Source organism: Crocodylus siamensis, chromosome 2, assembly GCF_052110815.1.
Source record: "Crocodylus siamensis isolate JL-2025a chromosome 2, ASM5211081v1, whole genome shotgun sequence".
NCBI lineage: Eukaryota > Metazoa > Chordata > Crocodylia > Crocodylidae > Crocodylus > Crocodylus siamensis.
In genome coordinates, this window is record NC_143396.1 from 220,367,760 (window position 1) to 220,578,571 (window position 210,812).

Sequence of the window (210,812 nt, forward strand, 5' to 3'; positions counted from 1 at the left end):
TAAAGCCTGTATGTCTGGCAACCTGAGCTAAACTCGCTCAGCTTTCATTGGGTGCGTCTACACATGCATTAACACACTTCAGTTAAAGCACCTTAAATCTAATATACCTCCATGGTGAGGTACTAGGAAAAGACGCATTGGCCTATTTTGATGCACATCAACTAAAGAGCACAGTTTTTAGTGATGCTTTCATGTGCATTAAAATAGGCTAATGCATCTCTCCAGGTTTGCAGATCATACCAAGTTATGGGGCAAAGTTAATACACTGAAGGGCGGGGAGCAGATACAGGCCGACCTGGACAGGTTAGATCAATGGACGGAATTAAATAGGATGCAATTCAACAAAGACAAATGTAAGGTACTCGACCTAGGGAGGAGAAGAAATCCCCAGCACACCTACAGGTTGGGGGATGACCTCCCCAGCAGCTCAGAGGCTGAGAGGGATCTTGGGAGTCATAGTTGACTCCAAGACAAACATGAGGCGGCAATGTAACAAAGCCATCAACAAGTCCAATTGCACCTTGTGCATTAGCAGGTGCATGACCAACAGATCAAGGGAGGTGATGTTCCCCCTCTGTGCAGCATTGGTCAGACCACAATTGGAGTACTGTGTCCAGTTCTGGGTCCTGCACTTCAAGAGGGACATGGAGAATCTGGAGAGGGTTCAGAGGAGGGCTACTCACATGATTAGTGGCCTCCATGAAAGAGCCTACAAGGGGAGGTTGTGGGATCTGGATTTCTTCAGCCTTCACAAGAGATGTCTGAGTGGAGACCTTATAGCAGCCTATAAGTTTATTGAGGAAGGACAACAGAGAATTGAAGATGCGCTATTTACCAGAGCACCCTAGGAGCAACTAGAACTAATGAGTGCAAACTAGTGGAGAGTAGATTCAGGTTGGACATTAGGAAGGAATTTTTTACAGTAAGAGTGGCCAGAATCTGGAATGGGCTTCCAAGAGAGGTGGTATTATCACCTAACTGGGAGGTCTTCAAGAGGAGGCTTGATAGACATCTGGCTGGGGTCATCTGACCTCGGTCCTGTTTCCTGCCAGAGGCAGGGGTTTTGACACAATGATCCTTTGTGGTTCCTTCCGACTCTGCAATCTATGAATTAAAGCACAAGTACAGGCCTGCCCACTGTGTCTTCCCAACCAGTTTCCATTTCTAAACCAGAGTTTGGCCATGATTCAACATGAAGTTAAGGGAGTGGAAGGCCCATGCTGGGCCATTTTCCTGTCACTTTTTTCTACATGATTAGAGGATCAAGCACCAGGATGAGTTATGGACTGACAATTACATTTATTCAATCAAAGCAGAAAGGGAAGATTGAAACCCCCACAGAAGGTAGGCAGGAAGGAAAGATCACCCGTAGCACTGACAAATCCACTCCATGACTGTTGGGCCTGGTTACTCAGAGTATATTCTGGGACTGTTTGTTTTTTAATTGCTTCCAGTTCCCGGGGAGCAAAAGTGATGATGCACCCAACACCCTTCTGAGATCTGAAACCTTACTCCAGAAAACATAAGCAGATGAGTGAGAGGAAAGACTAACCAGTGTGTTCATATTGTAATGAAGGCGAGAGGAAAGAAACTAGTAGACCTCTGTAACAATGTGATGCTCCACCATAGTTAATTTTACTTTCAATACATTAGTTAAATTAACAATTCAAAGTGTGAAAAAGGAAAAAAATCTCAGCAGTCAGAGCCAGATACTGTGTATCCAGCAACTGCCCAAGACAAAGTTTCACACTGTGTGTGAGGTTTAGTCTCTTGTTTCTGTCTCTTGAGTCACTGACGTGATGCTATGTTCTCTCTAAGGTGTCTTTCCTTTCCTCTGGGAGGAAGGTGTGGCTCATAAAGGACAGAGTGTCCAGGTAAAGAAGGAGATAAGTAGATACTGTTACCTTTTTTCTCTCAGGGCAGGGGCAGCTTGATGGGAAAGATCTTGGGATAGGAGGAGGTCCAGTTTTGCTAGGGTTATGCAGGGTTTTTTTTACTAATGTTTTTGGTTTGTTGGAATTCTTAATTGCTTCCATGTCCTGATGAGAATCAAGTTGCTCAGATGTTACTCTCTTTAAAATTACAAGAATAAGTATAAACTAATATAATCCAAGAAAGCAAAACCTTCCATTAGCAAAGATCCAGGCACTGTGCAGCAAAAGGCCCATTACCTCTACGTATACCACCAAACCAGGACCCTCCCTTACAATATTGCTACCCTCAAAGTGCAGAAAGAGCTTCAGTCATGTTCCAGATACTTTAACCCTGTCCAGGCTGAATGAAGTGTTAGACATGTCTAAAATTGTGATTGCTACTGGGCCTGTGACTTGTTTTAATTTATACCATCACTGGGACCCAGTAATACAAGTAATAGCAACATTATTATATTCAAATTATTCTTTCCTGTGATCTTCTGACTGCATAAAGCTTTCTCAAAAGCTTTTATCTTTCAGGTCTGTTTTTTTCTGTGACTCGCGCAATATCCAGCACAGTCATTAACAAATGATGTAAGAATGGTAAGTGCCAAGGTGAGTTTCCAAAGGGAAAATCAGGACAGTGTTAGGTTTGATTACAAAAAAAAGCCCCTCATGTTTGTTTAAAGATTAATTAAGCCCTTCCGCACTAGTTAGGTGGAAAGTCCATAGGTTACTGTGCCTAATCTCTTCTGGGCCACTTTCCGGTTAACACCTCAGGAAGGTGAGCAGGATGGGAAAAGGGAGTTTCACATCTTAGCTGGAGACAACTTTCTGCAAAGTTAGCACCACAAGGTCACATAACAGGATTACAGTTTGTTCTTTACTTTGGGACCGTTTCATAGTCCATTGAAGTCAATGGGAATTTTTCCATCTCATCCCTATCTTTTCAATGGAAAGGTAAGAATCACAATTTTTCAATTCTGAGGAAACCAGTAGAGGTTAAGATGAAAGTAATATAATCAGCACTTTTTGCTATCTATTCTTTAACTTTATGGGTTCCTCTTTCCTTTGTAGTCTCTAGGAAGCTGTGAATACTGCTGAACACACTTCCCTTTCCTGTACAGAGTAGGAAGTCTTTTTCCCCGTTAGGTTCCTGAGGGATCTAGTTTAACAGGTCCTCAGGATTTCATGAATCTTATGTCCTGATGACAGATGCTAGTTTGAACGATTATGAATTGATTCAGCACTGAAAAGGATGCTGTGTTTTGGGTTTTTTTTTTGCAGAAGATGATTGAAAATGATGTGCAGAGGCTGACATATACAATAATGTAGTGGGAGCTAAGTGTTTTCTATGGGTGGGGATAGTTTTTTCCCATCTAATCATTTGGTATATCCAATATGTTATGTTTGTTATATAGGCTATAAGTGACTGATGCAACATTATTATATTCTAGTAGGAAGAAAAATATTTTTATCTATACATAGGTGTCCCTTGTAGCAATAGTATCTTTTGAGAAGTGCGCGCACAGATATTGTATGATTTGTATGTATAAGTTGGTGGTAGGGATGACAATTCTGAATGGCTATAGGAGTAGCATGTTAAGGACCCACCAAGGTGCAGTCCAAAGTAGTGATAGCTTAGGTCTGTTTTCTCCTCCATTTCTGCATGTTGTAAAGTACCAGTTACCAGTTCAGAGACCAGAGAATCCTAATGGTCTCTGAAGTGATTTTGCAGCTTGAATTTGAGCTAGACTTCATCTTGTATTTCTTGAATTTGCTTTAGCTACAGTCTAAATGCACGTTTTTCCTTGAGCTCTAATATGCAGTTGCAACTTCTTGTGGATGTTTCTAACATTTTTCAATGCATGTAGTACAGAACTTGGTTACTGTAAAGCCCTTTTTGGACCTCACCAGACATCTATTATTAGTGTTGTTGTTGTTGTTGTTGTTATTTAGGTGTAGGTGACACAAACTTCACAAATCACCAGGCTTGATTAACAGGTCTGGATAAACATGGTTTCCTTGTAGTAGTGTGGCAATTGACTTCATGAATCAATATACCTTACTTCTTCCCTCCCTACTTCTGCTTGGCTTAGACCATAGTTTCTCAACCTGTGGTACGCGTACCCTTGGTGGTACGCAAGACACAGGCAAGGGGTACATGGGTACCCCAACACTATCTCTTTCTCACTCTCTTTTCCTCTCTTTGTCTCTCCATCTTCCTCTCTCTCTTGCCCCTTCCTGCTCTCAAAACTATGGAAAAAAAAAATTGGAATAAACTCCCCAATAATAATTTGGCATGCCACGCTTTATGCGGCACTAGGTTCAGCCTTCCTAGCTTTGGCCAACATCACTTCTAGCCCAGGTATATACTTGAGTTGTGCACCCCGGTATAAAAGATGGCAACCCTACTCAAACCAGATCAGACATCTGTTATATCATGGCCTTATATACACAGCCCTTCTTCCAACACATTAGTCTGTAAATATAAAATCCCTGGGAAAATTGAGTGTTGGGGTACTCATTAAAATTTTCAGCAGTTAGGGGGTACTTGCTACTTAAAAGTTGGAGAGACACTGGCTTAAACTATAAACAGAGATTGTTTTTGAGAACAACCCTAGAAAGTTGTCTTGTGAGGGTCAGATAGCTCTGTGTGGGAACACTAACTGAAGTCCAAACTGACACCACAAAATTATATCCTATGTACCTGTTTATCACTCAGACAAAGAATAAAACCAATAAAAAGATTGTCTAGGAAACCTACATTTAAGAACCTGATAAATTGTTATCCAGTGATATGTCAGAAGCTTTCTGTAAGCTTCTGTGTGTGACCAACCTGTTCTTCACATATAGGCCTAGGACAGTGATTCTCAATCAGGGTGCCAGGTATCCTGGGGTGCCTTAGGATCCTTTCAAGGGTGTCATGGGGCACCACACAAGGTCAGCACTGTTAGATATGCAAACACAATCCACAAAATAAACCCAGAGATTTCAACTAGGAATCCAAAGTCTTAAAATCATTCTGCCCTGTTGTGGTCTTTCTCAGTTCTTTGCAGTGGAAGAACAGCTCTCTCTCTCTCCTATTTTTCTGTAGTTATAAAAAACCAGGGAAAACTGGCAGCTGGTATTTTTCAAGAGATGCCTTGAGGCTATCAAGGTTGAGAACCACCAGCTTAGAAAACATGTTTGATAACAGGCTGCTTTCCTGGCCTCCTTTTCCTGTCGAGATTTGGGGCTGTCTGGGTGAGTGTTATAGCAGCACGGACAAAACCTTGCTACTTTCTCTTCAACTTCTCTCCCTAACAGAGCCGCCACAGCGGTGCTTGTCAGCGCAGCCGCCTCCGTGACCCCACAGAGTTAAAGACTCCGCTTTTTAAGGGACGACTTCTTGTCTTCAGCAAGAGCCAGAGCCTTCTGGTGCCCGGTCATGGTCCGTCTTCACAGTCCTGCTAAGAGTCGCACAGATGGTGGGCACCGCACTCCCTGCTGAAGCAAGAGGGCTGGTGTAACCCCCCTGGGCTTCCAGCTTGGCTGCTTAAATGAATCTTTGCTCACATGAGCCCAAAGCACTGGGTGCAAAGCTGACTCGCGCATGGCAGTCTTAGGTAGAGGTTTGGACGTACAGTTGGGATAGGGCTGATCTTGCCTCAGGCGCGGGAGGCTGACGAGATGACCTGGAGGCCCCTTGCAGCCCGGCTTCTCTGGGAGTGTGAAGGAGCGGGTCTCGGCCGTGCAGTGAGGCCCTTGGCGGAGGGCGGCGCTGCAGCAGGCGGAGGCGCGTCGGGGCCTGTTTCCTGCGCAGCCTCACGCGGCAGCCCGGGCCCCCGGCGGACGGGGTGGGCGCGCTGCAGCCGGCTGGGCGCTGCGAGGAGCGGAGGCCGCGGGAGCCTAGGTGAGGGCCGGGGGGAGGGTGGTGCCGGGGCTGTGGCTGCTCGCGGTCCCCCGCCCGGGGCCGGTGGATGCGGCGTGGCTGGGGCGCCGTCACTGCCTCCCGTGCGCTCCTCGGGCAGCGCCCCGGGGTGCCACGGGTCCCTTTCCAGCTGCGCCGGCGCCGGGCACCCAATAAGCCCAGAGATGCCCCTGGGGCCCGCAGCTCTGTCATGCTTCCGGCCTCCAAAAGAGCGAGTGAAAGCCAAGAGCTGGCACTTTTCAAGGGGGCTGCAAAGGTTGCGAGGCGCTGGGCCTGGGAAGCGTGTGGACAGGTGGGGCCAGGCCGGCTGGCCCTAGGATTTCTTCCGTGGAGTTGAGTTGGTGCCAGCCAGCCTGGCCCTCAGATGCTGGCACTGGAAGCCTCCAGGGCTGCGGGTAGGGGTGTCCATCATAGAGGACCGTCCAGTTATTCTTTGTCCTCGTTGGTACAAAACCAGATGCCTTTATGTCCTCTGTTTTTTCTCTTGAAGAGAAAAGGAGAGGACGTGAAGGCATCTGGTTCCGTGTCAATAGCAGACAGAGTAGCAGAAAGCTGGAACGTCCTCTATGACGGCCACCCTGGCTGCAGGCGAGGATGGGCAGATGGCAGCAAGGCTGTGCAGGCGTGCTGGATCGGCCAGGCACTGCCAGAGCTATGTCAAGCCCTGTCTGGGAAAGGTAGAGGGTGTGCCAAGCCAGCTCGGGGATGCTATATGGGGAAGCTTGCTTGTTGCCCACCTAATGCCATTTGGTGCTAAAGAGCTGTTGGTGACATTCATTCACAAATTAAAAATAAAACAGCCTGTTGTCAAAGGATCAGCTGGTCTTAGAGTTTCCATGGAGGGTACTTGGGATTTGCTGCTGATGTTTTCTGCTTTGTATGTTTCTAGACTAGATCAAGGAGGAAGGCCAAGTAGGAGGCTCTCCACTTTGGACTGAGAGGATCACTTTGAAAATTTAGTTCAGAGCGTTACAATGTGGGGTCAAATTAATTCTGTCCCAACATCTCTTTGTAAATGATCTGGAAAAGCATGAAGTCTCCCAGTACTTGCTGTATGCCTGTCACTACAACATCTAGAAGCATGATTCAAGAGTCCAGGAGAGTTGATTGCATGTGTTCGGAAGCTATTTTTCAGTGTTTGATGAAGCCCTGTTCTAATTAAGCCACAAAAGCACTTGGCCTTTTCCCTAGCTGAGCCCAACCAGGGATATCATGAAATAGCAAGGGCTGCTGCAAAGACTGGTGTTGCATTTTAAAGTTGCGCAAATGTGCCTTGTTTGGATTAGTACATTTTAAACTCAGTTATTTTGTAAAAACAGATCTGCTAGAACAGATACCCCAGTGCTTTAAGAGCCACACATTTTCACAGAGGCACAAAGTGCAGTTTATTGAACCACGTTTCCTCCTCACATCATTGTATGCAAAAAGCCAGCGCTGCAGTGATGAAGGGTAGCACAAGCATAGCCTCATAATCAGGGCACATTATACTGCAGTTCTCTTCTTTAGCCATAAGCAGTTACACGTATAGCTTCTTTACTTTGTTTGCTTTTCCTGCTCAGACAGAATGGCTCCTGCCAACCAGCCGAAGGATAAGAAACACGTGAAGGCTCGTGAGCATCAGCCAGAGGAAGAGACAAAGTCAGCTGAGAAAAGGAAACGAGGATCTGGTGAACTAGAGAATGAGCCACAAGCAAAGAGACTGTTTGTGAGAAAAGCTTTGAAACCCCCAGAGAAAACAGGTAAATCTCCCTTGGGCTCTCATTTTCTTTTTTGCCCACAAGGCCTAATTTGACCAAACTATCAGCCAAATCTTCAGATAGCTGGCATAGGAAGATATCAAGGAGCCAACAACTTGTTCAGACAGGAGCATTGGGATAGGCTTATGTTTCTACACGAGGAGTGGATAATATACGGAAACATTTTTTCCCCCAGTAATCTGTTTAGAGACTGCAGTGAGCATGCACATATAGTATTTTCTTGAAAGTTACAGCTCATGATTTTAAAATGGGGCTCAAGGAAGTTTACATTGCCACTCATTGGAGAGAGATTTAGCTTTGTGAAATTTTTGAATGGCTGAATTTCTGCTTCCTTGTAGGCAGGCAATCCTGGTAATATTTTTTTTTTTCATGTTAATTCCTCACACTGTTTCATAACTGACAGGTTAGTAATACACACCATACTATTTACACCAGCCTTTCCACCTGGATATCATGCTGCAGCCAACAGTAAGCTGTTTCGTAGAGCTGGGTGCCAGTTCTAGCTAGGTGCTACATTTTTCTGCTGTTATTCTTTAAAGTCCTGTCCAGAGAGACAAGGGCTAATTCTTTTGTGTTGATATTTTCAGTGATCAGTCCCAGGAACCTTTGTAGACTTGCATTAAGGACTCTGTGTCTCTACACATTCAGGGCTGTCACTCTTAAGCTATATTTTGCTTATGGGATCTCCAGAGATATTTCTTTTTCTAGAATGTTTACAAGATATCCATTCTAGGGACTCAGAAAGTATTGAAGAAGAATAGTTCCTTTAATATCTATTCAGTGGTACCCTGAGAGCTACAATAGTACTAGCAAGTGCTTTTCTGATTTACCTGTGCTTCATTTGCCCCAGTTTCTCTAGCGTATGAACAAAGCCTCTAGAGTATGCAGTAATACAAGCTGTGGAAATGTTCTGCTTAGTATGTTTGTGGGGTTTTGTTATAGTTTAATTTGTTTTTTTTTATAACTTCAGGTCCAGTTTTCACTTTCGTTTCCAAAGGACTTAGGAGTCGTCAGCACCTTGGAAAATCTGACCAATCATGTTGTTATTTATAGCTTTCTTAACAGATTTTTTGTCTGAATCTTCCCCTTTTGTATCCCAGTGTGAAAGGCCAGGCTTAATTTTTGTACAGTTTGAATAGAATCCATTCAGTAGTTTCTGATTTACGCAATAGTTGGCTTAGGAAAATATTTTTTTCCATTTTGAAGAAGATCATGCACTTTTTTGTATAGATGCTTAAAATACCTCGAGTTTAAACATGTGATATTTTATATGTAACTTGTCTCCATGGATAATCATGCCAAATAAATCATGTAACTTTTTCAGCATTATAAGCAATTAAATTAATGTTTTGTTCATGTGGTGGTGCCGATAGCTGAGTCAAGCCATTGCTATGCGTTTTTTGCTGGTTTAGCATCAGAGCTACCAGGTTGCAGTTATGCAACCACATAATGCCAAAGGAGTCTTTGCAGCTCTCTGAGTCTCTTCCTGAGATCCCTGGTTAGGCTTAGCTGGAAGAACATGAACAGTGTTTTGAAGGGCATGGAGCCTAATGAGATTCAGCCATTAAACATATTGAGATTCTTCAATCCATAAGAACTTTTGTAAAAAGTTTCCCTGTAGCTAAGCAGAGACTTCTGTCCTGGCTCTGCTTCAAGTTGTTTTAACTGCATTTCTGCTTAAAATGGGTAGTTGAGAATTGTTCTTGCTATGGAGGGCAGTGTTTGAGGAGTTGGCCTTCCTCTAAACTCAGACATGTCTAAAGAGCATATTAAAAACCCTTAATGACAGAACTGAAGTCTGGGATAAAAAGCTCCCTCAGTCCAAGAGGTGAAATCCTCAAGATGTTATAAATCTTTGCAAATGGGGAGTTTGAGTGGAGATGGCTTTTCCTCCATAACAACAGCAGATGTGATGAACACAGTGTGGGTAATTCAGTTTTCTTAATTTCTAGGCTTCAGTGTTGCATTAAGAAGGTTTTTTCATTGTATATATAATGCTCCCTTTGTTTCTGTCCTTCTTGTTTTTATTAAGAGGTATCCTTGTATAAAAGCAGAATTTTTGGGTCTTAATAAATGCATTTGCTCTGCTACATCCTGATCTGGCATCTGGATTCCCTGGGATGTTATATTCCCAAGCTATGGGGGTGGTTTGGTCAGATGCATGAGGTTGAACAGATCCTGTTTTCCTGTAAATGCCCCTGATGATAAAACCTAGAACATGAACAAAACACAAAGAGCATGTGGTGTAGCTCAGCAGAATTTTCCCCATACAGAAAGGTTTTTGGGCTTCTGTGTGTGGGGAGCCAGCAGGTGTGTTATCAAAACCAAAGGTTGCAGGGCAGTGGAAGTAGACAGAATGTTCCGATTTATGAGCTGGAATCGCAAGGGCATGCCTGGGAAATTCCATGGGAATCTTTAGGTGCAACTAAAAAGTGAGTTGGTCTAATAAAAGATATCGGATTTATCCAAAGAACCTTGTCTGCCTAGGTGCAACTAATACGTTTCTGTCCCTAGTCTGGTCCCAGGCCTGAATTCTCCTCTGCTATGGGTTTAGATGCTTATCCCAAAGATTCCTTTTTCCTTTCTGTGTCATTACTCCACTCCAGGTCTTACTTTCCCAGTCCAGGTGTTCTTGCTATATCAGAGCAATGAACATGGCATCTAAGAGCTGAGGAAAAGCATTGCCTATAAACTTACCATAGCCTCTTTCCTTTTGCCTCTGTTGAGAGATGCTGAGGAGGAATGAGGCTGTCAAGCTGTGGATGCATGATGCTCTGAAGCTGCAGGATGCTGCTCACACTCACAGGAATCATTTGATGTCCTTTCTCTTATGGCCAGAATTCACTTCTAGGTTCAGCAGCCCATGCACCCATTTCTCCAGTATGGACACGCACTTACTATCAGTAAGTTTTGCTGTTTTGTGCTCTGGCAGGCTGGGCTAAAGGTGGCTCCACGATCAGAAACATCGGGGTGCTTTTCCATCAGCTGAAGCAGCAGTACAGCGTCATCCATTACATCTACCAGAACATGCTGGGTGGCTCTATCCGGGCACAGCTCAGACAGGTGAGGGTTTCTTCTTCCTATCCCCCTGAATCACTGAGCTTCCTACAGAGTTTATGTTAAAAAAAAATATATAAAAGCCTAACCTTGAAAACATATAGGTATGTCAGACCCCCTTCCCCTTCTGTCTAGGCCCATGGTTTCCATGCCTGTCATATGACTAAACTTTTACACTGGTGTGCAGATAAAGTCTGATGTATTCCTGCTTTTCCCTGGAGACCATGCCAAATAAAGCTGCTAAGATAATTTTCCTTGTTTGTTAATTGTGCCATTTCATTCCCACTTTTGCATCTCCCTAATTCTCTGCTTCCTTGCATTAAAATTAAACTGCTTGTTGTAGCATTTAAGACCCTGCACAACACTCTTTCCTTGTACTGATCTGACCTAGTCCCTTATCTCCTACCTGTGGTATTCTGCTAACAGTGCCAGCCTTGATATCCACTTCTCTCACAAGCATTTCTACATGTTGTTCCCCCTTGTGTCTCTGAGGCAAGTAGTGCCCTTTCTGAAAGCAGTTTTGGAGGCCTAATTCTGCCCTCATTCAATATTTATTTAAGGATTTACTTTATCATGACCACAAGGAGTGAGTCAGCTAAGACAGTTTCATTTTCTATGTTTAGGTAGTTTAAGTATTTTTAATTAAAAAATAATTTAATCTGTATCTACCTGATTTGTCACTTTCTGCCTTTTCTCACCTACTCTTTTGTTATCCTTTTGTTCTGCTGTGTCATTTAGAAGAATAAACTTTGGAAAAAGGACCATGTATTTAGGTCTTTAGATAATGCTTAACACTTCAGGTGCTTGGTGAATAAATACTGGAAAAAAGTGTGGTTGCTGGGATTTTCTTCCTATAGGGAAAGCTTATTAATGTCTTATTAATGTGATGATAGATTCGTAGGGTAGGAACAGACCTGAAGGGTCATTTTGTCCAATTTCCATGATTCTAGTAAACATTGCTTCTTCCCTAGTCCAAAGACCCTGGCTCCTTTTACAGTGTTTAGAGAGTGATTTCTCACCACTTTTGTCATCAGCTGTGAGTAGCTGCAGCTGGAGTACTTTTGTTCTGTGAAGGGTCTGTCTCTCCACAGGTTTTGTGCTCCCACCTACTGATCATCTAACTCTGAAGATGGAAATAGTGTCTTTATAGGAGGTCACTACCCTGGGGGTAACTACTCACACTGTACAGATCAAGAATGGAATCTGGACCTGCCTTTTGCTACCAGATTGACTTATATTTATTCTGCAAGATGGGGCACACAGTGAGTCTGCTGGTTTGCTCACTCAGCAGTGACTTTGGTGTGTTTAAAAGCAAGCAGAGTGCTCATTTTCTCCTTGGTGTTACTGGAGATCAGTTTTACTGTGCCAGTTCCCTAAGAAGAATGTCATTGGCAGTGTGTACATGGTTTGTTGGTGCTTTTTAAATAGGTTCTGATATTACAAGCTCTTTAAAGACCCCAGTCTCTTACTGTCTTTGAAACAGTGTCTCCAGCTGCCCTTCCTGCGTTCTCTCACCTCATACCGCCTCTTCCGAACAGCAAGCCCTTTTGACAGGAGAGTGACATGTCTGGAATGGCATCCAACACACCCCAGTACTGTGGCTGTGGGCTCCAAAGGTGGAGATATCATTCTTTGGGACTATGAAGTACTTAACAAAACTTGCTTCATAAAGGGGGTAAGTCGCTTGGTGTGTAGGATGGGCATGGGGGTGGCCTGGAATAGTCCTGAGTGCTGCAGGTCAGATTGAGGTGCACTGTTTGAATTACCCAGACCAAGACTGGATGGGTGTGTGTACTGCAGGACTGGACTGAGATGCAACCTTAGAACTGTGTGAGGCCCAGGACTAGGTTAGCATGGGGTGGCTGCAGGTCAGATGGGGGTGTGTAGAATTGGTGGAGAAGTTTCCCCACACTCTGGGGCTGCGGGGTGGGAGGATGAATCTCACAGTGGTAAGACATGAGTGAAATAAAGAAGAATGTCTTTCTAAGAAATAAATTCTTAAGAAGGATGCAGAGGGGGTTTATTGATTTTTAGACTTGAACCTTCTCCTCTTCACCTCTTAGTTTGTGTCAGGTGAGGAAATACCTTGTTGAGTAGGTAAAAGGACAGTCCATTCATCTGAAGTGAGAGAGTGAAGAGCAGCGAATGAGGCCTTGTGGCTCTGAGGGTTTTGCATGCCCACCATCCCATTCCCTGGACCTGCCAATTGCTGGTCCTATGAGGGTTCAAATTTGTATTGTTGGCTCATTTCCTCTTCAGGTTAACAAATGGGTAGAGGGTTGGGGGAAGAGGATTTTCCTGTAAAGATTCCCAAGTCTCCTTCCTGGTTGCCTTGTGCTCCTTTGGGGAAAGTATGGTGACCGCCATTCAGGGATCATGTTGCCCTAGAACTGAAGGAGTTGCAGTCCTCTCCCTAGTAAGTTCATCATCTCAGCCAGCCATTTGGCTTGTAAGGATGACACTTGCCTTCCCTTCTCTAGGGGTCATAGCTTGTGTCATAGTCAGTGGTGAGGACGAAGTGGTGAATGTGAAGTGGAAGAAGGGACTTTCCTCCTTCCCCATCACTCACTTGTGTTCATCCCCTTCATTGTAGATGGGAGCTGGAGGGGCCATCACAGGAATGAAGTTTAACCCTTTTAACCCTAGTCAGCTGTACACATCGTCAATTGCCGGCACTACCACCCTGCAGGATTTTAATGGCAGTACGCTCCGGGTCTTCACCAGCACCGAGGACTGGGAGTAAGAAACATGGCAATTTTCTGGGCCTCTGCATCCTGCTGGCAGGGCAGCACAGAGAGGGAGCTTTATTTGTCTCTGGAACATGAGAGCTAGGCTCTGCTCTTCCCTACATCCGCCTCTTTTGTTGAATTCTGGAGTCTGTCTGTTTTGGGAGCTTCTTTCCTCTTGTTTTCCCTGTGCGGGTTAGGGGAAAGGGATCGAATACTGACTTCTCTTTTTCTGCATCCAGGTGAAAGAGTGATCTTCCACACTTGCTTTTTCCTGTTCTTCTGGGGGTACCAGTGGAACTCTTCAGGCTTATGTCTTTACACCTCCCATATTCTGTGCAGCACGCACATAGAATTGGAAGGTGTCACTGGGTCACCAAGTCCAGATCCGTGTGTTTCCAAAAGGATGCACAGGAATATCAACTCTGACATCACCCTAGCCCTGGTGACCTGACCTCTCTGAAGAGCCGTCTGGGGAGTTCCTTTAATATTACTGCAAACCCTGTTGGCTTGGGAAGTTAGACATTAATTTTAGAAATGGGCCCACAGTGTCAGCACACCCATCCCCTTTTACCCTCTCTGTTTTCTTTCCCTGCTTACTTCCTTCCAGTAGCATGTGACCCAGCCAGTTCTCAAAGTGGCTATTCCAGCTGCAGCCCTCCTTAGGGAGGGGTGTGGGGCTGCGCTGCAGGGGTCCACTGACACTTCTCCATGCTGGAGCCCAGATTCAGTGCTCAGCTGCCTCTCCCTGGATCAGCAGAAGCTGTGGGATTTGATGGACATGACATGGGCCTTTTATCCCAGTATCAAATCTGTTGTGGATCAAGATGAGGATGACTGGGTCTGAAGGGGATGCTTCTTCCAGATGTCATTACTCTGAGGCAAACTGGGGCCTATTGAGGGCTTCTTCACTGGTTTCTTGAAAGTTAGTATTGAAGCACATTACTTGGTACAAAGTGGCTTTGTGAGCAGCTGATGAACCACAGTGGAGTCCCAAGGGGTTTGTATCACCCAGTTAGCACCTTTCACTTTTCTCTCTTCCTCTGTTTTGTGTGTAGGGATTAAACCTGTTGGCTCAATAGAGAAGGGCTGGGGGGTGAGTCCTGGAGGACAACTTCAGTTCCATGCGCAGTTAGTAGTAGGGGTTTCTCCCTCCAAAGCTGTCATTGTCCCTGCTGCTGACACCTTGGGAAAGACCAGCCATGATGCACTAGACGCAGCTGCAAGAGGTGTTGAGGCAAAGACAGTGAAGGAAGAGCCTGGTGCACAGCTGCTGTGGGGTGTCTTCCGGTTCTGCGTGGAATATTTCTTGCGATCCTGTCCTCCTAGGTATAGGTTAGTCCTAAGTGTAGTTATCAAAGCTATGCCTTGTGATTGGAGATGGGAGAAGCAGTGCTACTGAAAGGAATATGCCTTGTTTGGGAAGATGGCTATGTCGATTTTGCAGGTCCAGAGTGTGTGCGCTCTCAGATCAGGACCAGGCTATATAGAACTTCAGTGCTGCAACTGTTGGGAAACAAACTCCATGAAATCGGTATGTCTCACTTAAGGAGCAGAGAGCTCTGTTCCAGATGATCAATTGTTTACTGTGATCCTCCCTTCTCCAGGGACCTTTGTGCCCATTGTTTTATCTTTGTGTTCCAGAAGGAGCCAGGAAATTCTATTGGAAGCATTAAGTTTGGGCCCTTTGAGGTAGTAAAGCTTTGTGGCATCAGAGGATGACACCTTAAGTCTGCAAGACAAGGAAGGCAGAATGGCACAGGGGATCTCCTGTTCCCTGGGTTGTGGCCATGAGTACCATGACATTTAGTGAGAAGGGCAGGATTGTTCCTCAGTTCCTTTGTATTGACAGTGCAGTCCCTCTCTTGCTCTTTGAGAGCCTGGATATACATATACTGGGGGATGGGGAGTGATTGATTAGGCTGCAGTACTGCAGAGAAGGACTTGGGGGTTGCAATAGACCAGAAGGTGAATATGAATCAACAGTGTGCTCTTGTTTTAAAAAAAGCCAGCATCATGGGTTATATTAGCAGAAGTATCACTTGCAAATCAAGGAAGGTGATTCTCCCACTCTATTCAGCACTGATGAGGCCTCACCTGGAGTATGGTGTCTAGTTTTGAGCCCCACACTTCAAGAAGGATGTGGACAGATTGGAAGGAGTTCAGTGCAGAGCAACAAAAATGGTTAGGGGCCTGGGAAGCAAGATGTATATGGAAAGGCTGAAAGAATTCAGGTTGTTTAGTTTGGAGAAGAAAAGACTGAGAGGGGATTTTATAAGTCTTCAACTACTTGACAGGTGATAGTAGAGAGGATGGAGATGGGCTTTTCTCTGTAGCCATAGGATTAGGATTTTGAAGATTAGGAGGAACTTTCTGACTATGAGGGCAGTCAAACTTCGGAACTGGCTACCTAGAAGAGCTGTGGAATCTTCACCCCTGGACATTTTCAAGAGCAGGTTGGACAGATACTTGACTGGGATGGTTTAGTCAGGGATGATCATACCTTGAGCATGGGCTCAACTACACGACCTTGTGAGATCCCTTCCAGCCCTGCTTTCCTATGCTTCTATGATGTAAAAAAAAAAAGGAGTCAAGTTACCAGTTGTTCTCAACCTTTTTGGACTCAAAAAGGTCTGAAAAGGTGTAACAGGCACCCCTTGTTACACTCAGGACATTCCTTAGAAAATGTCAGCTTAGATTTCACTTTTTGGCTGCAGAAAAAGAGCAATCTTTCTCTTGCAAAGAACTCAGAAAGATCACAGCAGGGCAAGATGTCTAGTATAAGCATCTTCTGCAGGTGAAGTTTTTTGAAAACTAGTTGTCAGATGCTAAAGAATTCACTCGTATTCCTAACCAGTATAGCTTGGGTTGAGAGACCAGGCCCCCAGGCATCTGTCTAATAAGACTATGTTCAGTTCCTGGAGTGCTAAAATGGAAGCAAATTAAGATGGAAAGTTTTCAGCCCAGAAACCCTGCAGCTCCTTTACCTCTCTGTGGGGGAGTCTCATTTTAAACCATTTCTGCACATGGTAAATGCCCTGCATATAGTCCTGATCTTTCCCAAGCTGTGTCTATGTGCAGGTGCCAAGTGACCATACAGTTTCAGCTGCATCCCACTACCACAGCACATAACCCATCCTCTTAAGGTTACTTGGCAGAAATGATACACTTAGTCACCAAACTGATGATGCCTTGGTGAACTTTCCCTGGCCCAGTTGTTCAGTCTTTTGCAACCTCACTCTACAGAGAGTCAGGGAGGGTGTAAACTGGGGCATCCCTCACCTTCCCTGACTGCAGGAGGCAGCACTGACCTCTCTGCTTTTCCTTCTAGTTTCTGGTATTGCAGTGTTGATGTGTCTGCAAGCTGCCGGTCTGTGGTGACAGGTGATAACGTCGGTAACGTGGTCCTGCTCAGCACTGGTGGTGATGAGGTTTGTATGGCTCTCTGCATTTTCCTTTTTCTGGAGACACTGATGGTTTATATATTCACAGTGCAAAAAATAAACGGTCCTTGCTGCAAGATGGGGGGAAGGGGAAGGAGCAAGAATGACCCTGCACTTCAGGGAATTTGTTTCTATCTGCTGTGCTGCCTCTCCCTGCTCCCAAGATGAGTTCACTGGAAATCTCCCAAACAGTGATTCTAAATTAGGCACTACGTGGTGAGGTTCCCCCTGCCCTGAGTGGCCGTTGGTAAGAACAGTATTAGGGGCATCCTGTAGACAAAAGGCCTCTGGCAATGGGGTACACACTGCAGAAAGTTCCCTGGAGAATTGTAGTGGAATGGAGCCAGTTAGAGCAGCATCCAGCCTTGGGATTCCCAGTTCCAAGTTCAACTGGCAAAGGTCAGGAGGACAGAAACTGCACCATCTTCTTTCTGCCCGAGCAAGCACACTGCCACTGCCAGGACCTGAAACTGGAAAGCTGCTTAGAGCCCAGGCTGGGAACTTCTCTAAGAGTGTGCCTTGCCTGCAAGACTGCCCTTTTGCTGTTACTGCAAAGTGACTCATTACTCATCACTGCTCCAGCTTGCAGGGGTGACAGATCTGGGCCTGGGCCACCCCAAGAGCTATAGGCACTGTGGTAGTCAGTTGGGGGACAGTGTCACCAGCTAAGGCACTGGCTTTGCATACTGTCAGGGTAACTTGGATTAATCCAATGGGTAGGATACTCACTTGGGTAGAGGGAAGACCCAGGTTCAAGTCCAGGCATGGACTGATACTGTAGTCAAGTCTTAGTGGGAGTCTTCATGAAGAGTCTGGAGAAGCACCTGGCTGGGGTCACATGACCCCAACACTTTTTCCTGCCACTGGCAGGGGGATCGGACTTGATGATCCATTGAGGTCTCTTCTGACTCTAGCATCTATGAATCTGTAAGGTCAGACCCACTGTGGTAGCTTGCATTATTTTTTCCCCTTTTCTGAATATAGATGGTCAGCTCATTCCTGTGGGATTTCCAGTGCTAGCCAGCACTGCCCATCTCCCCCAGCCTCTAGAACCTTTTGAATTAACAACATCGCCCTGCATCCAGGGAGATGAGTGCTCCATTCTCCATTGTCTAGATCCCTTAGACTATCTGTACCAAAGCAGTGCTGAATGGCTGTTGTTGTGGCAGGCATTGTGTCTACCTGCTCTGTATTTCCTACGTGTATCTCGTATTCTGTTTCCTCCACTGCAGATTTGGAAGCTGAAATTACACAAAAAGAAAGTAACTCATGTGGAGTTTAACTCTTGCTGCGATTGGCTCTTAGCCACAGCCTCTGTGGACCAGACAGTCAAAATCTGGGACCTCAGGAACATCAAAGACAAGACAAGTTTCCTTCACGTGCTTCCTCATGACAAACCTGTCAATGCTGGTAGGTCAGTGAGGTAGGGCTCTCTGCTCTGCGTGCTTTTCTGATCTGCCTGTCCAGTCTGTGTATCTGTCTGTCTTAGTCTCTTTTTTGCGCTGGTTCCATATCTCTTGCCTTTGGGGCCACACTTTCCCTACCACAGGTATGTATGTATCAATCTGCTATTTCAGCCATCTTCTATGTGTGAACTGAAAAATTAAGTTTGCACCAAAATTGTTTAATCTTACCACGTTCAGATAAGAAAGAACCCCCATTTACTGGGTCAGACCATAGGTCCATGTTGTCCAGTAACCTGTGTCACAGAGTGATGGAAAGTAGATGCTGAAAGGGAGAGTAAACAGGGTATGACCAGGGTTTTTTCCACTGTTCCTCTCCCGCTTGCTGCCTCCAGCATTTAAGGTCTAGATTTCATCATATCTAGATATTATGTAATTTTAAAAATTGTAGGCGTTGATAAAAGTCTTGTAGGAAAGTGCTGGTGCCACTTCAGTCTCATTGATTTCTGGCTAAATCATCACGAACAATTGACACCAGTAGATATGCTGTTCTTCTGTTTAAGAAGATAATTGTCCTCTGATATTCTTGCAGTGCTGCTTCTGAGTGCTCACTGTGAAAATACTGAAGGTTTCTGAAGTTGGGGAATGGGGGGAATGGAATTCATTTGAGGCAGTCGAGATGTTCCTCATCTTCTGGTGCTGAAGTTTCAATGCTGGAAGCAGGGGCTGGGAATTGAAATTCCTCTAGTCTGTCCCTAGCATTGGAAGGGAATGTGGTGTAGCTGGGCAGTGGAAGTGAGAACAGTCTGGTTCTGTTTCTAGCTCTTCCAGTGACTTGCCCTGTGACCTTGGGCCAGCTTGTTTCCTGCTCAGTGTCTGTTTCTTCCTCTATAAAATGATAATGATACTTCCATAGGCAGTGGAAAGAAGGGGGTAATGGGGCTTAGCTCCCACAAATGTTTCATAGTTTCGTAGTTTCTAGGGTCGGAAGGGACCTGAGCAGATCATCTAGTCCGACCCCCTGCCATGGCAGGAAAGAATACTGGGGTCATATGACCCCAGCAAGATGTTCATCTAACCTCCTCTTAAACACCCCCAGGGTAGGAGCTACACCACTTCTCTTGGAAGCTGGTTCCAGACCCTAGCCGCCCTGACTGTGAAGTAACGCCTCCTGATATCTAACCTAAACCTACCCTCTGCCAGCTTGTGACCGTTATTCCTGGTCACTCCTGGCGGTGCTCGGGGGAAACAGTGACTCCCCCAATGCCTGCTGATCCCCCCTGACTAGTTTATAACAGGCCACAAGATCCCCACTCAGCCTTCTCTTGTGGAGGCTGAACAGGTTCAGGTCCCGTAGCCTGTCCTCATAGGGCCTGCCCTGTTGTCCCCTGATCATACAAGTGGCCCTCCTCTGGACCCTCTCCATGCTGTCCACATCCCTCTTGAAGTGTGGTGCCCAGAAATGGATGCAGTACTCCAGCTGCGGCCTGAACAGTGCCACATAGAGGGGGAGGATCACCTCTTTGGACCTGCTCGAGATGCATCTGTGGATGCATGACAAGGTGCGGTTGGCCTTCCTGACTACCTCTCCACACTGCCGGCCCATGTTCATCTTCGAGTCTATGTTGACCCCCAGATCCTTTTCCGCCTCCGTGCTGACAAGAGGGGAGTTCCCTAACCTGTAGGTATGGTGCTGGTTGTTCCTCCCCAGGTGCATCACCTTGCACTTGTCTGTGTTGAAACCCATCCTATTCTCGTCCACCCACCCTTGTAACCTGTCTAGGTCTGATTGTAGCCTGTTGCATCCTTCCAATGTGCCCACGTCCCCCCACATCTTAGTGTCATCAGCAAATTTGAACAGGGTGCTTTTTACCCCCTTGTCCAAGTCGCTGATAAAGATGTTGAACAGTGCGGGCCCGAGGACCGAGCCCTGCGGAACCCCACTGCCCGCGTCCTTCCAGATTGAGAAGGACCCATCCACTACCACCCTCTTGGTGCGGCCCTCCAGCCAGTTGGCGACCCATTTGACTGTGTGGGTGTCTACACCACAGCTCCCCAGTTTCTTAATGAGAACGGGGTGAGAGACAGTGTCAAAAGCCTTCCGGAAGTCCAGGAAGACTATATCCACTGCTACCCCTGCATCTAATGATCTGGTGATCTGATCGTAAAAGGCCACCATGTTGGTCTGACAGGACCTGCCACTGATGAACCCATGTTGGTTGCCCCTAAGCATGCAGTCCCCTGCTGGCCCCTCCTGGATGTGTGCCAGCATAATTTTCTCAAACAGCTTGCCTAGGATCGAGGTAAGACTAACTGGCCTATAGTTTCCCAGGTCCTCCTTCCTGCCTTTTTTGAAGATGGGGACCACGTTGGCCCTCTTCCAGTCCTCCGGTACCTCACCAGAGCACCACGAGTGCTCGTAAAGTTGTGCCAGGGGACTTGCAATGACCTCAGCCAGTTCCTTTAGAACTCTAGGGTGGAGATCATCCGGGCTGGCTGACTTGAATACGTCCAACCCCTCCAGAAGCTCCCTAACTAAATCCTTGCTAACCCGTGGCCCTGGTGTGCCTTCCCCGGGGCCCGAGGGGGGCCCAGCAGGGAGGTGGCTGTTCTGGTCCCTACTTAGGAAGACGGAGGCAAAGAAATCGTTAAACATGTTAGCTTTGCCGTGTGGTGTGATGACCAAGTTTCCCATGGCGTCCTGCAAGGGCCCCACATTACCCGGGACCTTCTTTTTACCCCCTACGTATTTAAAAAAGGACTTCTTATTGTCCTTAATCTGGGAAGCTAGTCCCAGTTCCATCTCTGCCTTGGCCTTCCTAACTACCCCCTACATCTCCGAGCAACTACAGAATAATCCTCCCTGGTAATGACCCCTTCTTTCCATTGGGTGTAAGCCTCCTTTTTAGCAAGGAGACATTCCTGGATGCTTTTGGTGAGCCACGGAGGCTTGTGTGCTCTCCTGCTTCCTTTGATCCTCGTTGGGATTACTTTCCTTTGGGCTTGGAGGATTGTCTCCTTAAGGAGCGACCACTCTCCTTGGACACCCAACTCCCCTCTCCTCCGGGACCTCAGCGCTTCTCCAACTATCCTCCTTAGCTCGTTGAAGTCTGCCCTCCTAAAATCTAGGGCCGCTGCCTTACTGCATGCCTTTGCCACCTTGCGCTGGATGGTGAATTCCAGCAGGCGATGATTGCTGTCTCCCAGGTGGTCAAGCACCCGCAGCCCCCTCACCAGGTCATCACCCGTGGCCAGCACTAGGTCCAACAAGGCGTCCCCCCTGGTGTGGGGGACAGTGGGGGGACCCCTGGTGGGGAATGTGGGGCAGCGGCAGGGCTACCAGGCAGCTGCAGGGTTCCGGTGGCTGCAGCAGGGGTGGGGAGGGAGTGAGGCTGGGGCGGGCACTGTGGAGCCAGTGGGGCTTGGGACTGAGCTGCAAGTGGCTCGTTCAGGGGGCACAGCTCCTGCTGCTACACACCTCCCAGGTGGCACGGGGTCATGTGCCCTCAGATCTGTGTGGGGCGGTGTGGGCTCCTGCTTGCTGTGAGCTGGGGCCAGGGTTGTGCCAGGCTCTACCAGGTGAGGGGAGGTGCAGGGGTTGGGCCGGCTGCACTTGGGGTGGGTGGTGGCAGCCCTTGGAGAGGGGCTGGTGGGGGAGGACAGGCCACCCCAAAATTCGCTTTAGCCCCTGCTCCCAGCTCTGCTGCCCACTCCAAGTGCAGCCTGGCTCAAGCCCCCGACTTGGAAGAGCCTGGCACAGCCCTGGCCCAAGCCCCTGCAGTGGCTGCCTGCCCTTGCCCTGCATGCAAATCCAGGGCACAATCCTCCCATGCCTCCTGGAGTGCATGCAGTGCACGAGCTGCCACCCCCTCCAGGTGCCCCCTTCCCCAGACAAACCATTCACCACAGCTCTGTCCCTTGCCCTGCCCTGGCTGTGCAGGTCGGGGCCTTGATCTGCTCCCCCCACAGTCCTTTCACCTCCCCACACCCCTTCCTCCACAAAACTTACCTGCTGGGGGGACATGCACAGATGTGTGCACACTCAGCCCCCCCAAAATAATTTTTCTCCCTCCGCCTGTGGATACTTCCCTGACATGCTCGCACTGTTAACTTTTCAGGTTTTGAACTTCTTCAGTGAAAAAGTACTTGACAAGGGCAGAGCCTTTTCTGTTGGGGCACATGTCCTTTTTAATAACTATTTAAGACATTTTTACAAGTTTCCCAATTAGGTCTCTTGACTTTTAAATCTCTTTTCTCTGTACCTGTGGGATTGTGACCTCTCATCTGTCTTGTTGCCCTTTCCCAGCTTACTTCAGCCCAACAGATGGTGCCAAACTCTTGAGCACAGACCAACACAGTGAAATCAGAGTCTACTCCTCTTCAGATTGGACCAAACCACAGCACCTGATCCCACATCCACATCGGCAGTTCCAGCACCTCACACCAATCAAGGTAAGGTAAGCAAGTGGAACCTGAGAAGGCATTTTCCTAGCGTGCTTCTAGTATCAGGTGCAAAAAAAATGCAATGGTATAATTTCTGTCCAAGAGGGCACTGCATTGTAGTTGCTTACAGTGTTCTTCTGGAATTGTTTACCCACCGTCTCTTTGCTTTGTGTTTAGGCAACATGGCATCCTCGTTATGACCTCATTGTGGCAGGTCGTTACCCAGACCCCAAGTTCCCCAGCTACACTGTGGATGAACTGCGAACTGTTGATATATTTGATGGAAACACTGGGGAGATGGTGTGCCAGCTCCATGACCCCAATGCATCTGGCATTATTTCAGTGAGTAGGACACTGAAGCTGAAAGGGCCACTATGCTAGCAAGATAAAAGGAGCAGGAGATTAAGCTGGGAATCATCTCCTCCATTACTGCAGGTGCTCCTCCCGGCAGAGGCTTGATGGCAACGTGTAGTGGGAGAAACAGTCTGAACTAGCCACATGGGAGAACAGTTCAGGAAGTGTTTGTCATGACTTACAGTGGCACAGAACATCTACCATAGGAGCAGTCTCCTAAGAGAGAGTCCTGGTCAAGGGTTCATGCAAGAGATGCCTTAGATCAGTGGTTTTCAAACTGTGTTTTGTGGAACAGTGGGGTTCTGTGGTTGGTCTTCAGGAGTTCCGCAGAGAGATTGGGAGTAATGGCAGAGCGGGTCAGGAGGCAATGTGCTGCCATTGCCTGTCCAGGCTGCCCGACTGCATCAGTCTTTAGAACAGGGGTTCCCTGGCAGAAGAAGTGCTATGAAAGCGTTCTGAGACTTTAGCAAATTTTAAAACCACTGCCTTAGCTGCTACCTCTGTGCCTGAGATCTGGCCCTTTCCTGGCCACGTGCATTGGAGCCACTGTGAATTACCCTGTCAGGGGTGGGGAGAAGCAGAGTGGGAGTATGGTTACAAGTCATCTACACAACTTACAGCTCTTGCATCAGGTTTTGATGACCTGATCCTCCAGCTTCTCCCACTGAGTGGAAGGACATGCCAATCTTGTCAGCACACTCAGCTCCCAAGCATAGGGTCTTACCTCTTCTGTCTCTGTAGAGAAGCTGAGCAGAGAGGAGAGAGTATGGGCCAGATTTGCCTCACCTTTACTGCAGTTTTACACGATTACTGCATAGGCATCAATATTGTTACTCCTGATTTATGCCAGCATGATGGGTGGATCTGGCCTACTGACTGAGGCCTGTTGGCCAAACCACTGCCCCAGGCAGATGAGGTGTAAACACGTGAACCTAAATGGCTAAGCTGTGCAGAGTGGATTCACGCTTAGCCAGGGTCCTTTCTGCAGGTTTTGTAGGGAATGGGATTGTTTGATGTTGTTAGAGAAACAGTGACACTCTTACAGTTTGTCATTTTGTTTCTATCTGCAGCTTAATAAGTTTAACCCTATGGGAGACACACTGGCCTCTGGCATGGGTAAGTGATGTGGCAGGGGAGGGTCTCTGGCTTCTCTTTCTCCTTACAGGGACACTTGGGATAGTGGGTTCTGGTCCCAAAGAGGGCAAACTGGATTCTCCAAATAGGGATATGCTAGGAGGGAAGGGCCCCAGGAAGCTAAAAAGAGCTCTGCCATTAACATTTGCAGTGGCTTAATTCATTCGTTTATGAAACTGGTAAAGACCCACCTCAGTATTCCTTACTCCTGCCTTCCTGAGGATTAATCAGTTGCTACCAAATTGCTTTGCAAACATCTGCTGAAGTGGGAATTGTGGGCAGGGGATGCATCGCCAGGGCACTGCAGAGCTTGCAGCAGTAAGCAGCTTTCCTGCACATCCCCAGTCTGCTGTGCAGTGCCAGGTCCCACCCGCCAGGCTACAGAGGCCCCGGGGGAAGGCAGCAGGGCAGGAGCCTGAGCCCACAGCAGGCAGCCCTTGTCCCGTGCACAGATCTGGGGGGCATGGGTCTCCATTGCCCCCGAGTGCATGCAGCAGCAGGGAGCCAGCCCCCCTCCACACATTAGATTGAAAGGTCCCCCAGCTTGGCCTGCTTGGGCATCTCTAGGGCCTGGGAAAGCTGGTCCTACTATGGTGTGTTTCTCACTCATGGCAGAATCTTTGGTAAAACAGCTCTTTCTGTGGAGAGGCTTGGAACTAGGCAATTGTTTACATCTCCTAACTTTTAGGTACTGCCCCAAGATTTCCCATGGCTAGGTATGTGAGACTTACAATGGGGCTCTGTGAAGGGAAGATCAGGAATGAAGAGATACCATCTTTGGTGACTGGGAAGCATCCAGAAAAGATGCTTCTTGTTTATGTTGTGTAGTGTCTTGCCAAATGTTTAACTGGCATAGATGGTGACTTCCCCCAAGAGGACCTAAAGCCCCATCAGTATTTCTGAGGGTACACGTTGACTTTTTTTTTTCTCAATAGGTTTTAATATTTTGATCTGGAGTCGGGAGGAAATGGTGGCCAAGAAGCAGGAACACCTCTTAAAAGCCATGACAGAGCAGGGGATTGGAGGCAGGAGCTCCTCCAAACGTGGGGGGCAGAGACAACCAAATCAAGGAAAAAGCAAACTCAAAGCCAAGCTGCTTGCTCAGGAACTGGAAGAGACTAAAACAAAGGGCAAAAAAACCAAATCACAGGGCAGAAAGCAGAAGAAGGATCTAGAGGATTAATCAGATAAAGCTGTTACTGACACAGTGAGCAAGAGTGCCCTGCAGGTACTAGCCTTCTGCTATGTCCTTTCTCCCTGAGTGTTATGTTGCTTCCCTTATTCTCTTATTCCCCCTTGAAGGGATGGTGTCACTGCCCAGCTTCTCCTGTAGAGGGCATGACACACACACTTTTATCACTTCTATCAAGCATTGTAGGAGCCAGAACATCATGCTGTATGCTAGCATTCATTGCAGGAACCAGAAAAGAGCATTCTTGTACTTATGCTTGAGGCCTGCTCTTTACCAGGCTTGCAGGATGTGAGGCCAATATGGAACGGCCAAGGCTGAGATGTGGCCCTGCTAATGCTGTAGTTCATGTTTTCAGAGTTTTAGTTGCTTTGTTCATTCCAGTTCTTCCACATGTGGGGCTAAATGTTCCCAAAGCAGAACCTGAGGATTCTCTTCCCACATCCTTTCTCCTAGTCCCACATCTCAGGGCTGCTGTCAACCTGAAAGATTTTAAGGTTTAAAGTTTGTGTTTACAAAGCTGCCAAGGGGCAGTGTGCGCCCCCAAAGACTGCTGGCCCTGGCTTGGGCCCTACTGGAATTTGTTGTTCATAATATTGAAGAATTAATAAAAGTTTTGTACCATACAGAGCTTCTTCTAAGGGAGGAGAAGGGGCGGTTGTTTTTTCTTGAGCCTATACCAGCAGAGGTGTGGTAGGTATTTACATAGATGGTCCTTCTACGAAGGTTTCTTGTAAAAGAACATAGAAGACTTTCAGTCTTGAATATGTTAGGTACTGGGAGCCAAAACCAGTGTTAATTTTGTGCAGATCTTATTTAGGATCACTTTATGGGTGTGCTGGTTAATAAGGGTCCTGACCCATCCTTCCCTCTCTGCCCCACACCCAGTCCCCCATCACCTCCCTGCTGCCTCTCCCACCCAATCTTCATGCTTTGAAAAGGAGTCCATTGCAATAGACTCCACAAATGTCTGACTATGAAGAGATAACAGGCCTGTGAATGAACACAAAGGAAAAGAAGCATCAGAAGCTGAGTCCTAAATTGATTTTAATGCACAAGAGGAGGGGTAGAAATAACAATAGAATTACAGAAACTCATTCACAAATCTTAATCACTAGAAACCTCTCTTTCATTTGTGCAAAATCTTTTGGATTAAAAAAAAATAGGCTTGGCTGCCTCTAATGCACTTCCTTTTACCTCTCTTCCTCATGCCTGTTCCTGTGAGCAGCTGCTTGTTCTTTGTCACTGTCTTGACTGGCAGGTGACCTATGTTTACATCCCTAGTAAACATAATAAGGGGAGAAATAGGTGAGGGAGTTGCTGAGAGCAGCAGACAGCTTCTGCTGAGAGAGTTCCCATGCTGGCAACAGCCTATTATGCTGAGGGAAAAAGCCCCATGATCCACAGTAGGGGAAGAAAAGGAAGCGCCTGTAATCAGAGTACTGGCCTCTGTCGCCAAGAAGGGAAGAGAACTGGACCAGAAAGGGAACTAAAACTGGGAAGTGAATGTGCAGCATCACCATGTGAAGAGCTAGTGCCTCTGGTGCCTGCTGCAGCCTCTCATCTTTTGCCAGAAACCACAAAATAGGAAGTGGCAGGCAAGGTGACGAGGGCTTAGTATAATATTCCCAGCGCCCATTGCAGCATTCAGAGATGCTTGCTGCTTTCACCAAAGTGGCAGAGGTATGCTCACTCTTTAGCAACCCTTCTGAAAGAAGATCCAAACCCTGGCACATGAACAACAGCCTCAGCAATGGGGAAAAAACTGGTGGAGGTGGTGTCCATTCTGATTTTGGAAACAGACTTTTCTGCTACATGGCCTTAGAGTGCTGCGTAATACTTTCTCCCTGCAATGCACATTCTTTGGTCCTATAGCCAACCTCTGCCCACAGTGTGGTACAGGGAGTATTGCCAGTTCCTCCTAAAGAGGCTGTAGCTATACATACCAGAGGAATCTAGAGCAGTCAGCTCAAAGGCTGTAGCTTTAAAAAGGGCTTGATAATTTCATAACCACAAGCAATTGTAGCTCTGCAGGACAGCATTATGAAGGTAATCAAAGCTCCTGGCCCAGGGAACAGGCAGGGCACTTTCTCCTTTGTGTAACATTGCACAACAGGGCTGGGTGTGTGACAGCTTGGAAAGATCACAAATTGGGCATCACAGGTTAATTCACCTGGCAAAGCCTTTGTCAAGTTTGGACATGTCCAGCCTACCCTGGCAATGAACTTTGGACCCAATGTCAGGTTTACAGGCCTGCCCTGACTTAAGGCTGGTTTTTCACTCTTGATATAGAATAAGGGAGGGGGAAAGTGACCAGATGCTAGCACCAATCAAGTAGCAAAGACAGGAATGATTTAATCAAGTATTCCTAATTTGCCTGTGATCTCCAGCAGCTCAGAGTGCCTAGAGAGCAGGTGAGGATTCAGTCCCTAACCAGCTGGGGCTCTGGCCCAGGCCCAGCCTTTCCATTGTCTTGAGCCACTAGGCTGATTACAATATACACAAAAATTGACAAAAGAACAAGGCAGTTCCTGGCTGAGCAGGAGATCACAGCTTTTTGGAGAGATCCAGCTCCTTTGCTGCAGTCTGGGTGAGTGGTAAAGTTTACAATCATTAGAAGGAAAAAGTCTTCCTGAGACGCAATGCCCTGGCTGGCCAAACTGGATAGAAGGGGAGTCCTTGAGTGGTGGTACTGAATTGGAATTCGGGATTCCATATAGCACACCACGTTCAGGAGAGGATATTTTATTTCTTTGAAGTCAGCCCACTTGTGGCACTTCACCTTCTGCAAACATGTTTAGTTTTAGGAGCAGCCAGGTTCTGTCAAAGTCTTGTCAAAGCCCAGCTTCAGTCTGGGGAGCAATGGTCAGAGCTGAAGAATACTCAATCACTGAAGGACATCCACTCATCCTTGGGAACAGCACTGCTCCCTCCTGCTGCATGAGGAGAGGTTGGAGTGACTGTCATGCCTGCTCTTCTCCCTCATTGGAAACATGCCGGTAGCCAGGAGGCTGCGACTGCATGCGGAAGAGGACAGTCAACAAGAGGATGATCAGGAGGAAGAGGATGGATCCACAGACAGCTAGAGCCACAATCAGTTCTGCAAGGAGAACGCAAGAAGTCAGCATAGCAGCACACAAGCTCTCATTTTTCTACTATTCCACCGACCATACAGCACTCACTTGTGTCCTGAACATTGCTTGCTATCTGGCATTCCTGCTCCCAGTCTTGGGGAATGACTGGGTCTGTGAGTCGCAGAAAATCCCCCAGGGGGCAGCGCTGTGGACAGCCAGGCAGCATCAGAGGGAAAGGCTCCTTCCCACTTTCATTCCGGAAAAACATCTCTACAGAAAAGTTGCTGTGAACAGAACAGATATACAAGTGGTACCTTCCCTTGGCTGGAACTATCCCTGCCATGACCATCAAGTGCCCACCTCTTTCCATCATCTGTTTTGCACTCTATAAAGGTAACTACTTTTTACTCACTGTTCTGGTAAAGTTGTACCCAGATACTTGGCAGGGCTGGGTTCCTAACCCCCCTACAAAGGTGAAGGTTTGTGAAGTAACTGAGGGTATACACAGCTGTAGCAAATAGCTACACAGGACTGCTAAGCCACTCCAGCTGTTTGCTGTGGCTTTTATTTTAAAAGGCACCATTTCTCTGATCAGCCATGTGGGACAACTGATCAGCTCCAGTTTATCAGAGAAGTGCCACCATCCGAAATAAAAGTGGCAGCAAAGAGCTGGGTGGGTGTACTGTGTACTGGTATTTCCCATCTCTTTTTCTCTTCCCTATTTGGGGGCAAGGCAGCGGGTGCCACCATGAAGTTGGAGTCTAGCCTACATGTTTAACCTTTGGGATGAAGCTGATGCCCTTTTGGTAGCCCTCACCCATCCTCCTCCTCGTACAGCTCAAATATATGACATGAGGCATATGGTGCTTGAACCCTGTTGTAGACATCCAGAGCCATCTGCAGTGCCACGAGTGTGGTGTCATGCTGAGGAAGAAACAGAACACATGAATCATCCCTCACAAATAGGAAAGGACACCTGGGATGACATCCATAAAGGGGGAGCCTCAAAAGGGACCACAGGCTGTGCTGAGCATGGGGGACCTAACTCAGAACCATATCAGAGAAGGGAAAGCCTGTGCATTCCCATGCTCTGATGACTCAGAGAAAGGGGAGAGGAGCAATGATGCTAATCAGGTGACTCTGGTACAGAAGACTGTACCAGGAAATAGGAAGAATGAGATGCAGCTGTACATACCAGCCTACCCTACTCCCCCGGGGTCAGCCTTTAGGGACCACTTTGATTGCAACTCTGGAAGAGACACTGGACATTCCAGCTCATCAGGTGGCAGGAGGGAGATAAGTGTCTGAATCCATCACCTGCTGAGATGCCACACTGGAAAAGCCCCCACCCAACTACCAAGGCTGGGGAGTAGTAACCCCCAAGCCCATCTTTCTGTCTGTGGCTCAGCTGTGTTGAGGGAGGTATATAGAAGGGCCACTTTCTAGTAGTCTACAGCAGACCCAGCAACAGGCAGAGCTATGTCTCTTGGATATGGTAGACAGAGACTACATGGAAAGACAGGAAGGTTCAACACCACAATCAAGGCTCAAACCTACAGCAGATGGGAAGAATGGACAAGGGCAGCTCCCACATTCTGACTTACCGCTGAGTAGGCAAGCAGTTTCAGGTGCCGAGGTGCAGAGGTATTTGTTGCTAAAGTCAAGTTTTTCCTAATCTGAGCCAGCAGCACCCCTGAGGAACAAGAATGGCTGATCAGACCCTAAAGCTAGATTGGGCAGCAGGAGAGTCCTACCCTGCCCCACCTCCTTCCCATCTTGTCCACTCACCGCCTTGCAGACGAGCTTTCTCCACTCGATCCTGGATCCCAAACAGGTATTCAAAGCCAAAGTCTTTTAGTTGTTTCAGCTGAACCATAACCTCTGATGTCACCCATGGTGGTAGCGTCATCTTATGTGCTTGCTAGAAAGTAATGGGATAGTAATGGGAATGGTCACTGTTTTTGGAGAAGCATAGGGACTAATAGTGATACTAAAAACCAGGGACTGTGTTTCTGTATAAACACAGTTGGTGTATAGAGTGAGCCCAAGAGACATCTATTTTATGTGGGGCTGATTCTGACTTCTCAAGACTACACAGAGCCAGAAATAAAAATACAAAGTACAAGAACATGAAAGAATCAGACAAAGCTACTACAGGCAGGGAAGATCAGGGCCACTAGCAGAGTGCTAGTGCTTAGTAGCAGTCACTGCATCCAGGAGAGGGGCCTAATAACTTCCATGGTAAGAACATGGGGAGCAGGGAGACACAGAAAGAGTCTGCTTTGTACACAGCCAGCATACTTGGATAGATGGATGAACTGCAGCAGAAGGTAAATAGGTCAACAACTCTCCTGTGTCACATTTCTAGAGCATGTGCCAATATAATGCAAGAGAAACTATGCGGAGTACTTTTGGATCTATTCACCACTGCTTAGATCAGGTACCTGTCAGCAGCCTGGGAAGTAAATTTGCTTCTGCATTCATTTACTAAGCAGTCAGGAAATTCTGGTTTTGGAGCTTTTTGTTGGTTTGAGCTAGTGGTGGGGGGAGGGGCAGGGGAATCTCCTGCCTCAGCTTTGAAAAAAGACAGTATTACTCAGCAAAGTCTTTCCCTTATAGTGTTGCTTGTGAGAGTTAGAAAGAAGTGGAGCTCTAAGTAACTAAGGAAAATACCTAGTCTCCAGTACAGTCCTGTTGTACCAATGTAGGGAGGAGCTTTCCTTCAGGGTGCCCCCATTTCTTTATTTGCCAAGGAGATGCTCTTTGAATTCTAGATCCTTTACATCCAAAGAAAGTTTAAGCAGGTTGTTAACAAGGAGGACTTTTGCAAAAGAACAGAGCTCCAAGCCACTAGTGTTTCTGCCACTGGAATTTATTTGTTAGTAACTGTAGTTTCATCAACATTCCTTCATGACAGCAGGACTCGTGCCAATAAGGAGGTCTGAAACAATCAAGGAATGGCAAAAGCTACTACTACACTACTATGTGCTTTGCCCAAAAGGACAAACAAGATGACAGAAACCAGAGGCTTAAGAATGCAACAAACAATCCAGACGGAATCTTTGAGTCTAGAAGGGGCAAACCTTCGCTGTTAATAAATAATGGTGAAACTCAGACTATTCAGTTAAATTAATTGATGAGCTGACTAAGGGAGGTTTAGCGCAGACTCCTTAGAAACATGTTATTTTGTAGTATTTAGATACTCGGGTAATTTGATGGTCTGGGTCTTGCCAAAACCTAGAGCTGTTCTGCTTTGTGTTTGTTTATGCGTAGGCAAACCCTGAAGGTTTTGACCAAACTGTAGTGATCAAACAAGGATCCTATCTATGTTGTGGAGGTGCTAGTCATGATTCCTGAGTTAGGGAAGCTGAATTTTGCACTCAAAACAAACAAAACAATTCTGCTGTGTGAAGCAGGAGGATCTCCTTCCCAGGATCAGAGCTCTCCATCGTTATCAGTACTCAAACTTGCAGTTTAAATAAGAAAGTGCGTCTTTAAATGGATTTATTTCAAACACTGCAAAGCAATGGTTCCTAGTGTTTTTACACCTGATACATGCCTCAAAAAATGCTCGCTCTAAGCTGTCACTGTTTTTTTTTTACTGTAAAAAAAGAGCAATTCTGTTACAGAAAGCTCAGAAAGACCACAAGTCAGAATGTTTTGGACACTATGGATTCACATTGGAAATCGGAGTTTATCTTGTGAATCATTTGTGTGTGTTTGCACACTTAACATTCTTAAAAAGATCTCACAGCACCTCAGGGTGCTGCAACGTCCTGGTTGAGACTCTCAGGTATATACAGACTTAAATTTAGGCAAAATGTGATCTCAGTTTAATCTAATCTAGTTTGTTTGCTTGTTGTTTACAAGATTAAACTAAACACAGTTTCTGTACAGATGCTTGCACCAGTTTTTAATAGGGCTGTCAATTGTGGTTAATGCACATGATTAATGTGTTAATCGTTCATGTTTTAGTTGCGCACGTGGTTTTGGAGCCTACATCCAGGCTCCCCTCTGCTGCCACCACTGCCTCTTTCAAAATGGCTGCCATCAGTATTGAGACCACAGGTTGCCTTTGATAAAGATGGCCAAGATACCCTAAATTCTACTCTGTAATCATACCATAAAGGTAGAAAGTACAAAACATCTAATACATATTTTAAAAATCAGTTTAAATCTCATCTCAGAGAAAATACACACAGAATGCAGAAATTTTATTTGTACTTTATTGCCTGGAGACACACTACAAGCTAGAGTGTTAAAGTTATTTGCTATTTTAAATGTACATTGCCTCAGCTTTACAAATTTGTCTTTCTTTTCATTTTAATACTAACTCTAAATCTTGTGGGTTTAAAATGTTTATTTTGGGATACAGTACATGGCTAACATGTTTGTTTGGTTTTGTATTTAACCCTTTATTATTGGTATGTGCTTTCAACCTTAACTCCCATCTTAACATGATTTTTGTATTCAAAAGATAACAGTGCACTCTTTTTTAAGGCCTTCCTGAGTGAGAGGGTCTCAAAACATTTTACAAACAACGATGACTTAAACCTGATAGCTCTTGCAATCTGGGGGAAGAGTTAATCCTTAACAGGTGGGAAAGTTCAGGCATAGGACAGGAAGTGAATGGCCCAAAGTAGCAGAGAGAGGGGCAGACACAAGAATATTACATGGGAGCTTTTAATGATTTGAGCAGGGAACCAAAAGAAAAAGCCAGGATGGATTTTAGACTTTAACTCAAGTTTGCCCACAGTGAAGTAACCATTTGGGACTGCAGTAACTTCTGTTAGACATGTTTATTTCTTATGGCCCCAGTGCAGCCTCTGAACCATGCAGCAAGAGGCTGTGTTTCTGATGTGCACCTGGAGATGGAGGGGTTATTGAGAAAGCAACAGATTATATCTAATTATGAGGGGAGAAAGAGAAGATTTCTGTACAATACAAATTTGTTTCCCACCAAATCCAGTTTTTCCAGTCTAGTGAATCCCTAATCACATTCAATTTAGCCAAAGATATTGGGTCCCTCCCTCTGCGGGGTGGTGCTCAGATGAACTCACCTCACAAAAAAGTGTGTCATATACACTCCAGACAGACTCGAGGGTTACATCCTGGATTCCTGTCTCATTTGCCACCATCTTCAGGAACCGCTGCAAGGAGAGAGAAGAGACTGGGACCTTCCTCTCGCCCACCACACAGTGCACACTCTAATCTGCAAAGCAGAACTTTCCTACCCCTCCCTCTTGTCTCTGGTTATGTAAAGCTGGCTTCTTCCCTGCCACAGGTTTCTGGAAACCTTTGTCTTACACAGGACTCTCACTTACCAAATTCTGCCTGGTTTTATTCATGTACTCTGCTGACTGCCGGGTTTCATTCTGCAGCTGCTCATACCGTGGGCAGGGGGACAATGGGAACTTCAGCAGCTGGACAGAGCCAAAAGAAAAAAATAGAAAAGAAAAAGAAAGAAGAGCTTGGTGGTTGGAACATTTGAGTACAGAATCCTCCTAACAGACATTAACAACTGTACCACACCCCAACCCTCTATGTCTGCCAGGAGAAGGCATCTCCTTTCCACTGAGATGCTGTATTTAATGTGCTGAATGAGCAGAGACCCTGAATTCTTCCTTGGCCCAGGAGCAGGAAAGGCAGGTCAGGGAGTGATGGGAGGGAAGCTCTGGACTGAGTGAACATGAACACTGAAGAGAAAGGCTCTTGGATGGAGGAGAACCTAGTGTCTGTGCTGACAGTATTTTCCCTTGACATGACTCACCCTTTCCCCAGAGTCAGGCACTGTGTGTACAGGGATTGGCTGCCAGGAAATGTTCGGGTTGAACACTTGCAGTCCTTCTGGGGGGTAGAGGCCCGCCAGGTTGGCTTCTGCGCTCATCAGGGTCCGGTCATAATCTGTGCTACGAATGAAGATCTACCAGGGTAGAGACGATACATTTTGCTCATATCAATACTATACCATGGAAAAGGGAATGCAGAGCAAAAAAAGAAAAAGAAAAAAAAATGCATGCAAGCGTGCCAAGGCCATTACAGATGGAACACTTCCCAGGGTAGGGGAGAAGGAATTTGGTGTGTAATACAGGACAGTGTGGGACACAGCATGGAGATGAGAGACAGATGGGAGGGAAGGAGGAACTCAGGTGAGAAGTAGGAGTTAGAAGCAAGCAGGCAGAAGAAGCAGAAATGTATTTGGTGACAAGTACACAAAGTAAATGTAGCATTTACAGCACAGGACTGGAGGGTGGATTCCTTGGCTCAGTTTAGCTCTGAAACTGATTCACTGAGAAATTTGTGCAAGAATTTGTGTCTCAGCACAATCATGGCAGTAATGATACACTTAACAGTACAGACAGAAAAAGGTGCTGAAATTTCATTCATTCAAGCAGGGGTGTCAAACATCCAACCTCGCAGGTGCATCATCTGGTTTACAGAGCTTCTGATGGACTGGATGATCCACCTCTACACAACTCCAGAACCCAGAGGTTAATGCTGCTGCCATTCCCTTCCCCCACCTTACCCATCACTCTATTTGGGGCTCAGACACCTTTGGTGACAAAGATTGATGGAAGGGAATAGAGGGGAGGGGAGGTAAGCAGCAGGGATGTTACCCCTTGGGTGCCAGAGCCACACTGATACAGCAGCTCTAACAAGTGTGGGGACTAAATCCATCACCACTGCTTATGGGTCATCCAGCTCACAAGAAGCCCTATGGTCTAGATCTGGCCAAACGAGCTTCACATTCCTGTATCAAAACTTTTTCAGCTCCTAGGATGGAAAGAGCATAGAACATTCATTACTTCAGAGCTTGGAAGGGGAAGCTTGGCCCTCATAGGAGAGAAGGGCAAATGCAGTTTCAAGAAGAATTAAGGTTTTGAGAGTTTAGTACCTTACCACTGCCTACCAGAGACACTGGGGTAGGAGTGGGGGAAGAAGTGCATGGAGCAGGTCTGAGGGACAGATAGGCCTGGCCCAGAGAGAGGGCTGAGATCAGGTATGACATCAGGTAGTCAGGGCATTAGAGAAGAAATAGATAAAGCAAGAGGAGTCAGGGGTGAAGCCAAAGGTCAGGAGCTTTGGTGATGGTGACTGAAAATGGGCAGTTGCAGAGCAACTGTGCTGTGAAAGGGGAAACATTGTTGCTTTACTTCACAGAGCATCAAACTGTATCTGGCAAACTGTTACTTTTTAGCAAGATTTATTCAGTTTTTAGACTATTTCTATCCACTTTAGGTGAACTGTGCCATGACTCAGCAAAGCTACAGCAAAACCCTTCTCCATTAGGAAAGATGAAGGAATGCCTAGGTAAACCCTGAAGGAGCATCAGGAATTAGCAGACTAGAGCAATGTAACAAACCACTAAATCCTTAAACAAACATGTCTGTTTCAGTACCCTTTTACAGGGATCTGGCCTGTAGCTATGTCAGATGACCAGTGCTCACATGACAGCAATCCAGAGATGGTGCTTCCTAAAAGAGAAGGCAAGGCAGAGAAGAGAACTAAAGTCTGGAGAAGGTTGTTCTTTGCATTAACCAGGAAGCAAACAGAAAAGTTTTAGAGGAGAGAGATTTAGGAAGGGACCATACAGTCTGGAAAAGAGGGTTGGAATATGTATTTTTATGCTGCCATGGTACATAGTTTTTACAAGGCCCCATATTAGAATAATGACACTTCACAACAGCTGTTTCCAAATTGGGTGAAAACTCCTCTGTTGGTAATATTAAACTTACAGAGAAGGAAAAGGAAAAAGCAAGTAACTGGTTTGGAGCATGGATGCAAATAAAGAGAGAGGTTTGGTTAGTAATGACAGCAATTGCATGCTACTTTTCCAAGAAGCACTATCTTAAGTTGGTTTCCTGGGCAGGCTGCTCCATGGAATGATCAACCATGATTTTAAATTGTCTTTTTTAATATCAGGGTTCAGGACTTTGGGAAACAGTACCAAATATTATCTTCCAACTTTGACTCCTGGGCCCATTTCACAGCATTTTTAACCCTCGTACAGTGGTATTGCTTCTAATTAACCCTTGGCTGAACTTATCCTAGTATCTGTAAGACAAAGAGTTTTAAGCTCATTATATTTTTTCCTCCTCAGTCCTGTTGGCCCTTTAAGCTGGGATGTTTGCAATGAGGCATGAAAGGCTAAGGGCGAGTAGATCTCCCTAGCTCAATTCAGAAATTGACAGTGGAAACAAATCAGAGAACAGGCATATTCTACTTTCTTGATGTAACCCAGCTTGACAAGATCCATTATATCCCAAGGACTTTACTTCAATGGGCAACTTAGGTTTCTGACATTTGCTAACAACATTTGCGTAGGTCAGATGTTCTACAGATGACAGATCCAGCTACTGGAAGGTCTTGCATGAATAGGCACTCTACTGCACAGGCATGGCAGGTGGGCTGGGGACAGAGAACAAAGAACAGTTTCTCCAGCTACAAGCTATATTACAGTTTTTCTTTTTCTCCCTTCCGAGTTCACTTCCTTTGGAGCTTGACACCCAGGACTTCCCAATTAAGTCCTTCTCTGACATCCCAATTCTCCTTAAGGAAAAGGATTGGAAGGACCAATGCATAGGCTAACTTGGTTAAACTGTCTCTGGTAGCTCTGTAGGAAAGGGGAATAAAATCTATTCCAGCAGATGCTTTGTTTGACACTGACCTCCTGCCGTTGGTATGAAGCATTCAGGAACCCATGGTAGCGGCTCCGCAGGGCCTGGCCCAGCTCCCACTGCTGCTGCATCCCCATCTGCCAGCAGGCCCAGAGTGAGTCATCAGGGAGCCCGGGCTGCCCCGGCCCAAGCCCCCTGCCCCCAATCTCCCAACCTCCCTGCCCCCCAATCCCCCCCGCCTCCCTGCCGCAGTCCTCCCGGCCCCGTGCCCGCCCCCAGCAGGCACCTGGGTGAGCTGCCCGAAGCCCTGCGGCCAGGCGGCCTCGCGGTGCGGGTCGCGGGGATAGGCCTTCACCGGGGAGCGGTCGCCGTGCCGGTACACCTGCAACACAGCAGCGCCCGGGCCCGCGGGCGTCAGCGCCGCCGCCACCCGCCCGGCCTCGCGCCACCCGCCCCGGCCCGGCCCTCACCAGGGTCACGAAGCGGAGGCTCCGGGCCTGGGCAAGCGGCGGCGGCTCCGGGACCAGCGCCAGCCCCAGCAGCACCAGCAGCGGCGCGGAGGCCGCCCAGCCCCGCCGCCTCCCGGCCGCCATGGCGCTGCCCAGCTGGCCCGCAGCTCTCGCGGAACTCGGGCGGTGCCGGCCGCGGGGCCTGGCCGGACGGACATTTCGCAACACGCGGAAAGGGGGGCGCGAGCTCCTGCTAGGAACGGAAGCTGCAGGAAGGGAGGGAATGAGGGCTGTGGGGACTGTGAACTGCTGCGCACCGGAAATGGAGGTGAGAAGGGCGACGTCTGGAGAAGGGTGTCCCGGCTCGCGAGCTGTCAATCAGAACCGTGGCCCCCGCCCCCCGCAGGGCCGGCTCTCAAAGCGAGGGCTCCTTGCCAATAGCAGCGCGAGAAATGGGGTCGAGGTCCCGCCCTCTCACCCTGCTTCAAGAGCTGTAGCGGACCCGGTTACCCAGTGCAGCCTGTCCTCGCCCCGCCCCGCCCCGCCACGCCCTGCCCTGCCCGGCCGCTGGAGGGCGGGTCCACTGTCATTGCCACACCTATCTCCGCCTTTTTCCTTCGGTTCTTGTAGAGCACCTCCTCGAAAGGGCGGGCACCCGACAGCGATACAAGCCATTTATTGTTGGCCCTCAGTGTTGTCTCTGCAGTAGGCCGCTCTCTTCAGCAGGGCCTCTATTAACCCTCCTTTCCTTGGGTGCAGCTCGTTGGGGAAACTGAGGTACACAGCATTATTACAACAAACGCTGTTAAGAACGGAAATTTTACAATAAAAACCATCTGTCACAAATGGCTGTGGTCTTTTTTTGGGGGAAAGAGGAGCAGGTTTGTTTAAGACTAAACATTTCCTAGTGTACTAAGAAAAGTCACTACTGACATTTTTAAGCAGTTCTGATACATCAGCATTTGACTTGGTATAGCTCCTGTTTCACAGCAGACTGGTTCTGGGGAGAAAAACTGCCGTACAGAGCATATGTGCAGATATTTTCTGGTTGAGCACAGAAGTGTGGATGTTGTTTGTAATGATAATTGTAATACTTTAGTTGCTGTCTTACCTATAGGCTTCAACTAAATCTGGCCTATTGTGTCAGGGGCTTTATATGTTATTAAAGGTGATTTATAAAGGGAAAGCATTATGATTATCACCTTTTTGTGTCTCATAAAGAAGTCCATGTATCTATGGCCTTATATACCATATATAAGAAGGCCAAATATATGTGGCCTTATATACATACACACACCACCGATTTTGATTTTGAGATACATAATTCTATCTGCTTTCTCATCTTGTGAAATTATGAGGCAGTTGGCTAGTTATCTCAGGTGCCTGCACATGGATGCACAGAGCCCAGGAAACAAGCAGGAAGAATGGGAAGTCCTTGCACAGTCACAGAACTATGATGTGATTGGAATAACAGTGACGTCATGGGATAGTTTACATGACTGGAGCACTGTCGTGGATGGGTATAAACTGTTCAGGAGGGCAGGCAGGGGACAAAAGGAGGAAGAGGAGTTGTACTTTATGTAAAAGAGCTGGATGAGTGTTTAGAGCTCCAGTATAAAACTGGAGATAGGTCTGTTGAAAGTCTCTGGGATAGGTCAGAGGGGAGAGTGACAAGGGTGATGTCATAGTTGATATCTGCTATAGACCACCAGGCCAGAAGGATGAGGTGGGTGAGGCATTCTTCAAACAGTTAGTGGAAGTTTCCTGATCACAGGCCCTGGTTCTCATGGGTGGCTTCAGTCACCCTGACATCCGCTGGGAGAGCAATACAGCAGTGCACAGGCGATCCAGGAAGCTATTGAAGAGTGTTGGGGACAACTTCCTGGTGCAAGTGTTGGAGAAGCAAACTAGAGGCCAAGCTATTCTTCACCTGCTGCTCACAAATGGGGAAGAATTGGTGGGGAATGTAGTAGTGGATAGCGACTTGGGCAGCCGCAACCAGGAGATGATTGAATTCAGGATCCATTAGGAAAGGAAGGAAGGAGGGCCAGCAGAGTGCACATCCTGGACTTCAGAAAAGCAGACTGACTCACTTAGGGACCTGATGGACAGGATCTCCTGCGAGGCCAGGCTGAGGGGGAAAGGAGGCCAGAAGAGCTGGGAGTACTTTAAAGAAACCTTACTGAGGGTCCAGGAATTAACCATCCCAATGTGCAGGAAGGCTAGCAAGTATGGCAGAAGACCAGTTTGGCTTAGCAGAGAACATCTCAGTGAGCTAAAACACAGAAAGGAAACTTACAAGAAGTAGAAATTTGGACAAACAACTAGCATTGGTGATGCATAGGAGGTGCACAAGGGTGCACCTCCTGACAGAAGCACTGCCGACTCTGCTGGCAGTGGCTGTGGGCAGTCGCTGCTTGCCACTGATACCACCAGCAACATCTGCGGGCAGTCCCTGATTGGTGCTGGCCACCACTGACACTGCCTGCAGCATCTGCAGGTGGTCGCCGACCGCCGGTTGGTGCTTGCCACCCTCCGTGCTACTGACACCACTGTGGCTCCATTCAGGAGCTTCCTGCTCACTGCTTCCACACTGCTGCCCCTGCCTCCACCACCTGCGGGCAGTCACTGTACTCCCCCAGCCTCCAGGGGCATGCATTGTTTATGGGGAGGAGTATAAGAATATTGATTGGGCAAGCAGGGATAAAATCATTAAGGCCAAAGCAGCTAGCAAGTTGCCAGTTGGAGTTGCAGCTAGCAAGGGATATGAAGGGTAACAAGAAGGGTTTCGACATGTCAGCAACAAGAGGAAGACCAGGGAAAGTGTGGGTCCTTTACTAAATGGGGCAGGCAACTGCTGCAGGGCACTAAGGTATGCCTGCTCCTTTAAGGGCAGAAACTGCCCAGAGAGAGGGCCCTAGCAGTCCCAAGAGGCATCCATTTGGAGTGGGACCCAAAATGAGTCCGAGAACCCACAGGGTTCAGTAGGGTTCATCAGGACGGCGCAAAATACAAACTTGAGGGCAGCCTCCCTATTTATTATAGTACAACAAGATGTGACAGGAGAGAGAGAGGGTGCCCATTGGGCAGGATTTGGCATGATCAAAGAGCCCTAGGGGTATCATGGCCATCCCTGGCAACCCCATCCCATGACAGCAACCTAATGACAGATGATGAGGAAAAAGCTAGAATATGAGCCAACAGTATACCCTCCTTGCAAAGGAGGCTAATGGCATTCTGGGCTGCATTAGTAGAAGTGTTGCCAACAGATGGAAGGAAGCAATTCCTCCCTTCTATTCAGCACTGGGGAGGCCACATCTGGCGTACTGGTTGTGCAAACATTTATGCATTGAGCAGCACTACTTAAGTCCTTAATGTTGACAGCAGTAAGAATTCCATGCTTTGTTAAGAATGTGGTGCTTAAATATTTGTAGGCTTAAAGTTAGTGTTTAATAACCTCAAATAAAACACTATGCAATTTTTTACATTTAGATACACAGTTGTAATCCCATGCCAGTTTTTGAAAAAATCCTAAGAGCTTTTAATTAGGAAAATTACACGATTACAGTCAGTTCTCAACTTGCAATATGTCAAGTTGCACCTTTTTGCATTTACAACTTTTATAAATTGACATCCTGTTTCAACTTTCTGATGTCAATTTAAACTTTACAATGCTTTACCTGATGTGACGCCATGCCAGCGAACAAGTTTGCTGAGTCGCCCATCTCCCTGGAGAACAGCTGTCCAAACTTCCTTGGATGCTTTCTTTAGGAAAGCATACAAGACTCCAGAAAAACCTGCAGCCAGGAACCCTTCAGAAAGTCCAAACAAGAGCCCTTCAAAAAGTCCAGCAGTCAGTTCAAAGAAATCCTTTCAAATCAATATGAGTGCTATTTACAATATAAATACATTAACATTGCTATATTACTCATCTATAATTGATCAAGTACAACCTTCTGGGGTATTTTGGGGAAAAATAGGGTATTGGTCCTTGGTTCAGGAACCAATCCCCCATTTATAACCTTGTTTCTTATGAGAAAATTTGTTTCAAGTTACAATGTTTTGACTTACTATTGGTTTCTAAAAACCTCATCTTGTAAGTCTGAGGACTGCCTGTATACAGGAATTACAGCTCATACTGTAGTTTCAGTGTAAGTGTGGAATAATGGTGAATAAATTAATTGCCATATATAAGCCAGTACCATTAGCTTTGAATTGTAGTTAATGTTATCCCTTGAACATCACCTAAGGATAGCTGTGTGAAGCTAGAATAGTATGTAGCTGTTGAGGAAGACCTGGGTTTTTGCCAGTTTTGCTCACACTTAGTACTACCTTTTTCACAGTGAGACTGCTTGAAACATGAGGAATAAGAATTTGTCCCTAAATTATTATAATACCATCTATACATGATGATAGAAAGAACTGTTAATGAATACCAGCAGGACCATATTGGCACCGAGAATTCTGTAGGTGTAAAAGAATGAAAAAATTGTCAAGCCTCATGATATTTGGTATTTTCTTCAATGCCTCAGCTCATGGAGCCATGTGTTTATGTGAGAATCTTAGTGGTTATTAAAAAAAATAGTAAGCTTGAATTCAAGGATGGAGAGAAATTCTGAAATCATTAAACACAAAGGTTAAGAAAACAGTCGGCAAAATTTTAAAAAATCCAATATTTGTTTTTAATCTCACATTTTCTGAAGGATTGGACTCACTTTTTGTATGTTTATGATTGGCAATACTCACATAGATGAAGACGTGGATAAAGTAATTCAGTATGCTGTATTATTTGTAAAAGTGATTTATCTTATTAGAGACTTGATCATTAAGTATATACACAAAGTCTAGATGAAAGGCATCTCTTAAATCTTGCATTTTCTCAACTGAGTGCATGATCAAGTAGCTTTAGATGTTTTTAATTTACTGAATTCCAGATACTGTGGTGTTTTTTTACCATACATTCAAACTTATTTCAGATAAGGCCTATTTCCTTCTGCTGTATACACATATTTAGAAGTATAGAAAAGTCAGGCTGCAAGGAGCCTCAAGAGGTCATCTGGTCCAACCCTTTGTTAAAGGTGGTATCATCCCTGTCTAAATTCCCTCTCCTTTGAGGGTCACCCAAGTCTGGACATCTTCCAAAAGCACTGTAGAGCCCTCCTACTAGGGCAAGAATTTAGTCAGCAAAGATAAGCTGGGTTATTTTTTAGGGGGGTTTCTTTCATATTTTATTTTACTATTCCACTTGCTTTTATATGTTGTTCTGTTGCTGACAGTAAGTTGCACTGGATCTTTGTTGGGAAGGTTGGTATATAAGTCTAATAAGTCAATAAAATAAATAATTTGAAACGTGTGTTGTCCAACCTGCTCTTAAAACCTCCAAAGATGGAGATTCTAAAACCTATCTAAGTAGCCCATTCCAATGCTTAACTACCTTCACAGTAAGGAAGTTGTTCAAAATAGCCCACCTTCACTTCTTGCCTCTAGACTAAATCTAATTTTTGCTAGCCTTTCCTTACAAGTGACGTTTTCTAGACCTCTAATCACATTGGTTGCTTGACACTGGACTCTTTCTAATTTTTAAGTACAGTGTCCAAAACTTTAAATGGTACTTCCAGTGAGGCCTCACTGGTGCTGAATAGAGCAAGAGAGTAACTTCCTTTGACTTGTAAGTGATGCTCCTGTTAGAACAACCCAGAAGTCTTTTTTTTTTTTTGGCAAGAAAAAAGCATGCTGTTGGCTCATATTCAGTTCCTCCCAGGTCTTCTGCAGTATTGCAGCCTAAACTAGTTGCTCCCTATGTACATTTATTCATGTGACTGTTCCATCCTAAGTGCAGGACCTTGCACTTGTCCTTGCTGAATTTAATTTAATTAATCTTAGACTATTTCTCCAGTTTATTAAGGTCATTCTCATTCCTAATCCTATTCTCCATGGCATATGCGTTTTATGTTTCTTTGACAGAGGGAGTTTGAGTTGCATTTATACTTTGAGATTACTGGTGAAAAAAGAATAGCAGTATTTTGTCATGTAATATGATTCTGTTATATAACAGTGAGAAACAAAGAACACCAGACAAAAGTCTGCATTTCAAACCTGCATATTTTTTTATTTTTACTGCCTCTATACTCGAAAGACGTTCATTGGAGTTTTCTTTGGCTTGGGAGTGAAACTAGCTGTATCTAAGGCCAAACCATTTTTCCAAGCTAAAATTATAGGGTGCTTAAAACAGAGTTGGTTACAGCCTTACTTATGAATAGTCTGCTGCTTTTTCATACTACAATCTAGTCCTGTCCTTTGAAGGAGGGTGGAGGGGAGGGGTTCAGCTGAGTGTCATATTAGGACTGTCCTGTCTCTAGTTATTGGGATTCTAAGATCTTGACCACATGAGTCTAAGGTAGTGATTCTTAACCAGTGTACTGTGGCACTTCGAGGTGCCTCAGGATTCTTTCAGGGGTGCCACACAATGTTAACACTATTAGGTGTGTAAACATGATTCACAAGAGAATCCAGGATTTCAAATAGGAACCCATAGTGTTAAAAGCATTCTGACCTGCTGTGGTCTTTCTGAGTGCTTTGCAACCAAAAAAATGCTTAATTATTTTTCAGTAATCAGAAAATGAGTGAAAACTAGGAGATGGCACAGGAGCAACACATAGGGGGTGCATCTGGGTACACACGCACCCCCTGAGCGCAGCGGTGCATCCCCTACAAAAAGGCGCTGCCGACACTGTTGGTAGTGCCTGTGGGTGGTCACTGCTCCCCCGCCTGCCGCCACCGCTGGCAGCATCTGTGGGTGGTCAGTGATCCCCGCTGGCCGCCACTGCCACCGGTGGCATCTGTGGGCGGTTACCGACCCCTGGTCAGCACTTGCCACCTGGCCACTGACACTGCCGGCGGTGTCTGCAGGAGCTCCTGCTTACCGCTGCTGTGCTCCCACTGCCACGCTCCCACCACCGCTGTGCCTGCCCAGATGCTGGAGGCATGTGTTGTTCATGAGCTGGCATTTTCTGAGGAGGTAGCTCAAGACTAATGTAGGGTACTTCCAGTCTAAAATGGTTAAGAACCACTCCTCTAAGGTGTTATTTTTCGATCAGTTTAATCCAGCTAGTACAAAAGGCTGTGTGGACCCTCAGAGAGACCCTTTGTTTTTCTGGTCAGTAGAAGAAGTAAGCCTTCTTAAGTAATTCAGAAGGGGCACCTAATTAGCATGTGTCAGAGCAGCCTTGATTAGTTGAATGAGCACCCCTGTGCATGTACATGGGATTTGTGTTCAGAGAAGAGTGAAGGGAGGAGGTCACTTCTGCTTCCCCTGACACCTGCTCCAGAGTTGACTCAGCATCTTCTCCTTCTCTTTTTCCTGGCAGGGCTGTGGGGGGAACTTGAGGGAGGCAGGAAGGAGGAGAAGAGCCACAGAGGAAGGGGACAGAAAACAAAAGATGACAGGAGGCTGTCAGCCAAGCCTGGGACAGGAAACAGGCTGGAGACAGTGCGAAGGTCCCATGGGGTGAGGAGCTGAGCACAGGCTCTGTCCCTTCCTCTCTTTGTGGCACAAGTGAGGCCGGTCTAACAGGGAGGGGGGCATGGTGGGGTGGAGGCCTACTGGTGCTCTCTACACACAGGGCTGAAGGTCACCTGCACCCATGGAGGGAGGGGAGGTCGAAGAAAGTGCTGGTCATTTAAAGTGGGTGCCTCAGGACAGGGTGTGTGTATGGGGGAAGTGGGGGTGTATCTGTAGGACAGTGGGGGTACAGTGTAGGGGGAGTGGAAGCAGCTGTGGTGTGGGGGGGATGGAGGAGGGAGTTGTGGAGGATGCTTGTGGGTGGGTGGGTCTGTATTTGTAGGACTTTAGGGCTGTGAGAGGGGTGCGTGGAGCTGTGGAAGAGGGTGGGGCGTGGAGGGGTGTGTGTGGACGGTTGTGGAGGATGCACGTGGGTGTGTATTTGTAGGGCTGTGCGGGGGGAGGTGTGGAGGATGCTCGTGGGCAGGGCGCGGGGGGCTCTGGAGGACCGGTGCGGGGGTGCCTGGGCGCGGGGCCCCCTCTCTGAGCCGGCAGGTGCAGGCGGGCCGGCAGCCGGGCCCGGGACGGGCGGGGCGGGGCGGGGCGAGGCGGGGGCGGTGCTGGGAAGCTCAAGCATGTGACTCGCAGCCGCCGCGGCTCACGGGACAGCGCGGCTGCGGCCCGGACGGCGGCTCCTGGTCCGGAGCCCGGCGCCCACGGGTAACTTCCCCCTCGCTCGGCTCAAGGAGGCATTTGCGGGCAGGAGCCTCCTCCCGGCCGCTGCCGGGCCGGTCCTGGCTGGGCCCCGTGCCGCCCGGCCTGGCAGAGCCGCCCTCCCGCGTCCCGGGCGCCCGCTCCTCCGTGCCGCCCTCAGCCCCAGCTCTGCCGCTTGGAGGGCGCCGCGCTCCGCCAGATGCGTGGCCCGGGCTGTGGGTGGAGGGAGGGCCGCAGCCCCAGCTGGGCTCTGACATTTGCCTGGGTCCGTCTGCTGTGTGCAAGGTGCGGGGTGCCTTCTGCTTGAGTCCAGCTCCCTTGCACCCAGGTTTGTCCTTCCTCGAGCTGGGCCCACTGCCACTGCAGGGGAGGCTCTGCTTTTGGCTCAACAGGTAGCAGGCGGGAAGGCTCCCACCTCCCAGCACACTCCTGCCCACCTTGCCCCGGGGGTGGAGGGATGGCATCTAGGCCTCTTCCCATGACTTGGCCACTCCCGGCATCTCTGCGGAGTTGGCCGAGTCATGGCTGTAGGGGTAGTTCTGGTGGGGTGGATGCCGATCCCCCCTGGGCTTCAGCTGAGATAGCAGACAGGGGGTGACATCTAGCAGGAAATGACTTCTGGTTGTTTTTAACCCCCGGCCAGATGGGATTTGAAGATTTTCACTTCTAGGTCACTACATACCATTTCAGCCCCTTTTGCTGTTGATTTCTCTGCAATCCCCCTGTGGAGCATTTTATCCTACATGGGAGCCTTTGTTTCTGTGTGCCATGAAATAAAAGAGATTGCATATCTGTATTTGAACGTTGAGCACGTGCTGCTATTTGAATTATAGGTAGCTGGGAATTTGAGTATAGCAGTTACATGGTGAAACAAGATGGTCCCTGGCCTACAGAGCTCATGGTCTATATTGTGACCTTAAACAGTAGGTGTATGAGATGGGCACATAGGTGTAGGATTTTTAAAGGTGAGCTGCCTGTTAAGCTAGCAAATTATCACACATTAAGCATAGCAGAGTTCTTGCTAACTACCTTCCTAGCTGTTGTCAGATGTGGAGTGGAGATATCTGTTTAAATGTGTAATGACTTTGTTGTTTCCTTGTCCTCCCCTTCCCCTAGTGTCCCTTCTGTTGGTCTCATCCAGTCGCTGCATCTTGTCATAGCCTTGATTGTGAGCTTTCTAGAGCAGTGTATCTGCCAAAGTGGAAGTTTTAGGTTGCCTCACATTTTTAGAATGTAAGAAAAATTCTACTGGGTTAGACCAAAAGTCTGTCTGGCTCAGTATCTTGTCTCTAACAATGGCAGGTAGAGGAAGATTTAGAGGAAGAGTATTGAAAACAGGTATATGTAGCTTGATTAATCCTTCATCATCCCCTAGCAGTTGCTGGTAAGTTACACCCCTAAAGGTTGTGTTTAATAGCCCGTGTTGGCCCCTCCATAAATTTGTTTAATTCCTTTTGAACCCCATTTGTGGTATTAGGCTTTGCAACATCCTGTGGTAATGACTTCCACATGTTAATTACTTTGTTTTAAACGGTATGTATTATAACTGTCTCATTTGACTTACAGTTCATTATGCGTAGGTCTGTAGATCCATCCCAATGGGTGCTTCAGCTTGGAGGCAAGACCAGACCTGTCACCACTCACTGACAGCAGGGGAGTGTCCCAGCCCCATAAGATTGTTTTTCATCTCTCCAGTGGCTGACAGTTCTACCACAGGACTCTTCTGAGGAAAATTTCAAACTTGATGTCAGCTTTCTGACTAACAGCTTGGCTTACTTGCACTCTTTTCCTTTCTGAGGCATTTGTAATGACTGGTGCCTCCACAGGCTTCAGAAAATAGCTTGGGTAATGAAAACGAGAGGCCAAAGGAAAGGTCTGTGTCTCCTGCTACATACTCTTGCTAAGTATCTTGTTGGGGAGCTTGTCTGGCTCTGTAGGAAGCATGAGTCTCCCTGCTCAACAGCTCAGTCTGGGTGGTGGTGTCTGAGTTACACTGCCCCAGGAAGGAAAGGATGTGGTAGCCCTGGGAGTACTCCATTCTCTAATCTCCACCCCCCGTGAGAATAAAGTAGGATGAAAAACTGTACCTGAACCCATATAGCCAGCACTAAAAGCCCTGATCATGACTGCAGAGCTTAGCCAGCATTTCTCCTTAGGACCTTAGGTTGTGGATGAAGATGGTGATGCTAGTGCCAGGAAGCATGGTAGGGCCAAGCTCCCCCCTCTCTAACAGGTCTGCCAAGTGATTTGCAACTGATTTCCCTGGCTGGGGCTTCTGAAGGGAATACAGAGTCAGCTTGTCCATGTGGATCTGTAGCAGTAGAGAGTAGCTCCTCCTGAGGTGACAGTCATTCTGTAGGTTAGTACCTTCCTGAGAGACCCTGCACCCCATCTGCTGATTTTATTTATTTATTTAGGTCCTCCTATCCCCTTCCCCAAACTTGAAGGTTAGTTCTGAATAAAACGGGATAAGATAATTAATTTTATATATATATATATATATATATATAAAACCAAACAAAAAGAGAACAGACTCGGGTAGAGTATGCAGTACTTTGAAATTATGCTTTGGCTGATTGCACTTCCCCTAGACAAGCTGCGGCCCTCTATCCCTCCTTGTGTTTCTTGGGAATGTATCGTAATGGAAGACTGAGATTTTTTTTTTCTCTGCCTCATTTAAAAGTTTAGGAAAATGCTTGACTGTTGCTGCCAGTTACCAGCACTGGATCACAATGCTCTTGTGCCTGCTGCCATGGACTGCAACACTTAAATATTCAGGTTATTCTACAGAAAGAAGGCTTTTTTTGTGCTATGTTTTATTGGACCAGCTGTATATTTGGGAGACCTGTTGGACAAGCTTTCAGGCATAAGGTGCTTCCTCAGGTGTGAAGGGAAGCAGACTTGGGCTGAGCAAAATACAAAGAAAAGATTTCATGGAAATGCAATCAGTCTGAATGGAGGGGGACTGTGAACTAGGGACGAAGTAGTGTAAACAGGAGCTATTCTAAGACAGAACAGTAGAATTTTCAATCTAGTTAGTGGCAGAGCAACACCGTTAAAAAGGGGGAGTAGTTACTACCGGTGAAGTTCAGAAAGACTGGCAGTATTTGTAAGGTTGTAATGAGCCATAAAGCTGCTGTCTATATTTAACAAGACTTTTTAACTGTCCAATAGAGTGATGAATTTCTGTTTCCAGGCCTATCTTCTGGAGTTGTTTTCTAAATTCCCTTTGAGCATGAGGATTGTTGGGTAGTTCTTGGTTTTGCTGCTGCAGTTTAAGGCCTTCTACTTTCTTCCCTTAGCAGCTGACCATGGAATGAGGAGGAAAGGGACAAGAGCCTACATATGAAAGAACAAGCAGGCAGCAAAGAGTCCCTCAGCTCTCCATTTATTTATTTATTTTTTCCTGCTCTTCCATCATCTCTAGTTTACAAGGAAGGAAGATTCCTCAGTGTGCATCAGCCCAAATTCAGACAGGTATCACTACTGAAGTAAAACCTGTTTTCTATTGTGGTTAGGTATTCAGTATTCCTAAGATGTGGAGAGGGGCAGAATTTGGATCTGCAAGAGTAGCCTCTTCACTTTACAGGTATATGGGACCTATGTCACTTGGATCTGATGCTTGAACAGCTTGGTTTCCAACTTCTAGTGCAACTATGGAAAACAAAACTATTCAGTTATTGCCTGGGAATGCAAGGGACTGGATTTGATGGCCTGGATGCCTCTTCCAGTCTTAGTTCCTTTGTCATATGAAAAGTAGATTTATAATCCTGTCTGCTGCCAAATACTATAGAAAGGAACACAAGTTAGATGACAAGGAAAAACAGTCCTTGACTTATGAAAATGTTTCTAACTGTAATAAATCCTGCATGTTGGTGAACTTGGTATCTGCTTTGAGTTTGTCAGTTTGCAAGTTCCTCAACCAGCCCTATACAGGTTTCCCTTGCTTTATGCGGGTCCTGTATGTGTGGATTCGTTCTTAAGTGATGACCCTTTTTATACCAAGAAATTGTTATATGCAGGGTAAATTCACTGGTATGCAATCAGTGTGGTGAAAGCCTGCAGTCAGCTGCTTTGTGTGGTGCACTGTGGGAGTGATGGACACGAAAATATAGTCTCCTGTGTGGATCTGTGCTTTTTCCTCATTGTCTGTGACTCGTTTCTGTAGTTGCCATCCTCATTACGATAGTGCCCTGTGCCTTGTGTATATTGCCTGCTGTTGGTGAGTACCAAAATAGTCTTGTAAAAGTGGTAGAAATTGGTCTGGGGGGTCATACAGTTGAGGTCTTGGAACATATTCCTATTTGTTACATTGTAAAGTGTACTTTATGCAAAGTCAAGTTATGCACTGTTTTCCAGGAATGGATGTTAAGCATAAAGCAAGGGAAATCTGTATAGAATTAGACTCTGGCTGGTTATAGACTCATTCAGTTCGGAAGCAAATGGCCATTTTTTTTATGCTGGACATTGCAAATCATACCCGAGTGGAGTGCATGTGGCAAGTCATGCTTCCTGTCAATTAAAATTGACTTCTTCCTGATAGCTACTGGTTCTAAGCAAAACATGCATTTTGAAATAGGGAGCTTTCTTTGAGGTCTAGTACTTCTATCTGTAATTAAAACAAGGAGTCCTCAAAGTGAATGCTATCAACCATTATATTATATTCAAGAAACATTCCTCCTCCTGTTTAGTCTTATATCCAGTCCTGGGTACACACACTGTAGTCAGAGAAGTTTCTTTCTATAATGAGATCTGCTATGAGGCCCCATAACCATTAAAGCAGACATTTACTAATGTTCTGTTTATTGGATATTCAGTTGTTAATAGTTGCTGTTTTTCAGAAAAGTCTTTCCTTGATTTTGTGCTTAGAGGAAAGTGGAGGATGTATTGTAATGTATATCATTTTGGATGTCCATATTTGAAACATGATCCTACTTCCAGTTTAGGAGGCATATTACAGTGACAGTTCCATTGGAGACTAGGGAAGCTTTTCCGTGCTAACCTAAAAGTGTCCTTTCCACTTGTTAATAAGGTTCATTGATCTGGCCAGCCCTGGAGAAAAATGGATCGGCTAAAATAGAACTGTTTGGACACTTCAGAATATCAAATGATGTTGATTTGTCATTAGGGGAATTTTTTTTTCCAGTGTTGTGAAGCTGGAGAAAAGTTTGTGTATGTGCCTCAAAGTATTATGCTACAACTGGCAATTTAGGAACAATGAATTGAATCATCTTTGTTGTGGGAGTTATCCACAGCAGGAGAGATCTTTAGGACGTAGGAACTTTCCATGCTACCAGTGATGATTGAGTCAGATTTTGCAGCCAAGCTGCATACAAGCTGAAATATCCATTCTATTGGACATGTAAACTTCAGCTTCGACCTGTAGATTCTAGTGGACATGATTACTTGAAGATCAAGAAGTTTTTAGGTAAGCACACGTACATTTTGCTATTACCTCAACAAAGTACAGTTACCTCAGTTAGCTGCAACTAGGACCAATTTCCAGGATTAAATTTGGCAGGATGGGTGCTGTCGCAGGACACTGAAGTGCCCTGCTCCTAGAAAGAGGGACAGGTGCTGGTTGCTGGGGCAACCGCAGTTGGGTCAGCTGACCAGAAGGGGGCAGGGCCTGGTCTATATAAACAGCCTAGGCTGAGGCCAAGGAGGCAGTTCCCCTCTGGCAGCTGAGGAGGAGAGAGCTCTGCGGGAGTAGAAGCTAGATGGCCTGAACAGCTTCGGTTGAAGACTAGGGGAGCAAGCCCTGGTAGGGTTTTGAACGATGGCTAGCCAGAGGGCTTAAAAATTGTGTTTTAGCCAGATGGCTTGGAGTTTATGTTGTAGCCCAGGGGCTTGAGTTTTCTGTTGGTAGTTGTTACACCGAAGGACCGGGTGAGGCTGTAGGGGTTGGAGGAGGCCTCATAGGAGCTCCCCAGTAGTGTGGGGGTTCCTGGTGCTGGAGAGGGTGCTGTGTATTGGGGTGTCCTGACCCCGGCCCCAGTGTGGGCAGTATCGGGAGGGGCCCAGTGTGGGCCCAGGCGAGAAGCCCCAGTGGGGCGCAAGACCCAGAAAGGGGGTCTGGAGGCCAGGCACGGCTGCAGCCATCTGAGCCTCGATTGTGAGGAGCCCAGTGGGCGTGAGACCTGGGAAAGGGGTCTGGGGGCCAGGCATGGCTATGGCCACCTGAGCCTCGATTGTAGGGGATCGCGAGGCCAGGCTCCAGTGGGGCGACTAAGACGAGCCCAGAGGACGCCTGTGGGGGCGTGGGCTATAGCAAGGGGGTGCTATGAGGGCGTGGCAAAGGAGTTTGACGAGACAACGTCCGGTACATCTGAGAGGTTTGGGGGTGTGGTATAAGGGGTGGTAGGATCCACGCACAGCCCATAAGGCTGGCGGGGGGGCACCGAATCAATCTACACGGAACGGGGCCAGGATAAATAAGAGCACCATGTCCAAGGGACAAAAGGCAGCCTCCCTTATAATACTTTTGTCATCAAAGATGTGGCGTGCGAGAACGAGGGTGCTTGATAGTCAACTTGGCACGGTAGGGGGCGCCAGGAGAGATCATGGCCGCTCCTGGGTCCCCACCCTGTGACAGATGCACATAATGTTGTTAGCTCCAGAGAAGTTGGCATATTTCGGCAGACGTATAGTTTACTTTCATTAAAATGAATGTGGTAGTTTTCTCTAATATCCCTCCCATGGCTTTTCTTTTCTGACTTACTGCTTCTGTTACGGAAGACCTTTTCTCCATACGTGGAGGCCAGACAAATTCTTCCTGCCTAGATCCACTAACAGTGAGGAACATTAGCAGTCAGTATAGCTTGAATTTTTAAGTCTTAAAATGCCAAGATTTTCTGTAAGGAAGAAATACTTGCTGCTTGTAGAGCCAGGTGAGAACATGTGTAGAAATCAAGCTCTTTGTGTTACCATTTTATAAAACAGAGCCTGGAATGTTCAGCTTTGTTCATGTTATTTGGAGGAAAGACCAGCTAAGTTGGAGAGCATCCAGAAAAGGGCAGGAAAGATCTTCTGTTATGTCTCAGGGAGGGGAGAATTCTAGGTTCATTTATTGAGAGGATGTTTAAGATGTGTTGTGGATAAGGCATTAAACTAGCAATTGATCATTAAAATCTAATTCTGAGTTTGTTGAACAGACCAAAAATATGGGGTTACAAGTTTGAGGAATTACCTCTTGGATAGAAGTGGTGACAGGATTGAATAGAGTCTGAGTAGAGTTATGTTTAAGTTGAAGCCTGGAGCAGCTCTTCTCTGTGGCATATAATTCAAAGGGGTGTTAGTAAGTTTATTTGCTCATGTGTAGCTCACCCCCATAATAGTGAGCACATTTGATATTTTTGGATGGGGAGCCTGAAAGAGAGAACCTTCTGTTGAGGTGAGTGAGTGGAGGCAGCTAGGGAGCTGAGCTTATTGTCAGCCCTGTGAACAATATAAGGCTCATGGACCAACCTTGTGCACTGAATCCAATCCCACATGATGGATCTGACCTATCGCATCAACTCTGGGACTGCACGCTAAGTTCAGGATCATCTGCTGGCTCCAGGAGCCATAGGTACTGACTTATTTTTGCCAGGGTGTGCCTAAGATAATGGACATGTGGAAAACTGTATACATCTCAGGTGATGGGCCTCTTCCCAAGGAGGGGTCAGGGCCCTTGGCGGGGGGCCCCCATGTACCCGGTGCCTCTGCCAGGAGCCATGTGCTGAGTCTGACCTGGCACACAGCCCTGGAGCCAGAGTGTGGTCCCAGTCTCAGAGTGCCAGTTCTGACCAAGTATGAGGCTCTAAAGCCAGTGCATGGGGTTGGACCAGGCATACCAGGGCTAAGGCTATGTGCTGAGGTGCAGCTGTGGATTAGCTCCATGAACTGGTGTGATCTGGTGCATGGCTGTGGAGAGGAGCTCCCTACAGTTCTGGAAATTAGGTGGGACAGGGGAGTGGTGGCAGCATTAATTGCTATGGCACCCAGAGCCACAGCAATTAATACTGTTACCACAAATGTGCTGTATCCCCATCCGTGCCCTCCCCAGACTCATGGGGAGTCTCTTTCCTTGTGTATAATACATACCCTGATTTTTCCCAACTGGCTTTGAGGGGGAAATGTGGGTTTATATATGAGAAAATATGGTATTTATAGAGGTAGTCCAAGACTGCTGGAGTCAGGAGACTAGCTAAGTGGCTGCAGGATTCTTTTTGTGCACAAAATATGTTTGTTATCTTTTTGAGTTTAAAAAGCTAAGAGAAAGTGTAAAATTTTTAAAAAGCTTAAAACTAGCCATGCTAAGAACTTATATATCCAAGCTTTCCCCTCCCTTCTGATATGATGATCCTGCAGCTAATTTAGGTCCCTGCATGACTATCACTTAGATGAGATGGATTGATTTAAATCATGATTAAAATTCGTGATTTTAAATAACTTACTGTAGTCTTGTTTTGCATTTTTACTTTTTAATTACTTTCCTACAGGAAGGTTGAGTCCCAAATTATTTTAGCCAGTGAGACTTTTTGCTTGCCACCAAGTTTTACTCTATCTATGCACATTTATTTAAGCAGTCATTTTCAAGCTAATTTATTTAGATTCTTAATTTTTATTATGTTACAGAATGGTGAATATCTTATTTCTTATTTACTACATCATGGTCATTGTTGCTTGCAATTTGTGTCAAGCTTCATTTGAATGAATATTGGAATTCAACTTAAATTCACAAGAATAACTTTTTTTAAAGCAGTTTAAATGAGGCTACTTTAAATGTAAGAGATACATAATAAAAAGTAAGCTTTTTATCACAATATTTTCTGATTATTAAGCAAAAAAGTATTATCTATTGAACTGACCATTTTTCTGTTTGCTTTGATAAGCATGGCCCTCCCAGTTTTTAAATTAGTAGAGATCATCCTCGCACCACACTTTTAGTCATAGTTTGGAAGACGAAAACAGACTTTTCTGCTTTCTGCTCCTTTTTTCAACTTTGAATGTAGTTACTTAATTGCATGAATTGACATGCACAAAATATGGAAATGGATATGCTGGAGGTCAAGTAAAGGAGGTCTCCATACATTGGCATCCCAGCAACATAATTGGAACCTCAGAGGGTTCTTCCAACTATGCTTCTCCCTGCAGCAACTAGGGATGGAGACTCAGGAGAAACTGAAGAGAGAATGGAGCCCCATGCCCCCTTTTCCTTTAGGCTCCAGCAAGCCTCCCCTGACTTCTGGACCTATGGTGGAACTTTCCCAGTGCTCTTGAGCCATCAGACTGCTCCTGGTGTAGGGATGAAGTCAGTAGAGATCCAGTCACCCCTCAACACACATTTTCTCCTGAGTCTCAATCCCTAGTTGCTGTAAATAACGTTTAAAAAAAACGTAAAATTGCCAGGTACTCTGAGAGGACAAAGTCTGAGTATGTCATGTACATGCATCCCTGCAGATTACTCGGAGAACCTGCAAAGCTGGAGCTACAGCTGAGTTTTGCAGAGCATATGGCAGGTGTGCATGCACACGTACATTTTTATATAGAACTGATTTTTTTGTGGGACTTTGGTTTCACTGGAGGAAGTGTGTGTGATTTGGGAACTCTGTTATATGTACCTCAATTCCTTTCTTCTTGAGCGCTGTTGAGGTGAGTCCCAGGGATACATATCCATGACAAACTCAGACCTTGTCCTCTCTTGAGTACCTGACAATTTTAGGGTTTTTATATTAAAAAAAACAAACAACAAAAAACACCCCCCCCCCATAAAAAAACAAAAACGAAACAAACCAAAAAACAAACCTTTTGTATTTGGGCAACTATAGAAACAAAACTCTAGCACAAGAGAAATACATGGGAATTGTGTAAGGTTGGAACCTCAGTGTTAATTGGTGTTTCACTGGTTTGTTAGTTCTTTTGAGAGGCCTGAAGCCTGTGCATACCTCTTGTCCTTTCTGGATTTTACTGGTGCTCATCTGCTTGCATCTTAGGATTTGTATGCTTTGTTGGGGCCCTTGTTGAATTGAGTTGTGCTAGGGTTGGGGCCTCTGGAGGCACCTGGGTCTCCTGAGTATTTGGAGCTATCCTGTAGGAAATGGGAGGCTCTTGTTTCCCATCTGGTGGGTGTGCCCTGACTGCAGCCATTTCACTGGCTGGCCTAGAACCAGCTGACTCTGTCTGACTCCAGCCTGTTTTCCAGCTGAGCATTTGTGGTGATGTCAGATGCTGGGAGAAGGGAACATGACTTGGCAGGACAAAGTCTGCAAAAGTTCAGCTCCACATTTGGACCAAAGCCTTGGAGGGAATTAGACCTGCGCACACACTCTGTTGCACAAACTGTTGCATGCCCTCTCACACGCTCTTTCCCTGACATGCAGATCCTTTCTCTCTCTTATGCACAGATATTTCACTTTGTTTTCAGTTTGAACATTCACTGTAAATCTGCAATTTCCTCCGCCCTTTCTATGTGTGTCTGCAGTATTTAATGGAATTTGAACCACCTGGCAGAAGAGGGCTAGTCAAGCTGACTAGAGGCAGGAAGAGCATAATCAAATACAGAGCGAACTTCCCTTAAGCACAGCTCCTAATGCCCTTGCTCCTGTCCTGTAGCTTTCAGCCCCTTTCCCCATGTTCCCTTACAGTTCTGGCATACCTATTCATTATAATGCTTTTTTCCCCCATAGTAGCTGTTCTTTTGCATTCCATTCTTTGCTGTACTATTCCATTATCATAAATGGGAAGGCGGCAAATACTGCTCAACTGTTTTTCTGTAGTGAACATCCAGGGATTATACCAAGATGTACAATAGCTGAGCCTGCTTCCTTCGAAGTGACTTAAGAACCAGTCTCAGTCTCATCTGCTTTAAACAGGCCATGTTTCTGTGGTACTGTCTTGCCTTCCTGCCATTCTTTTGCAAGTAGGTGTGATACTTCTGTTAATATAATTAAAACATTTTCCCACTGGAATTCAGGAATTGGGGTCTTCCTGCCTATTTCTCAATGCAGTACCAAATCTTATTTCTCCTTTGGTCCCTTTGTATTACAGTAGCATGTATAGGCATCTATTTATTGGGATCACTTTGGAATAGGAATCATACAAATGTACTGTGAAAAGACCCTGCCCCAAAGAGAATATAATCTGTTATAACAATATGCAACAGGCTAATAGACCAAGTTGTGCAAGGAAGAGAGGGAGGATGAATTAACAGAGGACTGAGCAAATTCCTGCAGTGTAAGCATTGCTGATGCCTCCTTTATTCCACTTCTCTGTTCTCAACTCTTCCTCTTGCCCTTGGGGCACCAGAATTCTGTTTCACAGAAATCAGAGATGGGGAAGAAGAGTATGAGAGAAAGGAAGGTCTGAGCATGGAAGGAAGAGCCAGGCACTTCTGAGTTGTCTGTGACTGGTGTGACTCATCTGATAGCCTTGGGCAAATTGTCTATCCTCCCTGCTTGTAAAATAAGGATAATGTTATTACTGCTTTTATTATTCTTTACTTTAGTAAGTATTGACATTTGTCCTTGTCATGGTAACAGTAAAAGGGTGACACCAAGGAAATAGTCTAGGACAGCCCAGCAGATGCCGTTATCTTTTGATTGTTCTTTTCTTTTTTTCTCCCTTTCCTTCCTTTCCATGTATAATGATTGGCTGCAGAAGGCATTTTTGATTGGCATAGATCATGAGTTGTACTTTCCTTTATGGGCGTAAAGGGGATTAAATTACTTGTTTTTAAAGAACTTTGCAGATGAAAAAGTATTAATGAGTTTGTTGTTATCATCTTAATTTTTCACAGGAAGCAGGGCAGGATTGAGCCCTGAAATGTCAATTTCTGGGGTTTATCAAATTAGTGGAGGCATGGTTTTGTCCCTCTTCCCTTGTACCTCACTATCATAAAAAGATTCTTGGCATTCAGCCTTGCCTTTACATTTCTCTCGTCTCTTTTCAGCTTATAGACAGTTTTCTAGTATTGAGGTAGTGTCTTCCCAAGTCCACCTGGAGAGGGTTTGTGACCACCTATAGTGGGGGTTCAAGGCCTCTGGGATCATTGAGGATTGGGAAAGGAAAGTGTAGGATCCTGTGTTAGGTCAGCTCCCTGTTCTAAGATGGTAGTGCCTTTACATCACTTGACAATGAATGGAGAATTTTGCTTCACTTTTCATTTTTGCAAGTCCCACTTTAAGATCTATGTGTTTGTCTCCAAATACCTGCCCCTGTGTTTCTCCCCGTTCTGCCATTCTGAAATCTGGGCATCCCATAACTGTCTCTTTTTGAGTTGCGTTTTCTGGGAAGAGATGGTGTAAAGACTAGCTGGTTATCATGGTTTTACAACATTGAATAACTAGCTCTGTTTTATGCCTTAAAGTTCAGAGGTGGGTACCATTGCTTGAGTAGAGCTAGAGAAGAGATCCAGCAAAGCTGCATACTTTTCAAATTCATTGTCTCCACTGACATCCAGTGGCATTGGAAGAAAACCAGACCAGGGCTGGATCTCTCTCTCTCTCTCTTGTTTTCAAAGCTTTTATGTTGGCCATCATGTACCATTGGTGCACTTTGGTTTTCATTGCAAACCAGAAACGTAGTCACTCAGCTTTTATTCTTCAGACCAGGGTTTTGGTTGCAAGGTGGTTTTGCCATAGGATATCTTCCTAGTCTACCTGAAAGTATCTCATGCCTGGTTCATACTTAAGTTTGTTTTTTTTTCTCTCTCTCTCTCTCATATTGCTGTACTGATTTAAACAGTGAAGGGAAAAAAATTGCACTCCTAACCAAAAGACTGGTGCTGACAAACCTCTAGAATAGATTCAGTTACACTGGCAGAGGAGCCTAATTGTCAGCATTGAATTATTGTATTTGAAGAATGGTTGTAAGTGGTATTTCTAGCAAAGGCCCCAGACTTTGTATCCCTTGCCACACACTCCTCCCAAGAGTGGATCAGACTTGCCCTTTGCTTCCTTGTTGGACAGCAGGGCCTATTGCTGTGCTCACTCTGTTCCTCCTCCTGGGAGGAGCACGGATGGGACTTTTTCCTGTTCGAAGCCCCTGTCAGAGTCAAAGCCCCGATTGCGTTTCCTGCTGTCCGAAGGTCAGTGCTGATAGGGAGTCAGTCTCATGCAGAACTGGAGTCTGAGCCAAGCTTTTGGGGTTACTTTAGTTCAGCCATAGAATAGCAAGATTTGCTGCTGTTCTCCCTTGCAGGTGCTGTAGGGGCTGGTGTAGACCCTAGTTGTGCAGCTGGACCCTTTAGGTGCCTGTCGTAGTTATACATTTAGGAGGGCTGACTGCCATTGCATCAGGTGTGTGAGAAGATCCACTACTATAGCCTCTCCCTCTCTAGACCCCATAGTGCCTTAGTTCCTGTTCTTCCTGAGGTTGTGTCAGTTGTAGATTTCTCTGACACTTGGAACCCCAGGTGATAGGTACAGTATAACATTTGCATTAGAAAAGAGTAGGATGTAGCAAAGTTAGGTGGCTTTTGCCAGTGTTTAGTGGAGCTTATGCAGCCAACGCCACCAGAAATCCCAAGCCAGTGAAAGTGGTTGATTGCCATCCTGACCCCATCTTTCTCATCATCACTTGCTTGATGTCATACAGGAAAAGAGGCCAAAGGGAGCACTGTGTGCAGTGTGAATGAACTGAAGTAACCTTTCTTCCTTTCTCCTTCCCTCAATTACAGGACGAAGAGCATCTGGCAGGGAGGGAAGGAGTGGGAGAGCACAGCCCACTCTGGGACCTTGCTGACCTGAAGGCATTCACTTTTTTTGCTAGCTCCTTATGTTGCTGTGAGATCTTCAAAGCATTCTGGCTAGCACAGACTAAACTTATTTTCATAGACAAGTAAGGCTAGAAGGGATTGAACCTGCAACGTTTATGTGAATAACACCACGTTCTAACCAACTGAGCTAAACTTCAGCTGTTTGAACTGAAGAAAGACAGGAAGAAAGGGGACAGGCAGGAAGGGGAAAGTAAAGCTTTGTTGCAGGACCAGGTAGGTGAGCTGCAAATTTTTATTTCTGTAAGTGGAGCAATTGCTGGTGTGGCTTAGTTCTTGCTGTCTCTCTCTTGCTCTTCTCCCCCTTTCTCCCTGTGGTGGTATCAGGGTTGCCACATCTTATTCCTGTCTGCCTTAGGGCATTTTCAGAAAATGCTGCCTCAGGCTGCTTGGAGAAGAACAGTGGCTTGCTTGCTCACAGAAGAACTTGGAAACGTGTGGTGCTATGTTTTGTGGACAACGGCAAGGATTGAAGTGCAAGAGATGTCAGGAGAGAGCATGTGAACAGAAAGGAGGAGTAGAGAGAAGCCACTGGGGCTGATCCTGGCTGGGCTTGAATTACTATATTTGTCATTTGTATTGTGGTAGTGTAGCCCATGAGCTCCCCAAGTCCAATTATCGTAAGCATGGTGGAGTCATGTAGCAGAGAGACAACCCATCTTTGCTATTTTTGGCTTGGATTTCTTTGTGCATGGCATAAGCCTAAACTGGTCCCAAGTCTGCTGCTGCTGTTCTTTTTTACAATATGAGAAGGAATTACTGAGGATTTCTTACTGAGACCAGCTAAGTTCTGTTAAATACCTAGGGACCTCTTTGCTGCTGAGGCACAGTGGAGGGGCAAGACTGGTTTGCAGCGATTTTGGGGGGGTGGGGTGGGAACCCTGTGATATGAGAACGTTAGCTGCCTCTTTCAGACCCTCTGCTCTTGACAATTACTTTATTCCTCTCCCTAGTTTTGGTACCTAGCACAGACCTTGGCATGGGAGGAGTAATGAGGGCGTGATCAAAGTTATACCAGTCTGCTGGGAGGCTCTGGAAAATTCTTATTTCCTTCCTAAACATTAAAGATGGGAAGGTCTTGTTTGATCACAGCTTCTGTCTGTGGGATTGGTCACTTGAGGGAATGTTCCAGGGCTTTAGTAAGTCTGTTTTTTCAGTATCCCAAGCAGTGACACTTCCCCACCTGCATTAAGAGATTATTCCATGGTGTAACAGATCTTGCTATTAGGTTGATGTTTCCTTGTAAATTTCCCTTTCTTGGCTTCATCCTGTTCTTCTTTGGTTCACCCTCATCTCCGTCACTCCTCCCATCACTTTTTATCATTTGCAGTTGAAATGCTTTATGGTTAACCACTTTTGTATGCCTTGCATTTTGCTGCCCCTGTCCCCATCCCCTGTTAGTCACGTGACATGTATTTTAGTTGTTTTAATTTCCTCTGTCTCTGCTCATTTTTATTCTCTAAATTGCCTGCAGTTTGTGGACATCATTCTGGTACTGACATATCAGACTTGACTACATTGTTTCAAATGGGTTCATCTTAGAGCTGTATAGGGATGGGGAGTCTCTGTCAGAACTTAAGCCCTGGATCTTGAGTTCATCTTTCTTTCCCCAAAGTTATATAAAGACAGATTATTTCCCTTCTCCATCTATAGTTTGTACAATTACTGGCTCTGTTACCTGTGCTGCATTGTGAACCCTTATCTAATTAACTATCCTGTCACCCAGGCATCAGTTTCCCAGGCATGTCCAGATCCTTGATGGGATTGATATTGGGTTACTTTTTCCTATTAAGTATTAGCTTGATAGGCAGAGTCACACTTCTTATTTTTCTGTGTGCCTTATATTTCTGCCTATGAGCCTTAATTTCTTTAAGTATTCTGGGTTATTTATCTGCCCTAATGGATGTGAGACACTACTTCCCATTTAGTATCTGTTAAGCCTGTCAGTAACATACTGTTCACCCTCTTGCAGATGATGATCATATTAAATCAGATCCATACTACTAGTAGTTCTCCACAGCAGAGGCTGGGAAGAGGGGGTGCCCTTAGAGAGCAAAAGGAACAAGTGAGCCCATGAAGCATTTAAGAACTTTTTTTTCTTCCTAGGGACAGGGTCAGAAGAAGCACTTTTAGGAAGTTCGTGAAAACCTCCTGGTTAATAGAACAGAAATTTGGGTCATCCTGGCATCAGCTGTTCTTGGACTAAGAGGGAACAAGTGTAACTGAATGTCCTTTCTGGTTGCTCTGTCAGCCTAGTGCTGTAACATTAAGCCCTAATGCAATACCTCAAATGTGATTTCAAGGAAGATTCTTCTGAAGTATTGTGGGTCTTGCTTTCATATTTAGGATCATGTCAACCGTTAGGGTTAGGGTACATGTGAAGTACATGTCAGCAACTGTGGAAGGAGCCTAAATACAAGATTTGGATTCATGTCTTAAGTATCTGCATTGAAGGCTAGGTCTCCCTATCGCATGCACTTGTGCGCTACTCATTTACACAGTAGTACAATGCAAAGGCATAATCCTATGGACCATAGGCAAAAATCTGTAATGGAAGCACAGCTGCAAAGTAGTCTTGCAGATGCACAGTAGAATGCACTTCCAAGTAACCTGCTAACCTGGGCAAAGGCAGATAGGCATACTTGTGGTTAAAATCTTTCTGAAAAGCTCCAGCATTTCTTCTGAGTATTTGTCATTGGGAAATAAGAGGTTCTTCTAGCTTTTGCCGACTCGTGCTCCCGTTCTTGTTTTGATAGCACCATTTCCCAAGTTTAAAAGAGCTCTTGCCTGGAAGTGTCACATTAAAGAAAATCCTGATTTATGCTTGCTGAGGAAGGCTTGTAGCTTTGGGGACTAAGATTTTTTTCAGTATGCAGTGGTCCTTCCAGGAAGGACAGGGGAATTTGTGTAACTGAGGATCGGGGGAGGGCAGACATGCTTAGTACAGAGAAGTCATTGTGATTGCATCTGGTCTGCCTGGCTTATTGTGTATACGCTGTGCTACCAAAGGTCGTGTCGCTTTATTTATCTCCCTTGAGGTCAGGGGATAAAATTTAGACCTGCCTCTAGGGCTTGTGATAGATTGATTTGGTTTATATACCACCCTTCCCAACAAAGGCTCAGAGTGGTTTATAATAAGAAAACAAAGTAACTTATAAAAACAGGAGATTTTTTACAATTTGAAAAGTAAGTACTGTCAACATAAAACAGAATACCCCTGAACAGTATCCCAACCTACCATTGTTGGCCAAAAGCCTAAGCAACACTTCTGAAAGATGTCTAGGCTCAGGCTTCCTGACTATAGGTAAAATGAGAGGCTTCTAGAATGAATGGAGGAGAGATTCCCTGATTTTTGAGGAGGGTTTTGGCTGGAGGATGAGATGGATGTTTCTAGAGGGCAGGAAGGTTGGGAGCACTTGCTGCAGGAGCCAGGACTGGATGCTTTGGCTTGTATCCTGATATTTTTGTGACACTTGCGCTTCAAACTGTAGCCGGAGCGCTGAGTTTGGAACCTTTGGTCTCTGACTTGTTCGGTCATCTCTAGGAGAGGTGGGGGCAGGAGCTGCTGCAAATTCATTTTGTAAGTGTTTGGTGCCTGTTTTCAGATGCGAACAATTAGGGCTAAGAGAAAACAGATGCACTAAGGCAAACCTAATGGTACTCCTTCACTGGAGTCTGTCCTCACTGCATTATTGTTCTGGAAGCTGTTTGGAAGCAAGGCGCTGCCCCATCTTTTGACATTTTTCCAGCTCTGCTTTCCAGAACTGGTACTGGGGATTGGGATAGCACAGCTGCTTGTACAGTTCCCTTTTGCAGGTACAGTTTGCATTGTATTTTTACACCTGTAGTTGAGTTTGCATTGCAACTCTAGGTACTTGCACTTCTAACAAACTGATGGCTCATACAAAAGAAAGAGTGAGCTTTAGCTCTGAAAATGTGTGCTTAAATCTTCATGGTGTTTTCCTGCAGCAGTTCCTCATGACTTGTAGAGGGTAGTAGAAATCCTGCTCCTGATAGGATTGGCCTCAGGCTGTGGTGAGGTGAAGGGTGTGTTGCCTGTCCTGTTGTTAGCAAGTGGAATGGAAAAATTTGGGTTGGTTTTGAGGTATGAGGCTCCTTATTTGGCTGTGCTCTGTTAACATCCCTGCAAGCTGAGCCTGAGTACGGCCTCAGGGAAGAGGCATTGGGACAGAGAATTTAAAAACATTTCAAATGGAAATCAGCTCTGCCACTCCAGTCACACTGCCTTCCCATCTGTCTGGCACCTGCTGCTGTCGCACTGCCAGGGCTGTCTGGCCATAGCTGCTGTAGCTGTCCCAGAAGGCCTTCTGTGATGAAACTGCTGATTCAGCCTCCCCACCCAGTAAACAGGTGCTACTGTTTGTATTTAAGTTGGGCATCCTCACCCTGAGGCTGCTACTGGATCTACGAAGGGAAAAGAAACATGCTGTGCCCTGGGGGAAGCTTGTCTGTAATATCTCTGCTCTCAGATGAGTTCACCGTCCCTATATCAGATCCACTGCTTTCCCCCTACCCCTATTCTGTGGATGACCGGAAACTAATTGAGTATTGTAGGGAAACTTCATGTCTTAAGAAAAAAAACAAACCCAGCCTTCTTTGCACTGAAAATGTTTAGCTGACAGCAAGTTTAATTCTACCTCTCTGATTTGGTTTGTTTCATTCATTAATGCGATCTCTTTGGAAATGTCACCAGGCAAATATTCCATGTCTTCCTCTTTGGCTCTGGGTGTCCGGCCCTCTTCCCTACATTCTGGCATATATAGCAGTTCATGGCTGTGCTGAGACTGCCTAGTCATTGAATTGAAGGCAGCAGGACCTGAGTGTTGTCATTCAGTTCCTCAAGTGCAAAATTGTCCCTTCCTCTAGTAATACATGCGGTGTCACTCTGAGCTGTGTGGTAACTCTTTCAAATAACTAATATTTGAATGAATTCTGTTGTGTAGAGATGTACTCAGCAGACTGTCTCCTCAGGGTAAAATGTACTCACTCTTCTGCATCTCAAACCCAGACATGCCTGGAGACGCTGCTTGCAGCTGTACCACTGAGTCTACATGGGGCCAAGAGCACACTGTAAGTGTGGGATTCTTTCATCTTGAGCTCCCATCCCCAGATATACCCACCAAAGCCTTCTGCTAGCATTTATATCTGAGTAGCTTGCAAACAAGTTTGTACTGTCTGCTTTTGTGCCTTTGGGCACTGGAAGCCTTCTTCCTTTAATCCCAGGACCAAGTACTTTAGCTTGTGATCCTGCATATAGGGTTACTTTATTCTTTCTGACAGTTCAGGAGTTTCCCTACTGCTGCCATTGCATTTCTTTTGAACTGTCTTTTTCTTAGATAACTCAAAATGTAGTGAATGTGTGCCTCAAAGACAGAAGGGCTCTGTATTCCTTGCAGGCTCCATATTCAGTCTAAAGTCTTATTTCCACAGGTCATGCAAATTGATATGGCCTTTGGGTGGAGCACACCTTGCATTCATCATTTGGCAGAACATAAGGGAACCAGACAGGAGTTCAGGAGATACACTGAGATGAAATGTTGAATGTTTGACGGCTCTAGTTCTCATAGCATGAGGTTATGGTTTCTAGGAAAATTGCTTTATCTTTAGCTATCCTACAAAAGTTGTGCTAGCTTCACTAGATTTTTTTTTTTTCCTTTTAATCTATCTGAAATAGCACAGATCCTTAATGTAGGTACATTTTAAATCACTTGAACCCTTTAGCTTCTATTAGTAAGCCATTGAATTCATAGGAGGATTAGACCAGGTGACCTTTGGGGGGTCATGATTCTGTGAGATGAAGTTGAATTAGTTTAGCAATATCCGTGTTGGGGGGGTTGCACTGGTTTAACTTGACTCATTAGAAATTCATGTACTTAAACTTGTGCAGCTTTTTATATAGATCAGGGGTTTGCCAGTCCTCAGCCTTTTTATGCCGAGGACAGGCAAACTGCAGACCAGCAGGGACTGGCATGCTGTGGGCAGCCAGTAAATTATTATCCGTAAAAGGGTTGGCTTCTGGTCTGCAGTATGCCAGTTGCTTCCAGTCTGCGGTTTGCCGGTCTGCGGTCACTTCCGGTCCGTGGCTGTCAACCCTTCATGGCCTGGTACCAGGCTGCGGCTCAGGGGCTGGGAACCCCGGTATAGATGAGTCATTTGAGAAATGTGATTAGCTCCTTTACACAGTATGGCTGTATCCTGATGGTCAGCTCATTAAACGGAGATTAGAAAAGATACATTGCAGTTATGGATTTTGGTGCATTCTTGAAGTGTCTGGAAGGGTGGTATTTGGAAGGCACCTTTTGGTGATCAGTGCATTTTTCTGAAGATGGCATAGTCACTTTCCATAGATACAGTGTAAGAGTTTAATTTCCTACTATAGCTTGGAGGGGAGAGGGGGCACTTAGGTTGAGAGCAGTATAGGGGTACTGACAGTACTAGGAGAAAGTAATATAATTGTAACATGAGGTAAACTGTCACATAACTGAGGAACATGCATTCTTTGTCGTGTTCTGGGAACTCTTCTAGGCATGTTAAAATCCAATACAGCTGATTAGTGCTTCCCCCCCAATGGTTTCAGCAGAGGCCAGAGAGAAGGGGGGGGCTGGAATTTTCCTCTCGCACACGGAGAGGCTAGGACTGAGATCTCATGGTAGCGTGTGTGGTAAGTGAAAGTCTGTCCTACTGCAGTACATGATCTGGAGCTAAGCAGAGGGGTTAGTCTCAAGGGTTTCCTGGTTTTACTTTTCCTTATATTCAGTTAAGGTTAAGCTTTTCTCTGCCTGAATGATTAAGCAGAGCCTTGAAGTGCAGTGGGCTTGTAACACATCTATATCCAAAAGGGCTTTGAGATTCGGTACCTTCACTGGTTGAATTTTCTCCTTTTTTTGCTTCTTTCATTCTCCACAGGCACTTCCTGTCAGTTAAGCAACAAAACAAGCCTCACAACCTTGAACCCAGCTACAGCCCCTTGCTCGGCAGTAACAATGCTGCAGGAGATACGATAACAGCAAGCCCTTCTGTACAACCTACATGGGTCCCACACAGCTCGCCACACAGGATCATGGGAAGAGGGTGGCAAGTGTATTTGAGATGGAGGAAGGGTTTTCACTTTTCTCTAGTTCAGAGAACCCATCAGAGCATACAGGTAAGATTTGACAGTCTGTTACATACACACAGCGCGAAGGTGCTCAAGGAATTGTAAACTGATTTATAATGCTCAGGGCTGCTGGTGACAGGGAGTAAGAAAGGACTTAGAAGTTGGTGGGAGTTCTCCAGGAGGTCTTTAAATCTAATGTATTGTGTATACCTGGGCTTGATATTGTCCCCTTATGGTTGAGGCCATAGAGTATAAAAGGGACCCACTCCTGTCTTTTTTTCTATTAAAGAAAATAGAATAAAAAGGTGCCTATGTTATATCACATTGCTAAACTACAACAGGTGACAGCTACACAACAATTTAGTATTACATTAGCAAGCCAGTACCAGGTATCTGTATCTGCAAATGAGAGATTAGGAGGCAAATAGAAATGGGGTGAAAGAAACTTCCACTAAAACCTACAAAGAAACACTGCAATTCAGACAGATCAAACTTAAAAAAGAATGAGTGTCTGAAGATACATAGCAGAAAATAGCACAAGGTCATGAAATCAAATTGAAATTTTATCAGATAAGAAGAATACAAAAACAATGACTTCAGGAGGGGTATACCAGAAAGAATAAAGGCTAGAAAGATGTCAGGCAGGGCAAGCTAGATTGTATAGACAAAATGGTAGCTGTTGTACAGAATGCCACCTTGGAGAGACATATGAAGACATGGCATAGTATACCAGACAGTTACCAAAAAGAAGCAGTCCAGGACTGTCAAGCCAGTTTAATAATTAAGACATCAGAACAACTACATTTATGGAAGTAAAACTGTAATCAATTAGTAAATGGCCAACTCAGCTCAGTAGTCAGAGAGGATTTATATATAAGCTGAACTAGGATCAGTCAGTGAAGTGGAAGTATAGAAAGCAGTTATGCTGGAGTACTGCGTCCAGTTTTGGGCTCCACAATTCAAAACGGATGTGGAGAAGCTTGAGAGAGTCCAGAGGAGAGCCACGCGTATGATCAGAGGTCAGGAAAACAGATCTTACGATGACAGGCTGAGAGCCATGGGACTCTTTAGCCTGGAAAAGCGCAGGCTCAGGGGTGATCTGATGGCCACCTATAAGTTTATCAAGGGTGACCACCAGGATCTGGGGGAACGTTTGTTCACCAGAGCGCCCCAAGGGATGACGAGGTCGAACAGTTATAAACTCCTGCAAGACCGTTTCAGGCTGGACATAAGGAAGAATTTCTTTACTGTCCGAGCCCCCAAGGTCTGGAACAGTCTGCCAGCTTAGGTGGTTCAAGCACCTATACTGAATACCTTCAAGAGTAAATTGGATGCTTATCTTGCTGGGATCCTATGATCCCAGCTGACTTCCTGCCCTTTGGGCAGGGGGCTGGACTCGATGATCTCCCGAGGTCCCTTCCAGCCCTGATGTCTATGAAATCTATGAAAATCGAGTGAAAAAACTATTTATGTAGTGAAGCTGCCAAAGAAAGAAGACCTCAGTCAATGCAAAAACTTTGAGGACAGTGAATGGCTCTCCATCCCAAGTCAAGTGTTTACATATTATCCTAGATCAGTGCTATTCAACTATTGGGCCTCATGGGTCAGATGAGTGGTGCAGAGCACATCTATGGGCTGGATCAGGCCCCTGAGGCTTGGCACGGCCCCTTCCCTACCCCATGATTGGGTTGTGGGCACCAGTAATGCCGCCTCCTATCTTCCCCCTCCACATCTTGGGATTGGGTCCCAGGACCTCAGTACTGCCTCCTTATAGTCCCACCAAAATATGATTGGGCCCTGGGGCACATCACTGTCCACACCCAGCCCTGTATGCTGGGATCAGGCACCAGATACAGTGTGCAGGACCTAGAGCCCCTGTGGCTCCTGGGGGAATGGTGTCATTGTGCTCCCATCATTAAATTTCTGGACTCATGGGGAGTCCCATGGGCCAGAGGTTGAGCATCCCTGCCCTGGACAGAGTAAAGAAAGCAGAAGTATTGAGGCAATGACATGAACAGGCAACATTCTGATGAGAAATCATGTGTGAATGAAATAACCCCATGTCACAGGCCAGCTGAATAGCAGTCACCACTCTACGTGAATTTCATTGCCTTCCAAAAAGTACTGATAAAATAGATGGAATAGTCGGATAAAAGGTTGTCACAGTGGGATCCCTTCAGAAATTTGTGAGCATCATCCAGAGTTACTATGAAAATGTATGTAAAGTATTACATGATAGCAAACTGACTGAACTATTTGAGGTAACTACACACATCAGACAGGGATATGTTTGTCACCCGTAATCTTCCTACTGGTAACAGAGTGGGTAATGAAAAAAAGTGGAATATTTTAATAGAATGCAGTGGACTCCTAAACAGATTGGAGGACCCTGATGTTACATTTTGTCTCTTGTACCTGATCCTCAAATTTGTGAGCCCAAGGGAGTGACCCTAGATCTGTGCATGTTTATTGGGATCAAAAATCAGTGTAGAAAAAACTAAAACCAGGAGAATCAACATGTTCCAAGAAACAAGAATAACAGTTACTGAGCTGGGCATCAAAGTTTGGCCACTCGGATGTCTTAGCAGCTTCACAAGCAAAATGGGTGGACACAACAAAGATACTAAAACCAGGATAATAGGCCTTCATAACTCTGCAAATAACCCAGTGGAGCTGTGCCTGCAAATTAAACTCCATATGTACTTAACACCAGTGTAAAGGGTTCCTTTGTGCATGGTGCTGAGTTTGGGAGGCTAATTGAGACCCTGCTACGTGAACTTCAAGGCTTCATAAAATGCTACCTTTTACAAATCTATAGCCTCTGGTGAGTAGAAGAAATCACTAAATGCTACAATAGAGGACAAAACAGAAGCTGATATGACTAGAAATAAAGGACCAAAAATGGGAATAGCTGGGACACGTGGAAGAAGGACCCAAATATCACCACAAGGCACTGGAATCATCAACCTAAGAGGCATCCGGGTAATAGGTCTGTGTGAAGTGGAAAGTATTCATTTTGGATTTACATTTGGCAATTCTGAGGGATGATGATTTGATTTGGAAATTCAAATCACTGTCTCTGTTCTATTTGGCTGAATCTGAAGATATTCAGCACCAAATCTTATTTGGCCATAGACTAAACAGGCAGGCAGTGCTGGTGGAAGCAGCTGGAGGATCAGCCAGACAAGCCCCAGCTTGAGTTGGTAGCCCTGGGAGAAGCTGCAGCTCATCCAGCTGCTCCCCCACAGTTGCTCCCTCTGCTGGGGTGAGGCAGACACTGCTGGCAGCCCTGAGACAAGCCATGGAGGATGGCGGATCGGATGCTAACAGGGCTTAGCTTCCCAAAATGCAGGATAGCGGTAGGACTGCAAGGCAGTCTGGCAGCAAGCTTCTCGCAGTTGCAGCAGGGGTGGGGAGGGAGTGGGCCTGGGCCTGGGCCTGGGGGGCAGGCACTGCGCAGCTGGTGGGGTGTGGGACTGAGCTGCGACTCCTACTGCTACGCATACCCCAGGAAGCATGGTGGGGGGTGGGGAGTGTGTGTCCCCAGGTCTGTGCGAAGCAGGGCAGGCTGCAGCTGTGGACTGGGGCCGGGGCAGTGTCAGGCTCTTCCCAGCAGGGTGGAGATCAGCTGGACTGTGCTGAGGGCATATGGCAGTGGTGCTGGGAGCAGGGGCTATGGCAAATTTTGGGGTGGCAGCAGCTGTGTCCATCTCCTCCTCCTCCTCCTCCTCCTCCCCCTCCCGGGTAACTCTGCTTCTGGTACTGCTGCCACCCACCCTGAACACAGCCTGGCCCAGCACCCCCTCCCCAGAAGAGCCTGGCACTTGTCCCAGCCCACAGCAAGCTGCAGCCTGCCTTGCCCTGCACAGATCTGGGGCACATGCCCCCCCATGCTTCCTGGGGTGCATGTAGCAGTAGGAGCTGCGGCTCAGTCCCGCACCCCACTGGCTGTGCAACGCTTGCCCCAGGCCTAGACCCACTCCCTCCCCACCCCTGCTGCAGCTGCCCAAAGCCTGCCACCGGGCTGCCTTGCGGCCCTACTGCTGGCCTGCATTTGTGGGGCCTAAGCCCTGTTAGGCCTCATCCCCTTCTGCCACCTGTGCTCCTGAGTCATTTTCCTATTATCTGTTTAGGATTTTTGTCCCACTGAGGTTGTGTGGCTCTGAGGAATGTGTGCAGATATTTCTTTATCGTGTCATCTGTCGCTGTCCCCTGGGTAGAATGAAGATTGAGAGCACCAGAGTCAGATTTTTGGGGAAACAGACTGGCTGTGAGATTCAGGATTTGGTTTTTAGACTTGGGCTTAACTTCTTAGTGTGCCTTTCCTGTGCTCTTAAAGGTCACTCCCTCTGTATCTGACATATGGAGAGGAGAAAGTGCAAAAGTTTCTGCTCTGAACACAGTTTAACTCTTCTGTGTTGGAAAACTCTCAGGACTGAGAGAGGTTGCAGTTTTGTCCTCATCATCCACAGAAAGTTTTAGAAATGCAGGGTGAAAAAGGTAGAGTTTGGGGTACTTTGGTTAGGGTGAGGGATGACATCCATCATGGGTCTGGGTAAAGGAAGAGGCCGTGCTCCAGAAGGAGGGTGAGTGGTCTTGGGGTTTTGTAGGTGTCGATGCACAGGACATATCTGTGTTGCTGTGGGTGCAGAGAGAATGGCTGCTGGAGAGAGTCAGAGGTCCTGGCCTCTTTCAAACCAGCTTTACAGCTCATTGTTTCTCTGACGCTTTCTATTCTTATCTTTCCCCTCTATAGAAAATCCACCCCTGAAGCGAAAGAAAGGTCCAGCCCCCAAGATGCTGGGAAATGAAGTGTGCAGTGTGTGTGGGGACAAGGCCTCTGGCTTTCACTACAATGTGCTGAGCTGCGAGGGCTGTAAGGGCTTTTTCCGCCGCAGTGTCATCAAGGGTGCCCAGTACATCTGCAAGAATGGTGGCAAGTGCGAGATGGACATGTACATGCGCCGCAAGTGCCAGGAGTGCCGTCTACGGAAGTGCCAGGAAGCAGGAATGCGGGAGCAGTGTGAGTGCAGGCTATAGGGGCAGTGAGGTTGCGAGGAGTGGGGCATGTGGGAAGTATGCAATAAGTGTACAAAACTACAGTACATCAGTGGTTCAGAGACATCCTGCAATCAACTGTAAAACCTCTATTGTTTCCAGGCCATGGACAGTTGACATAAGAGAGGACTTCTCACTTTTTTGCATCCTATAAATGGATAGTTCTGTACCATTTACAATTACATTTCATCCCATTTCTGTTAATTACCCCATTCCTCAGCATTATCCAGTTCTTTCTGTAGGATATTCTAATTCTTCTTTGGGTTGACAATGCCTCCCAACTTCAGGTATCACTCTCTTTTGTTACCAGTTCATTAATGAAAATATCAAATAAGATTGGTCCCAAGACTGATCCTTGAAAAACTCGGTAAACTTCCTTCAACCAGAGTTCTCCTTTCTGTACAACCTGTGTTTGCCTCCTCTCTAGCTAGTTCCTTATCCACCCCACAATTCTTATACTAACCAGCATCTTCTCCATTTTGACTAATAATTTTCCATATGGAACTATATCGGATGTTTTCCTGAAGTCCAGACAGACTAAATCTACTGCATTTCCCTTGTCTAGAAAATTCATTTTCAGTTATTTTATCCATGGGTTAGTCTGGCTTTTCTCCCCCCCCCCGCAAAAAAAAGAACATTATATTTTGTCCCATTTTCCATATGCATACATATTTTTTATTTTTCTCTTCAAAATTTATTCTAAAGACTTTTTCATACTGTTTAGAGCAAATTAAGATGAACAGGCCTGTAGTTGCTTCTTTGGCTTTTTTCCCTCTTCACTATTCAGGCATGTGGCACTACCTCCAATTTGACAATTTTTGTTAAAAATCTTTTGCTATTGAATCTGTGATTTTTGTGGCATGTGCCACGTCTTTCAGAGTTCTGGGGTGAAGGTTATCTTACACCCTCAGTTTGAGCACACTGAGCTCTTCGAGTTTTGCTTCTGTCTTGCAGTGTGTCGAGTGCATTTCCAGAGCCTCATACCCATTTTAGCCATCCTACCTTGCTTCCAGGTTCAACATTTGTCCTAACTGGAATAAGATATTAATATAATGTTGGGGACATATTAAGATAATTGTTTTTTTTTTAATCCTGACCCTATCCTTGTTGCATACTGGCCCTTGATTCCTTGTTCTCTGTGTATTAATATGGCTAAAGAGTTATAACTATTGGCCCTTGATTCCTTGTTCTCTGTGTATTAATATGGCTAAAGAGTTATAACTATGGTCACTTCATTTGCAGTATCTAAATTTGACAATTCATATTTATCCTTACACTTTCTGATCTAGAAGACGCACAGTTCTGTAGTGGTCAGTTCCTTTTTTCCCTTTCTTTGTAGGCTTTTTTGTGTATCCGTAATACCATTCTTGAGGTTATCTATTTCTTCCAGTTGTTGTATTTTGAACTGTTCCCAAGTTTATTGTCCCTTGCTTCAAATAAAAGCTCCAGGTAATTTGGGTACCTTTTGATTAGAAGTTCTAAATCTCTTCTGCAAATCCTTTGGGCTCATCAGCCCAGTTGACTTTTACTAACTAGTTTCTCAATTAGCTGCCTTTTTTGGAATAAAAAACATGAGTTACCTACAAAATAGATTTGCATATCCTTCCATTTAGTGTAGTCTGGACCAATTTGTGATCACTAGATCCAAAGTTATTTTATATCTGCTTCCTCTATAAGCATCTCTCTTCAGACTTAGCTCTAGTAAGAAATAGCATAATAGAATCACAGGGCTGGTTGAGACCTCAAGGGTCATCTGGTCTAACCCTCTGCACACGTGCAGAATTTACTCTTGTTAAACTATCACAGATGGGTATCTATCTTCTGGCAAACCTCCAGTGAAGAAGGTTTCACAAGATGCCTGAGCAGTATGTTCGTTGGCCTACTGCTAGTGGGCAGCATCAAGGATTGTCCTCCTACGCTTGGCCCACTTCATTCCTGCCTATGGAAGCTAGAGAAAAACACAGACAGATACAAGCAACTAATAAAGCAAAATCAAGGAAATAACTGTGACCAACAATAACACTTAATCTACTCCCACCCACAAACACAATCCTGTGCAAATAGGACAGTGTTCATGACAATTAGTTTAAGAATCTGTTGGGAAGGGCTCAGGGGAAAGCTGGTGGGATGGTTGTAGCACTAGTGTGGATAGCACAAAGGTAGTATCTGCCCTTTGTGTTGAATGTGTGGATTATTTTGCAGGACGGCTGTTCAAAACAATCAATGGGACAAACTAGAACCAGAAAGGCAGGTTTAATATGATGTTATCTGCTATTGCTTATTACCTATATTACATGCATTGCAATATACTACATAACTGTAGAATGCATGCATATGCAAAAATACCTGTTACTGTCACCCACAGTGGTGTCCTTTCTGTTTCTCAGGATTTGGCAAAAGGAACACAGTGGACTCTATTGCTTCTGGTGTCAGAGTTTGCTTTTACTGCTGCCTCTTTTTTTCTCTCTCCCCTAGGTGTTCTGTCTGAAGAGCAGATCCGGCTGAAGAAGCTTAAGAAACAGGAAGATGATCAGGCACGCACTGTTGTTACACGCACAAACCCCCTGCAGACCCCAAGTACCTCATACAAACTGACCCCCGAACAGTTAAACATGATAGACAAGCTTGTGGCAGCTCAGCAGCAGTGTAACCAGCGCTCCTTCACAGACCGGCTCAAAGTGACGGTACGGGCTGAGAGAGTAGACTCCAAATTAGAGACTGAAAGTGGAGGCTGGAACTATGGGTTGTACATGTGGGAAGATGGGCAAGAGTTGTGGACTATGTTTTATGGTAAAATGCCAGATAGGGGCTTCTCAGTAACTTCTGTGCCGCCTTCTTTATTTCTCTTCCTTTTTGTCTTTTGTATCATCTTTCTTTCTCTTGCACACAAGCATTCCGTCTCCTACTTGTTTCTCTCTTCTCTGCTCCTACAGCCGTGGCCACAAGTTCCAGACCCTAATAACCGTGAGGCAAGGCAGCAACGTTTTGCTCATTTCACAGAGCTTGCAATCATCTCTGTGCAAGAGATTGTGGACTTTGCCAAGCAGCTGCCTGGCTTCCTGGAACTCACCAGGGAAGATCAGATTGCTCTGCTGAAGACATCCACCATAGAGGTGAGAATCCAGCCCCAGCCATTTGAAAAGAAAAGGATCCAATCTCCCAACCAGAGAACCCCTTCTTCTTTTGGTTTCAGTAGCTTCTCTGGGGAAGGAAGAAGTGAGAAACCAGTATTCCAATGCTAGCATCTTTTAGCATAGGGCACTGTAGAGAATAAGGGAGGACTATTTTTTGAAGAGCTACTAGCTACTACAGTTACAGACTCTTGACAGGGACCATTGCAGCAGATGGGGCAGTATTTGCTTTCTAAGTAAAAGGTGTGCACCTTAAGGGTAGTTAGGTGCTTTAGGACCTGATAATCTATAGATCCGAGTGCCTTCCCTATTTCTGTCTTGCTGAATGTGTCTCGATGGGTCCATGTGTTTCAGGTGATGCTGCTGGAGACATCTCGGCGCTACAATCCAGAGATCGAAAGCATCACCTTTCTTAAAGACCTGAGTTATAATCGGGATGATTTCGCCAAAGCAGGTGGTGCATTAGACAGGTGTTTTTTTTTTCTTTCCCTCTGTCTTTCTTTCCCTCTGGATCATTGGGTTTAGAGGGTAGTAGTCAATGGCTCAATGTCTATTTGGCAGCCAGTATTAAGTGGAGTGCCCCAGGGGTCAGTCTAGGGGCTGGTTTTGTTCAATATTTTGATCAGTGACCTGGAAGATGGGGTGGAGTGCACCCTTGACATGTTTGCAGATGTGGGGGGAGGTGTAATAGATATTTAGAGGGTAGAGCAAGGATTCGGAGACCTCAACAAATTGGAGGATTGGACCAAAAGAAATCTCATAAGGTTAAATAAGGACAAGTGCAAAGTGCACTTAAGATGGAACAATCCCATGCACTGCTACAATCTGCAGACCAACTGGCTAAGCAGCAGCTGTGCAGAAAAAGACCTGGGGGTTACAGTGGACATTAAGCTGAATATGAGCCAACAGCGTGCCCTAGTGAAGAAAGCGAATGGCATACTGTTCTGCATTAGTAGGAGTGTTGCCAGCAGATTTGATGGAAGTGATTCTTCCCCTCTTTCTGGCACTGGTAATGCCACATCTGGAATAGTGTGTCCAGTTTTGGGCCCTCCAGTACAGAAAGGATGTGAACAAATTGAAGAGAGTCCAGCGGAGGGAAACAGAAATGATTAGGGGGCTGGAGGACATGACTTCTGAGGAGAGGCTGAAGGAACTGAGTTTATTTAGTCTGGAGAAGAGAAGACTGAGAGGGGATTTAATAGCAGCCTTCAACTACCTGAAGGGTGTTTTTAAAGAGGATGGAACTAGATTGTTGTCAGTGATGGCAGAGAATAGAGTAAGGAGCAATGATATCAAGCTGCAGCAAGGGAAGTTTAGGTTAGATATTAGGAAGAATTTTCTCACTAGGAGGGTAGTAAAGCACTGGAACAGGTTACCCAGAGAGGTGGTGGACTCTCCATCCTTGGAAGTTTTTAAGACCTGGCTAGACAAAGCCTTGGGTGGGATGATTTAGTTGAGGGTGGTCCTGCTTCGAGCAGGGGTTGGACCAGACCTCCTAAGGTTCCTTTCAGCCTTAATTTTCTATGATTCTATGGTATATTTTTCTATCTTTTCCTTTATTGTGCTAGCTTTTGGACTCTTGGTGGGTCTAGGACAGGGTATCAAACATGCAGCCCATGGGCCAGATTCAGCCTGTGGAGATAGCTTAGCTTATCTGGTTTGCAGAGCTTCACTGTAGCTGCCAGCAGCAAAGGAGTTAATGCTATTGCTGCTCAATTCTTCCTCATTGTAGGGCCAACTCCCAGAGGGCAAATGCTGCTGCAGAATTTAATGTTCTTATTTGCTGCTGAAGACTAAAATCAGTGGTAGTTGGTGACAGGGGTTGATCAGTGGCATTGTTAACTCTCTGGCTGCTGGCTGCATTGACACTGTGGCTCATGCACCTGTGGTAGGGGAGACTGGGGGTGAGCATCAGTGGCACAAACTCCTTGGCTGTATAGTTGCAGCAAGAAGCCTTGTGGGCTGGATTCTGTGGTAGATCACCCCTTTTTTGTGAGAAGCCCCATTGTCAGGGCCAGGCCTGCCAACACATTCGAGTTTGACACTTCTGGTTTAGGGATTAAGGCAGGGGTTGGCAGCATTTTGGGAATGGTGGGCTGAAATAATTCAGCTCATTCCCAGGCAGACCGGCCCTTCCAACCCAACTGCTGCTGTTACATCTCCCTGCTGTCTGGCTGCCAAAATACTGCAGAAGCCCTAACTTTGTGGGTCAGAAAGAACTGATCTGCAGGCTGGATTTGGCCTCAAAGACATGGGGTGCTAACCCTGGTATAAAGGGTTTATAACAGGGACCCACCAGTATTAGCCTTTAGTACCTGAACTAAGCTGCCAATATATTATTTTAAAAGATCAGAAAAGAAATCAGGAAGCAAAACTGCAATGGTTTCCTAACGCTCTCCATTTCCACATTGTGGAATTATGTCTGATGGGCCAACTTGCCTCTGGTCTCCCTAAAGAAAGAGGAAAGGGCTTTCTGTTCAGCTCTTCCCAATGTTTTGTGGTTATTTTCAGCTACCTTAGTATGGGAATTCAATGGACTGTGTCACTAATTCAGTTAAAATCCCTTTATTAAATCCTAAGGCCAGTAGCAGTGATATAATTATGTCAAATGAGCATTCTGAAGTACTGTAATGAATACTAATCAGTACTGTTACAGCACTTCCTAATGATTGCACCCACACAATAAAATTATTTACGCTGGTCAGATACATACAATAAGATCAAGCCCAAGGGCTTGGTGATAGCTCGTGTTAGAGTGGCTGCAGTAGTTTCACTGGCATTAACCAAGAACTCCTCTGTCTTAGTATCTTTTATCCCCTTAGATTTTCCAATTACATGGCCTCCTTTTTGAGTGTCTGCCTTCCAAAAACTAATCAAATCTTGTCTGCAACAGAAGACGTGTCTGGTTTCTTTTTTCAAACTCCTTCCCACCTTCCTTGTTTTTAGCTCTTTGTTTATTCTTGTTGGGCTTATGTGTTTCCTGGAACCAAAGAATGCACCAATTTAATGTTTTTGCTATTGTTTACCACCTGTCCTTCTACGTTAGCATATCTGCTGCTTTCTTTTGTGTGATTCTTAGCTTGTTCCTCCACAGCAAAACTATCACTATGATCTTTCTTTGTCTTGTTTAAACCATGATTTTCTGCAAGCTTAGCAGCGTGTTGCTTATAAGAACATATAATCAAATATAACACATCTATTCTATACATATGTTAATTTTTTTTAATGCACTTGAAGCTACACTACATCAACTTTGCATGCAGTCAAACTGTTAAATAAATATTAATCTCTGTGCTTGTCTTGGTTGAGAAGGTTGTGCCTGCAATCCTACCTTTTGATCTACAAGAAATCTTTGGGGCTTAAGGCAGGCAGGATCATTAATGGTCACTGGGTAGAGGGCAGTGAGGATCAAGCAAGCAGCATCAGAGATTCAGCAATTTGAGTTGTAACTACCTTTGGAATCCCCTTTGCTTATCTGTTAATAAGTTGTTCCCACCATCCTGCCTGGGATACTAGGGGACACAGGTTAATAGGCTACCTAATTATCTGAAAATGAAACCGAACTAGGGAGGTGTATTGCTGCTGAGCAGCACAGCCCTGGCTTGTCTTTTGCAGTTTTTTACTGGGGGATGTAGTTAGGTAGAACTGGTCCTGTTGGTGCATTGTGTGGTTCATCAGCTCAGACCCTGGACTCTAGGAGTAATGGCATTAGGTTGACTACATTTTGGTGGATGACGTACATTCCAGAAAGTATGTTGTGTATCAGTTCGAGACATTTAGAAACCTGTGCAGATTATAACAGAAATGTTGTTTTGTAGTTTCTAAGGTCTGATTTCTCAAAAGTGCTCAAGCAGCCTCAATTCTAGTTGAAACCCATAAGAATGAGTGTGCTTAGTACTTCTGAAAGTAAGACTGCAGCTCTCCCATGATTTTGGATCCTCTGAGTGTCAATTGCAAAAAAGCCCTTTTGAAAACTCCCACTTCTATAATATACCCAAGAATTTTTAAGACCGTAAGCTTGGGAGATTTTGAACTGGCCCATCAATGAGGACTCTGATTGGTTTGACAGAAGCAAACGGTGATACCCATAAAGTTCACTGTAAGTAGATCTGTACTGCTTCCACGGTACTTTTGAGAGCTGCCACTGAAAAGCATGCTTCACACACATACCCACTGCCACCCTGTGCACAGTAAACAATGAAAGTACTCCAGAGGCAGGACCCTGGGTTACAGCTACATTTCCATTTCCAAGAGACCGTGGATAGAATAACTTCTTACACTCGTCACTTGAGTAGCCTTTGCACTGAGTCTGCTTTAGGGCTTTGGTCTTGGGGTTGCAACGTGGGAGGTTAATTTGTTTGTTTTTTGGGTTTTTTAGTCAATGCTTCCTTTGGAAATGTTATGTTGAACTTCATATGTAGTGACCACAATATAAATGTAATGGGTGGCACTGTCTGACCATCTCTATTCATTTCTCTTGGGGGCAGTAAAGAGTTACTTCTCAGTACTTGGCCACCTTCCTTATGGAGTCTGTTTCATTAACTTATTTCACTTCAAGATGGAGAGTAGTTTGAGGGATTCTCATTCGGTATTCCAGGGCTACATCACTCTGTGTGTGTGTGTGTGTGTGTGTGTGTGTGTGATTTGTTAAGTGACATTTTAACATTAAGAACATGTTGAAGAGCAAACTGTTGCTTGTCATACCCAATATGTGATGGGGACTAGAGGAATGTCAGGGTGAGATTGGGGTAATAGAGGAAATAGTAATGGGATTGGGAGCAGGAGGTGGGTTGTCCCTCTGGGATTGAAGGGGTTTATGGTGTGGTCCCAGAGGGGGCAGGGACTTTTCTGTCCGGGCCCTTGGCATTTTTGTAAACTTGTTGCTGTAGTGATTTAACTCTTTCATTTTACTATTGTCTGTTAAGGTTCCCAGAAGCAAGGTCAGTTTTATACTGGCTTTTATTGGACCAACAAAATACTTGGGAGAGATGTTAAACAAACTTCTTGGCACAAAATGGCATTCCTCAGGTCTGGGGAAAGATGTAGATGCAGCTTAAATTAAATACCAAATAAAACAATTACCTTTGTTTAATTCAATTATGTAAGTGGAAGAGTCATTTAAGGAAAGGAAGAGGGTAGTAAAGTTGTGGAGCAGGAAGAAGCTATCAGAGGTAGCTACAAACCAAATAAAAGGCAGCTGAAAAAGATTAACTTAATTATGTAACAGAATAAGACCATTCAAAAGGGAAGAGGTTTGTTATTACTTCTCTGTACTCCACAAGTTAGTGGTGAGAGCATGTAAATTGTAATGTGACATAAGACAGTGGTCTGTATTTGGTCCATGATTTTTCCTGTCTAGTAAAGTTATGGAGTTTTGTTCCCACACATCTGCTGAAGGTATCATGTAACTTTCTCTTGAGTACAAAGACTGTCACATCAGAGATGGAGTGGTTATTCTGTGAAAAAAGTTCTCATACTGGTGACTTGATGTTTCTTTATTGTTTTTCTGTGCAAACTCTGTCTGGAGCATAGTAGTTTAGTTTTGCCCACATAGCTTCTATAGGGGCATTTAGTGTGTTGGATGAGATGCTGCATCTCTTTTTAGACAGGTGTAGGATCCACAGATTCTGATAGTTTCATTGTGGGGTGTGTTGATCATGGTGATGGTAGAGACATTTTGAATAGCTTTGCATTTGGTGTTTAGGTTAGATCTTATTTTACTTGATGTTTGTTGATCTGTGGAAAACGTTCTTCTTCTGATGAGTTGGGCAAGGTGTTTGAAAGCTGGTGGGAGGGAGGGGCTGGTCCTCAAGTTGTGGTCCTCTGCAAGTATAAGTTGTAATTGGAAACTATAAAGGGGAGGGGGGAATCAAATTAGTGTGGGATGGTATGTGACAAGAAGGGGTGAGCAGTTTGAGGGTTTTCTTTCTGTTTATTGTAATAGGTTTGTGAGGGGTATTTGGGTGGCTCATTCTGTAGGCTGCTATGGGCAGAGCACAGCGGGGTATGTTTTGGTCAAGCTAGTTGATCTGACCTGTTTTACTTTTGCTGCTGGCTTTGGCCAAGGACCTACTGTTCAGGGCCCTTGCCTCTGGTGCAGCCAGGCTAGTAGATAATACCTGAAGGCCACCCAGGCTTGTTAACAATGCAAAACAAACAAAAGAAGTTAAACAAATAAGTTAGCACTTAACTGTCTTCCAGTGGTTCTTCCAGGCTTCACCTTCTGGTTGCCTCTTATCTTTCAGAGGCTTTGCAGAGCCTGCAGGCTTGTGCAACAAAGCAACTGATCGAGCAAACAAACAGAAAAGAGCCCTGCTCTGGGCTCTCCTGGTGGCTGCTTAACCCCTGGTAGCTCCAGGCAGCCTGCTCCCTGGCTAAGTACAGCCCCTTGAGGCTGTTTTTCAGTGTCTTTTATCCTTTCCACTCTGGGCGCACTTGGCTAACCCTCTCTCACTCCCCACACCTGTCAGCACCCTTGCTGAGGGACTCGCTTCATCCCATAACCTAGTTTCCAGTCTCCAGTGAGTTCTGTCAGGTCTTGGGTGGGTGTGCAGAGGTGCTTCTGTAGTGTGGGGGCTGCTCAGATGTAGTCTTTTTCTCTGCTGGAATGTCCTTGTGGATAAAAAGGTAGTTTTTAGGTTGGAGAGGTGACTATCACAAAGTCTTTGTAAAGCAGATGTAGTGGTATCTGTGGGTCTGGCTATAGATTACAGCTTCCTTAGTGGCTATACAGAACACCAGTGAGGTGGTTCCTCAGTTTCTTGGAGAGTAATGCACAGCTTGTCAGTGCTTGTAATAGTGGCTTGGTCACCTAGAGTCTCTTAAGTATGATGTTCTTCTGCTAGAAATATGATATCTGAACATATATGAGTGAGCTTCTTGTGTAGGTTAATTTGCAGCCCATTTAATTTGGATGAATATGGTGGCTGCCATGAGCACAGAGGTGGTTAGCTGCATTTAGTCTGAAGGCAGGTAGAAGTCAGGGCAAGGTGGTATCTTAAGTTAAGTGGTTCAGAGAGGCATGAGCTCTTATGGGTAACAACCTATTTGCCTTATGAAGTACGTTGTTTGACTGTATGGCAGCTCGTGCCCCTTTGAACCAATTTGTTTCCAAGGTACCGCCCTACACTGCTAGCTTCCTTGGTGAGTTTGGGATGATCACTAGTTTTGCATGGGTAAGTGGTCCCTGGGGGCTTTTTGGCATATAGCTGTGAAGTGCCATTCTGGATGTGGATTACAGTATCTAGAAAGTTAATGTTGGTGTAAGAGTGTTCTAGAAAAAAAATGATAGGAAGGTGGTATTTGTTGAAACAGCGGCAGAAATCTGCAGGAGAATTCAGATAGTCCAGAGGATGAAAATGTCATCCATGTATCTCAGGTACTGTGATAGTTTAATGATGCAGTTTTCTAAAAACTCGTGTTTGGTTGGTTCTGATGTATCGTTTATGCTGTATCCTCTCTTTTTCCCAGACCTGAGGGAGGGTTTTTTTATACCTGAGAACTTGTCTGACATCTCTCTCAACTAAAATAGTTGGTCCAGTACAAGATATTACTATGCACACCTTGCTTCTTGCACATTCCCTGGATCATCCCAGTTAGAACACTCCCACAGTACTGTAAGTTGTCCAGGGGCATTTAAACCTTTGGAAGGTAGCTTCAGCCAATTAATAACAACAACAACAACACAGCCTGATTCCTTTTCCTTTTCCCTTTCCCTTTCCTCTCCTCCCCCCCTGCCCCTCCAACCCTCAGGCATGTGTGCATACACAGCTCCCTAATAATCTGTGTTGTGAAGGGAGCCCCAGTTGCTCCATTTATGGGCTATAAGGTAATTTCTCCTTTGGACTCCCCAGGAGTGTAAAGATGCTCCTCCAAGCCTTGCTTCCATCTCGGTTTTTTCTTTCTTCTTTTTTTTTTTTCTTTTTCTTACAGTAAGTTGCTCAAGTCTTGTGGTGGGGGAGGGGGGATGAGAGAGGCAGGGGGCAATGGCCAGCACTAATCCTTGTTCCTTTCTCCTTCCCTGCCCCACTCCCCTTCACAGGTTTGCAGTTCGAGTTCATTAACCCCATTTTTGAGTTTTCAAAGGGAATGAATGATCTACAGCTCAACGATGCTGAATATGCACTTTTAATTGCCATCAACATTTTCTCTGCAGGTAAAAACTCAAGGAAGAGGTGGAGAGCAGCCACCCTTAATTAACAGTCCACCAGGATAGGGCAGCCCTGGGTCACAGTTTGAGGGAAGGGGTGACAAGGCTTTGAGAAAGGCAGGATCCTTTTATTGAGTTGGTGTGGTACGACTTACACGTTCATATTCATTATGTACTGAGTGTTCTTGAGATCCCCTGCCACATGAGGGCAATTGTGCATTGTTCTGAGATCATGTTTTAGATCAGCTGAATTGTAATCAGTCCCCTTCAGAAGCCCTTATTACCCTGTATGAAGGCTTCTATTGCTCCTTTGGCAAAGGACAGTAGTGACCCCTAGTGGCCAGTTAGGGATAGTTTGAAGTGTGGGCCCATTACAGCACTAGGCCAAGTGCTGTGCAAGGATGCGGTTTACTGATAGAAAGATCAATATTTCTTTATTTCTCCTGGTGGATTAGCTGCTGAAGAAAGTCTCCCATCCTTGCCTGAATGGAATAATGCCTCACATCTCCATTAGGTCTGGAATGTGAAACCCGGCAAGTTAGACCAGGCTGCCCTGGCTGGTAATCTTTTGCCACAAGGCAAACTCCACTTATTCAACAAGCCATCCTAAACAAGGATGAGATGGAAATAGGCACAGGAAACTGAGTCTTCCAATGACTTCAGTCTTGGGAAGATAGGTTATTAGGAGACCTGGGAGTTGGGTATCAAGGGATTGGGTTTAGCCTGGGATCTCAAGACTGGCAAGGCTACCTACTCATTTATAATCTGTTTTTTTTGGCAGACCGACCGAATGTCCAGGACCAGGCTTTGGTGGAGAGGCTGCAGCATACCTATGTAGAGGCCCTTCATTCTTACATTTGCATCAACAGACCAAATGTAAGTGCCTGGCTGAGTCATGAGAATCAGCTGCCGTGTGTGTGGACTGACTTTAATCATCCTCTCGTACACTGAAAAGGACCCTTGGGAGCTAGTGCTCTTGCTCAGTTCTCTTCAGTAGTTCCCCTGCCACTGGTATGCTCTGACTACTGCCCTACAGTGGCTACTGTGGGAGAAGCAGGACCTGAAGAAGTTGTGAACTGCTGCTATAACCTTCTATCCTGCACTATTCTCAGCATCCCAACCTGCTGGGAAAGGCAGGGCTTGGAGTAGCTAAGAAGCCTCACATTACTGCTTCTGTCCCACTTTCTTCAGTGCCTCCTCTTGGAGGATGTAGGCTTATACTTGCAGGGCACTCAGTGTGTGGTTAATCTTCTTCTGTGTAAAACTTTGGTCTAGTTTAGTGGTTCTCAAACTGCTTTGGGTCACATTTCCCCCTTTTAAATTGGTTACATGCTTTGCACTCCTTTGATTTTGTCTTATGGGTAATAAAAGTAAGACTTAGTCATACAACCTCTATGTAGCAACTTCTCCAGCAGCTGGAAAGAGATTGTAGAGTTCTTCATTTTTTTTTCTTTCTTTTCCTCTGTTTCCCCTTTCCCTTCTTGTCCCTCTGGTTGCATGCGATCTCCTGACCATCTATTTATGTGACCCTGCAGGACCACCTGATGTTCCCGCGGATGTTAATGAAGTTGGTCAGTCTTCGGACTTTAAGCAGTGTCCATTCTGAGCAGGTGTTTGCCCTTCGATTGCAGGACAAAAAGCTCCCTCCCTTGCTGTCTGAAATCTGGGATGTGCATGAATGACCATGTGCTCTCAGGGCACTGACTTGGTGAAGTAACAGCCATCTCCCAGCCTTTGCTAACAAGAAGCAAAGCCAGCTTCTCTCCAGAGCACTGAACTGTGGGCTAGACAGCGCAGGGAGCAACAAGCCTGTGGTTTCTATGATGTGCTGAGACTGTGCAAAAGGCATCTGGGATAGATCTGATGGTTTGGGTTGCTGGGGATTTGGGTATTTGTTTTTTGGGGCTTTTATTTTTAATCTTTGATTTTAGTGCCCTCCCCACAGCAGTGGATAATATAAAACACCTCAGAACGGTAAAACTGAAGACCCTATCCCAAACATCTCTTGAAGGTCTGTTTTTCTTTTCTGAGTACATGTCCTGGGGTTTTGCCACACCTATCCTTTCCCCTTTTAGTGATTTTTTTTTTTTTTGAGTTTGAAAGTGAATTTGATTTGCAGGAATTTTGCCAAACCCTCTTAATCTTCGGGAGCAACCCAGACCAAAAGGCTTCTTCAGGGTCCCCAGCACATGTGAATCTGAGGATCTCAGGGAAGGGGGTTGGACTAGATGACCCTTGAGGTCCATTCCAGCCCTATGATTCCATGATTCTGTGTGGGTTTTCCTGGGGGATCACTGGGTTTCTTGTACCTAAAGTCTCTGTTATGTGCTGCCCTTCACAAAGATTCCCAGAGAAGTGGCTATTGCTGACTATTTAATACTTGTGAGACTTTGTTTCAAGACCTGCCTGTTTATTATGTCCTTTCTCTGGAAAATAGATTCCTGGAACATGTAGTGCCCTCTGTTTAACAAGAACTTGTATGGTTAGGGGCTTACAGGACAAGCCCTGTGGAGAGACACTGAGGGACCTGGACCTCTTCAGCCTCCGTGAGAGAAGGCTGAGAGGTGATCTTGTGGCTGCCTACAAATTCATTAGGGGAATGCAGCAAGGGATTACCAGGGCACCTCTTGGGGTAACAAGGAACAATGGTCACAAAGTGACAGCAGATTTAGGCTAGATATCAGGAAAAACTTTTTTTCACAGTAAGGGCAGCCAAAATTTGGAATGGGCTTCCAATGGAGGTGGTTCTCTCCCCTAGCTGGACAGGCATCTGGCTGGGGTCATTTAACCCTGCACTCTTTCCTGCCCAGGGTAGGGGGTTGGACTCAATGCTCTATTGAGGTCCCTTCTGACCCTAGCATCTATAAGAACTGTGTGTATGGGGGAGGTTATGTGGGCAAGGATCATCTTCTGTGCCCAACAGGGAAAACATGCTTGAAGTTGTGGGGATTTTTTTATAAGGTGACCCATGACCACAGTGCTGTCCTGTGGATCCCTATACAAGTCTGTTCACTTCTTTCATTTTGGAGCTGGGAAAAAAATAGTTTTAAAAATCATGGAACAGATTTTGTGTTGAGGTGGATCAGAAGAAAGTAAGGAAAATAGAAACGGTGTCTGGTAAGAAAGGTGGTGGAACCCCCAGAAATGTAGAATGTATTTCATGTGTTCCAATGAGAGTGTCAAGATTATCAGCTGGGCAGAAAATACATTTTATTTATAGCATAATAATAGGTATTGCCCAACCTACGGGCTGCACTGCTCTGAGAACTCTGCAGGAGTTCTGAGCGTAACTAGCTCTGCTTGAGTCTTCCCCCTTATGCCAAAGGTCTTTCCAAGTTGTATGGACAAGTTTTAGTCATTTTTTCTCTTGGTGTATGCAGATATCCCCCATGTGATGAGTACTCTCCTGTGCTGGGATATCTGGGTTTCAAATCCTCTCCTCTTCATCTTGAGCAGTGGTGAGAATCACCCACCAGGGATTTATGCCCGTGGTCCTTAAGTATTTTATTATGTAGAACAATATTTTGTCTGACAAAAAAGAATTGCATTGCAAAATGTGCTAGTCATTATATAAGAAGTAACTTACTGAGTTAGATCCCTAAGATGTAACCCTAAATACCCTTGTGGCCTGATCTCATAAAACTTTTAACAGGGATCTGTTTGCCCAGTGAACATCCTGAGAACTTACGTTTACATGGGCTTGTATAGGTTTTTTTGGCTGTGTACCTGAACGCTATGCCCACGGTGAGGGTATTGTGTCTGTTTTGCACTTGAGGTTGGTCCCCTGCCACTGGCCTTCACTCTGCACCTTTGTAAAGCACTTGTAACAATCTGTAAAATAATCTGTTTTTATAACTCAATACAATTGCAAAAATTCTTGTTTTAAATCTGTATTTTTAACTAATCTGTTTGAGAAATGTTAATGTTTATATAAAAGAATAAAGCCTAATACAGGATATTTACATACTGTGGTATGCCATCTTTGGGGTTTGCTTAAGCTTTTGAACATTTGGTGAATTAGTCTGAAATCATGCAGAAGGTGAGGCATCTGACTAAGTACTGTATTTACCTGAATAGAAGATGACCGTGAATTTAAGATGACCCCCCCTTCCCAGTGTAATTAGATTCTATACATGGAAAATGGAAAATTATAATAAATGTATACATGTATGGAATTAATTATTGGAGGATCATCTTAAATTCTTCCCCCACATACACTACTTAAGGGGGTGGGGGAAAGGTGATGAAGGGGGCAGTAATGGGGAAGCTGGTAGGGGAACAGACAGACAGTGGGGAAAACAGTGAGGGGATATGTTAGGGCAGGCAGTGGAAGTGGTGGGGGACAGGTGGTAGGGCAGTAAGGGGGCAAGCCATAGAGCAAGCAGTTTGGGGGAGGTGCTAGGGTGTAGGCAGTGAGAGAAGCAGGCAGCTTGCCCCTTCTGCCTGTGCCTGTCCCCCACAGCCTCAGGACCTTATCCCCCTTTCCCTGTTGCCCCTCTCCCTCTGCTCCCCACCCCCCCAGTGCTTTTGCACCCTGCAACCTTGGGTCCCTGTCCTCCTTCCTTCTATCTCTACCACTATCTGCCTCTTCCCTGCTTACCTTTGCTCCCAGCTGGAGCTCTGTCCCTGCTGCTGTGGCTTGTGGCACTGAGCATGGTTCTAGATTGGTTGGAAGCAGGGCAGGAGCCGGCACTGCTGCTACTGGGCCAGGCTGAGGCATGTGCTCCATTCTCTAGGCTGCAGCAAGGACAGAGCCTGCTGGGACAGAGCAAAGGCAAGAAGGAGTGTGGCAGAGGGGGAGAAATGGTGCAGTGGGGGCTTGAAGCTGCCAGGGAGGATTGGCAGGGGGTGCAGAGGCAGCAGGGCCCTGGCCTCAGCCCCAGCTCTGGCCCCAGGTTGGGGCTGGAGCTGCAGAAGCTGTCTTTACCCTGCCACCTTGTACTCAGTTATAAGGTGAGGGGCTTTTTTCCCTATGTTAAATGGGGAAGAAAACCCTATCTTCTCATCAAGTAAATACCTTGATGAGGTATTTACCAAATAGGTTATTGCCTATAAAGGCTCATGCCTCTCTAAACCAGCTAATCTCTAAGGCTATAAACAGACATTGCCAAATGGAGTGAATAGTCTGTGCTGGGATGCTTTCTGTCACAGCTCATCTGTTTTATTGGATAAAACATGTTGACTATTGTCCCACAGGGCCTTTTCTGTTCCCAGGCCTTCCCAGGCCCAATCCTGTAGGACAACACTTGGTACATGCCTCTGCAAGTGGGGAAACTGAAGGTGCCTCGCTTGCAGAGGCATGTCTGGGGATTCTAATGCCTCTCTGCAAGTAGGGAAACCTGGGCAGGCACTCCTGGGGCTTCAGGGGCCTCAACCTGCCTGCTCCAGGAATTCCCCAGGTTGCCTGCATTCTTCTGCCTTAAAACAAATGGACGTACATCACAAATATTGCCTTTTAGCACAGACACAAATTTGGGCGTTGGCATCTGTTTGCTTTCACTTTGTGCTGCCATAAACATTTTTATTGGCAGCAAAAAGGCAATGTCTGTTTGCAACCTAAGGTGCTACCCTCCTTTGCACATACTTGATGAATGTCTTGTATGAGAACTGAGATTACTAAACACTTTCCTGTTTACCAGAGTTGGCAGACTCGGGGTGTAGGTCAAATGCAGCTTGTAGACACCCACAACTTATACTGCAGTGTGCGTTCTCCCTTGACTTGTGCTGCCATGGTCAGGATGCAGCATTGCATGCTGGGATCCATAGTGTAATATGTTTACTGTTATGCAGTTTGGGTCTTTAGCAAATTTCACTGATGTAAGTTACCTGATTTTTATTTATTTATTTATTTATTTATTTATTTATTTAATTGAAGTTATTCAGTTTCTACTGATTTGCATCCATTTTTCACATGCCTCCTGGGACCCATGCTGTGGCTCTGTCTCATGCCCTGCCCCACCCTGGCTGGGTAGTGCCTAGTAGGGTGGGTGCAGGAGTCCCAGGGGCTTTGGCCCAGCATTGCAGCTGGGGCTGACCTGCTCCAGTCAGTGCAGGGCAGGCTAGAGCTGGTGCAGGGAGGTAGCTGGTGCTAGGGTGATGGGTTCCCTCCCAATCCCTCCCCTTCACAGGCTTTTCTGTGCATGCACACTGAGTGGTCCCCATCTCCCCTCCCCCCCAAATTTATTATTTTCTCTGATTTAAACCCGTTTTTGTTTTTTTGTTTTTTCCTTCTCTTCATTTTATCCCAATTTCAACCTGGTTTTTATGTTTGGAAGATAAACCCTGAAAAATTCCCTGATTATTTTTATTTTTGAAATATAAACTGAAAATGCAGAACTTTAAGTATGCTGTATTTCTATCCCAGAGAGAGGAAGGCTGCAAATTGCTCTACATCATGTTCACTAGTACTCTTGCCTTCCCCATAAAATGTAGCCATTAACGCATCAAAATCCTAGTGTAATCAAGGCAAGATATAATCTTAGTATGTTTTGATGGAATAAACCATTAGGTTTTACATGACTCGGCCCTTTCTCCTTGAGCCTAGTCCAGCCTAGGATTTAAGGAGGGAACTGGCATATACTAATAGTCTCATATAGACTAGCTGACTGCCTTTCATGTCAGTCAGCTAGTCAAACATGGTCAAATTAAATCCTAGAGGGGAGTCCAAGTTCATCTTGACCAGTAAGTAGAAAAAACATTAACTTTTCTCTCATCTAGTTGTTGCAAGAATTACAATCACAAAAGCCTGGAAGAAAAGTGACATCCCTAAGATCACTAACTGGTTTACAAAAACATCCCAAACTGTTTAAAGGGAAAAGTCCCCAGGGTTCTACAAGAGGGGAAAGAAAAAAGAGGTTTACTTAAATTTGGTGGAATTTGCTTTAAAAAAACAACAAAAAAACCCAGAATCTTCTCTTAATTCTAAACTAGAAGTCTGAGAGAAATTTTTGAGTACTTGAAGAAAAGTGCAAGTTCTATCAGCTAATATGAACAAATATTAAATTAAATCCAGAATTCAAAAGTAGAGGGGATTAGATGATAATGAGGGGGGAAAAAAAGGGAGAATTATTCTATAGCTATGAAGAAATACAAAAGCTTAACATAAACTGAAACAAAAAGGAACTGTCAAAGACTGGAAGGAACTGAAGAAAACGCAAGACTCTTGTGGACATTCTTGGGTTAAAGAAGCACTTTAAATTGGGATTGGATGCATCTTTAAAATGCTAAATTTGTAATTTGATCAATTTGTTAATACATAAAATGAGGAAAGGGACAAACCAAGAAGGTTAGCAGTAAGAAAAAAAAATCTCATTAGCTTTATCTACACATATTTTAGCCTAAGTTAGTGAGCATATGTTAGCTGAAATATGCTATCACACCTTTTTCTCAGTGTTTTGTACATTGTGGGTTTATCCTATTTACATTTTAAAGCTTCTAACCCACCAGCATCCACATATACAACCCTTAAGTATGTGTTTGTACATGCTTTGGTTAATGCTCTAGTTCTATGGCTAAGGTGAGTTAAAGCCCATGCTTTGTCTGCTCTGACCCATTGAATCTCCATTGTGCCTGTAGCCCAAGTATATGCTGTTGTGCCCATGTTTAGATAGCTTTTCAGTGACATGCCATCATTTCCAGAGCCTGGCTGTTTCAAGCTATCTGTGTTCTCACCTGCTGTGTGCTTCCTGTACACTGTAAGACTCCTGTGCTCTATTTACATAAACCTTCAATCCACACAGCTTCATCCATTTTCTGAACAGCTAAGCAAAACTAACCAACCCAGCATGCTTCTGGATCACATCAGCACTGTGGTTAACCTTTGGTGTGAACAGGAGTATAAGCCTGAGAAACCAATCTGAAACACATTTGTATGAACCACCCCAAAGGGCCTGGTAGATGTGAAGACCAAGCAGCCTTCTGTCCAGCCCTAAAAGTGCATTAAGTTAAAGATAAAGACCTCTAACCATGGAGATAGGGTGGTAACCACAAGTTAAGCAGCTCTCCAATTTCCTACCCTTACTATCAAAAGCTTGAGTGGCTATTTTGACTGCAGATCCTCAACAGTGCCCTGAAACTACGTTTTGTAGGGGTGATAAGTTATTTGGATCAGTGAGAGAGTGAGCAGGGAGGTGCCAGTGAGGATCCCAGCAATAGAGGGAGTAGGACGTCAAAAGAATGGATTCATGATTAAACCTTGCTACTTAGATGGAACCTGGATCTGGACATGCAGCTGGAGGGATAAGGGTTTGCATTTCTGGGTTATGTTTGGAATTTGGCCCAGGCTGGTGAGAAAGCAGTGCTGAAACCACAGCTGGGTAAGTGGCATTCATTATCTCTATTGTTAGGGGGAAACTGCAGCATGAATTGAAGTGCTCTTTTTAACTGTCACACACGTAGGCTGATACACAGTTGTACTGTTGCTACCATTACAACAATGTCCCAAGCAAACAAGAAATCCAGGTTGCTGCGTTATGTGCAAGATGCCCTGAGGGCCTTAGTACCTGGTGTCCTTGTTCTGTGTATTCACAGCACACCACCAGGGCTGTGGCATCACTTGCTGTTAATAAACCTCTGCATCCTGGCTCAGCATCCTGTTAATGTTTATCCAGCATCCCCCCTGTTCCATGCAAATGATGGTTTTGATTTTTTTTGTTCATGCAAAAGAAAGTTAAGACTGTTAACAAGATTCCCAGGCAGGGCACATTTCAAATAGCAGCCTTGGTACTCCATAGCTCTTTCTGTTTCTTCATGTGCTGTTCAGTCGGCAGGTGCTGAAACCCCCCTCTGTATAAATAGATAGCTTCCTATCAGTAGTCTTGAACATTGGTTTGTCTTCTACTCTGGGATTCCCAGTGGATTAAAATCCTCAGAGCTCTCCCTGACCTGAAATAATATTAAATTCTATGTTGTTACTAGGTCCCTGGTCTTAGTACCCAACCCCCTTTCACTCACTCAACCACAACCCACAAAAGTTTGCTTTTAAATAATTAAAATCAAAATTTCCCACAAATTGTATCTTTGGTCTAAGTGCCTCGCTAGAAGGAACAAAATAACAGGCCAACATTAGAGCATAAAGAGTGACCAAGTACCCCAACTCAATAATGCACTGAACAGATACAGAATGATAATCCTTCTGCCTCCAATAGGCAACAAATAATCGGCTTTTTCCTTTTCCTGGATGGGACTTCTACTTGAGCAAAACCATACCAACAGCACCAGGTTCTTGCAGACAGAACCCTCACACCTCATAGGAATAGAACAGAGGATCAGTGATGACTTTTTGCATGATGTGCACAGTTAGACAAATATACCTGAAGCATCAGAGAGGGGAAGATGGAACTGTTTTATATTTTCCTCTAGTTGAACCAGGTGATAAGGGCCCATGACCAAATGCAGCAGAAGCTGTATGAGCAGTTGTTCATCCTGATGACCACCTGACTACTGTTTCCAGCACCAGCACCCACAGCCTTATCAATTTCTGCAGCCAATTATATAGCTGCTGGAAAATGTTGGGGCTGGCTGGGTTGTGAGCCACTTCATGAACAGAAATGGGCAGACAGATGTTCTGTTTGCTCCACCCCTGTTCAAGTGTGTACAAATCAGTCAATCTATTCAAACAAAGAAGAAAAATACATATGCTCAGAGCTGGCTTTAGGGCTGGGTGATGTGGACAACTGCCCAGGGTGCTGCAATCAGTGGGGTACCACACATATACACACACGTGAGTAGCCTGCAGTCACAGCAGTGTTCTCCTCCCACCCCACCCCACCCCACCCGGCCCTGGCTGATCCATACCTGAGGCAGGAGAAGCAGTGCCCAGTCCAGCCCACCTCCTGCCTCCAGTGGCTTAAAAGGATTTGGGCTGGGCAACGCAGGCAGCAGCAGTGCAGGAAATTTGCAGGAAATGCTGAGCTGGGTAGAGTTGCAGACACTTTTTGGAGGCAGGATTAGGATTCAGAATGACCATGATGAATTAGAAAAATGGTCTAAAATTAATCTAATTCAATAAAAAACACATGAAAACCCCTGTATTTAGGACAGAACAATCACATGCCCAAATAAATACTGGGCAATGACTGATTAGGCTGCAGTACTGCAGAAAAGGATCTGGAGAGTTATAGTAGACTGCAAAGGGAACATGAGACAACAGTGTGCTCTTGCTGCAAAGAAAGCCAACAGCATACCAGGTTGTTTTGGCAGGAGTGTTGCCTGCAAGTCGAGGGAAGTGATTCTTTAGCTCTGTTCTGCACCAGTGAGGCCTCGCTTGGAGTACTGTGTCCAGTTTTTGGCACTGCACATAGACAAACTGGAATGGGTCCAGTACTAAGAAAAAAAACTAGATGTCTAAGAAACCTGCTTTACAAAGAAAGGCTGGGAAAAACCAGGATTATTTTAGTATGAAGAAGGGAAGACTGAGTGGGATTGGATAACAAATTTCAAATACCTGAAGAGTGGTTATAAAGAGGATGGCAACAAACTGTTCTCTGTGGCTACAGGGGACAGGACAAGAAGCAACAGTCCTAAATTTCAACACAGGAAATTTATCTTGGAGATTAGGAAGGACTTTCTAACTATGAGGGTGGCTAAACATGGGGATAGATTATCTGGAGAGGTGGTGTAATCTCCATCCTTGAAAATTTTTAAGAGCAGATTGGACCAATGCTTGGCTAAGGTTGTTCAGACAGGGATGATGCTGCCTTGAGCAGGAGGGTTGGACTAGATCAGTGGTTCTCAACCTTTTTTGTGCCAGGATCCATTTGTAAACAGCAATGGTCAATCCCAGCCCAGTGTCACTAACAACCCACTGTCCACTCCACCCCCCTAACCCCCAAGGTGTGGGGCAGAAGTGGGGTGCGTGGGTCACTGTGGGGCCCTCGCAGGCTGGCACGCTACTGCTTCCCCCATTTTTCTCCTTTAAAGTTTGGTCGCAATCCTTTCATATATTCTTGCCACCTACTTTTGGGTTGTGACCCACAAGGCTGAGAAACGCTGGACTAGATGACCTCTTCAGGTCCCTTCCAGTCCTATCTTTCTATGGGTCCTGCTACATTTTCAAATAAAGCTGGCTAGAAACCAGCTCCAGAGTTGTTACACATTTTCAAGCACTAACTTTATAGTTGGCTGGCTCCTTTTACAGCTGGATACTCATTTTTATCTATATGGCACCTGTCACACGTTTCAACTACAGCCTGCTTAACCAGTTAATCATGTCTGAAGTTGTAACCCTTGGCATCATCAAGCGAGGACTAGGCCACAAAGTTATTCCACAAAAACACGGGTAAATAACTTTGTGGCTGGTTCCTCTGATGCCAGGCCCAGGGCGCCCCCTGCCCGTGGGCAGAGCCGGGACCCCGCCATCCGCATGACCTGGCAGGAGGCAGGGCTGTGCGGCATCGGGCCTCGACGTACCCATCTGGAGGGGCCCAAATCGCTCGGAGCAACTCGGCGGCTGGCGCGCGCCTGCCACAGAGCAGGGCAGGGCAGGGCAGGGCTTTGTGTTCCCCGTGCTAGGTGCCGCAGCCACGCCCTCCGCCACAGCAGCCCCGCGGGGCGGAGGGACAGAGAGGCGCGAGCCGACGCCAGGGGCGCCCCCCGCCCGCGCCTGCCCACGCAAAGCGCTCTCCCACCCCCACTCTGCGCGCGGCTGTGCGTTCGCCGCGCTCCCTGCGGCCGGTGCAGAGTGGTTCGCTCCACTCCCCGCGCTCCCGCGTCCCCCGCGCCGGTGCAGTGGTTCGCTCCACTCCGCGCGCTCCCACGTCCCCCGCGCCGGTGCAGAGTGGTTCGCTCCGCTCCCCACGCGCCCCCGCCCCCTTCCGCCGCGCCGGTGGTTCGCTCCTCTCCACTTCGGGCTGTGGATGCGGAACTGGGCGCGCGGGTCGGGGCGGCGCGAGCGCTGGGGACGCGGCCTGCGCCTGCCGGTGAGCGCCCTGCCGCGCGGGGGTGGGGCAGGTCGGGGCGGGGTCTCGGGCGCGGGGAGGGGCGTGTGCCCCCCCGTGTGGACACAGGGCCGGGCGCGTGGTCACGCGTGTGTCTGGGGCGCAGGTAAGCGTGGGGGTGCCCCTGCGGGGCGGTGCGATGCCCCGGGAGCCCTTGGCAAGGTCACTGCGGGGAGGCCGGGGGCTGGGACGGGGCTGGCCGCGGCGGCCTGCGGCCCAGGTCCGTGGCCAGTCGCGGCGGAGCTGTCACGTGCTGGAGGCGCTGCCCGCAGCCCGGCCGCGGCAGCGGAGGCGTTAATGGAGGCTGATGAAATGGGTATGGGCCGGGGGAGTCCCTTCCTCCCCCGCGAGGTCGGAGCCACCTTTCCCTTTCACCTGAGGATCCTGCCCGCCAGGATCCTGCTTCATTCTCTATATTGCCTCTGTCATCTCCAACAGCTGCATCCTTCTTCCTGGGTGTTTGGATCAGGGTGTTGTCCAGGGCTGGGGGCTTGACTCCACCTGTGTTGGTCCAGGAGGAAAGGATGCAGGGTAAAGGCATGAGCAGAGAGAAGCCGTTTTTTGTTGCTTCATTTTGTTTCCCACGTCTTGGCATGGCAGAGCCTCATTTAAAATGCATTATAAGTGCGGAGTCATACATTGAAAATGCATTATAAATGCGGCCTCATGCAGTCTTAACTCTGCCTCCTTGGACGTGGCAAGAGGGATAGCAAATATAACCATACCTTACCCCTCCCTAAGCAAACCTGCACTGTCTCTGAGTCCAGTGCAGCCCCGAAGCATCTGTGTAATGTGTAGCACCCCACCAAGGTCCTTGCTGCTCTCCAAGCAGCAGCTTGGATCCAGGGAGAGCTTAATCTTGGTGGACAGGGGCTGATTTCTTTTCATTCACTGTGCTGCATTACTGGGAAAACTATGACGTTCTGATTTAACTTAATGAACCCTGATATTGTGTTCCCTTTTAATATCTCATTGTACATCTAATAAAAAAAATGCAAGCTTATTGGTTGCATCCCAGAATGTCTCCCTTGGAGAGCAAAAGGATGCCTTGTCTGCACTAATCATAGCAAACCTTGTACATATCGATGTGGCAGTATTACTATGTACTGGACTGGACTAATGTAGATAGGTCTTGCATGTTTTTATCACAGTGATGGAGGAAAACCCCCCCAAACTCAGGTTTTCCAGGTGTGATGGTTAATGTGTCCTGTCAGCTCTAGCACGCACCTACTCTGTTATTAGCACCAGAGCAGATGGTGTTTTGCTTAACGCACAAAAAAAGGATTGGGGGGGGGGGCGTTTGGAGGAACAGAACCCAACCAGGCACCGTCATTTTGTAGTATAGTTGGAAGTGAAGTTAAGGCCTTTTGGTGTGATTGTGAATGATGGAGATAATGCATACGACTGCTGGCACTAAGTAAGATTTCTAAACTATTTGCTTCCAGATTTTTTTAGACCATGAGCAAAGCATAAATATATAGTATATGTATATATATGTTTTTGGAGAAGGAAATCTTTCAACTTGACGCTCTTGAAATTATATGCAGATAGTTCTGTTTAAACCAAGTCTAGCTTAATGGGATGCTGGGGCCTGTACGGATGAAGTTTCCTTTTTGAAGTTCATAAAGGACAAATCGGGCCTACCTAACTAGATCAATGCTTGTATGGCATATCAGGATTGGTGTCTGAAGGGAAATTGGTAGAAGTGGGATTTGAAATTTAGTAAAATGATTGACTGAAGTGTCTCAAATTATTTTGCTTCACGTGAATTACAATGTACTTTGATTTGACATGGTCTGTGGGATCAAAACTTCATAATATTAATAAAGCATATTAAGTAGCAGAGAAAGCTCATAGGGAAAGCCCAGTAGTGAGTTTAACATCCATTTTTCTGTTTACTCCTCCTGAACGTTAGTGAAAAACACACGTATTAGCAAGTTACAAAAGCTGATGACCTAGAGAGATTTAAAATTGAGGACAAATTTAACTTAGAACAGTGCATCTAGTATACGTGGAGAAAAGTGCTGGAAATACCTGTTCAGTAGGAGCATGATATTTTGAAAAGACTATATGGAAGAACTAAGATTGAGAGTGGTTAGAAAATTAGACATGAATTTGATACTTTTACTGCTATACATTGCAATTTTTGATCTTCTCTTGGTAGAAGCATTGTGTAATCGAGTCTGGAGTGTGCTAATCTTTCCCTTTGGGGCTTTTGGCTACGATTAAGTGTAACAAGATGAATACTTGGTACGTTCTCTGTTTAGGGTACAGTTGCGGATGGTCACCGTCTATGGTCAACTGGCTGTCTCAATTTCTGCGATCATCCTTTGGCTCTGTTGTGACTGTACTGGGGATATTCCAGGTGCAAATCCAGTTCAGAAAGATACTGACATATTAGAAGGAAAATGGAAAAATCTGACTTGGTCAGGAGCTTGGAATAACTGATTTGGAAGCAAGAAATAAGAAGCAAAATGTATAGTTTGGCTCAGTGTTTAAGGTGGAGGTGTGAAATGCTGTCGTTTAAGTATGCCAGAGGTATAAATAATCAGGAGGAGAAAGAAACCTGTTAGTGATTCAAGAATGTGTAATTATGAGAAATGGTGTGAAAATGAGCAGAAGAGACTGAATCATGAGATGTATTTTTTTTAAACTGGACACCCTTCAGGGTGGAACATTCAGTGTACTTTAGCCCCTAGAAAGTTAGGCAGGTTGTCTTAATACATTTTAAACCTAGAAAGCACATTATTATCACACCATCAGAGCTCCTGCACAACAGATCCATCAGTAATTCCTGCATGTATCACTTAACTTCCAGCTAAGCCAAAGAATGTCTTTAGAAAGACATTCAGGCTTTTCTTTGAAGACTTCCAATAATAGAGACTCCATCACATCCCTATCAGACTATTTCAGTGGCTAGGGATCCTTACTTAAAAGTGCATTCTATTTCTAGGCTGAATTTGTCTGTTAGAGATGGAGTGGCCAGTTTAAAGAGACTCTAAAGCATCAGCTCAGAGCACCTGTCAGTACAAATGACTTGCTGCTCTAAACCTAAGACACTGTCACCCAGGCTGGAAGTTGCTTTGAAACCCAACAGCCACTAAACACTGAGCTGTCTTGCTAACTGCTACTGACTGCTTTTTTTCCTTTACTGACTAACTGGCAAGGCTTATTCTGCTCCAGTCAGAGGTACTCTGTGCATGAGTCTAAGCTATTCATTCTGAGACAACTTTTACTACATATTAAGAAACTGTAGCCCAGTGAGAATGCTGTATATCCAGGTTATTAGTGTGAAATAATAATTAATCAATACAGTAATGGAGTAATGCAGCCTGTGCATTTTCTGTTTCTTTCATAGCCTGTTTAATACTTCACAGATGTTTGCAGTCTCAGAAGAGGGGCTGGATATCAGTTCAGTCATGAAGAAATGATCCCAGGGGGAAGGAGGTATCCCTCTCCCCATTTTATACATAGGGAAATGAGCCACTGAGTGTGTAACTTGGCCAGTGTCATAGCATTTGATGAAGTAGGCTGTAGCCTAGCAGAGCTCATGCCTCTGAATGAGTTAGTCTGTAAAGTGCCACACTGCCCTGTCCTCTGCCTAACTTCAGACTAACACGGCTAACTACCTACCTCTTTCTTGACCAACATCAAACAGGGTGTTGTGCCAGACCTAGGATTTGAACTCGTATTCATGAATCCCTTTTCATTGCCTGAATTTAAAAAAGGAATCTTTTCTCTTGATTTTGCTGTGTCTCTTTCCTTTATTATGGTTGTAAGCTGTGGTGTTCACAGTTGGTTTCTCTTAGCTGGAAGAAAATGATTCCACTCCCAGGCTGTGCGCCCCTTTGGGGGCACTTCTGTTTCTTCTCATGTTTTGGGCCCTTCAAGATGTGTTCTGCTGGAATTTGATACTTTTTGGTCCAGGCCAGGGAGAACTCCAGATTGCAGTGGTTGGAGATTCCTGTCGTTTCTGGGTGAAGTGAATTTCTTGCTGGTTAAATGTGCTGAGTTGACAGTTCCTGGTATGAATCTTCTGCTTGTCCATAGAGTAGGTATTCCTCTACCTCATTTCTTACCAGTACAGTTAATTTGTGTTCCTTGTGGGGAGAACTGTTCTTTTTGTCTGGTCCTTTGCGGGTACATTTTTAAATACTGTGAACTCAAGGGCCTAATTAACACCTCTTCTGAAGGCAGTTCTGGTGAGGAGGATGTATCCTCTCTAGAACAAAGCAGATACCCTGCAAATTCATTTCTCACAAGGGTTGCTGAACAACGATGGTAACTATGTTTCCAGCAATTAACTAACTGGTATGAAAGGGGTGATGTTGTGTTAGCCTTTGCCACAGAGTTCTGCCAGAGCTGATATAGCTCTGCCAGCAACACTCCTGGTAGGGATGCATTCCCTGGAGTTTGTGTCATGAGGAAGATGGTGTAGATCTGTCAGTAGACCTCCTGCTGGCAGAGCTGTGGCCACACCGGGAGGGCTGGCCATTGCTGTTGTAGTTAAAACATCATTGGCTCCTGTAGGGTAGAGTTCAAAAGCTGTGCTTCCCTTTTTCCCTTGACTGTCTCATCACACTCTTCTTACCACTTTTTGTGCATGGACTCTTAATGAGAACTGGATTTTCCATTCTCTCCATCATGGTGTTGGTGCTTAGTATGGAAGGACCTTGTGCAGTCCACCATCCTGTCTCCTGCTTAGCTCTAAAATAGTTGTTGGCAAGTAACTTTTTCTTCAACCTTCCCTGACAACACTTCATACAATGCTTTTGTGGCACTTGAGAACAAGTCTGTCAAACTGGAATCTCCCACATGCCAGAATACTAACCCCAAAGGCACCGAATCCATCCTCTGCATCACTTCCTGCCCTGGCCTGACTAGAACAAGAACCAGAAATTCTAAGAACTTAGTAGAAGGCTGGTGTGGGTTGGGAGGATCTGGGCCACTGTTTGCAGACAGTTTGAAGAAGGCATGAAGTACTAGACATGAAGCCCATAAAGTGGGATGAGGTATGTTTGTCGGGGAAGTCACAGTGACTGGTCTGGAAGTGAAATGGCAGGGGGGGTAGATTGCTGAGTGCTAGGTCAGGGACTAGGTACATTCCAAAATCTATTCAACTTTGGGTTTATACATTTCTCAATTTCATGCCCTTTGGAGATGCACAGAAACCACTGATGCCATTTATCAGTGTTCCCTTCCTGATCCCTTCTCTTTTCTAGTGAATAGTTTTTTTCATCAATCAGTTGGCTAGGACAGAGGACTTCACTTCATTTGCAGCTTTGATATGCATGAGTATATTGTGAGGATCCTGGGGAGCAGTTTCTTGACCTGTTGCATTTCTTCCCCAAGAAGGAAATTCCAGCTTAAGGATTCCGTGAAAGATATTACTTGTGAAATAAATAGCATGAACAATTCCTGGGCTTCAGATCTGCCTAAGAGGAGGCTATCAATCATATATCATAGGAACGTAGCCCTGGAAGAGACCTCATGAGCTCCTGCCCTCTTTTCTCTGTTGTCTGGCTAGGTTGCTTCTGATTTGTCTACTGCTCTCTTGCGATGTCTCCTCTTGTGGGCATAGAGCAGCTCCAAACAAGGGACTACCTGGAGGGTGGCATAGTGACATCAGAGAGGGCTCTGATGAGAAGTGAGTAATTTAAGGGTTTACTTCTTGTTAGTTGGGATTCAGCAACTCCCTTGTTTTAAGTTCTTTGTACGTGTTGCCTTACCATTGTATCAAAGCTGCTTTTTAATTTTTCATGGCTGTTGATCTCCAGTTTATCGCTTGTGAAAAAAGGCCTCTCAGCATCTATAGTGTCAGAACTCTGGCCTGCTTCATGCATAGAGAAGTGAATATAGGACTGGAAAGGATCTCTTGAATCATTAAATCTAGTCCCCTGCTGCTGCAGGCAATGCTGATAATTGGAGCAAAATTTAACATAAGAGTATCTTCTAGTAACATACTGAAGCGGGGGAGGTAAGCAGGGTTCTAGCTCTGAGCACTGACCCTGGGGGGCTCAAAAATAACAGCAGCTGTGTTGCTGGCCTGGCTACAGCTGGGCTGCTGCCCCCTGTGTGGCTACTGTCCAGGGTGCTCAAGTGTCCAGCTTTACCTCTCGTATCTTCCCTTTAGAAACGAGCAAGTATGATGTTGTATCTAAAAATGTAATGCCATGGCACTTGAGGAAGATCCCGACTAATCCAGTTCAGGGCAACACAGCTTGTGATATTGAGTATTGTACAGCCTGTATAAACAGACTTTGAGCTGTAATTTAAAGACAGATGGCAAGCTGATGAAGCAGAGGGAAACTGCTGCAGATGGAAAGATATGCATCAGAGAAGGCTCTTGCAGCTCTCACAGCAAGCTTGCATGAGGTGCAGACAAGAGGATGGGCTGAAAAAGCATGGATAGAAGTGAGAAAGACAGTACTCTAAGATGCATTTTACCAAAACAAATCCCTGGAAGTTAATTTTAAAAGTAAGATCAATCTTTAGCTGGATCCTTCAGATAAAGGGGAACAAAAAGTTGTCTTGGAGTGTGAGTGTTGGGATTTCTCTTATGTGAGATGGACAGCGCTATTCTGCACACACTGGTGTCATAGAGAGTTCTGGGGAAGATTATATATGTGATCTGCAGTAGATGGGGATTAATTCTGTAGATCCTAATGTGATTACCCTGCACATCACCATGATGACTAGTTATGTTTCACTGGTCCCTCAAATTATGCATCATCACTGTCGCTTTCCCATGAAACAGGTTTTATACTATTGAAGAAAAAAGATATAAATATGTTGGTTCGTAGACTTCACTCATATGCTGCAGTCCCTCTCATGACTTCCTGCTCATTTCTGTGGCCAGTTCAAGGCCCTGGTCTTGCTTTTCAAAGCCAGCAGTGGGTGGAGCCCCAGCTAAGTTAGTGGCCATGTGGCTGTTAATGGAGACGGCTGTCTGTGCTTCTTTAGAGCAGTGTTTCTCAACTCGTAGGTTATAACTCAAAAGTGGGTTGCAAGAATATATGAAAGGGTTGAGAACAAACTTTAAAAATGGATTCTCCTTTAAAGGAGACAAATTTGGGAAACCACGGCTCTTCCCGTGCTGGCTGGCAGAGTTCCAGCCTGCAAGGGGCTGCTTAGGGCCCTCCTGTGCCTCACGTTCTCACCCCCCTGCCCAGTGCACTGGAGCTGGGGCCTGGGGCAGTGGGTTGGGAGTGAGGAGCACTGGATTGAGGCTGGCCATCAATGTTTACAAATAGGTCCTGGTACAGAAAAGGTGGTGAACCACTGCTCTAGAGAGAGGTAGTTAGCCATGTTAGTTATAAATCAGGCTTCTGCAGGTCAGGGTGGCACCTTAGAGACTAATGGTTCAGAGGGTCATAAACTTTCATAGGTGACAGCCTACTTCATCAGATGCTGTTGTGGTCACCTACAACAGCTTATGCCTCTGAACCGGTAAGTCTCTGAGGTGCCACTCTACCCTGCCTTATGCTTCTCTAGGGCAAATTATCTTTTATTGGCACTTCTGCCCTCTGACTTTAGTCTCATGCTTGCATTAGTAGGTGGAGAGCCTTCCTAGAGATGCTAGCTGAAGGGTGAAACTCAAAAGGGCTAAAAATGGGGAGTTGTGCAGAGCTACTTTGGAGAAGCAGGATCCTGTGTGTGGTTGTGATGGAGTTTTATCAGCTGATGAGTGCTGTTTTTCAGCTATGTGCAGTTGAGCACTACTGCTACTTTGTATTCAGGCCTGGGGAAGTCCTTATGATTGGGAGGCTAGAGCATGTGGTGTAGATATTACACTGTCATCTGGTGTGGGAAATTTCAGGTGCGCAAGAGGAGGCTGTTTAATTGATGGCTTCAAGTGGCCCTTGTGCCTGGGTGAAGCTTGTTTGTGGTGTGGGCAGTGCTGGCAGCCTTGGTTGCTGAGTGGAGAGGGGGAGGGCTGCAGCTACTCTATAAATAGCTCTGACAGCCTGAGATCTGGGGACAGAGATTGGGTTGCTATGGCGACTGATCTGAATCAGATTACCTGCAGCTCCTATTTCCCAGTTTATGCATGCCTGGTGGCTGTATGGTCTTACATTTGTTGGAGGATGCTGTGATCAAATACTTAGCCAAATAGACAGGATAGAGGAAGGAAGCAAGTTCTTAGCTAGTGTACAACAAGGATGGTAAAACCAGTTACTACAGTAACCTAGAGCTGGAATCATTCAGGCTGTTATCTTGTGATGCTGTGGTAATATCCTTGTCTGAGGGGCATGTAGTATTTGTCTCTGTATTATTCTGGTTGTGGTAACCTGCGCAGGGATGTTGACAAATAAAGCTAGCTGCCTCTTACCTTGCTTAGTGTGACATGGAGGCAGCTGTCCCAACCAGCCTCCAGAGCAAGAATGATATGGATTGGAGAACTGACTTTGAGTCTAGAGTGCATTTCTAAATCAGCACGAGGGTGCCAGTGGTTTGGGGAGGCCAGGAGAGAGAGAATATTTTTTCTGTGTGAAAGCTGCTTTCTAGGTATGGTAGGGTTGCTGTGGACTGCTCTCCAGAAAGGCTGTTTTTTGTTTCTGATTTTGAGCCTTGTCTTGGGGCTCGTGCACTAATCAACTTGGGCATTTGTACACGCCATGGGGGTTTACTTCGGTTTAATTCTCCCTCAATTGAAGTGATGGGTCTTTAAAACCACCACTTCAGTTTAGGGTGAAGTAATCCCTATAGCATGTACACAAGGGTTGGGCCTGACCCTTACCTGCCACTCCAACAGTGGGGAGGGGAGGGTGAGCTGCCTAGGGGCTGAGTGGTCTCTGAGCTGGGGGTGGGGATGGTGCTTCCCTCCATGGCAGAGAGGGCACCCCCAGGCGGCAACCACCTGCAAGCACCCAGCCTGAGCAGTCCCAGAGTGTGCCGCAGCGGTGGAGGGAAGCACTGGACCACCATGCAGCACAGGCAGGCTCCGGGGAGGGAAAAATAAAGGATCAGGCTCATCACTTCTTTCTTTTTTTCCCCTTCAGTGGAGCCTGCTTGTACAGGCTGCCGCTGGGCTGCCTGCAGAGCTCCTGTGATGATTGGGGCCGGGTGCTTCCCTCCCACCTCAGAGATGTTTTATTTTACTGCGTCCCAAAGTCATGTAATGCGCATTACGCCGCTGGCATGTTTGCAGTGTTTTTAAAATGAGTCCTGTCTATCCTCAGAGCCATACCTGTGTATTAGTATATTTGGAGCATGCAGTCTCTGAATGCTTTGTTGGCTTGCCCAGGCGGAGTGCACTGTGCAGATGCAGGTGAAGTGGCTGCACTGGTACAGCAAGTCCTTCCAGCTCTGCCTATAGAAACTGCTCTGATTTCTGGCAGACTCCTTCAGTGGACCCTGGAGCAGCCAAGGCCTATTTTGAGTAGTTCTCAGCTCAGCTGCAAAAGTTGAAAAACCTGAAAAACAAGGATTATAATTTCCATGCAGTTATTTTCATCTAAATGTCCCAAGCAGGTTGAGTGCCCTATTATATTGGGCACTCTAAATGCAAACTTTTTTAGACCTATTTTAAATGTTTAGTGTTAAAAGCAGCCAAAATAGAAAACTTCATGCACATGTGATATTGGGGTTTATGGTCTGTACCTGTGAGAGGTTAATATGAATACCATATGTGTTAAACTTATGAGTAGCTGTTCATAAACAATAAAACTTTAAAAAAACAACTTGAATGTGAAATTGCAGGAGAAGAAATCATCCACAGACTGGATTGTATTAAGTATGATCTCAACAGAGATTATGGATTTTTATTCCATTACCTGTACTAGCTTTTATAACCCCTCTGTTCCTTAGGGGGTTAATTTCTTTGTTTATCTCATTTTAGTCCTTCAATTTACCTTCTTTTCTTTAGCTGTATACCCCTTCTTACTCCTTTCTTTCCCTATCCTTTGTATATAAATTATCCTATTCCTTTCTCTTTAGTAGCCCTGGTCTCTGCAAGTCCATTCCTACCATTCTCTCTACAAATCCATTCATGAGATTTATTGCTATGGACCACAGCCTGGTAAAAGCCAGTTTGAATTCATAGAAATGGAGACATATAATGTCAGAGATGCCAGCTACAAACCTATATTGAGGATGAATGCTGCCAAATATCAGGTCTCATCTCAGGAGAATGTTAACGGAAGATGAGCACAGCCACAAGAAACACTAATAACATGCTTCAGTGAACAAGAGTTCCTGTGGGACCTATCCAGTAATTCTGGTTAGCACTTCCATATCTTGCTCTGTTGTATACATTGGCAGAGATCAAGGTCCTGTACGTATGCCACTCCTTGAACTGGTGACTGTAGAGATTTGAATCAGATTTTTACAGAATCCATCTATTAGGGAACCAGCAGAGCATCTGTTGTGCCAGATACTAGCTGGGGATAATGAATGGGGCCCGTTCAGGTTGCAGCTCAATGCAGACACCTGGAAAGGGAGAGCTCAGAATCCACTGGCTGGAAAATAATGATTCCTTAGTTTTAGGTGCTTTTATTTTCTTGGGTGACATATTTACTTTACATAAGAACATGAGAATTACCATTTCCTGGGTCAGACCTCAGGTGCATCTTGCTCAGTATCCCATGTCGCATGGTGGCATGCTGAAAGGGGGAGTGAACAGGGTATGGCCAGAGTTTTCTCCACTGTTCCTCTCTTCGTTGCAGCCTCCAGCATTTGAGGTTTAAGAAGTTCTAATTTGGGGGCTGTATCTCTAACTCCTGTGCTCAATAGGTACTGATGCCCCTTTCCTCCAACAATCTGTCCAATCCTATTTTGAATCTAGCTAAACTGTCAACTTCCACAACATCTGGTGGCAATGAGTTCCACACTTTAATTACATGCTGTGTAAAAAAGAACTTCCTTTTGTTAGTTTTAAGTTTACTACCTACAAGTTTCATTTTATGACCCCTAATTCTTGTATTGTGAGAGAGAAATAATAAATTCTTATTAGCTTTCTCCATTTAATATTTTGTGAACCCGTATCATGTTCCCCCTCAAGCATCTCTTTTTTTTAAACTGAATAGGCCTAGCCTCTTTAGTTTGTCCTCATATGGAAACCCTTCCATGCCACTAATCATTCTTGTTGCCCTTCTCTGGACCTTCTCTAGTTCTGTATTCTTTTTGAAGTATGGGGACCAGAACTGGACACAGTATTCAAGCTGTGGATGTAACCTGTGTCAGGGTAACCGAACACCGAGTGAATCGGGCCCAAGGTCACAGTGGGCCGGGGTGGCAATTGGAATACGAACAGGTGGGATTAGCGGCGGTGGAGTGTGAGCTGTAAGGGAAGTTTAAACAAAGATGATTTATTTACTCATGCTTGGGAAGCGGAGGCTCAGATACTTCTTCAGTTACAGTATAGTGAACAACAAAGGGGTCTGGCCCACGGGGTTCACTAGCGAGCCCTTGCTTTCTACCCCCTGAGGGATAGGTGCGGCTGCCCACTAGCTAGTCCCAACAGCTCATGAATGGGATAACAAACAACAAAAACTGTAATGTAGTGAATCGAGGAACGGGGTTGTGACGTCAGTCCAAAAGACAGTCTGTAAACTGAGGTCGGAGATGAGAAGCCAGAACGAAGTAAGCTGAAGTCAAAATCGAAGCCAAACAGTCCCGTAACCGAGATCAAAAAGACGAGTCGCTCCACCCGCCGTCCGCAGCCTCTGCTTGCGCCTCGCAGTCCCTGCCGTCCGCAGCCTCTGCTCACAGGGTCCCTGCCGTCCGCAGCCTCTGCTCACAGGGTCCCTGCCGTCCGCAGCCTCTGCTCACAGGGTCCCTGCTGTCCGCAGCCTCTGCTCACAGGATCGTTCTCTCCCTGTGAGACAGTCCCTGCACAGGGTGGAGCACAGTCTCTCCTCCAAAACTCACACTCTTTTTTTTTTTTTTTTCTGTTTTTTTGCACCAGTCCTGGAAGCACTGCAATACCAGGTCAATGCATGGAGTGGATGGAGCACGCTCCAGTTCTACCACCCAATACTAAAAAGGATCTGCTCAATATAGACCTCCTATGGAGAACATATCAGAGACAATTACCCTGGGGAGCTCGCCTACGTGGTCACGCTGCTTCCCCAGACTATGCACAACATTAGTCCAAAGCAAAAGGCTTATACTCACTCACTCACACTCTCACTCTCTCACCCAGCTGGCTACACCTGGGTGGCGGCTCACAAACCTTTTATAAGAATTTAGTGGCCAATCAGAACGCTCTTCGCAGAGAAATTTCTAGTCAAATTACATCATGCAGTCAGTGAACAGAGCATGTGCCTTAGATCAGATTACCTCATGCTCTGTGATTGACAAGCCTCCAGGTCACCCAGAGAGCACATTCTAGGGGCCTGTCTATAGTTTTAACTCCCTGTGATGGCAGCACCAAACTTAAGTTTTTTCTTATAAAGGATTGCTTACAATTCTCTTCTTAAAAATCCCAAACCTTTTGTTCATCTTTTTGATGGCTGCTGAGCATATTGATGGCTCCTGGGCATATTTGGCTTTCTAAACAAATTAGGAAGAATGTGACTGGCTCTATCCCAGACAGAAAATTATCTCAGGTGGAACAGATTTATTTTTTTTGGTCTTTTCTCATCAAAGGGTGAATGAACACTATGGCTTGCGTGGCAGAAGTTGGACTTAGCAAAATTAAGTTGGTATCCAGAAATCTTATTGCTCATTGTAAATCAGTTTGGTGATATGGAGGTTGACTGTTTTGCATTTGTCGCCCATTAAAGTGTTCTGTCACCTCAGGACCCAACATGATGAATGACCACTTGAGCAGTTTCTGTTGTTCCTGTCCTATCTTTTCTAGAACTATATAAAAGACAGGAAGGAGAGAATGGCAGTGATACTGTGTTGTCTGTCTGTGCTTCTCTGCCTGAAGAGGCTATATCTCTTGAGCCTGATTAGCTACATATGGGACTTTCTCATTTCCCTGCTATGCAGAAGATGTCTTTTATTGTAAAAACAAAAAACAAAAACAAAACCCCCAAAAGAAAACAAAACCCTCCCAAAAGTCCTCATACTAGACAGGTAAAAAAAAAGAACACTAGAAAGAAATCAGATACGACTTATTCTACTGGCTGATGCAATATCCATAGTTTAACTCTGGGGTGTCCAACTTCAGAGTGGCTGGCGGTCACACCCATGTGATATGGGTGACCCTTCCACTATATAGGGGCCTCAGGTCTAGCCCCTGCCTTCCCTTCCAGCCAGAGTTTCCCTGGGCCTGGCAGGCCATGCCATGGCATCCTGGTCTCATGCTGGGAGCCAGAGCGGTTGCGGGGCTTTGAGGGGTGGGGAGCAGTAACTGACTGAGAATTGGACATCCCTGGCTTTTAATGAATATATTAAGGAAAGGATGGCCAACCCGTGGTACATGTGCCACAAGTGGCACAGTTATTTTTTTGTGTGGCACACAGAAAAATCAGTGAGGTGACAGGCAGCACAGCACCAGATAGGAGAGGGAGCAGAGCTGGTAGGGGAAAGGGATCAGACCTGCACTTAAGGACGATGTGGGGCTAATTTATGGCACATCTGTGAAAAAAAGTTGGCCTCAACTGCATTAAGCAACTGAAGCAGTTATAAGGTTCTCTAGGGAGATCTTACTGTAGTTGTGGAGGACTGTCCAACCCAAAACTTAATGGCTCTGCAGTTTAATGTTGTTAGTATGGTCAAGAATAGTACATACTTCAAGGTTAAATGCTTCTTTATGGGAGTGATACCTATTGAAGTCCCAAAAAGCTTTACAGCACTACATGTATTGAATGCCTACAAGACATTTTGCTATACTTGCTTAAATTGTACCTCTTGATAGTTGCTAACTTCCATCAAGTAAATTTTGGATGTAGTGGGAACTTTTTTTGAGACTTAATAACTGTACTTTTAATTTAGACAAATAGTCCCACAACTGTTGTGGTAGTTGGGAGCAAATTCAAAAGATTTTTCCTTACTATTGGCTATGAACCTGTGATTAGGGCAAGACCTCACCTTTTTGTTCTATTATAGGTTTTCTGGAATAAAGCCTAAGGGACACACCTGTCCTTTCAGCCAAGAAAATCTTTTCTCTATTGGAAAACAAGCCCAAGAGCTAGGTTGCATTCAGACAAGGTAGCAGGAGTACAGAGACATGGATGATAAGAACAGTGAACATGCTCATACCACCCTGGTCCAGGTAGTGGACCTGCATCGCAACACAATCAACTCCTTCCAGTGGTGCACTTTATTAACACCGTTTGTTGCTAATTTGATATTTAAGCAATGATTGGTTAATCTCCTTTCTAAGGGGTCTTTTGTCTTATAAGGAAAATCCTGTGAATGTGAAACGGGGTCTGTAAAGATTGCCAATAGTATCTTTCTAAAATTTGTGATTTGATGATGTCACGTGTGGGTAATGTTTGGGGTGTTATGTCTGGTCTTGCAGACAGAAAAAAACAACTTCTCTTAAATAGCTACAGCTTGTGATAGTTTCATCATTAATAATTTTTATAATTTTGGAAATAGTGTACTGATTTATGCAATAAAACCTGTCCTCTATACTTTAACAAATTAAAACATTTACATGAAAGCTGTGCTTTTAGCAAATTAAATTATCATAGGATAAATTAACTTGTGGCAAGGTCTAAATCAGAACTAATAGGCTTGAGAGGGAAACTCAGCTGGGGAGAGGAGGGAAAGCAAGAGAAACTGCTGTTTGTGTGGGGCAAGCAATTTTGTTTTACCTAGGAATTGTCTGGGAATTGCAACTGGCCAGAACCCGTAGTAGGAAGAAGTGAACATGACCCAGGTGGCTGGTTTGACTGAAGCACATCAGCATCTGATTGAGTATTAGGAGAGTCTATTGCAAATGGGGGATCTGGAAGTTGAGTCAGGCTGGACAAAAAATTGTTTTTATTTCTAGTGTCTTTTGACTAAAGGATGCTAACTCCAGATGGGGGCTGCATGGAGAGGAGGTGAAGTCTTTGTAGTGTGTTGATGGTGGTGGTGGTGGCGGGGGGAGGGATGGCATGGACAGGGGAGCCAGGAGCGGGGAGCCATGGCTACAGTGATCAAGATCATGGGCTGAAGACAGTTGGAGAGCAGCTGCATTGCCATGTCATTCCATGAGGAGGCCTACACAGCACATCTGCTGCTGTTGTCTTAGAACTGGTGAGAAACCTGCTGTTCTCTGGCAACTTACATGCTTGAGGTGGGGAGTAGTGGAGTTTGGTGCAGCAGGAAACTGTGCTACAAACCTAAATCATATTGTTTCAGGAAAATGGTTGTGCAGTCAGTAGAAATGTTTGAACGCTTGGCAGGCTAGAAAATTGCTGATCTGCCATTAGGAAGTGTTAGCTGCGCTGTTTGTCCTTGCATGGTTGTAGCCATGTCACAACTGCCACTGCTCATGAGCTTTGTTAGGTACTGATGCTCCTCTACAGTTGGAGAGGAGGGCTTTTCCTTGTGGGCGATATGTCTTCCTCCCTTTTGCTCTATCTGTGGAAGTACCACAGTTGTTCTTGGTGGCCTGTAGTGAGAAATCATTTTTGTTTGGCCTGCCTTCCCGCGATGGACTTCAGTCACTTTTACTGTCTCCAGTCCTTGATATCCCAAGCCAGGTTGCTCTTCTGCTGCACAGCTTGTTCAGTCAGTCAGTCAGCTGTCTGATGGTGGATTCAGGCTGTTTAGGAATGTCTCCTTTGCACCTAAAAGTTTCCTCAGAAAAAGTATGTCAGCATTAAGTATTGGGGATAGGACACTCTTCAGGGAGAGCAGAGCCTCCGTGTAACAGTTGCTTTCTTCTTGGGGCCAAGAACTATTTTTTCAGTTGAGATCTGAGGGGCAGCGTAAGAAAGGAGAAATGGGGGAAGATTTGGGCCAGGATCTCTTCATTTCCCTAACTTTCACTGACCCTTCAGATCAGAGAAAGTAAGTCAAATCTAAGGCTTGGAGGGAGACCAGCAAAATCCCTTTAAAAGGGATCTAGTAGTCACAAGCACTCTCCTTCATCCCTGTCTGCAGAGGAAAGCTTAAGCCGCTGCCTGAACAGGAAGACAGAGGCCCAGGAAAGGCATTTCTTTCCACACTGCTTTAATTTCCTGCTCTTAATACCTAGGGTCATAATCCGATTTAATAGATGGGTTTTGAAACAGTGATTAATTGGAAGGAATAAGAGACAGCAAAAAAATGCCCTTCCAAAAGAGCACTTTATTCCATTGGCAACGCATAGGGTGTGCATGTGGGTGCATGTGCACCCCCTGAGTGTGGCAGTACACCCCCTGCAAAAAGGTGCCATTGATATTGCTGGTGGTGCCTGTGAGGGGTGGCGACCCATGACCGCCCACTACTGACACTGCCAGCAGTGTCCGCAGGTGGTTCACAATCGCCACTGGCCACTGCTGCCACTGCCAGTGGTGTCTGCAGGTGGTCGCCGACTACCGGTCGGCGCTCGCTACTCCCCTTCTTGCCACTGACAGCACCACGGCTGCCTGTGGGAGCTCCCCTCTTGCCGCAGTCATGCTTCCGCAGCCGACAGTGCTACTGCCACTGCCACCCGCAGGAGCTTGCTGTGCCCCCCCAGCCACTGGGGGCATGTGGCGTTCATGCTTTCTTCTCTTTCATCTGGTTATAACTTACAGTAAATGTTGGGAGTATGAACAGCCAGATAACAACACGCTCAGTCTTGTAAATATATATGATGCTTAAATCCAAATCTGCCTACATGACATTTCACAAAGTTGACACATGTATGGATGGCTAACTTAGATTGTGAATCTGTGAGTCCTTTAGAAAGTGGCTGTTTGCTTTAAGTTTCCATAGACAATATAAAGTCTTCTCTATGCTATAATGGCGTCACTTTCTGCCTTTACAATGGCATCGGCGCTCTCTACATATGGAGCTCAACTTTTACTTACCAGCAGCCTTTCTACCACTTATGTTTCAGGATTCTTAGGTTTGCATTGCAGTCTATAGTGTGCGTTGCAGTGGCTGGATAAGATTGGTGGACTGAAGAGTAAAAGGTAGATACCACCAAGGGCAGATCTAGGATTTTGAAAGGGGAGGATGCAGATAGTGTAGTGTATCATCTCATATAAAGCAACACATCCTTTTTTATGACGTTAAAAAAAAAACAACCTAGAAGCTTTAGTAATAAGCTAGTACCCTAGGGTTATATTACACAGTTTAAGACTGGAGCAAAACGAAATATAAATGTATTAATTTGCAATGTATTATGTGTAAAAACAAAACAAACGGCAAAAATAATCAACTAATGTAAAGTTGTTTCATTAGTTATGCGATCATTAAATTAAATAGAAATAGTTTCATAGTTTCTAGGGTCGGAAGGGACCTGATTAGATCATCTAGTCTGACCCCCTGCCATGGCAGGAAAGATTACTGGGGTCAAACGACCCCAGCAAGGTGTTCATCTAACCTCCTCTTAAAGACCCCCAGGGTTGGGGCCAGCACCACTTTGCTTGGAAGTTGGTTCCAGACCCTAGCCGCCCTGACCGTGAAGTAGCGCCTCCTGATATCCAGCCTAAATCTACCCTCTACCAGCTTGTGACTATTATTCCTGGTCATTCCTGGCAGTGCTCGGGGGAAACAGGGACTCCCCCAGTGCCTGCTGATCCCCCCTGACTAGTTTGTAACAGGCCACTAGATCCCCCCTCAGCCTTCTCTTGTGGAGGCTGAACAGGTTCAGGTCCCGTAGCCTCTCCTCATAGGGCCTGCCTTGCTGTCCCCTGATCATATGAGTGGCCTGCCTCTGGACCCTCTCCATGTTGTCCACATCCCTCTTGAAGTGTGGCGCCCAGAACTGGACGGAGTACTCCAGCTGTGGCCTGACCAGTGCCGCATAGAGGGGGAGGATCACCTCCTTGGATCTGCTTGAGATGCATCTGTGGATGCATGACAAGGTACAGTTGGCCTTCCTGACTGCTTCCTCACACTGCCGACTCGTGTTCATCTTGGAGTCAGTGATGACTCCAAGATCCTTTTCTGCCTCTGTACTGACAAGAAGGGAGTTCCCTAACCTGTAGGTATGGTGCCGGTTGTTCCTCCCCAGGTGCATCACTTTGCACTTGTCAGTGTTGAATCCCATCCTGTTCTCACCTGGCCACCCTTGTAACCTGTCTAGGTCCGATTGTAGCCTATTGCTCCCTTCTAGAGTGCCCACATCCCCCCACATCTCAGTGTCATCAGCAAATTTGAACAGGGTGTTTTTTACCCCCTTGTCCAAGTCACTGATGAAGATGTTGAACAGTGCGGGCCCAAGGACCAAGCCCTGCGTGACCCCACTGCCCACATCCCTCCATGCTGAAAATGACCCGTCCACCACCACTCTCTGGGTGCAGCCCTCCAGCCAGTTGGTGACCCAATTGATGGTGTGGGTGTTGACACCACAGCCCCCCAGTTTCTTAACGAGAACAGGATGAGAGACAGTGTCGAAGGCCTTCCAGAAGTCCCGGAAGACTATGTCCACTGCTACCCCTGCATCTAATGATTTGGTGATCTGATCATAGAAGGCCACCATGTTGGTCTGACAGGACCTGCCACTGATGAACCCGTGTTGGTTGCCCCTAAGCATGAAATCCCCTGCTGACCCCTCATGGATATCTCCCTTTCAGATTCATAAAACAAAATCTGGCTGCCTAGAGCATTTTGACAGTGCATCCAGTGCTTCACTAAAAGTTATTTCTACACCTAAATACAGCTTGAGCTAAAAAACAGTCTGTGGAGCTGTGAAATAGGAACTACATTACCAGGAGCAGATACCAGACTGCAGACATACAGAAGAAAGGCTAGTTTGATTAGCTGACTGTCAAGACCTTTAAAAAGCAGAGGGTCGTTAGTGCCTGTGGAATGAAGAATTTAGGAATCGGGTAGATTATAATGAGCCACAAAGTCAATTGACTCCTTTGCTGCTCCCTGAACAGAAATGCTGCTGCCACTGCCAGGCAGCTGGTTTTAACTTTGGGTGGACCACAAATAAAAGTAGGATGCAACGGCAGCATTACATGCTCCTGGATGCGAGAGTCAAATAGTAACTTCCTTGAAGTACTCTGTATAAAGTATTTGAAGAAGCAATAGACAAGTTGTCTTTTGAGCTGCAAAAAGATACTCTGCTGGCAAGATAAGATGGGTGGTAGCCACGTGACTGTTGTAAGCTGTGTCCTTCCTAATTCTTTCTCCCCTGTGCTATTTGTTGTCCTCTATCATTGCAGCATGCCTCTTATCAGATTGTAAGCAATTCATTGTAGGGCTCAGCTCTCCATCTGTGCTGTGCCACGCTTACCATGCTTCTAGACTCTTAACTTATAATTAACTGCTGAGGTTCTTGTGTCTGAGTCTATTGTTTGGTGAGGAGGTCAGCCAGGTGAAGTATCAATGTAGTATTTGTTGGCTGCCTTTTAAACTACTTACAAATATTCAAAAAGCCTGAGCCTGAGTTAATTCAGTCTTTGCAGGTTAGTCTGACCTGCATAGATTGAACCAATTTGCAAGTGAATAGACATTTACTTTTGATTCTGGAAATGCAGTCACATGCCTGCAATGGCTCAGGCTAGGTGCTGGGGGTGGGGGAGGGCGCTAGAGTAAGCTCATCCTTCCCTTTGGCAGCAGCGGTGAGGCTGAGGGAAGCTGATCTGGGTGGGGACGCATGGCCAGGCCCTGGCAGGCTGCTAAGTATGATTGGGAAGGGGGAAGCAGCCCTTGCCAGGATTGTCTCTGAGGGAGGTGAAGTGGGGCAGGGAGGGAGATTAAATTCCCCTGTCTCGCTGCTGTCCCACACTGGCCCAAGGACCCCAGCCAGGGTCTGCCCAGCTTTCCCTCATGCTGGCTGCTTGTGCGGCAGGAGGCATGGCCAGAACCGGTTAGCATGGCCCCGCCATCCACCCACCTTGCCTGGGGCTGTGGGACTGAGCTGGGCAGGCCCACAGTTGCTGCTGAGGGTGGGCACAGAGGATGTGGCCCTTCCCAGGGCAGGGCCTTTCTCAGCTGGTTGCTGCTTGGGCTGGGGCCATGGGAGCTGTGTGCCCAGATTGCTCTTTGCACCCAGGCTGGGCAAGGCTGTCATGGAGCTGCAGCTGGCTGGGAAGGGCCCTGCCCCCATGGCCTGGCCCAGCTCCTTTGTGCCCACCCTCAGCAGCACCTGGAGCTGGCCCAGCTTAGCTCTGGGTGAGGTGGGTGGATAGTAGGGCCGGCGCAGGCCAGGCTGTGGGGGCAGCAGGGCCCTTCTCAGCTGGCTGCAGCTCTTTGACAGCCTAGCCCAGTGCACACAGGCAGTGGCTGGCAACGAGGCCTTGCGGAGGTGATGCTTCTTCAGCTGTGGGAAGGTGCCTTGGCAGCTGGACTGACCAAGTAGGACATGCCCATGGCTGCCCGGACTGGTTTGGGGGTGCTGGTGGGCCTAGAGCCCGGCAACCGCCCACTGCCAGGGCTCGTATGCCTGTGATGAGGTGAGCAGGGTCGGCTGTAGGCACTGCTGAGGGTGGGTGTGGGGAGGCCAGGCTGGGCTGCGGGGCAGGGCCCTTCCCAGCTGGCTGCGGCTCCATGGGCAGGCATTTTTCAAGGGATGCCTTAGATCTAAAAAGGTTGAGAACCACTGCATTAAGATGAAAAATGACAAGGAATTTACAAAGTCCTGTGTCCCTGAACACAAGAGCCAAACATCATGAATCTTACCAGCCAGCACTGTAACCCAAAGCTATCTCACTTGTTAGCTTTTTCTCCAGTGTTGCACACTATAAGTGTTTCACTACATAATACTAGTTCTTAATATTTATTTCCTGCCTTTCATTTGTAATAAGCTCATTGTGTAGTTTTGCATTCTGTTCCTATGATGACTGCATGGAGACTGGATGTTCATGGCACAGTTTAACTATGAAACCCTGAGATTCATTTAAGTTGAAGGCATGTGCCCCTGTTGGGGGATGGAAGGATTGGCTGGATTACACACAGCAGTCTGGGCAATTCAGGAAGGGCAAAAAAGAAGCAAATGTGAATTACTTGGCTTCAGGTGTATGGGTAGCCATCACTGAGCACAATGATGGGGTGGCGTCATGGAGTGGAAGGCATGTATGAACACAGTTCCTGTTGGCCTCTAACCTTGTCTTTCTTGATTCTAGGTTGAACTTCTCAGACATTTCCATGCATATGCTCTTTCCTGAGGCACTCGACGGGGGCTGATTGGATGCCTGCTGTCCCAATGAACAAGGGATTCACTGAGATGACATAGGGAGGGGGCAGAACAATGGTGCAGAAGAAGAAGATCTGCCCTCGGCTACTTGACTATCTTGTGATCATTGGGGCCAGGTAATTACAGGGGGGTTTTTTGTTTGTTTTTTTTTGGGGGGGTGTTATTCATGCTTTTGCAAGGGGTGGGGAGAGGGAAAAGAGAAACTAGAGCCCCTGGGCCTGCTCAGAACGTGCACTTAGAATTGCCAAGTAGGCACTGCTATAGATGTGCAGAGAACAAGTAAGTATTTGTGATGTGGTTTGAACCCAACTAGGATTTTGAAACCTCCCATATAATCAAAATATTAATATAAGCTAATTCTTTGGTTTTCCCTTGAGAGAGAAATTTATTGTCCTGTAAACCTAGTAACTAATAATTGTCAATAGAATCAGAGCAGCTGAATTTGCAATTTTAGAGTTAGTCCTTTAGTAATATTTATTTATCTAAAATCTTGGGTTGTGGTTTATACCCACATATGAAAAAAGAATAAAGGGTTTTTGGTTGTAGCTGTGTTGGTGTAAGGACATAGGAAGGCAAACTTCTTTGGGTAGATATGATATCTTTTATTAGACCAACTGAATAGTTGGAAAAAATGTTATTTGCAAGCTTTCGGGTTGAAGAAGGGGGTTTGTGCCTGAAAGCTTGCAAATAACGTTTTTTCTAACTACTCAGTTGTTTTAATATAAGATATCACATCTGCCCGAAGAAGCTTGCCTAACTTTTTAAAGAAGTTTTTAATTAGCTACTAACAAAATGCAAGTGTTGATGATGTACTTGAATTTTAATAGTTTAAAATACTCATTCAACTAATACTGAGTACTTATCAAATACACAGTTCATACTTGTAGTGTTCTTTAGAGGTGCACTGATGCATCAGTCTGGTATCGGATTGGCACCGATATAAAGAAAATTGAGTATATTGGAAATCAGCCTGATGTGGCAGATAATTTGCCCAACAAATGCCTGTTCATACGCATAGCCGCAGTGCAGTATTCAGGCAGCGAGGAGTTCAACCTGGCAATGTGGAGAGCTGCATGCAGCTGGTAAGTCTGTTGTGGTAGGAGGGGAGGGGGACAGAAGGAGTGTGTGGGGGGGGTGATCAACGTCACCTGCAGGGAGGGAGGGAGTGGAGCTGGGGTAGGCGCTGCCTAGCTGCAGCATGGCAGGCACAGCATAGAGCTGCGTTTCATCCGGGGGGGAGGGGGTCAGTGGCTCCTGGTGCTCCATGCCACTTGTCCAGCAGCTCCTGCCAATACTCCCACCAGTCATCTGGCAGGGCACAGGGGATGAGGGGGCCTGCAGCTGCAGGCTGGGGCTGAGGCCGGAAGCTGTGTTTCACTGTGTGGGGCTATGTGGGGGCTATGGCAAAATTTGGGGTGGCTGCAGCCCCCCCACCGTGCCACTGCCGCCTGCCCTGAGTGCAGTGCTGCAGCCTGCCTGGAGTGCCTAGCACAGATCCCCTTCCCCATGCCCTCCTGGACAAACGGTGGGAGCCATGGCTCCATCCCACACCCGCCCTGCCCCAGCTGGACCGTGCCTACCCCAATCCCTCCCTCACTGCAGGGGGCATTGTTTTCCTTGCCATACCCCTTCCCATCTGGGCAACCCCAGACTCAGTCCCATTTCCTCCCTCACTGTAGGGACCTTGATCTTCCTTCCCACCCCATGCCCCTTTCACCACAACAGACTTACCAGCTGCACGTAGCTGTATTGGAAATCGGATTGGAATCGGCTGATATGACTCCTTAAAAATCAGCTGTCAGTATTGGCCCCCAAATCTCTATTGGTGCACCCCTAGTATTTTTCAAATATACATGTGGCATTTATTGTGTATTAGTACATATTAGTGGCTTTACTGAACTTTTACTGCTTCACTTACCGAGTGCATCCTGAAATGCATTGAGCTTCCATCTCCAAATATAAAGGACTTATATTTATCATAAAATGGCAACCTATCCCTTCCACCTCCCCTTCCTTTTTTTACGAAAACAAAGCAAAAAAGTACGTGCTGGTTAAATGGGGAATGGCTACTTGTAATGAAGTCAGCAAGTTCTATTACTATATTAGGCTAAGTGGACTTAATGTAGGGTATAGATAAATGTATTTTAGCTGATTTAAAAGGGGAGAGGAGATGCTGTTTGGAAGTGTGTATCAGTTGTTATGATTAGAAATCACTCAAACCATGTTTTCACCGATTTCTTGTAAATCTCTGCAAAATCTGTTGCGGGGGTGGGGGAAACTTGCTAAAATTAAATGCTGGCTCCCCAGTAGTCTTCCCAGCCATGCATCTTGGCATGAAAGATAGCTCCCACCTCTCGCTGCTGATTGGCTGAGAGGGCTGCCTGTTGTGTGGCCCTGCCAATCTCCGCCAATCAGCGAGGCCTCATGATGGACAGCCCTTCCCACCAGTCAGTGGTGGGGGTGGGGCCACTAAGGCCTCTTGGCCAATCAGGTGAGTGGAGAGGCTTCACACTGATAAGCCAATGAGAATGGTGGCTGGGCCCACGATCTGCCAGCAAAATTGGCCACCTCCTCTAGTGGGTAGACCCCTAGTTATGATCTTACTGTTATACCCGCATGATTTTGTAGCAGTACAAATTAGCTAAATCACCCTAACTTTGACCCTGAATGAAGCAAGATTGAAGTGAAGTAACTGCATATTAATATCAGCTGGTACTGATATTCTTTGATATTAATATAACTATTACCCTGTCTATACCTTATAGCCACAGTAACTGTTTCAGTTGTAATTCATTTTATTTTTTTGCTGTCTGTGTCCGAAATACCTGGGGTTTCCATGTGTAGTTATCTGGTAGAAAGAGAGAAAATTATTTGGCTTAACTCCCTTTTTGGTGTTTGTACAAACTCAGTTCTCACTCAAACTGGCCAGTTCAGTGTCATAACTACTGAAGCCTGATATAAACCTTGGACAGGTATAATGTTTGAAATGCTCTGGATGCCTTCAAAATGCTCTGAACAGTCAGCATGGAGATGAGCATGACTGAAGAAGTGCTTAAAAATAAGTCATCTAGGCGGAGGTGGGGAGGAGGAAAAACACAGATTTTTCATTTTAACAGAGGAACGCATAGATTTTGCTCTTTTGCAAAGTGCTCTTTGCAGGCTGGCAGGGTTCCAGCCTGCAAGGGGCTGGGGGGAGCGAGAGAAGGGCAGCTAGGCAGGGGATGCCATGTGCATGTACATGCTCAGGCTGCCAGGCAGCCTGGAGAGCACCTCCTGCAAGCAAGTCTGAGAGGAGGGAAGGGGGATTGAAGCCCCCATAGGGAGAGGGAAGGAGTTGGGCAGAGCTTGGGCTGGGGCTTCTGCCCAGCCAGCCTGTGCAGGGGGCTTGGGACCCAGGGCTGCAATGCATGGCCACATAAACAAAATTGCAATATAAATAGGCAATATATAGGCAATATAAACAAAATTGCCTATGTTGGAAATTGGCCTGATGCGGCCGATATTTTGGCTGATATGGCCCATGCATACATGCAGCTGCATCACAGCATGTAGGCAGGGAGGAGCGCAGCCAGCAGCATGGAGAGCTGTGGTGGAAAGGGAGGGGCGTGGTGGGGGCAGATCAAGGCTTGCCCGGTAAGGAAGGAGTGGGACAAAGGCTGGGGCAGGTGCTGCCCAGCTGGGGCTGGGAGGGCACAGGATGGAGCCGTGGCTTGTCCAGGGGGTGTGGGGAGGGTGGGAAGGGGCAGCTCCTGTTGCTGCATGTCACTTGTTCAGCGCCTTGTCCATTAGTCCAGCGGCTCCTGCCGCTCATCTGGGAGGGCATGGGGGGGGTACCCCTGGATCTGCACAGGGTGGGTGGTCGCGGCACTGGCAGGGGGGCTGTGAGGCAGCTACAGCAATTTTTGGGGTGGCTGCAGGCCCCTCCTTTGTAGTTCCCTTCCAGTGCTGCCGTCGCCTGCCTGGTGCCGCCCTGGCCCCAGCCCTAGCCTGTAGCTACAGCCCGCCTTGCCCTCGCACCATGCAGATCCAGAGGCCACCCCCCCCCCCATGCCTTTCCAGGGTGCATGCAGCAGTTGGATCTACCCCCCTTCCCTTTTCCCCCCTGGATGAGCTGTAGCTGTGTCCTATGCTCCGTCCCGCCCCAGCTGGGCAGCCCCAGCCCTATTCACTCCCTTACTACAGGGGCTATCAGTATTAGCCCCAAAAATCTCCGTTGGTGCACCCCTAGTGCTTGCAGCAGTGACAGTGAGCTTCCCTGCATGGCCACACTTTGTCCAGCCCTGCTGGGTTTCGCCTGCTGGCCACGGATGCCTCAGGGCAGAGCAGCAGGGCAGGGAGCCGAGGCCCACAGCAGAAGCCTGCATATGCCCCCACCCTGCATACAGATCTGCGGGGCATGGGTCCTCCTCTCCCCCAGGACTGTGCTCTGTCTGTCTAGTGGCGTTTCATTTTAATCACAGATTTTGGGGGTTTTATTAGAGGATTTACAATTTTTTTTATTAGGGAAAACCAGGATCCCTGCTGATCATTAATGTCTCTTGTGATCCTGGTATGTTTATTTTTCCCCCCGGGTTTAATTTTCCTCGGGTTTTGCCAAGACTTTCTCTGCCTTCCTGTAATCAATGTTACCTCAAGGCATGAACTCATTACAGTCTCACTGGTACTTCATGTTTATGTAATTATGTTAATTTTTTGTCATCAATTACAATCTCCTGTTTTTGTGCCTAAATAACAGGGTGCTTTAAAAGTCCTTCATCAGCAGCAGATGGCATGTTACTTTGTGATCAACACAGGAAAACATTTTTTTAGGACTTCCTTTCTTATAATGTTTAATTTATAAATATTCATGCTGTATGAGGCCCTTTATGTACTTACAGCAGTTTAGTTTCCAAATTGTGCTTGCCTTCTCTTAATTCTGGAGCAGGAGTGTCAAACTCTTATTGGCTGGAGGACCATGCTTCCTCCTTCTGGCTGCCCACAGGCCACACCCTGGCTCTCACACTGGCAGCCCCAGTGGCACCATAGGCAGAAGTTCCATTACTGGTGCTGGGGCTTCCCATGGAGGCAGCCAGCACCTGGATTCCGCAGTGTGTGTCTGTATGACCCTGCACCAGCATGGCCAGAGCCAGGTTGGGAGCTGCAGTGCTGGCAACCAAATCAGCATGGTGGAAAGTCCCGCACCATCACCAGAGCCAGATCTCTGGCTGATGTGGTGGGGCTTCTCAGGTACAGGCCACCCCAGTAGCACCATGGTCAGAGGCTCCACCCCCACAGCTGGAGCTGCCACTCTGGTTATGGTGGTGGGGCTTCCCCTGGCAGCAGGCAGAACCCTAGCTTTTGCCATGGTGCCAGCAGCACCATGGGCAGAAGGCCCTTCACCATGGGCAGAGCATGCTGGCAGGGCTTCTCATGTTGGCAGTCAGTGTCCCAGTGAGAGCTGAGCGCTGGCATCCTGAGCAGCACTGCAGATTTCCATGGCAGTAGCTTGCATCCTGTTGAGACCTGGGGCACTGGCAGCCCTAGTGGTGCCATGGACAAACCCTGCCATTGTGGCCAGAGTCCTGGTTCCTGCAACAGCAGCCAGTGCCCTGGTTTTTGCTGGGTTACAGGCTTCTCCAGTGGCACCAGGATCAGAGGCTCCATCACTACAGCCAGAGGATGTTGAGTTGGGGTCTTTCACCCTGCCTTTTGCCAGGATTTCTGTGGGTGGTTCTGCTCTCCCGGGGTACTGACTGACTGCTGCTGCAGGAAGCCCCACCACTGTGGCCATGGCCAGGACAAAATTCCTACAGGCTTGATGACCTGGTCTAGATTCGGCCCATGGGCCATATGTTTAACATGCCTATTCTAGAGACCTCTACTCATTTTTTGGGGAGCAGGTTTAAATCTGTTGGCTGCTTCCACAAATGATTGTTTGGTTCTATTTAAAAACATGCCACATCACCATTATTGCTAGTCATGTGACTATTGTATAGTGGTCCTCATCTGTAGATCGAAAAGCACTTTAGAAAAGAAGGTAAAAATCTTTATCCCAAATTAACATATGGTGAAGACTGAAGTATAGGGGAGGGTATCTTGCCTCAAGTTACATAGATAATGACAAAACCAGGTTTCCCCAAGTCCATTCTGATGTCCTTGTATTTGCTAGAATGGGGGCGGGCAATTATTTCAGCTGGTGGGCCACTTAAGTTTTGGTGAGCTGTCGAGGGCCACAAGGGTACACCCCTTGTCAAACTGCTGAGCCCCATCCTTTGACAGGTGCCCCATCCCTTGTTTGCCCCTAACCCCTGACCTTTGCCAACAGAAGTCCCTCCTTGTCCCAGACGTACTTCTTTGGGGGGAGTGCCATCTTGTAACTGGAAGTCCTGCCCTGTCACATGGTCTACGACATAAAGCCCACCCACTTGATGCCAAACCTTGCCCTGCTTGCTGCCATGTTGGTCCCTGACATCAGAAGGTCCACCTCTTGACTGGGAAACACTGCCCTTCCACAGGGCCTGCCCTCATTGTGCACGGCCTACTGCTAGGGCTCCAGAAGTTCTGCCCTCTAGGTCACAAGGCACAGGCACGACCAATCAGTTAGTGAGGTGTTGTGGTCCCTCTAACAACTTGCCCCATTGCCCTCAGCCAATTGTTGGGGGTTTTAGGCTCATCAGACCTCCCTAAGAATGATGCCAAACCAATCACAAGGCTGCAAGCACAAAATCTTTCAGAACGCATTTTAACAAAGTACAGATAAAAAGTGAATCGTATGGTAAAAATCAAACATCTACTATAATGTATCTTAATTTTATTTCAAAAAGTATATTTGTCCTGATTTTTTGAGTGGTATATATAGAGGCAATTGCATAATAGCTCGAGGTTACTCTTGTATATTTTGTGAGGTTATGTGTATGGTGGGGAGGGGTGTGGCTATGGTGGGGTAGGGTGGATTGGATGTGTGCATGTGGGGGGCTGCCCATGTGCTAGGTCCTGGGAGCTGGCTTGGGGTAAGTGGGAGGAAGAAAGGCTGGGGGCAGCAGGGCTCACCCAGGCATTGCCAGTGCAGTTCGCTTGGCTTTGTGCCAAGGGCAGCAGGGACAGCCACAGGCTGGATGCAGTTAATTGGTGGGCACTTGCCTGCAGGCTGGTTCCAATCAGCTGGTGAGCTTGATTTGGCCCACAGGCCATATGTTGCCCACTCTGTACTAGAAGGTTTCACTTTTTACAGTTATTTTTTAATTACACTTAATGCATTTAATTTAGGAGTCCCCAGTTGTTTTTTTATGGTGGCTCAGATATTAATGGTTGCCCCATGAATATCCCTATCTTATGTAATCATGTGGATCATAGTTTCATAGTTTGTAGGGTCGGAAGGGACCTGAGCAGATCATCTAGTCCAACCCCCTGCCATGGCAGGAAAGAATACTGGGGTCAAATGACCCCAGCAAGATGTTCATCTAACCTCCTCTTAAGCACCACTTCTCTTGGAAGCTGGTTCCAGACCCTAGCTGCCCTGATGGTGAAGTAGCGCCTCCTGATATCTAACCTAAACCTACCCTCTGCCAACTTGTGACCGTTATTCCTGGTCACTCCTGGCGGTGCTCGGGGAAACAGTGACTTCCCCAATGCCTGCTGATCCCCCCTGACTAGTTTATAACAGGCCACTAGATCCCCCCTCAGCCTTCTCTTGTGGAGGCTGAACAGGTTCAGGTCCCGCAGCCTCTCCTCATAGGGCCTGCCCTGTTGTCCCCTGATCATACGAGTGGGCCTCCTCTGGACCCTCTCCATGCTGTCGACATCCCTCTTGAAGTGCGGCACCCAGAATTGGATGCAATACTCCAGCTGCGGCCTGACCAGTGCCGCATAGAAGGGAAGGATCACCTCCTTGTACCTGCTCGAGATGCATACAACTTCCCTTTGACAATTATAGCAGGAAAGTAGTTAATATTTTTCAGTTTCTTTTACTACAGTTCATTAGTTGGAAACAAGAAAGAAGTAGCACTTGCTATCTGATCAGATAGCTCTCCAGGGACCACCAATGGCCCCATTAGCCACCATTATGAAAACCGCTGAATTAGATATTCCTACATGTTAATTTAACAAGTTTTGCAGTTTGGGGAATATAAAGTATAAGTGCCACTTTCAAAATCAAAACAGAACAAATACTTTTGTCCTGTTACTAAAATGTCTCGTGAAATTTATGGGCTGAAATCTTGGCTTCGCTGATCTCTGTAGGAATTTTGCCACTGATTTTGATTCCGTGGAGTCGTGATTTGTCCTTTGGGATTATCAAAAGCAAAAATATTGTACTGTGGTTTATCTAATAAAGAACCAAAAGATCTTATTTTGACTGTGTAGGAACATTTGCTTAGCCAACCTTGTACATGAACAAAGACTGCTTATAATATGGTTTTATCTTAATAGAAACTAAACTGTTTACTTTCTTCTGTTTTTCTTTCTTGCTAGAAAAGTTTCAGAATTGTTCTCCCTTTGATTTCTATGCATATTTTGGTTTTTGGATCTGGTACATTTCCACTGCGGTTACTATAGCTTATGCATTGTACATCAATTCAGGTACCCACTTATCCTTGATTTTTAGTATACTTCTATCTCAGTAGCTCCCTAGCTGTGATCTCAAAGTGGTTTTTCCCCCCCCGTGGAGATTGCTGACCTAATTTGAACTTCACAGCTCTCTCCTTGTACCACAGCCTACTTTCCAGGATGTGGCAGGACATTGTGAGGACTTGTCCTTGTCTGTTGACAAAGAAGCTCCTGAACTTCCTTTCTCACTGTCTTGCTCATAGGTGACAATGACATTTAGGTGATCTCTGCCAGGTAGACTGAGTGGGCCATGTTAGTGGTGGGGAGTGAGAGCTGTGTTAGTTTGAAGTCAGGCAGAAGGCAAGGAAAAGATGCATCTTGTAGGCTAATTACGTTAGAGATGCATGAGCTTTTGTGGGCAACAGCTCACTTCATCAGATACTGAGAAGGACATGCACAGAGCAGTCCTATTTCTGTGCATGTCCTTCTCAGTATTTGATGAAGTGAGTTGTTGCCCACAAAAGCTCATGCATCTGTGATTTAGTCTATAAAGTGCATCTCTACCCACTGGTGGAGAGTGTCAGTTAGGTTAGGGCATTTGAACTAATGCACAATGGCTGTGGTAAGAGGGGATTTTCCATGGCATCATCATTGCATCTGCATATTTCTGTCTTTCTGAGCTTCTCCTGGGGCCTGACTGATGGTTCCCTGTTGTCTCAGGTTGGGAATTAATGCAGTTTTTTTTCTCACTCAATATCTGTTTCAAGGGTAAAATCAACTGGATTTGGGTCATGCTGCCTGCATTATCACTCAAGGAGCCAAGTCTGGAACAGAAAAAAGCAGCATTTTCTCTGACTAAGTGTTACCCAGAGACTTCTGCAGTTAAACATACTTTAAAAACTAAACTCAGGGAAACTCCTCTTACCAGGGTGACACATTCTTGTAACAGTACACCCATGGATTATCATTTCCCAGGAGCTGCCCTTTCCATCTTAGTTATGATCAGGGATCCTGGTTTACTCTGTTAAAAAATCCTAAATTCTGATTAAAAATCCCCAAATCTGCATTTTTCTGTAATAAAAATCAAATGCCACAATGGATAGATGGATATCAGTTGAACACAATGGTTTTTTTTTAAATATATTCCCAATTTTAAAGCATTTTGGAAGCCTAGCAGTGCCTCAATCATTATAATAAATTCTAAATATCTGTATATTTTGGCATTTGATTTGGGTTTTTTTTTATCAGTATACCTCATGCAGAAGCACAGGCGGCAGCTGGGGCACTATGCACTGCCCTGCACTGGTGGCTGGGGCTGACACATGGCAGGGAGAACTGGCACTGTGTTCCATAGCAGTGCTGTCAAACTAAGCGCAGCTCTGGCCAAGACCATGTTGCAGGCAGCAGAAGGAGGGCAAGGGGCTCCAGGTGCTCTTTGTCCTGCCTGGGCCAGAGTGTGGCGGCTGTAGCACATGTGGGCAGCAGCAGAGCAAGTCTGGCACTGGCATGGGTTGGAGGGAGGAGAAGGGGATTCCTGTGGCTGGGGCTCCCATGCCGGCCTGGCCACGCCCCCCTCGCCTTGGGCAATGTTTCCTGGCCACCCTGCCCTTGCCCCTGGGAGCACAGACACTGGCCTGTGGCACCACTGGCCTGACCATGCAGCTCCCCGCCACCCTTGAAGGGCCTCCCTCTGCTCCCTGTCCTTGCTGGAGGGGCAGGCACCTCTGGGTGGGCCCCACTGATAACAGTGCAGAGCTGGGCTTGCCAGTGGCACCGAGCACTGCCTCAGCCCCCCTACCCTGCTGTAACCTCAATGCCTGGACTCCTTTCCCCAGCACTGGCAGGCACCTGCCTCCCTTCCTACCCCACACCCTTGCCTCATGTACACATATGACCTCCTCCTCTCCACCCCCCCCCCCCCCCCCCCCCCCACACACACACACACACACACAGAGCCCTCTGGATAGTTCCCTAGTTCTGGCCGTCCAGCCCCACACCCTCCTCCCCCTGCCCAAATAGACTTACCTGTGTGCAGCTGCTGGAGCTGCTCCCACCACCCTGCCTGGCTGTGTGCGTGTGTATGTGTGTACACATGCATGCACATGGCATCCCTGGTCTTCCCTAGCCCCAAGCAGCAACTTTTCAGGCTGGAAGGCTGCCAGCCTGCAAGGGGAAACCCATGGTTTCTTGCATTTTTCTCTTTTAAAGGGGAAAATTTTCCTTGGTTTTCTGTGGCGAGTGGAAAACTCGGATTCCTGGTTATGATGTTGCAAACTGTTCCTTTGCCTTTTTCCTTTTGTGTTCCTGGGCTTTTTTTGCATGACTGACAGTTGAAAAGCTGTGCTCAGTGCATGTGTTAGAGAGAGAACAAGGGGTTGAACTGGACTTGGGAATATGCACAGGTTGCATGTGAGATGGTCAAAGTTTATACTGTGATTAATCGTCGTATGGTTTTGCTCTTTGTAGGCAGCCGAGCAGTGACAGTGTTGCCCAGACCCCTGAATTGCTCCGACGTTACCCGCTAGAAGACCATGTGGATTTTCCCTTGCCCCCTGATGTGGTGTTCTTCTGCCAACCAGAGGGATGTCTAAGTGTACGGCAGAAACGCATGAGTCTGCGTGATGACACCTCCTTTGTCTTCACACTCACAGACAAGGATACAGGTGTCATTCGCTATGGGATATGTGTCAACTTTTACCGCTCCTTCCAGAAGCGATTGCCCAAGGAGAAGGGAGAAGGCACTGGTGGGCATCGAGTTCGGGATGGACAGAAAGCCCCCAAGGCTGGGGACACTTCTGTCACCCAAGAAGAAGTGGGCAATGAGAGTTCAGAGGGTGGCTCTTCACTGCAGGCACCAAGCACAGAGTCTACTCCAGATGTGAACCGGTCTCCACGCAGTAAGCGTTTGACCAAAGGTGCTCACCGCTCCCGGAACAGCACCCTGACTTCCCTGTGCGTCCTGAGCCACTACCCCTTTTTCTCCACGTTCCGTGAGTGTCTGTACACCCTGAAAAGGCTGGTGGACTGTTGCAGTGAGCGGCTGCTGGGCAAGAAGCTAGGCATCCCTCGAGGAGTGCAGAGGTATGTGGGGAGAGTTAGGAATTTTCCTGTGTCCAAGGGCTGTGTCCCTGCCTTAGTTTCTGCTGCAGAAGATCTTGATGTGTGTTTATGTGACAGGGAGGTGAGGGATGGATGCAGGTAGCTGTCAGACATAACTGTTCTAATTCAGAATTGCTGGACAAAGGGAATGCTTTACATTTCTTTTTGCTAACCTTTCTTGCTCTCTGTTTCAGTAACCTGATCTGATTTTAACCTCCGCCTATGTGAAGTACCTATGTTATGCCACATCCTGTTAGTACCGTAAAACATGATATGTCCTTTTTAAATCTCATCACTGACACTGTTCCTTTATTATCTGAGTGCCAGTGATGCATGCCAGGATTGATATCCTCACCGGTTAGAAACATAGCTAAGAAATAACAAATTTCAACTTAGGTAGGGGAAGAGAAGTGTACCTGATGCTTGTGAAATAAAATAGTGGGCATTAAATGGTCATTTAGAGGGGAAACAACTTTGGGAGTGGGAATGGTTAAGAGAGACCAAAGATTTTTTTAGCAGCAATCTAAACCCCTCCTCTTCTGCCATCTCACACTGGTTTTGGATGTGTAGACCAAGCTATCACATTAGAGAGCAGGAGGGGCAAAAGTGTTTTGTATGACTGTTTCTGTGTTGTGTTTAGTTCACAGTACTTAATGACCAGAAAGAGATTGCTCTTTTCCAGTATGTCAGCAAAAAGAGGAAATATAGACTACATCTTATGGAAGGGAATATTTTGATGCCAAGTGTGCAGCTGTGAAAGAGGTGCTTAGATTAGGTCTCAGACTGTGAGCCCTGTTGCTCAGGAGATTTAATAAGCAAGAGTGACTTTCAGATCTCCAAGCTGGAAATGTTGTTTGAATACTTTTGTAAATGGGAGCATCACAAAAGGGCCAGAGGATAGGAATATTTCTGTTACTGGATACCCATTTCTCTCACGTGTCAAGGAACACCTGCAACAATTGGTTTTCACATCTGAAATGTGGCCACCTCTGCTGTGGGACTCTTCAGTTGCTTAGCAGCCCCCAGTTATTCAACAGTTTAGGACAGGCAATTAAAAAAGAATATTAGAACAAATAGAAATTGCTGAGGGTATTTTGCAAGCTATGCTGTTATTAACTAAACTGGAATTTGCCAGGTTAGCAGAATTCCCATGTTCCTAAGAAGAAAAAATATTTGTAAGCATTAGGACTTTGGTTGTGTGACCTCCAGTGACTCCGGGCTTCCTAATGCTGTGTTGGGGTGGAGTCCCTTGCAACAATGGGCTATTGTTCTGGGGTTTCTTTGGTGGGTTTGGGCCCTGTTTAGCTGATAAGTTACCAGACCAAGCTGTTATAGCTGTGGCTCTTACTGTAATCAAAGGGTTTATGTTCCCATTATCTCTGCTTTAACAACTCTTCCCTTTCCCTGGCTGACCAGTAAGAGCTAGATACATTTTTGTCTGCCATGGAGGAGATTTTCAAGAGTTTGTGGAGCAGCACCAGACTGCATTAATGAGATTCACTTAATTTTTGTCTTGCTGCACAGGGATACCATGTGGCGAATTTTCACGGGCTCTCTCCTGGTGGAGGAGAAGTCCAGTGCACTGCTACATGATCTCCGTGAGATAGAAGCCTGGATTTACAGGCTGCTCCGCTCACCTGTACCCATTGCTGGTCAAAAGCGGGTGGATGTGGAAGTCTTGCCACATGAGTTGCAACCAGCCTTGACCTTTGCCCTCCCTGATCCATCCCGTTTCACCTTGGTGGACTTCCCCTTGCATCTGCCTTTGGAACTACTGGGTGTGGAGGCCTGTTTGCAGGTGCTGTCCTGTATCCTTCTGGAGCATAAGGTGAGAGGAATGAAAAACTGGGTTTTGTTTTCAGGCATGTCTCTTGCAGGAGATTATACTAACCCAACTCCAAATCAAAGCTGATCAGGAACCTAACTATGAAGAGGTAAATAGTATGGTTGTAGGGAACAGTTTTTGAATGTTGGGCTGTACTTGAGATTCCAGTGTGGGAGGGTTTTGTTCTCTGTGCAGTCTTTAAGATGGTGATTTTTAGCCTGGCATGCCTTGACATCCTTTCAGGGGTGCTGAGGGGGTGCCATACATTGTTAGCACTGTTAGGTATGCAAACATAATTCACAAGATAAGCACAGAGGTTTCAAATAGGAATCCACAGTGTTGAAAACATGCTGCAGGTCTTTCTGAGTTCTTTGCAACAGAAAAATTGTCTGATTTTTTCTGTAGTCAAAAATTGAATGAAAATTAAGAGCTGGCATTTTCCAGGGTGTGCCTCAAGTCTAAAAAGGTTGAAAACCACTGGTTTAAGAAGCTTATTTTGCTGGTACTGGGTCGTGACATTTCATCATTGCCAAACAACAGGGAGGCAGAGCAGCAAGTCTGATATCCCAGTGGAAATACTGGACCAGTGCGTAGTTTACTGTGGACCCTGAGATCCTTTACAGCCTAGAAAAGTGATGACTGTGGTACTAACATGTGTTTTCTTGGCCACAGGTTGTGCTGCAATCCCGAGATTATAATGCTCTCTCCATGTCTGTGATGGCATTTGTGGCTATGATCTATCCACTAGAGTACATGTTCCCAGTAATTCCACTGCTGCCCACTTGCATGGCTTCTGCAGAGCAGGTACATTGTATTTTCTCACTTGCCCTTGCTGCAAAAGTTGTGTTCCTCAAAGAGGGCTGTAATTTTCTTCTTAAACCCTCCTCTGCGCAGGGGCAATGTTTATGTGTTGTCAATCCCACATGACTGTGAATTGTAGTTTTGCATTACATAGTGTTTTTAATCCCAAATCATTTCTTGAACTGCTAACAGAGTTCCATTTAAAACAGTCCCATTTACAACAGAAGCCACTGACCAGCTGCACCGTTAAGGGAGGAGAGGAAGGACGCCTTGCAAAGGACAAGAGCAGATCAGTACTCCTATCCAGTGACTATTCAGAAATAGGCACAGGGTCCCTTTTTTAAGATCTTGTCAAAGATTCCCATTCAGTAAACAGTATGATCTGCAATTCCTTCCTCAGAGTTGGTTCTGTTGGCAGCAGGCTTCCTGCAGGAGCCCACCATTATAGCCTTGGAGAGGCAGCAGTCAGGTTACTTTGTTGATTCCATTGCTGTTCTGCAGCTGCTCTCACAGTTCTTCTGCCCCAAGAACTCTTTCCAGCTAGGGTTGACTGGAGATTTAAGGAACAAAAGACCCTTTTACCTCCAAGTTGCTAGTCTTACTCTGCCGCATATCTTAAGCAACTCAATGTAATTTTTCTTTCCCCATCGTATCTCTTTGTTGATGTGAGTGTTCTCCTCTCTACCTTCTGCTGTTGAAAGCAACTTGAATCTCTCTGTAGTTTTTCAGTGCAAATTTGAAAATTCTTCTCCATTGCTTGTGCTGCCTTAGGAAAGCCATCAACCTAGAAACCCAGATAGTTTTTGTGGGGGTTTCTTTTTTAAATGGCTTTCTTTCTGGAGGGGTACAAAATTGATTCACTCTGCATTTGTGCTTTTGTTTATATATGTCTGACCTGTTCTTACTCTAGCTTGAGCTTTGCTGTGAACGTCTTTTCCTTTGGATCTATGACGAGTACAGCAAGCTGTTGGGATTCTGTTAAATCCTTCTCCCAAGAGTTTGGTTACATAGCCAAGGGAAAGCTCATTCGTTTTGGTTTGTCCTTGGGAAAGATGTTTTCCTCCTGCTTCAGGAGTTTTGGACTTTGTCTTTTTATTACCTGTCCCTTGGATGATGTGTAGGATGGTTACAGGCTGTAGTAACTGATCAGATTGTAGTTAATGTATTTAGGATGTAGGGTGGTGGCAGTGGGAGGAGTTACCAATACAGATCTTGCTCTTGTTAATGCATGTGTCTCCTCTCCAGTTACTCCTGGCTCCCACACCATACATCATTGGAGTTCCAGCCAGCTTCTTTCTTTACAAACTAGACTTTAAAATGCCTGATGATGTGTGGCTGGTTGACTTGGACACCAATAAGGTAAGTGATCCCTGCTTGGAGACCTGTAGTTTTGATGATAGATCACAGTTCCATGGTGGATTTGAGAAATAAGGTGCAGAGGCACAAATGAACATGTGGTTGAAATCAGGTTGCCTTCTGCCTCTCTGCTCTTATGATGCCTGTCCTCAGTCCTGCCCCCACACTTTTCTCCCCATTTGAGTTGAAAATTACTTGAAAAAACAGTATTCATCTTATTTCATTATGAGATTCTGTAGTTTACAGGATAGCTTAAACTCGAGCAGTCACATGCTTTGTGGGGAAGTGCAGAGGTAGAATGAATCAGGAAAGAAGGTATGAAAGCCCATTGATTGGCGGATTTGATCCTATTTTTTTATATCTTCTCTCAATTCATAAGCAGGATGAATAGAACTAGGTCTAGTAACAATGCTTCAGTAGCATGTGGTGTGGCAATTTAAAGGGGACAGCATATGCCGGTGGTAGTAGTAATGCTGTTTCAAGGGAAATGCAGGTAACAGCCTCTAATAAACAGGATTTTGAAGGGAGGGAAACTCCTGGTTAAACTTTTTGTTTTGTGTTATAAAGGGTAAAGTTACTCCTCCATTAAACAATAACCCCAGGGAGTGAAAATCAAAGTGCTGATGCCATCTCAGTGTCTATCCTTTATGCCTTGGCCTCTAGTATGTCTGGTAAGGCCGAGGGAATCTACTCTGGTTGTGGATACTATTGGGATTTGTTTTGCTGTTTAATTCCAGGTCATTGTTCCAACAAATGCAGAAATGTTGCCAATTCTACCAGAGCCAGAGGCATCAGAGCTGAAAAAGCACCTGAAACAGGTAAGCAGGGCACTTGGAGGCTGGTGGGGAGAGGAGTAAGTTCCAGTGAAACTCGGCAGGTGTTGTCAGATCATTGAAATATTGGCTTCCCAACCTGAGTAAGAGGGTGGCTGTGGATAGCACTTGTCCTAGAACAAAAAATGCTCAGAGTGGTCTTTTTGGCAGCTGTGTATAATTGTGATGGGTAATTTTTAGACTGACCATGAATACAGAAAGCAGGACTGCTGGAAGATCCCTCCTGCTCTGGCATATTTTGTCAGTATGGAAAGATGAGTAACAAAGCTGCAGGGATATACTCTCTAGAGGCCCAAAGGCCGTATGGCTCCTTTGGTAACTTTGCTGTCTCTGAGGCGCCCCAAGCCTGACATAGTCCTTTCATTTGCAGAAACCTTTCTGAGTCTACTCAGAATAATTCACTTTCATTTACTTAATTAGTTTTCTCTTTTGTGGTTTCTTTTCCCCTCCTGCTTTGTTGAGAAGTCCTCAACTTGCCTGTTAAAGATGCTAGGAGTATCCCTTTAGCAGGTGACCATTAGACTCCTCCCTCCCACCCCACTGTTCCCCCCCCCCCAAATTTCAAGCTGGACAGCAGCATTTCAGGCTTGTAGAATACTGTGGGTGACATGGATACTGATCTCTAAGACGTTGCTTGTTACCTCTGCCCTTCAAAGAAGTAAGCTAGTAAGGAAGTAGAGAAATCTCCTGAGGACTTTATAGGTCCAGTTAGGGGGTACCTTTTGAGACCTGGCCTGAGATACCACACATAACCTATTAGAATTGCTATGGGTTGGGACCAGTTTTCCTGCATCTTTTTTTTTTTTTTACTAATGTAGAAGGTTGCAGTCCCTCCATTATAGACTCTGTGTAGGCTTTAGACTCCAAATTAACCCTGTTTTTCTCTTTTTGGTTCCCCTTGTTTCCTCTTTTTCCATTATCTATGTCTGAGGTCTCAGTCCCACCTCTGACATCCATTAGCTTGGGTCATGACTGGATGATCCAGTGAAGCAGGTTTTATCTCTTTTCTTTTCTCTTCTTCTTTTTTCCCCCTCTGCATGTGCATGCAATCCCTACAGGTAAAGTGTGTTGTAAACCTGATGAGAGCTGCTGTTTTTTCTCTCTCTCTTTGCCCTATATATGTAGAACAGTAGAAAACTTGGTATCCTTTGGACATCACCAGAAAATGATCCAACAGTAGAAATTACACTGTGACCCCACAATCTGTTTATTTTTTCTTGTAGTTCAGGGGGCTATTCATCAAAACTCCCACATACCAGGATGAAGTTGAACTTTAGTATAACACAATATGATATTTCTTTGTTAACTTCCATCAAGGGGTAGTAAACACTCCACCAAATTCAGAATACATCTCCCCACTGCAAGGTAACTGCTGGGGAGGAAGAGGGAGAAGGTTGACTACCAGCTGAGACATAGCAGAGAAACTTTCCTCTAGGACACTTAGGCTAACATCTGACATAGAACACTAGGGTTTTAAGTGTCCATGCATAGCACCTGGGACCCTGGATTTTAAGCTTTCATTAAAAGATCTCTGGCAGCCAGTGGACTGAAGTGCCCTCATTTTCAGAGGAGAAAGGTCTGGGGTGAAACAGTTTGGCCTCTCGCAGGAATTGTGCCCATTTGTGGTCCCTTTTATTTCCTTTCTCATCTGTGATATTTGGTAGTAATAGAATTTTTTTTTCTCCATCTGTCTCTCTGTGGTCATGTGTTCGTGTTGGCTCTGATTGGCTGCTGGTGTTGTCATGTGATCTTCCATCTTGCCTCCAGTGTCTGGTTAGCATGACTGCAATCACTCAGCAACAGCTGCTCACGCCTGACAACAAGGTTCTTTTATTTTACTCTTTTTTCCCCCTCAACTTTCCATTTTATTCCTTTTCTCTGTGTTTTTTTTCCTATTGACTTTTGGAAATAATCAAAGGGAGGCTAGAGGAAGGAGGCTCATGGGGCAGAGAGGGAAATGGGGGGCTCCCTTGGTTGCAAAGGTTTAACTTCTTGAAAGTGCATTTCAATTATTAAGACTTGGATGACGCTCTCAGGGGTTGGGATGGCTTTAGCTTTGTAGGGGTATGACTGTGTAGATACCCATGCATTGTCCTAGGATACTGGACTCCAATAGCTAACTGCTGAGGTGCTGGACACAATAATACTATGGCACTGTTCAGGCCCAAGGAGGATATTTCTGAACACTGGAGATGGCTCTCAGGTGCAGATAGGAATAACTATTTGTCAAGCTGCTGGGATCCAGAGTGCTACACACTCATGAACCTGGCAGGTTTTGGACTCTTGGAGACATCTGTGTTTATTGTTATTAGCCGGTCAGCAGTCTGAGCCCATCTCCAGGACTGTGCCATTAGTGAAGGAACTGTTGAGTCAGTTTAGCAAAGGCAGGGCTCAGAGACCAGCACAGGGTTCTCTTTCTTGGCTGAGCATAGGGGCAGAGGATGGTGTGAGACATGTTCCTGGAAGCATGCTAAAGCCTGGTACACCTTGTTGTGATTGCCTAGGAGGCAGTGCAGCTGTATGCACAATATTAGTGCATGAAAAGTGGTTTCATGCTGACTGTGGGTGTGACTTATTTCTCAGGCTTTGGCCAGCATGAGTCTGAATACCCAGCCCATTCTTAACCTAGAGAAGTTCCACGAGGGACAAGAAATGACACTTCTCCTGGGAAGACCACAGAATGACCTGCAGTCTACTCCTTCCACGGAGTTCAACCCTCTGATCTATGGTAACGATGTGGACTCTGTGGACGTGGCTACCAGGTGAGGCTGAGCTGGAACACAAGTGTCATATCTCCAGAGGTTTTGCACTTGGGATGGAGTGCAGGGATTTCTGAGGTGCAAGCCTGTCTCTCTTTCAACTAAATGCTGACAGCTAAAAGTAACTCAAGAAACAAAAACATTGAGGCAGTGGCTACCTTGAAGTTTGTGTCAAGTTGCCCAAGTGGATGGATAGAATGACCATGTCCTGTGGTTGCTACCTTTCTGGACTTCTTGCCTTTTTTTTTTTTTAACCTGTTTTTCCCCCCCAGTTCAGTTTCTCTCCTTTGGATTTTCACAGCTTAACAATGTGAATTCAGGTTACATTACACACATTTGCATTTGCTGCTTTCCACACAGTTGTATTTACTCTAAGGCCCTGTCTACACGTGTAGGTAAAGGCGTGATTGGATCTAATGTGTGAGCTACACAATCACACCTCCTGCCATGCCATATGTGCGTGGCAGGAGGCACAATTGTGGGACTGCACATTAGATCCCAAGGTGACTTATTGCAGATGCAGATTGAGCCCGATCCTAGGCTCTCCTGTGCCAGCAAGAATCAAGTTCTTGTGGCTGCAGCCCCCTAAGTTGAGGTGCTCCCTGTCATGGAGGGCACCCATGTACTGGCAGTTGTGGGGTGTTGCTGGGATCCAGAGTCTGCAGCTGCTAGGCTGAGAGTCCCAACCAGCATTCCCTCTAAGCTGTGTGGTGTGTGTGGCCATGCAGGCACACCTGACAGCGTGGCATGAGTGCACCTGCGTGGCCGTGCATGCCATACAGCTTAGAGGGAACTCTGGTGCATCCCTGTGGCTGGGAGCCCACAGCTTACAGGGCTCCCAGCTGCAGGGGAGACCCTGCTACATGTGCAAATTAAAGTTGAATAGCAACCAGCTGTGAAGTTCATACACATTTTCAAGGTCTAACTTTATTACTGGTTGGAGCTTTTTATTGTGTGATTAAATACTTTTCATGTATAGCTGGTTCTGAAGTAATGACACAGTTAACTTTCAGTACCTGTAATATGTAGAGGGGGTCTAAGAAATATAATGCAAGAGGTCTGGCCAGTTGATAGCAATTTCTGTCAGCTGTTGCAAAGGAGGATGTTGCTCCATGGCAGCCATGTGTATTGAGGGATCCAAAAAACGTTCGAGTGAAAAAAGAGCATTTAAAACCAAGTACTTTCTTGAGACAGTGCTGTTCCCCAGGGGCAGTCATTTTTGCATTGGATTACCTTTTCCTTCCCAGAAGATACTTTTACTGGGAAATATTGTCATTTGGGTGAGACTTTGAGGCCCTCTTTTGTCCTCTCTCCTTTAGTTTTATTCCCCATCTGTTTTCTTCATAGGGTTGCTATGGTGAGGTTCTTCAATTCTGCAAACGTGTTGCAGGGTTTCCAGATGCATACTCGCACTCTTCGTCTCTTCCCCCGGCCAGTGGTGGCCTTTCAGGCCAATTCCTTTCTTGCTTCCAGACCAAAGCAAACTCCTTTTGCAGACAAACTGTCCCGGACACAGGCAGTGGAATATTTTGGAGAATGGTCACTCAATCCTACTAACTACGCCTTTCAAAGGATCCACAATAGTAAGTCTTGCTCCTGTCTGCCGAATGCCAAAACTTCTGATGGGGAAGAAATTGGGTAGCCACCGTGCTGTTCCAGCTGTGGATTCTAATGCTTCCTTTTGAAGGAATCTTCCTTTCAAATACAACTCCTTGAACTAGGATGTGCTTTTCCCAGTGGCTTGTGTTGTTGTCACAGTTGTCATTCTTCCCTTTCCAGTCATTTCCTTGTTTTTCACCTGTTTTTCTTCTCTGTCTGCAGACTGTAAACTCCTCAGGGCAGGGACTCTCTTTTCATCTTTTTTTTTAAATTTATTTGTGCTGTGCATAGCTCAGTGTGATCTCGCTGTGACTGGGGTCAGCAGGCTGCCATGATACTGTTGAATAAATCCAATTAACTCTCCCTCCTTGTGTTTTTGTGCAGACATGTTTGATCCAGCCCTGATTGGTGACAAACCAAAATGGTATGCACATCAGCTGCAGCCAATCCATTATCGTGTCTATGACAGCAATTCCCAGCTGGCTGAAGCATTGTGTGTGCCCACAGAGAAGGAAACAGACTCTGACCCAACTGATGACAGGTTAGTGGAGAACATGACATGATTCAGCTGCTTATTAATGGTCACTTTTGGATATTCAAGTCATCTCCCTGTTTTCTGTCTCATACTACTCTTCTGATTTCCCAGACTTCCTCATAAGCACATAAGAATTGCCGTTTACTGGGTCAGACTATAGATTCATCTAGTCCAGCATCCCGTGTCGCACGGTGGCAGAAAGTGGATGGTAAAAGGGAGTGTGAACTGGGTATGACCAGAGTTTTTTTCCACTGCTCCTCTCACTTTCAGCCTCCAGTATTTAAGGTTTAGGAAGTTCTAATTCAGGGGCTGTGTCCCTAACTCCTGTGCTCAACAGCTACTGATTCCCCTTTCCTCCAAGAATTTATCCAATTCTTTATTGTCTCTTTAGCCTGTGGAAAACATTGCTAGTAATTTTCCTCCTTTAATGCTCTGTATCACAGCAGCCTTGGATTCCTTCGCTAGCTCTGTTGTATAAGCTGTTTATCTTCACTTTTTAGTTTTTATTTAACTTCACTCCTGCCTCTGTCTCTTCTTGCTTCCTCTTGCTATCTGCTACACCTGCACTTCAGTACAGGCAGTCCTCAGACTAAGGACACAATTGGTTCTTGAAAACTATGTCTTAAATTGAAGTGTTGTAACTCGGAACCAATTTACTCATAAGAAACAAGGTTATAAATGGGGGATTGGTTCCTGAACCAAGGCCTGATACCCTATTTTCACCAAAAATACCCCAGAATTTTGTACTTCATCAAGTATAGATGAGTAATATAGCTACATTAATGTATTTATATTGTAAATAGCAATCATATTGATTTGGAAGGACTTCTTTGAGGTGACTTTGCTGAACTTTTTGAAGGGTTCTTAGCTGAAGTCTTCTCAGGAGTCTTGGTTGCAGTTTTTTCTGGAGTCTTGTCTGCTTTCTTGAAGAAAGCGTCCAAGGAAGTTTGGCCAGATACTCTCCAGGGAGATGTGACGCAGTGAACTTGTTCACTGGTGTGGTGTCACATCGGATCAAGTGTTGTAAGTCAAAACTGACGTCATAAAGTTGAAACGGTGTAAATTTATAAACGTTGTGAGTGCAAAATGTTATAACTTGAAACGTTGTAAGTCGAGGACTACCTGTACTTCTTTCTTCCATGCTCTTCTCTCTGCCTTCTTCCCTTCTGCTTCTTTCACCTGGGCTGTTTGCCTTTACACATTTTTTGGGGGGGAAAGGCATCAGAAAAGGAAAACTGCATATTGAAAGTTGACTCTGAGTTAAAGTCTCAAATGTCATCACTGCAGATTTCATTAGTGTGTAGTGGCTAGATGCTGGTTATCACATTGGTGCTAGAAAGCTCAGCCCAGAGTGAGGCATTACATTTACAGTTCTGTGAGGTTTGTTAGTGTTAATCTACCACTATTTTCATTCATATATTTAATAAAATATAAATAACTGCAGTTCATATTTTTTTGGTGGTTCTGCCTCCACCTTAGATGGTTTTGTCTGCTCTGTTGTTTGCCTCTGAGCATGCAGAGCCTTGGGACAGGAACTTTTTTTGCATATAAGCACAGGGGACAGACCAAATGCACAGACAGTGCTGGCTCTCTGTTAGTCTAAAAAGAAAGCTCTTTTGCTTGTGCTTGCTGATTCCTTCATACTTACTGCTTTTCCCCTCCTCTTTGAGAGCCCTGATGACTTGTGCTCAACCTAGTCCAGCACTTCCCAAATTGTTTTTTGCCTACTCCTTAATTATCAAATATGCCCTGAATTAGAAGTCAGACCTCAGTCCCAGATTGATGCCAGCTAGACAACTGTGGCTCATGCGTGGGGATCAGTGTGACATGGGACTTGGACAGACACTCAGAAGCAGTGCTAAGGCTCTCTCTCTCTCTATCCCTCTCTCTCTCTCGTGCTAGTGGCAGTGACAGCGTGGATTATGATGACTCAAGCTCCTCCTACTCCTCCCTCGGTGACTTTGTCAGTGAGATGATGAAATGTGACATTAATGGTGATACCCCAAGTGAGTAATTTTCTGAGCTGTAGTGTCATTAGGTCAATGTGCACCCTCCCTCCCTAGTTCACCTTTGTTTTGGGAGAGATGCTTCTTCTGAGTCACTTAATGAGAATGAGAAGCAGGAAAGTTATGGTCTGCCCTTCAGGCACCTTCAGGAGAAAAACCTTTTTCCCCTTTCTGCAAACAATGCTCTGAAAGGACAGTAGGAAAAGGATGGCAGGGATTTGTTATTGGTGAATGCAGCTGGTTTGAGAGTTCTGGAAGCTAAAGTCTGTCATCCACAAAAGAGGTACAGCATGGGTAATAGTAGTATAAGCATCTCAACTCCCAGTCATCAATAAGTCATGGTTTGAAGGAACCACTTCTGGTAGGGAGACAAAAATTAATTCTTTATGAGTTCTAGTGAAGTCACCAGAAATATATATATTTTTGGTTTTGAAGAAGCCTTACGTAGTTTTGTCATGTTTTACAGTAAAATACTAAGCAGCCTTTCTCTGTCAGTGACTCAGCCTGATGGGCAAGAGGTTGGAGTTGTGAATGGTCTTTAATGCCATTTTCTGTTTCCAGATGTTGATCCCCTGACACATGCAGCTCTTGGTGATGCTAGTGAAGTGGAGTTTGATGACTTCCAGGAGTATTCAGGAGATCTAGATGAACAGGCCCTGGACAGTGAGAACTCCCAGGACAACAATCAGCCTCGCTCAAGTTCCAGCACTACAGCCAGTAGCAGCCCCAGCACAGTCATCCATGGGGTGAATCATGTGTGTGATAGGACCATTACACTCCTAAGCTGAGGCACCCAAAGGGTTAGAATCTGGAGGAGGAAAGAATATAGGAATGGGATCATAGTCCTTTCTGTGTAGGGGTGAGGGATGACTCCTGCTAGATGTGCTGTGAGTAGGTGAAGTTTCCATCCTCTTCTTTGATAAGGCCAGGCACTGTATGTTACAAGGAAAAGATTTTTTTTTTGGTACACTAGAGCATGTACCCTAATGGGAGTAGTTTGATGAATAATCCGCATTGGACAGCTTATGTACTTGTATTTGCTAGTCAAATACCAATGAGATCTTTAATAATCTGATTATTAAAAAAAACAAACCCAAAAAACCTCAAAATAATTGAGGGGTGGGTTTGTACTGAATGAAGCTATTTCAGGGGTCTGGAAGGCTTTGAAAATTAAAATCTGATCAGATCTGTAGACAGTGGAAGTGCCAAATATCCTGGAGTTCACTTCTGTGAGTTGGAAGGGCTGTTGCAGGAAGCGTTACAGGCACAGAGTGAATTCACATAAATGGTATAGCTTTTTCCTCCCAGTGAGGGGGTGGAACTGTGGATACAAACTGGGAGCGTGTCTGGGAAATAGTGAGTCTGAGGATCAAGGGACAACTGCAAAACTTTTAATAACCTTGTGGTGCAGTCGGATTGATTTCTTATTAATAAGACATAAAAGTAAGGTTGTAAAAGTGTCCCTCTACGTAACCCTGGAACAGTCCCCCTGAAATTAGTAACTGGTTTTACACATGTGCAACTCTTGAGTTTTTCAGCTTGGGGAGGGGAGAGAGACACAACAGAGTGGTGACAATGCTGATCCAGGGAAAGACTGAGAGCTTTTTTTCCCCTTACTCTAAAAAGATCTGACTTTCCATGGAAGAGGGGGGAAGGACTCCTGAGTCTATAGTACTCTAAGAAAGAGCAGGAAATAAAATTGGTAAACAAATTGGTGACTTGATTGGTCCACAGGAGTCGGCAGATTCAGCAGAAATGGAGGAGAAGATGGTTGCTGGATTTTCAAACCACCTTCCCACCTTGCCACTGCAACCGAATTTTCCCAAGATAAACCTGGAACGCCGTGAGAATGAAAGCCCTGCTGGTAGCCTGAGCTATACAGATGGAGTGGTGAAAAAGCGAGAATATGACAATCCATATTTTGAACCACAGTATGGCTTCCCTACGGAGGAGGAGGAGGAAGAACAGGAGGAGAGCTACACTCCAAGATTCAACCAGAATCTTAATGGGAACCGGTGAGATTCAATTTGCTAATTAAAATGCTTTGGTGCTTAACTTTTTACTCAGAAATCTTCTATAGCTCAGATATCTTAATGTTCTCCTCCAATTGGTGCTCAGTAGCTGCAGTTCACAAATGCCAGTACCTTTTTTAGGCTTATTTTTGTTTAAATTTGGGGGACTGACAGGATTATTGACTTCAAAAAGTGCTGGAGGTGTCACCTGCTGGCAGTGCCTGGTTCCTAGAAGTCTCCAAGGAACTGCCAGTATGAATCCTGGCTCCTGTGAAACAACATGCAGGGTGATTGGATGCCACAATGGTGGGTGAATTTATAAAAACATAAAGAGTTCAGAGGTCGTGGAAAATAATGGAAGCTTGAACAATGATACCTTATCTTGCTTGTCTTTAATCCTTTCATGGTAACATTGTTGTGCTTTGGCAGAAGGCAAGGCAGGGTGGTACCTGAGATAATGTTTTAGTGACGCATGAGTTTTAGCTGGCAAAAACCTATGTTGTCAGATGCTAGGAAAAGACTGGCAGAAAGAAAAAATCTTCTATAGAAGGAAAAGGGACAAGGGGAGGGGATGCTACTGAAAGTCTGTGAAAGGCCATGAATAACATCTCTACCTTTGTTTTTTAAGGTCTCAGAAGCCACTGCGTCCCAACAGTTTAAAACTGGCCAATGACTCTGATGCGGAGTCAGACTCTCGGGCTAGCTCCCCAAATTCCACTATCTCCAACAACAGCAGTGAAGGTTTTGGGGGCGGCATCATGTCTTTTGCCAGTATGTATTGTTGCATCCCCTAAACCAATGTTAATGATTGTACTTCAGTGTCATTTGGAGAGGGGCATGGAATAGGGTGTGAGAACAAGGAGAAGAGCAGTAACTTAAGTAAGGGAGGGCAACTGATGCAGCATCCCCCAGCATTGACTTGGGGAAACAAGGGGCAAAAATAACAGCCACCACTGCTCTGTGTGCTGCTACTGCCCTGTCACACCTCCGGTGAAGAGCACCTTTATGATTCTCGAGGAGGACAGCTGAACTTTAAAGCTTTCATCAGCTCTACCAGAGATAACTCTGGGAGTCACAGGACCTGTGACTGAAGATACTTCATGGTTTTTTCAGTAAGTTGGGCCTAATTCTATATTAAGACCCTTGGACTTTGTGCTGCGCTGATGTACAGACTGGAAATTCTGTAGCAGCTTAGTTTAAATTAAAAAAGTGATATATTTAATTATTTCAACATGAGAGTGTAATAGATTCAATGGCCCTTTTTGCTTGTTCAGATGTTACATTCAGATTCTTTACCTGAATTTTTCACAGTTGCAGTTTTTCTGTTAACGTGCAGTGGAATATACTGACAACGATTACAGATGTTTTCATGTAGGAGCAGGTCAGGAATGCAGCTGGGACTTTTGGTGCTTGGCCCAAACTTAAGAGAGGGACTTTGGCTAGTGGGGTAAAGGTGTTAACTACATGTTTCTCGGAAATGATTTGCTGTAGCATGGTGCTTTCAGGGTTAGCTGCCCTTTTTATCTGAGAGGAATGATTTCAGGCTATCTGTTAGACTTGGGCAGATGACTGCATTAGTTGCATTCAAACATGTTCTTAAAGATTTTCAGCACAACCAAAAGTGCTAGAAAACTTTTCTCTTTATCATAGAAAGCTCAGATTGTGGAGTATAATTCTGTGTCAAAAATGGTTATTTTGGCAAATTCTTCAGTCTTGGGTGCACAAGGCCCTGTCCATAATTCTTAGTTTGAGCTTGCATGACTTGAAGATTTTTAAGAATTCTGTTTCCTCATCTGATGCTAGTTCATTCACCCCCAAGGAAGAGTTAATCTGAAAATACAAAAGACTTAATCTTATGACTTGGAGGAGAGAATATGGGATATCACCAGATGGTCTGCAGCACCCTTGGGATGCTCTGATCCCATACTAGTGAAACATGGTATGAAAACCTAGATAAGATTTTTAAACTCTTAAAAAATCCGATTACTCGTAGAAAAATATTTCATTGGGCTAATATTGGTCTTTCAGGGGCACAAAGGAATACAGAATGTAACTGAATAAGAAGGTGAATTGTAGGTAGAGTGAGTTAATTGTGTGTGTGCATTGAGCATAGACATTTAATTGTCTTTATTCTTCTGTTGTAGGCAGCCTCTACCGGAACCACAGCACAAGTTTCAGTTTATCCAATTTAGCTTTACCAACCAAAGCTGGGAGAGACAAAAACACTCCCTTCCCCAGCCTGAAAGGTAACCACTCCTTCCCCTTGCCAGCTGCTGCCTTTTGAAGTTTGTCAGGCTGCCAAACAGTTCAAGGACTTGACCCCAAAAAATCATTCTGGGGGTGGGGACAGTGAATGGCTTTCTGGGGACTTGGGTCAGTGTTCATCTTGGATAGGCTTTTGACACGGCAGTAGGTTTTCTTTCCAGCACTGGGGTGTTTATGAGGAAGGAGAGAGTCTTCTGTATCTTCCATTAGTTCACTTGAACATACAGAATACACACACTTCAGCACTTAGCATGACAGACAGCAGGATTCTAGGGTGTGTTCTGCTTACTTCCTTGGACTTTGGGAAAGTCTGTTCTGAACTGCCTCAGTTTCCCTCTGTACAATTAGGAAAATACCTATTTCCCATGCAGATTCAGGCTTAATTAATATTTTCAGCCTGCCAGATGGAAATTCTCCTGAAGAGAGGTAAAATATTACTACAGTAGCACTCATTTGGGAATGAAGGTTTGTCCCTAAGCCTGTGTGTAATAGCTTCTTTAAGCAGAGCACTGCTTTCTCCTTTGTAGTGCTACAAAGCAATACGGAGTGGAGTCTGGAGAAATGACCCTGGTACATGAGGGCATTACCCAGTACAGTCTAACCTAGAGGTAGTTATGATAATGGAAATTATTTGGCTTGTTATTATTTTTGCATTGAGACTTTTTCAGTTGCCAAGTTAGAGTAAGGCTTTGTTTGGGTTTTTTTTTGGTTCTTCTATATTACTAGAATCTACTGTTATGTTTTAATACGTTGATTTTATTTATTTTTTTCCTCCTCATCATTTTCATCGGTAAAGATTACTTTAATCTGGAAGTGGGAAGGGATGTGGATGAAGGTTGGTATGATGTTTGCTGAACTTTGACCTTGTAACAAAGGCCAAAAGTTGGGTTTTGTGTTTTGACTTTGGACTTTGATTTTGAAATGAATATTCCTTCCCTGGGTGTAAAATGAGAAGACCAGGTTTGGTTTGGTGAAAATATTAGGAAAGATGTTGCACAATTCTTTTCTGGGCATCTCCTACTAATTGGTGTATTCCCATTTCCAGTTGTGCAGGGTAGGAAGCACAGCTGTGTTAGTGTGGGCATTTTACAGTAGTATTGTTTTAGTTAATTTTGTTGTTGATTCCACACATTGGAAGAAAACAGTGATGGGTTTTCCCATTTCATATTCATGCTTTACCTCTCATCTCCAGCAGTTTTTTCCCTTCTTTTCTTGACATCTCTAACTGCAGGGTTTTTTAATGTGAATGTCAGGAAATGAGTCTGGGCTTTCTCTTAACAGCAGTCTGTTCTGTGTACATATAGAGGTATGTGTGTGTTGTATGTGCATGCTGGCCTTGGTAGGTCCACTTACATACCAGATGTTTTCTAAATGTCTTTGTGTCTCTATACAGATTTAAAATAGCTGTGTAACTCTTGCTCTTCCCAAGTGTATGTGGTACTTTGCATTTGTAACTCTGTGAAGGGAGATGATGCTGGGGATTGTTTCTCTGTAAACTCCATTTCATTGCTATTTTATGAATTTTTTCCATCCTTTTTTAATTTTTGTTCCATGCACATCCATTCACGTTCTCAGTGCTGCAGGTGTTTTTTGAATGGAAGGTGCAATACATTGGTTCCCAGGTACCAAATTTCAGGGCAAGGCCAGTCTTTTATTTAAATATGCCCACCCCTGCTATCTCTGGGCCATCAAGCATCCTTTCTACTCAATTGTCATTGGGTTTTGTTCTGAGGTGGGGCTGGGAGGAATCTGGAACCTGCCTTGGATTTTTGGTGGAGGGGTGGTGACTTTGTAGTACAGTACTAATTGTGTATTTTGTGTCCCAGTATTTGGGTTAAATACTATAATGGAGATTATTACTGAAGCTGGCCCAGTAAGCAGTGAAGGTGGGTTCCCTACAGCATGAGCTGTGCATGATGTAACAACTCCCAGCATCCTCTGTGCCTGCCTTTTGGGCTACCTTTCTCACTGGGTAACCAGTGTCACATAATCTATACTAGCCCACCCCTCCATGCATTGTGCTTTTACACATAGTGTCTCTAATCTGAAGATAGTTCTTGTAGAACTGCATGCAGAGCAGCCAAGCTTCACCTGCCCTTCACCTCCTGCTCCCATTATGATCTTCTCTTCTCTTTCTGCATTGTTCCCATTACTGTTTTCTGCCGATGTGTGATGCTAGAATATGGTATTTGCTTCTGCTTTTTGAGTTCCCATTTTGTTCAAAGTCTGTTATCTGTTATTTAATTGGAGTGTTAGCCAACTTTAGTGTCTCTTGTTACTACTATGGGCACAGATTCCCTTTTTGATAACTATTCTTTCATCCTATAACTAGGGAATAGGCGGGCCCTGGTGGATCAGAAATCATCAGTTATTAAGCACAGTCCAACAGTGAAGAGGGAATCTCCATCACCTCAGGGACGAACCAGTAATTCCAGGTAAAAGTTGCACTAAAACCTTATTTGCATACACATTGCTGGTAGGGAAGTTCCCTGATCCCCTGTGGAAATGGTTGTTTATATTTTCTGTTGAAGATGGTGACTTTGGTGTTGGCCTTTTTGGCAAGGTGTGTGTTCTTCCTGGTCTTACGTTTTCAGAGGATGCTTTTACCCCCAAAATTTGAAGGTATTGGCAGCCTTAGAATTTGTGCTCAAATCTATGTAACTTTGTGCTCTGAAGGGTCTCTTCCTGCAGTCTGGGTTCTTAGAAGACTCTTGGTCTTGAATTACCATATTTACTCAGATCCAAGAAGAGTTTCCCCCCTTATCCCCAGCCACACCGGGGTGGAGGGAGGCCTCATCTTGGATTTGAGTACAGCCCAGGGCAAACACTGGCTTGGCTCCAGGTTTGGTCCTCAACTTGGACCTGAAGCAGAGCTGAGCCATTGCCTGCCCCTGCTGGAAATGCTTGTTTATCAGGGGAGGAGGTATGCAGCAGGGAGAATATGGGGGGGACCATGAGGTGTGGGGGGACCTGTAGCCTCTCCCCATCAAGCTTCCACCTCCCCTTCCCCACCTTACCTTCTGCTCCAGCTCCGGTCCCTGCAGCCCCTACCTGCCCTGGCCAGGAGCTGTCACCACTTCTTAGCTGGGCTGGGCCAGGCTGGACTAGAGCAGGGCCAGGGTACTGCTGCTGCTCAATGCCCTGGAGGATCAGAGCTGCAGCAGAAAGTAAGAGGGGAGGGTGGGAAGACGGTGCAGAGGCCAGGCACAGGGGGGTCAGCTGCACTGGGGAGAAGGAGGTGGAGGGCAGGCTGTAAGCGGTGAGCACTGGCAGGGGGATGTAGAAAGCAGGGCATTGGGGGCAGGCTGCAGGGGAGAGCAGGGACTGGAGGGCAGGCACAGGTGAGGGGGGGCTAGGGCAGGCGTAGGCATGGGGGGGACAAGGGACAGGGGAGGAAAACACCATGATAAATTCACTAGTCTCTTTCCTTTCTGCTCCTGGTTAAGATGCAGCTGCATTAGGTTAGATACTGCAGTAGTAGCCTAGCCCAATTGCACTGGGGAGCTAGGAATATTTTGAGTTAGAGCAGTTTGATGAGATCAGCTTCTGTAAAACATGGGTTAGGATAGATGAAATTATGTTAGTAGTACAATGAACTGGATTTAGATACTCCCCTCATAAATGCAGTTTTGGTATGGATACGTCCGTGCAGTTGTCCTGGCCAGGTCATATCTTAGGTCTTCAAACTCTGTGTACAGAGGAACTAGTTACCTTGTGCTTGTTATTCCCCTCTTTCCATCCTGCAGTGAGAATCAGCAATTCCTGAAGGAGGTGGTGCACAATGTTCTTGATGCGCAGGGTGTAGGCTGGCTGAACATGAAAAGAGTCCGACGTCTGCTAGAGAGCGAGCAGCTCCGCGTCTTTGTGCTGAGCAAACTGAATCGCACTATCCAGTCAGAGGAGGATGCTCGGCAGGATGTCATCCAGGATGTGGTCAGTGCTCGTTCCCCCTGTGTTACTCAAACTGGTCTTGTGCCCAGCTTTGGTCTGTAGGGAGTGTTGAAAGGCGATATCATAAATTATCTCCTAAACTCTGTTAATAGAAAATAGTTTAGAAGCCAAAGATAGTTGGATCCCAGCATAGCTTATATGTGCTGGGATGGATTTCTCATTTCTGAGGTACCCTCTCGTATTACAGGAAATCAGCCGCAAGGTTTACAAAGGGATGCTGGATTTGCTCAAATGCACTGTATCAAGCCTGGAACACTCATATGCAAATGCTGGCCTGGGTGGCATGGCCAGTGTCTTTGGCCTGTTGGAGATAGCCCATACCCACTACTATAACAAAGGTAAGAGACATAGATACAACACTGTCCTATAGTGGAGCATGTAAGGTAACTTTTGGGGAGCTAGATACTTTCTGGCTTCTGTATATAAATTCATGGCTATTTTCGTACCATCCTTAAGATATATAGGTGCTGCATCCTAATTCATAAAAACACAGAGCTCAAATATGCTTAAGGTACTGAGTGGTCTGAAACAACATGCCCAACCCAAATTGTAACTGAAAACACAATCTGTACAACACAATCTAAAGAATATAGCTCTCAGAGGCAAAGCATCTCAGACAACAATGAAGTGGGATTTCTTAAAGCCTTCAGATGAGAATGTTCTCTGCATAGCCTCGGAAAGCTGAGTTCAGGACCACAGCTGTAATGGCTGGGCATAGGAGTCATAGGGCTGCTAATTAGGGTTTCAAGTATATATATTGGCCTTTTGAAGATTCTAATGAACACTTCAAAGCACACCTGGAACAGAGCAAGTAGTCAGTGCCATGTGTAGAAAATGTAAAGGTAATGGCAATATCTTCACACTGATATGTCTGTCGTGGGGAACTATGTTCAGCATCAGCAGAAAATTGCAGAGGCTAGTCAAATAGACATATTACAGCAATCCTGACTGGAGGTGAAAACACCTGGATAACAAAGGGAAAACCTTTGTCCAAGAGGAAATACCACACAAATACCATGTGTGAAAAATCACAACAAATTAGTACTATCTAATCAGTTCCCTGCAGCTGTGCCATATTGGGGAGGAAGTGGGGAAAGTAGCATTACATTCTAGGTGAAAGAGTGGGTATAATATGTTTCTACTCTTCTAGACTAACCTTTCTCCTTTATTGGGTCCAAGGCCCAGTTAAGCTCTAAAAAAGCATAAACAGAATTTACCTTTATGGAAAGGTGACTGTATTTAGTGGTGGCCTCTGTTGGTGGCATTGCAGGCAACACTGAACAAGTTAGGGAATAAAATCAGATTTTGCTGCATCCTGTCTCAGTGTAGATAGCAAATTTAGAACATTTATCCTATTTTCTACTGTTTTATGACCACATTGTTAACAGAAATTTAGGTTTTAACTTGTGTTTCAGGACCTTTGTTTTATATATAACTTCCCCAAACAAAGAACAACTTGTAAACATTTAATTAAATGTAAGCGAAGAAAATAAAAGCAAAGCACAAAAAACCTGAAAGGTTAATCAACTTATCTTTCCCTTCTTGTCTTTTCACACATACTTTTTTCCAACAGAAAACTGTATTTGACTCTATTCTCAGGTGGGGTTAAAAGTCCTAATTGGAAAAAAAGAGCTTGTTTTAGCTGCTGTGTTTTAGATCTTTAGTTTTGTGCTAAAATAAGAAATGTGTACATAAAAAGGAAAGAGGAAAAGGTCAGAAAATGCAGTTTCTGCATTGGATAGTTAAAGTTCAGTTGCTGGAAGATAACCAGTAATGTCAAATGAATCATTATGTCGTTTGCCATGCTGGGACTGACTTTATTCACCTAACTCTGGGAAATGTGTGGCAAATTGTGTTTTCTTTGTTCAGGCTGATCTGTTCAGAAGCAAATCTCTCATTGCAGTTTGGGCTGCACAGTATTGCCTTTGCTTCACCTTCCTGGTCACCATAAAACATAGTAAGATTAAACCAGTCTTGGTTGGCTAAGCTGGGCATTTCTTGGACAGAGGGAGATAGAGAGTATTAAAAAGGGAGGGAAAACTTGGTGATAGGAATCTTAGTTTTGCATCCCTTTACATCCCATGAACTGCTTGATATGCAGGTGGTAACACTGTTTAGTTTCCTTTTTTCTTGTCTGAGCAGATCAGTGGGGTCAGGACAGAGTACTGTCTGTACAGCGTGATGGTAAATACTTGAGTCCTGGTCACTGAGGCAGAAACTCAGTGATCAAATATAGTGCCAGTTTTCTCCAATTAAAAAGAAATAGGAGCACATCCTTTCATATTATATCAGCAGATAACAGTGTGTATATTGAATCTAATTCAGCAAAAGCCTGGAAGAGTCTCTGTTTGAAGGAACAAACTTCTTTTAGCTGAGAGAAATTCAATTTACTTTTTTTTTTTACTTTCTTCAGAGCTTCCTTTCTTTAATAACTAACTTACATGCCATTTTAACTTGTAAACACGTTCTTTCTGCCACCTTTAGATAATTTAAAACATTAATGAAAAGAAGAATTCAAATCGATAAATCTTTTATGGGGAAAGTAAGTACATCATCACTATCACATGTTTTAATGGAAGGAGCAGAATCCCTAGAAGCCTTTCCTCTACCAACTCCACCAAGGTACAAGTGAGACAACACCTCTCAGGCAGAGGTCTTAAAGGTTGCAGACTGATGTAATATAACCAGGGAGATTGTTCTCATTTAATCACTGCCAAAACGTCTCCTGTACTCCATGACTGGCACCAACTCCATCATTTGTCATGGAAATATATTCTTGCAGTTAAGCTTTAATTTAAAAAATATACCCAACAGTTTCAAATCTTATGATTATGAAGAAAACCTTGAACACGTAAACAAAGTATATCTAGTTCAGTATTGTTTTCTTATCTGCAAACAGCATAGGACCACAGCTCTGAGAGCCATGAATTGTCCATGCTAACCTCAGTGACTTATCACTGAAACCTAAAAGAAGGAATAGATGACTGAGAAGGGACTTCCTAAGTCACCAAATGCGGTCCCCTGTACTTGGGCAGCTATGTTATATACTCGCTTTCACAAAATAATGAAGCTCCACTGCTCCTGGTGGAAGGTTGCTTCAGAACCTCACTGCTCTAATTCTTTGAAATTTGTCTTCTCATTTCCAGGCTAAATTTATTCATGCTTTGTTTATGTTACAAGGTCTTCTTTTGTAAAGTAGGCTGTCCAGTCCCCTGATCATTCTCATAACCCTTCTCTGCACCTGTTTCAGTTCAGATTCATCTTGAACAGGGGGATCAGAACTGTACTTAATATTCCAGATGAAATCTCCCCAGTGCTTTCTACAAGGGTACAAATGCTTCTCTCTACTAGAAAAATCTTGTCTGATGCATTGTTTTTCATTCTTGTATCACATAAAGGTGCTCAGTCATGTTGTGGTCATTTGTTGCACCTGGAGCTCTCTCTCCATTGTTTCCAAATGATGAACTCTTAACTTATTATGGTAGCTTCTCTTATAAGACATTACTCTCAAAGAGCATGGTCTTGTACTTTGTAATATTAAACTTCATCCGATTTCTGTTATACAAGTCATCAGGGCCATCTGCTTCTTTCTATATGATATTCTAACCCTTCTCTTTCAACTGTAACTCCAAACTTTTTGTATTATTAGCAAATATTATTAGTATGCTCTTCTTTTTGTGCTGAGGTTGCTAAGAAAATATATACTGAGAGCTCCCAAGGTTCCCCCTTGAATAATTTAACTGGTAACCTTCTTCTAGACAGTAGTTCTTTTTCAGCAAAATTTGTTTCTTCTCTAGTTATGTTCTTATCTTTTTTTGAAATCCCTATAATTTCCTGCTTTATATAATGCAAGAACCAGAATGATAGACTTATTGGGCATCCTTATTACTGAAGCTGTTAAAGGTCGTTTAGTAGTCTGCAGTGGAGGTTTTCTGATTCCCTGGACTTGAATGTATTAAGTACTTAGCTTGGTTTTGGTCATTTCCATTTCCTTAAGACTCATTTCTACAGTTATTCTGCCTATACCCTTGTGCTTACATCTGCTTCCTTGTTGAAAACTGAAGCAAAGTATTAGTTTAATTTTGGAGCTCTAACTAGCTCATTCTCATTTTTTAGCAGAGCCACTTATTTTGCATTCTCTCTCTCTCATTTACATGGCTGTAAATAATTCTTTTCTCTTTTAAATTTCCTTTGCAAGGTCTGACTAATCTTGACTTCTGGCAATTCAGTTTATCACTACATTTCTTGCTTTCTAAGGCATAACTTTCCTTATTGATCAGTACTTTTTTTCCATTCTTTACAAGCTCTGCTTTTTCCTGACAAATGTTTTGCTGTGTATGGTATGGAATTCTTCCCTTTTGCTTGGGATACAAGTTTCAGACTTACAAAGTTTCTTTTGATGTAAAAAGGAAGTCCAGATCTTCTCTTGTTTAAAATCCCTCAGTTCTTTAGTGCAGTTGATTGCATTATGTAGTTCTTTAATTTATTAACATTTCTCTGGTTTAAATTGATAGCCTTTTTTTTCCAAACCAAGTTCTATTTATCTGTCCATTTAATTTAAACTGAATCAATATGCACAGGTATTTTCTCCAGCTGCAAAGATGACCATTTGAATGTTAAATGACAAAAAATGCCTAGAGGCATGGATTTTTATGAGGTGGTATCTTCTGTGGAGCCAACTGCATATATGGGATAGAATTAGACAAGCTTTTCAATGCAAGATATTCTTCATCAAATGTAAGACATTCTGGCATTCAGAGGCTTGCCTAAGATGCATCACCCTAAGAAATCCTTGCCTTGCATAATTCCTAGACCATCACAGCTACAATATCACTCTAACACTACCAAAATGCATAGCACAGAAATAGTTAATGAAACTAGCTGTCTCCAAGGCTTCCCAAGTGTCAGAAGCCTTATCTAGCCCCTATATAGCTGCTAAAACCTCCATCTTTGCCCCAAATGACTTCTGTGATGCAATTATGGGGCATTAATAGAAAAACATTAAGTGTATTGAGGATGCAAAACATGAGGACAATGTAAAATGAAATGGTTTAAATATCTACTCACACCAGGGACTTCTATATTGATTTATACTGTTCATTTTAATATATTTGAATTCACTAAACGGCCTGGTATTTTAATTCTAATAAAGCCGCACAGAATTTCAAGTTTGTTGCATCAGAATGGCTGGTGCTGTAGAACCCAGGGACCTTGCCATGGAATTTAAATGCAGCTTTTTAGATTATTAGATTATTAAACAAATGCTGTATTTATGATTTGCTGCTAAAAGCACCCATTACCATAGTAACACTGTTCTCAATACTGCCTGTGCCATTTGTGCATCTAAAACACTACTAATCGGGCATAAAGGAATTTTTTTTTTAATTTAGAGCTGTCTGGAGTTGCCTTATAACTGCCTTGTCTGCAGCTTCCATGAAAAGGAACAATATTTAGTGAGATGTCAGGATCAAGAGAATGAGCCCTCTCCAACTTTTTAACTTCCATTTTAAGACGCGGACACTAGAAATAGACCTCACCAGGGGTCATATATAACCTCCCTATATTCCTGTTTAAGCCTTCAAGGACTGTATCGGGTCTTTTGGTCACAGGACTACATTGAAAGTTCATGGTCAGCTGATTACCTACCTTGATTCCTCAAGCTCTTTTCTGAGATGCAGCATTCTAGGATTTAGTTCCCAATCCTGTAAGCATAGCTAATGCTCTTGGTTCCTAGATGTATAACCACATGTTTGACCATATTAAAATAACCTGGGTTAATATTTTAAGTGCATGCTGAATTGAAAGGGACCCAGATTCTTCTATTAAGTTGACATACATAAGTGACCTGTCCTCATCAAGGATTTATTTTACCTTTGCAAGGCAGTTGCTACTCTCCCTTCCTGAAGAGGAAACAAAATCTCACAATCTGTTATTACCATCTCTGCAGGTTTTTAACAGCCACAAAGAGCATGGGTCCAATGATATTTTACAAAAGGAGGGTTGGAGTGGAAAAGGACAGTACCAAGTATAAATTATAAATTAAGAAACAAATGGAATTGCTAAGAGGATTTAAAGATATTAGTGAGAATTCTAGGATCAACCCAATTAGGGGCAATAAGAAGGAGCATATTGGGAACTAAAGGAAATCTAAAATGGGATTGGAAAAGTTGGACAGGGTCCAGAAAAGAACCACAAGACTGACTTGAGGAAATGAGAAATCATCTTTCCTTTGGAGAATTTAAGGCACTTGGTTGCAGTCTAACTTTTTTCAGTAAGTAAATTCCTACAATACAAGGGCGTTTTTACACATGTAAGCACCGCAGACCTGGGCACTTTGAAAAGTGCCTGGCACTGTGACACTTGCAGTTATAGAAACGGCAAAATGCATGTCAATGCTGACAAAATGGCAGTGGCACACTTTTGAACTAAAACACCTTCGAGGCACTGTAGTTCAAAACTGCACTGCCGCCATTTTCTGTGTGCTGACGCGCATTTCGTCACTTACACAGCTGCACATGGTGCAGCACAGTTCGCCTCAGCTCGCATACAGAGCAGACTTGTTTAATTTGAAGCATCGGATCTCTGACATGACTGTTGTGGGAAAACAGTAAGTATATAAATGCCTCAAGTGCCTACATCAGGAAAAGATTTCTGAGAGCAGTGGTCTTAAGACAGCAGACAAAGGTATGATGAGACCCAGTGGCTAAAGCTAGTCAGATTTACGCTGGAAATATGATTTTAAACAGTGGAATAACTTGACAAGGATTGTGGCAAACTCTTCATTTTTTTAGATTTTTAAATTAAGGCTAGATTTGATTTTTCTAAAAGATTGAAGTGATTCACGCCCAATAACTGTTTTTCATTGAACTGCAGCAGAATTCCTTGCCCTGTGTTTTGCAGGGTAGACGAGAAGAGTGATGACCAACCCATTCGGTCCTGTGGCTTTGGGCCTGTCCATGAGCTGGTTTAGGCTGGCACACTGGATCAGTCTGTGGTCGGTTCTGGTGTGCGGGGCTAGTCTGGTCCCAAATCACCCATATAGGTAAACTACACTCCTGGGGTTCCACGCAGATCTAGAAACTTGGCAGTGGGGGAATGGTGGCAGCCATGGGAATGAGTAGTGCCACAGCTCCCCTGCCACCAAATTTCTGGACCCATGCGGAGTCCCATGGGCTGGATTCAGCTCACAGGTCATAGGCTGAGCACTATTGGAAAAAGACTACTGTCTCAAGATAGCTATGGGGGACAAACCTGTCCTGGCTTATAGGCAGTGCCCTCCCCTCTGTTATCTCCCCCTGCAAACAGTGTCTCTCAAAAAGCAGGCTACTACTTCCTATTACTACAAGGTCACAATTTTTCCTCCTGCCACTTAAAAATCTGTGAAATTAGGAACTCCTAGGTCAGCAGTTCTGAACCGCTTCAGAACCCCCAGGGGGTACGTGAGATATATTTTATACATTGTCTAACACAGGTCGCAGGGCCTAAAAAAAAGTCTCGACAATTTGAAATTGCCAGGGTTTTACTGCTGTAAAACATGCAGGCACATGGAAACCAGATATCCTGCTTCTGCTCCATGCCTCAACCTCGCACTGGAAATGTCTCTCCTAGGGGGTACATGAAGTCTCACTGTGAGACCCAGGGGTACGTTGACTGAAGAAGGTTCAGAACCACTGTCCTAAGTAATCAGCTGCAACTTTCATCATTTACACCTGTTGACCAGGTGACACTGGCCAGAATTTCAGCAGAGGTGATTTGTATTTACTACTTCACAGAAAGAGAAACTTGTTTAAGTTCCAGAAACGACACTCTGGGTGGATCAGGCTGCCCCACTCCAGATAGTTTAGTGAGAAGAGACCTTGCTATTACCATATCAGAGAAAAGAAACATTTCTAAGCTTTCAGTATGAAGAGAACTTAGTGTGGGAGCTTGTATACTAGTACTCTAGTATTCTGCTGCACTGTTTCATCTGCCTTCAGTCACCTGCAAACCAGAGTGATCTCTGAGAATGATGATTGGAATGGGACATTGAGTTGCCAGTCAGTCAGAAGAGTGTTGAAGCCATTGACAAAATGAACCCACATGGAATTCGGGTCTGTTAGTCTCACAGGAACTGGGAGTGGCCCTCACATCAAACTGAAGGAGCCAATGGTCTGACCAAGAAAACTGTAAAATAATTCCAGTGGTGCCAAGGTGCATCTCATCCCCTGCTCTTTGCAGTGCTGCTTATGGTGAAATCTGAGTCTAAATCTGAGAAGTGTCTATTTTTGGTATTGACGCTATCATAACACTGAGCTAACGTCTGCCTTACCTTTTCTTATTTCCTTACCTGCTTCTACCCCACCTCTTGGTCTCTTGTTTTCTCTGTCTTAAACATTGTTTGCTACTTTTCTTCTCTTTTCTCTTAAAGAACCCGAAAAAAGAAAACGCAGTCCAACAGATGGAGCAGCCACTCCTGTTGGCAAGGACCCTGGTTTAGCCATGAGGGTGGAGCCGAAGCCTGTGGTGCAACTGCCAGTACCTCAACTCATGCCCAGGGCACCAAGCCCGGCAGGAAAAGGGCCAAGGGAGTTTGACACGAGGAGTCTAAAGGAAGAAAATTTTATTGCTTCCATTGGTGTGTACTGATGTGCATGAGGAATACCGGAGGAAGGGTTCTACTTGCATCCTCCCCATTTTAACACACTTCCCTTCATTGCTACAGTAACGTGCTTCATTTGCACCTGGATTGCAGGGACCAGTCACTCCCATCTTCTCTCACTCTGGGAGGAGTATTTTTCAGGGCAGTTTGGTTTTCCAGAAACTTTAATTTGAAATCTTTCCAAGTACAGCTGATGCATAAAATACAATTTGGTGAGCAGTGCAGGGCTGGTATTTTCAGGAAGCACAAGTTATGTCTTATGCCAGGCAGAGCCTTATTGAGACAGTAGTGTTCCACTCATTACCTCTCAAAATGGCAATAATATAGCCAACTTAGTGCCATATGTGTGCACCAGTTGGCTTTGCCTCTCACCTTAGCTGGTTAGTATGCATGCAGTGCCATACTGAGATGGCTATGCTTCTGTTTCAGCACCATATTTTGGTACAGCACTACCTGGTGTCATAATTAAGTGGTATAGGCATGCCCATAAAGTAACTTGAGGGAGATGACAGCATAAGGCAGGGACCTTGAGGACTTTGGAAATACCTAGTACAGAAGGAATTAACTAAAACAAAAAATCCTGGTAGCTTTTGCCATGCCTTATAATAATAGGATGAAGGTATCTAGGGTATACAATAGATACGGGGTGTCACTATCTACTGGTGGATAACAAAATCCTTAGGAAGGAATTTTGCTGCTCTTCATTTTCTTTAAGTTGGACTGATGGATGCTCTTTCCACTTCCTGGCAGACAAGCTGCCTTTCTGCCTGCCTAAACAGCATCTGCTAGCCTTGTCTTGGTGTTTTCCCAGTCTCATTTTGTTTAACTGGGAAAAAAACACATAGGTGTATGAAAAAGCAATAGCTAATGAAGCTAGCTTTTCCCTTTTCTTTCTCTTCCTACTTTCACATAATGGCCACAGTCAGAAATTAATTCCTTTTAGTGGATGGTGCATCCTCTGACCCAATATGTTTCCTTGATGCAAGAGAGGGTGGAGTGCGTATTAGACTAAAAACCTCCAATTGTTCTGTTTGGAAATTCTCCAGGTAACAAAAATGTAATCGTATTCCTAAGATCAAACTTTGGGGGTCTGAGTTCCTTCAGGGTATATACTTGCTTTTGTTCTTCTGAGAAGGACAAAGGGTGGATACATTTTCTTGGAAAAGGGGAAACTATCTTCTGCTAAAAAGTCAGGAAGATGAAAGCTCTTAGCCTAAGATTATTGTACAGAAAGAAGGCGCAGCACTGACTGGACTGGACAGTCAGCTCTGCTTTTTGCCTGAAACTAATGATCTACTTCTTGCGTATGGGTGTTGTAAGGATCAGTGTCTCCATGTTTCTGATGCACCATGGGAAAAGGTTGTGCTCTAGAAGTGCTAAATGCTATTTTTCTATTTTAATATTTACCATTGAAACTTACTGGCAGAGGAGCATCGTTGAACAATTAGCAGTGTGCTAAGCAACGGGGAACAAGTTAATTTCTGATTTTGCTCTTCATAGTTTCAATAGTTGCCACTTGCTGAAGCTATTAAATGCAAGAGAGAATGAAGCAATTGGACAAAATCAGAATTATTAAAGCCAGTCTGAAGGGCTGGGCTGTCTCTCATTCTTAATGGAACATTCGTTAACTGGGTGATGTAGTTAGTCTGAAATTGAGCAGAAGGTAAGGTAGATTTGCATCTTATAGTCTAACTAATTTAGATATATATAACATTAGCTTTCATGAACTGGAGCTTACTTCATCAGATGCTGTGAAAGGATGGGCAGAGAGCAGTGTATAGAGTGGGGAGAGTGATTTGAATACAACCAGTAGGAAGGGAGAGGGGCCTGAGGAACAGGGGTAGTGCTTGGAGAGGCATACAAGCAAAGAACCCATAGGAACAAAGGGGTCACAGGCTAATCTAGGGTATGGGATAAGAATCTGTTGTCACTATTTAAACTATCACAATCCAGTCTGTAGATAAGTTCTTGTTTTGTAACTTCATGTTCAGATCAGTTTTTAGAAGTTTGCTGCCTAAGAACTGTGCCACCCTCAGCAATGCAGTGTCCAACAAGGTTAAAGTATTCTGCCACCAGCCTTTTTTGTCTTTTGGGCACTAATATCAGGTTGATGTTCATTCATTCTTTCACATTTGCCCCATCTGTCTAATGCAGACATTACAGGGACTCTGTTAGTGGGTGATGGCTTTTACGACGTTGGTGAAGTTGCATCTCAGTGAACTTGGAATGCTATTTGGTCCATTGATGATGTGGACTGTCTTAATGTTTGGGCACAGCAGGCACCTGGGTCCATTGCAAATCCTACTGCCTTGGTGAGTATAGGAGTTAAGTAGCCTGTTTCTTGACAGACGCCATTGGGGGTGAGGGGGTGGGGACTGCCTATAAGCCTGGACAGTCTCGTCTCCCATAGCTATCTTGAGATGGTTGTCCTTTTCCAGGATGGTTAGAGGGCAGTAATAGGTGTTCAAGGTGGGGACTGTCGGTGATTACCAGAAGGTCTCTTGTCTTTGTTCTGGGTACTGTAGCAGATTGGTGTAAAGTCTGAGTCTGGCTTCATTTGATTGTTAAGTAGCTACAATTTGGGGATTGTACTGTAATTTTAGAAATCCCTTCTCTAAATCATTAAGGTATGCATCCTGGTCCATGCGGTAAGAGCAGATATAGATTCATAGATGCTAGGGTCGGAAGGGACCTCAATAGATCATCGAGTCCGACCCCCTGCATAAGCAGGAAAGAGTGCTGGGCCTACATTACCCCAGCTAGATACACATCCAACCTTCTCTTGAATACCCCCAGGGTAGGGGAGAGCACCACCTCCCTTGGGAGCCCGTTCCAGAGCTTGGCCACTCGAACTGTGAAGAAGTTCCTCCTAATATCTAATCTAAATCTGCTCTCCTCCAGCTTGTGGCCATTATTTCTTGTAACCCCCGGGGGCGCCTTGGTGAATAAATACTCACCAATTCCCTTCTGTGCCCCCCTGACGAACTTATAGGCAGCCACCAGGTCGCCTCTCAACCTTCTCTTGCGGAGGCTGAAAAGGTCCAGTTTCTCTAATCTCTCCTCATAGGGCTTGGCCTGCAGGCCCTTAACCATACGAGTGGCCCTTCTCTGGACCCTCTCCAGGTTATCCGCATCTTTCTTGAAGTGCGGCGCCCAGAATTGCACGCAGTACTCCAGCTGCGGTCTGACCAGCGCCCGATAGAGGGGAAGTATCACCTCCTTGGACTTATTTGTCATGCATCTGCTGATGCACGATAAAGTGCCATTGGCTTTTCTGATGGTTTCATCACACTGCTGACTCATGTTCATCTTGGAGTCTACTAGGACTCCAAGATCCCTTTCCATTTCCGTGCCACCCAGCAGGTCATTTCCTAGGCTGTAGGTGTGCTGGACATTTTTCCTCCCTAGATGCAGCACTTTGCATTTCTCCTTGTTGAACTGCATTCTGTTGTTTTCTGCCCACTTGTCTAACCTGTCCAGGTCTGCTTGCAGCTGTTCCCTGCCCTCCGGCGTGTCCACTTCGCCCCATAGCTTAGTGTCATCTGCAAACTTGGACAGAGTACATTTCACCCCCTCGTCCAAGTCGCTGATGAAGACATTAAAGAGTATCGGTCCAAGCACCGAGCCCTGCGGGACCCCACTGCCCACACTCTTCCAGGTCGAAACCGACCCATCCACCACAACTCTCTGGGTGCGACCCTCCAGCCAATTCTCCACCCACTGGACTGTGCAGTCATCCAAGTCACAGCGCCTTAACTTGTTCACCAGTATGGGGTGGGATACCGTGTCAAAGGCCTTCCTGAAGTCCAAGTATACGACATCCACCCCTCCTCCTGCGTCGAGGCATTTTGTGACCTGGTCATAAAAAGAGACTAGATTGGTCAGGCACGATCTACCTGCCACGAACCCGTGCTGGTTTCCCCTCAGCATAATTTGTCCTGCCAGGCTCTCACAAATGTGAGCCTTGATGATTTTCTCAAAGATTTTGCCAAGGATGGAGGTGAGACTGACTGGCCTGTAGTTACCCGGGTCCTCCTTCCTCCCCTTCTTGAAAATGGGAACCACATTGGCCCTTTTCCAGTCCTCCGGGACTTGACCCGTGCGCCACGAGCGTTGAAATATTCCCGCCAGTGGCTCTGCAATGATGTCGGCCAGTGCCTTCAGTACCCTCGGATGGAGCTCATCCGGGCCTGCCGACTTAAAGGCATCCAGTTCCTCCAAGTGACCCTGCACCACCTCAGGGTCCACGCATGGAAGTCTGGTGCCTTGCTGCTGCCTCCCTACACTCCCAGTGAGAGACTTGTCATGCCTCTCACTTAGGAACACTGAGGCGAAGAACTCGTTGAGGAGTTCAGCCTTGTCCCCTCTGTCCGTCACCAATTGTTTCTGCCCATTTAGCAGGGGTCCTATTCCTCCCTGGGCCTTCCTTTTACTCCCTATATATCTAAAAAACAATTTCTTACTGTCTTTTACTTGGGTTGCCATCCTCAGCTCCATGGTAGCTTTGGCCTGTCTAACTGCCTCCCTACAAGCACGAGCAGAAGAGGTATATTCCTCTTTGGTGATATGGTTGTAACCTAGAGCTTGGCTGTAGATCTAGTACTGTCCTTAGGATGAAAGCTGACAAGTTTTACCTTTTCATTTAAATCAATGATTTAAAGTGTAGTTCTGATGTAAAAAGGCACTGCATTTCCTTCCCTCGGTTGTTTCAGACTCTTGCTTACTTATTCAATTTATGAAGAAGGAGATGTTTTACTTGTCAGTGTAGTAGGCTCACTTAGGATCTGGAAATCCGCCTGGGTTTTTAAAACTTTCATACATTGCCACCAGTGCTTAAGGTTTTTCAGGACAGATGCTAGCTGTGTCTAACTTCATAGCCTTTGGTGGATTTGTGCACTATAAAGAAGTTTGCAAGTAGAACATAAAAGGCATCCCCATCTTTAAGGATAATGAGAAGGCCTATAGTATGTCATGAGAAAAAATTGGGAAGAGTTGGAAAGGTTAAAATAAGAGTAGAGCTTTTGTGAATTGTTATTAAAAGAATTTACGAAGTCAGTGAATGTTGTGTGTAGACAAGGTAGGACAGATAGAAAGCTTTCACTTGAGGCATGGCTTGAGCTTGGGTGGTGTATTTGTTTACATTTCAATGTGGTTATGAAAAGAAGTGAAGGCTATGTTAGTTGATGATATGATAGTGCACTTCTTCCATAAATTATCTTAAAGTTATCACCTATGTGAAATACTTTTGTTAAGAGGGTAAATGTTAAATATTTTGAATGGATTTAAATATCTTGGCTCAGTGATCACTGGTGATGGAAGGACTGGAGAACTGGCAAGATGAATGCAGCTTGCCGGGAACTTTTACAGAAGCATGAAAGGGTAAGTATGGGGCAGGAATGTCCTGAAGGAAGTGAAGCTTAGTTATGTTACAGCATTCATTACATCTTGGTGGTTTTGTATGGATCCTAGGCTGGGTTTCTAATGAAGATGGATTTCACCTGGCTGCAAGTTGCAAAAATGCATTTTCCGAGGGCAGTTTTTGGGAGGAGAGTTGGAAGACATGAATAGAAAGACAGAGGTTGATGGTTTTTGTGTGTGTGAAAAGAATGTACAAGGACAGGATACCATATGGAGTGCTGAGGTTGCATATTGAGGGCAGTAGAAGATAAAAAGATGAGGTGAAGGATCTTGATATAAGAAGTGGTTCCTGATAGGAATTTTGCTGCAGAAAGATGGTGAGAAGAAAGAAAGATATTTCCAGACCCAGAAAAAAAGCTAGTGTTGATGACAATTGCTTCCCACCTGATTATTTGCTATCTTCTCTCACGCATTCCAGCTCCATTGTTGTAAAAGGGCACCATCTCCAGGGTGGTACCAAGCCCCTGTAGGCCCTCCAAATCCCTCTTTTTCCTTATTCACTCTGGGAACAGGCTACCCCAGTGCTTCCCAGGCCTGGCCTTGCTCCAAGGGATACCTGGAGGTGTGGGTCCCTTGCCTTAAGGGCTAACTGCACAGCTCCATACGTCCCCTGCACCGTACCCCATGCCTCACAGACTCTGAATCTCCAGTCAGGTGGGGCACTTATTCCAGTGTCTCCAGGCCACTCCAGGCCTTTCTTTTCCCTTTTTGTTGGGGTTTTAGCCTTTCCAGCTTCCACCCCTCTACTCTGACTGGTCATGCAGCCCAAGCCCACTGCTCTAGGCCTGACATCTGGGCCCTAGCCCATGCTCTGCCTTGAACCTACCCCTGCAGGGCTCAAGACAAGCACATACACCTAGGATGCTAATGGGACCTCTGAAAACCTCACCTTATAGTCCCAGCCCAAACCAGTTTAAACTGCAACATAAACACTAAGGCCCTGGGCTATAACATAAGAAGAAAATGAATGCTGTCTGCCTGCGTACCAAGAGTCTCTTTCTCCCTCTCTCTGGGTCACTCTTTCTTGTTCCCCAGCCCTCTGAGCTGCTTTCTTTCAGCCTTCTTGGGAATTTAGGAGTCCTGCACTCTGCAACTCTCTGGCTGGCTCAACCCCAGGGCTTATATAGCTCTGGCCTAAGGCCCCTCCTAGTCATGTGACACCCCAGTTAGCTAACCTGACTACAGAGCCAGCTAACCCCTGCTCTGCTGGCTGTGCTCTAAAAACTACCTTTAAAGGGGCCTCACCGCTTTTTAGTAACAGGGCTAGTGTTCCCAGTTACACTTGCACTGAGCAGGAGTCCAGAACTTAACACCAGAATAAGGTGGGATCCATGTCCAGGTCTCTAGTTGGATCTACCAAAGAGATTCCACTAAAGGGATGTGTTTCATCCATTCATTATTCATCTGATTTTTTTTTAACTCTGTTCAGATGTAAACTTTAAGTTTTCTGATTCCATGAGATGCTAGGAAAGGGAGAGATGTGGACTGTTTGCTGATCCCTGGAACTTGATTGGTATATGAATAAGATCAGGGAAAGTGTGGGTCCTTTACTGTACGGAGGACACAACCTAGTGACAGATGATGCAGAAAAGATGGAAGTACTCAATTCCTTTTTTACCTCAGTCTTCACAGGCAAGGTCAGCTACCAGACTATGATACCTGGCTGCAGTTTGAGGAGGAGGTGAACAGCTGACAGTGGTGAAAGTAGAGATTAGGTGCTTAGAAAAGCTGGATATGTACAAGTCCAATGGGGCCAGACAGAATGCTTCTGAGGGTGCTGAGGGAGTTGGTCAGCGTGACTGCAGAGCCACTGGCCATTATCTTTGAAAACTCATGGCTGTTGGGAAGGTCCCAGACAATTGGAAAATGGCAAATATAGTGCCCATCTTTAAGGAAGGGAAGAAGGAGGATATGGGGAACTACGCACTGGCTAGCCTCACCTTGCTCCCTGGAAAAGTCATGGAGCAGATCCTCAAGGAATCCATTTCTGAGCAGTTGGAGTAGAAGGCAGTGATTAGGAACAGTTGGTATGGATTCACTAAGGGCAAGTCATGCCTGACCAACCTGATTGCCTTCTCTGATAAGATGACTGGCTCTGTGGATGCGGGGAGAGTGGTGGATGTGATCTACCTAGCATGAACAAAAAGAACTTTGCTAATATACTTCCCATTGCCATGGACTGTGAATACAAAAACACATATTTGGAGATTTACAAGCAATCAGCTACTTTATGAGGAAGGTCAAAAACAGCAGTGGGACTCATACGAGGAAGTTCTGTTGTCTTCCTAGTTGCATTGCCTGTAGAATATGAAAATAACTGCATATAATTAGTTGCTGTATTTTTAGATTTCATGAACAGTTCCATTACCAGATTAACGATACACATGAACTGGGCCACTAGCAAAAAATGGTCCCGAGATGATGCATCTCCATTCATCCTGGTGATCTGTTTTTAAACTCTAATATGTTTTCTTTTGAACTGATGCAAGCAAAAGCTCCATTATTCAGATTTTTCTTCATAACATCCACTTTACCAAAAGACTTAATGACAACATTTGTTTCCTGTTGCTTTTATACCACTGGAGGCTGTAAACTACCACCAAAACTTGAGCATACTTTGCTTAATCAGTAATTCAGTGCATATTTTAAAATGCTTCTTCCTCCAAAGAGACCCACCTCAAAAGAAGAGAGAATCTATAAATGAAGATATTTAAAAATTGGTAGTTTTGGGCTTGGCTATGAATTTGCCATGGGCACATGTAGGACCTTTTAAGATTAGATCTTATGTTGAAACTTCCATAAAATCAAAAAGGAGCTATTGTGCTAGAGGTGCTGAATGATCTCCCTTTAATTCAAGATGATCACCAAATGTGGGACATCTGATGCAGTTGTCCGCAGATCAAACTGAGAACAAAAGATTTTCCATCTAATCCAAGTTTGTTAGATTCTCTTTATGCTAGAGGGAAAAAAAAGTGTCTGGTGTAAATATGGATCTTATGATATAGGATCCAAAACACAATCTAAAATCTAAACTCCAAACCTCTCGCTTCCACTGCAGTGGCAAGAGCTCTAAAAATGCAAAAACTCTTCGGGCATAAGAATTAAGTCTAGGACCAGCTAGTTACTAGAGAAAAACCTAACAAAACAGACATCAGCAAAAGCCAAAACAGCAAAGACTAGAGAAGCAAAGTCTTCAAAAGCCAAAGCCAAAACACAAAAAGCCCTTCTGAAGCAAGGCTCTCTGACAAGGAATTATATTCAGTTGGAGGTAAGAATTTCCAGATTTTTCGATCCATTGCTGAGATGCATCATAGAACCATAGAAAATTAGGGTTGTCATCTAGTTCAACCCATGCTCAAAGCAAAACTATCTCCAACTATATCATCCCAGCCAAGGCTTTATCTAGCTGGGTCTTAACCTCCAAGGATGGAGATTCCACAACCTCTCTGGGTAACCTGTTCCAGTGCTTTATTACCCTACTAGTAAGAAAGCTGTTCCTAATATCTAACTTAAACTTCCCTTGCTGCAACTTGAGACAGTTTCTTTTTGTTCTGTCATCTCTCAGCACGGAAAACAGTTTAGTGCCATCATCTTTGGAGCCACCCTTCAGGTAGTTGAAGGCTGCTATTAAATCCCCACTTAGTCTTCTCTTCTCCAGACACACAGTTCCCTCAGCCTCTCCTTGTAATTCATGTTCCCCAACCCCACAACCATTTTCATTGCCCTCCACTGGACTTCCAGTCTGTCCACATCCTTTCTGTAGTGGGAGGCCCAAAACTGAACACACTACTCCAGGTGCTAATAACGCCAAGGTCACAGGTTCAGTCCCTGCATTGGACTAAATGACCTCTTGAGGTCCCTTCCAGTGCTACTTCTGTATGAAATGTGGCTTTACCAGTGCTGGATAGAGAGGAATAATCACTTCCCTTGATCTGCTGGCAACACTCCTATTAATGTAGTAGCCCAGCATATTGTTAGCCTTCTTTGCGACAAGGGCACACTGTTGGCACATATTCAGCTTATTGTCCACCACAATCTGCAGTTCTTTTTCTGCAGAGCTGCTGCTTAGTCAACAGGTCCCCAACTTGAACCAGGATTGTTCTGTCCCAAGTGCAGGACTTTGCATTCATCCATACTGAACCACATGGTATTTCTTTTGGTCCAGTCCTCCAATTTGTCCAGGTCTCTCTGAATTCTAGCCCTACTTGCCAGCGTATCTAGTACTCCCCACAGCTTTGTGGCACCTGCAGACCTGCTAAGGGTGCGCTCCATCCCATCTTTGAGATCACTGATGAAGATACTGAACAAAACTGGCCCCAGGACCAACTCCTGGGGCCTCCACTTGATAATAGCTACCACCTGATAATAGCTACCAACACTGTCTCTCAACCTGTTCTCATTGAGAAACTGGGGGGCTGTGGTGTGGACACCCACACAGTCAGATGGGTCGCCGACTGGCTGGAGGGCGCACCCAGAGGGTGGTAGTAGATGGGTCCTTCTCAACCTGGAGGGACGTGGGCAGTGGGGTTCCTCAGGGCTCGGTCCTCGGGCCCGCACTGTTCAACATCTTCATCAGCGATTTGGACGAGGGGGTAAAAAGCACCCTGTTCAAATTTGCTGATGACACTAAGATGTGGGGGGATGTGGGCACACTGGAAGGATGCAACAGGCTACAATCAGACCTAGACAGGTTACAAGGGTGGGCAGACGAGAATAGGATGGGTTTCAACACAGACAAGTGCAAGGTGATGCACCTGGGGAGGAACAACCGGCACCATACCTACAGGTTGGGGAACTCCCCTCTTGTCAGCACGGAGGTGGAAAGGGATCTGGGGGTCATCATTGACTCCAAGATGAACATGGGCCGGCAGTGTGGAGAGGCAGTAAGGAAGGCCAACCGCACCTTGTCATGCATCCACAGATGCATCTCGAGCAGGTCCAAGGAGGTTATCCTTCCCCTCTATGCGGCACTGGTCAGGCTGCAGCTGGAGTATTGCATCCAATTCTGGGCGCCGCACTTCAAGAGGGATGTGGACAGCATGGAGAGGGTCCAGAGGAGGGCCACTCTCATGATCAGGGGACAACAGGGCAGGCCCTATGAGGAGAGGCTATGGGACCTGAACCTGTTCAGCCTCCACAAGAGAAGGCTGAGGGGGGATCTTGTGGCCTGTTATAAACTAGTCGGGGGATCAGCAGGCATTGGGGAAGTCACTGTTTCCCCGAGCACCGCCAGGAGTGACCAGGAATAACGGTCACAAGCTGGAAGAGGGTAAGTTTAGGTTAGATATCAGGAGGCGCTACTTCACAGTCAGGGCGGCTAGGGTCTGGAACCAGCTTCCAAGAGAAGTGGTGCAGGCTCCTACCCTGGGGGTGTTTAAGAGGAGGTTAGATGAACATCTTGCTGGGGTCATTTGACCCCAGTATTCTTTCCTGCCATGGCAGGAGGTTGGACTAGATGATCTGCTCAGGTCCCTTGCAACCCTACAAACTATGAAACTAGACATCAAGCTATTGATTAATACCCTTTGAGCTGGACGATCCAGCCAGTTTTCTATCCACCTTACAGTCAATTCATCTAACCTATTTTTCCTTAGCTTGTTTGTGAAAATGCTGTGGCAGTCTGTACCAAAAATCTTGCTAAGGTCAAGGTAGATCACATCTACCACTCCCCCTGCATCCACAGAGCCAGTCATCTTGTCCGAGGAGGCAATCAGGTTGGTCAGGCATGACTTGCCCGTGGTGAATCCATACCAGCTGTTCCTAATCACCTCCTTCTACTCGAAGTGCTCAGAAATGGATTCCTTGAAGATCTGCTCCATGATTTTTCCAGGGAGCAAGGTGAGGCTAGCCAGTGTGTAGTTCTCCATATCCTCCTTCTTCCCTTCCTTAAAATTGGGCACTATATTTGCCATTTTCCAATTGTCCGGGACCTTCCCAACAGCCATGAGTTTTCAAAGATAATGGCCAGTGGCTCTGCAGTCACGCTGACCAACTCCCTCAGCACCCTCAGAAGCATTCTCTAGTCTGATTTGGAAGATGGTAGTTTCTATTGGCAAGCAACAGGTTTCCTAATACACATATTGGGAGCAGAGCTGTGCCTGCTCAGGCAAAAGCTCCCTGGGGTTGGGAGGAACAGTATTTTGCTCACTTTACTCACACCTCTTCCCCACCTCTCCCCAATACACTGATTTGGTGTGACACTTCCCTACGTTGCTTCTGTGACCTGGTAGAGGCAATGCAAAGCTTCCCATGCCTTGGCAAAGACTCCTGGGAAGGGAGGAGCTAGAGATCCTGGTACCCCCTCATAGTTGGTGCCTGGGACAAGTGGCTTCCTTGCCCCACCTTAGTTATGTTACTGTATTCTCTCTTTTGTTTCTATCTATATTATTTTGTTTCTGTTCTTGATACTGTCCTGCTAAACATGACAGGGCAAACTGGGAGGAAAAAATGCTTTCTTTTACTTTGTAAAAACCAGGCTTCCACTGGACAATTTCTTAGCTTGGCTCTAAGCTCTGGCCCAGTAGAAGCCTTTTTAATATTAAATGTTGATGTTGAAGTTAGTAGTACAGCAGTCTAAGATGAAAAATCTCCAGTATTTTCCCAGAACTTATTTTTGGGCCAGACTTATTTTATATTTGGAGACTCCTTGCAATTGTTTTGTGAGAGGAAACACTTGAGGCTGGAGTGTCAAGTATATGACCTATGAGCCAGATACAGTCTGTGGTCTGGTCTCTCTGGTCTAGTAGGCCAAGGAGTTTGGGGATGCAGCTAGTGCTGTGAATCCTGCCACAGCATCTGGGGCCCTGCAGGCTTAGCAGACGAGACCATTGGCAGCAGGTAGGTGAGCCAGGTAAGCTTGACCCCTGACATCAGTGATCTAAGCGTGTTAGGTCCTTGCTGATTGTTGCCACCTGCTGTACTTCTGTTCAGGTTTGTATGTCATGCCATCCCTCTGGTAGTTTATATTCCTAATCAGATTTATTAGATGATCTCTCCTTTTTCTGTTAAGAAGCAGTCTGCAGGAAATCCTGACATTATTTTTTTATGCTAGGTGTTATAAAAGTCCCTTTGGACCAAGATATAACTGAGAATGTAGAGTAATTACTCTAAAAACCGGTGGGGGCACATCAACAAGGGAGCTGTTGTGATGGAGCTGTTTGATCCCATGATAACTGTCGCCTAGAGGGGGTTCTAAGATGCAAGGCAGAATTAAATAGGGCATATAGTGAATATGGTACAGGGAAAGCCTGTCTATGCCTCTTCATGGCAGTGTGTGCTCAACTATAGGAAATTGCAGCCAAGCCTACAGAATGTTGTTTAACTCTTAAAAAAAAAAAAAAAAGATGCGTCTTTTGTTCATGTACTGTCTGCTTGTCTATAGGGAAGAACATCCATCAGTCACAGCTGTTGTAGCTAATAAGCAGAAATAAGAACCTAGTGGCTTGCAGCTGTCTTCCCAATTTACCCATTATTGTCTACCTTGGAGGCCAGGAAGTGTTGGGGAGAAGGATGGACTCTCCTCCAAAGTTGTAACTGCCCTTTTGGAGTCATCCTGTAGTCTTAGAGACTTCCTGGTCAGCTTTTTTTTTTTTTTTTCCTTCTGCTTTGTTTTCTTCCCTGATTTCAAGCCCATGATTTCCTGCCTTTCTGCCATCTGCAGGGTAGGGGTGGTGTTGCTTGCCATACTTCAATCAGTGCCTTTGGTTAACCAGGATGAATTGATCCAGAACAGTACAGTGTTATGCACCTGTCTCCTTTCTCTGCTTTTCTGAGAACTGAGTATTCTGCTTCTGTAGTATTCCCACCCTTCATCACCCTGTTGAGAGAGCAAGCATGAAACTCAGTATTCAGACTAGAGCCTCCAGCATGCCAACTTGTCATGCTTCCACTGGATCACCAGGCCAGCACCTGGAGTGATTTGAAGTTTCCAAGCATAAAATGAACACATCTTAGAAAGCTGCAGAATCTTGGTGGACGTGGGTGGTACTTGCATTTTCTACCTCATCCCAGGGTTAGTGAAAGGAGAGTGTGTGCATAGACTCCAAAAACCCCTGCTAGCCCTCTGCATTGTGCACTTTCCCTGGAATACTCTGACTCCAACAGGGAAGAAGAGCTATGACATAGTCAGGTCTTGGAGGATGGCATTTGGCATGACTAGAATCTCAATTTTTTACTTTTCTTCCATTTTCCATTTTCTATATCCTGACACGGAGCAACTTGGAGGAGTTAAGAAATTCAGTTTCCTGCATCTAGAGCCCAGCACTTGAGTGAATTCTGATTTGATAGAATCCTCCTGTTTATTTTACAGGGGTTTTTTTTATGATGTTAGTATTAACCAAGGATTTTAATATAAGAAGTTTAAAATGAAATCTCAGTTTTCTGAGGAATGCTGCTCCTTTTGTGCATTTCTTGGACAATTATTCAGACTATGTGAAAACAGTTCCACTAATGTCATATTTTCTTGAATATCTCACACCCCACATAACACATGTACCTTTTTTGAAAGGCAGAATGCAGAATTTTTTTCCAGTTGTGGGTTAGAGCTGGCTTTTTCGTGAAGATACTGTGCTTCAGATTGGTTACCCACTTCTCTCTGCGGGGGGGGAGGGGTGGGGTGTCGGTCTGCTTAGCTAAAAACTGCTTCCAATTTGAGGCATCTGTGAAAGGGTTAATACTAAATTGTGTCTTTCCTGCTTACTGATAAGGACTAAGAACTGGGCAGCCGTTTTGAAGCACAGTGTCTTCATGCTTCTGTTCCTCTATGTTCCTGTTCTGGCAAAGAAAATCGGCTTTCCCACTCAAGACATGCACCTCAATTTTGGAGAGCTTATTTTTGGGGGAAGAGTGTGTGTGTTATGTAGGTAAATAATATATTGGGTTTTGTGATCATCTAAATTTTGGGGAGAAAATACCAAACCACCTGTCCTGAAATCAGTCCTTCCCACAAAAGTAGATGGATTGTATTGGGTGGGTGTGCTTCTAAAACCTATTTTTGCTCAACCAGTTCATTGTTGTGGTCATTCCTAATTTTTGACATCCTGTTAGCAGGAGATGATGCAGCTCTCTACTCCTAACATTGATTTCTTGCGGAATGGTGTTAATTTAACCTTTCACTCACTAATGGTCATTAATTCTGTTTGTTTGGAGGTACAGGGGTGGGTATCTCTTTTACTTTTTGTTTTTTCCATTTTCGCCTATCTGACCAGCCTCTGACTCTCTTTCTTTCTTTCCTGCTTGCAATGCATCTTGGGTAGAATTGTGGAACAAGCACCAGGAAGTGAAAAAGCAAAAAGCTTTGGAAAAACAGAGTAAGGAAATGATGAAACCCAGAAACTGACTCCCCCAGCCTCCCCATAACTGCCAACTCCCTGAGCCTGGGGTGAGCCTCCATCTATGGACAAGTTCTTATGCCCACACAACCAGAGAGTTTGTAATTGAGGTGAAACCCTGCCCCTCGAGGGGATGCTGAGTAGATTGGCCCTAGAGAACTCAAGTGTTCAAATGCAAACTGTCTCCTTTTTCCTGAACTTCTGTGTGGAGAAAGGGGTCAGCAAGTCCTACCTCCTCGTCACTTCACCGGTATTTGGATTTTACCCTGATAATCTGTCTCCCCTTCTTATGAGGCACACAGGCTATTTTAGCCAGCAAAATGATGATGTTAATAAGTAGCTTGTTTCTGAATCATGGTGAGATGGAGTTCTTTGCTCCTTCAGATTCCCCAGGAATGGCAGATTTATGTGTTTAGGTATTAACTACCAATGAGTGATTTGTAATCCCTATTTAACTGCAGCAAGAAATCTCTTTTGAAGGAGAGAGGAATTGGGGATACATGAAGAATTGTATTTCATAATGGTGCTAGCTAAAAAAAATGGGGCGATTCTTATGAGGTTAATTTGTGTATCATGTTAAGGGTATGGGGTGAATTAGATGGCTGGGGACCATTTGTAGAGTTTGCAAAGAGCCTGATTTTTATATTTACCTGTTATAGCATCACTGGCATTGATATGTGGACTACTTGCACTCATACTATAAAGCTTTGTAGAGTATGTATGGAATAACTACTGTATGGTTACATATATCTGTGTGTGACTGATTTCAAATAGTACCCACAGTGTGCTAGATGCTGTCCAAACATAAGAGACGGCACAGTTCCTGCCTTGCAGAGCATACATGCTTAAAAACAAGGACAGAACAAATGGACACACTGACAGAAGGTAGGGGAAAGAACTAACAGCCAAAGACGTGGGTGAGGATTGATCACATTCTGATCAGTTTTAATGACGCACCTTCCTGTGCACACAGAGATGTACATAGAAATGTCTATATAAAATTTAAAAAAAAAATGCATACGTGTGGTGGTGATCACAGTTTGATAAATTGCTTTTAACATGCACCTTTTCACTCCATCACCCATCCTGTCCCCATACATTACCCTCAGGAATATTTTTAATATGTCTGTCTGTGAACAGACTCATTTAGTACAAGTTAGAAACAAATTTGCCAAAAAAGTTTTCTTTCTAATTTTTTCCCTTCAAAAAAAGACCCCATGACTAAAGATATGTATTATTGTGTTAGGGGTACATCTCATTAGTAGTCAGAGCAAGAAATAGTGCCTTTTGAAGCACTGAAAATAGATTTCTTTCATGTACCCTTTCCCCTAGCCCCTAGATGGTCCCAAATTATGTTTAGAAAGCCAATTTTAGGAAATGTGGTTTGGAAATTGGTTATATTTTCCTTTTTGTGAGTTCTGGATGATTTGAGTTGTAGTAACTAAGACTTGTGGCATTATATACAGACAGTTTACAAAAAGTAAAAAATTGTACTTTTGTTTTGTTTTTTTCAACTCCTACATAACAATATTTCTGAAATATTTTCTCTGTAAAATATATGATGCACAGAGTATGTTTGATAGGATAGGAAACTAGAACATTCAGGTATATACAGCCTTTGGGACGACTTGCACAGCTCATTCATGGCTTTGCTACTCCCCTGTGGTATGCCATCCTAAATTCATGCCAACAAGCCTTTTATATGCATCTCTTCTATTCTGTTACACTAATGCTGGTACCATTTAGTAGTAGATATTATGAATCATATAAACATGTCAATTCCTAGTTTAATATCTTTAGTGGTGTATAAGGTATTGCTGTATTGTTTGTATAGAGTTATTGGACATTGTATCTGTACAGATAATGGGTGTAGTATACAAATCCTCCAGCTGCTGGTCATGTGTCTCTGTTACCAAACAGTTGGCAGATATGGATATGGCAGAAGTGTCGTGTTCAGTCTCTTCTCCCTTCTGAGCTTAGTGGTGACCCCCCACCCTTCGTACAGTCTCTAGCATATTCTCCTTCTCCCTACTTCCATTGCGAAATGCTTTCCAAATCCTTTCTTCGGTTCTCTCTCTCTCTTTCTCTCTTGTTCATTCTCATTCCTTTTATCATCCCATCAGAGGAGGGTAGATAACATGACTACAGTACTGCATGGGGACCTTAACATAAGGCTTGATCTCATTTTTTCTTCCCTTTTTGTTTTTGGGTGAACTTGGGTTAGTGAATGCATGATTTGAGACCTGCTGAATCCTGCCCTCACTACTAACTTGTGATTGCAAACTCTGGAGAGCCATAAACTATGTAACTGGTGTGTACATTGAAGTGATGCACAATACTGTTTCCCCTCCCTCTCCCCGCCCCCCCCCCCCAGCATCTTTCTTGCAACTTTTACTTGCATGGCACTAATTACCACTCTGTTTGCCTGTTCATACTGTGTGTTGCTTTTACAAAAAAACTGCCTGGATAATGTTGTGGGCAGCTTAGCACATTTAACCCAAGTTAAGCAATTAGCTGTGCAAAAACAAACACCAACTTTATTAATAAGAATTAGATGCTCTTTATTTTACCAAGAACAAAGGAAGTGGCTTCCCAGAGTTGAGTGGTGACTGTTCTGCATGCCTTGTAACTGGAATCTCTTTGACACCTGTCTGTCCTCTTTTTATCTTTTTGTGAATTGATAACTGAGCTCTCACTGAGAGGTGCTCTTAACTCTTAATAATTAGATTGTTGGGCTGCTCCCTTGACATATTATGAGATCCAAAGTAGTTTTGGAAGGATGGCAGATGTGACCTACTGAGCTTGTTGACAGTACCAGGGAACATGAGAACAAGAAGTCTTCTTTCTCTTGGTACTGATTCTGCTCACAGTTTAGCACCTGCCTTCTATCACATTGATTTCCACTCCCACCTCCTCCAGTACAGTAACAAATTACCTTATCCTTCTGCCCAGGGCCTGAAGGCGCAAAACACTTATTTGACTTGGGAGAGACAGATGAGAAAAAATCCCAAATCAGTGCTGACAGTGGCCTCAGTCTGACATCAGGCTCTCAGGTCAGTGCCTCTATGCTTTCGCTACTCATACGACGAGGTAAACAACAACTTGAGATATTCTTTACTTCTGGGGGCTTTCTGGAAATTTGGAGAATGCCTCAAAGACTCTCTTTTGGTGAGAGAACACTTTTGTTCATTGCTAGAAGGATCATTCTTTGTTCCCCACCTCCTTCATCATATGGCTCTGTGGACTTAATTTGGGAAGATCCTGTCCTTTCTGACACATTGGGGACAGTGTGCCCTTGTGACTGGCTCTATGCAGCCACAAAGACAAAATGAAGCTTGTGGTTTTAAGTTTCCCTGAAGGAGCACCCCCAAAAAAGCAGTAATGTATTGTCAGTTATAGACTGGGATATATATATAGAAAGGGAAATATCTCAGTTGGAAATTTTTTTCATCTCCCGTCTCTCTTGTATTTGTTTGCAGAAGAGTGATTTGGACTCTGTTGCCAGTGCTGGTCCTGCTGTGATGGTACGAAGTACGAGCCAGGATTCTGAAGTTAGCACAGTGGTAAGAGAGGCCTAAGGGGAATCTAGGGGCATTTGTACATGTGCTTTGGGGTGGGGGTGCACTTTAATTAGAGTGACTCTCAGGAGCCATTCTAATTAAAATGCCTGCAGTGTTTCCTATGTCCCTGGCAAAATGGCTACAACATATAGAATGCACACATAAAGGGCATACACCTCAAGTATATATGCATGCGTGTGCGCACACACTCTCTCTCTCACACATATCCTAGGGTGCCTGTATATGTGCTGGACACTTCCTTTGATGCGTTTTAACTAGAACATGTCAGGGCAGACTCAATTACTTGAGGTACAAGTGCCCTTTGTTATGTGTACATTCTATATGGTGTAGCTGCATTGCCAGGATACATTTGTCTATAAAGCCTGCCTTCTGAGCTTTACAGGGGAAGGGTAGGAGGTAGGTGGGCAGGCATGCTCTTTCTCTGGGTGGGTGTTAGGTCCATATGTATTGCTCTTTATTGTTGTGTGTTGATAAGTATCTATATTCCATTTGTGGGACATGTTATGAAAACTTTATCTAAAGTTTCATTCTAGAGCTATATTTTCTGTGGTACACCTGCAGCTGTTTATATATGTATACATTTGCTGGTAATTTTAAATGAGGGCCAAAATATGGATAGATTTCTTTTTCCTTAAGATAAAAATGGCAAGGAATGTACTTGGTGAAAGGGATTGAGCCTTTCCTTAACTACATCTGTCTGACACTTATAGCCTGGCCCCCACACTGGAGAGAACTTTCTAACTTCCTTTTTCTGAAAAGCTTTGAGGTGAGATGTTTAGAGTCTACATCCCTAACTCTCTTGGCCTGGTTCCTGATCTGCAAGGCAGTGAGGTCTTTCGGGACAGGGATAGCATACACTTAAGATTTTGTTGACCAAAAGGTTTTTAAATTTATTTTACTTGTTGACATTACCTCTTTCTGTCATGTCGGATGTCATGGGAGGGTTTATGTCGCGGTAAGACAGAACAGATATGGCCTTGCGCTGTGCTGCTGTTGGGAAGATGATGGGACCTTGGAGACAACCAGGTTTAGGGTGATGTTCTTGACACCTTTTTCTTTCTACAACATCTCTTGCTAATGGAAATCAGGGAAAGCCAGTCTAAATTCTTTTTTTTTTCTCTGCAGGTTAGTAACAGTTCTGGAGAGACATTAGGAGCAGACAGTGACTTGAGCAGCAATACTGGCGATGGTCTCGGTGGGGAAAACGGTGGAAACCTAACAGGATCACGGGGAACAGTGTCAGACAGTGAAATTGAGACAAATTCTGCTACTAGCTCCATCTTTGTAAGGATGTGCTGGATTGTCTTCTAGAGAGATCCTATAAATGAGTTGGTGTGTGTGTGTATGCAGGCATGTGGCCAGAAAGGTGGTATTAGGGATTCTGTTTCATATCACAGGGTTAATCGGGACTAAGAATTGTGTAGCAGTTGATACTGCAGGTACAAGTTTTATGCAGTTCGCTGAACATCTCAAGGAACTGCATGTTGTGCAACATGCGTGTAGCCACTCCTCTCGCTTTCATATAATGAGCATTAATGATCTTTTCCCCGCTGGCAGTATGACTCTCAACCAAGCTAACATATAATCTCCCCTTTGTATGTATATTGTCCCTGATGGGAGTAAGTGGCATTACATAGCAAAAAGGACTTGATACCTTATTGTTGAAGCAGCTGCTGAATGTGGCCATATGGTGACCTATCTCTGTGTTTAGCAGCTGTTCCATTGCTTTTAAAAACATTGTTCCAGTAATAACTGAGGCATCACTATGTTTTTTATTTAAATACCCTTTTCCAGTGGGCAGATCTGAACACTGTATTGAAATTGAAATGAACAATCACAATATTTTTTGGTTATTCAAATATATGCACTTTGGGAATAACTGCATCCAGTAATGTAAACAGGTCTTTTTCTTGGTGCAGATATTAACATGATCTATATCAATTGACTAAAATTCTTCTCTCTAGTTCAATTAGTCCTCTCTCCAATTTTGAACATTTTTTCCTTTGTTGCTTGTTCCAATGGGATCTCTGGTCCCTCTTTCTTACAGTCCGTCATTACAGTGCAAAAATTCTAGAATTATTTATTAGGAATTATATGTAATCATCAGATTTGTTCATATTATAATGTGGTTTTTGTTTTAAAAGTTCAGAGTCATAACTGACAATATTGTTAGTGGGGTACAAGTGTCTTACTAGGTACCAAAGGGGTCCGATTTTAGATTCATTTTGACTCAATGTCTTTATTAACCAAGTGGAAAGCAACTTGGGACAAAACACCTTAATGAAATTTTGCTGATAGTGTTAAATAGGTAGACATAGAGAACAGCTGTGGGGGTAGAAACTTAATATAAGGAGACCAAGGGGAGTTAATAACATAGATAAGTGATAGGATGATCATCTTCAACAAATGCATCTTAAGGCAAGTAAGGAAACATAAGCCAAAACCAGTCAGGAAGAAGGAAACGTTTGGAAAATAGTCCTGTTAGAAAGATCTATAATTGGTGGTGGACAACCAGGCTATTTTATGGTATAATCTGACTGTGCTCTTTCTGGGACTACTCAGGCAGACAGCACATCTCAAATCTGGGTGCTTCAACACTATTAAAAATAAAAGACAGGAAAAATGGACTTGGGAGATTTTCCAAGATAAATATGTAAAGAAGGCACAATCTAATGGACCTGACCTCAGGACACTTGGATTCTAATTCTGTTTCTGTAAATTTCCTTGTTCTGTGATTTTTGGGACAGGCTGATCCCTTCTGTTTTCCCAGTATGTAAAATGGTGATAATATTCAGCTATTTCTCAAACAGTGTGTGAAAATTACTATATAATTTCTGTAGAGATAAGAGGGCATCAAGTATTATGTGTATCCTACAGTCAGACCTAGCTAACAGGGTAAATATTGTTTGTATTCAGATAATAGTCACTTTTTAAGCCTGGAAGCATGGAGAGCTGCCTCCAGCTGGTGAGTCTGGTTTTGGGGGAAGGGGCATGGGGGTTGCAGATCACTCCCTCCTGCAGTGAGGGAGGGGGCAGGGGTAGGCACTGCCCAGCTGGGGTGTGGTGGGGCGTGGGACAGAGGTGCGGCTACTGCCACTGCTTACACCCCAGGTGGGTGGGGGGAAGGGCATGTGCCCCCCTGAATCTGTGTGGGGCGAGTGGGCAGGCTGCAGCTGTTGGCTGTAACTGAGTTCTTCTTGCTGGAGCTGGGCTATGGAGGGGGCTGCAGCCACCCCAAATTTCACTGTAGCTCTGCGCTGCTGCCACGCGCCTGGTGCAGCCCCAGTTCTTCCTGACTCAACCCCCATGCACGACAGAGGCATGGATCGTTTGTGGGGGGAGGGGGGATGCGGCTCCCTTGCAGTGCCACCATGCATCCAGCACAACCCCTGCTCTTCCCAGTGCATGGGGGGAGGCAGCAGTTCAGCCATTAAGAGCCGGGGCTGTGCCGGGAGCACGGTGGCGGCATTGGGACGGAACTATGGCAGAATTTGGGGTGGCTGCAGCCCCCTCCATAGCCCCCTGCTCTAGCCCAGCCCTCAGCAAAAAGAGCCTAACTCCAGCTCTCAGCTGCAGCCCACCTGCTCTCCTCATGCAAATTGGGGGGCTACACCCCCCCTTCCCTCCTGGGGTGAGACAGCAGTGGAAGCTGCACCTGCTCCCCACCATGAGCCGTGCCTCTGTCCTGCACCCGACCTGTCCCAGCTGGGCAGCACCTGCCCATGCCCCTGCCCCCTCCCCTTCCACCACAACGGACTTAAAACAGCTGGAGGCAGCTCTCCATGCTGTATTGGAAATCAGATTGGTATGGACTGATATGCCTCCTTAAAAATTGGGTATTGGTATCAGCCTCAAAAGTCTTTATCCATGCACCCCTACTCTTTGCAGAGACTGTATCTTGCCAGATGTGTATGTGATAAATCCTTTTTTTTTTTTTTCCTGGTTGGTTGTAGAGAAGTAACAAGAGAAACTGACTCTGTAAAATCCTATCCAATACACAAAATACATTGAAAAATCTATGAAAAAATATTTTTTTAAATTGATTTACAGGCATTTTAGGGAACAATTTTTATTGGGTATTATTTCAAGATTTTGTTTTATTAAATTTTGCAGTATTATGGATGAGCATGAGGAAAGATTTCCTAATAGTGCTCTACTGGTCTTGAACAAATAAATTTGAGTCTTCATCTCCACTTGCTTTAGCTAAATGTTCATAGAAGTGCTTCTGCCAACTAGCAGATCATTCTCAACTCTTTCTCTGTCAGCTGTCATCTGCCTTGTGTGTCTCTAATCTTGGCATTATTCTTGATTATTTTCACCTTTTTGTACATTTTGGGCCTGTACATCTCCTTATTGTCCACATATATTATTGTATTAATACATATCTTATCAGTCCTTGCCCACATATTATCTCTTTTTGTCTTGACTCTCTCTGTTATTATCTCTCTGAGTCCCAGTTGTACAGACTTTGTGTGCATGAAGCCGCTGAGTGTCTTTTTACATCTGCGGAGCATTTTGGCTATAGCATAGTCATGCTCAGGTGACTGTCAGTGCTTATTTATTTGGTTTCATGGAACTTATTTGTGTTTTAAAATGCTTCATGGATTTGCACTAGCTTCTTATTAAGCTGGTCATTCTATACTTCCCTTCTTGCTTCTCCTTCTCCTAGCACTGGCAAACCTCTTTTTCTTCCTTCATACAATATTGTTTATGTTGACGTGAAAGCCTTTACTGATGCTTGTTTCATTTGGGACAACGTGGGATAAACATACATTTTTAAGTTGCTTTAAAAGGGGAAAAGGAGCTGCTACTTTGGAGTGTGCAAAGAACTGTTTAGGACCTACCTAAATTGCAATGGAAGTTCACGGTGCAGCAGTGCCTTTAATCTTGCTCTTTTCCCTGCATGCCCCCTGCTCCCACCACTGACTGGCAAAGGCAAAAACCGTGGCATTAATTTCCTCTTGGCCACTCAGCAGCGGGGAGGGATTGTGCAGCAAAAAGCATGAGATTTAAAGGTGCCTTCCACATCGTGAACTTTGGCCATGATTTAGGTAGGCCCCTTGTTATGTCTGCATGATTCAGTAGCGATACAAAAGTAGGTTGTAAGACTGAATTTGGAGTGTCTTTGCATTGCCAATGAATCCCAAAGAGGTAAGAGCATTGTAATAGGAAAGAGTCCGTCTGAAAGAAGGTTTACAAGTCCAAAATGTTTTGTGATGGATTATACTATAAGGGGCAGTTGTGCCTGACTGTTAAATTGTCTCTCTCTTCCAATTCTTCAGGGTAAATCTCAGAGTTTAAAGCCGAATCTGAAGGACAAAAGGGGCAGCATGCCAGGCAGAGCTCCAGAGGGTGCAAGCCAGCGGGTTTATCTCTATGAAGGGCTTCTGGGTAAGTTAATATTCTGGGAGCTGTGAAACTGATATTTGGAGGAGTTGCACAGGCTTGGGCTTGTTCATTCTAATACATGGTTCCCATAGATTTTATTCTTCAGGGAGCATTGCTTTCCAGACTGGAGAATTCAGAATTCAGACTGGAGGGCAACTTGGGTGGTTCAAGAAGAAGTGGAGGATTGTCCAAAGAAAAATGAGTAAGGGAGGATTAGTGAGAGATTATAGTTTGCATAAAATAAATTGTATCCAAGTCCCATGTTGGCCCTGAATCTGAATTGATGCTGCGGTCCTGAGAAGCGAAATTGCTTAGATGGATAATAGCTGAGAGCTAAAATGTATTGATGTTTCCTGCAGATAGTTTTGCCTGAAACACTGAATGGACAGCGACTAGACTTGAAGACCCATTTTTTTTTGCTGAATGTGTCCTGGGATAACAAACATGTCTGTCTTTGACTTGATTAATAGTAAATTCACATTAAACAACAGCTCTTTCTCTTCACCTATTTTTTGTTCTTCCTCTCTCTTTGCTGCCATGTTCCTGCCTGCTTGGAATTGTGCAGGAAGGGATAAAGGATCTGTCTGGGATCAATTAGAGGATGCTGCAATGGAAACCTTCTCTCTGAGTAAAAATTTCTTCTTGGTGCCTCTCTGTGTCTGCTGCAGTATTGCTGCTTAATAGGCTGTGTGCATCATCTGTTCTTTTCTGTGTGTGATGCATGATCCCCTTTTGGGCACTTAATGATAGGAGGAAGACATACACTCAGTGGACGTTTTTGGGGCAGGTCTTAATCTGAGGTTTGGGGAAGATGCAGTGAATGTGTCATGAAGTAGGGTAGGAGAGTGTTCTTCCTTTCCCTCTCCCTCTTTTTCTCCCTCTTGTGATCTTGTTAGTAATTTTCTGCTGTGAGATTATTTTCATGTGTGTGTTGGCCTGGGTCATCTTCAGACTGGGGAGAAAGGAGCTGATCCTGTAGTGTCTGCTTACAGTGCAAGCTTAGAATTCTTCAACTTGATATTGTCCAGGTAAAGAGCGCTCAACTCTGTGGGACCAGATGCAGTTCTGGGAAGATGCTTTTCTGGATGCTGTGATGCTAGAGAGAGAAGGAATGGGAATGGACCAGGGACCTCAGGAAATGATTGACAGGTAAACTAGCATGAGTTCTTAGACCATGTTTATTTCAATCCTTGTTTCACAAGAGGATAGAGCAGTCTTAGGATTTTGTTTTGGTTTTGTTTTGTTCTTGAATTATTTCTCTTGCACGGACCTCAGTATTTTCTCTTGGACATATGCCTCTTCATGTATCTAAGACCAGGACAAAAGTTTCTTTAAAGTTAAGGATGGTGTAATGATTGTGGGGAAATAAGAAATGGGTAGAAATGTGCAATCAGAATACCATATTTACTTGCAAACTACATGCACTTCTTTTCTAAAAGGAACAGTCTTCCAGAATTGGGGTGCATGTCTGAAGTAGGGAAACTCATTTTCTTCACCAGAACTTCTCTGCATGAAGGCATAGAAAGATAAGGACACTCTGCTACAAGATGGTTGTCAACTTCTGTCTCCCTTCTAGGAAGAGCAGGGGAGGGGGGGCAGGTGGGTGTTCAGTCCAATGTTAATTTTTTCACAGTCACTCTCAAACAAGAAGGATAATAAGGATATGGGGGATATGTAGCACTACGGTGATGTCATGAAAGATGACTTGCAGAGCCACAAGTGTATTTTTATAGATTCTGCTTTCCAAAAATAAGGTGCATGCTTTGTATGTGAGTTAATATGGCAGGACCTTTGCATGAAATCTACTATGTCAATAATGAAGTAAAGGTGCTGGGAAGAGCTGCTGATAGGCTAGAGTACAAGATAGCCTTGGCTATCATTTTTGAGCATCCAGAAAGTGCTAAGTAATGTGCAGATGGTATAAAAACTAACACAAAAAACCATTGGGAGTATTTCAACTAAGACCTGGAAGGAAACCACTCTTTAGAATTATTTTTCTGAGTCGGGGCTAGAAGGCATCCCTGTATCAACATACAGCATGGGGAAGACTGCCCAAGCCAGGGATGTCTTTCCCACTTCATTTCCTCTCAGATTAAGCTATTTCTGATTTAATACTGATCCATGGTAGAATTTTTTTTAAGTTCCTCATGCATTACACTCCTGAGTTGAATTTTCAAAAGTAGTGGGGGCTCTTAAGTATGTAAGCTTCATTGCAAATCAGTGAGACTTAAGGGCTAGGGACAGACATTACACATAAACCAGTTTTAAGTGATCAGAAACTGGTTTAAATTTGTAACAGAACAGATGTTCAGTGCACACAAACTGGTTTGGAAATGGCTGAAACCGGTTTGAGAGAAACCTGGTTGAATGTAGTATCAGACTTGACTGACTTGGCTCAAACTGGCTTATGGATTGTCTTCCCCAGATCCCTTGTTGGTTTAAGATGAACCAGACACCTCCAGCATTCTGGCATGCTCCGGGCTGGGCAGGCTTTCTGTTCCACAGCAGAGCTGACCCCTCCCCTCTGCTCCCTGGCTGGCACTCCGGCAGAGACTTAGGCACAGCAAGGTCTGGCTGGCTTCCCCCTGCCCTACCCGCCCCCCTCGCTGCTTGCTGTTCAAGCAGGAAATCCCCATCCCCTCCCTCCCTCCTATCTCCCACAGCACAGACCCCAGCCTCATGGACCCTAGGCATGTGGTATGCTAGCTAATGCAGATATGTGTGTGTTTCCAGTTTCACTGGGACAGGCAGGCAGAACAGTGACTACTTAGGGCTGTTTGAAGCTAATCAACAGGTAAGCTGTTTAAGAAGAGTTTGAAGTAATGGAGAGAGACTGTTGTTTTGCTGATCAGGTGATAAACACTGTTATCAGCCCCCTATCAGTTTGCTACAGACAGTATAAAGAAGCAGGGAGGGAGATCGTTGATGATACAGAGCTTTTCAGATGCACTGCACACCCTGCCCTCCACCCCCCCCCCACACCGGCCTCAGAGAGCTAGCAGGGGAATGGAAGCTGGCAGCACTCCCACCTCTTGAGCAGTGAGTGGGGGGGGAAAAGCCTGGGATGGTGCAGGCAGACCTCCCTAATCAGAACATCCTGCCAGGGCCTGGCCATGCCTCGCCACTCAGCTCAGCCCTGTTCAAGGGAAGGGAGAGCTGCTCTAGCTCCCTCTGACTTCTAGCCTAAGCTGCAACTTCTAGCTTGAGCATGTGCCTGAATTTCCTCAGTCCAGAGAGAATGTCTGTTTGATTACAAACCGATTCAGCCTAGCCAGGGCAGACGATCCTGCAAAGATTGAATCAATTCAGGCTCAAGCTTTTTAAATATCTGTCCCTAACTAAGAGGCCTAAGTACGTTTTGGAAGTCAGACTTAGGCTTCTTAGTGCCAGATCCAAAAAAAGGCTTTGGTCACTAAAACAAACCCTAGGGAGAATTCAGGTATGAAAGTCCCAAACTGCAGTCCAAAAATCCCTGTTTAGTAGACACTTAATCCTGTAGATATTGCAGTTTACTAGATGCCTTCCTTTTATGACCTGGTCTCAGGAGAGTGTCTTATTCACTGAGCCATAGAATAGTTTAGCAGGAGCTCCCTCCTGGTGAACTTGCATTCTTTGCTGGCTGGTAAGCCAAGTCCCATGGGACCAGAAAGAGGAAGAAGTAAGAAGCAGGACATTGTAGCTTAGTGTTTACAGCACTTGGTTAAGATGGAGGAGCCATATGTGTTCCTGTCTCTCCTCAGGATTATTTCTTTTTTTTTTTTTTTTTTTTAACTAGTGGTTGTTTTAATGTAAAGTGTGTTACCAGCCCAGGACTTGGGGATCATTCCTCGCCCTCGGCTGAATGCCCTAACTGTGCAAGAGTGAAGAGAGCCCCAGGCTCAGAGCCACCACTTCTTCCTGCATAGGCTTGATTCTGCTATAGATCAAGGGAAATAAATTTTGGAAGGCGCAGGGTTGCTATTGTATAGAGAGAGGCTGCTGCATAAAGGCAGCCCTGTGATGGCTTCAAGCGGTTGCAGATTTTGCAAGTCTCCAGCTGGGGAAGAGAGGAAACGGATGATCCTTTGTGGACTATGAAGGGTACGTACCTATTGGGCCTAGCAGACGAATGGATTATTACTCTCAGTTAGTGACTGGAGCACCTTGCCCAGTAACAATTCTTACTAGGAAATGCCTATTTCCTGTAATGTCTTGATTTCTTTCCTTCTGTCTACTGTGAACAGTACGTTGTTCCTTTACACTGTTAAAATGAATCAGAGGAAAGGCAACTATAACTGTTTCACATCTGCTTCTTGTATAGGTATCTTTCTTTGGGAGAACATGACAGAAAGCGTTTAGAGGATGATGAAGACCGTTTACTGGCTACACTACTACACAATATGATTTGCTACATGCTTATGATGAAGGTGAAGCACCATTTGCTGGGATCTTTTTCCAGATTAGCAGCAAATTTTTATTTGCCCACTTATCTAAAGGTGGGGCTTATGCAATTTCATCTCAGCCTGCAGGAATTTGGTTACTTATGTACGTTTTGGCAGTTAATGACAATCAGAGGGCCTTAAATGCTGTATAACCGTGCAGGTGTATCTTTGGTATTTATGGATTCGTGATGCATGTTACTTTTGGAAATAGCAGTACAGCATGTGGTTTTCACAGAACATCCTTCAGGCCATTTCCAACAAAATATTTCTATACTAAATGCGGTTGAGTAGCAGTGCTGTCTTTTTAGTGATATTATTTACTCAAAAATGTGAAAAAACATGCATCTCTCTTCTGCCACCCAGTCCTGTGGTTTCTTTTTACTTGTATTACTTGCCTGTGTCTCCTTGAGTTCTGGAAGAGACTGTATCCATTTCAACAGCTTTTTACTCATCTTTTGCCTGAAGATTCACTTGGCTGAAAGCAAAGCAGATGGTGATTAAGGAAATTATTTTTTATCCTCTCCTGCACTGTAGCCAAGATAATTAGATTATTGTTTGCTTGTGATTGGGAAATAACTTTGTTCTGCATTTACCTTCTAGGTGAACAAGAATGACATTAGGAAGAAGGTTCGCCGTTTGATGGGAAAATCGCATATTGGATTGGTGCATAGTCAGCAAGTAAATGAGGTGCTAGACAAGCTAACCAACCTTGTGAGTAAAGAAAAACTGGAGGACATCTAATCTCTAGCCTATTTTGGGAGGGCAGACAACAGGGGAAGTTTATTCCATGGCCTCTAGAGGGGTTGAGTCCCTGTGTTTACTTGACTGGAATATTGCCAATCAACATGCCCTTTTATCTTTTTGAGAAGATACATTTTATAGGACAAGGAAGTAATTACAAAGCATCCTGTACCACTAGTATAATGGCCTTTTTGAAAGTCTGTTGACTGTGCTGTGCTACTATGTTACCCCAGTACCAGTGAAATCCTATGATGATTCAAATAGAAGAGTAGTGTGAAATCATGTACAGGCAGTCCTCGGCAGGTAACAGGCATTGTAAACCAATTAACTTTGTCTTCTGAGGAAAGCTTGAAGAACAAGAGCAAAACGGTTTTGGGAGGGTAGGGAGACAAAAAGAAAAATACCTGGATATTGCAAAATGATGAATGCAATTGTTGGAGTGGGAGAGGATTGCTGAATATCATGCCCTGCTAGAAAAATGTCAGGTTTGTTTACTGCAGAATTGCCACAGGCAGTTGCAGTAGGCCCCAATTGCAAAATTGCGGTAGACCCTGGTTTGAGATGAATGGAGCAGGTTGTTTCTGACCTGCCGTTTCCCTTTACCATTTCTGCATCCATTAGTGTTGTCCCTAAGCCACCACCACTAATGCCCTTTCAACAGTGGGTCTTGTTCGAAAGTGACTATAGATATATCAGGCCAGTCACTGGGTCCTGTTGGTTTCTTGATGGTGACAGTTCTTTGACTATTATTCACTCGTGTTTTTGGCACTTCTTGTATTGGGACACTTGAGGAAGGTAGCTCCTCCTCTAAAATCAAAAGCTGTCATGGCAGTCCAAGCTTATGTTTTCAGAAATTTGGGGTAGAGCTGCATATGGGGGTCGGGGGATGTAGAAATAGCAGCATCACTTAGCTGCCTTACCTTGTGGATCACAAGGAAGCACTGTGCAGACAAGCGGCTGGAAGCCACTAGCTGATATTGTACCTCCTGTAGGTGTGACAGTGCTATATGTGTGTTTTGTTTAGCTAGTGTTAGGTTCTTTATTTGAATGAAATCAAATAAAGATGAACTTCTGACAGTGAGCTGTATGGGACTCTTTGGAGATTTTGTCTTCATTGTAAAGTTAATTCAAAGTATAACTTGCTCTGTCCCTAACTTGAGCCTTTTCACTGTATAAAACCTTTGATTATGGCTCATTAGGGAGTACAGATTGAAGCTGACTAGCTGTACTAACTAACCAATAGCACAATCATTCTACAGTTTGGGTGCTAGCTAGTTCTGCTCAAGTGCTGCTAGTCTTCCACGTTCAGCTGCGTGCCAAGAAAATATGAACTGGTCTTCCCTCAATTAACTGTGAAAGACCTTACAGGGCAACTGAGCTTGTTCTGGTGCCACAGACATTTTAGTTCCACCCACAAATGAGCATGGTGTCAGTACACACAACAGTTCAAGTGTTATTTCAATGTGGCTGCTCCCACTCATGTTAGATTAATTTGAGAGCAGTAGTTTGAAATAAGGCTCGAGTTGAGAGAACATCTTGTTCCATAGCAAAGATGCAGCAAATGTAACTACTAGGTATTTCATAAAATTGGGGAAATTAATGATAGAAGTTGATTGTTAACTGCACATTTCCGTCTTCTTTAGAGTGTTCGAGAGCTTGCTGTCCGACCCAGCGGTAGTCGACACATCAAGAAGCAGACATTTGTAGTGCATGCTGGGACAGATACAACAGGAGACATCTTCTTCATGGAGGTAGGGACAAGAGTGAACAGTAGCATTGCTAACTACTTATAAGTGGTCTGAGGATTCCCTTCTAAGACTCTTTATTCCACAGGTGTGTGATGATTGCATTGTGCTGAGAAGTAACATTGGCACCGTGTATGAACGGTGGTGGTATGAGAAACTCATCAACATGACGTACTGTCCCAAAACAAAAGTGCTGTGCCTGTGGAGGAGGAATGGCCAGGAGACGCAACTGAATAAATTCTACACCAAGAAGGTTTGTTCAGCTACTGAGAGGAAGAAGAGAGGAATAAGTCCTTGGTATTGCATGGGGTTACATGCTTTGTTTTTTAATCACAGTATTAGGATTTCCTTTTGGTAATGATTACTGAACTGCAGTGGCCATTTAGCAGCACTGTTGCCTGATTTTGGCAATAATGGTTCACACTGGTTGTGCTGTACTATTTACTGCCTGTTCTGAGATGACAGTATTTTATAAGTGCGTGTGTGTGTTTACTTAATCTTTTTGTACTTGGAAGTACAGACAGTATCTAATAGCTAGTTCTGTTCTGCTCAGCTGGGGAGGTCTTCTCTTTATTAAAGCATGGATGAGCTAATAGAGTTGAGGAACATATTTACTCCGATATATTATGGCTAAGCAGTACAAACCATAGAGATGTGACCTGGTAATAAGAGTTTGTTGCCACACTGGATCTGCCATGAAAGAGAGAGCAAATAAAAGAGAACCTATGGAAAGGTCATGTTTTTTGGGGGGGTGGGGGTTGGCCCCGTGTGTTTGGACTTGTAGATTCCATGTTGTCTATATTGCCTTTAATTTGAAAGCCCTTATCTTTGCCTTGTGCTGATTTTTAGATCAAGATAAATAAGGGAAACTTGCTAGGAAAAAACCCCCAAAAAACTCATGCCTGAATAACAGAATGCCAAAGCTGCATAACTACATGCAAACTGTTGAAGCTTTATTGCTAATTTTCTTTATAACATGCATACATTTTATTGAACAATTAAACCTTATTATTTATATGAAACAAGGTCAGAACACAGGAAAGGCATGGGGTACCTGGGAGCAGAGGACAGTGTAGTGATTTAGGAAACTCATTTACATATCTGGAATCTTATATAGTCATTTGGTTATAAGTGTACAGTTAAGTATCCTTGAAGTGGTAGAGGCAATAAAGGGGGAATGTGGACAGGTGTGGCATTAATAAGTGTTTCTACCTCATGGGAGGAGACTTTGTATACATATGACCAAGTTCTTTTAAGGATTGAGGTTGCTGGAGGGAGAGTAGGGGAGCAGAATGGGATGGCTTTGAGGCCCAGTCTGTTCTCAGAAATCCACTAAATTTGCTTAGATTGCTTCTGTGTAAATGTCTTCTGGTCAGCACCAGCCTATGCCACCTAGCTGTGATGGAACTTCTTCCCAACTCAGTCTGCAAATTTAACATAAATGCCACGTAGCAGCTATGCCATAGCTTAGCTTTCCCTAGACAGTGTGCTGCACCAGCGGGACTATGCTTTCCATGGAGTCCTGCTGTCTCTGTTGTCAGGTGCAAAAACACATTATCTAACTTCTTTTGTGTTACAGTGTCGAGAATTGTACTACTGTGTAAAAGACAGTATGGAGCGAGCAGCAGCAAGACAGCAAAGCATTAAACCAGGTAAAAGCTGGTGGCCTTTTGGCAGGGGTGGATGGGACATGGTGCATCATTTGTGATCTGCCAACCTCCTTATTAATAATTTGTGTGAATGCATTGCCTTTTAGTAATTTTAAGTGCTGCTGCTGTTCCTTTTCTCATTGCATAGATGTCACATTTCTTATTTTTACCTGGCCTGCACTGCTCACATCTCCAAGCGAACACTATACACTTGTAAAGTCCAAGCATCACTCTTCTGTGCAACTTATTCCTCAGGAAAATTGTACAGTAATTCCAAACAAATACCACCAAGCTCAGCCTTCCTTTCTCCTCATGCTTCACTGCTTCTATGCTCTTCCTTTCAGGACCTGTCTGCCAGGGAGAGCTAGGATGTAGTTTAATAGGCTATTCCTGTCTTCTTTATGTTCATGATGGAGTAATGAATTCCATTGTTCCATTGAATCAGCAGTGATTAACCTGCAGGTCTTTGCAGAACACCAACAATTAGAACATTTCATAAAAAAATTGTATACTGGAATATATATTAACCAAAAAAGCTTCTCTTATTCCAGAACAAGAGGTAAATACTGAGCAGTTATACTTGCATTACTGAAAAGGATGTCCCAAGTTCTTGTTGCAGTACTAGTTACTTCCTGCAGTTTTACACCTGCAAACTGATTGGAAATGGTGAGGTTGCACAGCTGTAATTAGGTTCAGAATCTGGTGCTAGTTAACTGATAATGATGTGGCTTTCAGGAGAACTCAGTGGTATCACTATCCCTGCATGATCTCAGTTCTCATAAAAAGTTGGCTCCTGATAGCTGTGTCTCTGCTGTACAGTGTTTCTTTCTGGGCATGAAATCCTACACTTTTCTACACTATCTATCCTGCCTTCTTTACAAGCAGTGCACTAGTGGCTTCTTGTGCTGGTAGTAGCTACACTAGGTCCTGCTTTTATTTTCATTTGCCCCTAGTGAAATCACTAGTGCCCTGAGCTATAAAAAGATCCAGGACTCACAGCAGTGTGTGCTTTTTTTGAGCCTGTTGTTTTCTTCTCTAGACTTTTTCAGCTTTCTCTTTTATAGAGTTAAGTTTCCAGTTATGTTTGCAGAGAAAACATAATGCTTTGAGATGGGAACTGAATGTAAATGATGCAACAATATTTGCCCAAGTCTGTATAAAGTAACTCTGAGAGCTATAAACTGTTCCATCAGTCTAAATGGAACATAAGCGCAGCCCAGGTATTGATGACTTAGATTTCAACATTGTTATATATTTCACTCTGATCAAAACATGTAAGAACAGACGGATAATTGTCTGAAGATCTGCAATTGACTTGTGGTGAATGCTACTTTATTTTAGTGCCCAGAGTGAGTGATGTTTGGCAAGTGCCCTTCCTTTTTCCCCCAAAAGGCCACTGAGAAGGATTGGACCCCTGGTGTCACCTGAGTTTGCCATGTAGCCCAGCAGGGCAGCCAAGCCTCCATCCCAACAAGAGCACTTCACTAATAAATGTGGAGCTTCAAAGTTTTCTGTCTGGCTCTAATAGATGTTGTTCCTCCCTCTGCTGGAGTCTGTCTGAAGTCAGGTGGCATCACTGCATCCTTTACATTGTTCACATTTTTAAGCTTTTCTTTTCAGCTGTCTTCATTAAATGGATACATAAGATTCTGAAATCAGAACCTGGCCCTGGGAGCCATGCTACAGACATGTTTCTTTTTTGTCTGTTCCTTAATTCAGCCATGCCTATGCATTTACCTTAATCCTACTGGTGGAAGCCACAAGTGAGGTACCCAGGAGAATGTTTGTTATCATATTCAGTACATCAGCATTATTGAGAATGAATTGTTTCTCATTTTAGCATATTAAGTAGCTGAAGTTCAGCTTGTCAGTGGGGCTCAGGAGAGCACCCACTTTCTCTATCCCCAGTGTTGGACCTGCCTGATTTTAACTTGCAGGATATCAACTACTATAGCATGTTTTTTTCCATTTTAGACTTTGTCAGATATCTTTGGAAACTGTTTTAAGACTTGGACAGTAATGTAGCATTGAAGATGCATTTCAGAGTTATTTAACATCCTGCTTTGAGCACGTTAGAGATGTTATTGAAGTGACAGAAACAATTTTAAAGTCCATTGTTAAAAACAATTTCCTAGATGGTCTTTTTGAAAGAAAGGAAACAAACTTTTTTTTTGCTTCACAAGTGTTTAAAAGTGTTTGCATTTGATTTTCACCCTGTGGTGACACTATGTGGGGGTTGGTGAGATCTCCCCTCAGTTCCTCTGGCAAGAGTATTCATTTTTGATAGAGAGGGTTTGTCAGATCCTCATTCCCAACCTCCAAATCTGGAAGAATGGGGGACAGCTATTTGCCCATCATTTGTCCTTTGACTTATCTAATGTGGGTGTCCCTATCAGGGAGTAGACCTGCCACTAGTCAAACTCCCTGGGTCACAGGCTTGCAAGCAGTCTCATCATATATAAAGGTGTCAGTCTCAAGAAAGACAAGAAATGGATTGGCTTGGATTAGGTGATGCTGTTATGTTTATCCAAATTTGCAGAAGGGTTAAGGCTTCAGAATCCATTTTAAATTTGCTCCATTTTAACTCAGCTTCGTTGAAGGCTAATGCTATGTAGGACATTATGACCCTGCACTTCTCTCTCCCCAGTGTTTTATCATGGAAAAAAAAAGTTGTTTCCTGAGAAAAGCCCTCTTACTATGCGGCCATGAGAAATACATGTAGTGAGGAGTTCTGTTAATTTCTCTTGCTTGTAATAGTGTTTTACAAATACCAGGATGCAGTTCTTTTAATGCACTTGTATGCTCAGAAGTCTATCATTGATGGACTGTAATCAAGTACTCATATTGTTCATGTCAAAGAAGTAACAGTACACTTTTGCTGTGTGTGTTAAGTAGTATTTTTCTTTCATTGGGTGATTGGTAGAAAGTATTGTATGTTTCTCTTGGTGCCAATCACTGTTTAGTTTGATGCCTTTCTGCCTTTTCTTCTCTTACCATATTGCAGGCCCTGAATTGGGTGGTGAGTTTCCAGTGCAGGATATGAAGACTGGGGAAGGAGGGCTTCTCCAGGTCACCTTGGAAGGAATTAACTTGAAATTTATGCACAGTCAGGTAGGAAGGAAATCTTTAACAAGAATATGTGAGCATGAAGCTTTTTGCACTATGTGTTTCCTTTGATTGTGTTTCCTCTTCCCTGCACAAGCAAAACAATAGTTTTGTGCATTGTGTTTAATTCTTATTTAAAAAATTGGGGTAGAGCCTGTGGACCCAGGCATGGAAATAAAATAAGGGAATAGCTCTTGCTGTCCTTTTGAAGATTAAGAATAAAATACATATTCCTTTTTTCCCACCAAATGGCAGTCCCTGTGGGCATAGAGGAAACAGACAGAATTGTGTGTCACTTTCTTTCTTTCTCTGGATGTTATTTCTTTTGCCTCCTTTAGCCCTTGTTTTTCTTTTGCTTTGTGTTCATGTTTGTTTTGCATATGTTGTTATAGGTGTGCTGTGCTGGACAGTAGAATCACGTGTTAAGGAAGATTGGGTGCGTGTGTTTGTGTGAGAAAGAGAAAAGCTTTTGTCAGTCAGTTTTGTGGAGTGTTTTTTTACCTTTTCCTCAACTAGATCTTCCTCTAATGTTTATCCATAAACGCTTTGTTCTTTGAGTATGTGTCAGTGGTGATCATGCTGTAGGTGCACATGTGCCTCATGTACACAAGCTCAGAATATCTTTGGTTACGTGAACTTACACCTGTGCACGGTGCTGCTACGCACTTGTGTGTGTGGGCATAAATGTGACTCTCTCAGATTTTACTGCACCTGGTAGCCAGATGGAACCTGGGCTGGGTGTGACCCACTTTGGTGTTCTGTCTGAGCTTCTAATCAATTTTTGTAAAGAAAGGAATATTCTTTACTTGTATGGTTACGATTCTCACGTTACTTTATTTTGAATGTCCAATATAAAAATGGACTGCAGGGGAAGACCAATCTGTACAAGAGGATTGAAGTCACACGAGCATTGGAAAGGGCAAGTTTTAAGCCCTCAAGTTTAATCCTGTTTTTCATGCAACGGTTTGTTTCTTATGGGCGTGACATCTTTTCTGTCATGGTGAAGGATGCATCCAAAATAAGAGCTCTTTTTATTGCTCCTCCTCATCCTGAACCCAGAAGTTAAGTGTTTTGAGTCTCACAGGCCTCCTTGGAGTAATCCATGAAAAGTGACTCAGGACCCTGCAAAAGGAAGTGATGTCCAAATAGAAACCAAGGAGGCTATCCCTCTACAGATGTCCTGTTGATCAGGTATGCCTCCAGCTCCCTGGAGATTGAAAGGTTCAAGGAAGTGGCCAAGTCTGCACCAATAGAGAGGGCTTCTGCACAACAGGCATCTTTTCCTCATGGAAAGTTTCAGTGGTGCATCCTCTGCATTGACCTCCTGGCAAAGAGACCTTGAACCCTTCTGTGATGGACCAATGTATCGGTAAGCGCAGGTTACCAAGAGATATTGCATCTGTCCTGGGAGGATGACCCTGAATCCAACGGCAAGCCATTAACAGCCTCAAGTTTGAAGGGTGATAGGAAAACACTAGTGGTTATAGAAAACCAAGGAATGGTGATACCAGTGCTGACATCAAGACTGAAAGGGGTCTTGCCACTAACTTATGCATTGACCAAAGAGCCCCTCTTGGTATAGATGTTTGTCCTTGAGGATATGCTTTTCCTTCTTCCTTCTGGTACTGTCAGAATCACTGGAATGTGCTCCCAGTTTGCTGAGCAGCAGGGGGCAGGAGATTGCTCCCTGCTGCCAGGACGGGCTTCGCCACCAGAGCCCGGGTGGGGACAGTGTCCCCCTGCCTGGGAGGCCTAGCTCTGGGATCATGGGGCCGGGGCTGGAAAATCCTTATCTTCCAGCCTAAGTTCCATGGTTGCAGGGCCTGAGCTAGGAGATCCTTCTCTCTAGCACCAGCTCTGCAGTTGCAGGGATGGCCCCATGAGATTCTTCTCTACTAGTGCCAACTCCATGACCATAGACCTGGCACTGGGAGAGAAGGAGCTCTCAGCACTGACCTTGCGACCATGGAGCTGGCACTGGGAGATAAGGATTTTCCAGCCTGGGTCCATGACCCTGGGGCTCAAGCTGGGAGATAAGGATTTCCCATCCTTGGCCCCACCCCGACGACTGTGGAGCTGCCACTGGGAGATGAGGATCTCCCAGTGCTGGCCCCATGACCATGGAACTGGCGCTGGCAGAGAAGGATCTCCCCGCCTGGACCCTTGCAAAACGGGGGCTGGGAGTTCCCTGCTGCCAGGGCAGGGGACATTGTCCCTGTTTGGGCTCTAGTGGTGGAGCCTGCCCTGGCAGCAGGCTGCTTCTGGGAGCAGGGAGCAATGTTCCAGTCTCTGCCAGGAGACAGCTGTCTCCTGACCCCTGGGCTAGCACCCAGGGCAAGCTTAGAGCTCCCCCTGGCTGCTGCAGGGGCCTATTGCAGGGCTACAGCGAGCAGGAGCAGCCTGCTGCTAGGAGTAGCAAATCTGCTCTTGCATCCCTACACATGTAGTCAAGTGCCCTGGAGAGTTTACTCTTGAGTAGTTTACCTGAGAGTAAACTGCTCCTACATTATTTGCACATGTTGATGTGCCCACTGTTGATAGAGAAGGTCCCCTGTCTAGAACCATGTGGATGGACAGAACAGGTCAAGGAGATGCTTCTCCCTCTAAAGAAGTTCTAAGCCTCTTCCTGCAGATGGGGCTTATGCCTCAGGTCAGACATAAGTTATGAGCAACTTCTGGGTATTCCAGTAAACTGAGTATAGGATTGTTGGTACATGGGATGCTGAAACATCTATAATCCAGGAAAATATGCATAAATAAGTATACATACATGGATATAAGGAAAAACTTCTTCACATTTCATGTGACCAGACTCTGGATGGAATAGATTCCCAGAGGGGGTGGTGCAGGCACCTACCCTGGAGATCTTTAAAAGGAGACTGGGCATGCACCTTGCTGGGGTTATTTGACTCCAGCAGCCTTTTGTGCCCAGAGCAGGAGGGCTGGACCCGATGATCTCATGAGGTCCCTTCCATCCCTAAACTTCTGTGAATCTGTGAAATTCTGTGAATAGTTTGTCAAACTGAGCTCCTCAGTACTTATGAGAATTGCCCTCCCAATCCACAAGGGTGCATAATATTCTATGAAGAACATTTGATATACCCAGGCCTTTCTCCGTTTTCCCCAAAGTAGAGGAAAGGAACTGAGTCCCTCTTACATTAAAGCAGTTTCGCATGTGCCTTAATGTATGCACTTGTTTCAGCAGTTCAGGAGAAGATCAGAATTGAGAGGGGCCCCATCAGTCAGCAGCTCCAATCTTTTTGGCAGAAGAGCCTTTCTTTTTAGGCCTCTGTATAGTTTGCATTGTGAATTATTAAGCTTTATTTGCAAGATGCAATTTTTAGATGAGGAAAGGTCGACTCCATTCCTGTTTAGGCTCCTGTAGTAATACAGAGAATAACTTGAGGGTGTTTTTAGAGAAGGACAAATAGTCAAGGCAGTATTTCAGCAACAGTAGATAAATTCTTCACCACTGTCTGGTCTCTGGCTACATCTCTCTTGATGTGCAGACTTTCTGATTTCAGGTAACTGGCATCCTTAGAGTTCCATGCAATCATTGAAGATCTGCTACTTGATGGTATGGACTTGTTGAGTATCAGAACTTATGAGGTGCTCAATTCCCAAAAAGCTGCAGGTTAAATCTTTGAGAGTCTAACCCCTGACCTCATCGACCCTCCGAAAGGCAAAGAACTTCTTTATGCTCACAAGCTAGCCAGCTGGAGTACCTTTCTAGGAAATAGCTCCTTTATTCTAGTGACCCCCTTCTCTTCTTTTTTATTGATTTCTCTAAGTTTGACAAGGGGAGAAGTGCAACACAACCAAGATCCCATGGCCAACCTTTGAATACTGCCTTGCTTCTTTCCTTTAGGCTTAGGAGAGATTTCAGCCAGTGAATGAATGCTAGATGTCATCTACAGTTTCCTCTTCCATTGCCTTTTGTTATTTACTCCCTATCCAGCCCCCTACCTGCTCTCTTCAGTGACCCTTCTAGCAAAAACATGTTGCAGAAGGAGTAGTTTCATTGCTGTGCCTCAGTGCCGTGAAAAAATTGTTTGTGAGTACAGAGACAACTGTTTCTACTACTGTTATTTCCTCATTCTAAATAAGAAAGGGAGTCCTTATTTTATCTAAGATATGAGACTAAACAAATACCTATGTTGGCTACTCTCATCCCATCTTTACAGGTTTAGGAATGTTTTATAGCTCTCAGTTTGCAGAATTTAAGCCCACGTTTCCATCCACCCAGCTCATAGGAGGTATCTCAGATTCATGCAGAGTTAAACTATTATGAGAACAAACTACTGCCTTTTTGGGTTGTTGGGAGTGCTGGGAGTCTTTAAGTGCCTCATCTCTTGGCAGCATATGCAAGGAAGAAAGGTACTCACATCTAGTCTTGACTGGCTGCGGGCTGTCTGGTTTTATTGTAAGAATATTCCAGCAGGGTTGATGGCCTGGATTTAATGCCATCTCATGGCCTTGTGGTAGTGATTTGGTGTTTGTACCACAGCAGTGTCCAGAAGGAAGTATCCTTTGATAACCCATAACCAGAGCATTAGTAATTGACTCCTCCAAGATGGAATAGGGTGCCCACCTGAACAATCTAGGATCATCATCAGACTATGGACACAGGGCTCCACATAAATGTTTTGGTAGTCTGAGCTATCAGGCTGGCAGGTACAGTGTTCCTTCCATGGCTGTGGCACTGAGTAATTCAGATACTAACAAGCAACGTGTTGAAAATATATTGTATAAGCAAACAACGGAGTTTTTTTATTCCAACTCCCACTACACAGTCTTCTAGGAAGGCAATCGGACTGGAAATGGAGTAGCCTACATAAATGTTATTGTGGTAGCCTTGTACCTTTCAGGAACCCTCAGTGATTTAACTGATTTTCTGAGCTAACAATCAGTCACAAACCATGAGTTTGGTATTTCCCCAATAGGGGAATCCAACAATGGGAATGTTCATTACCAGGAATAATATAAGTTGACTCATATTTTATTGCAGAAGCCTGAGATCCCTGCTGAATACCTTCTTGTTGCAGTCGAGTCAAATTATTTTATGCCTTGCCTCTAATTCTTGGGTTGATGGCCATAGCTAGACAAGAATGAAACAGGCTCATCTTCAGAGCATGCTACTAGTTGAGACACTTCTGGCTGATGAACTTGCAGCAGATAGCCAAACAACCCCTGAATTAAGCTTCCATATTCTGGCTGGACCTGTTTTCACAGATTCAAAGACCAATATTTTGTCTAGACCTTGCACCGCTGCATCTGATTTAGGTTTGACCCTGGCTAGGTGAGTACTATGAAAAAGGTCAGTTCTTGACACCTTCAAGAGATCTTGGCCCAAAATAGGAAGCTATCCAAAGGAGGAAAAAATTACTCTGCCAAATGCCTGAAGTTTTTGATATTGAAGCTGGATCAGTTATGCATTTGAAAGACTCTGTCCTTCAGTTTGATCAAATTAAATGGGCTAGTGTTATGTTGTATAACTCTCCCATGCAGTTCCATTCCCGTTTTCCGTATTCTTCTGTCTGACAGTATTGAAGTTTCTTCAGGACCTGATGCATGCTTACCTACCAGTCACAGAACTTACTGCATTATAGGACTTCACTGTCAGCTTCCCGAAGCTCACAGATCTCCCACCTTTTGAGCACTGTACTCTATGCACAAGCTCACTCTTAAAAGTTTCTGCTTGCTATTACCTTGGCCTGGAGAGTGAGTAAGCTTCAGGTATTCAGGTGGGAAACCCCTCTGTACCTCATTCCACAAAGACAAAGTGATATTAAGACCTCATGCAAAGTCCCAGCCCAAAATCATGTCCAAGTTCCACTTAGATTGATCAGTCAACTTACCTCAGTTCTTCCCTAAACTACATGAGGAAAAGAAACTGTATACTAAACATATCCCATAGTCTTCAATGCTGTATCAGCAGGCTGATTCTTTCATGTTGTCACCATATCCATTCTTTGGTGATTCATGGCTCCCTTAAAGGCCAAGCTGTTTCATCACTGTGTAATCATGTGACTGTGCTATTGGGTGGCAAATATACCTCCCCTCTGCTCATCAAGGTGCAGTCCATCAATTGTAAGCAGCATCCTCTGCCTAGTTCTGAAATGTTTCAGGACTTCAAATCTGCGAGGCCATTATGTGCATCTGTCCACTTTAGGTTGTGAAGTGCTATGCTTGGTTGTTAAATGCGATGTCAGATTTGGGAGAGCAGTGCTCCAATATCTCTTTTATTGATGCTGCTGATGCTTCTTATTCCCACCATCTTGAAGATGGTACTTCTTGCTTGCCATGTGCGGTGGGATCCAGGCTGATTCATACTCCAAAGAGCAGTTACTTGCTCTACAGTAACTGCTTTTTGAGATGTTATAGTCCATATGCACCCTTCATCTCCTAATACACGCTTTGAATTATAGTGGAACTGAGGGAGGGCCATAGCCACTCCATCCTTACTGCTATTACTTTGGATTACAAGGAGGCCCGGGGTGCATGCACGTCCCCCAGAAACTATGCTATTCAGAAGATTCTGAGCTCTTGTATATGAGACATGTTGTAACAATTGGGGCCCAGCAGGCCTCCCAGGATTGAGTAGAACCGTGGAAACCTGGATAGGAGTTTTAATACAACACAGCAGGCGCATGTGCACCTATAATGGGATCTCTACTGACTACAACATCTTGAAGAGCCACAGTTACTGTAGGGTAAGTACTCATTCTTTCCTTTATGCCCTCAGTTGGTTTCTGAGTGAAAGGAGAGGAACTATCCCTCTTGCTATCCCAAATGGTATTAGGAAATCTAGAGGCAGTGCCCACCAAACTTGTGTAAATCTGTTTTCTGAAAATCAGCAGCTGTGTAGAACTAGGGCAGATTACTGCCATAAGAGTTCAAAGTGGTTTATTTATCCCTGGTTTAGTTTCAGTTTTAAATATTTTACTTTTCTAAAAATGGAAAATCTGTATATAACCCCATTTATTGTGGGTACTAGTATGTATTTGAACAGGTCAAGTCCCTCTGGAGTTGCAACATGCTTTTTTATAGAGCCTTGCCATTTTGATTTCTGGACTGCTAGATAAGTAATACATCTCATAGATCTGAGGCTTTCCGTTGAACTTCTGAACGAAAAGCTTTTTTCCATAGTCTGAACCTGTATAGCAAATACTACTGCAGTCCCTGGAAATTATTTGGATTAACAGATGGATAAAGACCCCCTTGCATAGCTTTTATTTCCTCTTCTCTGCAACCCTCCAAAAAGAGAAAATGCATGAAGTGAAAATTTTGATGACTAAAATATCTTGGGATCATTTCTATAGCTTTTCTACTAAAGAAAATATAATTTATACTTTAAAATTAGCCTGTCCAATTTACTCTAAAGGTTTTATTAGTCCATATACTGAAGGCAGGTGTAGTGAGACTGTTTCAAAAACTAGATTGTTTAGCTGGCATGATCTCACTTTTGGCACAGGACTTTCTCTTGCCATTCTTGGGTTTTGGGATTAAATGAAAGCAGTGTTGTTAGTTTTGAATTGAAGACAAGCATCCACATTTATTTTGCATTCTTTATGTTCCTAGTAGATGTGATTTCCTGTGTCGTCCCCCCCCCCACCTTCCCCATCCAGCAAATGATATTCTAAATCTGCTCTTGAGATTATGGCTTTATAAATTTAGAGCAACTGGAAAGGTTACTGTAGTCTGTTGCGATGCAGTCTTGCAAAGATACTTTATTGAGCATTTGAAAGAGACTTGCCCACACTTTCTAAGTAAATTTTGCCATTCTTTATATTCCATTCCCAAAAAACCCCAAATGTAAGCATAGAACTGATTCCTGATGACCTGCCTGTAGCTTCTCCTTAAGTCCACAAACTGCTTCGTACCTTGCAAGGACTAACTGTAGTTATGGCTTTCCAGGATGGTTTTCCAGGATCTTTACTTGAGTGCACCTGCTGCTCATCATATTTTACAAAGTCTATAGCTAATTCTAAGTTGGCAATGCAATTGGTGGGGAAGGATAATTCCCTTTAGCCCATAAAATTTAACTTCTGGATAACATGGGAGGAGCAGTATAAGGGTGGGAATCACAGTCCTCTTACCTGCCCTCTGTGCTGGAGGAGGATGCATGGAGGGGCAGACTCCAACTGGGATGGAACAGGTGCTATGTTATACCAAATTTGGGAGCCAGCTGTTTCTTGTCCCCCTTTGGATTGCATTTCAGGTGTGTTGGGTTTTTTTATTTCTTGCTATAACTCAGCTGAGTGCCTGAAGGGGTAGCAATGTTGGATATGTCAGTTACTAACTCCTTCGTTTCTCTTCCATGCTTTCTCCTCCTGCAAGGAGCGGAAGGTACTCCATCTTCTGCTGTCTTTGCTTCTTAGCACTTTTAAGTTTTGTTAATTTCTAGCACTGTGGCAAATTTGTCTTTTTTTTTAATCTTTGTTCTCCTTTTATTAATATATTATGCTATAAATGGATTGGTAGAATGTGCCAGAACACTTCAAGTTATATCTGCTGTGATAGTGTTTCTTTTTTGGGTTTTTTTGTTTTTGTTTTTTAATAAAAAGACTCTCTTTGGTGACTAATCATGTGTTTTGATTTTTCCCCCTGTTTTTTATAGGTTTTCATAGAGCTGAATCACATTAAAAAGTGCAATACTGTGCGAGGAGTCTTTGTCCTGGAGGAATTTGGTAATTACATTATTTTGATATTAGGTCTGTACTCGCATGGCAGTAACTCAAATTTCCAGTCCTCAGTCTCAGCGTTGTATGTTCATTAGATAATAGGCAGCTTCAGAGATGGGGAAGAAAAATAGTTTTGCACCTAAGAGGTTGTCTGATTAACTGGGAGGATGGGTGAATTGATGCATTGAGAATGATTTTGAAAATTTTCATAATAAATGCTAGTGGCCTAGATGCATCAGCAGCAGGCTACAGGAGATGGTTTGAGTGTTGTGCAGCATAGATATCGGTAATGAATCATGGCAGGAGGAGATTCTTAGTGATTACTTCTTTAACAAGCTCCTTCATTGCTTCAGAAATTGTGGTCAAAAGCAACAGAGTTCTGTGACACAGGCCTGTGCTGTTTTAGTCTAAGGGGAATTGCTCATATTTATGAAATCTTCCTCTCTCCGCCGCACGTCTTCATTTTTATTTTTTGAAGCAGAGGAAGTATTTATGGAACGTGTATCTGGACTACAGTTTAGTTAGCAGTTTTGTTTTTAGGGCACGACTGCATGGGGAGGAGCAGAGATGTGAAGGTTGAGTGAACTGGAGATTTTTTGCCATTTGGCTAAGGATTGCCATTTTGTTTATTCTGGAGCTCTAGACTGGGCCTAGAAGTGTCCTAATGTCACTGTGATTTGTAATACTGTATTTACTTAAATATAAGACAAGGCTTTTTTCCCCCCCCAATCAGCATTGTGAAAAAAGCCCCTCGTTTTATATTTGCGTACAAGTAAACATCCCTCATTAAGTATATTGCCTGTCATTAAACTGCTGTCAGAAGCGGCATGTGGTCAGTAATGGAAACCAACTGCGTAGTTGACTGAATGTAGCCCACCCTGAGTGTGGTTGTAAAATACATGGCTGGTATTGGGAAACATGCTGAAGGGAATCAATAACAAGGCTAAGTTAGTGCAGCCCATCTGAATAAGATATAGTGCCCATTATACTCAGTCCCCCTTAGTCATGGTGAACCACTACATTGAATACATTTCAGCTTTCTCTTTACTCCCACAGCTGAGCAACACCTTTCTTTCCCTTTTCTAATTATTTCTGTTTCTTCACCAGCCTTAAATGTCTAGCAAACATCACAAAACATCTATATAGATGAGAGGCTCTATCACCCCCTCTCTCAGCCTGTCGCATGTGATTGGTATAGCTTCACCCTTTGTGAGGTTGTGCCAGACCAGGTGACTCTGTACCTCATCTGCATATGCATTTTTGGAGACTCTCGAGACTTGTGAAAAAAACACCCAGTTCCAGTAGTGAGTGGGGGGCTTATTAGCACATGGATCCTTTATGGCGGGTATCTGGAGTACACACATACTGAGCAGTGCTGAGCTCTGGGGTCACCCTCCATTGAAATGCTGGTGACTCTGATGGGGGCCAAGCCCAATGAACTATGATAAATCATAAGCCTTTGAGCTTTGGACAAATAGCATGAATAGTTTATACTGTGTATAAGTAGGTACAAAAATGATGCTTAAAAGTGTGTTGATGGAGTACCTGTGCTAAAACTTGCATCAGCTTGTAACAGTTCGCAGAAAAGGTAACATTCTGGATGAACCAAGTTAATAAGTACCCATAGTAATCTGCCTATATACAAAATATTACAGGTGTGTTTATTTTAAAGTTAGTGTTTTTTGGTCCCTTGCATTTCAAATTTGTTCCTAACTTCCATGTGCTAAAGGATGGAACAGAGCCCAAGCAGAGTCTTACAGTAAAATGGGGAAAGGGGCTGCAGGGGAAAAGTTAGGGCAGAGGGCAAGGGGATCATGCGAACCCCGCCCACTATTTTCTATGTTGCAGTGGTGGGAGTGGGACAAATTCAAGACAAACCTCTGATAATTAGATTCTATACCTGAAAAATTATAACATTTATGAATTTTTCAGATATAGAATCGAATTCTTGGGAGGTTGTTTTAAATTCAGGGCAGTCTTAGACATGAGTAAATATGGTAATTGGCCCAGAGTCTGACAAATGGGTTATTTAAGATGTTGTAGCTTTCTAGAATATCTGAACCTTTCATGTCCTCTACAATATCCTCTCAGGGGTCCCAGACATAGAGCTGTTAATTTGTCTGTTTATAATTTTGCACTTGTATAGGTCTTCACCAAAGGTGCAAAACTTTCCTTTAATAATACTCATCTTAACAAAACAATTTCAGACTTTGGTCAGTGTTTGTTCTTCTGTTACATCCACCATTTAACTTTTTTTTTTTTTAAATCATTGGGTTCCTTTTTCAGATATTCTGATTCTTTATCAATGCCTTGGGTTAAGAGTACTGACTGATGGCTCCTCTTTATTAATAATTCTAAGAAAGAAACTAATACTAACATCTGGAGGTACCATGTCTCAATCCTTGTTCAGATACTTCCATCTTCCTCTTATGACACCACTGACCTGAGTTGGAGAACAATGGCCTGGAAGGCAAATAAGCTACTGACAAGAAATTTAGGTCTTCCCTTTACTGTCCTCAAAACTATTTTGCCACATACTATAAATCTCAGATCTCTAGATGGATGCAGAATCTGAAGAAGTTTGAAATACCTAAAACACTTGTAAGTGCTGGCCTAAAACTGAAGATTTCCATGTTGAATGGTTGTCTATTCCTGTAGAATCACATTTCTTCAAAATAGACCAAAAGTATATTATAGCATTATTGACCAACAAACCAAACAAAAACAAAAAAAATATTTAAGATTGCAAGACAGTAGTGATAGTGAATGACAAGTTGAAGTTGAGATCAGCAGCCCAAATATCTTCTAAAACTATCCTGGATGACTTTAACTACTTAAATATTTAAATGATCAAAAGTCTCTTATTTTTGATCATTTTTTGAGAAATAATTTTACACCAGTAACAGATACTTCTTCAAAAAGTTATTTTGGAGCATCCAACATAAAGAAAGAAGTGAGTCAAGAAGAAACAATAACTTGAGCCATCAAACAACAGTGACCATAACACAAATCACTTTCAAATTACTATAAGGAAAGATTGTAGCAAGAGTTTGTTCTGTGATGCTAAACTTCCAGAAAGGCAATTTTGGAATAAAAAATTTGGAAGTAAATTAGAAGCTGAAGACAAAAATTAAGAACTTTAAATTCTTTCCTCAACACAGCAACTGCTTTAACATTCCCAAAAGGCATTTTTGTGCCCCAGGAGTCCCAAAAGGCATTCATACCCTGGAACAAAAAACAAAAAAAACCCCTGAGAAAAGCAAGAAAAATCATGGTTAAATAACAAGCCTCAAGAAGTGAAAAAAGAGCATAATCTGGCCTGTAAAATGAAAGGTGAAAATTTTAAGAAGTAATTTTGAGATTAAATAGCCAAAAGCTCTTTGGCCAAATAGCAAGAACATATTTAAATATATCAGAAGTAGGAAATATGCAGTAGAACTGGTAGGTCTGTCAGATTACCAAAATGAACAAGGAATTGAAGATAGATGTTACAGATGATCTAAATTGCTTTCTTGTACAGAGGACACTGGCAAAATGCATGTCTCAGTTCTGTGCTTCTAAAATCAGTAGAGGTGAAGCAGAACTCAGACAGCTATGTGCAAAAGATAAATTACACCGTTAAACTACCAGGAGAAAATGGTAATATGCTCCTAGGGTGCATATTTAAAACGAACTGAGCTTCTAATAAAGCTGTTAAAATCTGCTACTACCCATGAGGACTGGAGGGATACCAAAGTTGTTCTTGCCTTGACCAGAAGGCATGAGGACTGACTGGGAGAATTCTGTTTCGGTGAGTTTCTGTTCATCGGCAGGAAGTTTTAGTTAACTTTGTTTTGAGGTTTTAGAAGTGTTTTCCGAGTAAGGTCTTTGTTGTGGGAATGGACAGAGTTGTGTATCATAAGACAGAAGGTCAAGTTGATAGAGTGGAAGTTGGAGGGGTGATTTTAGAACAGGGCACGAATATGAGCCAGGGGTTATTGCCCCCATATGGGAGCAAAGATTTAAAGGAAGTGAAGAAGTGTAAGGCTCTTACCTCTGGAATTTGAGTTACTGCCGTGTATTTGTGCTTTACTTTCTCGTGGCCCCTTCACCACCGCTGCTATGAAAACCTTCATTCTCCAGCAGGTAAAGTGATGTCCCCTGAACTAGTTCTTTGCTAGTGCCATATGTTCTCATTCACAGGGCCAGAGGCTGCAGGATGGTGCTCAGTTACTCATCCCCTTCATCAGCTTAGTTTAACAGCATCAGGAATCACTTTTATTGCTAGAAGAAAAATACTTCTGCTATTTTTTAGCTTGACTTTTGTACTCTGTCATGGTAGTGTTTGATCTCTTGAGCATAAACCCAAAGCCTCTTGTTTTCTCTCTTTCTTAACCATACCCTCTCCGGAGTATTTCCCCAATTTTGGCAGGGCTATGGAAGAGTCGCTCATTTAAGGGGGTGGGCGGCTTTAGTAAATGCAAAAGACCCTAGGTCCTGTCCCTGCTGTCTCTTATTGTGGGGGGAGGGAAGGGGCATTAGGGACTTTACAGCTTCCCTTCTCTCCTCCCTTCATGATACAAGCTCCTTCCAGTTTTCTCAACCTGCTTTTTGAGAAGTGTATGAACAATTGTATGTTATCCAGTGGGAAGTGAGGTTTGTACTGCTGTGTAATCCTACCCCATTCAGCTGTGCACTAGTTTCACTCCCACCTTTATCCCCTGGTGACATGGAGTTAATTTGGAATGTCTGGTGCCAACCGGTAAGGGAGCTTGGATGTGCACCTCATTCTCTTGCCAACTCTAGCCACTGGTGTGATTGGGGCAGTGCAGCCTGGGTATGCACTTCACCCTGTTTTTTCAGTCCTTGATTTGAACTGCCCTCCAAGGAAATGGGGACTTTCAAAGTTACTCTGTATCTTTTCATTTTCTTAAACAAAGACTGCCTTTTTCACTGGGTCTTTCCAGTGATGCTATTATGGTGCACTGTTGATTTGGATTACCATCCTCCACTCCAGCCCAGTCTGCACTGCCTGGTTTTGACCCCCTGAAGTATGACCCCTCTCCTCTATAAAAATTTTTGTTGCGTCTGTCATAGTCTGTCAGGTGCCATGTGCATGGCTAGGTTTCGGTCTCCATTTTTTTTTCCTAATTATTTATGCTGAGTTCATGGTTATTTTGCCTTTGTTGTTGTTTCTCTCAATAGCACTATGAATTTATAAAAGATTCACTCTCCCATTCCTACTTTCCTCTATCAACCGGTAACTAATTTGGTCTGGTTTTGAATAATCTATAATGTTTCTTGTAAGATTTGGTGTGCCACAGAAATTCCAAGGCATGTTTCCACCACTTTGGAAGGAGAGGATCCAGAATCATGTCTTGTTGTCCCTTTAGCTTTTAAAACTTAAATTTGCCTTTGTTTGCCCGTAGACTGTTAGATACCTTGTGCTTTCTTTCTTTGTTCCCTGTGTTGTCTCCCCATGGCAGGGGTGCACAATATATGGCCTACTTAGGTCCCACTGGGGCAATCTAACTGGCCTAACATAAGTCTCTATTAAACCATGTTATTAAAAAAGGGTTTGAAAAAAGCAAAATAGTACGCCTTGTTTCCTTGTTGTGCAGCACTTCATTAATCTGTATGTGTGCCTCCATATGTGGTCCAGTTTCCCACTTACAGATGGTTTGAGGGTGTACAGCCAAGCTGAGCAGATCCCACTCATGACAGCTTCCACTGGAAAGCATAGTTTGCAAGTGGCCCTCCATGAAGTTTGTGTTGTGCACCCCTGCCCCATGGGCTCCATGCAGAGCAACAGTTACAGATGGGGACAGAAGCACAGTGTAGGTGAACCATACATTCAAGGGAGGGATGCAGCTTTCAGGCACTTCAGGATAATCAAAGCAAAGGGAAAATTCTTCCTTGACTGTGTTGTGCTATGCCCCCTCTTTATTTGAGATGAGATGCCAAGAGCAAGGTGAAGCTTTACTGGAAACAAGACTGTATCTGTGTCATCTGTTGCAGCTGGTGTTTCCTTTAATACCCTTAGAAGTCAAATCAAGCTTGGCTTCTATTTTGACAACGATTTGTAACTGAACTCTTATTTCTTGATATTTTTGAGTCTGTCCGTTCAAGCAAGTTGTTCATTTTTTTTATGAAGGCGTCAGGTCAGCTCTGTATTATAGATGTTAGACAAAAGGAAATGGATTTTATGAGCAGTGGTGAAGATGCAGCAGGCCTGGATGAGAGAGTCTTCACTCTAGAAAGTTTTCACCATAATCCAGGCGTGGGCAAAATATAGCCCATGGGCCAAACCTAAACTACCAAGGCCAGACCTGACCTGTGGCCCCAGCAGTGGCGGTTCTTTCCTGTTGCCACTGCCAGGCTCTGCTGGTAGAGATGGCTCTACTGCATGGGCACCCTGGCCCATCTACCCTGCAACCACTGTCAGGAGCACTGGATGGAGCAGGCAGGCAGGGTCTCCATGGAGAGCAGCTGGGACCCTTGTGGGCAGCATGCACAGCTAGGCAGATGGGCTAGGGCGGAGTGTCCAGGAGCAGGATGGGTAAGCAGGGCCAGGGATTGAGATCACAGGGTGGTGGCAGTGTGGGGCTGGGGACCAGAGTACAGCCACAATCCTCTCCCTGCATGTCCATGTGACAGATGCCAGTTCTGTGGGCAGGGGCGTGCAGGGAGCGAATGACAACTCTGCCATGGGCCCCTGTCCTTCACTGTCACTGCCCCATGATCCTGGTCTCTGGCTCTGCCTGCCCATCCTGCTCCTGGATGCCACTCCCTGCTCAGCTGTGTGCCCTGCCCATGCGGGTCCCAGCTGGTTTCTCTGGAGATCCTGGGATCAATGGGCAGTGACAGCGCAGGGCTGGAGCCTAGGGCAGAGCCGCAATCTGCTCTCCACATGCCCCTGCCCTCAGAAGCAGCGCCTGTTACAGGAACATGTAGGGAGCCCCGCATTCCCCATCTTAGTCCTGCCCATCTGCTCTGCTCTCAGCTGCTGCTCCTCCATGCCTGTGCATGGCCCCATCCCATCTGCCTGGACAAGTGTGGGGGTCACTTAGGGAATCTTGGTGAGCTGTTGTGGGGGAGAGGGTGCTGACCCAGCCCACAACAGCTCACTAAAACTCTCTAAGGGGCCCTCTGGCCAAAATAATTGCCCACCCTGCCATAATCAAATCTCTTTCCTTTGTAGATTTCACAGAACCCCTTGTGAGGGGCTAGTTTTTAAACAATTAGTATAAGAATTACCATGTAGAGGGTAATTTAGAGAGGCGTTAAGATGGTAGAAAAGATTTGTGAGGGAGATATTATGTAATTTCTGCTAGACCAAGTCTAAAGTAACAACATCAGAAAAACCACTGAGCTTATGAGAAGCATCAAATGCCTTCTATGCTTTTCCCAGTCAAGGAGCCAAAGAAGTATTTGTCATCTTGAGTTACTTAATGCATCTTTCTTGGTGTCCTCAAGCAACACTCATACTGTCAATATAGAGGAAGAATAGGATCCGGAAGTGAAGAGTAGTGGAGTGCCCAGTTTCTACAGCTGCAGTCTGTGTGCATCCCTTCCCCTTTCCTATGGGAACATTGTGCTTTCTTTCATTTTTTTCCTCTCGTTTTTTGAACTTTTTGTTTTGTCTCTTGCCCGTCCGGTTTTAGTTCCTGAAACTAAAGAAGTGGTGAGCCACAAGTACAAGACGCCAATGGTAAGTCAACTGCCATGCCTTATAGTTCTTTTAGAGGATACGTATATTCAATTTCCATTTTGTTGCCAATCATTGTGCTATCTGACACGGCTTTTGTGTCCTGGCTATGTGGAATGGTTTTCCTGTGTACAGAAGTGCTGTGAAGGATTGTTCATGCTGAATTGGAGCGCAGTGCATAGAAACTGGGATTGCAGGGTTATGTAATGGAACTGCCATGAAATGCAAGCTACTCTTTGAGCTAACTCTTAAAGGGGAGATATTTGTAGCTTGATGTCTCTTATGTTCATAAAACTGTGACAGTTCCTGAAGTAGTGCACAGAGGAATCCATTTTAGAGAGAGGTGAAAATGAAATAGGGAACTTAAATTTACTAAGTGCTGGTGAAAATTGCTGAATTGATGATCTTGGAGATCTAAATTCCTAATCCACAGAAGAGTGGAAAGGTGAATCACTTTGAGGCCCACACTGATCACCAGCTGAGTTTATGAAGATTTCTCCCCTACTGCTATCATGTTAAGCAGCACAATACACAAAATCAGACAGAATACAGGGGAGATGGCTTATTGAACTTCTCCAATTTAGTAGCTTTCATAGTTTTAATTGTTGAAGACATGCTGACAGTTAACATGGCACTTACTGAACCATATTGTATTTCTGTGTGTCTGTTAATGAAACATGAGTAGATATCTACTAGGAGATAACTTTGTCCCAAGAACTAGAAGAAATAGAAGAAGGATATTAGAAATTTATTAAACATATAAAATTCCTAGAATCAGTGTAAGTGGCTTAAGACTACATCCTTGTAGTCAAGGAAGTTTAACTATGTCCCTGAACAAAAAACCCCAGAATGCCCCCTCCCCTGTCCCCCAGAAGGGAAAAATAGATGGGTAAATGGAAATGTGTGATAGTTTATGTACACCATTTTGTTTTGTCCTATCATACAGAAACAGTAAAATGTACCTTCTTATGTAATGCCTATTTTTATACAGTGATTTTAAACTTGTAGAGAACTCAGAACGCTTTGCAAAGATCATGGCATGATCCCCATTTTAGAAACAGAGAAGACAGAGGCCCATAGAAGTGGCATAACCAACTAAAGGCACTCAGTTGGCCGTTGGCAAAGCTAGGTACACAATCAGGTCTCCCAAGTTCCAGGCTTCAGTAGATCATGTTGCCTCGCAGAATGGCAAAATGAATTATATTACTTGAATTAAAATGACAACAAACTAATCATTATAAATATCTTCTAATGCCATGTAGAATCACACTGTGGAGCTCTTTGCCATATGACAGGTGACATAGTTTAGTAAAGCTTTCTAAAAATTAGTTACTTTCTATGAGGAATAATATGTACAATTACACCAGCTGTCTAAAAGCTACAAGCACTAACACTGTCTGTGGACATACACGCTTCACCACTTGGAGCACAGAAGAACTTGCACCAGTCACTGATTCAAGGTACAGTATTGAAAATATTGGACAATGAGGTGCATTAGTCATTTTGAACATTGTCTTCCATTACTAGAAGAGTGTCTGCAGTGATATACAGCACAACAAGATCTAGTGTTACAGAATGTTTCTTTGAAGCACTTGGCCACTTTTGTGTCCTAATATCCTGTCTTTATGAATGAATTTTCTCTGTCTATGGTATGATTTTGAATGTGCTGACCCTAAAATTCTTCCTCAGATTTAGTATTAAGTCCTGTCTTTTTCCTTTCCACCTCAGTTTGAGATTGTTTGGAGTATTTGCCATTATCCTTTCTCCCACATGTGTTTTTGTTGCCAGTGTGCTTCTAAGTGCACTGAGTAGAACTTTGTGGAAAGAAATAGTGCAAACATCAGTCATTATATTTTTAAAAAATATTTAACTGTCAAGGCTCTCATTATCTCCTTTTCTAACATTTTCTAGGCTCATGAGATCTGCTACTCCGTGTTGTGTCTCTTCTCTTATGTGGCTGCAGTTCGTGGGAAAGAGGCAGAAAGCAAAAGCAAACCACCTCGTCCAGTTTCCAGTTGATCATGATATTGGGAAATGTTTGCCCTTTGGCATGTTGGCGTTTAGTATTCCCACTGCTGTTACTGGAGCTCACATTACTGTCTCCTGTGAGAACTTGATTATTTATGTTTGATCCTGCAAGTCCTCCCCCTTAGAAATATCTAAAATTTTACTGTTCATTCTCCTGCTGAATTCATTCTATTGGAGTTTTTTACATAAGCTGTGTTTATCAGACAGTACTGAGTATCAGCATCCAAGTATAACTGTGGGTGACTTGCTCTGGCCATTCTTTTGGGACTCTGTTTCCAAGAAGACTGATGCATCTGGAGTTCAGTTGTTTTTCTTTACAGTGGTACCAGTGTCACAGATTTCCTCACTTAACAGCTGCAGGCCTCTGCTTTCAGATTCTTTAGTAATATGCACAATGGAAGCAGCTGGGTCCTGCATGGATCATTTGTTTGTTGTTTAAATGTGATATTTTGTATTATTTTTCTTCTGTGTTCTTACTTGACCCATCAACGTGGAGTTCTTGCCACATGGTCCTTTCAGTAGAGATGAAATATTCTAGCTACCTTAAGCTCCTCTGCATAGCCTACAATTGGAGAATGGGGCTTTGATTGGATAGTAAATTTTATAGAATTACTGCTTCACCAGTGAGAGAAGCTTTGCATAGGGGAAACTTGAGAAGCTAGGCTTTATGAAGTCCTCTTAAAATTGGTATGTTTGTAATGTATGTGTGTGTCTGACATGGGGAATTTTAGAGCAGCTCTGCTAGCATTTCAGCAGTGCAGTTAATACATAAATATAGTGTTAGCTAGAACAGTTAATATAAGCGAGTAGATAATAAGGAAAGATAAAAA

General features: G+C 44.8%; 4 protein-coding genes across 30 annotated transcripts; 3 read left to right on the top strand and 1 right to left on the bottom strand.

The window, feature by feature from the left end:
* Positions 1-4,933: 4,933 nt before the first annotated feature.
* DDB2 (damage specific DNA binding protein 2) lies at positions 4,934-27,524 on the top strand. 4 transcript variants are annotated; one of them, XM_090033099.1, is made up of 11 exons: positions 4,934-5,159; positions 7,386-7,565; positions 10,516-10,646; positions 12,124-12,315; positions 13,234-13,379; positions 16,698-16,797; positions 18,042-18,219; positions 22,519-22,664; positions 22,833-22,997; positions 24,080-24,125; positions 25,079-27,524. In XM_090033099.1, the coding sequence occupies exons 1-11, from the start codon at positions 5,099-5,101 to the stop codon at positions 25,324-25,326; spliced, it is 1,593 nt and encodes a 530-aa protein (XP_089889225.1). In that variant the 5' UTR covers positions 4,934-5,098; the 3' UTR covers positions 25,327-27,524. The 4 variants fall into 4 exon arrangements, with proteins under 4 accessions (XP_089889225.1, XP_089889224.1, XP_089889222.1 ...); XM_090033098.1 differs by lacking the exon at positions 4,934-5,159 and adding an exon at positions 5,622-5,808 and having other exon boundaries at positions 22,519-22,669; positions 25,079-25,244; XM_090033096.1 differs by lacking the exon at positions 4,934-5,159 and adding an exon at positions 5,646-5,808.
* A 143-nt stretch (positions 27,525-27,667) lies between these two features.
* ACP2 (acid phosphatase 2, lysosomal) lies at positions 27,668-37,759 on the bottom strand. The gene is made up of 11 exons (XM_090033100.1): positions 37,495-37,759; positions 37,311-37,406; positions 37,075-37,161; positions 34,177-34,329; positions 33,731-33,829; positions 33,467-33,556; positions 30,195-30,327; positions 30,011-30,099; positions 29,224-29,330; positions 28,515-28,690; positions 27,668-28,432 (listed from the first exon to the last, which is right to left on the bottom strand). The coding sequence occupies exons 1-11, from the start codon at positions 37,615-37,617 to the stop codon at positions 28,296-28,298; spliced, it is 1,290 nt and encodes a 429-aa protein (XP_089889226.1). The 5' UTR covers positions 37,618-37,759; the 3' UTR covers positions 27,668-28,295.
* A 7,828-nt stretch (positions 37,760-45,587) lies between these two features.
* On the top strand, positions 45,588-86,861 carry NR1H3 (nuclear receptor subfamily 1 group H member 3). 4 transcript variants are annotated; one of them, XM_090033102.1, is made up of 10 exons: positions 45,634-45,694; positions 59,349-59,660; positions 66,372-66,609; positions 71,318-71,584; positions 74,095-74,303; positions 74,553-74,732; positions 75,105-75,204; positions 82,792-82,905; positions 83,681-83,775; positions 84,435-86,861. In XM_090033102.1, exons 3-10 carry the CDS (start codon positions 66,495-66,497, stop codon positions 84,579-84,581), a joined length of 1,227 nt encoding a protein of 408 aa, XP_089889228.1. In that variant the 5' UTR covers positions 45,634-45,694; positions 59,349-59,660; positions 66,372-66,494; the 3' UTR covers positions 84,582-86,861. The 4 variants fall into 4 exon arrangements, with proteins under 4 accessions (XP_089889227.1, XP_089889228.1, XP_089889229.1 ...); XM_090033101.1 differs by lacking the exon at positions 59,349-59,660 and having other exon boundaries at positions 45,588-45,694; XM_090033103.1 differs by lacking the exons at positions 45,634-45,694; positions 59,349-59,660 and adding an exon at positions 51,388-51,452.
* A 7,766-nt stretch (positions 86,862-94,627) lies between these two features.
* MADD (MAP kinase activating death domain) lies at positions 94,628-210,408 on the top strand. 21 transcript variants are annotated; one of them, XM_090033107.1, is made up of 38 exons: positions 94,628-94,817; positions 115,934-116,120; positions 126,994-127,608; positions 129,151-129,454; positions 130,124-130,255; positions 131,498-131,611; positions 132,346-132,426; positions 134,209-134,265; positions 135,025-135,203; positions 136,548-136,783; positions 137,184-137,340; positions 139,237-139,340; positions 139,902-140,086; positions 141,075-141,355; positions 141,981-142,123; positions 143,497-143,598; positions 144,414-144,452; positions 145,444-145,503; positions 145,950-146,052; positions 147,364-147,550; positions 147,756-147,906; positions 155,976-156,182; positions 170,879-170,932; positions 173,906-174,006; positions 174,433-174,516; positions 175,660-175,818; positions 179,817-179,925; positions 180,488-180,550; positions 180,951-181,071; positions 184,223-184,328; positions 184,944-185,054; positions 186,728-186,835; positions 186,918-187,082; positions 188,409-188,481; positions 191,483-191,589; positions 200,204-200,273; positions 207,911-207,957; positions 209,866-210,408. In XM_090033107.1, the coding sequence occupies exons 2-38, from the start codon at positions 116,059-116,061 to the stop codon at positions 209,971-209,973; spliced, it is 5,085 nt and encodes a 1,694-aa protein (XP_089889233.1). In that variant the 5' UTR covers positions 94,628-94,817; positions 115,934-116,058; the 3' UTR covers positions 209,974-210,408. The 21 variants fall into 21 exon arrangements, with proteins under 21 accessions (XP_089889233.1, XP_089889248.1, XP_089889231.1 ...); XM_090033105.1 differs by having other exon boundaries at positions 94,629-94,817; positions 139,902-140,095; XM_090033106.1 differs by lacking the exon at positions 94,628-94,817 and adding an exon at positions 94,857-94,941 and having other exon boundaries at positions 139,902-140,095.
* The last annotated feature ends 404 nt before the right edge of the window (positions 210,409-210,812 follow it).

Excerpts from the sequence above, each read along its gene's own strand:
- DDB2 (XM_090033099.1), top strand. The coding sequence starts at position 5,099 with ATGTTTGATAACAGGCTGCTTTCCTGGCCTCCTTTTCCTGTCGAGATT. Across the intron at positions 5,160-7,385 it reads CGAGATTTGGGGCTGTCTGG|ACAGAATGGCTCCTGCCAAC; the intron begins GTGAGTGTTATA and ends TTTCCTGCTCAG. Across the intron at positions 18,220-22,518 it reads TGACAAACCTGTCAATGCTG|CTTACTTCAGCCCAACAGAT; the intron begins GTAGGTCAGTGA and ends GCCCTTTCCCAG.
- NR1H3 (XM_090033101.1), top strand. The coding sequence starts at position 66,495 with ATGGGTCCCACACAGCTCGCCACACAGGATCATGGGAAGAGGGTGGCA. Across the intron at positions 74,304-74,552 it reads CAGACCGGCTCAAAGTGACG|CCGTGGCCACAAGTTCCAGA; the intron begins GTACGGGCTGAG and ends CTGCTCCTACAG. Across the intron at positions 74,733-75,104 it reads TGAAGACATCCACCATAGAG|GTGATGCTGCTGGAGACATC; the intron begins GTGAGAATCCAG and ends CATGTGTTTCAG.
- MADD (XM_090033105.1), top strand. The coding sequence starts at position 116,059 with ATGGTGCAGAAGAAGAAGATCTGCCCTCGGCTACTTGACTATCTTGTG. Across the intron at positions 129,455-130,123 it reads GTATCCTTCTGGAGCATAAG|GTTGTGCTGCAATCCCGAGA; the intron begins GTGAGAGGAATG and ends TCTTGGCCACAG. Across the intron at positions 143,599-144,413 it reads TCCCTTCCCCAGCCTGAAAG|ATTACTTTAATCTGGAAGTG; the intron begins GTAACCACTCCT and ends TCATCGGTAAAG.
- ACP2 (XM_090033100.1), bottom strand. The coding sequence starts at position 37,617 with ATGGCGGCCGGGAGGCGGCGGGGCTGGGCGGCCTCCGCGCCGCTGCTG. Across the intron at positions 30,100-30,194 it reads GAAAGCTCGTCTGCAAGGCG|GGGTGCTGCTGGCTCAGATT; the intron begins GTGAGTGGACAA and ends CTTGTTCCTCAG. Across the intron at positions 28,433-28,514 it reads AAGCAATGTTCAGGACACAA|AACTGATTGTGGCTCTAGCT; the intron begins GTGAGTGCTGTA and ends TTCTCCTTGCAG.